Consider the following 262,763-nt stretch of genomic DNA (forward strand, 5'->3'; position numbering starts at 1 on the left):
TTGATGGGGACAGTGTAAGGTGACCTCAAAGCCAAGAGCTGGGGTGTTACCCAGCATAAGAGGCAGACTTTCTAACCCATGATGGAGCCAAGCACTCTGCAGTGTATGTCCACACTGCCCTGGAACGTGCTATTCAAAGCAGAATCCCTGGCCATTTCCTCTCCTCCCACCTGATAAAAAATGTTGGCAGATTCTAAATTACAACGACTCCTATTTACAAATGTCTGCCATCTCCCCAACCCCACTCAGATATGGGCAGTGCTTATGACAGCAGGGTGCCAGCACCTCTATTTTCTTCTTTCACAGTGACAGTGATACGTCTCACATAAATTAAGGCTCCCGTTTCAATGGACTCGCTTACTAGCAACAAGGTCATTGCCAATGTGTGTGCTGGCCCGTGTGAACCACCAGCTTCTGGGAATGGGAAACCAAGAGGGCATTCTTGTTCCAGATTAAAGAGAACGGGAAAAGAAGGCTAAGCTTGTCTTCCTTCTGTTGTGGCCCTTCACTTGGTGCTGCTGGAGAAGGCACATTCCATGGGGCAGGCAGGCAGGGGAAGTAGGTAGGAGATGTAAGAAGAAAGGAGGAACAAGGGACCAAAAAGGACTTGTTCAGGTCACAGAGCTTGTAGGCAGCAGAGTCAAGAGTAAACCCAGGCATCCTAAGGCCAGGGTTATTTCCCGGGGCTCCATACTGCTATTTTGTGTGGATGTTTTTATTTGTGGGGTTAGTGGGGGATGGTCTATCACCATTCCCAACCTTGCTCCCTTAGGAAAAGTCCATAAACATCTCACAGCTGAGCTGAAGTGGCTAGGACACTAGGCTGGGTTCCTGTGAAAGTTCTGCCTTTCAGTTGGCTTTCTTATGCAAAACAATGAAACAGGCCATCTCAGTTTGCCGTCCTAGCAATTCTGCTGCTACAAATCCAAGACCGTATGTAAGCTGCTCACACCACTGGAGCAGGAAAAAACCAACTTTGCCAGCTTAGGGACTTTGAGGGGCTTATCTTTCATTTGTCTGCATTGGGGGAAAAGCCAATTGGCCTTTGGGAAATGGCGTCATGGGTCTCCAGCTGGCAGGTGCAGGGGAGGCGGGAGGGGGAAAAGGGAGAGGTAGAGAACGTCACTTCCCAAGGACTGGGAAGGGGACAGAGGGTGCTCTGGGGGTGCAGGGACGGATGTGGGTGTTCTGCACATGTAGGGAGCTCAGCTACTTCACTGGGGACGCTAGGCACTTAAAGATCTCTGAGCCTTGGCTTCCTCATCCATAAAAATGAAGCAGAAAGTATCTATCTACATTAACTACCTACATCGCTGTGGTGATTAAATCAGATACTACCTAGGGTGGTGTTCCACGAATATTAATTTTTCCTTCCTCCCTTCTCAGGAAGGAAGCAAAGGCCTCCAAAGAGAAGTAGACACATTCACACAACTGCCTTGTAGAAAATGGACCTGCAGAGATTTAATTGATGCAGAAAACACAGGATTGTCACCACCAGAGTTGGCTGTATCACATGAGCTATTCCCAAAGCACACAGAATGAGCCAAATAACAAAATGGGCTTTTTCTGTGTGGCAGGATGATGCCTCAAAAGTATCTGAGGGGTAAAGCAGTCAATTAGATCGCAGTTTCTTATTGCATGATAGAGCAATGACAGGGGGACAGTGAGAACTGCTTTCTGTGCATCAGAGAGGGAAGGGCAACCCCACGGCTTTCAAGACAAGAAAAACAGGGGCATTTTATTTAAACAATGAGACAGATGTCAGAGAACATCTCCTGCAATACCCCCACCCCCCAAGGAGCCCACCGATGGGAAGTGGGGCTGCAGGAAGCTCTGCCAGAGCGGCAACAGGTACAAGAGCCCTTGCTGCCTGTGCCAGGCCCTGGCCCGGCCCCTTGCCAGCCAGGCTCCGAGAAGAGGTGGCAGTAGTGGGGTCAGGCACCAGGGAGGCACAGGTAGAAAAGACAGATGGAAACAAGGACTCATGAATACCCAAGGTGTTCTAGGAAGAGAAAAACTGAGAACCAGAAGCCATCCCAGTCTTTCCCGTGGCTTTCTGGCTTCCTGGAGAAATTGTATGCTTGAGACCTGAGACTCGCTGGGATGGCTCTGGGGGGAGCCCGAGGGACAGAGGAGGGACACTCCTGCGGACAGCCCCTGAGGAAAGCACAGTGCAGCAGAGGGACGGCCCCCAGCAACCTTCCGCAGGGTTCTGGGCAGCTGGGCCCAATCCTGAGATAGTCAAAAGGAAAGATGGAATGCTCAAGAAAGGAGACATTAAAAAAGAAGGAAAGAAAAGAAAAAGAAAAATGAAAGGGTCTGATCTTTGAGGCTGAGGTACTAGAGAGGCAGGTGTGAGCCCAGCAGAGCCTGGCCCAGGGTACAAGCATGCTGGGGGCTTTGTCCCGGTGAATCGAGAACCATATACCCAACCTCCATGGGAGCCCCAAGCGTTGTCCTACAGGGCGCCAAGGGACCAACCCAGTTCCACACATTCCCTGGGTCCTCTCAAAGGTGCTGGCGTCCCAATGCTCCACAGCTGCCGCAAATTATCAGTCTGCCACGCCGATGCAGCAGCTCGCAGAAGTCCACACATTTCAGCCCAAGATACATTCCGTGGGCACAGAGTGCGAGGCTTACTGTTTCACCCACCCCCCTACCCCCGGTTCCTGGTGGCTCCCCCAAGTCCTGAGTGGGGCCAGTGGCAAAGGGGACAGGAGAATGCTTCATCAGATGGAATAAAGTGCAGGCAGCTCCTCAGGCACTAGGTCTGGGTGGAGGAGAAGCCAGGCTGCCCCAAAGCCCGGGCTCAGCCCTTAGTAGTGAAACACCTTCAGCCTCCTGTGCTCATCCAGGCCCAGCTGCAGGAGGCTGGACGTGGCTGCTGGCTTGGGCACCGAGAAGAGATGTCTGGCCACGGGATGAAGGAAAACTCTGCAGTCAGCTGAGCACGTCCAGAAAAGCCAAACAGCATCCTTCCTGGACCCCCACGGCACAAGGACAGACCCTGCAGCCCAGCCTAGCTGCTACAGTAGGAAGGGACCAGGATTTTGGAACCAGCTAAAAGGATACAACTTGGAGTCATTCTTGAAATTTTCTAGCCACTTTCGGTTAGCCTCGATCACACCCTGAAAGTTGGTGCTGCCCGCCTGGGGGATTTGCAAATGTGGGCGCTGCAGGAGGCGGAGCTGCTCACTGGGAAGGAGAAGGAGAGGATGGGGAGAGGAAGAAGGCAGGCAGGGGTGCCCCAGAAAGGGGATGTGCACAGAGCCAACCCAAACCCATCACACTGCCTCCTTCTTCCTCTCAACTACCAGCTGCAGCCTTTTCGGGGTCTCTAGCAATTCAAAGCTTCCTCTACTGGCAAGAGCTGCCCCTCTGGAACAATTCCCAAAAGGGAAGGTAGTGGATGCCCTCCGCCCCCCTCCCGGGTGTGTACTAATGACATCAGGCTCTGGGCTCCCACATCTGCCTGTTCCCAGCCAGTCCCATCGGCAAAGAGCTCCCCTCTATCGACTCAAGCCCAGCGTCAGCTCCCAAGATGGCCAAAGGGATGGTAGGGGGAACTTACGGCTGGGGGCCTTAGGTGGGGAGTGGGGGATACATTTGGCAAGGAATAAGATGAATGGGAAATTAATAACAGGTTTAAATAATTGCCCGTCTGTCTCCCCAGTGGGGTGCCCCTCTCACTGCAGATGTTGCTTGGCAGGACTCAGGGAGGAAGAGAGCCACAGGCAGCAAACGAGCTCAAGGGCGAAGACAAAGGCGAGACTCCAGGGCTGGAGGGGCCATAGGAAGGGGCAGGGCCAGGGTCGCACCAGGGGCTGATTTCTCCCCACAGGTGCCACAGGGCTGCTTCTTGGTGGAGCTGGCTGGGTCCACTGGGACTTTGGCGGTGTGGACTTGACTTCCCTCTGGGTGTGGAGGGGTGCCTCAGACCCAGGCAAGACGTGGGCAGCTCTGTGGGCTGGGGGCCTGCCTGACCCCTTGGGGTCTGCTCCCCTCGGAGATCCCACCCACCCGGGGAGGCACAGCAAGCAGCTTGATGGTGAGGCTCTACCCCGACCAAGCCACAGGGAGGCTTACCTGGCAGACACGTAACCCAGCCTGTTCTCCGTGGGGGCAGGGCTGCTTCTGAGCAGCGGGATGCCAGCTGGAAGGGCGAGGAAGGGCAGTCAGCCAGGGCCTGGCCTCGCAGGCGCCTCCCTGCTCCCCCACCCGCTGTCTCCCCAGCACAGACGATATAGGCAGGAAAAGCTTCCATGGCTGGCCATGAGAGGCAGGAATGGTCCTATTTATTTTATTTCTAAAACTTCACCTACTTTTCAATTTCGGTTGGGGTAGAAAGAAGAGATTTAGGTTTCCCTCAAATGCCTGTGTTTTTATGGCTTTTCACCTTCCTCAGCAGGGCTGGCCCAGAAGCAAGGGGGAGCCGCATGCCAAGGGGTCACAAGCAGAAGCCTGCAGTCACCGAGCCATGGGTCAAACCCAGTTTGTTACTCACTGGGCACCCAGAGCATGTTATTTAACTCTCTGAGTCTCAGTTTCCTAATCTGTAAAATGTGGATAAATAATAACTACCTCAGAGAATTACTGTAAGGACTAAATTTTAAAAAATATACAAAATTCCTGGCCCACAATGTATTGCACAAGATGGCAATTATTAAGATGATGACCACAATGACCTTTTAGGTTCTGCTGGGCTCTAGAATCCATAATAAAGGCCCCAGTCAGCCCAGGCTGCATCTAAACCATCCTGACCCACAGAGCCTCCGGCTGCAGGGCCACCAGCCAAGCCTTCTTTATCGGGGACCCCAAGACAGAGTCAACAGACCAATGAGCATGCTGAAGTTGGGGGGCATGGGACAAGGGGAGGCAAAGAGGAACAGGGGAAAAAGAAGTAGGAAAAAAAGGTAGAAGAAAAAGGAAGAAGAGGAAGAGGATGGTAAGGAGGCTCAGCCCAGATGCAAACCCCGGCCCAGAGCGAGGCTTACACGGAAAATACTTGCGCCACTTCTCCAGCAGGAAGTCGTCCACTGTCTGAGATACGGAGGAGGAAAGCCTGGGGCCCAGCCCCGGGTCCCAGGCCCAGGAGGTGGACGTGGGTGCCACAGGGGATGAGGCTGAGGCCCTGGCCAGGGAGGGACAGTAGGTGGGAGCAGGGATGCTCTTGGGGGCCCAGGGGGAGCCATGCACTGGCGTGGACGTGAAGAGCGGTGGCGGCTGAGCGTTGAGGCTGCCCAGGAGGCCCAGGACAGAGTTCAGCTGGCCGCTGATCCGCTGCAGGGAGCTGCTCAAGTTGTGGATCTTGTCAGGGATGATGTGACTTGAGGACAAGTTGACTGAAAGGAAAGAGGTGGATGGTGGGGAAGGACTCAGGGCCAAGCCTAGAATGACCCCAGACCCAGGTGGCACAGTAGCACCCTGCTGGCCGCCCCTCTCTGTTCCTCCAGACAGCAGGGACAACAGCCCCTTAGCTTATGAGGGGTTGGGGGACAGCAGGGCTTGTGTTCCAGACAGGACAGACAAGAAGCTGGCCATGAGAAAGAGGTTTCCGGGGCAAGGCCCTGGGGAAGGGCCCTGGACCCTGGAGAAAAGGAAGGCAAGAGGGCCCTCTGCCCACACGCAGGCCAGAGCAGCAGAGGGAGAACAGCCTCCCCCAGGAGGCCCTGGAAGAGAAGAGGCTAGCAGGGACAGCTCACAAACTGTAAAGTGCTCTGCAGCGTTCAGGAGGCCCTCCCGACCGTTCCAGCCCTGTGTGTCGGCAGACCCAGATGGCTTCACTCCTTCCTGGCATTTACTGAGTACCCAGCACAGACACCGGCTCCCAGAGACCTCCCTCTGCAGGGCTGAAGGAACAGGGCCGTCCTCTGTTCCCCAAATTCCTCCCTATCCATGGATACTGTGGTCTCCACCCCTGCACATCCCCCATCACCTCCCCGCTGCCACCACCACTCACTGCGAGGCGAGGAGCAAGAATCAGAACTTTCACTGCTCGTGTCGTCCAAGTCACTGAGGTCGAAAGTCATCTTCTTGGTGGGGGTCCCTCTCTCGTCCAAGTCGCTGAGGTCGAAAGTCACCTTCTTGGCAGGGGTTTCTTTCAGAGCGTCCTCACCTAAGTCCTGATGAGTAGAAGCAGCAGCCATTACTGACCCTTCAGATGTCTTTCTACCTTGCCTCCTTCCTTTCTAGCACGCAGCTAGGATGCTGAGCTGGGTTCTTTCGTGCTTTGTCTTTAACTCGGCTTTCTTACGCAAATCAGGAAATACGGCCATCTCGGTTTGCTCTCCTAGCAATTACGTTGCTGCGTATCCAAGACTGTAGGCTGCTGCCCTTGTGATGTGTGGGGACTGAGGACTCAGTGAGCAGGCTCTTCTGGGGCCCGGTTCCACCAGGCCCCCTGGGGGAGGCACACCACACAGGCTGTCTCACAGTGGGGCGGGAGGGAGGCGAGGCTGAGAGAACCCACGTACCTGAGACACAGGCACCAGGACCACTCAGACCCCCACACTACCCTCCCAGTAAACCCCGCCTGCAGCGTCTCTCCACCGCAGCCTCCCTCCTGCCGCATCTAAGTCTCAGGCATCCAGGGAAAAGTCCACACGGTCCCAGGGCAGGTAGGAGAACCTGTCTGTCATGTGCGTCCATTCCTGACACCCTGGTCAAGCTTCTCTTTAGGTACACTGGCAGGGTAGGGCAGGGTCAGGCCCCCTTCTCAGGACTCTCCAGTAAGAGGTTCCAGGTGTATTCAGGACCATTCGGCACAGACATCCAAACCCACAGGTGACTTCAACAGACTCAGAGCTAAAGCCACTGCCATTTTCACCAGCCAGCTGCCTGAAGTCTACTGCCCAGTCCTGGACCCTTGAGGCCCAGGTCCCCTGACAGAAGACCAAAGAACCCAACCCAACCCCAGGAACAGAAGAGGGAGGCCAGGACCACACTGGGCCACATGGCCACAGCGCTGCACCTCTTCCTGAAGAGAGGACTCCAGCTGATTTAGCTTCTCCTCTTTCTTCTTCAGCAGGTCGTGGCCTTTCCGCATAGCTGACTTCATCTCACCCAGGTGCCTGGTCTCCTGCAGCCGGGGAGAAAGGGGAGGAGAAGTGACTGACTGCACTGGCGCGGGAGTCCCAACCCTGCCATTTGCTGGCTGGGTGATCTTGAACAAACTACTGAAGTCTCAGTCTGGTTTCTCATCTGGAAAAGATACATAACGACTTTTCATAGGGTTGTGAGAATTAAATGAGCATGTTACGTGTGTAACACCATGCCCACACCTAATAAAGTCTCAGATGGTTACTGTTAACCACATGGTTATTATCATCACTGCTCCAGCTGTATTACCATCATCATCATCAGAACTCTAAGGGCCCAGGCATGATCCAAGAGAGCCCACTCTGCCAGGACCCCAGACTAGTACAAGGATCTGTAATCCCAACTAACAATAACATCTTTGCCTTTTCAATGCAAATTAGGCTATCAGAGAAGTAACTCAGAGTCTTATGCTGAGTGTGTTTAAAAGATTTTCATGTATAAATGAAGTCTCTAGAGTGACGGATGAAAAGGCAAAGGACTGCATTTGAAAGTTTTAAAACCTTAGTTGTATTCTTCACCTAGAAAATGGGAATAATACTATCTTGCACATTATATATGGTTATCGTGGGGACACAATGATTTCCTATCACAGAAGGCTGTCTGCACACTATGCATTGCTGTGTAAGCGAGCCCAGGGCCGAGGCGGCCACTCTCACGGAGTTCCCAGGATAATCAACTGAGGGAGGGCCCAAAGGTTCCACTGGCTCCCCCAGGACTCCTCCTGGCACAAGGCCGGCAGGCTCTCCTCAAGGCTCCTGACCTCCTCCAGGTTCCTGCGCACATCTCCCAGGGCCTTGGTGCCTGTTGGGTCTTCGGCTGCCTCCTGAGCGCCGGCCAGCTCACGGCGCCAGTGCTGCTGGGCAGCTTTCAGAGCTGTCTGCCGCCTCCGCATGGAGCGTGTCTGCTGCACCAGGAACGCCTTGGCATTACGGAGGGCTACCCCCTCGGCAGAGAGGTAGTGCCGGACACTGGGAGGATGGGCCAGGGCAGGGGAATTGGAAGGAAAACAGAAGACTCTAAGACCCTGCTCTGGGTCACACAGCCAATTTCCCAGCTGATGCCCACCCTGAGTAGAGACAGGAGCTGCTGGGCTGGGGCTGGGCAGTGTGCTGAGGCACCACTGTTAAATGCCTGCAGCACACAGCACATGGGACTAGCAGTGCCCCTACCCTGACTGACAGGGATTACACCTAGGGCCTCCGCACAGATGACCGGACACTCCCAGCGGTCTGATCCTCAACCAGAGGTCAGCAGACGCCAGCATGCTGTGTCAAAGGTCACAGTGGGCAGTTTCTTAACTTGCCAGAGAATATTTCTCAGTCCTCTGGGGACTCCCTGCTGAACCAAGCCCCACTGGTGATCACTGTCAGCTCATTTCAGCTCACCACAGCTCTGTAACGCAGGCACTCACCCCTTCACAGTACCCCAGCCCGAAATAAGACAGGCCGTGGGAACTCACTTGTCCAAGGACAGGTCCTCCTTGTCCTGGGAGAGAGAAAAGGATACCTCTGTGGTCTGGTTCTAGGGATACACAGTAGAAAAGACCCACTGAGTGCAGCAAAAGCAGGCACCTGCAGGCTCAAGAGACCCCAAAGCCCTCCCAGTGGCCAAGACAAGGCAATGGCCCTGCCAGCTGCCAGGCACTATTCCCTGTAGATACCACTGGACAGGTGGAGACAGTGGGAGGTGGGACTGAGAACAGGAGGCCAGGTCCTACAGAGAAGAGAGCCAGGCCCCCCTGGTGTCCTACCCACTGATGCCCCACCCTGTCTCCAGCCCCCAACTCACTGTCCCAAGGGATTTCCTCAGGTCCTCAATGCGGAGTTCCGGCTCGAAATGTGCAGAAGCATTACTCTCCTCAATTCTCAGCTCTTCCAACAGGTCCTGCTTCCTCTGCGCTTCTGCCTCCAGGCTGCTGTGGATGGAAAGGGGAGCAGGCACTGGGGTGTGAGCCAGTCTCGTGATGAAGCAGGCCAGGCAGCACCCTGTCGGGACATCTCCATCCCCTCACTCCAGTCACAGTCCCAGAGGTGGGGCTGAGCGCAAACAAACACCCCCTACTCTCTACAAAATGCAGCAGCCAGAGGCTCTTGTTCCTGGCCTCTGCTACCTCTCCCTATGAAGTGGGCCATGATCAGACAGGGCCCACAAGCAGCAGGGCTCAGAGGACAGGCGGGAGGCAGCCAGGCTGGCTAAGTGCAGGGTGCCCAGCCCACCTGATGCGTTTCTGCAATCTCTGGCTCTGAGTCTGCAGCAGATCCACTTGGGACTCCAACTCCAACTTGCGGGACCGAAGTTTGTCAAGCATTCTACGGAGCTGCCGGTTTGACTCCAACAGGTGGGTGTGCTCCTTCTTTGCCTCCTCCAGTTGCTGATGGGTGGCTGTGGCTTCCTGGGGGTGGACGGAAAGACTGAAGCACCCAGAGACACAGTGGGGAGAAGGCAGGGAGCTGGCAGCACTAGAGGGCAGGGAAGCCTGAGGAGGACGGGCTGGGGGTGTCTCAGAGCCACTGAAGTCATTGTCTCTGAGGTCAGGAGGTCTGCAGGCTCCTGTCCCACCACAGCCCCACTTCCTCGAGGTTCCCAAGTCGGGGTCCACAGAGTGAAGCTATTTGTGGACTATTAGCCAACAGAGTTTGGAACCTCAGGACCCTGGACAGATCAGGTGAACAAAAAAGGTGTGAGGAGGGGTAGAAAGGAAGGGGATGGAGGACAAGAGCCGCAGACAAACCTCACTCTCCAGAGCAACCTGCCTCTGCACGTCAAGCAGCTGCTCCTTCTCCTTCCGGACCGTCTCCTCCTGGAGGGGAAGACACAGCGCACACTGGCTGACTACAGACCCCCGTCTGAGGGGCAGGGCCTGCCTTCTCCTAGAGGAGCTATGACTTTAAGTTCAGGGCCCCTGCAGATCCTCACCTGAACATCCAGCTGAGCCAACCTGGCCTTGATATCTTTAGTTCTGATTTCCAGTTCCATCTCTAAATCTTGGAGCTTCCTTTCCTGCCCAGAGGAGTAGGTGGAGAGAAAGACATAAACGGAGAAAGAGTGTAAGGCATCCGCTGAGGGACAGCTGTGAGTTCCAGAACCCACAACCCACCACACCACACCACACCTCCACTCTGGGCTCAGGCTTCCTCCCAGTCTGCCCCCGCAGCCTCCCAGGAAAGCACCACACCTTCTGTATTTCCGGGGGGGGGCAAGGAGAAGCGAAGGCACCAACCCCGAAGCCTTACCAGGGCTGACCTCCCCCTCTAATGCTGAGAATGTTCCCTGGCCCGGAAAACAAAACAGCAGAGATGCCCCACCTCGGAGATGGCCAGTGAAACACTCCCACTCTGGAAGCTGCTGGGCTCCATCCTGCCGCGACCATGGCGTCTGCACCTGACACCTTCCTACCCTGCACGGAGATGTCATGGTGGGCTCATCCCACCCCAGGCCCCTCACCTGCTCCCGGTGCCGGCGCCGCAAGTCCTCAAGCTGCTTGTCCTGTTCCTGCCTCGCCGTCTCCAACTCTCGCTCATGGGCCCTCCGGAGGCGCTCTAGCTCCCCGGTCAGGTGCTCCAGGAGGTCAGCCCGCTGCTTCCTCTCCTGAAGAAGGGTGGGCCCGCCGGTTGGAAACTGCAGTGAGCCCTCCCACCCCCAAAATCATGGTCCCCCCCGCCCCCAGGTCAATAAGCTCAGGGACATCGTGAGCTCCCTAAGGCCAGCTCTTAGAGACAACAAAGAGAGCTGCAAGGCCAGCACCGTCCCAGCCCCTCCAAGCCTGCGCCCCCCTCTGCAGCTGAAGCAGATGCTGGCCAGGTGCCACAAGGAACCCCCTCTGGGTCTCCTAGTGCTCTACCATGTCTAACTCTTCCTCCTTAAGGGAAGAGAGGTCACTGATAAATTATCCCTATTCTTCAGCAAGGTCATAATCAGTTTGGGATGGGATTCAGCTAAACTTCCTCACAGTACCACTATTTCTGCGTGGAAAAGATTACAGGAAGAGTCTGGAATACTGGTTCCAGTTATAAGAGCAGTAGCCTAAAAATGCCCCACAGAGGCCCAGCTGTGGGCTAAAGTCAGCCGCCCCCTACCCACCCACTGTTCACCCCCAGCGTGAGCAAGTCAAGCCAACTTGGGGCCACTCAAGTAATTGAACATTCCCACCTTAAGGCCAAAGGCTGAACATGGGCAAATATTACCTAAATATTATTTGGCTCTTGCCAGTCTATTTCAAGGTGTCCTGAAATTTTGATTAACCCTCGTGGCATGGTGTTGGCGTGATGAAACTGAAGGCTCTAGGGTCAGACAGCCTGGGCTCGAATCCTAGCTCCTATACTTATCAGCTGGGTATTTACCTTGGGAAACTTACTTGAACTCTCCAAGTCGCAGTGCCCTCCCTCATCTTTAAAATGGACATAATGACAGTATGTACTTCCTACAGCTATTGTGAGGAATAGACGGGTTACATATATAAAGAGCTTAGAGCAGCGCCGGGCACACAGTACAAGCCCAACATATGTTGGCCGTTATTACCACCGGAAGAAAGTGCAGCCCTCCCGACAGAGAGGAATTACCCCCATTAGGTGGAGGTTTTTCTCATGCTTTAGTAAAAAGGTAAAAAACAACTTCATAATTGCAGGGTACCAGGGACGAAAGCCTCCTGCAATCTCTGACCACATGGAGGGGAGAGAGGGAGAGAAGGGGGGGGATGAGAGAAAGAGAGTACATGCGTACAGGGGATGTGGCCAAGCTACCTCAGCTTCATACTGCTCCCTGGCCTCAGCCATCACTTGCTGGTGCGCCTCCTTCATCTTGTCCAGCTTCCTCTCGTGCTCCCTTTCTACCTCTTGGCGCTTCTCTCGCAGGAGACTGCTGAGCTGCAGGGCAGATAGCAGGGACACAGGGCGGACCAGCACTCAGGGCCTGGTGCACCTGAGGGTCTTACACACACCTCCCAACCTCCCCCGCGCACACGCAACACACACAGTCAGCACACACTTATGGCACCAAGGCACACACATGGCCATACCTCCAACACCCCTTCCCCATATGCACAGAGGGGCACAGGGATGCGGAAGGACCTGGCCTCAAGGGAAGTAAGGCATAAAAACGGATCCAGAAGTACTAACCCCAAACTGGAGGACACTTAGGCCAAGATGGCTCAGGAGACCATAAGAGAGTCCATGACAGGTGCATACAAATATTGAAGAGCCACCACTCACCTCTTGCTCATACTCAATCATTTGGTGAACCTTCTGGAAAGCTCTCTGCTCTGCCCGCCCAAGGCTCTCCTGTAGCTGGGCTTCGTCTTTATGTTGAGCTTCCTCTATCTTCTTTTGGAGGCTGGAGACCACCTGAGGAGGCCCCAGCACACACAGGGGAATGTGACCCTCAGAGAGACTGCAGAACTGCCATTAGGAGACACATTCCTAGGACCCAGCATCCATTCCCAGGGACTTGGAGGAAAAGGGAGGCTCGCTCCCTAGGCGGGGCTGAGCTCTTCTGCTGACCAGCCATGAAGGGGGTCCTGGGGCTCATGCTCAGGGCCCACGCTGCCCAGGCTCTGCCCTCTTAGGCAGGGCCGGCCACATCTCACCTCCCGGTGCTTGGCCTCCAGTGAGGAACAGAGCCGCTCCAGCTCAGCACTGTGCTCCTTCTCCAGCCTTGCCACCGCCTGGGGAGGAGCAAAGGGCCTGTGAGGGAAACAGGGTGGGAACGGCAGGCCTGGGACTGACCACGGGGGAAGGCAGAGTCAGGAAGACCACCCCCAAGGGGAAGAGTGGCACATCTTTGTTCCTCTGCAATAACTCAGTCCCTAAAGTCTACGACTGGTGGATGAACAGGAGCATGAAGGCTGGAGTAGAGGGGCATTTCAATAAGTCTCAGTTGACGGCTCCCATCCCCCTGCCTCCCGGCTCGGCCATAGGTCCACAGATGGCGCTCACGGTGTAAATAAGATAGCAGCCAGGGAGGGCTGAAGGTTTTTAGCACAATCTCTCTGAGCGCTTGCAGTACAATGAAGTCCCCTCCATCTTGCTGCAGTTTTCCCCTAACAGCTAAAGCTCCATTCCTCACCAAAAGAAAAAGAATGTCCTGACGATTATTGCAGTGTCTAACCTGGAGGCAGACCATCTGGCTGGAGGGAAAGGGAGTAAGGACAAAGGAGAAAACCTCTTCTAAGTTGCTAGCCTCTCACTCTAAGACAGGAGAGAAAGGGGGAAGTGAAGTCATTGCAGCTGCCCCTCAGAGACAGGGACAAGGCACTTCTGGTCTGGCTGAAGTTTGTTCCGCCATGAAACCTTCCCAAATCCACAGGACATTTTCTCTCAAGCCTCTGATGGCTCCCCACCATTGGCAATGCTCAGCTGCCACTGCCTGTCCAGCCCAACCCTGGAGGGACCCCTAGACACCTGCTATGTCCACCCTGCCAATGGAGACCAGGCAGTACCTGCCCTGAGCCGAGTCAAGTCCACGTGGAGTGATGGGCCCAGATGGTCAGCTCACCATCCCCCACGCCTGTCTGTGCAGGACAGCCACACTCCGACTGGCTCCCCAGCCTGCGCGCCCACCTGAGGCTTGCCCTTCCTTGCTCTTCCTCTGCACCTGGTCCCTCCCCAGGCAGCACAGCAACACGTCAGAGGGTGAGGTCCCCACTTGACTTGCTCACTTCTTTCCTCTCGCCTTCCAGCTGCTCCCTCAGCTGCTGCAGAGTCTTCTCCTTCGTGGCATTCAGGGCAGCCTGCTCGCTCTTCTCTGATGCCTCCATTTCTTCCCTGAGCTGCACCAGCATTTGCCTGTTTTTCTGTTCCAAGATGGCCCTCTCGGCTTTCTGTTGAGCCTCTAACTCTTCTCTCAGCCTCTGCAGGGAAGTCTCTTGCTCAGCCCTGGGCAGAGAGAATGGAATTGGGATGGCCCTATGCACCCTGGGGTCACCTCCATGGGGCTGGGCAACTCACAGTGTGCACTCACCTGATTCTGTCCTTGTCTGTCTCTGTGCTGGACTGGACCTGAGCTCGAAGCCGGGATAGCCTCTGGCTTTCCTCCTCTCTCATGCGGGCCTCCTCCTCTTCAGTGGCTTTCTGCAGCTGTTCCTTCAGGGAACTTAGATGCAAAGGCAAGGCAAGTTTATTGGAGGGACAAGGGTCTTTCCTCTTCCATCCATAATCCCTGGCTCTCAGGCTGCAACAGCCCAGTAGTCTATGAAGCTTCCTAAATCTTAAAGAGAAGTCTAACCTCAGCCTCTGCACCCAGGCTGCCTCCCTAGCTACCTCCCAGGGTCACGAGGGGGCCATGAACTCCCCTTGCCGCAGGAAGCAAACTGCAGGCTGCTGGGTCTGAGTACAGCATTTCTTCTACAGGCTCCGCTTTGCCGACACGTTCGCCACAGCATGGCATTCATTCAAGGACAGACACAGTCACCCAGCCTCATTGTGGTTCCATTCTTCCCCTCCCCACCCTAAAGACTCCGTTCTAGGCACATCCGTTGAGTCGCCATCCCTAAATCCCACCACACTCTTCCTTGCCTCTTGGCCTTTGTTCCTCTGCCAAGAATTCCCTTTTCTGTCTGACAAACCCATATTCATCATTCACCACCCAGCTCCCTCCTCTCTGGGAAGTCTTTCTAACTCCCTCCAAGTTCATCAATTCACCTTTCTGTTCCCAACACACTTTGTATGGGGACCTTTCTTATCCCATGCCTCTCTGTACCGTGCATCTTATGGCATCATAATTAATCTTTTGTATCTGTTTTCCTTGCAAGTCTGGGAGCTTCTTCAGAGAAAAGAAACCTCATCTTAAAATCTGTTATATCCCAGGTGTCAAACATAGTGGCTGACATAAAGTAGGTGCTCAATAAATGTGTGTGGAATTTGAACAGCATCATCCAGCCCCGAACTGTGAGCAAGGTTGATTATCCACGAACGGTATCTTATTTATAGGTCAACGACAGGGACCATTTTATCCAAAGCAGACATCGCTCTGCTCACACAAACCATACCCTCTTCAGGGACCTCCTCACATAGCCCCACATGACCAGGGACGTGAGCTGCACACTCAGGGAACTCAAGCCTAAGAAAAACATGATTCAGAAAACAATTTCTTTCAAAAGCTTCTGTAGCAAATTCCAAAGCCAAAAGGATTTAGGATCGTTTCCTATTTCAAGTTATCAACAACACTGCTCTCTTCTATTATGATAGACAATTTGAGTTAAATAAAAATCCTTCCCTCTAGCTTCCCCAGAAACCCTTTCTCTTTGTCCTATGGCTAAATTTTACACATAGTAACACAGAAAGTTAGAGCTGGCAAGGACTTTAGAGGTTAAGTCCCATCTCTTCATTTTACAGCTAAAGAAACTCAGGGGCTGCCTGCCTTCTCATTCAAGAAGTATTTGTTACAAGATCTGCTGTGACTTCCAGAAATTTCCACCATGTGGAAATTTCTCAGCAAAGAAAAGGAGGGACTACCCTTCAAAAAGGCTTGGGCATAAACAGAAATAGGGTTTTCTTGAACTATTAATACTTTGAAGAGAACTAGGCAAGGCACTACTGACAGAGAAACCACTTAATTGAGACTGTCTGAAACTATGGACTTGAACTGAAACTAATAAGAAGCACTACCATTTATTGAGCAACTACCATGTTTCAGGCCCTAAATCAGGTACTTGTGGCATGCTAGTCTTCACCACAATCTAAGAGGGCTCTCCGAAGGCCCCAGTGGAGTCAGAGGGCTCGGGAGAGGAATAGAAAGCACAGCGAACCAAGCCCACGGTGGCCTGGAAGAGGGGAGGAGCCTGGCAGGCTGGCAGGGAGACACCACCAGCATTTCCTCCAAGGGGCTGCATCCTAAAGTGAACTGCTGAGTCACAGCCTGTTTGGGTGGGCACCTGCTCCAACCTTCAGTTGACGGAAGAGGAGGGTGCTGAGGGGAGGTCTGTGCTTTGGCATGCTTCTTGGCAGAGGACCCAGAAGGACATGATATAAGGACAGAGCCTAGGTCAGCAGATCCCGTGTTGGGATAACGAGAGAGATCGCTCCCAACCCTCCTGGAACTTGGGTGTTGGTTTTCTGCTTTATTTTCTCTAAATTAAGCATAAATGTTTTATATACACTTTGCTATGTATGATCTAAAAATAATAATTCTCTACCACCCTTGGATGTTCCAAGAGGACAAGATTTAGCCTTTAGTTAAATTGCCAAGTAAATGAAATACATTAACACCTTTTTGTAGTATCTTCCCATCCTGGGACTGTGACAGATTGCTCATTACCATCTCTATATCCATTCTCTGTTTTTTCGTTACTAACACATTTTATTCTACCAGGTAAAAAGGACAGCCGAAGGACTTACATCTCCTAGTCTCCTCTGCAACTGGGATAACCAATGAGATATAAGCAGAAATTATTGGGTAAAGTTTCCAGGAGTCGTCTTGGTGGAGCCATGGACATCCCAGTGGTCTCCAGGGTGGGAGGAGGGTGTCCCTCGCTCCCCACATCCCTGCGAGGCCCAGAAAGTGTGTCTAAGGGGAAGGGCAGGACCTGAGAGACTTCTCCTTCTGCTGGTGGAGCCGGAGGATCTCCTCTTCCTCCTCGTGCCACAGCCTCTCCCGCAGCTGCTGCATCTTCTCTCGCTTCGACTCCAGCAGCCGCCTCTGCTCTTGCTCGAGTTCTTGAGCCACTGCCTCTTCCATGGCCTTTAGCGCAGCCTCTGAGAGCTGCTTTGGGGGAGCCACAGGCTCTGTGGATCGCCTACCACGGGTGGGGAACAGCACATCACTACAGTTTTCATATCCACCTACCTTTTGGCATTAAGGTTCACATGGGCACAGAACATCACACGTGGAATCCTAACGGAGGGCCCACAGTCAGGAGACACATGCACATCAGGTCACCCACAGGCAGCCTATAAGATACAGTCATCATTTGTCCTACAGGACAAGTCCCACTGTGGCTCTCTAAGGCCCCAGGAGCCTAGGGAGAAGAGTGGTCCATAGCAGACTCTCAGCAGACCTGATAGGTTGTGGCCCAAGATCAAAATCTGAAGCTGGAAGAGCTGGCAGCAGCAGGGAGAGAGTGAAGCCCTGTCCCTAAAGGACACTTCCTCAGAATGGCTCATGGCTCTGTTACCATCTCCCCATGAGGGCTCTGCTTATTGAGACTCATGCCAGCAATTTTGAAACAGTCCCCAGAGACTGCTCTCTGCCTCCCAAACTGAGCAGAGCCCACAGGAGAAGCAGCAGCACGTCTCCTAACCCTGAGACTGCAACAGCCAATGGAGGTCCAGGAACAGGAAACCCTTCTCTCATATTCCAAGGAAGCCAGGAGGAGATGCTTCCCTAAGCCAAAAAATGTAGCAAGAATAAGCAGGAGTGCTGTGTTCCCTATCTCTCCATGGGGGCATGTTTTCATCTGTTTAGAGTTAATTCACTGTTTGAAAATGAGCAAAAGAAATTTAGAACTAACCTGGATGCACAGGTGGGTGGTAAGATAAGAAATAATGGTATTGGTTAAAAAGATGTCTGTAAAGTAATAAGAACTGTTATTTTGATTGTTTTCTGGTTTTTGAAGGAAATACCCGAAGAGAAACCCCGAGAACATTCTGAGCAATGAAAGCATAAGCAGGATAAAGCATTTTGACTCCCAGAGTGATTTTTCTAAAGGTCAGTACGTGTCTGCATTTCGGGTCCCTCATCTCATGTTGGCAATTGGTCTCACCACAGCCATCGCCTGTTGCAGGCCTGGCACGGTTGCTCAGTCGACCTCAGCGGGAAAGTGTGGGCATGACCCAAATCAGAGAGGGCTGGGCGAGAGTCAAACAGGGAAGCCAGTCCTCCCAGCTGGGGACTCAGAACCCCTTCTCCCTCCAGCTCGAACACACAGCAGATGGAAGGCAGCGGGAAGGGTCAGATTAAAGAGAAAAACAAGGACTTAGGAATCCCACTGCAGCCCCTTGAGACTAGAGAGAGAAGGAAAACAGAAGAGGCTAGTGACGACTCTGAGCAACCGTTAAGACCTTTCCTAAAATTGTAACTCAGACCAGAAAGGCTTGAGCTATGCCTTCAGTTCTTTCCTGCTCCCACCTCCATCTACTCCCTCCTTCCAAATCGTGGCTTCCTCTCAGTCCCCCGATGCAGATGTGAGAGATGTAGCTGCACATCCTCTGAGAACGCTGCCCTCGGAAAGCGCCTTCCCAGCAGCTCTCCGCCTCATCAACCCTCCAACTCATTTCCAACCTTGGCTGAGAACATCCTTTTTCCCTGAGATGGTACCTTTTAATGTCTCTCTCTCCTGTGGGCTGCGTAGCTATGTGGAGCCCTAGGGACAGAGGCTGTGGCAAGATGAGGCATCAGACCGTGCGGTGGCACGTGCCCGGGCCACACGTGCCAGTGAGCTGCTTGCACATCGGCATACGGGCAAACAGGGCTGTTTTTCAGTGGGCCTCTTCTCCCTCACCCATTTTTAAAGATCTGTAATGGTATCCTAAAGTCCTAGCTTGGGTCCAAGACAACAAACAATGCCTGAAAGATCCATGAGACACTCGGGAAGTTGAGGACTCCAGAGGAAGAGGCAGCTCTGATTTCTAGGCCAACTCCTCAGGTGTCAGAATCAGTGAGACCCAGTTTCCAACAGTGAGTGACAAAGGGGAGGCTCTGCAGGAGCACAACCATTTCAGGCTAGCCACCAAGTAGCGCAGAGACACGTGAAGGAAAGCAGGGAAGGAGGGAGGGAGTGGAGGATGGAGAGGGAGAAAGGGCACCCCAGGAACATTCTGAAAAGGCTGTACTACCACTAAAGCTGGGACAGGAATCAAAGAGATCACAACTCATCTCATATTCAACCTGGTGGCTTTGACTCATTTACCCTCTTCTCCACAAATCCTCATGAAAGATGCTGGGATGACAAAGGGGAGGATATTCCTGTTTTCCAGTCCCCACCTCGTGGCCACAAAGCATGCGTAGTGGGCAGCACGTGATGCTGGCCAGCCCGCCCGCTCCCTCTGGCCTGCCCTCTGCTTCCAGCCCTGCCACTCAGCCTGACCACACCTTTGGAAGCTGACAGACACAGAACTACTCCCACAAAACCCAGAAAACCAATCTATTCCTAAGGCATTATAGCTATAAAGATTAATGACAAGGAAGCTACAGGGCCTGAAAAGACTCAGGAAAGGAACAGAAGGCATTTCCTTAAGGAAACTGAAACTATGCCGTCAAGTGAAGTGTATCTGAGACCCCAGCAGGGACAGCCTCACTGGGATGGGGGGAGAAACACAAAAGGGATTAATCAGCCAAGGCGGCTGGGAGGAGCTGGGGGACAGAGGCTTCCTGGGCTTCCCTCCGGAGGTCCTGGGAAGCGCCCTCTAACCTCTGCCCAGCTCTTCCTCTCTCTGGACCGCACTTGTCTCCTGCCGTCACAGAAAGCACGCTTATCTGGCTGCCCACAGCCATCAGGGAGCCTTGGGAAAGCTGCACAGCTCCTCAGCGTCACAGCTTTCATTGTAGGCTCTATCACTATCTGAAAAACGTGACCACCCCTTCCCCACATCATTCCTGCAATGTTGTGGTGACGACAGGAGATCATGAACTCACGTGCCCTGCCAGCTCTCAGTGACATTTCCTGTGAGCAATCAGTGCACGAACCTGTCTCTGCTCAACAGTCAGTCCTGTGTACCTGCTTAGTTCACAGAGGGAAAATGTATAAATCCCGGCACCTGTCTTTCTCTACGCAGAGAAAAGGAACAGTGGCGGCAGACTCAAAGTCAGAAGTCTAAGACTCTAGTGACTAGACTCTGCTCCTAATTCTGCAGCTGACCAGCAATGTGAACTTGAGAAAATCCCTTCACCTCTCTGAGCCTCAGTTTGCTCATGTGAAAAAGGGGGTAAGGAGGGAAGGGTGAGAACGGGAGGAGAAAAGCTAAATGATTTCTAAATGTCAGAAGTGTTTGGTGCAACAACATAGGTGAATCACAAAAACATGTGGAGCTTTGAACCCAGGGACAAAAGATGTATCCTACATACTGCATCATTCTATGTAGGTGAAAGTGGAGAACTAGAAAAATGAATCTACAGGAAAAAGCCAGAACCACGGAGACCTGGGGTCGGTGGATCGAGTGGGGCACGAGGAAACTTTCTCAAGGGATGGAAACAGCCTATGTCTGATGTGAGTGGTAGTTACCTGGTGTGCACAGATGCAAACATCACTGAACTGTACACTTCAGATTTGTGTCCTTCAGTGTGAATATCTCGACAAAAAAATTTTTAAGAGAAAAATAGTGCTTGGTAGAGGAGGTAACATGACTTAGCAGGTTTCTGCTACTGAGCCAGGAGGTACCTTCTCGTCCACCCTTGTACCCCAAGTCCTCACCAGGAGCCCCAGAGACCTAAGCTAACCCCAGGTGAGGACCGGTGACGGCTGCATGGGGCTCTCAAGGCTGCACACGGGGCACCAAGGATACGCTCAATCTCCCCCTACACTCCCCCTCCTGGGCCGAAGCCAGAGTTTCCCCTCCCCACCACCCAAGCATGAATGGGCACTCCAGTAATCCACACACAGTGGGGGACAGGGGCAGACACATAAAACTGGCCCTTACACCTCTGGAGAGACTGGCGGGGTGGCGCTGACTGCCACCTTCTCCTCAAGTTCCTCTGCCTCTTCCTGCCCAGGACTCAGCTCCTCAGCCTGGCAGCGCTGCTTCTTGCCCCTCTCATGGGTGGCAGGTGGGCTTGGGGCCTGCTCCCTTGATGGCAATTGTGTTAAACCCAGTAGGAAGGTGAGATGCTCACGACACTCCCCATTTGGGGGCAAAGAGCTATGACGGGGACAAGAGAAAGAGCCCCAACAAAGTTTCCCTACCTCAGATCTCAAACTTCCATCTCCCCTCCCTCCCTCTCCCCGAGTTGTTTGTATTGAAGACCCAGTCTCCCACCCAACGTGGGAAGTAGGACCACCACAGCACCCAAGGAGAAGCTCTGCAACCAGCAGGTGTTCAAGGGATGCTGCTAACTGAACATTGCTGCTACTTGGGTTCCCCGTGACTCATTCTAACCTGATGAATTCTAAGACTGGCTTTTTTCTTTTGCTAGGGGGACAGAGAACTAGCAAACATATACTGTGCTGTGGGCCAGGCCAGGATGCAAAAGTCCTCTCAGCTGGCCTCGGGGTGACCTGGGGCTCTGCACCTCCCTCTCCCTGGGCCTAGCACACAAGAAGACTCCAGCTGGGTTTGCTGAATGACTATAAGTGAGATGACTACTGAAGGGAAGGTGCTGGCGGGGAGGGGACCAGGAGAAACGGCTCCCCTGGCAGGAATGGAGCAGCAAGGGTGACAGCAGTCTCTGCCCCAGTCGGTGGCAGGGAGGCAGCTGGGTTAGAAGAGATACCTTCTTGTTCAATAGTTTATAAGTTCTCCTAATCAGACCGTGTACCCCAATCTCAGTTGTAGACTGAGGACTAGGAAGAAGCAGATTTCCACAGTCCCCAGCTCCCACGGGACACTAAGCAGAACCTCTGCTGCTGTAGCTACTTAGGCTGCAAACCCGCCCCAGCTCTCCCCTCCCTCTCTAGGCCCACCCAGCCCCGGCTCTCTCAGCACTAGCACACACTACACACAGATGAGCCACCGCCACCCGGGGTGCTTCCCCCTCATCCTTACCTCTGGAGGGAAACCGGTGGGCTGGGGCTGGCCACAGAGTCCTCCCCAAGCTCCTCTATCTCCTTCCATTCAGGCTGCCCCTCAGGGGCCTGCGGAGGCCCTTCTTTGGAGGACTGGCTATGAAGGGGACTTTGGAGCTGCTCCCCATGCAGAAGTGGAGGAGACAACCTGGTCAGGCCAGCCGGAGCCGCAGAGTCAGGCTCCTCCATTTGGAGAGCAGGAAGAGAACTGGGGAGTGCAGTGTGTGGACCTCGGTCAATCCCTCCTCCCAGGCTAGATCCCAGCCCCTGTCCCCACCCCCGTGGACAGCCACAAGAGCAAAGGCCAATATGCAGGAAGGAGAGACTCTCTCCTAAGCTCTCCTTTTGCCTGGACTAGAGTCAGGCTCCCCAGGCCCCTGCACTGTATTTGCTTGGTCCAGGAGAGAGAGCGAGACACACTCAAAGTGTACTCATTCCCAAAGTCCACCACCACCAGGGCCAGGGAGGGATGGGAGAACTGAGTGGAAAATGGGGAAAAAAAGAGAAGCCAGACTCAAGTGGTCACACTATAGAAAATGCATGAAGCTGTCAGATAGCTTTTTCTGGTCCCCAAATGGAAAGGCTGCTCTCTTTTCCCCTTATCATGGGGCTCGGGCCTGAGAAACCGGGACCCCCTGTCTCTCTCACACACACACACACACAGAGTTAGCACAGCCATTTCTGATGCGGCTGAGCCCTGGCTCAGGGCTGAGCTGCAGGACCAACCCTCCAGCATGACTCCCCTAGACCTCCAGAGGCTACTTCAGCCCTAGCCTGGGACTGAGCACACACATGGCTTAATCAACCCAATCCAGCAAGGAGGACCGAGCTCTGACCCACAACAGTGCACAGAGTACACCCACTCCCATCTGGGTGCAGAATCAGAAGATCCACTCATGCCTGCATGCATACATACATACACACACACACATACACACGTGTGCAGGCATACACATATACACACATGCACATGCACACAGACCTTGCAGGACCATCCAGCCAGGTCATCACCTGCACAGTGAGCCATCCCAACCACCAGAGCCAGGAATTCTGTCCAAGTCCACACCATCCTGAAGGCACCCTAAGACCTCCCTGAGGTCAGCCTTCCACATACTGTACCTCTTTAGGCCTTTGGACTGCTTGCTCTGCAGCTCATCCTGGCTGGACTGGCTATGATCCTTGTCTTCTCTTCCTAACTCCTGGGCCTATAGGCAAGAAACAGTGAAACGTGTGTATTGGAGGGGTCTGAATTTGGGTCCCTCCACCCTCCTACTGACTCTCATGCTTAGGAAAAAGCACTGAGAGGTAGCTCTCTAGATGATGGGACCATGCAGGACACAGAACAGAAGCCTTCTCTACCATACAATGAAGCTTCCCGAGCTTTGGCTAAGCCCCCAAGCTCACAGCTGCTCCCTAGGTTGGTCTTGCTGGCCTGGGGAGGATGAGACAGATGACCACAGCCACTGTATGCAGAGTCAGAAGCCAGAGGCTGAAGGAAAATGTACAAGACAAAGAAAACCCTGCCTCCTGCTGCTGGAAGCCTGTACTGTCAGCTGCAGAGAAAGCAGAGAAATCCATGAACACCCCAAATCCATAGAGGCCCAGATTAGCAGTGCCAGCAATACACAGGTGCGCTGAAATTAAGTGGGCAGGACAGGGCAGCAGGCAAACACCTTAGAAAAGAAGAATCCTGGAGAGATGGAGTCTTGGTGCAACAGGAAAGAGCTATGCCCCAGACAAAAAGCGCACCAACCCACACCTGGACGGCGGAAGATAAAGTGTTCCAGGCTCCCCTGAGGACCCAGGTCCTATTAGTAGACTATGATGCACTTTTCCCAGTCAGAAATTACATCTTCCATTAAAAAAAAAAAAAAAATCTCATTTTAAAGCTTGAGTGTCTAGACAGATTTAGCAAGCTGGTTTAAAAAAAAGGAACTATTTTTGATAATTTCAAATATTTTCCACAGGGTCATGGTAGTGTAGTCTGCCTGGGGTCAACCCTTTGTTCTAGCACTTCCTACCCGGGAAGTCTGTCCCCTTCACTGTAAAATGGGATCGTAAACCGCAGCTCACGGGGCTTCTGGTGAGGATTAAATTAGATCATGTACATAAAACCCGACTCCTGGCCCAAAGAAGGCATGCCATAAATGTCAGCTCCTCTTCCCACATTCCTCTCCCTCTCCCCCAGCCTAAGATAAAAAAGAAAGGAAAAAAAGAAAGGAAAGAAAGGAAGAAAAGGCTTTGCCAGTGCCAGTCCCCATTCTAGGACCTGCACTCCTTCTGTCACTCCGACAGGAGCCCCGTCTGTTCTGGGACACAGGGTCGGCAGGAGAGGTGGGGCAGGAGACAGCACACTCCGTCTTCCCCAGTGGGGTCCCCAGCCCTGTGCCCACAGCCCCCCACACCTCTCCACTGGCAGCCTAAGCCCCAGCAGCTGTGGCCAACTCTGCCATCTGGATGGGTGAGGAAGGGCAGGGCCCGAACTAAAACCCAGCTTCTCCAAATTCCATTAAAAATAGAAATGCTGCCTGTGAGTGCCTCCTGGTGCCTGCAGCAGAAGGGCTCCCTGCCAGGGCTGCCACTCTTCATCGCATCAGCCTGGGCACAGCCTGCAGACAATGGCAGGGGCATGCGGCCTTCCCCAGCCCATCTCTTTCCCCTTCCAGTGTTCGACTCACAACTTGTCTTTCCCTACAAACCACACCACACTCATCAAATACCTCCCCTCTCTCACTTTTCAAGGAAAAAAAATATCACATAAGCCAACTCCATTTAACAAACTAAAGTATGAGTAATAAAGTGGGGTGACTGTAATGAAAATCTGGGGATTGAGCCCAGAGTCAGAAAGGACTCCAGGGCCATAAGCCACACACCATGAGGATAAAGAGGCAGACAGGAGGGCCGGCTGCAGACCAAGTCTTTCCATCCACTCCCTTCTTGTTTCCTCTTCTATCTTTTGAGAAACTGAACTAGCCCCACTGCCAAAGAAGGGATAGTCTGGGAAAACACCCAGACAGAGGGTCTTTCGGGTAGAGTTTTACTTGCTCCCTTGACTTTTTTGCCCTAGAAAGGGAAGCAAAGGAACGAGAGGAGGAAACCAGCCACGTCGGCATTCTTCAGAAAGGGGACACACAACAGTCCATCCTAAGTGAGCCTCTGGCCTGGGGCTACTCAAGACACCATTTCCTCATCCCTAACTCAGCTCCAGGGTCTCCTTTTTGTGTAAGATCCAGTCCTCAGTTAAATAAATCACGGTGCATTCATACAGCAGAAGGCCACGCAACCAAAGAAATGAATAAGGTGGATCTACACGAAATAACTCGGAAATAAGTCAGGGGTGTGTTCTTGAATTTAAAAAGCATATTCACAGGCAGTTTTGATAGCACAATTCTAATTTTTATGGGAAGAAAAAAGTAGAAAATAGATAAATGCTTATATGTACACAGAAAAAATTCTGGAAAGGCACATGGAAAACGTTAACGGAAACCGCTCATGCCCCTGCCTGTGGGAGTTAGACTGCAGGAAGTGGAGGACTGGGACCTTCAGTATTATTTGAAATAATTGTATGATCACTTTTATAATTTATTATGAAATTTATTATGTGTATAACTCATTATGATCCTTAACTGTGGTAATGGTTTCAAAGGTGTATACAAATGGTAGAACTTATCAAATGGATATGCAGTTTATTGCATGTCAATTATATCTCAATAAAGCTGCATACAAAATATTTTAAATGAACAAAAACTACTATAGTTCAGTTCTACGCCCAGGTCCTATACTTGGGAGACATGGAGAGTATGGCAACATGGGCAAGAGCCCACGGGAAGGATAAAGGGGACTGCATCCACAGTGCTGTCACACAGGGGGCTGCTGCTCTCTCTTCTAGCTCCACCTCCCTGCTCAACCCCACCATGCCCTGAGATGGGAAAGAGCTAGAGGCTGAGCCCTGCAAAAGGATCCATTTGGTCAGCCAACCTGAGCACCCAGAATTGCCCACACCTGGATAGGCCAGTCACCAGGTATAGCCTAGGGCTTCCTCTGCCAGGGCTGGCTGCCTCGAAGGGGTGCTTCATGAGAACCAAATCCAAGTCAGGTCCTGCTACTGCTTTATACCGAGTGACATGCCCCAAAAAGAGGCTGCTGGCCTCACTGAGTCTTAGGTAGGATCTAAAAATCTTTTTTCCAGCTCCCAAGTGATTCTGATATAGGCCAGGCTTTGGAGCCAGAGCAATGGAATCCACCCCTCACCCCACCAACTAGGTAACTTTAACTTTCCCACTTACCTGCTGCCACGGGGGCCTCACAATTCACCTGCTCCAAACCCTTCCTGACTAATCCCACCTGCCCTTGTCTATGCCTTCACATCTCTCCAGCACAGCAAACAGGGTGACCAAGGTCCAGCAGGGACCTGGTGGCTGAGTAGTGGCCCAGGAGGGCTTTATCAGAAAAGAACATGCAGGGCTCAAGTGCAATCAGCCTTAACACTCTACCCTGTCTCCAACATGCATTTCACTGAAAGCTCCCAGGCTGGGTTCATATTAAACATCTCTTTGTTTGTTTTACCCAACACATTTCCATTTTGCCCAAACCAAATGCTCCCTTTAACTTGCAGAGACCATGTGCCATGATCGCTCTTCTCCTAACCAACCCACAAAGGGGGAAAAAAGTTATCTTCTTGGCTCAAAGCTCCTTAAGGACAAGATCTACGCTTAGTCATCTTTGTACCCCACGTGGGTCCGACATCGTCCACGCCTGCCCATACCTTACCTCTGGCAGGGGAGACAGACAGACAACCATAAAGCAAACCAAGAGGCACTGAGGGGAGCAAAGAGAGGGAACAATTCATCGTGCTCAGAGGAAGTGGTGTCAGAAGTGGGTCTCCAGGAATGTGAAAGAGCTTGCCAGCAAGGCAAGGGAGGTAGCAGGGCAGGCAGGCAGGCAGGCAGGTGGGCAGGCAGGCAGTCAGGGGGAGGCAGAGCAGGAGCAGTAGCAGAGGTGGAGGGAGGGTGAGCTCCAGGCAGGAATGGTGAGTGGCAGACCCAGCTGGTGCGGGGGCGGGGCGGGACTGAAGGGGGAACTGGGCATGGGTCTGGAAAGGATAGATGGGCCAGGCTGGGAAGTGCCTTGAAGTCTACTATCTACACAGTGCTTTGCACATGAGCAAGTGGTCAACTCTCGGTTGCTGAATAAATGGATAAACAGATAAATATATGGGGGGAAAAGGCTTTAATTCATAGCAGCAACAGAGCAGGAACAGTCAGCATCTCTGCTGGGGCACAATCAGGACCATGCCTTAATGAATTAGAAGGGACAGAACTTCCAGCAACATATCCTGGCATGGGCAGGGCTCAGCTCTCATGAAGTGGCTGCCAGGGAAAATGAGGTCCAGCCCACCACTCAGAAAGACTCACCTCCCAGTGGGCTCCATTCAGGACTGGGGAAAGCATGTCAACATCCCGCAGGTGCTCCGAGATCCGGCTGCGAAAACCAAAGTCCTGGAGACAGTGGAGACGGCGAGGTCAGCTCTGCCTCGGTCACAGTCCGCACCCACCCGGGCCTCTCCCCTACCAACTCCAACTTTCCAGAAAAGTGTCGACCGTGTGCTAGGCTCCATGCTAAATAAACATTTCAACAACTACTACTTTAATCTTCAAAATAACATTGTGACTAGATGCAAAGATATGTGCTAAAGCAAGTATGGTAAAAATATTTTGTAGACTATAGGTGGTAAGTATGTAAAATTCTTTTAATTTTTCCATATGTTTGAAGTTTTTCATAAAATTATGAGGAAAAAATAACCTTGTGAGACTGAAACTCCCATCCTCATCACACAGACGAGGAAGCAGGTGGAGAGCATGTGCCATTTGCCCAAGGTTACACAGCTGATGAGGAAGGGGTTTAGGGGCACATGGAGCGTGGGCTGACTCCAAAGCCCAAGCTCTTTCCATGACACATGCTGCAAAGTATGTCACTTTCCAGCTGTCTCTCCCCCTCCAGGGCCCAACCAGGACACCAAAAGGCAGGCCAAAGGACCCAGAAAACCTGTGGGCAGAGTCTGGACACGAGGCCTGGTAGGCTCTTTCCAGCTTGTTCCATCTCCCTTTCCATATAGGTGCCCCTCTGGACAATGGGGATTAATAAATGGCACTTTTCTGCACAGGCTTCTCTTGGGGACAGGCAGCAAGTCCCCACAATAGTGCCAGTTCCTTGCTGCCCTTTGGCTGCCACAGGACAATCCCACCCCCTCTGAGCCTAAGATCCCTACCAGGCTAAGTGGTGGATTGCTATCCAACAGCATGCTAATGGGGACGGTTCTGTCATCAGCCCTGATAAATGGCGGGATGCCCAGATAAGGTCTGGTCCTGCTGTCCACGGCTTCCTCCATCCACTCCCATGGAGAAGAAAAATGCTGATGGGCACATTTCTCCACATGGGTGACTGCTTTAGAGGAGCCAGACCCTTTGCTTCCAAGGGTTTTGTGACATGGCTATTCTTCATGGACAGTTTTTGCCAACAACCGTGACTTTTTGCCTTCCTTTCCTAGCTCGTGGGCTTTTCTTCTTTTTTGGTGACATTTTCCTTTCAGTTTGAGTTCTACTCCACTTAATGCAGCTGCCATCTGCCTCCTAAGCCCATGGCTCAGTCAGGGGCGAGAGCACACAGCCTCCTAATTCCTCCGCACCCCCTCATATCATTACCGTTCATCCCTGACCCTCTCCCACTAATCCCTTCCCTTTGATCTGCCTCTTCCAAACAGATGGAGGATAGTTTCTAGAGGCAACGTTCTGCCAAAAAGCACCCCGAACTATTCCCCTTAGATACAGACCTGGCAAATGAAACCAGGATACAGCAGGCTGGGTAGAAGGTCTGCGACAAAGAAACCGTGCATGCTGGCATTCCAGGACAAAGCCTTAACTTCAGAAATGAAACCACAGCATCCCTCCTGGCCAGAGTCTGGGGACTGGTCCTTGTCACAGCTCAGTGATCCCATAAACACAAACACATCAGTCCCTAACCTCCTAGGTTCGTGTAATGTTCCTGCTAGAGCCCAGAGGCAACTCACATGATCTCGCAGGCAATTCAGAACAGTAACAACAGCTAACATTTTAATGCCATTAAATATATAACAATAACATTAATATTTATATGCTAACATTTTACATTCTCTACCTCACTTTCTTCTCACAACAAACCTATAAAGTAGCTAGTGTTATCCTTAGTTAATGGGTTGTGAATCTGGAGCTATGAGTTCTAACTTCCCCGCTTACAAGCTGTGATGCTAGGCAAATTACTTAACCTTGGAGACTCACAAATCCATGCTCTTCACCACCACTCGACTGCCCTCATCTCAAACTCACCAGGCCAAGGAAGGACTTGAGGTCAGAAGCCGTGGAGTCTGAGAGCTGTGGTTCCTTCATTTGTTCGCTAATCTCTGACTCCTGGGGAGAGAAACCCACAGAGAAATCCCCCAGAGCAGAGAGGGCCACAGTCACTATCCTGGGAATTCCACTCAGCCCTCAGCCCAAACCAAAATCCACCTTTTCTTGAAAACCCCAGGGAGGCCTATGGACGGACCATGCCATTCTCTCCAAACACATGCAACAACCTCCACCCCGCTGAGGCTGGGCAGCCCAGCTGAATATAGATGATCACACTCTGAATCAGATCAACAAGCATTTACACATGTAAGGAGAGCCAAGTGTAGTGGGGGTGGTCAGAAAGTTGGCAGTACAGAAGTTTGATGCTATCCTAAAAAACACGATGAGAGCATCTTTTCCAGGAAATAGATAAAAGCTCTTTAAATGAATTCCCTCACCATCTACCTGGATGAGCAATAGGACTAAGGGTTGCAAAATCTAAAATGCCAAAGGCTCTCCACACTGGGACCTACACTTCTGTCTATTTTGGTCATTGGCCTGGTCTTACCAAAGCAACCACTCCCGTGTCTTGGGTTGGTTCAGAAAGAGCCACAGAAATTGATGAGAAGAGTCTCTTTGAAACCCAATTACCTAAGCTGGGGCAGGACACTCCCAACTGTGGTACCTGCCCCACCTTCCCCACCACACACAATGCTCTCCTCTCTCTATAGGAACTCAGACTATTGCAACCATGACTGACCCTACCAATGTCAAGAAGCAGAAAGGGGAGGCAGGAAGAGGGAGGAGGAAGTAAGTAAGAAAAAAGAGGAACATGAGTATCCCAGGAGGGTGCTGATGGAAAAGCAAATTCCTGCTCTAAATTTCAGTACCAGCAGGTTTGCAATTTCATTCAGGATTTTACTGCCTGCTGGGTCTGGACATATTTGTCACAATTAAGGGTTGGGCTGATGTTGACAGCCCAGTGCAGGGACTGTAAATGAAGCTCCTGACTCAGTAATAGAGAAGTGGAAATAGGAACTTGGACCGGGCTGAAGAGAGAGAGCAACAGAGGGTTGTAGCCAGCACCTGCCTATGGGATACACTGACTTACCTGGCTAGCATCTGATCTGCTCTCTTTTGGGGCAGAAGGTTCCTTCACCTCTTCCTTCCTGGAACCCTTCTCTCCTGCATCCACCATGTCCTTTTTAGAGGCTTTGGCAGGCTCATCTCCCCCGGGGCCCACCCTGGAGGGCGGCAGACTCCTGGAAGCCCCAGGCTCACTCTTCTCATTCTCTTCTTTTTCTGAGAGCGCAGGACTTGTCCTTCTTCTCTGTCGCCCTTTGCCATCGGCACTGCTCAGACTGCTGTCTGCACCTTGGCTCGAATGCTTGCTGGGAGTAAGGGGGCCGGCAGCATCTGAATCCAAAGAAACATCCTTCTTCTCCTCTGGCTGGCTTGTTCTGGGAGACTCCTAGGGGGCAGCAGAGCAAGTCAGAAAGCAAGACATCAGGAATGTATAAAAGGAGTTTAGAGACATGCTGCAAGATGGAGCTGCCATTCCTTGACCCACAGGCCAGTGCTCAAGTTCTGGCCCCTGTGTTTATCAATCACCCAAACAGCTTTCTAGAACATAGATTCCCGGCTCTACCCCAGACCTACTGAATCAGAATTTCGATAGCGATTTGGATACACGCAACCTTACTTCTGTCCACTGGTGAGCCTGGAAATCACTGCATTGGACTATTCAACTCCACCACTACCTATCATGTTCTCGAATAATAAATCTGTCTCGCTCAAGCCCCATTAGCCAAATCATAAAATTGCAGACTCAGAGGCCAATGTTTAGTTAAGATGATGATGAATGGTCATGTGAGAGAAAGGTAACAAGATCTAGAATTTCTATTTTTCATTTTTAATAGACAGTGGGGGGAAAAATATCACGAGGGTGCCCTTCTTCCCTAAAGCCTCCCCTGTACATGCTGACCATCAGCAACCTGGAGACCGCAGCCCCCATCAGGGACTGCCAATTGGGTCCTCTGGGAAGCAGATGCCAAGATGGGATTAGATGTGCAAGAGGTTTACTGAGAGACATGTTTATGAAGGACAAAGGAGGTGAGGAGAGCTTCAGAACACAATGCAGGTCTGATAACTGTGACAGGAGAGAGGGAAGGAAGAGCCTCGGGGCACAGCACAGTTCTGAGAAAGTCTTGGCCAGCCCAGCAGAGAGACTCTAAGCAGGTTGCCTAGAGGAGTCCCACATTCAGCAGAAATGGTCCTGCTTTTGGACCCACTGTGCCCCATCATCAGGAGGAAGCATGACCTTGCCACGAAGCAGGGTGGATGGAAAGGGCAGCGGATAGGGGCTGTCAATCTACTAAACTCCCTTGGCAGAGTGTCTTGAAAGGAGATCTGAGTAATGTACCTCTACAGCGGCCACACTCTGTTTCTCACACACAATTCTCACTTTAAAGACTAGTGAAAACCAAAGGCTGCTTCCACTTAAATTCTTTAGAGTCAGCTAAAAGAGAAAAGGAAAACCCTCCCTTGGAAATACAGCCAGTGATCTCTTTTGGGCTAAGGCTAAGAAGACTTCCTCCCAGAAAACATCTGTGCTAACACTTGGGTTGCCAAGCTGAACAATTTCTGATCAGAGATTTTCTTTTTTGGGGGAGACAGAGTCTCACTCTGTCACCCCAGCTAGAGTGTAATGGAGTACATCATAGCTCACTACAACCTCAAACTCCTGGGCTCAAGCAATCCTCCTGCCTCAGCCTCCACTTAAATTCCTCAGAATAGCTGGGACCTCAGGCACATGCCACCACGCCCAGCTAAGTTTTCTATTTTTTGTACAGATTGGGTCTTGCTCTTGCTCAAGCTGGTCTTGAACTCCTGAGCTCAAGCGATCCTCCCACCTCTGCCTTCCAGAGTGTTAGGATTATAGGCATGAGCCACATTGCCCGGCCTGATGAGAGACTTTTAAGACTTCCTGATTCCTTACCCTGAAGACTCAAACAAGGAACACGATGGCTAAAGAGTCAAAAGGTCCAAGGAGAAGCCCTAAGCATGGCATTTATTGATGCTTTGTTAAAGTATCTGCTGTGCACACAGGTATTACCAGCCGCCTGCAGGTCTGACAGCCTATGGACAGCTAATCCAAGCTTCCTAAGGACGGTTAAGAGAGGCAATAAAGCAGAGTAATTCAGACCTCAGCTTCAGGGATAGACTACCTAGGCTCAAATTAGCTCCACACTTACAGATGTGTAACTTTAGGCAAATTATTTACTTCTCTGTGCCTCAGTTTGTTTCTCTAAAATACTGGGATATAGTATTAATAGCACCTAACTCATAGGGTAGTTGGGAAGAGTAAATGAGACAACACTCATTAAGTGAATTAAAGAACTTAGGACTGTACCTGGCATACTGTCAGTGTCCCATAAATGTTAACTAATGTTATATAATGAGACCCACATGTTCACTCACTGAGCACCTTCTATGTGCCAAACACTGCCTTGGGGATCTGAATATGACCAAGACATAGATCCTGCCCTCAAGGAATTGAGCTAATATTAACAAAAGTGTCCCAGATGGCCCTGGTTATGAGCTTTGACTTCCCAAAGCAAAGAGGCCATGAGACACTGTGGTGATACTGTCACCAGGCCTGGGCCTGTCCCAGAAAGAAAAGCAGAGGGATGGCTTCCCTCCTGCCATGGCAGCACACAGCAGGTACCCTCCAGTGCTGCTCCTCTCAATAGGCCTAACCTCTAGCAGGGAATAAATCTGCAGTGATCACTGGGCTAAGAGAAGGAAGGAGGACAAGCACCCCTCTTCGAGAGAAGCAGTTTCAGGTTAAGGCCAGGCCTTCCCACCTCCATATCCCCAGAGGTAGCCTGCACGCAGCAGGAGCTCAATAACCAGTCTGTGGGGCTCTGAGGACTCTGGAAAGAAGGTGGGAATTTCTTGGGGTAGGCAAGGAGTGTCTGGCAGCCACACCCACCTTGCACGGTAAGCAGGGCCAATCTACCCTGGCCAGGTTCATCCTGAGTTTAAGAAAAGGCTTTCCTGCTTGAAGCTGGGAGTGAAACCCCCAAGAGGGCTACCTGGAAACAGACCTTGAATTAGGGACAGAAGAAGTATCAGATCACAAACAGCACCGACGGCCTTCAGGATAAAGCCCCGACCCCCTCACCTGGCCCACAGCCCTTACAGCCCAGCCCCTGCCTGCCTCTCATGGTTCACCTCCAGCCAAACTCTGCAGACGTTCACTCCTCCTGCCTGTGGATAAACATGCTGTTTTGCTACTTTGCCACGTACATTCTTAAAACACCCACTCACCCACACATACACTCTACCTGGACCAAGCCCCACTGGTCCTCACAGCATCACCTCTTCCAGGCCACCTTCCTTGACCCTGGGTCAGGTGACCTAAAATGAGTCTTCCTCATCCTCTACCGTAATAGCTGTTATAATTGCCGATTTCCTTGTCTGTTTCCCTCATCAAATTAGTTCCCTATTGTCCTTAGTACCTAGTTTCTGGCACATAATAGATGCTCAGTAAAGGCTTATTGACTGACATTTTAAAAATGAATAAGGGTGTCAAGCAGAGATAGGAGTTGAGGCTTTCCTTCCTATTCTGCAGAATGGAGATGTAGTATTTACTTTACAAGGTTATATAGGGATTAGACTATGTTAGTTACAGTGCTTATTAAATGGAACATAGCCGGGCAAATATTAATTATTAATTAAATAACTACTCAAGATGATGGAAAAACAAGTAACCTATCAAGAATCAAAGAATACCAGATATAGGTAGAGATTCCCATTCTTACACATGGGAATACAGCCAGACCGCAAAAATCTTAGGCCCAATCTAATTCTAAAGCTTAAATTCTTCAAAAGATGATTTTTACATGATGGGGTTTGTACTAATTTGTCTATGTAAATATTAAAATAGTAAAATATGGCTAATATTAAAATAAATGACTTGCATTCTCTGCACCCATGTCAACTCACTGCAATGACAGGAAAGCCAGAGGTCCATCTTGAAGGTGGGAAAAGCAGAGGGAGGAGTGTAGATTATCCATAAATGGACGGACAAGAGCTAAGTGTCTGAAAACCCATCCTATCCCACACTCAGCTCCCTTCAAGGACCCCTGCTCCTTTTCAGGTCACCGGGACTAAAGCCCCAACCAGAAGACACACTCCAGGCACCGGCCTAGTGCACGCAGTCTCCTGCCCCGGGCTCTGTGGGGAGTGCAGGCAAAGGTAGGGGGCCCTGCAGCCACAGCACAGCTTTGCCCTCAGCTCATCCCTGCTCAGACTCCTGTCTCCTCCTGTCATAGCCCCAGGTCCTTGAGTATCTCAAGGCATATTTCTGCTGCTTTTTCAAATAAGACCTTACCATCTGCATGAGGAGGGGGTGCAGTCGAGTGCTTATAAGAAGAGTTTCATGAATATTTACCATAGCCCTAAAAGCCATGAGGTCTCCAGTGCTGCAGTCCCCCTCCTCTAGCCCAGAGCACAAAGCCAGGGGCTCCTATAACCCACACAACACAGGAGGGGGCTCGCGAGCGACAGGAAGCTGAACACCATGTCTGTGTGTTGCCTCTGTTCTGGGGAGATGCCCACCAAGCTGATTATCAGTCCAGTTTATTTTCCAGGTTTCATTTCTACCCAGTTGGTCTCAATTCTTTGCACAGCTCCCTGGTGGTGTTCGCACTTTCCAATCACACTGACATCATCCTGTTATTCCTAAACCCAGGCTCCCTCCCGCTCCTTTGATCTGCTGATGGGCTTTTCACCAGCTCCACATGGCCACATGCCGCCTGCTGCCTACCCTTCAGCCTCCCCTTGTTCTCAGCATTCTCAGCATTGGTTCCATGAACCTTTCCCTCTTGAGTCTGTAACAGACTAGAAGTAGGTTTCAGTCGGAAGGCAGGAGAGGAGGGAGAAGGAGCGGGAGAGATGCATTCTTGCCATCCTACTGCCCTCTCATGGAAGCATGAACAAAGTGACTGCTAGTTAGGGCGGAACTAACCTCAGCAGACATCTCCACCCAGGGCTGCCTGGAATGTTGAGGAATGGGGAAAGGTGGGCAGTTCAGAGAATCCAAAGACTGTTAACTGAGACAAAAGCCATTTTCAAAGAGCAGGGCCCAAGCAAAGGCTACACTGCCTGTCCTGAAACCCCCATTCATCCCTACCACTCAGGTTCCTCAACAGGAAAAGCCCTAATTGCTGCCTGAAGTTAGAACATAGGAATCTAACACTCCATGTGGCAAAAAGAACTAAATCTGCTGGGATGCTAGAGACTAGGGTGGGAGGTGTATTTAACACCGCCCATTCCAGACATTTCCCCTCATCACACTGGGGTGACTATTTATATTAAAGAAGTTATAAAAATGTTTAAAAGCTCCCCAAAAGAAGCACATAATCACCAAAGGAAAGCTTTTAGAAATCCAAAACTAGTCAAAGAAGAAAATCCTTTTTTTTTTGTTGACATTTATAATCTGTTATGAAGTAAATGTTAACTAGCCCAAGTGAATCAGGATCTTCAATCCACCGGCTGGCAGCAGGGACCAAGTACCTACTCTACCCAGAACCTGGGAAAGCCAAGGGAAGGAAAAAATACAACACAACCTGTCTAGAGACCCTCCCTGACCCAGCGTGGCTTATTCACCCATTCACATACTCGTTCCCTTATTTGTTGAACAAAATCCAAGCACTTCTCTGTTCCAGGCAGCAGGCAAGGTGCTGCCTGGACATATACACAGGAACAGGGCAGAATCTCCACACTGGATGTGTTCATTCTTATGGACATTGCCTCTATCTCCAAAAGCAAACAAGCCCTCTCCCCTACTCCTGTTCATGGACATCCTTCTAGGCACAAAACGCAAGCATCTCCTTTGAGTCCATCAGTATAGGTCTTACTGGCAGAAGAGAAGAAAACAAAGTTGTCATTTCAGGGAACCGAACAGACTGAAGGCTTTGGATTTCATCCAACCAGACCAGGCCCCAACCAGAAAGAACAGTTTCAAATAGACATATATCACCTTGATGGTAAAGACGGGACACTCAGAAAAAAGTGTCACATTTGGCAGGAAGTGTTAAAGTTATAATCGAAACATACCTGATTGTGCAGATCCAAAAAGCTAGACAGTTTCCGTGCTAATAGGCAAAGCCTAACTACAGAAAGGGTCCTGCCCAATGGGTAGAGTTGGGCCACCTTGGAAGGTCCATCTAAAACTCAGGTCTCAAGTACCAAGTCAGGGGCTACCAGCCAGCATCTGAAACCCCAGCTGACCTGAGACAGTAATCCTGGATCTCAAGGTAAGGTGAAGACCAAGAAATATTAATAAGAGTCAGAAATAACACGGGATAATGAGGAAACAAATTCAAATCCATCATCTAAACACTTTTGTTTTACTGGCCAGCTTTGTAATTCTAATGAAGTGTGAGTGACTTGTTTGATTGTAAAGTATTTATGGTATTTAAAAGAATTTGGTATATTAGACTTGTGAAAAGTTTAACGAATTGAGCCTATAACCAATATTTAAATGTTTAGGGAAATATAACCTGTTGGCTTCATTATTCATTGGTTGTATAAATACTTTGGAAATATTTCAAGAACTATTATTTAATAGTTAATAATTTGTGCTCACTTTGGCAGCACATATACTAAAAAATTGGAACAATACAGAGAAGATTAGCATAGTCCCTACACATGGATGACACGCAAATTCGTGAAGCGTTCCATTAAAAAAAGAAAAAAAAAATTAATAAATTGGACACTAAACAAAGGACACATAGTAGGGAATGTTCCTTTCCAAGTATAAAAACACGTTGGAGGTTTTAGGTATTATAATGACACGATAAGTTTTGGTATTTTTTTTTTTTAATAAAGAACGTTGGAATTTGGGTGGGTATTCTAGATGCTATTCCTATCCATATTCTGTATTTTCCAGCCCTCATGCTTTTGCTCAAGTTGTTTGTTTGCCTAGAACGTCTCCTTATATCCTCCATGTCTGTAACTTATCTACTTTTCAAGACCCAGGTCAAATGTCACCTCTCCTAGCAAGTTTTCCATGATATCCAAGGAAGTAATGTCTTCCCCCAGTGTACCTGTGTTATAGCTCTGTACACATACTGCTCTGCTTTATAGCTCCTAAATATTCATTTGAAATTTACTGAGCACTTACTAAGTGCCAAGTACCTAGTATCCATTCCCTCTCCCCAGCTGCATACTCCTTGAGGGCAACCCAGGCCATGTCATACCTCCCATAGAGCCCAGCACAGTGTCCTGCTACAGAGCCAGCATTTAACACATGTTAAGATTCAGGATATTGTTACACCTCTGTTAAAAAAACTCAAATGGCTCCCAGTGCCGGTGTAATTCAATCCAAACCTCTTGGCCTGCCACTGAAGTGCTCCAGGGCCTGCCCAACCTACCTGCCCCCCAAGTCTCATGTCCCACTGCCCTCCCACACATGCTCCATACTCCAGTCTAAGGAGACACTTCGTGTGCCCCAGGCTTACCCTGTACTTTCTCCCTCTGCCTGTGCAGTTTCCTGCATTTGGACTTCTCTCACCTGCCCATCCTCCTTCCTGTTTCACCTCAGATGTCAATGTCTCAATATAGCCTTTCCTGGTTGATCCAAAGGGATAGGAGCCCCCTAATTCTCCCTTCCCATGGCACTCTGCTTACCTTCCTTACAGCCTCATTGCATTCTACCCTGTGTCCTAGTCATTTAAGTCTCTCTTCTACGACACTATAGAATCTCACAGTGCAGTAATCGTATCTCATTTATGCCTGTATGACCTATAGACCTAGAAAAGTACCTCAGGTAGAAATGTTCATTAAATAGTGATTCTTTGATAAATGAATAAATGAACATATTCCCTTCCACTCTCTTCCTTCCCAAATGCCAGAAATCCCACCTGGACAGGCCTAGGACAAAACAGTTCTCTTTCCAAATATGCATCCCACAAATTAGAAAGGCTGAATATAAGGAAGGAGGGATATACCAGGCTGATAGATTTTGCCTGCAGGGGCTTTGGGATCTTACCTCATAGTCAAAGTCACCTCCCAGTGCCCCAACATCCAGGTGCAGGTTCTTAAGAAGACCACTTGAGCTGCGGACACTCTAGAAACCAAAGTGGTTATGAGTGGTAAGTCTAAGGAAACTCATCGGCCTAGGGTGAGAGGCATGCAGAGGGAAAGGTAGGGTACTGCTGAGCTGGCAGGCGGTGCCCAGACAGGGCTTCAGAGGACTCTAGGGCAGGACCTCCACTAAGGCAGCCTCACTAAACAGCCCTTCATCCAGTGTGAACAATGCTTTGTGCCAAGCAAGTGGCCAAGAAGCTTCTTGTTGATTGTGCCTTCTGGTTCAGACCTAGGAGGCATATAGACTAGTTAAGAAATGAAACTGTGGACTGGAAAATCATTTTTGCTTATTTTTAAAATAGCACAGAGGTTAGCCAAAGATGGAAACAACTCACGTATGCATCATCACATGAGTGGTTAAACAAAACGCGATATACACGTGCAATAGAATATTATTCAGCCTTAAAAAGGAAACAAGTTCTAATACATGCTGCAGCACAGATGAACCCTGAAAACATTATGCTAAGCGAAATAAATCAGACACAAAAGGACAAATATTACATAATTCCACTTACATGAGGTACCTAGAATAGGCAAAGTCATAGAGACAGAAAGTAGATTAGAGGTTACCAGGGGCTAGAGGGAGGGGGATGGGGAGTTACTGTTTAATGGGTACAGAGTTTCTACTTGGGATGATGAACAAGTTCTGGAAACGGATAGTGGTGATGGGAGCACAACATTGTGAAGATAATTAATACCACTAAATTGTAACTTAAAAATGGCTAAAATGGCAAATTTTATGTTATATATATATTATCACAATAAAAAATTTTTTTCAAAAAAAATAGTACGGGGGTTTCCATGCCAGGGAAAGGACATCATCACTACCTGGTTGTCACTTTCCTCCTCATCCTCCTCGTTGATCTCCTCTCCTAAAGCCAAGAGGCTGAGAGCATTCTTGTCCTCATTGATAGAGCCCAAGAGACCCTTTGCAAAGGCAGAAGTCTTGAGACCCTGTGAAGGATCCAAAACATAGAACAGTCAAGGGACACATGATGGGGACCTCTGGAATAATCTTTATTTAGAATGCCTTCCCCAGTCTTGGTGACTTCAGTTCACACTGATGACTCCCTTGTCCAACTCCTACTGCCCTGGCTGTATGGACGGGGAAATAAGCACTGATGTTGCTATAGCATGGGTCTGTCCTCCAGAGTCCACACTCACACAGGTGTGACTCATCTTCCCAACTGGATTATGAACTTTGAGGACTCAGCCTATTCCCTCTATTTCTCATCTATGGGCCAATGTTTCCAGCACAGCACACAGGACATCCCATGGTAACTAAATACACCAAACACAAGAGAACGTACTTACCAGTGTGGGTTCTCCAAGCTGACCAGACTCCACTGAGCTCCCCAGGCTCATATTCTGAGATCCACGAAGAGCTGGGGGTGGGGCATCCCCAAGGCCTCGTAAAGGAGCCAGGCCCCCGAGAGGAACGTGAACTGGGGCTAACGAGGAACCCAGGCCCTGGGCAACAGAAAACATTTTGTTACAAACCCAAGAAACCACATGGCTCTGAGAGTGTTGGAGACAGATATAAAAATAAAACATCTAAATCCTGCGCGCTCAAATTTAAACCACCTCCGCTCAGAGGCTGCTAATGAAACACAACATCCAGAAATTACCATTGTGCCAACTGTGTGAGAAATCACAGGCTGGTTTCCTGATTCTCATAACTCAACACTGTCTCACAGTAAACAGTTCTTTTACATCTGGCAGATGCTGCATGAGGCTCTGCTCTCTTTCAGAAGCCATATAGGAAGGATGCGGGAGGGGAACGCAGAGACAAATCCTCATCTACCAGAAGGAGATGTCTCAATAGATAAAGTTTAAAATTGATGAGTCAAGAAAAAGCGGTCTAAGCATATTATTTATAAAGATGGAAGTAAACACCAAAAGAAAGTGGCTGCCTCTGGGGAGGGCTTTATGTAGCAAAGAACTGCTGTACTTTGCTATGTGCCGTTTAGTACTATTTGACTTTTTTTTAAAACTATGGGCATGCATTACTTTGATGAAAATAAACACTATGAAAAAATATACATGAGCAACAGAAGAAGGACTCCGTTTCCCCTCTTCACTGATGAGGAAGGTGGCTGAAAGGAGCCTTGCTAAAGGGCAGTAGTGGGGCTGACCAGGGCCCTTCTTTTCCCCGTTCTCAGGAGGGCCAAACGAGGGCTTCGTGTCAAGACTGGGGAAAGAAACCAGGCTGGGAGTCAGAATTTGTGAGACCTCAGGCTACTCACAGACTCTCTGACCCTCAGTTTACTCATCTGCAAGATGGAAATGACGTGTACCTTGCCACCTGAGAATGTCTGCTGAGAAGCTCAAAGGAGAGAATAAGTGCGAGGGGCCTTGTGAGTGGCCCAGGGCTTCACCAATGTTATGGAATTGCTATTATCGCAGGGATTCGCATTACAATGGTCTGGGCTTATTAGAAGCAGAGGCAAGGAGAGCAATCTGGGGATATTTACAAATGACTTCTCAAAATTCATATCCCAAACTTAAGATGTATAAAAAACACAAAAATTCCGTTCCTCTCTAATCCCACAGGGACTGAAGAGAGAAAGGGGAACCCAGAGGAGGTCAGGCTGAAGAAGTTCAGACGGCCCATCGTCTCACCCACAGCCTCGGCCCAGGGGCCATGCCAGTGGGCAGGTCCCCAATAGGGCCTGTTTCTGCACAGGAGGGCTCAGCTGGAAAGTGAGGTGAGAACCACTCACAAGACTTTGCAGCTTTGCTTGTTGTAGAATATCTTTGTTAGGGAGAAAAGGAGCTGATAATGGCAAAGTTGGCCAACAAGGCACTGGCTAGACACCAGGCACTGGCTAAAGCAGGCCCCGCACATCAGAAACTGGCTCAACACCTCACGCGCAACCTCTCGTTTTACTCACAACCACCTGAGGCGGGCTCTACCATTATCCACAGTACCCATGTGAGCAAATGGAAGTTGGTGAGGTCAAGAACCCTGCCCTAAAGTCACAGGGCCAGCGAGGGGCAGAGATGGGATTGGATCCTGGGGCTACCTCTAAGATGGTACTTTATACCACCTTCTGGTTGTAGCAGAAAAAAGAGCTCAAGAAAGCTTCCCCAAGGTAAACCAGGGCTACTCCTCCTGGCTTCAGCCCTCCCTACCAGCCCATGTATCAGTAAGCAAAATTCTTCCCACACTATATTTATGGAAAATTATAGACTCCTAACATGGCTAATTTGCTAACATGCTGGGGGCTTGAGGAAGGGAGACAGGCATGCTGAGGGCTTTGTTCTCCCAGGCCTTTACCAAATCAATGGTTAGCAGGGAAATTATATATTCCTGGCTCCTAGCTGATCATCTTCTATAGATGGCCATTAACTCTGAGTATGGGGCTGTGCATGGCGTTGTCCTTCGGAGCGGATAAACTTGCTCCCATTGGGCTAATTAAAACTTTCAGGATAATCTACAGCTTATCCGATATTTATAGTGCTACAGTAGTTATTAAAGCTAAGGGAGAACCAGTGCAAGCCAGCAATTAGGAGCTGGAGGGAACAACTGGGTAAGCCGCAGCTGGGCAGCAGCAAAAGAATAGCTGGGAAAATGCAGATTGATCCCCATGGTCTCTGATCCAACTTGACTTCTGAATGAAAAATACGGTGATTCTTTAAAGACACAAAAGTAGAAAGACAGGGCAAGGCCAGCCCTTTGGCAAATCCCAGTAGAAGAGGAAGTGAAGTCACTAGTGAAGTCTCAAATAGGGAAAGCACAACCCTGCGCCACAGGTTATCCACGTGGTTTTCTGGGGACCCTGGGAGGCAAGGAACAGAAGCAGCTTACTAGATGGCAGACAGAGATCCTCAGCTTCAGTCCTTTGTGGGAGTATTAACTCTCTAGTGCTGTACGATTCCAAGAAGGGATAAAGTTCAGAGCTTTGGAGCAGGGTGCCTACTTGGAAGGACCTTTCTCTAGAACTGAGAGGAAAGGCTTTCCAAATCCCAGAAAGGTGCTTATATCCTGCATGAGTGCCAGGGTCAGTGCCACCTTGCCCACCCTCAAAACTGATGATGTTTAAAAATGTGAGCCACCCATGAATTACAGTTAGAGCCAGCGAAGGGAAGTCATAGATACCCTCAGCCCTATCTTGCAGGCGATAAAGAAAATTGAAATACGTGTCATCCCGTAAGATGGCCATTTGGGTAATTAAAGGATCAACAGTTACCAAGACAGGATGAATAACAGGAAAGCAGACCTAATGGCTGCAGTAAGACATCAACTCCACCTGCTCCCTCCCTGCCAAGTTCACTGAGGCCTTTAGGCCATTCTCTTTAAGAAGCCTACCTGGTGGAGCTGCATCCTGTCTGGCTCTGCAGCCAGCCCTCCGTTGGAGCTCGGCTCGACTAGCTCCTGCCTGAGGAGGCTGCTGCTCAGCTGGAAATGGGCTTGCTGAGAGGTCTCCTGCCCATCAGGGGCAAGGGCCACCTCTTGAGGATGTTCCAGCAGCTCTGGCCCCAGAGCCAGAAAACTTGAGTTCCTCTCCATAGTTCTGATGGCCTCATGCTCACCCTCACCAGACACCCTGGAAGACTCAGCTGCCATGCAACAAATCATGCTGGCGATGTCTTTGCATGGCATTTCCTGCATGTTCTCAGTCAGCTCCAAGCCTTCTAGCCGCCTAGAGATCTTGACCATCTGCAAGATGTGCTGGTAGAACCTCTGATCCTCAGTGTAGTCTTCACTTTCTGACTGCTCCTCAGGAGAGCTCTGCACGTTGGACAACTGAGGAACTAGGAAGGGGCTGGAGTATGGATCTCCGGGTCCTGGGCCTGACTGACCCACAGCCTGCTCAAATCCCTGTGAGCTCTGCAGGTCCCAAGGGAAGTTGTTCACCTCACCCAGGACAGAGGAGTCAAGGTGTGAGGCCAGGCTGTCGCTGCTGCTGTTATCCAAGTCAGGCCCAGACTCACTGGGCTTCCTGTCTTCACCAGGGGACTCTGGAGACCCTCGGGAGTATCTCTTCTCACTGGTAGGAGACTCCCCAGGGGCACTCCCTGAAGGGGCTTTCTGAGCTGGCTCTGATGCCAGGGTATCAGGTGGTATTGGAAAAAGTCCCTGAGGTGGATCTTCAGCTAAGGCCCCTGGAGCCTCAGGTTCACTGAGCTCTGTTTCTTTGCAGCTCCCTGGGATGTCCTTGTTGACAAGCTTGGAGACCTGTCCCATCCACAATCCTGGGGCCTCTCTCCTCCTCCTCCCCTTGCCCATGTTGCCACCTTCCCCAAGAACTCCCTGCCAGCTCAGGTCTTCAGTGGGGCTGCCATCTAACAAGAACAGCTTGTTCTTTCTAGTAGGCAGCATGTGGTCAGAAGAATAAAGGGACAGGGAGGGCTCCTCCTCAGGGGATGGCAGGGGACTGGGACTCTGGCCCTTGTCCCCCCCAGGGCCAGTGGAGCTCAGTTTGGCTAAGCTGTGGCTATGCTGCTCCCCTTTCAGCCGTGGGCTCTTGATGGTTTCAGAAAGCTTTGAGTGGACAGGGGCCTGGCTCTTGCTTTCTAATAGATCCTGCCCATTTTGGAGAGGCCCAGTGTTCTGAGGGCCTGGAGCACTGGGTTTCTGCTGTCTCGTCCTCATTTCCAGCTCTTCTATTTCAGGGTCTGAAAACCCCAGGTAGATTTTCTCTGTTACTTTCTGGGGTTTCTCCAGACCCTGCTGATCACCTAACTCTGCCCTGCATTGGGCTGGGGCCCTGCCTAAGATTTTCTCCACGTCGGCAAAGATCTGGTAGTTTCGGGAAGCTTGGCCTCTGGAGAGCGGCTGTAGCTTGCTGGGGAGGGCACCCATGTGAAGCCAGGGGCTGTCACCCGGCATGCATGGGCTCCTCCCTTTCTTAAAGGAGCCCTCACTTCTAGCCTGCATGTCTTGGTCTAGGTCCAGATCAGCAGGCCCAGGTGCTGAGAGAGGGGATGGGCCACGGAGAAAGGAAGATGGCAGAAGTCCCTGCTCAGGCTGTGTTTCCTATATGGGTACATAAATATGCAGAGAAAACTAAGACAAAGCACTTCTGATTTATACTTGCTACTTTAGCCCTTGGCAAGCCCTTAGCAGAAACCCACCCTCCATTTAAAGTGAAACACAAATCAAAGAGGAAAGAAAAGATAAAAAACTCCCTTGGGCTAAAACTATGTTGTTTTCTGGGTTCTAGTTTCCTTATCTAAAAGGAGAAGGCTGGACTAGATCAATGGCTTGCAAACCTTGCTCCATGGAACCTTGGGAGGTTCAGTACCTCGGGAGCCACTATAGTGCACATGCCATAGAGAAGAGCCAACATCAAGACTCATACCCCCAGGTTCAACCAGAGCAGCTCCATTTCTCTTCTTTTTTCTTTTTTTTATTTTTTAGAGATGGGGTCTTGCTCTGTTGTCGAGGCTGGAGTGCAGTCGCATGATCACAGCTCACTGTAACCTCTAACTCCTGGGCTCAAGTGATCCTCCTGCCTCAGCCTCCCGAGTAGCTGGGACTACAGGTGCACCACCACACTCAGCTGATTTTTTTATTTTTTATTTTTTCTAGAGACCGGGTCTCGCTATATTACCCAGCCTGGTCTCGAACTCCTGCCCTCAAGCGATACTCCCACCTTGGCTTCCCAAAGTGCTGGGATTATAGGCCTGAGCCACCATGCCCAGCCCATTTCTTTTTTTATAAGCTGGACTTCTATAGAAGAAGTGACTTGAAGACTACCAACAGAAGTCTCACAATCACCAACCAGGATTATCCCTAAGGTACCATCTAGCTCTCAGGTTCTGTGAGTCCTTATCATGGACACCAGAAATTTTCTAAGAGGGAAAGCATAACCACTGACCTAAGGCTTGGAAATTCGGTCTAGTGTTTTCTACCAAAGGCACAAGTTGGTATTGCTTGGGAGATGTCCACATGGGCATAGACTCTCGGGGCTAAAAGAAACCCTAAAAAATCAACCACCCCTGATAAACCAACACCTGGCTGTGAGTGTGCACCTCCAGAGAGTCCAAACCACCTAAATCCGGACTGCTCAGGACTGTCCTCTGGACAAACTCAGGTCTGAGGTACCTGTCCTGAGCCCTAAGATTCAGAATGACAGCCTAGGGCTGTCCAATTATCCTCATGTCCTGAAATCACAGAAGGAACCCTTTTAACAGGGAGCTCCAAGAACTCAATCACACACCCACAACTCAGTCTTTTTTTTTTTTTTTTTTTGAGACAGAGTGTCCCTTTGTTGCCCTGGCTAGAGTAAGTGCCGTGGCGTCAGCCTAGCTCACAGCAACCTCAAACTCCTGGGCTTAAGCGATCCTACTGCCTCAGTCTCCCGAATAGCTGGGACTACAAGCATGCACCACCATGCCCGGCTAATTTTTTCTATGTATATTTTAGTTGGCCAGATAATTTCTTTCTATTTTTAGTAGAGACGGGGGTCTCACTCTTGCTCAGGCTGGTCTCGAACTCCTGACCTCGAGCAATCCACCCGCCTCGGCCTCCCAGAGTGCTAGGATTACAGGCGTGAGCCACCGCACCCGGCCCACAACTCAGTCTTTTACCCAACCCTCCACCCCAGCACCCTCAGTTCTTCCGTCTCCACCTTTAGTCAGGCCAGAGCCTGTCCAGATAGCTGATTATCATTTCAAAGAATCCTGAGTTAGTGAAAAGCCCCTCAGCCACCTTTTGCCTTTCAAACGTATTAGAAAACTCAACCTATTTGGCAATTACTTGTCCTCTTTTCTGTATCTGGAGGACTATGTTTATTACCTGGCTTCTCAGAATCACAAGTAGTACGTCAGGGAGGGGAGGGAGAGAAAAGTGTCCACAGAGCTTAGGCATGACAAAAAGGATAAGTCCATCAATAACCATTCAAAGCCAGAATCAACACTTTAAGAAAGAAGAAAGATGGACAGAATCTTTGCTGAGAAGCAGGCACAAGGCTCTGGTGGGAAATAAAGACTACAACAAAAAAGCAAAACCACTAGACCATTGAAAGGGTCAAAGAGATATTCCCAGTGCTCTCACTGACTGAACTGAGTTCCTACGACCCTCTCTCTCCTCAGGGTGCCCCCACCTGCCCCATGTCTGGGTGAAGGGAAGAAGGCCTGGTTTCCCTGTACCACCACAGCATTCTGGGAGAGCCTGGGCCTCACTTCAGTATGGCTCGAAGTCTCACCTGCTCCATCTAAAAAATGAGGGTGATAACTCCACCTCCTAGGTTCAAATGTACTGGAGGGACAAATAAAACAATAACGGATAAGAGCTGCGGTCCCCAACCCCTGGGCTGTGGACCAGTACTGGTCAGTGGCCTGTTAGGGACTGGGCCGCACCCCCTAAACCCTCCATGGAAAAACTGTCTTCCATGAAACTTAGGAACTGGGGATCCGCACAGCTGGAGGTGAGCGGGCAATGAGCAAGTGAAGCTTTATCTGTATTTACAGCCACTCCCCATCGCTGGCATCACTACCTGAGCTCTGCCTCCTGCCCCCAATCCTGTGCAAAAATTATCTTCCGTGAAACCAGTCCCTGGTGCCCAAAAGGTTGGGGACCACTGGGTAAGAGCCCTTTTGAAATCCGATTACACTCAGATCACAATGCAATTAAATTTCAGTTATCCACCATTAACTGAGCACACTGGCAACAAAGACTATCGACAGGAGCAGACAAAGCGCAAGGCTTTTCTTTTGAATCTTGAAAGCACTGGTGTTTTGACAGCCGAATTATGGCTTTATGGCTACATCTGACTTACAGGAATTCACACCACTTTAAGACAATAATGAATCCACACTAGGAAGGCCTGACTCTGAATGAAGAGAAAGGACACTCTGTTCATCTAAGCTCACTGCCCCCACTCTTCAGAGTGGCAATGCCACCACTACTACTGGCACTGTAAAAAGCCATACTCAGTAGAGCACGCTCTCTCACTGATCCTATTAGGTAACATGTGCTTCCCAAATGGGGAAAAAAGAAAATGTTTACAGAAGGTAATGACTTCTAGATACCAAAAGGAAAATCCTCCAGAAGACAGGCAAAATTCAGATAATGTACTGTCAAGAATTTACTATATTGTTGTTGCTCTTACCCTCCCAGTTGTAGACACCTAGAGGTTCCCAATGTGCCCTCAAGTTTTAGCCCTGGCCTCTCTTGGAGCTGGCATCTACTAACTCACCAGGGCACTTTTCACAGTCTCTTTGTCCTTCTTGTCTTTCTTTTCCTTTTTCTTTTTTTTGTCTTTCTTCTTAGCGGCCCCAGGAACTGACAGCTTCCCCCGCTCTTGGATCACCAAGTTCCGATAGTGTTCATCACACGGATGGTCCCACGTGGACTGCCCATTAGCAAAGTTGAAATAGTAAATGTCACCTGTGATGTCCTGGCTGGGAATGAGCAGAGTTCAGAAGTTAGTCCCTGCTCAAGTACAAATGTATTTAGGAAAAACAAAAAGAAGAAAAAGAAGGAGAAGGTGGAAGAGGAGGAAATGGGGGAGGGAGAAGAGGGGATAAGAGAGCAAGGGAGGGAGAAAAGGATTCATACAAAATGAAAGGGCACCATTTGGCTAAGAATAAGGAGCTAACTTAAATAATGGAAGACAGGACTGGGATACCTAAGGACTTCTCCTGATGGTGATGTATAATTATTGGAGTTCCTGAGAATGTATGCTAGACTAGAGGAGGAATGAACTTGGTTTTATGTAGATGGAGAAGTATAAACACTATGGTACCTTAAAAATAAATGCTAGGATAGATTTTGCTTAATATTTTAATAAACAATGTGAGGAAGAAGAATATGTTGTGAAAGCTCTGATTTTGCAAGACTATAAACTCATAAGAAACAATAATCCAAGCTAGTGTGAACCAATGGTAGAAGAAAATAATGTAGGAGGTGTATTTCAAGAATCTGTGCATCAACATGGACAACAAACACCAAAGTAAACCATTCATCCCATCCACCATTAACAATAACCCATTAGGACAGCTAACAGGAAAAAGAATCCCATTTCCAACAGTAATGCAAAGGATAAAATACTCAGGAATAAATCCAAAATGTGCAAAATCTTTATAAAGCTTTACTGAAAAGTCAGGGAAAAAAAGAAAAAAACAATTGGAGAGGCGTTCTATGTTTCAGAACAGAAAGACTCAAGTCTATAAAGATGCCAATAATCCTCAAATTAATGTATAAATCCAATACAATCCCAATCAAGCTTCTTTTGAAACTTGACAAGCTGAATCTCAATTCAAATAAAAGGGAAAATGAGCAGAAATAGAAAAATATCAGGGGTAAAAAAAGACAATGATAGAAGATATTCAAATGACAAATAAGCACATAAAAAGATGTTCAACATCACTAAACATTACGGAAAGGCAAATCAAAACTACAATGAAATACCATTTCATACCCATCAGCATGGCGATTATCAAAAACCCAAAAAATAACAAGTGTTAGCTAGGATGTGGAGAAATTGGAAGTCTTGTGCATTGCTGGTGGGAATATAAAAATGGTGCAGCCACTGTTGAAAACAGTATAGCAGGTCCTCAAAAAAATTAAACACAGAATTACCATATAACCTAGCAATTCTATTTCTGGGTACATACCCAAAAGGATTGAAAGTAGGGGCCAGCCGTGGTGGCTCACGTATAAGCCTAGCACTCTGGGAGGCTGAGGCGGGAGGATCGCTTGAGCAAAGGAGTTCGAGACCAGCATAAGCAAGAGTGAGACCCCATCTCTACTAAAAATAGAAAAAAAAATTAGCTGGGCACTAAAAAAAATAGAAAACATTAGCCAGGCGTGGTGGCACGTGCCTGTAGTCCCAGCTACTCGGAAGGGTGAGGCAGCAGGATCGCTTGAGCCCAGGAGTTTGAGGTTGCTGTGAGCTAGGCTGATGCCACAGCACTCTAGCACAGACAACAGAGCAAGACTCTGTCTCAAAAAAAAAATAAAAAGAATTGAAAGTAGGGATTCAAACACATATTTGTACACCAATGTCCACAGTAGCATTATTCACAATAGCCAAAAGGTGTTAACAACCCAAATCTCCACTGACAGATGAATGAATAAATAGAATGAGGTACATACATACAATGGAATAATATTCAGCCTTGGGAAAAAATTAAATTCTTTCACATGCTACAACATGGATGAATCTTGAGGACATTATGCTAAGTGAAAGAAGCCAGACACAAAAGGACAAATATTGTATGATTCCACTTACATGAAATACCTTGAATAAGCAAATTCATAGAGACAGAAAGGAGAATGGTGGTTGCCAGAGACTGAGGAGAGGGGAAAATGGGGAGTTAGTGTTTAATATGTACAGAGTTTCAGTTTGCAAGATGAACAGTTCTAGAGATGGATAGTAGTGATGGTCACATAACATTATGAATGTACTTAATGCCACTGAACTGTATACTAAAAATGGTTAAAATGGTAAATTTTATATGCATATTTTACCACAATAAAAAAAAATTTTTAAATTTTACTTCAGTACGATAAAAGAAAGCATAACCAAAATTAAAACATATGAGAATGGGAGAAAATAGTAGAAATAATAGTAGTAAGACTAATACCAGAATAATCTAAGAGTTCTACTACCTTAACAAAAACAAAAAGACAAGCAACCCAATAGAAAAAAAGGCAAAAGATATAAACAAACAAATCACAAAAGATAAACAAATGGCCAACAGATAGCCAATTCAATTCTATGAACAACTTGGGAATTACAAATTAAAACAACCAGGTATAATTTCTTGCCCTTGGAATGACAATTTTTTTAGATTGACAATTTTTTAATGGATAATATTTCTAAATGAACAATCATATGTGTTGGTGGGATTGCTAAACTTTAATGGAAATTAATTTAGTATTAACTAACAATACTTAAATTCTGCACAACTTTTAATATACCAATACAAATTCTGGAAATTTTTTCTGAAGAAACATATACAATGAGAGGATGGTTTGAAGTCAGGAGTTCAAGACAAGCCTGGGCACCATAGTAAGACCCTGTCTCTACAAAAAAAAATACAAAAATTATCTGCGCATGATGGCATGCAGCACCTATAGTCCCAGCTACTCAGGTGGCTGAGGCAGGAAGATCACCTGAGCCTAGGAGTTTGAGGCTACTGTGAACTATGATCAAGCCACTGCACTCCAGCCTGGGCAACAGAGCAAGAACCCATCTCTTAAAAACAAGAAAAAAGAAATCTAAATACTGTAAATGGCAACAGACTGTGTTCATGAGTTGAAAGTCTCAATATTGTTTAAGATATCAATTTTCTCCAAATTGATTTATACATTCAATGCAATTACAATCAAAATCCTAATAGGAAACTGACAAGATAATTCTAAAATCATGTGGAAATGAAAAAGACCTAGAATATGACTTTGAAAATGGAGAACAAAGTTGGAGGATTTACCCTAAACGATTTCAAGATTTATTATAAAGCTACAGTAATCAAGACAGAATCGTAATGGTGTAAAGATAGACAAATAGATCAATGGAAGAGAACAGAGAATCCAGAAACAAACCCTCACAACCATAGTGAATTTGGAAAATATCTAAATAGTCTTCAGTATAACTGTAGTCAAATAAATCAAGATTTTAAAAAATTGTGGTACATTCATATATGGAAAAGTATACAGCTGATAAAAGAATAAGATAGACCTGCACAAACTGATACTGAAGAACAGTGTATATAATATGGCACTTATGTTTAAAAAACCAAACCATGTCGGGGGGAGGGGTGTATGTTCTAAAAAGTCTGGAAGAAACTTACCAATAATAAAGTATCCTTGGGAAAAGGAGTATGGTAAAAGATGACATGCACACATAAGTTTTCATGACTTACATTATTTTAAAAACTGAAAAATAGTTCACACTGTCCTTATAGGACAGGGAGTGCTAGCCACCACTAGCAGGTATATGAAGGCAGCTGGCATGAAGCCTGGCACACAGCTGGCCCCAAACCAGCGATAGTTTCCTACCTTACGTCAAGGTGGGGATTAGAAACTGAAACCACTATCCTATAAATGTACCCTATAAACACAACCATGAGTTCTCAGCACGTGTGTAAAGTGTTGACGGATTTACTACAAGAAAGGTATCATAAAACTGGAGAAGGCCCAAGGAAAGGCAGGTAAAAAGATCAAGACGTGGAGCTTGCCATGTGAGGAAAAGCTAAAAGGATTAGGATTCTTCATCTGAGAAGAGTAAGGCAACAACTGTAGTCACTTTGAAGTATGGCCAACACAGTAAATGGTATGGGCAAGAACAAGGTGATTACACCTTGTCCACAAAGCCAGCATAAGAGGGGATCCCCTAAGACATCTGGGGACCAGTTTGCGATAGACAGGAAATCACTCACTTTAGGGAGACAACTTGGAAAGTGCTCTGTGCATGTGATGAGGAAGAGGGAGTTCAAGAGCAGACACAGAAAACGCAGACAATGGTGTTACCATGAGTGGGAGACAATGTGGTCCTCAGAAGGAGGGCGATGGCAGCAGTGACCATGGCTCCTTTTAGCTTCCCCACCTTGGCCACTCTCCCTTTCCTCACCATAAGCCTTTGTTTCCCTGAGATGACCCTGGTGAGTCACTGCTCCTTGCGATTCAAAGAGCTCTAAATGAAATTGAAAATATGAATGAATCCATGAATATGGAACCTATTCATGAATAGGTTACATGAATTCAGGGATGGCAGAGCCATTGCATTCCCAAAGCAGACAAAAAGCCTTTGCTAGTCTGTGTAGCTCACCTACAAACCTCTTTAGCACCAGTGTCCACTGGGACATGCTAAGGAGGTATAATGTCACTTTCGATATCAGTCTGCAAGGAGATGCACGGAATAACAACACCTCCTCCGCACATCCAAACAGATGCTGGTGCTGGAGGACCTGACACAGGGCAGCAGCTGCTGTGTGGACTTGGACATAAGTGCTGAACCCCATCATAGGGACCATCCAGTCAGCCTATGCACAGGCCTGAAGCGTCAGGTAGCCTAGCAGAGGAATGACACAGAGCTGTCCCTGACTGTGCAGGACAGGTTTGGAAAAGCTGGCTGGTTAAAACAGATTCTCCAGTGTTAGGTTCCCTCTGCCTCTGAAAGGCCAAGTCAGTGGGCCACACCCTCTGCTGACTTACCAGGGTTTCCACTCCACAGGTAGTGGGGCCACAATGCCCTCCCTCGCCAGCCACATCAGTTCTGGTTCCTTGATGGGATCAATACCAATCTCTCTGGCAAACTCAAGAATTTCTGCAAGGGAGGCAGCAGTGGGAAGGTAAGAGAGATGGGGGGTAAGGAGGGCGAAAAGAAGAAAAAAAAAAAATCACAATCAATATTTTCTCTACTTTGCTTTTACTTTCCAAATTATCTTCAGCGAGAAAACATTATTTCTCTAAATATAAATAATAAACATATATAACTTTCCTTACATTGCAATTCATAAATGGCACACTTGAATCTAGGCATGCTATCTCCATACTACAAGAATATAATCACTCTCTTTGCGCTTCCTTTTGCTTACCCTGCTGCAACAATGGGTCCGGTCGCCAACTGTGGCATATGTACCATGCTCTGTAAACCTATATCTTGCTCTTGCCCTATAATCCCATCTTTCTCTCCTCAATAAACCTCATTTTCATGCTTGCCTTACAAAAAAAAAAGAATATAATCTAAGCCAGGCACAGTGGCTTGCACCTATAATTCCAGCTACTCAGCAGGCTGAGGCGGGAGGATCACTGGAGCCCAGGAGTTCGACGCTACAGTGAGCTATGATGATACCACTACACTCCACCCTGGGCAACAGAGCAAGACCCCATCTTGGGGGGGTGGGGGGGCGGGGAGAGAGAGAAAGGAAAAAGGAATATAATCTGAATGCAAGTATAAAAAAGGCAAAAAAATAAAAATAAAACCAAGACTTCATTGTGGCAGGGGCCTCAGGAAGAACCCTGACAGCCACAGCCAGAACCATGCAGGATGAGTGCAGCCTGACCAGAAGGACATAAGCTCTCCCAAGATTTGCAAAAACATGGTGCAAAAGCACTCATCATTCAACCAATAAGCATGTACTGAACAATTGCAAATGACTAAGCTCCTTGATGACCTTGCAAACATACAAATAGAGTAGGACCCAGGTGATACATGCCGTAATGGAGACATGTCCCATGTGCTGCGGGAGCAGAGAGAAGGCAGTGACTGGTTCTGCCTAGAGGCAGGAGCTATCTGAGCTGAGAAAGTGGATGAAGCTAAGACAGACTTCTTCCCCACCTAATGAAACCTCTCTTCCATGATCAATTTTGCTATATATTATGAACTCCAATACTTTTGTTGTACTTTCTGGAATCAAGCATTTAGAAGAGCTCCTTTGCCAGAGAACTGAAGGAACAGGAAAGACATACGGTACTGAGTCAAGAGCTGTCTCATATAGAGGGAAAAAAGACAGATGAGATGACCATTGGAACATGTCACCAGAGCCCCCAGGAATAATGAAATAAACACCCAAGGGGCATCAATGCTTAAGCTGGTAATAGCCAGACCAGAAAGGCATCACCAACAAGAGTTATCTCAGTGGAAAATTTAGAGATAGACATACCTGAGGACTAGGAAAGAAAAAAACTTTTTCAAAGGACCAGCTGGAATTTGGTTGGCCAAGGGATAATTTATACATAAATTTCACAAATATTTTTGAGTGTCTCCTGTGTACTAGTCACTATGTGCCAAGAATAAGAAAAACACAGTGGCCACTCTTATGGAGCTTACATTCTAGCAGAAGAGATAGCCAGCAGAGAAGTAAACAGATAAAGAATCAAAGCTTCTGATAAATGCAATGAAGGAAGTAAATGAGACGTGAGCTAAAGAATGTCAAGGTGGAGGGACACTCCTGAAAGGATGCTCAAGGAAAGCCTCTCGGCAATGCTGACACTCAACTGAAACCTGCAGGAGATAAAGAAGCCAGCCGTGCAAAGCACTGAGGAAAGAGCATTCAGATTTAAGAAGAGCAGGTGCAAAGGACCTGTGGCAAGAAGCAGGGTGGCCCATTTGGGGACTGTCAGAAAGCCAACGTTACTGGCAGCATGTCTGGTGGGCAGGGCAGGGCACGTGGAGCCCTGCAATCCCACCAAGGGTGTTGAGTATATGGAAGGGTATTAACTGCTGAGGCCTGAAGTGATCTGCTTTATACTGTAAAATCACTCTGACTACCATGTGGAACACAGACTGGACAAGGGCAAGAGTATAAGCAGCAAAGCTAATTAGGAAGCTACCAAGATAGCCCAGGAAGAGAAAATGGTGGCTTGAGGTTAGAATGCCCACACTTGGACCGAGCAAGAGAGTTTCCATAAACTTCCTTAGAAACCTCAGACCCCATTTATAACAGCAACCAAAAAAGCACATTTAAGAAATAAACTGAGGCCAGGCGCGGTGGCTCACGCCTGTAATCCTAGCTCTGGGAGGCCGAGGCGGGTGGATCGCTCGAGGTCAGGAGTTCGAGACCAGCCTGAGCAAGAGTGAGACCCCATCTCTACTAAAAATAGAAAGAAATTATCTGGCCAACTAAAAATATATATACAAAAAAATTAGCCGGGCATGGTGGCTCATGCCTGTAGTCCCAGCTACTCAGGAGGCTGAGGCAGTAGGATCGCTTAAGCCCAGGAGTCTGAGGTTGCTGTGAGCTAGGCTGATGCCACGGCACTCACTCTAGCCCGGGCAACAAAGTGAGACTCTCTCTCAAAAAAAAAAAAAAGAAAGAAAGAAACTGAGCAAGAAATATACAAGACCTGTATGAAGAAAACTGTAAGTCACTCCAAAAAAGCACCAAAAAAAAGACACAAATGGAAAGGAATATGATGTTCTTGGATAGGAGGACTTAATTTCATAGAGATTTCAGTCCTCCCTAAGTTAATTCAAATATTTAACACAATTTTCCCCAAATACCAACAGTTCCCCCACACACAGCCCTCCTCAGAACTTGATAAAGTGATTCTGAAGTTCACAGGGAGATAAAACAAACAAGATAGCCAAGGAAACTGAAAAAAGAAGAGCAAGGCTGGGCACGGTGGCTCATGCCTGTAATCCCAGCACTTTGGGAGGCCAAGGCAGGAGGACTGCTTGAGGCTAGGAGTTTGAGACCAGCCTGGGCAACACAGTTCTCTACAAAAATTTTTTCAAAAAATTAGCCAGGTGTGGTAGTGTGTACCTATAGTCCCAGCTATTCAGGAAGTCTGAAGCAGGAAGATCTCTTGAGCCCAGGAGTTTGAGGTTGCTGTCAGCTATGATGACATCACTGCACTCTAGCCCAGGCAACAGAGTGAGCCCCTATCTCAAAAAAAAAAAAAAAGGAAAGAAAAGAGAAAAGAAAAAAGAAGGGCAAGAGGGCATTTTAGCCCTATTAGATATTAGAATTTATAACGTAGCCTCAGTAATTTATTACAGTAGTGGTGTATGAATAGACAGTCCAATGGAAGAGTAGAGAAAATCGACCCAAATACACACAGGCAGCATCCAAATCAGTGGGTTTAGATGCTGCCTGTTTGGGAAGATGAGCTAATCCATTAGTACTGTGGAAACAAAACTAGAAGAAAACATTAGAGAATTGTTTTATCCTTTGAGGTAGGGGTGCTTTTCGAACTATGATACATAGTTCGGAAGCCATATGACAGTGGACTGATAGATTTAACGTAAAAATAAAAAAACTTCTACATGAAAACAAACACCCTGCGATACAAGCAAAGTCCAGAGCTTAACGTGGGATCCATGTATTCCTGGAGGTGCAAGAATTGTGACCTCACTCTGGAACAAGGCCACAAATTATCTGAATTGTAAGAAAACTTTGTGTGTCCAGGTCTAGAACTCATCAGAATTTTGAAGAAATTTTCACTCCATAAAAATAACTGAGTGCTTCAAAATGCAGGCCCTGGAGTTAGAATACCTGGAGGTGAATCCTAGCTGCACCACTTAGCAGAACTGTGTAACTATAGGAAAGTTACTTAATCTTTCTGTGCCTGGGTTTCTTCATCTATAAAACAGAGGGGAGTGGCTATGAGGGTTGAAAAGGTAATACATGTAAAGTTCTTAAAACAGACATAGGCGCATAGTAGCACTCAATAAATTAATTCAGATCTAGCCTCCAGTGGAAAAAATAAATCAAATATTATAGTTACTAATAACATTATTATTTTTTTAAAAACACTGCTTTAAGTTTGTTCCTAAGAAATTGGGTTTCCCTTGGTCTCAGGACACACTGTATTTCATGATATCCCTTACTGTATTTCCATTTAAACTAATCATTGATCTAACCCAGAGTCAGCAAACTTTTTCCATAAATGGCCAGATAGTAGTAAATATCTTAAGCTTTGTGGGTCATACAGACTCTGTCACAACTACTCAACTTTGCTGTTGAAGCATAAAAGCAGACATAGATAATACATAAACAAATAAGCATGGCTGTTTTCAAAAAAAAACTTTATTTACAAAAACAGGCAACAGGCCAAAGTAGGCCCATGGGCTATAAAGCTTGCCAACCTATGATCTAACCCAGATTTACTAAGCAGCCCTGTGCATGTACCATACTTTGCATTGAAAGAACAAAAATAAATCAGACATAATCTCTGCCCTCAGAGAACTAATACAATACATCACAGGCCTCTTCCCCAGCCTCTTACCTTGCTCACTGGGAATGTAGGTCTCATCATAATTTTCCTCCAGGACCAGCTGGTCTCCTATTCGGATTGGTCGTCCGGCCATGATTGGTCTGGGCCCAAACACCTACATTCCAGACATCCCCACCCAAAGAGAAAATTAGTGACCCAGCTTAAAAGGAGAAGAGCTGGAGCTGGATCATGGAGCATCTCAGTCAAACCAGCCCCTGCAAGCCAACTTGACTGGGAACCCTCCAGGCTCCAGGGACAGTGGAGGGTGGTAGGACTAACAGCTCAGAACTCAGGCTCTGCACCTGGGAAAGTTCCCTGGGACACAGCTCCCCAAATTTCCTTACTCACATCTTTTCTGGAACCAGGTAAGGCAACACTCTGAACCACAGAAGATCTGCAAGCCTGGCTCTGTCAAGAGCTTGACTTCATATCCCCACCCCCAAACAGGAGAAAGAATTACAGTACAGAAGCACCAATAGGAAACCCCAGTGACACCTAAAAATACTCAGCAGCACACAGACCTCTGTATGCCAGCACACCCTGGAGCACCGGCACACGTAACCGTGTGCCTATTTGGATGTCCCTATTTACATGCAACAGTGCCCACAGGGAGCTCACAATCCAAAGGAGGGAGCTTGCGCATCAACGGTACTAGAAGGCAGAAGGGGAAATCCTCCTGCCCCAGGAATACTAAGACAGGAGCAACAAACTCCCCCATACGGGAAGAAGGAAGGCTAACAAGAATTCTGACGGTGAAGAAAGGTGTTCTAGACAGAAGAAACATCAGATGCAGACAGGTGTTCTGGATGGCCAGACTGGGGTGGAAAGCTAGCTCAGGGGCTGGTCTTATAGACCATCCTAAAGAGCCTCGACCCTGCCCTGTAGCAGAGGGGAATCACCCGCTGAGGGATCTGGTGGAAGAAAGTATCACACGGTGGCCTTTTTTTCAGGACAAGAACTCTGGCAGGACTGGCATGGCTTGATTGGAGAAATGAGAGACTGGTGTCAGGAAAACGACTTGAAGAGGCTGCTGTCCAGGGGAAAGATGATGAGGGCTTAAATTGGGGCAGAAGCAGGGGGAATGGAGAAGGGACAGATACGACGGACAGAGTAACATTAGGCTTAACAGGACCAGGATGTAAGAGGAAAGAGTGGAAAGGAGCTGCAATGGACTAGATTTTGTCCCTCCAAAAGTCACACATTGAACCCCTGCCCTGCAATGTGACTAGATCTGGATATAGGGTCTCTAGGAGGTAATTAAAGTTAAATGAGGACATGAGGGTGGGTCCTTGACCTGATAGGATTAGTGTCCTCGTAAGGAGAGGAAGAGAAACCAGAGCTCTCTCTCTACACCATGTGAGGACACAGCAAGTAGGCAGCTGCCAAATTGTTTAACTGACAAGCTGGTGTAGTTCTAGAACTGTTCCTCTCTTCCACCCTTAGTCCCACCACTATCTCAGGACCCCCAGATCCCACCAACTCTCCCTTTGGTAGCTCCCACGATGAAGCCTGATGAAGCAGAGATTATCTGCCCCGTAAAATGGCTGCCATGGACAGCCCTGCTCAGGGCATCTCCCCCACCTGCAGAGGAGTCAGCCACACCAGGTGTGACCAACGGGAGTCTGGAGCCACGGGTCCTAACCTCTCCTGTCTTCACTTCTTCAGAAACTGTCACTGTTTCAAGCAGCGAGCATGAAACAGCACTCTTCAAGCAGAAAGACCCAGCCATCAAAAAGGAGGTCAGGACCCGGCCTGAAATTAGTGCTCAGGAAATGGCTGGATCTGGTGGCTCTGAATCTATTTCAAGATCCCTAGAGAGAGCTGTCAAGTGACAAAGGATCCACCAAGGACCATCAGTTACTGTGGCCCTTTCTCTGTACCATGACAGCTGAGCAGTGGACAACAGAGGTGTCCTGCCTTAGGACTCACAAGACATCATTCCCTTTGTCAGTCCACTGGACCCCAAGGGAGCAAGACTCTGCCCCCTCTCATTCCCACCATGCCACCTCCAAGCAGGAAGAAAAGGCTAAAGGAAAAAGGATTCTTCTCTGCAGTACATGAGGTGAAGTGGGACTCTGCTCCTGACCCTAAGAAGAACCCATAACATCCTGTGGACATAATGCTCACACTTCTACGCACATAGTCAGACACAAGGAGGGCCTGACCATCGCTGACTCTAAAAAACAGAGCAGAAAGGACAATAAACTAGGGTGGCAGATCTGGCCCAATGCCTTGTGGCTTAAAGGGTCTCCTGAATCCTTAATCCTCTTAGGGAGAGAAGGAAAAGAGAAAAGGAAAGGATCCAGGGGCAGGGGGACTCAATAGTATGCTGAACATCAGTGTGAACAAACATTTATCAAATATGTGCTCTATACAAAGGCATCATCTTAATTATCTCAGAGAATTTGAGAAATTCTGCATTTGAGAAATGTCACCTATCTCTAGATACATCCCATCTCCAGAAAGCATAGGACAGGTACATTCTCTGTTCTCATGGCAAAAAGCCTAATTAGCACTACACATAATAATCTATATTTATTTAAAGATCTGGAAAACCTGGAAAATCTGACTTCATGGAACATCAAAATTTCAAATAAATCTTCTGCCAGAAAAAAATTAAAATATAGGTGGGCTGTATTCTTTCTTTCCTTGCCTTGCCTGGTTCCAGAAAAGATGTAAGGACAAGGCCAAAAGGGCAAGGAGTTGCAGTTAAGAGGAATTAGGAAGAAAAATCATATCTGTTTAATGGCTACTAGAGATCATTTACTCATTCGAGGAATATTTACTGGCACCTACCAAGTTTATTTATTTCTAGGCACAGAGATGCAATGGTGATTAAAAACAGATTCACTTGCCACTCCCACTGAGCTACAGTCTAGTGAGGGAGGGAAACAAACCAATCAAACAGTCACAGATAAATGTTTAATTACAATTTAGGGAAGAGCTCTGAAGGAAATGAACCCAATTTAGACAATGCCTACGCTGAGAACTGAAGGATGAAGAGGTATCCACTAGATAAAGAGAAAAGGAAACCACGGTCTAACAGAAGAAGCAGTATGTGCAAAGGCCCTTCAACAGGTAGCAACACTAAGTAAAAAGCAGCATAGCTGGAGATGATGCAGTCAGTGGGAGCCAGGCCATGCTGAGGCCTTGGCCTTCATCACAGGAGAACTGGAAGCCAGGCAACGGTTGTTCCAGATATACGCTTTGAAGAATCACGCTGGCAGCCATTGGGAGCATAGACTAGAATGGAGGCCAAATTGGAAGGAAGAAAATCAGAGTGGCCGTGGGGAGATGAGGTAGGAAATCATGAGACAGTCTAGGTGAGAGATGGCAGTAACCTCAGTTAGAGTGATAACAGAGAGGATGAGAAGTCTAAGAATGCAACTCTTAGGTCGGCTATGGCAAATAAATGGCACATATCCTAATATTTTCCTCCAGGTTTGCAACCATGAGGGACATCACTAGTCAATCATGGCACCCTAAACATGGCCTCAGAACCCTCAACATCATACCCCATATAGTGGTTACCAACAGATCAGATGAAACCTGATGAGATCTACTTGCTACCTGGCCTGAGACCCTCTATGAGCTGTAGAGTTGAGGGGAGGGTCATCCAAGTGCACTCATCCATCTCCTACCTATCCCAGAATCTAGCAAAAAATAAGTGGCTCATACATCTCCTCCAGGAAGCCTTCCCAGCTAACCTCATCCTCTCCTGTCAACCCAGAACTACCTTAGCACTGAGCATGCAAATTTCATGTGTTCATAGGCATATTTCTCTCAATATTACTTTTTTCATGAGAAAACATGTTCTGCCTCTCCTGTTAAACCATAAACTTTTGAGGGCCATGCCTCCTCCTCTTGGATTTTCTAACCAAGCCTAAAATAAGTGTATGTAAACTGTAGGAGCTCAGTTACTGCGGTAAACCACTAACACAGATCCAAGGAAATCTCAGGAGCTGGAAAAGCCCACAGTAGCTTTGGTCCAACTTCCCTTTCCATGCTAAACTTTCCTTCTCTGTGCTTTAAGTGACAGATGGCATAGTGGTCAAAGCACCAGCTTTGGAGATAGAAAATCTGGATTCAAATCCCTGCTCTCTCACTTACTAGCTGTATGACCTTAGGCAAGGAACTTTACCTCTCTCAGCCTCAATAACCTCACCAACACAATTCAAACAATCATGATAATCTATGTCAAAAGGCTGTTTGAGGCTGAAATGAGATAATACTGGTAAAGTGCTTAGCACAGTCCCTGCTATACAGAAAATGTTAAATAAATCTAGCTAGTACTACTGATGTTATTGCCAATTCCATAGTTAGATAATGCTTACTGTTAAAAGGTCTTTCTAATACTAAGCCAATAATCAGTTTCTAAGATATAGCCCCTGATTTTTCAAGTTTTGCCCTCTGCTCTATGGAAAGCACCCAAGGATTCTCTAGCTAAGCTAAGCATTCCCAGTTCCCATCTATTCAGTACACATTATTGTTTCCCAATCCTTCAATATCATAGTTATCCTCCTCTCTGCTTTGTCAGATAGCCAGAAAGTGCTGGACACCTGCACACTAACAGCGCACATACACTCATATGCATAATTAGGGTTCCCTACATATTTATTTCCTCCACACTACTCCAACAATTATAAAGAAGTTTCACCACAGAAAAGATTTGCTGGAGAAAGCAGTGGGGAGAGGGTGGAAGACATTAGAGTTGATAATGCAATGGTAATGAGCACAAGGCATTCTTGGCTTTAAATCCTAGCTCTGCCTCTTACTAGCTGAGCAAGGTTACCTCAGTTTTCTCATCTGCAAAATGGGGATAATAACAATGTCTATCTCAAAGTGTTGTGAGGATTAAGTGGTACAATACAGGCAAAGTGCTTGAAACATAGTAAGAGCTCAATAAATGTTAAACATTACTATTATATATTATTATTACTATTCACATATTTAAAGTGCTTATTCACATATTAAAAGGGCTTATTGCTCCAGTGGACAGATCCAGCACCAGGGAATATAAGTTAAGGCCATTCAGATATTCAGTAATCACCTCCTGAACACCTATAGTGGGTCAGGCATTGTGCTATGTGTTAGGGTTACACACCTGATTACACATGGCCCTGAACTCGAGCTCAGCCTAGGTAAGAGGCCAAAGAGGCCGGAAAGTGTATGGTAGGTGCAGAGAATTAATTATGACAATAAAAGCTTATAGTCACTGAACACTTCTTAAGGGCCAGGAACTGTACTAAGTGCTTATATATATCACCTCGCCTCATCCTCTCAGTTATGTAGAGATTATTACTCTCATTTTTCAAATAAGGAAACTGAGGCTTCGCAAGTTTAAAAAATAAAAAAAAAAAACTTGCCCAAGGTTTCACAGCTAGTAAATGGCACAGCAGAATATGCACGCATCCATATCCATCTGACTCTAAAGCTGGAGCTCTTACCCACTCTGACATGATGAGAGCACAGGGACAGTGGGAGGAGCAGCAGGAGAGAGCTCTAGAATGGAAGGCAAGAACATATTATAAAGGGCCTGGAAGGAATGAGGCTCTATCCTGTACATGAGAGGCCACCACAGGATTTCACAAAGGAGACTGGCATGATTAGGTTTGTAGCTTGGAAAGATGATTCTAGTGGGGCACAGTGGCAAGCACTGTAGTCCCAGATACTCAGGAGGCTGAGGCAGGAGGATTGCTTGAGGTCAGAAGTTCAAGACGGCAGTGAATAGCCACTGCACTCCACCCTCGACAACACAGTGAGACCCTGTCTCTAATTAATTAATTAATAAGGAAGAAAGATGATTCAGTTAGCTGCATTAAAAACTAATAAGAGAAAGGCAGAGAGAACTGAGGCAGAGAGACCACTTAGGAAGTTACCCTGAAAGCACAGGCCAGAAATTATGAACTAAGTCAGTGGCTGTGAAAATAAAAAGGACAGGCCAGATTCTGGGGGAATTAGGAGGCAGAACAAGACTCCATGTACATAACAAGTGAGGAGGAAAGAGGAGGGAATTCAGAGCACTTAAGCCGGAATAGTGTGATTATCTATTCACTTCTATGCCTTGCCGAATAGGCAGCCCCACCTTAGAGGGTGGGGAAGCTGTGGCCTTCTGATTTCAAGATTGTTCTTTTTTAAGCACCAAAGGAGGCAAGAAAAGCATCATCTTTTTCTGCTGCACCCCTTTTAATAAAAGGATTTGTTCTGTAAAATTTAGATTCAAAAGGCCGCACTCAAGAATCCAGAAGGCTGCAAGTTCCCCACTCCGACAAAATGTTTGCTGCATATATTAGCTTAATGAATTCCAGGTGTAGACCTGGCTGACTGAGTAAATGGTGAAGTCTTTCGATGAGATAGGACATACAAGAGAAGGAGGAACAGATCCCGGGGAGCAAGGAGGGGCGGAAATGATGGCAAGCAGATCTGAGGTAGGAAAGAGGTCTGGCTGAAGAGTATCTTGGGAGTCGCCGCTGAATAGATGGTAACTGAAACTTGGGGTGAAATCACCCAGAGATGGAGCGTGGTGAGCAGAAAGGAGGGGCCTGCAAAGGGCTGAATTAGGAGCACCAGGAGAGAGGAAGTCGTAGAAGCCAAGTGAAGAGAGCGGTTCCAGATAGAGAGGGAGATTGTTTTAATCAAAGGGAGAAAAGGAAAAAACAAAAAACTTCCCAGCTCACCAAACGGTGGCATAAGGTTGGGCTAGCCCCAGATTCGGACATGGGGGGAGCTTCCCACAAGAGAATATTCAAGCAGGGTTCAGAAGGCCGGGCCTCACACGCTATGAACAGGACAAGCAAACGAGCGCCCCAGCGAGATCACAGGGTGCCCAGTGCCCCGAGCATTCGCGCCCCGGCCCGCCAGGTCCCCAGCCCGGCGCCCCCGCCGCGCACTCAGGAGCGGGGCGAGGTGCGATTATGAACAGAGACACCCGCGTCTGGCCGCTCCTTCTCCACTTCTTCCCTCAGTTCCCGCCCACACTCGTGCACAACCCGCTCGTTGGCACACGACTGTGCCTCAGCTCCCCCACAACCCCCCTTTGCCCGCCACCCGACTCCCCCCTCGAGGAGGTCCTCACCTGTCCCCTACCCCTGGAGGTTCTGGGCGACCACTCCGGGGTCTTCGCAGCTTCCCCAGCCCCACCCCGGCTCCCCGCTTCCAGGGACGCCGGGGTGTTGCCCTGCAGCGGCCAACAACCACTTCCGGAAAGGGTACCAACCTAGCAACTGGGAGTCCCGCCTCTACACGGCGCCAATAGGTCGCTTAGTGAGAGATCTGGCATTGGATTGGCTCGAGGTCCCGTCAGTTCAAGCAGGAGTTATGCCCGTTTCCCGTTGCACGATGGGAGGTGTAGTTTAAGATAGTTGACGGGTGTCCCTAAGGGGTTAAAAGGGAGCCCTGAATTTAGATGTAAGGACAATTTCTTCCAGGGTAGTGAAGGACCATGCATAGTATTTACTGTGATCTGAATTATCTAAGGTAATTTATTGATGATCATTTTTTAGTAGTGTGATTAACATCAGGTGAATAATACAGTGATCATCAATAATCAATCCATTGGGCCTTTAATAAACAACAGAGGCAGGGCTCGGTGGCTCAGGCCTGTAATCCTTCCACTCTGGGAGGCCGAGGCGGGAGGACCGCTTGAGGTCAGGAGTTTGAGACCAGCCTGAGCAAGAGCGAGGCCCCGTCTCTACTAAAAAAAAAAAAAAAAAAAAAATAGAAAAAATTAGTCAGGCATGGTGGTGCATGCCTATAGTCCCAGCTACTAGGGAGGCCGAGGCAGAAGGATTGCTTAAGCCCAGGAGTTTGAGGTTGCTGTAAGCTAGGCTGATGCCACGGCACTCTAGCCCAAGAGACAGAGCCAGACTCTGTCTCAAAAAAAAAAAAAAAAAAAAGCGAACATAAGGTAGTAGAGACCCCCCCAGCCCCCAGTAAACTGACTCTCCTGTGCTCCTATTACATCAACGAGCACCCAAACAAAAGTTAGACTTATTTTCTACTATCCATCTTTTCACCAGAGCACAGGGCTCAGTTTGCATGTCAGCAAGAAGGCAATAGTAATGTCTGTCCTGATTATTTCAAAGAGTCTGTTGAAGAAGAAAAAAAAGTGACACAATATGTAGCCCCTCCACACACTGTCGGGCAGAAGGGTTGCTACTAATAAGAGTTGCCTTACATGGAGGCAAATCTTCCTTTCTCTCATATGTCACCAACCTCCTAGAGAAATTAAAAGGAACAAAGACAGCGATGGCTATTATATCAGTGGGAAAACTGGGAAACAGAAAAGTAAAGATATTGCTAGCTGAAGAAGAGCATGGTGAGGCCAAGCACGTTGAGCCTCTCCTGATAGATTCTAGAGATGTATCTGACTCATACTAACTCCTGAGATTAGTCCCAGCGCCATACAGAGCCCAGTCCCAGAATGAGGAACTCAGATTGTTGTCCCTGTATCACAAGCCAGACATTCAGAACATATTCTTTGTAAAAGTTGTCAGAATCAAAACAGAGACACTTGTGTTAAAACCCTGAAAAATGGAGCCAGGGAAGGCCATGAAGGAGGGTTCTCATGCATGAATGCTTAATAACAAGAACTATCACAGGCCAGGTGTAGTGGCTCAGGCTGGTAATCCCAGCACTTTGGGAGGCCAAGGTGAGAAGATTGCTTAAGCCTAGGCATTCAAGACCAGCCTGGACAACATAACAAGACCCTATCTCTACAAATAAAAAAATTAAAGTCCTAGCTACTCAGGAGGCTGAGGCAGGGAGGATTGCTTAAATAATCCTCCTGCCTAGGAGTTCAAGGCTGCAGTCAGCTATGATTGGTCCACTGATTGGTCCACTCCAGCCTGGGTGACAGTGAAACCCTATCTCTAAAAATAAATAAATAAATAAATAGATTTTAAGAATAAAAATGAAAAAGAACTACTACAGAAGACTGCAAAAACCACAACCGTGCAGAAAGGGTATCACAAAATAACACACAAAAAATACTTCTGTGAAGACATCTGCCTAGCAACCACCTGTCCAACCTTGGACTAACACCACTCTGTAATTAAAGATTATTGTTTCAGAACAATTTATGTAATCTCCTTCATTTTGCCTTTAAAAAAAACTTCCCCTTGTCCAACCTCATCGAGTACACATATAGTTTACTATGGCACACATATTCCCATTATAATGCTACTTACAAATACCATTTTCTTTTAGAGTTTCCCTCTCTGTCAGTTATTTAGGTTGACATCCTCATGTTTAAGTCTTTCTGCAGCAGTTCTGCCTATACTTCCTTTATTCTGACTGCAGATGACAAATCATTGCTCCCCGTTTCTTTCCACACTTCTTAAAAGTATCACTGAGGGGCCCAAGGAACCAGACTGGAAAGGGACTCTAAGGCTCACCAGCTTATCCATCATAGATCTGCACAAAACAAGGATTCAAAAAACCATTTATAGACCTGCTCCCTATATCCAAGAATCTGCAATCAATTTGGTTGAGTTTAATTGCCAAAATTCTTAGCTTTTGTCCCTTAGCCTAGGTTCCTTGCTCTCTCATGGAAAGAGCTAATAAAATAAGGGATACTATGGGATTAATGGGATTACGCAGACACAGATAAACAATTTGAATTTTATCAGGTTTCCCCAAAGGTTTGTGTTCAGAAATGCAAACCAATTTATAAAATGCCCTTAGGCAAACATAATTAAGAAAATAAGTCTTGCAAGGGAGGAGGAATAACAAAAATGACACACTGGTATATCATTTACCAGTAATATACCCAATGAATGAAGAAGAGAGAGAATTTCATTCGTCATAGGTTATCTTCTACAGTCAGGCATGAATGTTTAGAGGTGATTCTTCAAAGATGGGGAGGAATTGATGACAAATTTTTTCCATACTGTTAGGTCAGAAACTCCACCGTTAGAGCTTTCTCTTACAACTCAACAGAAAAAAACAAATAACCTGATTTTAAAATGCACAAAATATTTTAATAGACATTTCTCAATAGAAGACATTCAGATGAACAGGTACATGAAAAAATGTTCAACATCACTAATCATTAGGAAAATGCAAATCAAAACCACGAGATACCACTTCACTCCAGTTAGAGGCTATAATAAAAAAGCCCCCCTCCCAAAAAAGTGTTGGTAAGGATGTAGAGAAAAGGGAACATGTATACACTGTTGGTAGGACTGTAAATTAGCACAGCCACTGTAGAAAACTGTATGGAGATTCCTCAAAAAATTAAAAATAGAACAACCATATAATTCAGAAATCCTACTGCTGGGTATATTTCTAAAGGAAATGAAATCAATATGTCAAAGAGATATCTGTACCCTGTGTTTACTGCAGTGCTATTCACAATAGCAAAGATATGGAATCAACCTAAGTGTCCACCAATGGATGAATGGGTAAAGAAAATGTGATACATATACACAAATATATTATTCAGCCATAAAAAAGAAGGGAATTCTGCTATTTGTGACAACATGGATGAACTTGCACGACATCATGTTAGGTGAAATGAGCCATAACATAGAAAGACTAAATACTACATGATCTCACTCATGTAGAATATATTTTTAAAAAGAGTTGACACCATAGAAGCAGAGTAGAACAGTAGTTACCAGAGACTGGGGAGGGGAGGGGGGAGCAGAGAGTGTGGAGTTTGGTCAATAGGTACGAATATACAATTAGATAGGAGGAATAAGTTCTGGTGTTCTGTTGCACAGTAGGGTGACAATGGTTAACAAACAGTAAAACATGGTATATTAGAAAATAGCTAGAAGAGAAGCTTTTGGTTTTGTTTTTGTTTTTCTGTTTCAGGGCTGAGGCCATTCTCTTTTCATTGCTAGCTGTCAGCCAGGATCTATTCTGCTTCCCCAAAGGCCACCTGCATTCCTTGCTGTGTGGTCCTCTCTGTCTTTAAAGCCATTAAGAGAGAGTTTCCCTCACTCCCAAATCCCTCTCATACTTTGATTCTCTGCTTCCTCTGTCTCTGACCTCTACATCTAGATTTAAAGGCCTCATGTGATGAGGTTAGGCATATTAAGATCATCTCCCTTCCTTAAAGTCAACTGGACCATATAACCTAATCACAAGAGTATACCCCATCATGTTCACAGTCCCACAGGGTGTGCATACCAGGGGGCAGAAATTTGGGGAGCACATTAGACTTCTGCCTACCACAGTCAGAAAATATGCTTTGTATTATTTCAGATTTTAAAAGTTTTTGTTAACGTTTGTTTTATGGCTAAGGATATGATCTATCTTGTTTATTTTTGTTTTTATTTTTATTTTTTTATTTCAGCATATTATGGGGGTACAAAAGTTTAGGTTATGTATATTGCCCTAGCCCCCCAATCAGAGCTTCAAGCATGTCCATCCCCTAGACGGTGCGCATCGCACTCATTATGTATGTATACGTCCATCCCTGCCCCCCCCCAAACATCTGCCTGACACCTGATTAATGTTATTCCTAAATGTGCTCTTAGGTGATGATCAGTGAAACCAATTTGATGGTGAGTACATGTGGTGCTTATTTTTCCATTCTTGGGATACTTCACTTAGTAGAATGGGTTCACTCCATCCAGGAAAATACAAGAGGTGCTATATCACCATTGTTTCTTATAGCTGAGTAGTACTCCATGGAATACATATACCACATTTTATTAACCCACTCATGTATTGATGGGCACTTGAGTTGTTTCCGCATCTTTGCAATTGTGAATTGTGCTGCTATAAACATTCAAGTGCAGATGTCTTTTTTATAAAATGTCTTTTGTTCTTTTCAATAGATGCCCAATAATGGATTGCTGGATCAAACGGCAGGTCTACTTGTATCTGTTTAAGGTATCTCCATATTGCTTTCCACATAGGTTCCACTAGTTTGCAGTCCCACCAGCAGTGTATGAGTGTTCCTGTCTCTCCACATCCACGCCAACATTTATTGTTTTGGTGCCATTGTTTTTAATGGTTGTTCATGATTCCACTGAATGAATGTCTTGTTCCCCTATTGATGATAATTTATTTTCATCCCAAAATTTTTCCAATATTTTGCTATTGTACACACTGCTAAAATACTGTTGTTTTATTGCATAAGGTCCTAGAAATGACATTGCTCAAAGAGTTTGCATTTTTTACATTTTAATAAGCATTGTCAAATTACTCTCCAAAAATGGAATAATTTACACTCCCACCAATACCTTGTCAACACTGAATGTTACCAATCTGAGGCAAAAAGAAGGAAAGAAAGAAAAAGCAAAAAAGAAAGAAAGCAAATGGTGTCTAACAACTGTTTTAATTTGCATTCTTTCAGTATTAATAATTGAGCTTTTTAATATACATTTTTCTGTTAGTTCATAAAGCTACAGAAAAACATAGAAAAATTGGCCAGTTGAATTTCTTCTGTGAATTACCTGTACACATTCTTTCTTCATTTTTCCATCAGGTTGTTTGGGATTTACATTGCTTTGTAGAAGCTCTTTGTATATTATAGACATTAACCCTTTGTCTCTCTATTGTGTGGCAAATGTTTCCTAGTCTGTGGCTTATCCTTTAACTTTGTAAATATCATTTTTCTCAGTAGTTGCAGCAGTAATAATACTAATAGCTGACCTTTATTGAGCATTTACAATATGCCAGACACTATTCTAAGTGCTTTACACAGATTATCTCTTGAATTCTTACACTATGAGGTTTGTACTATTGTTGCCTCCATTTTACAAGTGAGAAAATTGAAACATAAAAAAGTTTAGTAACTCTCCTGGGATCTCCCAGTTACTAAGTGGCAGAAACAGAATTGGAATATTGGCAGTACTAGAATACTTATGATTTTACAGAACTTTTAAATATTTAAGTAGCCAAACCTGTCCAATATCTTTTTTTTCTTTGAGACAGAGTCTCACTCTGTTGCCCAGGCTAGAGTGCTGTGGCATCAGCCTAGCTCATAGCAACCTCAAACTCCTGGGCTCAATCAATCCTGCCTCAGCCTCCTGAGTAGCTGGGACTACAGACATGCGTCACTATGCCTGGCTAATTTTTTTTTATATATATTTTTAGTTGTTCAGCTAATTTCTTTCTATTTTTAGTAGAGACGAGGTCTCGCTCTTGCTCAGGCTGGTCTCAAACTCCTGAGCTCAAACGATCCACCCGCTTCGGCCTCCCAGAGTGCTAGGATTACAGGTGTGAGCCACTGCACCCGGCCTGTCCAATTTTTTGTTGTATGTTTTTTTTAGAGATGGGGTCCCTCTCTGTGGCCCAGACTGGAGTGCAGTGGCACAATTATAGCTCACTATAACCTCAAACTTGTGGCTCAAGCAATCCTCCTGCCTCAGCCTTCAGAGTAGCTAGGACTACAGGCACATGCCCCCACACCCAGCTAACTGTCCACTTTTTGTTGTTGTTGTTTTGTCTTCTGGATTTTGTTAGGAAGGCCTTCTTTAACATATTATGAAACTATTCTATTTTTTCTGTAGTTTTATTTTTAATGTTAAGCTCTTTGATATCTCTAGAGTTTATTTTTAGATGAGATAAGGATTTGGTTTTCTTTTCTTCCAAATGGATTGCCAAATGTCCCAACAGTTATTGAATAATGCATCTATTTTCCTCTAATATGAATTCCATCTCTATCATACACACAATTCCCATGCATACATTGATCTATTCATTTTTACAGTTTTAACCTGTGTCTAGTTACCTCATTGGTTAGGATTTTCTATTCATGTAATAAATCCACAAATAAGGATTCCTTTACTTTTTAATATTTATAGCACCTGTTCCATTTTCTTGTCTTATTGAGTTAGCCAGATTGATCTAAACTGTGTGGTATAAGAGTGGTGACAATGACCTTCCCTTTCCTAATCTTGACATTAATGGGAATAACATAACTTGTTACTATGATGTTTTTTGTGATTTTGTTATCTTGTTTAAGAAGTTTCCCCTTAGTTTTTTTTTTATCAGAATGACTACTCAATTTTATCAGTGGCTTTCCACATTTGATAAATAATATATTGATACAATCATACAGCTTTTCTCCTCTAAGCTATTAAAACTCTGAAGCTTTTCATTTTAAGCTCCTGTCAATTAATATACAGATACTTCTTGGAGTGATAACACTTTAAAGCTGTCAACAGCAATGTATCCTTGGTCTGACTGACTGACAGCCAGAAATCAGGGAATCATGAGGATTCACAGCAAGTAGAGCCTCAAAAAGAATCAGAAGAGAGAAGAGCCCGACTGCCCACAGAGTGCAGGCTCCCGAAAACAAACTACTACCTTTTCCCCTTTGGGACCCTGCTTACGTGGTTTGCTGCCTAGAATACCCTTCTATCCCCTTCAATCTTGCCCCCCCAATCTCTGCTCGTGGAAATCCGACTCATTTTTAATGCTCAAATTAAATACTACCTCCTCCCATTGAGTCTTCCCAGATCCCCTAGCTGTCCCCCCAAATTCCTACTCCTAATGCCACATCGCTTTGTACGCAACCCCACTGTGGCAGGAATCACTTAATTCTCCCCTGTAGAACCACTTTTGGTGTATGTGCATTTCATCTCTCTCCGTAGCCCCAGTGCCGTGCAGCGTGCCTGGCATACAGTGGGTGCTCAATAGATGCTGAAAGGACTGACCGAAGAGAGGTGTGCTCCCACTCCAACCCGATGGCCTTTGCCGCGCCGCCGGGGCTGCGGAAATCTCTCCCGCCAGGGTCCTGCAGGGTGGACTCCACCTCGGCAGAGGGCATCGCAGACCCCTCTCCAGCCCCGGAAGCTGGGCTGCCTGCCGTGGGAAAACTACACTTCCCAGCGATCCCAGGGAAAAGCGAAAACCCTTTGGCTTTGACAGCCGCCGCCACAAGTCTTTCCGCCTCCCCTGCCCGCCTGGGAGCTGGGAGCTGGATTATGGTGGCCTGAGCAGCCAGCAGCGCAGCCGCAGGAGCCGGAGCCCCTGCCCCTTCCCACGCCGCCGAGCCCGCCAGGAGGACCGGGAAAGCAGCCACGGCGACCTGCCATGCCCGCCCCTCCCAGCCCCCCGAGGGGCCGAGCCCGCTGCTGAAGCTGGCCGCCACCGTCCAGATGTAGCGGGCTCCAGATCCCAGTCTCTCCCCTTCTCTCGTGCCCTGCGGATTGCTCCTGCCCGCTCTCCACCGGCCGGGACCCGGGGGCTGGCTGAGGGGCCTGCAGGCTCTGGAGTCCTGATGCCTCCCAGCTCCCTCCCCTGAGAGGCCACCACCACCACCTAGACTTGGGGGCCGGCAACAGGGACGGACGTGGGCCAGTGCAAGCCCAGAGGGCCCGAAGGCCAGGGCCCACCATGGCCCAAGCCCTGCCCTGGCTCCTGCTGTGGATGGGCTCGGGAGTGCTGCCTGCCCACGGCACCCCGCACGGCATCCGGCTGCCCCTGCGCAGCGGCCTGGGGGCAGCCCCCCTGGGGCTGCGGCTGCCCCGGGAGACGGACGAGGAGCCCGAGGAGCCCGGCCGGAGGGGCAGCTTTGTGGAAATGGTGGACAACCTGAGGGGCAAGTCGGGTCAGGGCTACTACGTGGAGATGACCGTGGGCAGCCCCCCACAGACGGTAAGGTGGTCAGGCCAGCCCGCGCCCTCCTTCCTGCATGAGCAGAGGGGAGACGGGGATGGGAACGCAGCATGCTGGCTCCCTGCTAAAATGGGCCGGTGGGGGCAGCTGGAGGGACCCTAACCCTTCCTCCCAAACTAGTCCTCTGGGTCATAAGTCATCCCAGACACTCCCCTTTCCCCTCCTCCCTCCTCCTCACAGCCTTCCCAAGCCCCCTTGGCTACCTCTCCTCCCCTCACTCCTAATCTGACACATGTACCCCCTCAGGAAAGATTTGAGGCAAGAGAAACTTCAGCTGGGGAGCCTAAGCTGGGGGAAGGGTCTGCCATAGGGGCACTGTAACAGGTGTCAACCCCTCTGGCAATGGCCAAGCCTGAGTCTCCCAAATTCCAGCACTCTGGAGGTTGGCCACCCAGCCCTCTCCCCTCCTCTGTCCTCTGACTGTTGTTCCCAGCACCTTGATCCTGGTACCAGTTAGATCAGCCCCTTTCTCCCACTGTCTTGGGCTGCCACAGGGGCAGCAAAGTGAGATTGCCAAGGCCCCCCTGACCTCCATTCAGCCCAGAAGGCTGGTCTGCCTCCTGCCTTCCCCTAGTCCGTCCTTCCTCTTCCTCCCTGCCCCCTTTGCTTTCTGCACCCCAGGCCCTCCCCCACCTCAGGCCTCCCCAGGCCATAGGAGAACTGAACCCAGCGCTGGGAAAGGACAAATCCTAGGAGAGGAGCCAGAGCTCCCATCCAAGAATGGGACTCCTTCCTTGGTGGGGGAGAGGGGAGGCCTGGCAGTGATGGCGAAAATGCTGCCCACTCTCCCCATCCTTCCTGGCAGTCTCCAAGGTACCTCCAAGGTGGTGGGTGGAAGTGTGCCCTCAGCACCTCTGTGCGTAGCTGTGGGAGTGTGAGCAGCCCTCCATGTGGGGTGCTGTGGCCGACCTCTGTGTGCATCTGCCTCCTCTGTGGGGGAGTCTGGGCACGGGCGGCAGTGTGCTCCTGTATGTGCTGGTGTGTGTCACCTTGAATCTGATCCTGCACATCTCTGTGAGCCACCTCCGGATCTGTGTCTGGGAAGCCTGTCCTTGGGAGGGCTGTGAAGGTGGGAGTGTGTTTGGGGTGGGTGGAGGGGACAGCCACGCTTCCTGAACTTCCCAGACTGCTGGATCTGGGAGAAACACAAACCTCCACCTCGCAATTACCTGACAGAAGGCAGTCTTCCTAGGTCCATGCTATCTAGGCCTACCTCTTGGCTAATCCAGGGCCCTGGTCTCTCTACTTTCTCTTTCCTGTGCACCATAACTTCCCCAGAAGTAGTCTCCAATTGATGTGTAAAGGCCAGGATAGAGCCAGAATCCAGGCCCTGAGCAGCTTGAGCAAACAGAATGTGAGGTACTGTCAGGGAGCAGAGGGGAATGCAGAGACCTGGGGCCTTCTGTTTCTGCTACTAATGTGCTGTGCAAACTGCACAGATCCTATGGCAGGAATGGGGCTGCGGAACCAACAAGGGCTTTGGGGTCAGTCAGACCAGCTCTACTACCCACAGCTTTTCCTTTTCCCAGCTGTGTGGCCTTGGGCAAATTACATAACCTCTCTGAGTCTATTGCCTTGTCTTTAAAATGAGTGAAACTAGATCTTCTTTGCAAGGTAATTGTGAGGATTAAATGGGAATTAAATTGTGAGGATTCATTGTTATAGGTGCTTTCACCGAGAACAATGCAGCTGGACACAAAATTGACTTCCAACAAATTTGAAGTCACTTTCTGCTTGTCACCTGTTCTGCCTCATTTGTGCTATGCAATGAGGCATAAAAACTTGGGTGTCCCGGACCTCTGCATTTTACATGAATAAAACTAGAGGACCAGTTACTGTACTTCCCTAATGCCCTGAAATAATGTGTACATCCCCCAGCCCAGCACTTTGCAGAGGGTCAGTAAATGTCATTGCCTTTCCCCTCCTTTCTAGGAGAAGAGGAAAGTGGGCTTGAAGTTCAACACCAGCCCAAGGAGCCAGTGCCAGGGAGTCCACAGTTAGAGCAACTCTGTTGCTTGCACGATGGCTTCTAACTGAGCCTATGGCAGCCAGTCTCTGCTCTGTGGTGACTTTGATTCTCTCCCCAGCAGTCTGTGAGAAGGATGCCCTTTCTCCCTACCTGGTGGGGCTGGTGTAAGCACAAAATGAGAACTTGGATGGCAGAATACTATGAACAAGGAAAAGTTAAATTTGGGGAGCACTTTCTCTGTGTTAGGCGATTAATTGCTGGGGCTTGGGGGCTGATCCATACAGAAGACAAGTTTTTCTGCCCATAAAAAGCTAGAGTAGAAGTGAAAGAATGGAAGTGACTGGCACAAGGTCACCCATAGAGTGATACTCAAGGTGATGTCCAAATGTAAATTCTTTGGCCCCACCCTGGACCTCCTGAGTCATAATCTCTGGGGATAGGGCCCAGCAGTTTTTGTCTCAAGTTTGAGAAGCACTAAAACTATAGGAGTACAAAGAGTGAGTGCTACAGGTGTTCAGAAGGTGATAAATTAATCAGGGAAGGCTTTGCTAGGGACATGTGCCCTGAGTGTGGTCTGGAAGGGTGGACAGGTGTGGAAGGCCCTTCCAGGGGGAAAGCAGCACCAATCCCACTGTACTATAATTGCACCTTACCTGTATGTCCATGTCTGCTCCTGTCCCCCGCCCCCAACCCCGACCAATTTAGACCAGGAGAGGCCACAATGAACGTGGAATGAGTTATGTGTGTTGGGGCTTAAGCGTGTTTGCTCAGAAGACAGGAGAAAGCCAGTCCAGTTAATATTACAGGTTTATGCTGAGACCAGATAAGTTTGGGTAAATAAGATAGAGCCAAATTGCCAATAGTTGAAATGTCAAGCTATAAGGTTTGGAATTTGGTCTTCAGATATAAGGGGAAAATTGAATTTATTTGTGCAGGGGAATGATAGAAAGAAAGCAATCTTTTAGAAAGAGACATCTGAATTTCAGAAAGGATGGAACTGAGAGACACAGGCAGCAGGAGGCTCTGTCCCAACAGTCCAGGTGTGAGGCGCTATGACAAGGAGGCATGAGGCCGTGATGGGATGGAAAGAGAAGGGAGGAGCAGGATGCAAGGAACATTCCACAGCAGATGGCTTGGGTCCAAGGCAGGTGGACAGGACTTGGTGAGAAGGGAGCAGGCATCAAAGATTATTTTGAGATTCTGATCTGGGGTGAATTAGAGGATAACAAAACTATTTGTGGGAATAGGAAAGTTGGCAGGGGAGATGGTTCAGTAGTGCTGGTATACAAATATATACTTGTATCCATTATTGCAGTATATATAAAATTTCTTTTATACATTCTACATATATCATTTTATTCTTCACAGCAATATATATAAAAGGTCTTTATCATTCACAACTTCTAGCAGAAGAAATGAGGTCTGAAAGGTTAAACAATTAGCCAGGTGGCAGCCCAGTGAGCTGAGACCTCATCTCACCCTGTTCTTCCTACTATGCCATTTGTCTTAGAAGAGAAGAAGAAAGTTTAGCATGAACATCCCTCTCCCATTCTCCCCTAACACCTGGTGATATGTCCCTTACTACACTTACTTTTCATGATTTAACTGTTTTTGTGTTTGTTTCCTTCATAAAACTTCAAGCACTTAAAGACAATGTCTTTTAAATTATTTATTTATTCATTTTACAGTGTCTTTTATTTATCTTTGTGTTCTAATATCTATGACAGTGCCAAGCTCAGAACATGCACCTAAAACACGTTGAGTGAATGAATATCTAAGCTGCAACACATCTAAACAGAACTGTTGATGGGCAGTTGTAAATGCAGAACTGGAGCACTTAAAGTATTTTTATTCTTTTCACTTAAAGGATGTCATCTCATTATGATAGTATGAGCATCACTGACCAAACACAGGATAATAATGTGATTGTTAGGAGTGAAATTTGGTGATAGTCAATTCAGTTTAACAAATTTTTATTGAGCAACTATTGCGTGCAGAAAAGGAAAATAATGTCATAGCCTTAGCCCTTGGAGAGCTCACCATCTGGTGTGAGACACAGACATAAAAACACCTAAATTTCATACAAGACCAAATGCATTTGGTACAAATAGTAGAATAGTGGGTCTTGGACGTACACAGAGAGAAGCAGCTATTTCTGACAAGGTATTAGGGAAGTCTTGCTGGAAAAGGAAGTATTTGAATATGGCCCTAAGAGATGAGAAAGCTTTGCTATCTGGAGAGTGGTGGGAGGAATGCTTCAGGAAGAGAAGCATGAACTATGGTGAGAAGTTAGAAGTTAGGGTAGGGATGCTGTGAGGCTGAGTGAAGTTTGGGTTTTATTCTGCAAGTAGTAAGGAGTCCTTGTAGGTATAAGAGAAGAGGATGGTATAGTCTAATGTTGGTTCCAGAAGAACAACTTCAGTGCACAGAATGCCTTGGAGAGTCTAGAGCACGAGACAAGGTTCTCAATTAGGATACAAGGGCCCGAAAGAGCGTGGTGGCAGTGAGGGTAGAAAGGAGGAATCAGCATCACATGTCCCTCAAGCGGTTGTTCTCTGCCCCGATGAGATGTATGGGGTAAGAGGAGAAAATGACTTCCTGCTCTGACTTTGTGTCAGGGAACACAGCAAAAGGAGCAAGCTTTTGAAGCATAATATAGTTTACCAAAGTTCCACATTTATCATTCTGTTTTAATTACAAGGAATAGGTATTAGCATGCCCATTTTGGGGCATGAGGAAACCGACGTCCAGAGAGATTTAGTGTGTTGCCCCAAATTACTCAGCTATGGAGAACAGCTGGGCTTCAAATAAAGGTTTCTGGAGTCCAAGTCCAAGTACTGAGTTCTTCCCTGTGTTCTACAGTCTTGGACACGTGGGTTGACTTTGAGATGCCAGTGGACCATCCTTGTGGATGTATCCAGCAAGCAGCTGACAATGGGGATCTGGAAACCAGGAGAGAAGCTCGTCCTGGAAAGGTGGACTAGGGTGGAAGCCAAATTAGCAAACAGACTTGCTCTTTGAGAGAATGGGGAGAGAAAAAGAGGAAAACCATTAAGGAAGGCATCGTGGGTGTGTACACAAGGGAGCAAGAGAAAATGATCAGAGAAGTAGAAACCCATGAGGGTTTAGAGTCTCAGAGACCAAGAAGGGCTAAGTGGTTTTATTTTGTCTCTTCTCTTTCTCCCATTATAGTTTTTAAACCATGCCTTGCAGGGTTCTGTAAAGGGGGCTCAGTGGTGAGGGAGAAGGTTGAGGGAGAGAGAGGGGCAGGCAGGGCTCTGGGCCTCCCACCCCTCCTATGGCCAAGTCCCCTCTGCCCAAATCGCCTGACCAGAATAACTCTGCTTTTATTGTGTCTGTACAGTGGACTTCTGGGTTATATTTCATTTTTTAAGGAGTTTTCATAACAAAAAGGTCGAAAACCGTTGAACTCAAAGAACCACCCTCCAAATTAGACAAAGCAGGTAAGACCCTAGCTCCATAAGTTACCTGCCCAGTCCCTGTGACCACAAGTGGCTTTCCTGGGTTGGGCTTCCAGGTTGCACACGGGCCCTGGCCAGAGCCCTCATGCTGGCATTTCCCACAGCTCTCTTCCTCTGCCTCCCCAGCTTGGCAGGGAAAAGTTGAGCTTTGGGTCAGCGGGTTGGGGGACGTTGAGAAAGACTGTGCCTCCTCACTCAGGTAGAAGCTTGGGGACCCTTCTTGGGCTTCTCCGATAAAGAGCTAAGCAGGAAATTCTGGTTGAAAATGCAGAAAGAGAAACATCTCCCAGGGAAGCCCCCATACCTGGCAGCTAACCTCTCTCTCTACTGGGAGCCGTCTCTTGGGTGCCTGGGCAGTGAAGTCCTAGGAAGGAGCCAGGCCATTTGCTGGTTCTAGAGCTGCCCTGAGATTACCCTGGCAGGATGGGCCCAGAGGGCTGGAAAGCATTCACTGATGCCACAGTACCTGAAGATGTACTCAGGTACTGTCGCCAGGTGGTCCCTAAGAGGGGAGTGGCACGTCCTCCGAGGAGATTGAGGAGTCAGTAGTCCTAGGGAGATTCTCACAGACTCCCACAAGGCCACAGAGCAAACTGGCTGAGCTCCATCTTCTCCCATACTAGCCAATCCTCTTCACCAGATCTCCTGAACTGCTGTCACCCTGTGGCTGCCCTCTCTGCTGCCCACTGTTACCCCACTGTGTCTAGGCTGGACGTCTCCTTGCTTGGCCTTTCAGGGTCGGTGAATCCAACCGCTTATTCCTTTCCAGTGCCTGTGGAGATTCTGCACAAGGAGTGGGCCTAGCATCTCCCAAGGGCTCGCACAGACAAGCCTATGTGCTAAGCATGACCCTGGTGCCATGGGGGAAGATTGGGCTTATGCCAGAGGTCAGCTTCGTTTTCAACTGAGGACAGAGCAAGAGAAGATTAAAGCCACTGTAACCTGTGGGTGGGACAAGGTTAGACAACAGGAAGGACTTACTGTCTGACAACGAAAAGCAGGTGTCAAATAGCTGCTGTGATGCCTTGTAGAGCAGGGGTTTCCAGGTGGGATTCACAGAGGCTGTAGGTGCTAAAGAGTGGCTCAAGAGCCAGCATGGTGAGGGGAATTAGAGAAAATCAAACCTCTCCTTCAAACAAAACACCTCTGCCCTTTTCTCTCTGGTACACTGAGATCCTGCATACAATGGGAAAAGAGTTCTGCTGCTTAAAAAATGTTTGAAAACCACAGATGTAAATTTTGGGACCATTCCCATCATCTTATTTGAATAGGAAGCACTGATAAGTATTAGTTGAGCTGGGTTAGAGGCTGGGGAGAAATGGAGCATCCCATCCAAAGGGGGAAGGATGCACTAGATAAGGTTTGGGGTGAACCAACCACTTTGGGATTCCTTTAAAAACTAGCCCAAAGTGGGGTAAGTAGTGCCAAGGAGCCTGCCTGCATCCAGGTACCGATTGCCAGCTGCTGCCTGGACAGTGAAGTGGAAGGCAGAGGATCTATCTGGGAAAAGGGGTCTATTTGCACAGGGTCAGCGGATTTATTCAGGTGGGAGGAAGCTGGACAGGCCCCAGTCACTGCACTCAGTTTGAGGTAGGAGCTATATGCTCTGTTGGCCATAAGTCACTCCCAGCTGCTGACTTTAAGCTCCTCCTGTCTTTCTTTGCCCCCTTCGCTGAGTGTTGGGTAAGCTCAGGTCTGGAAATATCCACTTAGGAAAGCAGATGAAGCTGACTCAGAAGCCTCTGAGACCAAGGAGCCCTGGAATCACTATAACTGCTCTAAGAACCAAAGGACCCTGGGTGGATATTCAGTCGATGTGCGAGGGTATGGCGGGTGTGCCCTGTCACAGTCACTGTGCTCACTGGCCGTGCACAGTCCCAGGTTGAAAAGCATCCCTGCAAGGACCCTGGGGCTGAGAAGAGCAGGAGTCTGTAGGGTCACGGCAACTAACTGCAGGAAATGAGGCAATTACTGTCAGTTAAAAAAAAAAAATGATTCTGGAGCACCTACTCAAGGCTAGGTAATAATTAGGTAATAAGGATACGAATGTGCTCCTTACCCTTGTGGAGCTCATAGTCTGTGGGACAGACAGACATTCAATAAATGATTAAAAGTCTGGTGAGTTGGAGACAAAGCGGCACAGGTGCTATTGGGGACCTGCAAGAGGAGGAGCCTAACCTTGGCTGGGGCATCAGGACATGACCTTTGGAAGAAAGGATGTTCACAAGTGTGAACACTGAACAGAAGTTAGACAAAGCAGGGAGAGAACGTTTCAGACAAAGGAAGCAGCATTCTAAAGGTGCACAGGTGAGGGATCGTGGTGCTTTTGGGAAACTTCACAAGCAGCATGGTGAGGAAGGGGGAAAGTGGCAAGAGGTGTTCACTGGGGTTGACCTGTGATTGCTCAGGTTTCCCCAAGGTCGAGGATTCCAGGATTTCATTCAGACAGTTTGTGTCAGTTATCTGGTAACAAACTACTGGTAACAAACTTGTAGCAAACTACTCCCAAATTTAGTGGCTTACAACAACGGTCATTTTATTTTTCAGGATTCTGTGGGTTGGCTTGTGGTTCTTTTACAGGTCTCACCTGGGCTCACTCGTGGCCACATTCAGGGGTGGGTCAGCTGGGGACTGGACTCATCCAGGCCCGCTGGGCCTCTGGCTCAGAAGTCTTTCGCCCTCAAGGAGGCAAGACTGAGCTGCTTCACACAGAATGTCGGGACAGCCTTCCAAGGAGGCAGTCCCCAGTGAGCACACATTTATCAAGCCTCTCCTTGCATCATTTGCTGATGTCCCACGGGCCAAAGCAAGTCACATTGCTAAGCCCACAGTGAATGTCAGAGGGGGTCATGCAAGGGCATGGATTGGGGTGAGGGGGAGTGTGGTTCTACCACATACTTCCTCTCCAAATGGGAGAGACAGGAGGGTCAAGGAGATGAAAGACCACAGTGAGGGTTGGTCAGAACCAATGGGCTCTTGTCCTGGCTTTGTGGCTTGTTGTGGAGGATGGTCAAGTAGCTTATCCACTCTAGGGCTCAGTTTCCTCCTTTGAAAAATGGAAGAAGGGCTTCTGCATCTCTAGCTGAAAGTCTTATTATACAAGAATATAAGAGCTCTCCCTCTTGAGATACTTCACTTAGGAGAAAAAAAAATTTATATTACATCAAATAATATATATTTATATTTTTTTAAATAAGAAAATTTTCAAAAAGGAAAAAAAAAAGAGCTCTCCCCTCATTAACTCTGAGGCCTACACAGAAGGAAATAAATTTCTCTTTAGTAGGAGGAATTGGAGTTAGAGCCCCTACTCCAGCAGCCTGCAAAGGTGGTAAGACCCTGGGATAGGCTACCAAGAAAGGTTGTGGATTCTTCATCACTAGAGATGGTTCAGAATTGGAAGCGGTCCCCATCTCTCCAGGCCAATGGACAGATGCCTCCTGGAGGCTCTTTTCATCTGGAAGAATCTGAGCCATCCCAGCCTGTTGGTGAGAGCTAGGGCCAAGACAGGTGGGATTTGGGGAACAAAGAGGAAGACTTGCCAGCTCCATACCTATCTATCACCCAAGACCTACTGCTGGGAACTCTAGGGGAGCATGCAGAGTGAATCCTGGGCAGGTGTGCCTTTCCCTGTGGGGCTTGTTAGCACTTCTGAAGCTGCCTTCCCTCTGAGGCCCCCAGGGGCACATTTTGTTTGTTAAGTGATTGGCACTGACCTAGCCTTAACCCCAGGCTACAGCATCAGGGCATCTGACTCCTGGGTCTGCCTGACCCCAGGGGACAGAGAAGTAAGATGGCTCTGGAGGCCTGAACACATGCCTCCTGTGTCAAGCCAGGGGGCCAGGTGAGAGGAAGGCAGGTCTGAGCTAGAGCCGCACCCAGAATCTAAAACACCCATTGCTGGGGAGCCATTGAGGCATCCCTCCCTCTCACATGCCATGCCAAAAACAGGGTAGATTAGTTCTTTATCCTTTTCTTTCCTTTAGCCATTCATTCATTCATTCATGCAAGAAATATTATTGCCAGGCACTGTGATACCTACTACGGACACTGTGGGGAATTTTTTTTAAGTTAGATAAAAGTGGAAATGAGATTTAATGTGAAATTACAGAATGACAACTTCTATGAAAGATTTTTTTTTTTTTTTTTGAGACTGGACCTTGCTCTCTCACCCAGGCTAGAGTGCAGCAACCTCAAATTTTGGGGCTTACGTCGTCCTCCTGGCTCAGTCTCCCTAGTAGCTGGGACTACAGGTGTGAGCCATCAGCCTTGCCCTATGGAAGCATTTGAATGAGAAAACATGACCTGGTCTCTCTCCCTGAGGAAATACCTTTGCTCTCAGGCTGAAGGATGAATAGATAAAAATGCAAGTGGAAAGGAGGATGGTCCAGGCCCAGGGAACAGCCTTTGCAACAGCCTTTAGGGGAGGGACCATGGCTGGTGTGGGGAACTGAGATGAGGCCAGTGTGCTGGTGGGTAGAGAGCTTGGAGGACTATGGGACAAACAGACTGGATATGTAGGCAGTGCAGACCATGAGGGCCCTGTAGGAAATGTTAAAGCTTTAAACAAAATTGTTTGTTTTGTGGTTTTCGGTTTTCTTTTTTGAGACACGGTCTCACTTTGTTGCCCAGGCTAGAGTGCAGTGCTGCAGTCATAGCTCATTGCAACATCAAACTCCTGGGCTCAAGCGATCCTCCTGCCTCAGCTTCCCCAGTAGCTGGGACTACAGCCGATCACCACCATGCCTGGCTAATCTTTTTTTTTTTTTGTATATTTAGTAGAGACAGGGTCTTGATCTTGCTCAGGCTGGTTTTCAGCTCCTGACCTCAAGCAATCCTCCTGCCTCAGCCTCCCAGAGTGCTAGGATTACAGGCGTGAGCCACTGTGCCCAGCCAAAAAATTTTTTATAGAGACAGTATCTTGCTATGTTGCTCAGGCTGGTCTTGAACTTTCGGGCTCAAGCAATCCTCCCATCTTGGCCTCTCAAAATGCTGGAATTATAGGTGTGAGCCACTACACCAGCCCAAAGTTTTTAATAAAGTTATTATTTTAACAGCTAAGGGAAAAACCATTGGCAGGGTAAATTGGACAAATTCGCACTTTGGAAGGATCACTCCAGCTGCAGTGCAGCAAACAGACTGGAGAGGGCAAGGGTGGATGTGCCAAGCGCAGCTGGGAAGCTATGGTGATATTCCAAGGTGCCATGATAGGTTGGCCTAGGGGTGGCACAGGAAGTGGCAAGAATTGAATACATTCAAGAGACTTTTAAGGAGTTTAATTGGACAAGACTTGTTGATGCACTAGGTAGAGATGTGAAGAAGCAGCTGGTGTTAAGATGTCTCTGATGTTGCTGATTTATAGAACAGATGGACAGTGATGCCATCCATTAACACAGGGAAAACTGGAAGACGCCCAGAGGGGTAGGACCACATCAGGTCAGCTTTGGACATCCTGAATTTGAGGTATCTTTGAGGCAGTTAGGTATGTGTGTGGGGAGCTCAACAGGGAGGAAAGGGCCAGAGGTAGAACCTTAGGAGTCCCCGGATCTACAGGATCTAGGTGAGGTGGCTCAGGGAGAGAGTAGTATGAGAGGAGGGCGCCTACAAAGGAGACAGATGTGACCTGAGAAATCAGGGAAGATGAGGAGTGATTTGAAAATATCTTTTGTATTTGGTGACGTGAAATCACGGGTAACCGTAGTAAGGGCTGTTTTATAGTGGAGGGGAGAGAGGCGAAACCCAGTTTTAGAATGGATTGAGGAATGAGTGGGAGGTGAAGAAACGGAGACAGCTTAGCTGAGAGCTTGGGTTGTGAAGGGAGAGGAGGGGGTGGGTAGCTGGAGGTGGATGTGAGATTTAGGAAGTTTTTTGTATTTTAATGAAGAGACTCAAGCATTTGTAAATGTCAATAGGAAGACTCCAGATTTGGTGGTGTTGGGGGCAGGGTAGGGTGGTTGGATCTACCCGAAGGAAAAGGGATGATTACTAGAGCAGGGTGCCTGACGAGGGAGGAGGGAGTCGGCGTCCTAGCCCGGGTGGCCGCTCGCTCCTGCTGAGCCGGGGGCGGGACAGCAGCGAGGATTGGCTGGGGCGCCGCAGGCGGGTGGCAGGGTTGGATGTGGGAGGGGAGGGCGGCCCCCGGCTGGCCCCGTTCTGTGAACCGAGAGTTGCGGCTGCGGCTGGCGGCACGCAGCGCTTCCTCCCGCCACCCCCAACTCCCCGGTCTCAGAACGACTGCGATGGCTCCCTTTTGCCTCGGGCCCCTGCCTTGTAAAAGGACTCAGCTGAAGGGGGAAGAGAAGGCTGAGGGTGGGGGCTGCCCAGGGGGCTTGGATTGGAACTGCTCCTCTTAGGGGCAGGATCACACCGCAAAGGTCGTGCGCTCAGGAGGGAATCTCAGCTGTTTACTGCGGTCTCCTATTTTGTGGGGGACCGTGCAGAGGGGAGGCAGAGAGCAGTGGGGGCCTGAAATCCTGGCGTGGAGGTGGGTGAGGGGGTTGGGAACGGAGGGGGTGGTTCCTTCCTGGGCTCGGCCCCCTTTGAGGTGGAAGGGGGAAAGGCTGGGACTGGAACGGCAACGAGAGTGCCCAGAGCCTCCTGGCTGGGGAGGGAGTAGCCTGCAGAGACCGCCCTTCCGCCCGGCGGGCGAGGAGAGCAGTGGGGAGGCAGGGAGGGGCCGGGACAGCAGGAGCCCCCAGATCTAAGCTCCATTCTGGTGTAAAAGAAGTGGCCATATTTGCCTAGAGCCCACCAGGTAGTCCCCACCTTGCAGCCTCCCGTGGGTCCAGTGATAGCAGGGAGCCCTGTAAATGGCAGTCCGACCCCAGTGCTGGGAGCTGAGTCCTGGGAGGTGGGAGGTGGGGGAGGGGTCCTGGGGAAGGGGTGAGTGAAGGAGCCTTTTAAATCATTAACCTGGTTGACTGAAATCTGAACCGCTGAGCCTCCTGGCTCTATTGATTTTCTCTGAAAGCACAGCATCTGGAGCTGGTGGCTGCCCAGAGACCAGGGAGAGAGCCTGAGGGGACACGCAGGGGAAGGGGGCGCAGGGAGGGAAATGGGAACGGGGCCAGGAGTCGGGGCTGGGGAGCAGGGAGGAGGCAGGGGTTGGGAGTCTTTGGGGACGTGAGGGAGGCCAGGAAGCCTGAGCAGGCACGGGGGCAGGGCACGGTCCCACAGCCACAGAGGCACCACTGAGAAGGAAGGGGACGGGGAGGATCTGGCAGACAGGACGAAACTGAAGCCCAGAGAAGCACAGTGACCTGCTCAAGGTGACAAGGCCAGAGCCTGCACCAAAACCAAGGTCAGCTGACTTCACTGTACTGAGGAGAGAAGATACAGAAATGAAAGCCCCTGAGGTCAGGGCAGAAGCTGAGGTGATAGACATGGAAAGTCAGCAAGAGAGGAGATTCAATTGACAGATTACCATTTTTCTGTGGACAGGGGCCTTTCCTCTCTGTTTGGCTGTGAGGCTATAGTAGATATTAAAAAAATGGCTCTGGTCTGACTGAGGGAGGGGTCAGTCCATCAAAGGAGGAAGAAAGAAAGAACAAGGTAGAAGAGATGCCAGAGGAGCTGGACAGCAAGGAGCACCAAGACAACACCTATTCACTTAGCCAAACCCAGGGCCCTGACAAGATAGGCTTTCACCAGGACATCTTATGGGGCTCCTGGCTCCCCATGATTTCTGACAGTAGGACTCATAGGTCTAAGTCACCTCTGAGACAGAGGGGGAGCCCTGCCAGGGAGCCACGTTCTGGCGGGCAGGGCCAGAAGCACACACATGGGCACTGACGTGCCATCCTGGTCCCACAGCGCCCCTCGCCAGTGCCAGCTCCTAGAATAGCTCTTTTCTGAGCGAGAAGGGCAGGCGCCAGGCTGCTTCCTTGGAGAACCAGAAAAGGAAGGGAGAGGCCCTGAAGACAGACTCAATCGGGTACACAGTGAGCAAGGCCGACGTGATGGTAGCAGTGGGAACGGAGATGAACACACACACAACGTGGCTCTGATGACAAGCAAAACGTCATGACTCTGCAGGCAGAAGCAGACACAAAATTTCTGAGGCTGTGTTGAGGGCACTGAAGGAAACTAAAATATTTCACCCCAAAATATACTTCTTTGACATATTTTAAGATGGCTATTCAGAGGGCCTGCAGACAGAAGTAACCCTGTTTCTTGTGGGGGAGATCTGCATCTAGAGAATCTGCATGGATGCCACCAGGTTTTCTGAGGCCGTCCCTTGTCTGCAACTAGGAAAGATTAACCGAAATTCTGACACCTGTAAAGGCCTGAAAGAAACATTTACCATCTAAACTCTCTGGGGGCTGCTACTTGTGAGGTTTCATCTATATAACAAGACCACCTATGCGAGCCAGGCCCCCTCTTCTCCCCCTCCTATAACCTGTTTTGCCATAGTCCAAGCCCCTAATCTTTCTGTAACCTCAAGATGGTATAAAAGCCTCAACCATCTGGTCATTTCTTTGATTTTCAGTTTGTATGACTCCCATGCATGTTAATAAATCTGTATGCCTGCCTTTCTTCTACTAATCTGCCTTTTGTCAGTTGATTTTTCAGCGAACCTTCAGAGGATGAAGGGAATGGCCACGGAAATGTTCCCTTGGCCCCTACAGCATCATAGGACCCCAGGTCCTGTCTGTGGCTGTGGAACTATTATTGGGTGCCAGCCTGGCCAGTCCTGCATCATGGAAGCTCACCCGGGACATTCCAAGGGGAGACTCTGGCTGGGGGGTGAGGGACAATGAAGGTGGCGAGTCCTGTCTATAACATCTTTTCTCTCCCCTTTCTCCGACAGCTCAACATCCTGGTGGACACGGGCAGTAGTAACTTTGCAGTGGGGGCTGCCCCCCACCCTTTCTTGCATCGGTACTACCAGCGGCAGCTGTGAGTCCTGGGGAGAGCCCCAGGGGAGGTACCTTTCCCAAGGATCCAGGGCCAAGAAGGGTCAGGGGAGGGGTGCAGGGAAGAAGACTAGATTCTGAGATCCTTTCTTCCTTCTGGGGAAGGGGAAGGGGAAAAAAGGCAACAGTGAGCAGGAGAGACAGGGTAAAGAGGGCATGGTTTGAGGAGGTATACCATGGGAAAGGTGAGTGGAGGGGCAGCCAGGAAGTGCTTCAGTACTGAGACAGGGCAGCCTCCTGTGGGAGGGGAAAGAAGGAGGGAGAGGAGCCCTCTATCTCACAGAGCGATGGGGGGGGGGTGCTCACTCCCTCTGCCTGAATGGGGAGGTGAGAGGACTTCATCCCATACCCCCTCAGTGGCCCTGTTTTCTGACGCCAGCTAAGTCTTGGCTGAATAGGCCACAGTGATAGCTCCCTTTGTTGTGTTCTCAACCAGGGGTCACTCTAGGTGGCTTCGCACAGTCCAAGGACATGAAGGGCCCTTCATAAACCCCACTGCCTGGACCAGTATCAGGGACTGAAACTAAAATATCCTCTCTGTGTACCACCCAGAGTGCCACCATTGGATTCAGCTTATTGGTGAAAGGGAGGGTTGGAGTGGGTTTTTAAGGTAAAAGAGCAGTGAGGGATAATCTGGGAGCCCCCTTAGCAAAAAAGCAGGAGGAAGACATGATGGGAGGATATCTAATGTCTGAGACATCTCTCTGTGTTAAAACTTGTGAGTAGAGGGTTAAATCCTATCCTTGGGCTTCTAGGCAGGTGCAAAACCCACCTTCCCCATTTCCTGCCTTCTTTGGCCCCTTTTCCTTTAATGTCCCTATCTAAAAGAGGCAGTCAGGGAGGGGAACGTGGGCAGGACTGATGAAAGGGCATTCATTCCAGGTCCCCATCCCAGTCCCATCACTGCCCCTCACCACACACACAAGCCCTGGTTAGTGATATGATCAAACCCAGGTGGGGGTGTCACACGCTGATGAGCATGTGTCATAGAAGTGGTGTATAATGCTGACCTGCTCTGCTGAGATGCTTGTGCAAATCCCTTCTCTAGAAGAACTTGCTGTAGAGGTTCTACATTCATGCTGCCTGGCACTTTCTCTACCACTCAGATTGTACCACTGGGTCCCAAGGCAGCAAGAGGGTCAATGGCTCCTTTTCTCTGGGAGTTTGATGGAGTGGGGCGGGGGTGGGGGGGGGCAGAGATGCCCACTAGCTGTCCTGCAGCAGTAGCAGGCACAATGCACAAAGCCCAGGCTTGTTCTTCGCAGAGCTGAGCTCAAGACCTATGAATATGAGCTATGGAGACAAGAGAGTGAGCCCTAGCAATAGCTCCCCTCATCCACTTGCAAGGCTACTTTGCATTCTGTTCTGGGTGATGGGTCTAGGGATGTTCTGCTGAGCAGCCTGAAAGCAGACTCCAGGATGCCCCTGAAATAAGGTGGCCTTTGGGAGTAGGTTTATGCCGGTTGCTTGTATCAGTTGTGGTTATGCATCCACAGATCTCTGCCTCCTTCCCACAGGTCCAGCACATACCGGGACCTCCGGAAGGGCGTGTATGTGCCCTACACCCAGGGCAAGTGGGAAGGGGAGTTGGGCACCGACCTGGTGAGCATCCCCCATGGCCCCAACGTCACTGTGCGTGCCAACATCGCTGCCATCACTGAATCAGACAAGTTCTTCATCAATGGCTCCAACTGGGAGGGCATCCTGGGGCTGGCCTATGCTGAGATTGCCAGGGTGAGAGGAACAGGGCCTGGCCCTAAACACTATGCACACTGCAAACTGCATGCTACACAGGGAAGGAGTTAGGAGGGAGAAGGGGAAGGAACTGACTAGAGGGAAACAAGTCAGTTTAAAGGATTACTTAACAGGGGGATAGGATGGCAGTCTGAATTTCAGCCCTATAGAGGACAGAACTCCAGTGAGAGAAGCTGTGATAGGTACAGGAATAGGTTGTGGTTTCTCTTTAAGATCTTTAATAATAATAAAGGCCCCCATAAATCTGAAGCAGGTTAGGCATATGGGGATCAAAGCTCTGTGGATCTGTGAGCTCATCAGTACTTTCTCGTTTGCACTGTCAGTGTCTCTTGCTAACCTCCTCTCTGCCAAATTTCAGTACCTCAAGATGGTCTTTCCCAAGGAATATCCCCTAAGTTTTCACTTTTGCCTTCCAATTTAGGCAGGAAGCTGGCCTCTGTCCATTAGGGCTCTGTGTGTGAGGATTCACTCCTTGTCTCTTTCTGCCATAGCCCGATGACTCCTTGGAGCCCTTCTTTGACTCTCTGGTGAAGCAGACCCACGTTCCCAACCTCTTCTCCCTGCAGCTCTGTGGCGCTGGCTTCCCCCTCAACCAGTCTGAAGTGCTGGCCTCGGTTGGAGGGAGCATGGTGAGTGGGTCTTCAGAGAGGGCAGGTCCTGGCACTGGGAGAGAGACAGCTGCCATGTGCCCTGCTTCCTCAAGGTTATACCACAGTCGGCTCCACTACTTGGAACTAAGAGAAATCTCTTTACATTCTCCACCCCTACTTTTCTTTTTCCACCTTTTCTTCCTTGCACTATTCCCAAAAGGATTCAAGGCACCTCTGGTAAGCTTGGGAAGGATCAGAACTGATTAGGAAAATTTCAAAGGAAATGAAAACAAGACCTATCAAATTAAGATTATTCAGTCTGATGGTCAGAAGGCAGAGATGTAAGGAGTTTAAATCCATTTATTAATTAATTAGGACAACGGTGAATGGTTCTCCAACAAGCAGAGGAAATAAAACTTACAATAGAAACAACCATTCATTCAACATTTATTGTGCCAGTTTAGGTTTAAATAACTTTATATCTAGGGCTGTGTGATTCTGAAACAAATAAAAAATCTTGGAAAGTCTCTTCTCCCGAACACATTTAGGAAACTATAAGTCCCTTTGAGGCATGACTTGATTAGAAGCACGAAGATGAAAAAAAAGGTAATCCGTAGAAGACCTTGCCACCCCCAAGGAATTACTGATCTTATTGCTTGGTCTCTGGGTGACTTGCTTGCCTCCTGTGCCGGGACATGGGTACCTGCCTCTTTTTGTCCCTAGATCATTGGGGGCATCGACCACTCGCTGTACACAGGCAGTCTCTGGTACACACCCATCCGGCGGGAGTGGTATTATGAGGTGATCATTGTGCGGGTGGAGATCAATGGACAAGATCTGAAAATGGACTGCAAAGAGGTAATAAAACTGAGGGGGACCCAGGGGAGGGAAGGAGGTAGGCAACACATTGTGAGGGAAGACCCTGGTTATGTGGTTGGGAGGCCGAGGCAGAGGAGTGGGACCTGCAGAAAGGGCTGGGGCTGAACCTAGAACAGTCAGGAGCTTAACTGTCACACAGCAGGACCTAAGGTTTGGGGCTAAGACTGGCAGAGCCACAGGGCTTAGGGTCTAGCGATGAAAAAAGCATGGAACTAGTTCTGATGTCTGGACTCTAGTCGCTGCCTTGCTTCATGGCCTTGGACCAGTCATTCAAGAGGTGGGGTGGTATGATGTAGTAGCAGAGCCTGTCTTTGGAGTCAGAAAGACCTGGATCTGAATCTAGCTCCACCACTTACTAGCTATATACTCTTAGGCAACTTACTATTCTGTGTTTCAGTTTCCTTATCTGCAAAACAAAGGTAAAATCAACTTTCCCAAAGATGTGGCAAATATCAGAGATAATGTACTAAGTGTTTATCCCATGTTTGGCAGTACCCAATAAATGGTAGTTAAACCATTTGGTTCTTCCTTACTTAGATTCTTATGTATGTTAGATTAGAAGAGATATAAAAGTACTATGAAAAGTTAAAAGCACTATACAAGGTATTTTATTTTCAAGATTTGGAGAATGTCTAACTACCCAACATAATAACAGTTAACGCTTACTGAGTGCCTCCTATCTGCTGGGCACGATTCTAAGTGCTTTAAATGCGTTAAGTTAATTTAATCCTTACAAGAACCCTTTGAGGTAGGTACTATTTTTATCCTCATTTTAGAGATGAAGAAACTGAGGCACAGAGGTTAACTTGTCCAAGGAGGTACACTTACAAGTGGCAAAGCCAGGATGCCAACCTAGGCAGGACCCCAAGCAATCAGACTCACACCTCCAACTCTGCCCAGAGCCTGGAAAAGCTTTTGACTTTTCTAATCCTCTCTTCTCCCTCTTAGTACAACTATGACAAGAGCATTGTGGACAGTGGCACCACCAACCTTCGTTTGCCCAAGAAAGTGTTTGAAGCTGCAGTCAAGTCCATCAAGGCAGCCTCCTCGGTCAGTGGACTACGGATGGGGTAAAAGAGATGGCACAGTGTCAGAGAAGTCAGTGAGAGTCACATTCCTCAGCAAGAGCCAAGATGCCTACACGCAGATCCTTCCACTTAGAGCTCTTAAAAACTTTTCTCCTTTATGGGTCTCAAAGTGCTCATCATACAATCCCTCCATACAAATTTTTGACCTCAGTCTCCCGCTCCCTTTCTCTAATCCTGCAATTGCAGTTTACCTTTTCCCACCTTGGATATTTCAGTGGAAAAGCAAATAGAGGGCCCAGTCAATGTTATCTGAAAACGAGAGAGGGGAGATGGCGAAGAGCCTGTTTCCTCACAGTTATCCTTTCTTGTCAACACAGACAGAGAAGTTCCCAGACGGTTTTTGGCTGGGAGAGCAGCTGGTGTGCTGGCAAGCAGGCACCACCCCTTGGAACATCTTCCCAGTCATCTCGCTCTACCTAATGGGTGAGGTCACCAACCAGTCCTTCCGCATCACCATCCTTCCACAGGTACGTCCCCAACCTGAGTCAATGGGACCCCATAGAGAGGACAAAATACATATTGGGAGACAGTGAGTAGACATGGCTTCCCAGAACTTGGAAGACAAAATCGATGAGTGTCCAGTGGTAAAGGGGTCTTGGAAAACCCAAGCCCTCAGACCTCAGGGATGGCAAAGGGAAAAGCTACTTAAGTGAGGGCAGAGATGCCCAGAAGGTGAGATGGGGTGAAGGATGGAGTGAGGAAAACACTCTCACCCTGTGACTGCTTACCCCTAGCAATACCTGCGGCCAGTGGAAGATGTGGCCACGTCCCAAGATGACTGTTACAAGTTCGCCATCTCACAGTCATCCACAGGCACTGTCATGGGAGCTGTTATCATGGAGGGCTTCTACGTTGTCTTTGATCGGGCCCGAAAACGAATTGGCTTTGCTGTCAGTGCTTGCCATGGTGAGAGCGCCAGGGATGGGGGTGTGGGGTCTGTCTATCTGTATTCTCCCTGTCGGCAACTAGGATACCTGGGCCCCCATCAGTTTGGGAGGTAGTAACAGTTGCCTCAAGCCAAAGTCTGTGCAAGAGCTAGTGTCAGTGCCAGTCCTTTTTTTGTACTGCTTGCCATGGTGACCCCTGCCTGGACGGGTAACCTCTGCTGGAAACCCTGAGTGGCAAGAGCAGCCTAGGCACCTTGGGAAGCTCTAGATGCAAGGGCAGCAGACTGAGCCTATAGTCACTGTGTCAGCTGCCGTATGGTGAGGTTGAATGCTACTTCAGAAAGGTGGCAGGGTTTTGCAGTTGGATTTCAGCAGTGGAAAGTAAGTTTACTAGGTGCACAAAGGGCTAGCTTTTGGTCACCCCAGAACTACTGACTTTTAGCTATCATTCCTACTAGATAGGTATATAGACAAGGGCCACTGCTTCCAGTGACCTGGGAGGAGAGGTTTTAGGCCTCCACCTGGTACTGGCTTTCCAGGCAGCTCGTAAATATCTCCAGGGAATGGGATTCCACAGCCTCTGCAGGGGCTAATTTGAAGATCTCACTATCAGGAAGTTCTTTTTGTGTAAAACCCAACCTGCCCTATGACAATGAGAGTTACCCATTCACATCTGCCCTCTCCCCAGTGCATGATGAGTTCAGGACGGCAGCGGTGGAAGGCCCTTTTGTCACTCCGGACATGGAAGACTGTGGCTACAATATTCCACAGACAGATGAATCAACCCTCATGACCATAGCCTATGTCATGGCTGCCATTTGCGCCCTCTTCATGCTGCCACTCTGCCTCATGGTGTGTCAGTGGCGCTGCCTCCGCTGCCTGCGCCATCAGCACGATGACTTTGCTGATGACATCTCCCTGCTCAAGTGAGGAGGCCTATGGGCAGAAGATAGAGATTCCCCTGGACCACATATGGGTGGTTCACTTTGGTCACAAGTAGGAGACACAGATGGCACCTGTGGCCAGAGCACCTCAGGACCCTCACCTACCCACCATATGCCTCTGCGTCGACAGAAAAGAAGGAAAAGTGGCAAGGTGGGTCATAGGGATCATGCCTGTAGGAGCAGGAGAGGAAAGAAGCACTCTGGTGGTGGGAATACTCTTGGTCACCTCAAACTTAAGTTGGGAAATTCTGCTGCTTGAAACTTCAGCCCTGAACCTTCACCCACCATCCCTTTAAATTCTCCAACCCAAAGTATTCCTCTTTTCTTAGTCCCAGAAGTACTGGCATCACACCCAGGTTACCCCAGCGTATGTTCCTGTGGTACCCTGGCAGAGAAAGGGCCAATCTTATTGCCCTGCTGGCCAAAGTCAGTAGGAGAAGATGCACAGTTTGCTATTTGCTTTAGTGATAGGGACTGTATAAACACACCTAACATTGGTGCAAAGACTGCCTCTTAAACAAAAAATAATTAGATTGAATAATTGTACAAGTGGGGGTGGCTGGAAAGAAGGGAAGGGGAGGGAATACAAAGACAGAGAACAGTTGGGATCAAAGCTAGGAAAGGCAGAAACACAACCACTCACCAGTCCCAGTTTTAGACCTCATCTCCAAGATAGAATCCCATCTCATAAGATGGGTATCGTTTCCCAATGTTTTCTTTTCTGTGCTTGCAGCCTGACCAAAAGTGAGATGGGAAGAAGGGCTTATCTAGCCAAAGAGCTCTTTTTTAGCTCTCTTAAATGAAAAGTGCCCACTAAGAAGTTCTACTTAACACATGAATATCTACCTTATTAATTCTACTTGTCTCTACCTGAACCCTTTATTCTACACACGATAGGTAGTGCTGAAATATCCCAACCCCCCTAAGCTCCAGGTGCCCTACAGGAGAGCAAATGGAAGATAGCAGGGCTGGGCTCTGTCTTCCTGATCACAAGTTCATTTCTTCCCCCAAATCCCTATTCCTCTGGAGCTTTGCAGCTGAGGTGCTAAAAGGAATAGATAGGAGATCTCTCCTACCTAATCTTTGAAAGGAGAATCCTAAAGATTAATTCAACAGCTATAGGGCTGGTGCCCTATAGCTCTGCCTGGATTTCTTCCTGTTCATCTATAAGAAGTGGTAAGATCTTTACACAACACAGCGGTTTCATTGCCTTCTCACCCTCTCCAATGGCCCCTCCATTTGTTTGACTAAGAGGCATCATACAGTGGCACTAGTATTATATCAAGAGTGTCAGAAATGCAGGGCTTTCTGGCTCTAATGTCATTGCCTTCAGTATCAAGGCTGCCTAGAGAAAGGATGGCAGCCTCAGGGCTTCCTTATTTCCTTCATCACAAAAACCCCTTGATGGAGGCCATCTGTTTCTTCTATCCTGCTCTCCACTCTCCACTCCTAATAGCACGTGGGTACCCAGGCTGGTTCTTGGGCTAGGAAGTGGGGACTAAGTTCATTATCTCCCTATCAGTTCTAACACAGTAGACTATGATACCAGTGTTAGTGGGAAGACCTAAACTTTCCTGGTATACCCATCGCATCCTATTCCCATCTGGTTAACACACTGTTTCCAGGTACGCGACCTGCCAAGTGTAGAATTACCTGATGGGGGAGAGGGAAATACAAGAAGGGCCTCTGGAGTTCCTGGCCTCAGCCAGCTGCCCACAAGCCATAAACCAATAAAACAAAAATATTGAGTCAGTTTTTTTATCTGGGTCCTCTTCATTCTCATTGCACTTGGTGCTGCTTTGGCTGACTGGGAACACCCCATAACTACAAAGACTGACAGGAAGACTGGAAACTGTCCACTTCCAGCTCAGAACTTACTGTGTAAATAAACTTCCAGAATTGCTACCATGAAATGAAAATGACACATTCTGCTTTATAATTTCTATCCATGTTGGGGAAGACTGGCTTTTTCCCAGCCCTTTCCAGGGCATAAAACTCAACCCCTGCATTACTAAGTCCCATTGTCTTTTTTTTTTTTTTTTAAAGAAAACATGCACTTATTTTCTTTTCATAGTTACTTCCTTTCTATCTTGAAACTATGAACTCTAAGTATATAAAAAAAAAAATCTTGACAACAGCTTCTTGCTCGTAAAAATATGTATTATACATCTCTATTTTTAAATTCTACTCCCGAAAAATGACTGTCTCGTCTCCACTCACTGTATCTGGGGCCTTCCCCATTGGTCTGCATGGCTTTTACCACTGCAGGCCAGCGGACCGAGAGAGAAGGGAGAACAGGGGTGGCGAAAACTTAAGTATTGCTTTCTTATTATCATGAACAAGAAAGAAAATAGTAACAGAGGCCCCAGCTCCCATGCACAACTCTCCAAAACACTTACCCTCTGCTAGAGTTGGCTTTTCAGGGACTATACTGGGAAGCAGTTAAGCCCTCTCTTCACTCCCTCCTTTTTTCTCTCTCTACTCCTTTGGCTTCAAAGATTTTTGGAAAAGAAACAATATTCTTTACACTCATTTCCAATTTCTAAATTTTCAAGGGATACTGAAAATTACTGCAAGTGGCCCAAGGCTGCTACTGCAAAGTTGAAGGGAGAGAAAATCTTAAGATTATAAGAAAAAAATGAATCCTTCAAATGAAAAGAACGAAGGAACTGGTCTTCCCTTATGCCACCTTTCCTATTTATGACAGCTACCAAACTGTAGACAGTAATATTTCATTAACCAAAGAAAGTGGGTCATCTGACCTCTGAAGAGTTGAGTACTCAGGCCACTCCAATCATCCTACAAGATGCCAAGGAGGTCCGAGGAAATCCAGCTCCTTAAACTGATACTAGTCAATAAACCTGGGCAGGCAAGGCAAGAGAAAACAAGAATTCATCTATGAAGTCACAGGCACAGATGAACAATAAAGGAAAATAGTAACAAACAGAAAGGAGAGAATTTAGTTGGGCAAAGAAAAAGTCTTTGCCACCCTGATATAGTATCAATAAGCATTTCCAGGTCCCAGAATGGAAAACATTCAGTTGCTGGTAATATAATAATGTCCTTTCTCTGGGGCCAATTTTTTTTTCAATTGACACTGAGTTTTTACTTGTTTAATTCCAAAAGAGAAGGGAGCTGAAGCCATTTCCTGTAGGAGCAAAGATAAAAGGATAGGAAAAGATTCAAAGCTCTAATAGAGTCACTGCTTTCCTAGGTATCAAACCTAAAAACCAGAAGTGCAATAAGCAGAGGTGGAAAAATGATCTAGTTCTGTATAGCTATCCACAGAACAACTGATTTATAAACTTGAAATCCAAACGTCTTTCTTCATATCACTTTGGTCTCCATTTTTCCCAGGACAGGAAACATGTAGCTTTTTTGCTTCAAAAATTAAAACCTAGCATCCCAAGATCATTCTGCAAGTAATTTTGCACAGACATCTCCTCACCCCAGTGCCTGTCTGGAGCTCACCCAAGGTCACCCAACAACTTGGTTGTGAACCAACTGCCTTAACCTTCAGGGGGGAGGGGGGTTAGCTAGACTAGGAGACCAGAAGTGAATGGGAAGGGGTGAGGACTTCACAATGTTGTCCTGTCAGAGCTTGATTAGAAGCCAAGCCAGTGGCAGCAAGGGATGGCTTGGCCTAGGAAAAACCTGTGGGTTGTGCTAATTTCTATCCAGGAAGAAGGGTGGACAGAAACATGTAGGGGCACGGAGGAAATGGGACCTGGTTATGTTGTAATTCTTGGACTGTGAATTTTGCTGATGTAAAACAGAATATTCTGTAAACCTAATGTTTATGTATAAATAATGAGCGTTAACACAGTAAAATATTCAATGAAAAGTCAAACTATTAGGGTTACATTTTTTTTCCTCACTCAGTCTCATTTTATCCATTTGGAGTGACTAAAACAATACTGAGGCTTCTGGAGGCTTTCTGTAAGCAAGGCATCTGGTCGGACAGCAGGTGAGCACCAGGCTTCAAATCTGCATACATGAGCCTTAAGAAAATGGACTAGAGGCTGAGCCAAACCAAAGCAGGATAGCTGTAGAGCAACAGCAGCTTCCTAGATGGTTTTTATATTGTATTTGAAAACAGCCCTGGGCAGCGATATCATAATTTCAAGGCCAGACTAACCATCTTCCCTATAATCTGTATCCCCCAAAGGAATTGCAAGATGAGGGGGAACAGACTGTTTCTGCATAATATACATACTTTCATTTACGAACATTTGAATACAGACTTTCTATACACATATTACCTATATAATAAAAATGTACAAGGCATGAGTATATGTCACTGTATAAATATAGAGTTTTAGAAATCTTGAACCCGCGCTTCCTGTTCACATCAGTTTCTCTTCTTCTTCCTCCCCAGTCAGGTCCGTCATTTAAGAGTTGGACAAAAGGGACAAGTGTCATTTGTGTTGGTCTGGGCCCAGAATTTGATACACTGGAAAGAGAGAAAGACACACCTCAGGTTTATCTGGAAAAATGAAGGGAAGGAAGGAGAGAGTACCAGTAACATTCAACAAGACTTCAGTCAGAAAGTTCTGTCGGGTGCCAAAAGGGCTACTTTCAATGGCTTTTACCCCCAGAAGAATCTTCATAGAAGGTGAACCTGTCCTTTTTACAAGGAACATTAGCAATTAGCTAATAAGAGTATTCATGAAGCTGATTTTTGTTGAGTACCTAGTGTGGCTTGCTCCTTCTTATGATCCATTTAGCCTGAAATAAGTTTCCCTCTGCTAAAACTCATCACCCTCAAATCTTATTCAGGACTTTTTCTTACCAAGAATTTAGATGTAAATTCAGTTTCTTTCTTACCAAGAATTTAGATGTAAATTCAGTTTCTTGGAAAGACAAAATGAACAAAACAAAATCATTAAGAAGGAATCATCCCTGCTGCTAAGAGACTTAACTCTGCCTGGTAATATCATAAAGACACTAGGAATAACTTGTCAGTCTGTGAAGATAATCTCTGGCCTTCAAGCTATTCTGTTAATGAAGTTACTAATTAATCTCATATTCATCTTCCCCATTCCATTCCTCTCATCTAAGCAAAGTCTCCTGACAATGTTATATTTGGAACAATGGTTAGATATGTGGGATTATCTCTTATTGTCAATTTTCCAAGAAAAGTGACTTTTCAGTGCTCTAGTGTGAATTGTTTATCCAGTTTCCTGAAAGGAACGGGGTAAAAAGAAGCTGAGAGATCCTAGCTGCAGTACTCTGGATTCTGCTAATGTTTAAGCCCCAATTTACTGAAAACCATATGATTATATATTAATAATGAGCACCAACACAGTAAAATATTCACAAAAAATTATCTTAGCTATCAGAAAAGAAAGAGTAGAAAATGAGGAAGGTGTGTAGCACCCACCTCCTTGTGTAACACATGGGTACATGCCATCGGATGCAGCTCACTGGGCTGGACAAGTTTCTGGCACATTAGACACAGCTTACAGGTAGCGGGAGCCTGCAGAAGAGAGGAGGCACGGTCAAAAAGGTAAGGAACCTCTGCCTTTTATACCCATTAATTCCATCTATTATTTCCATGTAGCAAAAAGATTTTACATGGAAAGAAATAACACTCCAAATATAGATTCTTGCCAAAAATACTCACATTTTCCCGGTAGGGCTACCAACAACCCAACTGATAAGATGATGGTTTCTTCCTGCACTCCACTGTAAACCTACTCCCTCCCCACATCCAGCCTCTCAATATCCCAGTGTTCAAAGACAAAGAGTCTTACGTGTGAAGACCTTCCAGGATATGAAACTTGGGCAGAAGGCAAGAACATTGGGGTACTGATTTGGGCCAGTGGAGCAGGGAACAAGGCCCGGATCCGACCAAGCGGCTGTGGGTAGAAACATTGTCAGCGTAAGGGAAGAGAGTGAGTAATAGAGCATATAACAAAAAGAAATCATTCATTTCCCAGTACAGCAAAGGAAGAAAGACTAGCTACCCTTGGCTAGAATGCTTCTTCCCACCCCAAATTTTTCTGAAATATGCCTCTTGCCCAACATCTCAGTAGGCACAACTTCTCTCCCAAGTAGCTTTTCTTACCTGAGTACTTGCTGCCATCCGCTCATGTTCTGCCAGTCGTGCAGCTACCAGCTGGATCAGCTCCTCCATGGTCAGACCTGCCATGGTGGTACGTGCTGTCTTGATCTGCTGAAGAATGTTGGTCATCTGAGCCCTAAGAAAGAAAAATGTTGAGGGAGATTTATGCAGTACCCACAGACAATACCCATGAAACCTCCCCTATTTTAACCCATTAAGTGTTTCTCTGACAAAGGTATTTAAATTAATCCTTAAAGACACTTACTTATTGCACTGTGGGAACCGAGTCAGCAGCTTCTCCAAGATCTTCTCCAGTTTGTCTACTGGTTGGGGCCGAGTAGTTTCAGTAGAAGCCTTAACACCGCCCAAGCCTGGGGGAGGCAGGATGGAGGCGGCAGGGGGCATGTGTGGACCGTGGGGGCTGACAAGGGAACCCAAGCCAGGGCTATTTCTCCCATGTGAGCCAGGAAGGGGTGGGGAAGGCTGGTTAGGTTGGGAAAGGGCAGGGTTCAGGATTGGGAAAGACAAGGAACGGGGATCTGCACTGGGCATAACCATGGGCATTGTGACCTGCCCAATGGAGAAGGGCATCCGAGGAGCCAGAGAGGGACTGGGTTGAAACACCTGAAGCATGAAGTCTGTCTGCAGAGGGGAAGAGGTTGAGGACAAGAGAGAAAGAAAAATAAAGTTTAGGAAAATGGAGCAGAAATCAATGAGCAACTCTTGCACTGAATAGGGATGGTCCCAATATCTTCATAAAAAGAGTAAGTAGAAGACTCTGCCTCTGCCACCAAGACAGAAAGATGGACTCCCAAAGCCAGCTCTCTTACCTCTGATGGGGGTGGAGGCAAAGTGGGAGTAGGGATTTGAGGAAGGCTGCTCAACTTAGCTCCATTCCTCACTAGCTGGATATGACTATTAAATTGGTCCTAGAAAACAAAGAAAGGATTATCCTTTACTGATGAGCTAAGTGAGCCTCTCTAGAAACAGCGCACCCTCCGTTATCAGGAAAACAAGGGGAATGGTAGGATAGGCCCTAAGTGGCAACACAAAAGGCTACCTCCCTATTGCCAGAAGTGTTTAAGCACAAACTAGTGCTGATTGAATGATCTCCCATTACCACACTTACCCGAACATTCTTTTTCATTATCCGAACTCCATTCAATCTTGTCTCCCACTCCTGTTTGGAACGAACTGACTCCAGTGTCGGGGGAGTTGACCTTTCAAGAAACCGACAGGAATTTACAGAATTAAAGAAAGCCCATTTCCTAATTCGGCTATCCAAGATAGCAAACAGTAGCTGGCTAACTGGCCTTGAGAGAAGAGGTACGAGTAGGTGCAGGGGAAGGCCAAGATTCTAAGTCCTTTGCCTTACTTTAATTCCATCATCTTTTAAGCCAAGTATTTGAGAAAGAGGACCAACCACAGAGAGAGGGTTCTTGTTTGCCTGAAAATGCCAAAGAGGACCTCCAAATTCCATGGCAGAAAGAGGAGAAATGACCATAGAAGAAATCTCCAAAGACCTTTGTTATGCTTTGACAGGTTAACAGACAGTTTATCCAAATGGAAATAATATAACGAAACGTACAAAAACATAAAACTGTAGAAGGGAAGGAGTTAGAGAGTGTAGAAGGTTAGAATGTGGAAAGAGAAATCAAGGAGCAATTACTATTGCAGACAGAGATGCTCTTAAAATTCCTATGAAGACAGAGTAAGTGCCAAACTTGCTGGCCTAGGATTTCAAAAACCTAAACAAACAAACTGCAAGACAATTAAAACTCTAGAATGGAGGCCAGGCACAGCAGCTCATGCCTATAATCCTAGTGCTTTGGGAGGCTGAGGCAGAAGGATCGCTTGAGCCCAGGAGTTTGAGGTTGCAGTAAGCTATGATGACACCACTGCACTCTAGCCCAGGCAACAGTAAGACTCCATCTCAAAAAAAACCAAAAACCAAAACAAAAAAACCTCTAGAATGGAAAGGTACTCACTTGAGGTAAGTAAGGTGCAATTCTGCCTCTTTTTCTGCTTCTTCCAGTTTCAATACCAACAACTCTTTCCGGCTCTCGAGTGATAAGATCTAAGGAAACCACACACAAAGACAGTAATTTTACATACACAAAGCTACCCTGAGATAGTTAAAACAAGTGCTTGCTGGCTCTTCTATTCCTATACCAAAAGTATATACCATCAGGAAGCCCAAAATCAAGATTTTCAAGATATCAGCTCTTCTCACCTCTGCCTTCCAGGCCCGTTCTGTCTCTTCCATGATGTTCCGATTTATTTCACCATCCTGATTCTTGAGTCTATCCAGTTCCATTTCCCACACCTCTCTGTAAGACAAGAAACCAAGAACAAGAGTAAGAAAACAAAGATAAGCTCGCTGAGGGGTACCAAGGCAAAAGTAAAACCCAAAATTGGTCTGCCAGGTACATTATAGGAACTCTTACTCTAAGTCCTATACGTACAGACAAATAATGTTTCAAATGGTCTGCAATTGCATAAAGGCCCTATACTCGAAAGTAAAAATGCTTACATCTCCACTTGCTAAAACAAGGTTACCTAGCACAGAAAAAAGAGTGTATCTTAGAACTAAAACCCTCCACTGAAGGCAGAATGTTCTTCTATATTCTGGGGTTTCAAAATCATTATGGCCTTCTTATTTCCCAACTTGTCTTTTAATATGGGTACTGAAGAATGCAGGACCAAATACAAGAGTCCACTTAATATTCATATCTAATGCAGCAATCATAATTCACTACCAAGCACACAGATACTGGCTTACTGATTTTCTCACTTTCTTAACTATAGTAAACATTCTTCAAAAGGAAAAAAAAATGTTCTTTCTCTTCATACCTCTGAACTTCTTTTTTTTTGAGAGAGAGTCTCACTCTGTTGCCCAGGCTAGAGTGCCGTGGCATCATCCTAGCTCACAGCAACCTCAAACTCCTCGACTTAAGCGATCCTTCTGCCTCAGCCTCCCGAGCAGCTGGGACTACAGGTATGTGCCACCACGCCCAGCTAATTTTTTCTACATATATATTTTTATTTGTCTGGCTAATTTCTTTCTATTTTTAGTAGAGACAGGGTCTTGCTCTTGCTCAGGCTGGTCGAGTGAATCTCCCGCGTCAGAATCCCAGAGTGCTAGGATTACAGGCATAAGCCACTGCGCCCGGCCACCTCTGAATTTATTTTCATTGGTTTCCTCCCTTCTTACATACTCACCCCCTCTAGAATGTGTGAGTATGAATATTATACCCCTAGAATGTAATATTCACACTCAGGGATGTGGGATTCTCAGCGATAAAACTGGGACATTTGATCACCCTACTCAGGACTGAAAAGTCCATTAAGGAACAGAGACAGCAAAAGAATTTCCTTATATTACACTTGATTATAAGAAGTTTATATCTGAAAGCATGGATTACCCAGATCAATGGACAGAATAGGATAAATATATTTAAATTATTTTCACTAGATTTTAAAAAGGTAAAAATAAGAAGAAAAGCTTGGGAAGAGTTACATCTTAAGAGAAATGTTCCTACTTTTTTTCAATGAGAGAAACAATATTATTCCCTATTTTTTTTAGTAACCTTACACATATGAAAGGGAACAATTCACTTAGAAGTTTCTAAGGCCCCTTCCTCTCACATATTTTTGGTTTTGGCCCAATTCTTCACACAACCATGTTCTCTATTTCAGAGATACAGGTGTGTGTGTGTGTGTGTGTGTGTGTGTGTGTGTGTGTGTGTGTGTGTGTGTGTGTGTGTGTGTGTTACACACAAATTCATTCATTCTCTGACATTAAGTCATCTAATAGAAATGAGTAGATATGCATTTTCTTCCTTCACCTCCACATATTGTCCTCCCAAAATTAACTTTCTGTCAGAGGATAAATTTTCTAATAGTTCTTTATATAAAAGTTTATAGGTAGCTGTGTTTTCCTGCTATAATACATATTCCTCAAGTTCCAAAATATATCAGAATTCTTTTATCATAAGAATATGTGAGATACATCGCAGAGGCAATCAATAATCGATCTAGCTTACTATTCACTCTTTGACAATGGGGTAATTATAGGAAAACATGACAACTGCCTTCTGTGATTGATAATAATCCTTAAAGATTATGGATGTTTAACAAACATCTCTAACTTTCATTAAATGCACTGCCAACTACAAATATACACTTATATTAGAAAAATCCTCTTATGCCAATGGGGACATTCTACATATTCACATATGAAAAATCTTTTCCTTTGGGCATTTGGCCATATTTACCTTACTAGGATCCAACAAGACAAAAGGAACTACCAACGACCATAACAAAAATGGTTAAGAAATTCTTGAACACAGTTATAAAAATACTCAGCCTTATTGTATGTACTAGCCTGTAAGGTATACATCAGATTTCACTTCATTAAAGAGTAGGAGCAATCTATAATAAAAACAAACAAACAAACAAATAAAAAAATGGTTCCACATAGCAGATGGTAAAAAAACAAATCCTTGGCAGAATAGTAACCACTGGGTATATTTCAACTTTTTAAATTCTTGGCCTAATTTCTTTCAAGTCCAATGCTTCTGTTATTTTACATAGCTGGTTTTGGGTTCAAATGAATGAACCCTACCAGACTGCACAATTCTGGCTTATTGTAGGTCCCAATATGTTTGCATAACTTTTAAAATTAATTTTGTTTTTGATTATGTAAATCATAAACATTAGAAAAAGTTTAGAAAATACAAAATAGAAAGTTCCCAACTCAACTACTTACTGGTTGCATGACCCTAGATGAGTTACTTTCTAGGCCTCAGCTTTTCATCTGAAAAATGAGTAGTACCTACTTCATGGGAATGATGAGAGAGTTAACCGAGAAAACGCATGTAAAAAGCTGAACACAGGTTGAACTTCCCTAATCTCAAAATCCAAAATCTGAAATGCTCTAAAATCTGAAACTTTTTGAGCACCAATATGATGCTCAAAGAAAATGCTCATTGGACGATTTTGGATTAGGGATGCTGAACCACTAAATATAATGCAAATATTCCAAAATCCAAAAACAATCAGAATCCAAAATACTTCTGGTCCCAAGCATTTCGGATAATGAATACTTAGAAGTATACAACAATTTTTTTTAAAGTATTTTTTAAAAAACTCTATTTCTCTAGGGTGGGCGCAGTGGCTCACGCCTGTAATCCTAGCCCTCTGGGAGGCCGAGGCGGGTGGATCGCTCGAGGTCAGGAGTTTGAGCCAGCCTGAGCGAGACCCCGTCTCTACTAAAAATAGAAAGAAATTATCTGGCCAACTAAAAATATATATAGAAAAAAATTAGCTGGGCATGGTGGCACATGCCTGTAGTCCCAGCTACTCGGGAGGCTGAGGCAGTAGGATCGCTTAAGCCCAGGAGTTTGAGGTTGCTGTGAGCTAGGCTGATGCCATGCCACTCACTCTACCCTGGGAAACAAAGTGAGACTCTGTCTCAGAAAAAAAAAAAAAACAAGAACAAAAAAAACCAAACAGACAACAACAAAAAAACTCTATTTCTCACAATTGTGCTACTCACAAAGAATCACTATTATACCTTTTTCCAGTCTTATAAAATAAATATTTTCTTATTTATGTATATATAACATATATATACATTACATATGCTTTTTAAACAAAAACTATGATTTTTGAATGCAAATCAGTAACATTCCTATATACCCGTAACAATCAAGCTGAGAGTCAAATCAAAGATGCAATACCATTCACAATAGTTACAAAGAAAATAAATACCTAGGAATATACTTAACCAAGGAAGTAAAAGACCTCTACAAAGAGAACTATTACATGAAATACTAAGGGAAATAGCAGGTGATACAAACAAGTGGAAAAACGTATCATGATCATAGATCAGTAGAATCAACATTGTCAAAATGTCTATACTGCCCAAAGTGATTTACCAATTCAATGCAATTCCCATCAAAATACCAATATCATATTTCACAGATCTAGAAAAAATAATTCTACGCTTTGTGCAGAACCAGAAAACACCCCAAATAGCCAAAGCAATTTTAAGCAAAAGGAATGAATTGGGAGATATCACATTACCAGACTTCAAACTATACTACAAGGCAAAAGTAACTAAATCAGCATGGTACTGGCACAAAAATAGAGACATAGACCAATGGAACAGAACAGAAATCCCAGGTATAAAACCATCCACACACAGCCCACTGATCTTTGACAAAGCAGACAATAATATACACTAGGGAAAAGAATCCCTATTCAATAAATGGATGTTGGGAAAATTGAAAAGCTACATGCAGAAGATTGAAACAGATTCCATATCTCTCACCACTCACAAAAATTAATTCAAGATGGATAAAAGACTTAAATGTAAGGCATGAAACCATAAGAATTCTAGAAGAAAATGTTGGAAAAACTCTTCTAGATATCGGCCTAGGCAAAGAATTTATGAAGACCCCAATGGCAATCACAGCAATAATAAAAAATAAATAAATGGGACTTGATTAAATGGAGATGCTTCTGTACAGCCAAGGAAATAATTAACAGAGCAAATAGACAACCTCCAGAATGGAAGAAAATATTTACAATAGATACAATGGAAGAAAATATTTACATCTGATAAAGGACTAATAACCAGAATCTACAAAGAACTCAAGCAAAGCAGCAAGAAAAAATCAAACAACCCCATTAAAAAGTAGGCAAAAGATGTCAACATAAGCTTTTCAAAAGAAGATAGACAAATGGCCAATAAACATATGATAAAATGCTCAACATCACTAATCATCAGGGAAATGCAAATTAACACCACAATGAGATATTACCTTACCCCAGTTAGAATGGCCTTTATTAAAAAGTCCAAAAACAGGCTGGGCGCAGTGGCTCACAACTGTAATCCTAGCACTCTGGGAGGCTAAGGTGGGAGGATTGCTTGAACTCAGGAGTTCAAGACCAGCCTGAGCAATAGCGAGACCCCGTCTCTATTAAAAATAGAAAAATTAGCTAGGCGTTGTGGCATGCACCTGTAGTCCCAGCTACTAGAGAGGCTGAGGCAGAGGATCCCTTGAGCCCAGGAGCTGGAGGTTACAGTGAGCTATGACATGCCATTGCATTCCAGCCTGGGCAACAGAGCAAGACCCTATCTCTAAAAAAAAATTTTTAAAATAAAAAACATAGAAAGGAAGGAAGGAAGGGAGGGAGGAAAAAGCCACTGAAACATCTTACTTCAGATAAGTTACTGTATTGAATTAGCTAAAGAAGTACAGCCTTGTACAGCTGGCATTGCTTCAGGTGTGCTGGATGAAAAGTTAGTAAAATAAATTATGGCAGTGCCACTTTTTAATGATACAGCAAATCATCAAATTCAAGAGTTTGCTGCAAATTTGAAGACTTAGTTAAAATCTCATCTGTGGAACTGTAATTTTGTTTTACAAATGGACACATCTACAGACATGGCTAGACTTGCTATTTTTTTTTTTTTTTTGAGGCAGGGTCTCTCTATGTTGCCCAGGCTGGCCTCAAACTCCTGGGCTCAAGAGATCCTCCTGCCTCAGCCTTCCCAGGAGCTGAGACTACAGGGACCTCACCACCATACTCTGGCTGGACTTGCTATTTTGTTTCTGCTACTGGCACCAACAAATCATCAAAGGTGATGTTATATATGAATACTTGGCAGCAAACACAAGTGATGCTCACGTAGTCCAAGCTGAATAACTTTTCTGAATCCCATGGTTTATCCTAGAACAACTGTATTGACATTTATAGTGCACTTAAAGTCTAAAAATTATAGTGGATAAAAACATTAGCACCTTATACAAATCAAGGAAGTGGCACCAAATTATACTACTAGTTGTATTCTTCATTGCAGATGCTTACAGTTGGCAGGGGGAAGCCAATTGTGCTTAAGGATACTCTGATGAAGGTATGAAAAACACTAATTTTATTAAATCTCAACCCTTAAATACACATCTTTTTAGTATTTTGTGTGATAAAACGCTACATGCCAAAGTACAATAGTTGTCCCAAGGAAAAGCACTTATGAGATTGTCTGAGTTGTAAGCTGAACTAGCCTTTTTTTCAAAGACCATCATTTTTACTTAAAAGAATCACTGAAAGACAAACTAAAGTTACTAGAACCCGGTATTTGGCAGATGTGTTCTTGAAAATGAATGAAGTAATCCTGTTATGTCAAAGAAAAAAACTGACAGCATTTATTTTTTCAAGCAAAAATCAGAATTTTGGAAAATCTATACCTACCACTGTAAGCTTGAGGGACTTCCACTACTTAAATATTCTGATGAGAAAATAGTGATACAAACAAATGTGATTCTTTAAATATTGTATAATAAGGAGAGTTGGTAGAAAAAATACATACATTATATAAAAAAATTATTTCAACAGTTAGAATATCTACATAACTCTGAATCAATATTTCCTAAATTATCAATGCATTGTTACCAAATCAATTTTGGAACCCACTCAGAACCACAGAGTTGGTATAAAGATTATTTTAAGGTGAAAACATTTAAGATTCAACAGATGCAGAAAAAAGCCTTATTGGACTCCTGACTAAAAGCAGGAACTTCTGGGAAGTAAGGCTTTCATAAATTCCTCTTCAAGGCAGATCTACTCCCAGAAAGGAGAATACAAATACAACCTACCACAAATCCCTTCCCCAGGGCAGCTTTATGGCCCTGAAGATGGAGAAACCATTCATACTAGAGACTAACATTATCACAAACTTTATCTTCTATGTGTTCTCCTGAAAACCCATTTATGTTTCCAAAAAGTTCCCTATGTATGCTTTCTCCCTCCTTCTAATAAGTCATTTTTTTCCCCATAAGTGCCTTTCTCCTCTCTCCTTTTCACCTAATAAGATGGTATATTAGCCTTAAATTCTAACCATTCCTTTGATTTACTTGCCACTGAGTTCTCCTATGTGCATGCACATTACACGTATAAATATACTCTATTTTTTTCTCCTGTTAATCTTTTGTCAGTTTAATTTGCAGGTCCTAGTCACTGAACATGAAAGGGTAGAAAAGGGTAGGGCCTGGTGGCTCATGCCTGTAATCCTAGCACTCTGGGAGGCCAAGGTGGGAGGCCAGGAGTTTGAAAGCAGCCTGGGCAACACACTGAGACCCCATCTCTTTAAAAAAAAAAAAATAGCTGGCTGTGGTGGTGCGTATCTCTAGTCCCAGCTACTCAGGAGGCTGAGCCAGGAGGACTGCTTGAGACCAGGAGTTTGAGGTTACAGTGAGCCACTCAATCTTCAAAAAAAAAAAAGAAAAAGTCTTTCCTCCTCTACACATAGGAAAATGATCCATTTAAAATTCAAGGTAAACCAATGGATTTTAATGTAAAAGTACAAAAAGTTTACTGATATGGTTTCAGATCCTGCAATGAAACTTAACTTTTAAAAAACTGTGTGTCAAGTTTTGGAGTAGTAGCAAAGAAGCATATCCACAATTATCTTTAAAATCTATTAAAATAGTCCTTGCTTTACCAACTACATATTTGTGTATTGCCAGATTTTTTTTTATATACTTCAACCAAAACAATATACTGCAATCAATTAAATGCAGCAGATAAGAAAATTAAGCTTCTTCCATTAAAGAGATTTACAAAAATGTAAACAATGTCATTCTTCTACCTAAATTGATTTTTATTTGGAAAACAGTTATTTTTCATTAAAAATGTGCTATTTATCTTAACAATAAGGTTTATTATTATTGCTTTTAAATAAGTTAATACATAAATATTAAATTTTTTCTCGGTTTTAATTTCTGGTTCAGCAAATATTATTAGTTAAAATCTACATAAACAAAAGCTCTTTAGGGTACTTGTTAATTATTAAGAGTATAAAGGAGTCCTGAGACCAAAATATTTCAGCATCTCTAATCTACTACATTCCCTTCTCAACTCCACCCACTTGGATAATTTTTAGCATCTGGTTATATTCCTTATTCTCTACCCTTTACAACATCCTTTGTGACTTTAATATCCATATATTCATGATCCATCTGACACTAAGACCTTGGAATTCTTCTTCCTCCTAAACTTCATATCTTGATAATCACCAACCAGCAAAGCCACTCCTTGAACCTCATGAATACACAGATGGTCCACATGCAAACCTCAAACTTTATTCGGTCATTGTCTGACCACAATCTCCTTTCTACCCATCATTCCAATCCTTCATAAGGAATGTATGAGCATTGATCACCTTCTGTGCTACTCAGGTCACTAACTTCATTTCTAGCTCCTTTTTTCCTAATGTTTCCTACACACTGGCACATATATCCTGCAAATAAATAATTCAAATTTAACCTGTCCAGAATAGAATTTAGAATTCTGCTTCTGCCCATGATGGAGTACCAGGGATCAAATTTACCTTCTAGCCTTAAAGAACTAAAAAACTGGGCAAAACACGAAACAATGTTTTCAAACACTGGAGAGTAGGCAGCACAGGACTGTGATCACTGAGAAAAGGGACACAAATGAAGACGCCCTACAACTGCCTCAGCTTACTGCCTGGAGGTAGTTTCCAGTCTGCAGCACAGGGCAGGTGAATGCAGAGCTGGCATTGTTGCTGAATTAAGGAGACAAAGACAAAGGTTCAGAAAGGCCAAGGTGGCTAGAATTTTGAGGGAATAGTACAAAGAGAAGGGGCTTTCTTCTTGACCTTGTTGGAGCCCAGAAAACGATACCCCCAAATATGCTGTGGCATGTTGAGTGCTTTGAATTAAAGAAAACTGAAAGGCCTCAGAAATAAGTCTCAGAACCAAGGTGCCTCTGATCCTGTTTCCTTCTAGAAGCAGTAGAAGGAACTCTCTGGAATTCCTTCTCTGACTATGAAAACTTCTCTGCAAAAGAAATACAACTGTCTTAAGACCCCTCCCTAGGAATCCCATCAAATAACCAGGAAAGATTAACCACAGGAGAAGATATTGGAAGTCGCTGCCATGTCCAGACAGGCTTTTTATCTACAGATACTCCTCAATTTATAATGCGGTTACATCCCAATAAACATATTGTGAGTTGGATGTAAGTTGATTTTCAACTTACAATATTTTCAACTCAGTGTGGTTTATCCAAATCCAACCCCATCATAAGGTGAGGAGCATACTGAATGTATACAGCTTCTGCAACACCGTAAAGTTGAAAATTTGTTAAGTCTAACCATTGTAAATTGGGGACCATCTGTATTTTTCTGAGGGCAATTCAGACAGATTAACCAAGAGACTTAATCTGCATATTAAGACAGACTTTGTTCACAGTGAAGTTCCGCCCCTCATCTTCCTACTACCTCCCCTAGAACTCCTCTCCTGGGAATTTTGTCTTAGGCCATTGTTATTTGAACTCATTCTTTTCACCCGAAAATCATTTACTCGTACAAATCCCATCTCCTTTTCCCTTATGAAGAAGGGCATATAAACATCTGGGCTTCAATGAGTAATCATTCTCCTGCAATTCCACTGTGCTTATGCACATTAACACATTAACTGCCATGACAGTTGTATTTAACACACCCTAGTTTTGACCCTGGGGCTGCGTGAAGCATATATAAAATCTTACTTGTTGATGTTCTTACTGTTACAATTAATATTGAGAATTTAATTCTAAAAATGTGGATTAAATGAACAGAAGTCAATAAATTTCAGTTTTCTATTTACATTTACTTTTAAATTACACTCAAAGTTTTCATTCTATTTTCATAATAAAACACTGAGACCCCAAGGAAAAGTTTCTATTTTTTTTGTGTGTGTGTTGGCAGTCAATGTGTTAAGTGAATTTTGTTTGACTTTTTCTCCTATTAATCTGCTTTTTTCAGTTAATTTTCAGTGAACCTTCAGAGGGCAAAGGAGAAGCTTTCCCTCTTTGACCTCATATTCTCCAAAACCTACAAAACATTGCCAAGAGAAACTAAAGAAGAAAAAGAGCAATATTCCATGTTCTTTATCAGAATATCTCAGTATTGTTAAAATACCAGTTGCCCACAAATTGATCTACAGATTCAATATAAACCAAATCAAATTCCAAGCACGCTTTTTGTAAAAACTAACAATCTGATTCTAAAATTTATACAGAAATAAAAACTATCCAGAATATTCAAAACAGTTTTGGAAAAAAAGATATACTTGATTTCAACATCTACTATGCAGATATCAGGAAAAACAAACAGATCAATGTAACAAAACAAAAAAAGGAATAGAACCACAGTTATGTGGTGTAAGGGCAAATGTTTAATACAAACTAAAAAATAAGAGACTTGAGCTGGGTACAGTGGCTCACACCTGTAATCCCAGTATTTTGGGAGGCCAGGGAGGGAGGATCACTTGAGGTTGGGAATTTGAGATCAGACTGGGCAACATGTCAAGACCCTGTCTCCACCAAAAAAAGAAAAAAAAACAGAGAGAGAGAGAGAGAGAATTCTTCCAGTTGAAAATAACAGAATCTCCCTTTTCTTTCAAAATTTCTTTTGCTGTCCTTTTCAAATACATATAAATCATTATAAAGGCTAAAAACAGTCAGACAAATCAGGAATGTTTCCTCAAGGACCTGAAAGCCATCGTTTTGAAGTGCAAACATCAAAGGAGATAGTGCCCTTATCTCCTAGTTCCTGTGGAAGGGTAAGAGCCTAACTTCAGTAAGGCACCTTACTCCAATTTACAAAACTACCTCCTGTCATAGAGATATGAGAAGTTTATTTCTCCTTCAACCTAAAGCAAACACAGGTGGTCTCCCCAATTACCTTGATAAAATTAGGAAAAACTATGTGAGACAAATGGTACTTATTGTTTATCTTGAAAGCATGTATGTAATGGGTTACATCTGCTTGGCTATATAAGGAGGTGAGACTGCATCCATCTTTGCAATCTCTCAGCAGATTGCCTGTGATGTACATCACATCTGTTTTAATGTTTATTCAGTCTGGGTTAAGAGAAGATTTTCGTTTTTTAAATTATATTTCCCCAACAGTGGTTATTTTATTTTCCACAAAAGTGCCAACGTAACTCAATGGGGAAAAGATAGTCTTTTCAATAAATGTCACTGGAAAAGGTAGTCTTTTCAACAGTTATATGCAAAAAAAAAAAAAAAATGAACCTTGACCCTTACCTTGTACCATATCAAAAAATTAACTCAAAATGGATCATATAACTAAATGTAAAAGTTAAACTATAACATTAATATAAACCTTCTCAAAGAAGGTGATCTTGGGTTAAGCAAAAATTTTTTTTCTTTTTTTATTTATTATTAAATTATTTATTGAGACAGTACCTCGCTCAGTCGCCCAGGCTGGAGTGCAGTGGCCCAATCATAGCTCACTGTAACCTTGAACTCCTGGGCTCAAGCGATTCTCCCACTGCAGGCTCCAAAGTAGCTTGGGACAATAGCCACACATCACCATTCCTGGCTAATTTTTTAAAAAAATGTTTGTAGAGATGGGGTCTCACTATGTTGCCCAGGCTGGTCTTGAACTCCTGGCCTCAAGCAATCCTCCCACTTTGGCCTCCCAAAGCATTGGAATTACAGGCATGAGCCACCATGCCTGGCCTATTATTTCTTTCTTTATTTACTTTGTTAGAGATGAGGTCTCACTCTGTCATCCAGGCTAGAGTGCAGTGCTGTGATCATAGCTCATTGCAGCTTCAAACTCTTGGACTCAAGCATTCCTCCTACCTCAGCTTCCCAAGTAGCTGGGACTACAGGCACAAACCACCATGCCTGGCTAATTTTTAAAAATTTTTTTATGAGAGATGGGGTCTCACTATAGTGCCCAGGCTGGTCTCAAACTCCTGGCCTCAAGTGATCCTCCTACCTCAGCCTCCTGAGTAGTTGGGATTACAGGCAGAGCCACCATGCCCAGCAGGCAAAGATTTCTTAGGACACAAAATACATGAAGCACAAAAGAAAAAAACTGGCAAACTAGACTTCATCAAAATATTACCTTTTGGCCGGGCGCGGTGGCTCACGCCTGTAATCCTAGCCCTCTGGGAGGTCGAGGCGGGTGGATCGCTCGAGGTCAGGAGTTCAAGACCAGCCTGAGCGAGACCCCCGTCTCTACTAAAAATAGAAATAAAAATTATCTGGACAACTAAAAATATCTATAGAAAAAATTAGCCGGGCATGGTGGCGCATGCCTGTAGTCCCAGCTACTCGAGAGGCTGAGGCAGTAGGATTGCTTAAGCCCAGGAGTTTGAGGTTGCTGTGAGCTAGGCTGACGCCGGGGCACTCACTTAGCCCGGGCAACAAAGTGAGACTCTGTCTCAAAAAAAAAAAAAAATATTACCTTTTGTGCTTAAAAGACTGTTACAAAAATGCAAGGGCAAGTGATAAACTGGGAGAAAATACCTGTGAAACACATATCTGATAAAAGAACTTATACAGAGAATATACAAAGAACTCTTAAAATTCTCTAGTGAGAAGACTGAGACGAGAGGATTGCTTGAGCCCAGGAACTCAGAACTCAATAAGACAAGATGCTTTTTTAAGTGGGCAAAATATTTGAACAGACACTTGACCAAAAAAGAAAAGGCAAATAAGGGCATGAAAAGATGCTCAACATTAACAGTCAGCAGGGAAATGCAAATTAAAACCACAATGAGATACCACTACACATTTATCAGAATGGCTAAAATTAAAGACTGATATACCAGCTCTTGGTGAGGACACAGAACAACTGGAATGCTTATTCACTGCTGGTAGAAATGTAAAACTTTAGAAAACTGGCAGTTTCCTATAAAGTTAAGCAAACATATGGCCAAACAATCCCGCTTGCAGGCATTTATCCAAGGAGAGAGAAAACATGTCAACATAAAGATTTGTACTTGAATAGTCAGAGCAGCTTTATTCATAACAGACAAAAAAATGGAAACTACCAAAATGTCCGTCAACTAGTGAAGATATAAATAAATTTGATATAATCTTACAATGGGATACTACTCAGCAATAAAGAGGAATTAACTACTGATATATACAATGACACGGATGGATCACAAATGCATTATCTTAAATAAGAAATAGACACAAGAGATACTGTATGATTCTATTCACATGAAGTTCTAGAAACAGCGAAACTATATAGAGAAAGCAGATCGGTGGTTGCCAGTGGCCCAGGGTGGCAGAGGCAATTGACCACAAAGTTCATGAAAGAGCTTTCTGGGGTGATGGAAGTATTTTATACCATGACTGCAGTGGTCGTTACATGACTGCATACATTTGTCAATATTCATCATTTGAATTTTATTGTATATAAAGTATACCTCTATAAAGCTGAGTTAAAATATAGAATTTACAACTTCCACACCCCAAACCACTGCACTAAAGTGCTCCACCTCCTATATTTACCACGTCTATCATCCCAGACATCTCATTGTCATTACTCCTCTTCTCCCTCAGCCCCCACCTCTAAGTAGTCAACAAATCTCATAGGTCCTACCTAAGAAAGTCCCTCTTTTCTGTTCCTTTGCCGCCTGGATCAGCCCCTCATTTTATTTCACTGGGACTTTAACAGTCTTCCTGATACCAGTTTACTTGTACTTTAGCCTATCTAACTTAACACAGCCACAATTAGTATTGTAAAAAATAACTCTAGAGATCTTCTACTTCTATTAATAGCAAAGGCAAAGTTGCTCCTAACAGACCAACTACCATGCAGGTAAAAAAAAAAAAAAAAACAAAGAAAAACAAAACAAAACTCTAAATTCTAAACAAAATGTAAAAAAGTACCTATTTGGAGCTTTAGAGAACAAACAGGAACCAGTCAAACAAACTGAAGAGGATATGACAATTGAGAAAAGTGAATTATCACTGCTGTTTCCTGTTTATTATGGTTATTCATCTGGGCAAACCCCAGCCAGCTCCACACTGATGGCAAAGCTCAGACAGAAATCTTGTAGCCTTAGCAACTGAAGAACCAAACGGCAAAATTGGGCACTAACAATAAACAGCTGGAAAATTAGAGGAAAATCTCAAAAAGGAAAGTGTCATGGATAGAGAGCCCCAAATTCTACATAAAAATCTGCCCAAATCTCTGGCTGATCTATGAACCATGCACGCACAGAGAAGACTTCAAGGAACCCAGCTATGGCTAAAAGGACTGAACAGAGATCATAGGTACTGCCTACCAAACAAAAGTATGACATTTAAGCCCAGCCAAGGTAAACAGCCTGATAAAACAAATTTTTTAAGAAATCAAGGCATTTTGGGGGAATATAAGAGAATCCAGAGTCTCTACAATGTATTAATCACCATATTCAGGATATAAACTGAATGGCAAACTATAGTCCATGGGCCAAATCCAGCCTGCTACCTATTTTTGTAAATAAAGCTTTACCAGAACATAGCCACTCTCATTTGTTTACATATTGATTATGGCTGCTTTCATGTTACAACAGCAGAGCTGAATAGTTACAACAGAGACTGTATGGTTTCTGCAAAGACTGAAATATTTACTACATGGCGGTCAACGCTTTCCCATCACCCTGAGCCACTGGCAACCGTTGATCTGCTTTCCCTCACTATAGTTTTGTCTTTTCTAGAACTTCATGTAAACAGAATCAAATAATATATATTTTGTGTCTGGTCTTTTGTTTAGGATAATGCTGCTAATTGTTGACTTTGGTCAAGAAAAAAAGTAATCGATAGGTAAGGATTCCAAGGTGATTAAGTTATTGGAATTACAGGCAAGGATTCTAAAGCATCTATTAGGTTAGTGCAAAAGTAATTGTGGTGTTAGCATTACTGAAATTTGTCATTTGATATTGGAATACATTCTTAAATAAATGTAGTTACGTTATACATCATTTTAATGCACATTTCTTGCTTTATGTTTTTGAGCTAATGACATTACTTGCTGTTTATTTTATATTTATTTTAGCCTATGGAAATGATGTTAGACAAAAAGCAAATCTGAGCAATTTTCTTATTCACGTTTAAAATGAGTTGTAAGGCAGCGGAGACAACTCGCATCACAATGCATTTGGCCCAGGAGCTGCTAACGAACGTACAGTGCAGAGGTGGTTCAAGAAGTTTTGCAGGGGCCGGGCGCGGTGGCTCACGCCTGTAATCCTAGCTCTGGGAGGCCGAGGCGGGTGGATCGCTCGAGGTCAGGAGTTCGAGACCAGCCTGAGCAAGAGTGAGACCCCGTCTCTACTAAAAATAGAAAGAAATTATCTGGCCAACTAAAAAATATATATACAAAAAAATTAGCCGGGCATGGTGGCTCATGCCTGTAGTCCCAGCTACTAGGGAGGCTGAGGCAGTAGGATCGCTTAAGCCCAGGAGTTTGAGGTTGCTGTGAGCTAGGCTGATGCCACGGCACTCACTCTAGCCCGGGCAACAAAGTGACACTCTGTCTCAAAAAAAAAAAAAAAAAAAAAAAGAAGTTTTGCAAAGGAAACAAGAGCCTTGAAGATGAGGAGTACAGTGGCTAGCCATCAGAAGTTGACAATGACTAACTGAGAGCAATCATTGAAGCTGATCCTCTTACAACTACACGAGAAGTTGCTGAAGAACTCTATGTCAACCACTCTATGATCGTCAGCCTTTGAAGCAAATTGGAAAGGTGAAAAAGCTCGGTAAGTGGGTGCCTCCTGAGCTGACTGAAAATCAAAAAAATCGTCGTTTTGAAGTGTCTTCTCTTCTGGTACTTAACAACAATGAACCACTTCTTGATCGGATTGTGATGTGTGATGAAAAGTGGATTTTATATGACAATCAGCGACGGCCAGCTCAGTGGCTGGACAGAGAAGGAGCTCCAAAGCACTTCCCAAAGCCAAACTTGCACCAAAAAAGGGTCATGGTCACTGTTTGGTGGTCTGCTGTGGTCTGATCCACTACAGCTTTCTGAATCCTGGAGAAACCATTGCATCTGAGAAGTACGCTCAGCAAATCGATGAGATGCACCGAAAACTGCAACACCTACAGCCGGTACTGGTCAACAGAAAGGGCCCAATTCTCCAGGACAATGCCCAATCAACACTGCAAAAGTTGAACGAATTGGGCTATGAAGTTTTGCCTCATCTGCCATATTCACCTGACCTCTCACCAACCGACTACTACTTCTTCAACATTTCTACAACTTTTTGCAGGGAAAATGCTTCCACAACCAGCAGGATGCAGAAAATGCTTTCCAAGAGTTCATCAAATCCTGAAGCACGGATTTTTACACTATAGGAATATACAAACTTATTTCTCATCGGCAAAAATGTATTGATTGTAATTGTTCCTATTTTGATAATAAAGATGTATTTGAACCTAGTTATAATGATTTAAAAGTCATGGTCTGAAACCACAATTACTTTTGTACCAACTTAATATTTTAACCATGCTAAAGGACATAAAAAAACATGTTCACAAGGAATGAACAATAAGAACTCTTAGCAGAGAAGCAAAAACTAGGCCGGGCGTGGTGTCTCACTCCTGTAATCCTAGCACTCTGGGAGGCAGAGGCGGGAGGATCGCTTGAGGTCAGGAGTTCAAGACCAGACTCAGCAAGATCGAGTCCCCATCTCTACTAAAAATTAGAAAGAAATTAGCCAGGCACTAAAAATAGCAAAAATTAGCCAGGTGTGGCGGTGCATGCCTGTAGTCCCACTACTCAGGAGGCTGAGGCAGGAGGATCGCTTGAGCCCAGGAGTTTGAGGTTGCTGTGAGCTAGGCTGGTGCCATGGCACTCTAGCCTGGGTAACAGAGCAAGACTGTCTCAAGAAAAAAAAAAAAAGAAAAGAAAAAGAAAAGAGAAACAAAAACTATTTTATAAAAAAGCACTAAATTGAAATGACAGAATTGAAAAATACAATATTGGAAATGTGAAATTCATTGCACAGGCTTAAGAGAATGGAAATGATGTTACATCAATAAAAATTATTCAATATGAAGAACAGAGTAAAAAAAACTGGAAAGAAGTGCACAGAGCCTCAGTGAGTGGTAGGACAACATCGAAAGGTCTAACATATTGTCAGAGTAGAGTCCTAGAAGGAAAGGAAAGAATGAGGCAGAAAAAATATTTGAAAATTATGTCAGAAAATTTCACAAATGTGGTAAACATTACAGATCACAAAGATCAGAAAACCTCAAAAAGAAAAAATATGAAAAAAAAACCGCACCTGGGTAAATCAAATTGCTGAAAACTAAAGGAGAAAAATCTTAAAATAAGCCATAGGATAAAAATGACACAATACAGAGAGGGAAACAACAGTATGAATTGTCACTGACTTTTCATCAGAAACAACAGGAGCCAGTTTACATCATAACAACACCGCCTTTAACTGGGTAAACAAAGAGTGGGATATTCACACAAGGGACTACTACTCAGCATTAAAAAGGAATGTACCATTGATAGACACAACATGATGGATGGATCTTAAAAATGTACTGAGTAAGAGCTAGACACACATCTCTAGAAAAGATAAGCAAAAATCTATAGTGACAGAAGCAGCTCAGTATTTACCTAGGAATGGTGGAAGGAGACAGCAGTGATCAAGAATAAATACAGGGATCATTTTAGGGTAACAGGTATGTGCTATACCTTGATTGTGTTAGTGTTTACATGCATGATTAATCCGTCAAAACTCATCAAAATGTATGCTTAAAATAAGCGTACGCTTATATTTTATTGTATACAAATTATATCTCAAAAAAGCTGATTTAAAAAAAAAATCTAAGGAAAAAAATTTAAAAAAATAAAAAATAAAAAAATCTAAGAGATAATTCTAAGTTTCTACAATTAAGACTATAACAATTTTCCAGGTACTTTATCCAAGAAACTTATAAGTCTTTCTGATGCAGCCTAATCAACTGGGATGTAGTTTTTCTTTATGATACATGTTGCCAGTGAATTAGAGAAGCAGATATATATTTGGTGGCTTTTTGGAAGGCCAAATTAAAATAAATTTCTAATGAATATCCAATTAATTTTCAATTTATATAATTCAAGAGCAGGTCTAAATCCAACCATATCAATAATTACATTAAATGTAAATAGACTAGTCTAAAAGGGAGCTTGTCTGAATTGACCAAAAATACAGACCCAATTATATGCTGTCTACAAAACAGACAGAAATGTAAATAGGTTGAAGGTAAAAGGATGGAAAAATATATACCATGTGAAGGAAATTAGAAATATTTTACCCCAAAATATGGCATTTTGACATGCTGGACTGACTGAAGAAGCCTCAAGGTCACTCTGATCAACCCTCCACCATCAGTACTCCCCAAAAATGTTTAAGTTTCTTTATCTGCTTAAGATCCAGACCCACCTAGAAAAATAATTGTTCTTTTCCTCCACTCCCTCTAAGACCAAGAATGTGACCACACTTGCACAGACTCTTTAAGAAGATAACGTCCCATCTCTCAGACTCATCAAATTACAGAAAACTATTTTTTTTTTTGTTTCAGACAGGGACTCGCTCTGATGTCCAGGCTAGAGAGCAATTGTGTCATCATGACTCACAGCAACCTCAAACTCCCTGCTTCAAGTGATCCTCCTGCCTCAGCTTGCTGAGCAGCTGGGACTACAGGTGCGTGCTATCATGCCTGGTTAATTTTTCTGTTTTTTTGTATAAGAGAGGTCTCGTATGTTGCTCAGGCTGGTCTCAAATTCCTGTCCTCAAACAATCCTCCCTCAGGAATAAATTTAAAGAAAGATGTGCAAGACACTGAAAATTTTAAGATGTTGCTGAGATAAATTAAAGACCTAAATAAACAGAAAGATATATCATATTTATGAATTCGAAGACTCAATATTGTTAAGATGTCAATTTTCCCCAAGTTGATACATAAATTCAAGGTAAATGTGTTCCCACTAGTTTTGTCTCTTTTTGTAGAAACTAACAAGCCGATTCTAAAATATATATGGTAATGCAAATGACCTAGAATATCAAAAGTAATCTTGAAAAAATGTAGAAAACCCTACATTATCTGACTTCATGACTTACTATAAAGCTATAATAATGACAGTGTGATTTGTTGTAAAGACAGACAAATATATCAACATAGAATAGTACTCAGACCTACTACTATTCATAAAAATGACTCATACTGTCATTTGGTTTTTGGCAAAGGTATCAGACAATCCAATGGAAAAGGAAAGTCTTTTCAACAAGTGGTGCTGGAACAACTGGATATCCACAGGGAAAAAATGAACCTCAACCTCTACTTCTCACCATATACAAAAATTAATTTGAGATGGATCAGAGACATAAATGTAAAAGTTAAAATGATAAAGCTTCCATAAGAAAACAAAGGAGAACATCTTTGCTACTTCAGGGTAGGCAAAGGTTTCTTAGAGAGGACAGAGAAAGGAATAACTATAAAAGAAAAGTATGATAATTGAGACATCAAACTAAAACTTTTGTTCATTAAAAGACACAATTAAAAAGTGAACAGCCAAGTCAGAGGATAAGAGAAAATGTCATAGAACATATAACTGACAAAAGACTTATATTCACAATAAATAAAGAACTACTGCTATACAATAACAAAATGTCAAAAACTCAACCTCCTCTAAAAGGGGGTAAAAAATTTGGACTCTTCTCAAAAAGAGATACACAAATGGCCAATCAGCACATAAGAAAAGTGACAACATCATTAGTCAATCACAATGAAATGCCACTACCCAAGCACTTCAATGGCAAGGATGGGAAGCAACCAGAGCTCTCATAACATTGTTGGTAGAGTGTAAAGTGGTATATCCACCTTGGAAGTACGTCTGTCAGATTCTTATAAAACTAAACATACACCTACCCTACAACCCAGTAAATTGTCCTGGGAATTCACCCAAGAGAAATAAAAGAATATGTTCACATAAAGATTTGCACTGGAATGTTCACAGCAGCTTTATTTATAATAGTCAAAATCTGGAAACTGCTACATGCCCATCAACAGGAGAATGAATACACAAACTGCTATATATTAATATAAGAAATACTACTCGACAATAAAAATGGACATGAGGCCGGGCGTGGTGGCTCACGCCTGTAATCCTAGCCCTCTGGGAGGCCGAGGCGGGTGGATCGCTCGAGGTCAGGAGTTCAAGACCAGCCTGAGCGAGACCCCGTCTCTACTAAAAAAAAAATAGAAATAAATTATCTGGACAACTAAAAATATATATAGAAAAAATTAGCCAGGCATGGTGGCGCATGCCTGTAGTCCCAGCTACTCGGGAGGCTGAGGCAGTAGGATCGCTTAAGCCCAGGAGTTTGAGGTTGCTGTGAGCTAGGCTGACGCCACGGCACTCACTCTAGCCCGGGCAACAGAGCAAGACTCTGTCTCAAAAAAAAAAAAAAAAAAGGACATGAATATCAAAAACATTATAGCTAAACACCGAACAAAAGAAGTCTTACACAAAAGAGTACATAGTGTATGATCCTATTTATGTGAAGTTCTAGAACATGCAAAACTAATCTACAGTGAAAAAATCAGAACAATGGTTGCCTTTGGGAGAGTGGGGGCAGGGACTGACTGGGAAGGCAGATGTGGGAATTTTCTGGCTTAATGGTAGTAATATATTCTATGTATCTTTATGAATTACACAGGTGCATACATTTGTCAAAACTAATTGAATAGTACATTTAAGATTTATGTTATTTAACTTCATATATATTTTATTACCACAAAAAAAGAAATGCAAGTAAATAATATAAAACTCTAATTAATGACATATATGTTTATATGTTTAGGAGTGAAGTTACTGATGACTGCAACTTACTCTGATATGCATCAAAAAAATAAGACCTCATGTGCTATCTCCTCTGAATGAAAAAAAGGATGGACTGATGAATAGATAGAGGGATAATAGATGGAAACAAAACAAAACTTAACAAAATATTAATTGTTAAATCCAGGTGGTTAGTGTTAATGTACAATACTTTCAGCTTCTCTGAATGTTGGAAAATTTTTATAATAAAATATAATTTTATAATAAAATATTTATAATAAAATAATTATAATAAAATTTTATAATAAAATAAATCCAATAATTTAATCTCCTTGCCTAAAAATCCCTGTTGGTTACTGAGTTGCATCAAAACACTCAATAATTAACAATAGCCTTTATTGAGACCTAGTTTTCATTTACTTCCCTGCAGTTTCTAACACTGTTAAGCACCCTCTCCCTTTTGAAACCCTATACTACTAAACTATTTTTCTCTTCTAATTATTTTTTGCTTTGCCTTTCCTTCCCTTTTCTACTCCCAAACTGTAAGCATACCTAAAAGTTCCAAACTGAGCCCTACTTTCTACTTTTTCCCCATGTAAATTCACTTCCATGGTTTTAACTACCATCTCTATGCCGTCAATTCCCAATCAGGATAGAGCAACTCTTCTATATTCATGTCTTTCATTTCTAATAACTGACTAACTTGCATGTCCCATATTGTCTTAGTCCATTTGCATTGCTATAAAGGAATACCTGAAGCTGGGTAATTTATAAAAAAGAGAGGCTTATTTGGCTCAAGGTTCTGCAGGCTTACCAGAAACATGGCATCAATATGTACTGCTAGTGAGGGCCTTAAGCTGCTTCCACTCATGGCAGAAGGTGAAGGGGAGCAGGCATCACATGGTGAGAAGAAGGATGCAAGAAGGGGAGGGAGATGCCATGCTCTTTTTAATATTGAGTTCTCACAGAAACTAATAGAGCGAAAATTCACTCATTACCCCCAGGATGGCACCAATCAGTTCCCAAACACCTCCCATTAGGCCCACATCTAATACTGGGGATCAAATTTCAACATGAGATTTGGAGGGCAGAAATACCCAAACTATATTGCATATCACCTAATTTATTACTACACCCTCAAAACTTAGAACTAGAATTTCAATTGTTGTCCCAGTTATTGTCCATGGTGGCACACAGGTAACCAGGGTCAAAATAGTGCCATTTTAAAAAATTCTCCCTGGCTAGGCACAGTGGCTCACACCTGTAATCCTAGCACTCTGGGAGGCTGAGGCAGGTGGATCACTCAAGGTCGAGGTCAGGAGTTCAAAACCAGCCTGAGAAAGAGCGAGACCCCCGTCTCTACTAAAAACAGAAAGAAATTATCTGGACAGCTAAAAATATACAGAAAAAATTAGCCAGGCATGGTGGCGCATGCCTGTAATCCCAGCTACTTGGGAGGCTGAGAGAGAAGGATTTCTTGAGCTCAGGAGTTTGAGGTTGCTGTGAGCAAGGCTGACTCAATGGCACTCTAGCCTGAGCAACAGAGTGAGACTCTCTCAAAAAAAAAAAAAAAATTCTCCCTGTCTTATTCCACAAAATAACCAGACACGGATTCCTATTGAATCCATCTCTTCCTTTTCGTTCCACCACTAGTCTTATAATAATCCTTATAAACTCACTTCACTGCAAGAGCTTACTGGTTGATGTGCCACTCTGTCTCTCCCCAGAATTCATCCTGAATATTTCTAAAACATCTTCAATTATGTATCTCTTGTTTATACAACTTTTATGATTTCCCATATCTAAAACACATTACTATGTGCTGAGCGAAAAAAGTTAAATGTGTTACTTGCTATGGTAGTCACTATCCAAAGATGTACCTCTCACAATGAACCAGGCCTCCTGGTGTTCACATTCTGTGTAGTTCCTTCCCACACTAATCTGGGTTGGTCTTGCTCACTCATTTTAAACAAAAGAATGCCACAGAAGCAGCACTGTGCCAGTTTAAAGTCTGGCCGCTTCTGCTTTGGAACTTCTGGGAGCTCCAGGCTACCATGTAAGAAACCTGGCTCCTCTGCTGGAAAAACTATCTAGAGAGGAAGATGCCCTGAGACCACATGGCAAGAGTGAGAATGAGAAAAGCATGAAAAAATGAGAAAATGAGAATGAGATGAGCCAGTGAAACAATGAGAAAAGCCAGTGTCCCAGCTGAGTCCAACTTTCCAGGTGTCCCTTCAAATCCCAGTGGTATGAATGAAGCCATTTTGAATGTTCTAGCCCCAGCTACTACCGGACTGCAGCCACATAAATGACTCCAAATGAGACCCATAGAACTGTCCATCTGAGATACAATCCACCCAAAGAATTGTGAATTGTGAGAAGTAATAAATTATTTTTTTAAGATACTAAGTTTTATAATGTTGTTTTTTTTTTTTTTTTTTTTTTTTTTGAGACAGGGTCTCACTCTGTTGTCCAGGCTAGAGTGCAGTGGTATCATCATAGCTCACTGTAGCCTCGAATTCCTGGGCTCAAGTGATCCTCCTTGCCTTAGCCTCCTGAGTAGCTGTGACTACAGGCACAACCCACCATGCCTGGCTAATTTTTGTATTTTTTTTTGTAAAAATAGGGTCTCACTATTGCCCAAGCTGGTCTTGAACTCCTGGTCTCAAATGATCCTCCCACCTTGGCCTCCCAAAGTGCTGGGATTATAGGCGTGAGCCACTGTACCCCGCCTACAGTGATTTTTTTTTAATACAGCAATAGATAATCAAAACAATTGCCCTCAAGAAGCTAACTATATAATGGGGGAAGCAGTTAAGTAAACAAAAAGGCCATAGAGAGGTGTTACAATAGAGGTATACATACCATGATAGGTGAGTGAGAAGGATTATCTACATTGGTTGGTCAGAGTATTGGGGGGGAGTATCTGGGAAAGCTTTCTAGAGCAGGTGATACAGGCTGAGTTTTAAGTGCATTCAGAATACTGCATATACCAGTTAGGTATAAACCAGCATAGTTGTGTGGGGAGTGGTAAAAGATATACCTAAAGACATAAATAGGGATGAGATCGCGTCTCAGACTTTGGATAAGATCAAGTGCATAAATAGGGATCGGGAAACTGAAGGCCTTTTATACTACGTAAGAGCATCTTTGCCTTATTTGCAGGAGGCAAATAAAGTTTAGTAGCCTCCCCAGTAGTCTAGGAGAATTGATGAGAACCTGAACTAAGATGGTGATAGAAGGAATAGAGAGAAAAAGAAAATTAATATTAAGAATCTACAACAGGGGTCCTATGGTGAGTTGTATAATTATTTCATTATATATTACAATGTAATAATAATAGAGATAAAGTACACAGTCAATGTAATGTACTTGAATCATCCCAAAACATCCCTTCCTTCCCGGGTAGGTGGAAAAATTGTCTTCCATGAAAATGGTCCCTGGTGCCAAAAAAGGCTGGGGACTGCTGATCTACAAGACATGGTAAAAGTGGATGTGGTAGAAAGGACTAAGAGGAATCTAGGATGATCCCAGTATTCAGCCTAGGCACTAGAGGACAAAATGGAGCCACCTATGGAGAAGTGGTAGAAGCAAGAGGGAATGGGATTCACATATAGGTAAAAAGTTTAGACTTGGATACAAACACAGGAAGAAAGGATGGATGCCTCTGTTGATAGTTAGGAAACTCGGGGAAATTTTAATTGATAGCCTCTATTTTTTTCAGTGAAATAACAGCCAAGAATCTGCTAAAGGTAAGAAGAGAAATGGTAGAGACAGGAAGTTCGGAAAGAAAAGAAAAAGTCTGGACTGCCCTCAGAGGAAGAGGAAGCCCTGGAGATGCAGGTGATGGAAGTCATAAATGTATTCTGGCCCCAGGACACACAGTTGTATGATTTTCCCCAGCAGCACTCAGCAGCTCAAGCATAAGAATGAAGGGTTTAGGTGGCTGACTTGACCCACGACTGGATCATACTGTAGAAAGCCTAATGAAAAGAACAAGGCATCAAGAGAATTGATGGTAATTGGTGAGCAAGTAATTCAAGTAATGGACCATGAGTCTAGGTTGGCTAAGGAAAGAAATGCTTCCAGGGAGCTGACAGACTCATGGAAAGTGAAGTGAGGTCACCGAACAAGAAAGAAATCTTGATACGGTCAAAGTGTAGATTTATTGAAAATGAGACAGAAAGCCAGAAGGACTGAAGGCTGTGGTCAAAATAGGGGATGGTACAACAGTCTAGCTTACTGCTAAACTGTTACAACCAAAGAAACACTCATAGATTTATCTGATTGCTACATAAGCTATTAGCACTTTAAAGCATACCAGTTAAACGCAACAGCATTTGGTGAAAACTTTCCAAAACAAATCCTCTTGCACTGTCAATTTTAATTTAGCACAGACTAAACGTGATATCACATCCAGAGTAATGCTTCCAACAATAACTCCCTTGACCTGCTACTTACCTGTCATTCTATCCTATGAGTTCATCAGGCAAGTTCGGTGAATTTTTTTTAAATAATAGTATTGCTTGATATTGTAGTTTTTATGCTACTTGTCCCAACCTACATCTATGAGAATATAAATCAAGTGTTGATGTCCTTTAAAGTGCAAGCTCACCATCAGCCCTACTTGTTGCCATTCTCAATGAATCACTGTTAAAGGCAGGGAGCTTAAAAGAGGTTCTGCACTGGAAGAACACTAGCACGGAAGCTTCACCTTTCTAATGCCAGCAATAACCTTGAAGGATGCAAACCAGGAACTAGAAAGAATCCCCACAAAAGCAAGACAACTTCTAGGACAAAACAGCTAGGCATCCAGAAGGAAAAAATCAATTACATGACTAAACTAAATATTTGATCTTTAAATTTTGGGGCAATTCAAGTTGTAAAAAATTATAATTACATTGAAATACACAGTAACTACTTCCAAATAGTACACAGCACTTAGCAGACTTCTATTAAGTAAATTAATCTTTATATAATATCAACGTGAAATTCTCTTACTTTCCAATCCAGTGATCCAACAAATATTTATCAAACAATTACCAGATATATGGCATTTAATTAAGTGGGATAAGCAAACACGAAAGAATAATTTTTTTTTTTTTTTTAATTTTAGCTTCAGTTCAGGAAGAAACGGCTAAGGAAGATTTCACAAAGGAGGCAGAATTTAAGTTAAAACTTAGAAGATGGATAAGACGTCTTATAAAAGAACCATATTATTTCCCCAATTCTCCAAGCCAGAAATATGGAAGTTATCCCTAACTCTTCCATGTCCACCCACACTGACTAGTGCTACCCCTAATGTATAAATGTGTTCACTTCTCTCATGCCAACTGACACTACTTCAGTGCTGGCCACCATTATTCTAACATAGGCAGGATAAGTCTCCTAACTGGTCAACGGCTCTATTCCATTCCATTTCCAACTGTCCAAGTGATCTATCTAAAATGCAAATTGCATCGTTTAATGCCCTTAACCCAGTAAAATCCTTCGGTATCTCTCACGAGGGGGCGGGGGGCGGGAACCCACACTCCTCAACACAGTATGGGAGCCTTTTCTGATCTATTAATAGCTCCTGACCTTCCCTAGCCTCATTCCTCCACCTCACATCTCAGTGACTCTTCTCTCTCGCCTGCGGGTCCCCTGCCTGCAATCTCTTTCCCCCTCTATGTTGCCTGGTGAATTCCTCCCTACATCTCCCCCGACCTCTGCAACTTTCTCTTTGAAAATTTCAAACCAGCAGAAAAGTTAATAGAATAATACAATGAACACATACTGGTCATCTATATTCACCAGTTTTTACTTTCTGATACATTTACTTTACATCTTGATGCTTAATCCCTAAAACTTCAGCAAGAATATCCTCTACATAATCAAACAACACCATAATCACAACCAAAATGTTTAACACCAATACAATATTACCTAATATGTAATACATATTCAAAATTTCCCAATTATTCCAAAATGTCCTTTATAGTTTGTTTAATCCAGGATCAAACCAAGGATCATGCACTACACTTGGTGATCATGCCCCCCCCTTACTTTTCAGGACTCAATTCTGGAATCATATCCTCTGGGAAGCCCTTTTTTGTTTCCCCCTACCCAGTCTGAGTTCCATGCTTCTTCTAGATGGTTTCAACCCGCAACTATTGTGGTATCATTATGCTATTTTGTAATCATCTGTTTATTTATCTAGCTCTCCAAACAAATAGTAAGCTCCTTGAAGACTTTTTATTCTCCAGGCCCATACTGCCTGGCTCAAAGTAGATACTCAATAAATGTTGGCTGAATAAATGAAAGAGCGAACTATGAACAGGAAATATGACTGTTACAGATTGAACTGTGTCACCTAAAATTCATATTGAAGCCCTAACCCCCAATATAAATGTACTTGGATATAGGACCTTGAAGGAGGCAATTAAAGTTAAGCGAGTCCTAGGAGTGGGACCCTAATCTAATAGAACTAGTGTCCTTAAAGAAGGCACCAGGAGTGTGCATGCACACAGGAAAGGTCATGTGAGAAAACAACGAGAAGGCAGCTGTCTGCAAGCCAGGACAAGAGGTCTCACCAGAAGCCAAACCTGCCAGCATCTTTACGTTGGACTTCCAGCTTCCAGCCTGAGGAGTGAGAAAATAAATTTCTGTTCTTTAAGCCAACTAGTCTGTGGTAACGTTATAGCAGGCCAAGGTGACTAATATAATGACCAAAATCTTTGTATCCACAGTTCCTATGAATGATGGAATGCTGAGCAAAACAGACACCACTGCTAGAACAAAGATACACACAGAAGACTTATCTCCCTTGCTTCTGGAAAAAATGAACCCTGTATTTAACAGAAAGAATGAGAGAAAACATTCTGATGCTCATGACATATATTTTAAAAACCAACTGGATCTACAAGACCACAAGAAGCAAAATTGTTAGTATCAATCCCCATTTGTAGCTATTCAATCAGATTGAAAAGAAGATAGAGATACACAAAGAGTATAAAAAATGCACATCAAAAGAAAAAATTTCACAGGGCCTAGAATAAAATTACAGACTCATCTTTCCAGATTCTGCACAATAAAATATCTGCTGCTAAGCTGCCACGTGTACATGTCCATACTCATCTTCCCCACATAGACCATGAAGACAATGGCAGAGGCCATGTTGTTGTAACGTGGTGGTAATTGTTTTCATTGCTAACAACATCTGGAATAGTGTTCTGCTCCAAGTACACTCTTCATAATTGCTGGAAAATGATCATTGTGGACAACTGACCCATCTTCTAATCATTCAGTACCACTAGATTCTCAACAGAACAACTGATTGTTCTTTAGGTCCTCTCCCAAACATTTTTTCCATTTGGAGCTTCTGCAGTTAATATCTTTGAGACTTGGAAAATGATTCAGCAAATAAGCTTGCTAACAACTTCGTATTCTGACACATTAGCAAAAGCCAAGATTTTCTTGATAAACAAAAAATACATTTTAGTAGAATTAAAAAGAACTCGTCAGAGTATTCACAGCTATTTTGATTTCCTAACAGCTCATTCTAAGAAACTTGGAAAACTGAGAATTTGACCAAATTCTATGCCCACTTTGCTCTTGCTGCAATACCCAAAAGAGGACACAGATCCCCTAAATAATTCTTTCAGAAATAGCTTACAATGTTACTGTTTAAAATTAGCTTTTGGTGCTGAATAACATAAATATAATCATTCAAAGTATTCTCATGGCCTGAACTTATAAAAAATCAGGTTATAAAGCAAGAGAAATAGGTGACAGATGCATATTAAAAACTTGATCATACTTTGGACCCAACAACTAACAACTATTATTTCAAGGTATTATAATAAATCTCTGAGGGGTGAGGACAGACTGCATGTGGAGGAAGGGGCTGCTGAGTGTGTCTGGGTCCCTGGAGTCTGAGGTGGGTTGTGTGTGTTGAGGGTGCCCCCAGTCTGGAGCCAAGAGCCCAGATCCAGGCCTAGGCAAGTAAGGAGGAAGGCTGGGAGGAGTGACATGTGGGGTCAAATCATGTTGCACTGAGGGACTATGGAAAGAGGGTAGCTCCCCACTCCTCTAAGATAGGGGAGGCACTGGACCTTGGACAAAGGACCCTGGGAGGTGACAGCCCAGCTGGTCTGCAGATGCAGCATCACCACAAGACACCATGGCAGCCCAGAGTCACAGCATGCATCACCCATCCTCCCAATAGACAGCTCATGCTCATTAAGTACATGCCCAGTATCTGCATGAAACAACACATCTGGGCAGCTGGCAGCTCTGGTCCCACACTTACCAGGTACCCCAATCCCAGATCCTGAGCCCTGGGTTGCCCTAGGAGACATGGGTACTGGTCCCAGCATCACCACAGGGCAAGCCACTTCTCTCTATTCTCCCCCAACCTGTCCCCATATCCTGCAACAGCTGCCACCATCACCCGCCCCAACCTGTGAGCTGAAATCAGCCATGCAAGTTTTGGACTGTAAAAGGTAGATGATTAGAGATGAGGAAACTGAGGCCTGGAGGGAAGTGGTATGCCCATGGTCCACAGAGAATTGGGGGACTAGGGGATCGGGGCCAGAGTCCAGCCTCCCAGCCGTTCGCCACCTTCTGTATCTGGTTTCCTTTCTCTGGGCTCAGCAGGCTGGAAAGGAGGAGCTGTCCAGACCAGTGGAAGGCAGGCTGGCAGGCTGCACAGTCTGGGCCCCTGTCTGGGTCTGCCCAGGCTCACCAGCCACCCCTTCCTTCTTCTAGATCCTCCCTGGCTGACATCTGTGACTTGAACAATGTTGAGAATGCAAACAGCAGAATAGCACCAAGTCAGCCAGTTGCCTAGAGGCACAGATTTCTGTCTAGGATGGCATCTGGTACCCAAGGCACCAGTTGGGCATTTTAGCTGGGAAATATTGGGGAGGGAAAGGCCCTCAGAGACCAGTTAGGTCACTCCTTTATGTGCCAGAGGTTGGGATTTGAGGCCCAGTGAGGGGCCTGTCCTGCCCTATAACTTATAGGGACCCTGCACTGTGGCCCATGGACACTCCTGCCTGGCCCATCTTCCTGTACTCTCTGCATAAAGCATGTCATTCTCTAGCTTGGGGAGGACCCACATGAGGTCTGGAGGCCCCTCCTGGCTGTGGCTACCCTGTCAGCTGTCAGTGTGTCCTCTAAAGGGACCCTCTGAAAGCGTGTTGAGCCCCACACCAGGACTGTGGGAGCAGAAAGGAGGGCCGAGGAGTGAAGGCAGAAAGGCCAGGGCAGGGGTCTGAAAGCAGATCTGTGAGGGGTAGGAGAGGCTGAGCAAGCGGGCTGGTGGGCCGGGGAGGGCATGACTGTCAGGCACAGGGAATTCCAAAACTCCCCGACTGTGCATGAGTCTGATGTCTCACGACTTCTGGACCATTTGGTTTAGCTCAGGTATGTGTTTCACAGAACCAGCTCTGAGAGCCCAGAGGGGTGTGGGGAGGCTGTGACCCCTAGGAGGAGGTTGCTGAGGGGTGAGGCCTAAAACTTGGCAGAAGAGGTGGGGAGAGAGAAGGGGACTGGCTAGGTTAGCTGAGGGGGAGAGGGAAAAAAAGAAAAAATAATAAATAAATCTCTGAAACTTTTTTCTATTAAGTCTAACATCAGGTATTGAAAAAGCTAAAGTCATTAGAGAAGTTTACTTGTTCACTTGTTTTTCAAACACAAATTAGACTGAAAGAAAAGAAACTACAAACACAAATGGGGCTGGCCCCTTATCACACACTCACATAAACACAGGGTTTTTTATTCCAAACGGCATCAATTACCTTCTTCCCTTCTCACAAAGCTTCTCAATTTCAGCTTTCAGATCCTGCTCCTTCTGCAAAAACTCCTTCTTTTCCTTCTCTATCTTCTTCTTTGTTTCTTCCCGCTTTATTGTCACATCCTGAATAGCCTTTAATATCTCCTGAGTCCCACACAATTACAGTAACACACAAATAAAGAAGGAAATAAGTTAGTGCTTTTGATCTGAAGGTTATTTTCAACTATCATGAATTGAAATATTGACTTTAGTGAATTCAAATTGAATTGAAAGAATGTGGTTGATGAGTAGCTCTAAAAGCCAGTATTCAGACCTAAGGGAGGAAGTAACAGTAATGCAGACTTCCACTTAACAGGAAAAATAATTTCTAACAAACACAACTGCTCAAAAATGGAATAGGCTGCCTTGTAAAGCAATAAGCACTCCATCACTGGTGTTCAAATAAAGGCTGAATGAACACCTGTCAAGAATGCCAAGAAAGGTGTTCTTGCACCAAGTGGGAGTTTGTCACATCCAACAAATATGGTCTTATTTTGTTTTGTTACGGTGCTACTTTATTATGTGTGGGATTTGGGGTTTGTTTGTTTTACTACTTAACAACAAATAAATTTATGTATTTTTAAATAAGAAGTCAAAAATACAAAAGTGATAAGAATTAGAAATAGTCATCCTCCAGTTCATACCACTTCCACCCATAAGGTTAACCACTGTGTTAACTGCTTTGTATTACACTTTCACATCTTTCTCCATTCTCACACAAATACATGCACATTGATGTATGTATTGCTTGGCTTTTGTGGATTTTTTAAATGAGGTCATTTTATGTACATTATTCTACATCCTGATTTTTTTCACTTGACATGAACATACTATGTCAATAAATATAGATCTAATGCAAAAACAGCTACATAATATGATATCATTGTATATATCCAAATTTATCCAACCATTCTCTGTTAAAAGACCAACAGGATGATTCCAAATTTTTGTAATTACATTTCTAATCTAATTAATTTTTGAAAACAATACTGCAATTAACATTCTGTGTATCTACATTTTCATATAAAAAATGAACTCCTACTAATAAGATTGCTAGGTCAAAGTATATGTATATATTAAATTTTAACTGACAATTCCTAGTAACTATTCCAAAAAGGTCGTATTCACACTCCTACCAATAATGTCTCAAAGAGGTCATTTTTCCTTACCCATAACAACTTTTATTTCATTCTGCCAATCTCTTGGGTGAGGGGGAGAAGGCAGAAGAAGGAATGGTATCTAATAATTTTAACATCCATTTCCCTGACTTCTATTCTTGTTTCTACTATCCGTCTCCCCCAGTAAGCATTCCATGAAAACAGAGACTGTGTTTTGTTCATCACTAAATTTCCAGAGCCTAGATCAGGCACTCAAAAAATATTTGCTGAAAGAACAAATGAATACCAGTGAAGTGGAGCTTCTTTTCATACATTTGTTTTTTTTTTTTTTGAGACGGAGTCTCGCTCTGTTGCCCAGCTAGAGTGAGTGCCTTGGCGTCAGCCTAGCTCACAGCAACCTCAAACTCCTGGGCTTAAGCGATCCTACTGCCTCAGCCTCCTGGGTAGCTGGGACTACAGGCATGCGCCACCATGCTCGGCTAATTTTTTCTATATATATGTTTTTAGTTGTCCAGATAATTTATTTCTATTTTTTTTTAGTAGAGACGGGGTCTCGCTCAGGGTGGTCTCGAACTCCTGACCTCAAGCGATCCACCCGCCTTGGCCTCCCAGAGGGCTAGGATTACAGGCGTGAGCCACCACGCCCGGCCCTTTTCATACATTTCTAATAGATTTGCTTTTCCTCTTCTGTGAATTACTATTTACAACTGTGATAGGCAAAATAATATACTCCTCCTCAAGATGTCCACATTCTAGTCCCTGGAACCTGCATATGTGTTACCTTTCATAGCAAAAGGGACTGTGCAGATATGATTAAGGTAAGAACCTTGAAACAGGGAGATTATTTTGCATTATCTGCATGAGCCCAAACTAATTACATGAGTCCTTAAAACTGAAGACCCATTCATAGCTATGATCAGAGGAAGATGAGACTAGGGAAGAAAGGTCAGACAGATGCTGGCTTTGGATGGAGGACGGTGGCCACCAGCCAAGGAATGCAAGCAGCAGAAGCTGGAAAGGCAAGGAAACTTTCTCCCCCAGAGCCTCCAGAAGGAATGCTGGCCTTGATGTTGGCCCAGTGACACCTGTGTTGGACTTCTCACAGAACTGTGACATAATACATTTGTGTTGTTTTAAGCCATTAAATTCATGATAATTTATTATAGCAGCGATAGGAAACTAACACAATAACCTTTTTCTTTTTTCTTTTTTTATTTATTTATTTTTTTGAAACACAGTCTCACTCTGTTGCCGGGGCTAGAGTGCTGTGGCGTCAGCCTAGCTCACAGCAACCTCAAACTCCTGGGCTCAAGTGATCCTCCTGCCTCAGCCTCCCGAGTAGCTGGGACTACAGGCATGCACCACCATGCCCAGCTAATTTTTTCTATATATTTTTAGTTGTCCAGCTAACTGCTTTCTATTTTTTTTAGTAGAGATGGAGTCTCGCTCTTGCTCAGGCTGGTCTCAAACTCCTGGCCTCAAGCGATCCTCTCACCTTGGCCTCTCAAAGTGTGAGAGTCGCTGCGCCTGGCCTATATGTAGATTTTTAATCTACCTAGAGTTATGTATTTTAATATAATATGAAATAGAAATATAATCAAGTGTTTTCCAGGTAGACAATTATGTCAACAAAACATATTAAATAAGTAATACTTTTCTCTCTGAACTACCACAGGAATGAGAGTTTGGACAAGATGCTCTCAAAGGTTCTTTTTATCCTTAAAATTCTATGATAACTATTAAAAAGTAAACACTGCTTTTTTATTTCTATTAACTCAGCAACAAAATTAAAGTTTGATCAGAGACTGTTACTTAACTCATCACAATTTCAATATAAGCAGAATACCTGGTGATTCTTCATTTCTTCTTCTCTTCTTTGCTGAAGTTGCTTTAATTGCACTTGGAGCTGATTCTCCACTTGTCTCTGCTTGTCCAGGACCTCCTGGTAACGCTCCTTCAACAGAGTTCTCTCTGTCATCATTTTATCCTTTTCAGAACACAAGAAAAGTTTTATTTCCCAATGTAAACACAGGAAACATTCACCAAGTGCCCATCCAAGGCCTTATGTAGAGCTCTATGACTGCACTGTCCAATACCATAGCTACTAGCCATATGTGGCTATATAAACTTAATTAAAATATGATAAATAGTTGGGAGCGGTGGTGTGTGCCTGTAGTCCCAGCTACTCAGGAGGCTGAGGCAGGAGGTTCATTTGAGCCCAGGAGTTCGAGGTTACAGTGTGCTATGATTGCGACACTGCACTCCAGCCTGGATGACAGAGTGAGACCCTGTCTCTTAAAGAAATAAAAATAAAAAGCATGTGGGCCTCACAACCACCCAAAAGAATACAGCCAAACAAAACAAAACAAAACCCTAGGCCTCTTTTGGTCCAATATGAAAGAATGATGCTTCAGAACGATGCAAGCTTATTTATGCTTTCTTGCTTGGCCCCTTTAATTGCCATATAGTCATCTGGCCCCCAGCTTACAACTGTGAGGACAAAATAAATACTCTATATAAAGTGCTTAGAGTAAGTACTCAAGAAAACGTGACTTCCTTCCCTTTCCCAGAGGGTCTCTTTTACCCAGGTTTCCACCTACTCCACCTCCATCAGGTCTCTCTTCTTGAGGACCTTTCTACCTGTCTGTTACAAATAACTCCTGAGCAGCTACTATTTAAAGACTTTTATTAGCTTCATCTGGTTAATGTACTCCAATTCAGAGGTCCCCAACCTTTTTGGCACCAGGGACCATTTTCATGGAAGACAATTTTTCCACAGACCAGGGAGTTGGGGGGATGGCTTCGGGATGATTCAAGCACATTACATTTATTGTGCACTTTATTTCTATTATTATTACATGGTAATATATAATGAAATAATTATACAACTCACTATAGGCTGGGAACCCCTGAAATAAGTTACTTCTTTTCATCTGTCCTTCAATTCTTCAGCTTGCACCAAATATCCACTTTCTTATCTGGTTGCTACAAGCATTATTCCTTTTTATATTGCTCTCCATTCAATTAACACATCTTACCCTGAAAACCTCTTCCTGATCCTAGAGTGTCTTTCCCAGTATTAGCCATCCCCTTAAAAAACATACACTTAGATATTTATACATTTGTCTTAGCCACAAAATGCCAGAGATAGATCAAGGGGACCATTTCAACAAAGATAAATGTGAAGTTCTCTAGCTAAGTTTTAAAAATCAAAATACCTAGGGATAAAATGAGAAAGACACAAGTAAATACTGCCTGAGAAAAAGATTTGATGGAGTTTGACTGAAAGCTCAACAGTACGATAAGATTGTCAAAATAAGTCAATGTAAGCTTCAGAAATGAGACAGAGATACCCACTTATCGTAAACTAATTATACTGTTTCTGGACAATTGGTTCTCAGGATTTGGTTATATACATTTGGTTCTCCAGATCACTTTTGTTTTTAGAGACACAGTCTCCTTCTGTTGCCCGGGCTGGAGTGCAGTGGCACAATCATAGCTCACTACAGCCTTGAACTCGTGGGCTCAAGGGATCCTTCCACCTCAGCCTCTCAAGTAGCTAGGACTACAGGTACACACCACCACACACAGCTAATTTTTTTATTTTTTGTAAAGATGTGGTCTCACTGTTTTGCCCATGCTGGTCTCAAGCAATCTTCCTGCCTCGGTCCACCAAAGTGCTGGGATTCCAGGCATGAGCCACGGTGCCTGGCTCCAAGATCACTTTTTAAAAGAAATATTGATAAAATGGAACATGTCTAGGTGAAAATAACCAGGATGATGAAAAAAGACTAAAATATATATATATATATATATATATATATATATATATATATATCTCATATGAAGAATGCTGAAAACATCTGAAAATATTTCATCTGGAACAGTCTGGACTTGAGGGGTAAGAGGAAAAGGCATAAAAAAACTTCAAATATACACAGAGCTAACAACTATATGAGGAACTGGATTCACTCCATAAAGCTCAAGAGACAGCTATACCAATAATTTATAAAGGTTCTGTCTTTATCTCAGAATAAGATCTAACAATAAGAGTCATTTTTAAAAAATGCAATAGAGGGGCTGGGTGCAGTGGCTCATGCCTGTAATCCTAGCACTCTAGGAGACCAAGGCAGGAGGATCGCTTAAGGTCAGGAGTTTGAGACCAGCCTGAGCAACAGCGAAACCCCGTCTCTACTAAAAAGAGAAAAATTAGCCAGGTGTGATGGTGCATGCCTGTAGTCCCAGCTACTCAGGAGGCTGAGGCAAGAGGATCACTTGAGCCCAGGAGTTTGAGGTTGCAGTGAGCTATGATGACACCATTGCACTCTAGCCTGGGCAACAGTGTAAGACTCTGTCTCAAAAAACAAGCTATAGGCTGCATTGTGAGGTAGTCAGCTTCTCTGGAAGTGACCAAATAGAAGTTAGCTAACCATTTGTCAGAGATTTTATGAAAGGGATTCCTGCACACTTTCCAACTAAAATGATTTGCCTCTAGATGTTCTGCTTTAATGGTTTTATGTAGCAACAATGACATTTTAAATGCTTACCAAATTCTTTTCAATATCTTGATCTGTGTTTACCTCTGAATCAGCCGTCTTAAAGTCAGTCTATAAAAAAAAAACAATTATATTCAGAATTGCTCTGAGACACTTTCAAAGAGGCAGAATTATTCTAGTACTTTCACCTAGAAAACTGCCACAAGTAACTAAGAAGCAAACTTTTTCCTCTTTCCCCTTACCAGCTCCATAGCAAGAAAAGCAATGTAGTTCTGGCAAATGGACGCCAATATCCACATTGCATTAATCATTTATCCCACAAATAACCTGAACCAGATCAAAAACTGAGAGAAAGCCTCAAGGCTGAGGTGAGAAACTTGCCCCCTACAACCTACTGTGCCCATACTTTCTCCTATGACAAAGCACACCAGTCACTAGAAGGCAGGATAGGTCAGAGAATTAACAAGGATTCCTCCTGCAAGGACAAAGATGGGAAATATCAATGCTAATGACCTACACACATCAATTACTCAGTCAAAGAGATTTTATGTAGGTCATAAAGTTCCTGCTTGCCATAAGATTAGAAACTTGGCTACTGGCTTTCTTATTTATTGAACACCAGAATGAAGTCATGGCATGGCACTGTATGAAAATAGTATGATGACTGTCAGCAAAAAAATGAGACAGTGTAGTTCTCCAACAAATATGAAGAAATATCTCCTACCCTCAAAAAACCCCCCCAAATTCCATTGTAGTAGTAGAAACTTGATACTTGACCTGTACAGCAATGTTCTGAGAAAGCTTCAGGGAAGAGCTATCCTGATCATCATCCTGATCCACTCTGACTCCTTCAACCCCATTTGCTGGAGGTACTACAGGTCGGAAATCCAAGCCTGTGTCCCTGCAACCTTCCTTTAGGATGGAGGCTTGTGGGGATTTCTCTTCAGAGCAATTCCCGGAGGCAAGCTGCTTTGTATGGCACCCTGCCTTAACAGACCGAGTGACTGGATGGAGGCTCTCCCGGAGGCTTGTGTCCCCCTCCTCTCCTGCTGTGCTGGCCAAGTCCTTCAAATCAGACTGAGACCCACTGCCAGAAAGACAAAGGGCTGTGGCTATCAAGTTTTCTCCTAAAACAGCCTGGTGCGCTGCTGGAGTGTCACCTGCTGATGAACCAGGATTCTGCTCTGGGTGTTCCAAATGGACATTTCTGTTATTCTCCTTGGTTATCGTTTGGCTACTTACACTCGACAGAGGCGAGTTCTTCTGCTTCTGCGCAGGGTCTTTAGGGCTATTAAAAACATAAAAAGTTTCTCTCTTCACCCATTCTCAAAGAGGATTAAGTATATAATACTTTCAATGTAACCACTAGAAGGACAAAATTAGCCCTCCCAATTACCCTCCCCAATTACCAGAATAAAGAAAACTTAGTTTCATTCCAGTGACTTGTATTTCATATGCAGATAGTATAGCTTGGTAATTAAGAACGTGGGTTCTAAAGACGGTCTATAGTAAATGCCAAAACATAAATGACTCTAAAGAACCAAAAAAATTTTGAGGGCCACTTTGAATAACTTTTAGAGATTTAGATGAAATAACCTAATATTTGTTAGAACATTCAGTTTAGTTATATATAATATTTTAATAAATAAAATATTGACTTAGAAATATCGTCTTTACTGCACTCTCACGTTTCACAAAAATAACTGTCACTCAAACTTGTTATAAAGATCTTTGACAAGAACCACTTTTTAGGTTCTTCAAGTTTTCCAGAGCATAGCATCTTCACTTCAAAGCTGCATAAAGCACAGATAATTTTGAATCAAAAATTAAGCTGTCAATAGAAATTTCATACCAGACTTGCTAGTATATATAAACATAACATTGGGTTTTTCTGTCATTTGTCACAGCCATTCAATGAACTGCTTTTTAAAGAGATCTTTAAAACATATTTACAATGACATCTAATATTTGCAATTATAAGTCTTTCACCCAGGAATTAAATATGTTAAATTTCTTTGTTCTCCCCCCCTTTTTAAAACAGATTCTGTCTACTGATCCCCTTAAGCATCGAGTCAATGTGTCCTTTCCTCAATAGTACTTGTTCAAAATAAAGCAATTGTGAGAACATCTCATTATCTAAAAATCTTTAACACTCTTAGCTAATTCCTTCTTGCAGGGAGATAACTACAGAGTGGGGTGAGGGGAGCCTCAATTATAAATTTGGGTACATACAGTACCTGGGTTTGAATCCAGACTCTACCATTTACTAGCTGTTTGACTCTGGGCAAGTTACAGCATTGGTAAAACAGAAATAATATCTACCTGGTAGGATTGTGAGGAGTACATAATGTATAAAGTATTTAGTACAGTGCTTAGCACGTACTAAACACTCAATAAATCTTAGCAGCTATTATTATTACTAGAAGTATGTGATTTTATTAAAACCTTGACTTCAACACAGCTTGGTAACCTTGGACAAGTTACTAACCTCTCTGTGTCTCATTTTCATCACCTGTAAATGGGAATAATAATATTAGCACCTACCTCCTGGGATTGTTGTGAGGATTAAATGTGTTAATACATATAAAGTTGTTAGTACAGTATTACTTATTATGTTAGGTCCCAGGTACTCTAGAAAAAAGCTGAAGTAGAACACACAGTCGGACCCCATAGCCATGGGTTTCGCATCCATGGATTCTACCAACCATGGATTGAAAATATTCAAGAAAAAAATGGATGGGTACATCTGTACTAAACATGAACAGACTTTTTTCCCTCGTCATTATTCCCTAAACAATACGGTATAACAACTATTTATGTAACATTTACATTGTATTAAGTATTATAAATAATCTAGGGATGATTTAAAGTATATGGGAGGATGTGCATAGCGTTATACGCAAATACGACACCACTTTATATCAAGGACGTGACCATCTGAGGATTTTGGTTTCCAAGGGGAGTCCCAGAACTAATAATACCCAACAAATATGGAGAGATGACTATACAGTTAATTTAGTTCAACATTGTACATAATAATATATTAGCCACTATAAGTTGCAAGTTTGGGTAACTACAATTCCTACCCTCAAAAGTTTAGATGGGAGACAAAAATGTATACATGAAGGAGTAAGTAACATGAACAAAGTCATCTAGATACATACATACATACATATATATATATCTGTGTTTATATGTATGAGTATATATACATATATCTCTATATATTATAATTTAAAAGTCTCATTTATACAAACATGATATATAAACATATGGTTAAATGAACATATAGTCCATGAAGGAAATGGTAACACTGGAATTTTTGATGAGTTTGACCCCCTATACTGATTCTATTTATTCAACAAACATTTAGCATGCATGCTGAGTATCAGATGCTGTGCTGGACACCAGAAATACAAAGATAGATCAGGCAGTCCCCTACCTTTAAAAAGCTCATTTAGTGCAGAGCCAAAAAAAGGAAAGACCAGCTTCAAAAGCCCTTTACCCAAATGAATCTTCCCAGTGAAGAATCCACACATTACCTTAGACCATCTGGGAGACCTTCATCTGATTTGGAAGCACATAAACTAGAAGATTCCGGAGGATTGGAGGAATTGGCCACAACACCAGCTACCTCAGATGCCGCCATCATGCTCTGTATATTCAGAAACAAATTACAGGCTACAAGTTTCAAAAGTTTAAAATAAATGTATCTTTCCCCCTCAAAATGTCCACACAATAGAGTTGTTTCAGGAAAGAAATACAAAGAAAAACTTTGAGAAAATACTTGAGTATTCTGTAGTAGGGTATTAAAAAAGCCATTGCATGTAATAGATCCCAGTGGGCATCAATCCTCAGGAGTCACCATATTTATATAAGGAGTCTGTGCAAAGATTTTATTTTCACTTTTGGCAGAAATGCAGTCATTTAAAATAGTAGATCACAGTCTGTGAGAATCTTCCATAAATGGCCCACCCTGTCTACATTGTCTACTATCCTTTATAAAAGATGTAGCTTTTGGCCTAGTAGTAATATGTTTTTAAATCATTTTATGGCTGTTACAGTCAAAGCATTCTTCATTAAAGTGAGATTTTCTGGAGGTGTCTGCACGTAAGAGAACAAGTACAGGGCAATGCCAGCATGTATCTTTAGCTCTGTCGGTGTGTTCGCCCCAGATGGGAAAAGTCTGATACCCACTGACTGAGGAAAGTACACACTCTTCAGAGTCACCACAAAAGGTGCAAAAAAGGATGAGAATCTTGGTTACTCTAGCATAGAAATGAGAAAACATGGGAACACAAGAAAGGGAACCCGAACAGATGCCTTTTTTTTTTTTTTTTAAGATCAAAAGGTCATGCTTTATGCCGCAAAACTAACTCATGACCTTCTACTGTGAGGCGAAAAGAAGGAAAAAAACAACTTGGGAGGTGGAGGGCGGCGAACATAGGGTTAGTTTACACACTTTTTTTTATTTTAACAGCATCACTGGTATACCCGTGAACCTGCACCACGCATAGGGCAAATACGGAGACGGGGCTGGGTCAACGCTTTGGTCACAGCCCACAGACCTTCTGTGCCTCAGTTTGCCTCATGATACAAAGCTCTGGGGAGAAAACGGCCCCGAATCGCCATTATTGCTCCCTCAGGTGCAAACATCCTGCCTCCAACAGAGCCCAGGGCCTGGAGTCCTCAGTGCCCCGCGCACAGAACCACAGGGCAAGGGTCATACATGCAACTCCGCAGCCACAGAGCCCAAGCAGGGAGGGCAGGGACATCTGGCTGGGGACTGGAGATTGCCGCACGGAACCCTGCACCCCGACAGCCCGCACTAGCGAGGCGGCGACGCTGGGAGCGAGGGGTCCTTGGGAGAAAACAGGGGACAGACGGGAAGGGGACAATGGGGGGAAGCAGCGCCGGGTGGCCACCGCCACCCTCAACAGAGGACGGCTAAGCAGGCCGCTTGCTCCGGCCAGAGCCCCCTCCACATCTTTCCCTCGGTCCCCCACCCCACTGCCAGCCCCCGTCCCACTTCTAGGCCAGGACCCCCGCCCCCGTCCTCACAGCTCCCCCCGCGCTCCCCGCCCGGACCCCCGCCCGCGCCCCTGCCCCTCGCCTCGCAGCCCCCTCCCCGCGCGCCCGCCCCGCACACACCTCCCGCGCCGCGCCCCCGGGAGGATGGGGGGGGAGGGACGGGACGCACCTGAGCGGGCGGAGCGGGGGGAGGGGGCGGCCGAGCCACGGGGGGAGGGGTCGAGCGCCGGCCCGCGCGCGACACCTCCCACTTCCGGCGACACAAGCGGAGGGGGCGAGGCTCGGGCCGCGAGAGGAGAGGCCGCCGTGGCGCCGCGCCGCCCCCGACGGCGCCCTCTGGCGGCGGGAGCTGGCGCCGCCCTGGACACGGAGATGCGGCGGAAGACCCCTGAGATGCAAGACGACTCTCCCGGGGCGCAGGGAAGAAGAGAGAGGCGACCGCGAGAAGGAAGGCGACCTCGTGGGGGCAGGAGCCCCTCTGGGGAAGTTACAGGGAGAACCGAGGCCATGGCGGTCAGAGGGAGGAGAGCAACGAGGTGTTTTTAAAGGTCGGCACCGAGATGCCCTTTTCAGAGGACGCCATGAAGAAGAACCCTGCGGGGAGGGACCCTGCTGAAGATGCCCCGAGGCCTCTGACGGTGGAGCTCCGCGAGTTAAGCCGGTCCAACCCGCACGCCCTCTGCCCACAGAGGCCGCCCGCGGGAGCCGGCCCCCCAACGCGGGTTGCTCGGGCCCGCTGGGTCGTCCCGGGCCCGCGGGGCTCGCCGCTGATTGGCTGCGCCGCCCGGGCGGAAGTGATGCTGCTGTCACTGGCTGCTCCGCTCCCGGGAAGCCGCGAGTTTCCGCAGGGAGGCGGCGGCAGCTGCGGCCGGGCGGGTGAGTTGGGAACTAGGTGGGGGCTGGACATTGGAAGTCCAGGTGGCCCAGAACCCGGGGGAGCCGGCGTCTGAGGATGAGGGCGCTGCGCAGAGGGAGCCTTCGGTCCTGGAGTGGGGGAACCCAGGAGGACGGGGCCTCAAGGTCTTGGATGCCAAGATAGCATGGGTGCTAGTGAGGAGAGGGGCACATTGCACCGAGCAGTAGAGGTCGGGGGCGGGGCGGGGGGAGGGGATGGGGATCGGTGAAACTGACCCCTGTGCTTAACATGGTTTCTAGGAACTGGGTGTAAAGGCAGCGAGGACGACAGTCGCTTGGGAGTAGAATCTTGGACTCCGGGCTGCTCGTACTCTTCCTTGACCACTAAGAGCTGTAAAGATAGGCGTAGCAGTTAGAAGAGGTTAAGATCTGCTTTCAGAACGTGTTTAAGGTTCCTTTCCCAGAAGCCTGGGGATAAAAGTGCTGCTCTGCCGCTGGGAGACAGGAAGAGCTCAGGTTTCTTTCTTCCGGAAATCTGGGATTTTTTGAGGCTGGAGGAGCCTGTCTGGATGGATCATTATCTGGCTATGTCACAGGATTTATTTATTTTTTTTTACTTAGTAGAGTACTATCTTGGGACAGTCGAGGCTGCTAGGGGTCAGGGAGGGATTTGAGAGGGAATATGTTTGGGAACTTAAGAGGAAAAGAGAGGAAGAGATATGGAATGGAGATTTTTAGAGGGAAATGTTAGGTGGCATAAGTTCTCTCCCTTTACATGGAGTCTTCAGTAAAATACCCATTTTTCTGGAATGCTTTGAGTTGGATCTGTTTGGGTGTGTGTCTCAGTACTAAGCCCTGCCCCCATGTGGACTCAGTAGAGAGAAGAGGCTTTTAAAGGAGCCCAGCCACCCATAGGTACCACATGTTCTGCCACCTCATTCACCTGCCACAGTTGCCAACCAGCTCCAACTTGGCCCTTTTTTCTTTGAGAACTCCTAAGACCAAGTCCCTGGTTCTATCAAACCTAGGCCATTGGAGCCTGAGCCCTCACTTTGAAGCCAGCCTGCTGAGCTAGTTACAGGGGCAGCTCTTTAGTGCTGTTTTCCAGTTGTTTCCTCTCTCCTGCTTGCTGGCTTGCCCTTGATGCTGTTCAGTTTCATTGGCATTTTCTGGCTTTCTCCCGTTTCCCCCTGCCTCTTCTCACTTCCCTTGGCATCCTTGGGAGACACACAAACCAGGAAGTTAGCTACCACTTAGACTTTCAGGAAGTGTGTTACTTACTTCCTCAGTGTGTTACTTACTTTCTCAGGAGGCATTTTGGTAACAGTTAAGTTCTCTACTAGACCTCCAGGGGAAAAAATGAAAAGAGCGTGCCATGATAGCTCAAGAAATAGGGCTTCTGGATTTTATACTGATTTAGCCTTACAATACCAGTTCTGTTCTGGTCTATGATCTATTTTAGATCCCTAGAAATGACACTTGATCAAGTTTCTTTGGTCACTGGTACTGAAGTTCATCTAGCGTCTGCTTGTTCCATTGGATTTGGTGGGACGTTGTTTCTCCTGTTCTTGGGTCCCCCAGGTCTGTAGCCTGTGCTGAGTCAACACTACTCACAGTGAAAGTGATGCCTTTTCTCCCTTTGCACAAGATGAGTGTGACGTGGTTAGCCAGACCAGGAGCTCAGCCTCACGTAGAGTCCAGGTGGGAATGGGGCCCCCTTGTGGGGAGTTAGCCCTGAGAACAATTGCACTGAGGAATCTGCTGGGGAAAGATTTATGTGCTCTCTAAAGGGGCAGGGGTCCTCTCTTAAAGAACAGTCATTTGCTGCCAGTCGTTTGTGGAGTGGCGTGTACTTTGTGCCCTGTGCATGGCAGCAGGGGGAAGGGCGTGGTGTCTGTGAGCAACTGGACCCTCTCTGCTGGATTATCTGGTGTGATGGGGACTGCTGTGGAAGGTCACCCACTGGGGTCATTACTGGCCCACACTCCATCTGGGGGCTTGTCCCTGTTGGTCAGGGATAAATGTGAACAAAAAGAGAGGATCAAATACTCAGTAATTTAAAAGGAGTGGATTGGGGACTTCCAGGGGGAACACATTGATGGTTCAAAGTCTCCCTGTCAGACTCCTACAGTTACCACCTCTTTTATGTCCTTCCTCTTTGTCTGCAGCCTACTGCTCTGATGCCGAAGGGGAGGCAAAGAGTGCCACACTTGGATGCCCCCCTGGGCCTGCCCACCTGCCTCTGGCTGGAATTAGCGGGGCTCTTCTTACTGGTTCCCTGGGTCATGTGCCTGGCAGGGACAGGTGGGCCTGAGGCCCAGGGTCCAGGGGGGCTAAGCTGGGCTGTGCATCTGGACAGCCTGGAAGGTGAGGGGGCAGAAGAGACTCTGGAGCAGCAGGCAGATGCCGTGGCCCACGCAGCAGGGCTGGTGAATGCCGGACGCATCGGAGAGCTCCGGGGTCACTACCTCTTGGTCCAGCCAGCTGGGCGTGGGCAGGCCCTGGAGGTGGAGGCCATCCGGCAGCAGGCGGAAGCCGTGTTGGCCAGGCATGAAACTGTGCGCTGGCACTCAGAGCAGAGGCTGCTAAAGCGGGCCAAGCGCAACGTCCACTTCAATGACCCCAAGTACCCGCAGCAATGGCACCTGGTGAGTCCCGCCCTGCAGTTTTCAGTTTCAGACGAGTAGTTCTGTCTAGTGCTTTAGTGGGCTTCCGACCTCATCACTCCTCAGTTGCTGACATCCTTTGCCTGAGGACACATTTCTGTGGTATGTTTTGCCCCTGGGCTCTACCTCCCCTCTACCCTCTGCTAGAGAGCCAGTGTTCTGCGGTGCCTGAGCACATGTTCCAGCTCTGCCACCTACTAGCATGTGCCTTCGGGCAAGCCACGTAACCTCTCTGTGCCTCAGTATCTCCATCTATAAAATGGAGATTGTAACAGTACCTACCTCATAGAATTACGGTTAGGATAAGTGGATTAATGTATGAGAAGCACTTAGAACAGTGTGAGACTCATGGTAAACACTATTACATAAGTGATAACTAACACTGGCATAATAATTACATCATCCAGCACTTAACCCTAGCCACCATTTCATGCCAAGTCACCCGTGACTGATGCTGAACTTGGAGACCAGGGCTGTAGCACAGCCCTCCTGTGCCCCTCCTTGGCTCTGTTGGTCTACAGCCTCTGTCTGGCTCTCTGGTGGAGGCCAAGGGTGAAGGGGGCTGCCAGCTCTCACTCTGTCTCTCTCTGGGGCATGCTGTATGTCACTGGATTCCTACCCCCCTTCCTACAGTATAACCGGCGGAGGCCCGGCAGGGACATCAACGTGACGGGTGTGTGGGAGCGCAATGTGACTGGGCGAGGGGTGACAGTGGTGGTGGTGGATGATGGAGTGGAACACACCATCCAGGATATCGCCCCCAACTATGTGAGTGGAACAACCCCTCCCACCGCACATCTTACCTCCTTCTTGATGTTTGCTCGGTCTTGTCCCCTTTCCTAAAGGTCTTTGAGCCAAAGAAAAGGGCCTGGGAGGTGGGGTGATGTTCACCTTCTCTCGGTGGCCCCAGCCAGCATTCCAGACAGGCAGTCTAGGCACCGCAGGTGGCTCTAGCCCATGGCAGAGCAATCCCAGGCAGTGCTTCCTGCTTCCTGTTGCTGCTCCTTCCCTGGTGCTTAGGGAGTGGCCCCTGTAGGCAGCTTTCCTCTCCACTGAAGTTCTGAGTACCTTCTTCTCTCTGAAGTGTGGCCTTTAGGTAGCCGTAAACCTCTTTTATCCAGGTTTCCCAAGCCACGGAGCAGTGGGCACATTCCTATAGTAGGCAAGAGACAGGTTTGCTGAGAGCTGTGGTACTTCTCAGTTTTGCTCCAGTTCTTTGCTCACATCTTGAACCCCGTGTGGTTTGCAGAGAAAGATGGGCTTGCCGCCCTGTCTTGGAGTCCCAAACTCCCTGTTCCTTCTCTCCCTGAGCTCCAGGATTTGACCCCTTCTAACCAGTGAGTGACCACATGTTGCCCCCTCCCCTGATATTTCAGAGCCCTGAAGGTAGCTATGACCTCAACTCTAATGACCCTGACCCCATGCCCCACCCGGATGTGGAGAACGGCAACCACCATGGCACGCGATGTGCAGGAGAGATCGCTGCTGTGCCCAACAACAGCTTCTGTGCCGTGGGCGTGGCCTATGGGAGCCGCATAGCAGGTAACTCATGCTTGAGTCCATCCGTAGTAGGCTACTCCTGTGATCACAGTCTTCATTCCCTGCACCCCTTCCCACACTGAAATGTCTTTACCCCACCCTTGACACATAGCCTAGAGCAAGGGTAAGTTTTGTAAGACAAATCAGTTCAATGATTTTTTCAGTGCAGTGGTGTTTCAAACATGTGTTTTAGCAGCAAACCCCACTATATAAAATACATAAGAGCAGACTATTAATGACCTTCTACTTGACTATATAATATTGGTATTTTAGTAGTCTATAAAGTACCTCCTCGTTGGTTCTTCCTCCGTAATCCCGTGTCCATGGCTGTGCTCTTGCATGTCCTAACTCTCCAGTGCCCAGTCCTCCTGACAGTCGTGGGCTGCTCTCATCCTTTCAGGGGGGCTGAGCAGCCCTGTGGTTCCTTTGCCTCTCAGCTCAAAGCAGAAGGTGAAGGGAATGAATGGGGAAGCTCTCCTTGCGATTCCTAATTAATTCCTGGGAACCTACAGAATGAATGGGACTGTGTTCCTCTTACGCTCCTGCAGAGGGCAGCAGCCGTCTGTAAATGAAACTCCAGAGGGTGCCAGAAACCTTCAGGCTCAAGTCCCTTTTGAAAGCCCATTTGTCCCTACATGGTCACCGGGATGTGACCCACCCATTTTAAAGAGTAAAATTAGGCATCCATGAGAGTAGCGATGGTGACGAGTGCCGGTTATTGAACATCTTCGGTGTCAAGCGCCGTGCTAGGCGTTTTATATGATTAAGGGTGAAGATAAGAAGGGAACCTTGGTAACCTACGTTCTATGCCTCTCCCACCAGACCCCATGATTGTTAAAGTCTAAGTTCCAGTATTATGTTAAAAAATATTTTCGGACAGGTAATACATATACCTGTGGTATAAAAATTCAAACAGTGCAAAAAAGCATAGAGGGAAAAGTAAGCCTCCCGCATGTGGCTCCCCACCGTGCAGTTCCCGGTCTCGGGGACCAGCATTAGTGAGGAGCTGCTGTGGCCTTTGCTGCCTAGGTATCCGGGTGCTGGATGGACCTCTCACAGACAGCATGGAGGCTGTGGCGTTCAACAAGCACTACCAGATCAATGACATCTACAGCTGCAGGTGAGGCAGAGCTGCGGGTGAGGCAGAGCAGGTGGGAAGGCAAGAGGCTAGAGCACCTGGGATGAATCTGCTGACAAAAGACCTGCAAAATGGGCTGACCCAGGCAGGCCTGAGCAGGGGACCCCTCACTGGGTGCAGCTAATAAGCTCACTGCCCTCATTTCTCCCGATCTCCAGCCACTAGGTTCTCAGTCTTAAGCTTCTGTGACCCCAGAAATCAGGTTGCCACAAGAGAAGCCCCAGGCTGCCCCACATTTATTTGTTTTCCAAACTCATAAGGCCTCTGGGAGAAAGTAGGCTTTCCTCTCCAACCACAGGGAAGCTGAATGCCCAGCACAGTCCCTGCCACCCTCCGTGTGTGTATGCACCTGCAGCTTCAGGTCATGCTGTGGTGGGAAGGATAAGGAGGAACTGGGGTTGGGCAGCCCCCGTGGCATTGATGGCACCTAAGCCTGCCCCCAACAGTACCTCCCTTAAATGCATGACATTCTCCACAGGGTACATTTCATCTTGGAGAAAGAATAGAGAACTCCTGAGCCTAAGCACTGAAAACTTACATAGACTGATATTCCCTCATAGGTGTTCTGCCATCAAGCCTAGCAGTAGATCCCTAGATCAGGAGAGGGGTGGCTCCTGTCCCTCTCTGCCACTGTGTACTGCCCCCTGCTCCCTGCTGCCTGAGAAAGGACTTTTAGGGGCAGGAAACCATGGTCTCAAACTAGGGATATGTCCAAGGAAAAGAAAAACCTTAGCACAGACTTCTGTTTTCTACTTTGGAGAAGGGATGGACCTTTGAACCCTATGTCTTTTAGTCATGGGAGTCCTAATCTGGACCCCTTGGGAGGAGAGAAGGAGCTGCAGGCAGAAGGGTGACCAGCTGAGACAGGGAGGCCCTGGGTGGGTAGCCACAGCCTGGCTCTGCCCCTTCCCTCTGGGTATTTCTCAACAGCTGGGGACCAGATGACGATGGGAAGACAGTGGATGGCCCACATCAGCTTGGAAAGGTAACTGTGAACTGCAGGGAAAAGGTTGTCTAGGAGAGCCGGGACACCCTCGTCATTCAGTCCTAGGAGAAGTGCCACAAGTCAGTCCCTCTTCCCACCCACCCTGTTTGCAGTGCCAGATGTATGCCATCTAGCCCTGCTGCCTCCTTTCAGGAAGAGTGTGGCTAACCTGGGGGCAGGAAGCATGGGGACACTAGTTCTTAGGGAAATGGAGCAATGCTTCGAGAGACTTTTCCTTTGGTCTTGTCCTGGCTCCACCCTGTCCTCTGATAAGCAGAGTACATCCATCAGATGTTGCTCACGTAAAAGCGCCCTCCCCATCTCCTGTCTGTCTTTAAATCTTTTCCCTATCCTCAGTGCCCTTTGAACTTTTTTTCTTTTCATTTTAGAAGGGATAGAGAGGAAGACGGGTGTGGTAGGTAGAGGTCTTTCCATGAGTTCCTCAACTGATACCGGACATTTTTGCTCCTCAGGCTGCCTTGCAACATGGGGTGATTGCTGGTCGCCAGGGCTTTGGGAGCATCTTTGTGGTAGCCAGTGGTAATGGGGGCCAGCACAATGACAACTGCAACTACGATGGCTACGCCAACTCCATCTACACAGTCACCATAGGTAGTGACCTGACAGTGCTGCGTGTGTGTGTGTGTGTGTGTGTGTGTGTGTGTGTGTGTGTCACTTGGTGAGGGCAGTGCATATCTTGGTGCGCCCCAGCTTCAGTGCGTCTATCTAAATGTGTGAGCACAGTCATCTCTTTGGGCTCAGATAGGACTAGCCCTGCTCTCAAAGGATCTTGGGACTTCCTTAGATGTCACCATACACTGGGAACACCTTCCACCCATCATCTGGAGATCACCACCACCTCCACCCCACCACAACTGGTTAAGCCTCTGCTCTGGCCTTTCTGTGGGCCACTTGCCTCCTGCTTGAAGCCTCCCCTGAGTCCCCACTAGCCTAAATGAAGTGCCCTTCACCTGTGCTCCCAGTCAGAGCCTTTGCCACCCCAGCTGCGTTGATTTACTTACCTGACTTCCTACCTAAACTGTAGGCTCTCTTTTTTTTTCTTTTAGAGACAGGGTCTTGCTCTGTCACCCAGGCTAGAGTGTAGCAGCAGGATCATAGCTTACTACAGCCTCAACCTCTTGGGCGCAAGTGATCCTCCTGCCTCAGCCTCCCAAGTAGCTGGGACTACAGGCATGCGCCACCATGCCTGGCTAATTTTTCTTATTTTTTTGTAGAGACAGGGTCTTGCTATGTTGCTTAGGCTGATCTTAAACTCCTGGCCTCAAGCGATCCTTCCACCTCTGCCTCCCAAAGTGCTAGGATTACAGGCGTAAGCCACTGCGCCCAGCCTACAGGCTCCTTGAGACCAGGACTGCGGCCTTTTCCATATGGCCCTGATGCCTAGCACAGTGTGTGACTCACAGTAGATGCTTAATCAGTTTTGAAAACAATGAACATGTGAATGAATAAGTAGGTATAAAAGTGGAAGGCCCCCGGTTTTACTCTAGAGCCAATTGAAAGAATGGTGTTGGGACACAGTATACTCTCTGCTGCTTGAGGCTTCCTGTTCAGATGAGGATTTGGGGCACACTGAGGGACTTGGGCCACTCAGATCATGTTTAAACTCAGGGCAGTCCCCCAAGTGATAGCTCAAAGATGACTCTGGTATTGTCAGGCCCCTGCCGCAGGACCCCATCCTCATCCAGCTACCCTTTCCCTCCTGGGTCTCTAGGTGCTGTGGATGAGGAGGGGCGCATGCCGTTCTACGCAGAGGAGTGTGCCTCTATGCTGGCGGTCACCTTCAGTGGTGGAGACAAGATGCTACGGAGCATCGTAAGTGTCTCCCGGGCCCTCCACACCCTGCCCCTGTCCCAAGACATCACGTGGCAGGCTTCGCAGCATGTTTGTGTTCCCTGCTTCCCCGTCCTGGCACTCAGGTGCCACCTCCCCAGCTGAGCTGTGTCCCAGCCACTGCTGGGAGAACCGACCTGAGGACTCTGGGTAAATCTGTGGAAATGGTTTTTATCTTAAAGTTTTTGAATTAGGACAAATATAGAAACTAAGTGTCACATTTGTTAAACACCTTTTTTGAAATGTCTTCCTTTGGTAGAATTTAGGCTTTTGCAAATTTCTGTGGACTTAAAAAAAAAAAAATCATCATTCCATTGCTCTTCAGCCCTTAGATAAAAACTGTGAGTTCTGGTCATGTTTATCTTTAGGAGTAAAGCTAGTGGTTGTTTTTATGGGATGGGCAGGAAAAGGAGTCAGGAGAATGTCTCATGTCAACACGAGAGAGAGCTCTTTCTCAGAGCTATACTTGGAGTCGTAGCAAACGAGATCAGGGCAGGGGAGTGGAGCGTCTCCAGCCTGTGGAACCAGTTAAAGAATTCAGGGGCTGTTGCCTACATCCGGCTGGACTTAGCTCCATCCTAGCAGGTTTAGGCCAGGTGTCTGGACCATCATCTTAGAGCTCTGTGCCTGTCCCTGTTGCCCATAGTAGTGTCATATGGGGTTAGGAGGCTCCAGGCAAGAGCTGGGCTGGAGCCAGGTGGTGTCAGATTTCTCCAGTGGCTGGGTTGGGAGGTCTCTCCAGGGCCATTGGGAATTGGGCTGCTTTGTCTTCCTGCTGGGTCAAATTTATTTTCCAAAACTGAAACTTTGTTATGCCAATAAATGACTTCTGGTCTACACAATGTTCCAAGGCTCTGCGCCAGCTGACCCCTACTCCCTCCTCCCCCCACCCTGGGGAGAAGAGAAACGGGAGTGGACTAAAGTAGAAAGGCCAGAGAGGCTTTGCTCCGCAGGCTGGGCTCTGCACAGAGGGCATCCCACCCCGGCCCCGGCTGGCTTAGGAGGATGATCAGGAACATGCCGTACGCTTCACCCCCTGGTAAAATTCAGGGGAGCCAAGCTTGCCCCTGCCCCAGCCAGGAACCTAAGACGTCTCCCTAACACAATTATCACTCTTGCTCTGCAGTACCCGGCTTTTCTCCTCCTAACTCAGCTCACTCCCACCCCCACCTTCCATCTGAACTGTAATTTGTCCAGAAATGAAAAGAGAGTTTACTTAGCCAAGTTTCCATCCTTGGAGTGTCCTTGCATTGGAAACCTGGTGCCAGTTTCTACTCAGTGACCAGGGCAGATGGGTGGAGCTGTCTTTCCTAGGGCAGAGGCTGGGGGCATATGCTGCCCACCATTTGGCTGCCTGGGGAGCCGCTCTGGACTTCGCAATGCCTGCCCGGGGCTCCTGCCACCATAGGCAAATTCACGAGCCTCCTGGCTGCACATTAGACTGTCGCTGGGAGGCTGTTTTCCGTAACAGGAAAAAAATCAATCTGCTGCCTGGCACCGACCGGGCTTCCCACTCTCGTTAAGACTACAACTGGGAGAGAGTTTTTCCCTTTTTTCCTGGGAGTGTATGATATCTGGGTGAAAATTACATCTCTTGGCAGCTGCTGTAACAGCTGGAGGGAAGCAGTGAGGACAATGGAGAAAGGACAGCTCTTGGCAGAAGTTGGCACCCTGGTGTCCAGCCCAGAAGACATGTTTGGAAGAAAGCAATTTTCTGGTCTTGGCGCTGGCACCGTGTGCCAAGGATCTGAGTGCCGCACAGTGGAGCAGTCAGGCAGGGCCTCCCCGTCCTCCAGCTAAACCCTCTGAGGCTCCAGGGTTGATGAAAGCCTGAAAAGAGCTTGATGCCAGACAGATGACATCTCCCCCTCCCCCACTCTCGCCTCCCACCTCAGAACCACAGGTAGAGAAGGGGCACTCAGGGCACCCGGCCTGGGGCAGTGAGGCAGCTTGTCCTGTCTAGGGCCACAGAGAGGGCGGGCAGGCCATGTAGACACTGAGCCCATTGCCAACCCCGGGGGTGGGCAAGGACACGGTTCTCTCCCTGGGAACACACTCCCCGTGGTCGTACCGAGGTCACTCCAGCCCCTGTCGCCAAGCTGCCTAGTTGGATTTCCTTGAATGGTGCCTTCACTGTTGTCCCGGCTCCAGCTGGGGCCCAGTAGCTCCCCTGGCCACTTCCTCTGTCTAGCTTGGTTGCGGGGGGGGGGGGGGGGGATGGAGAACTTGGGAATGGGAGCAAGAGTGTTAGAGGAACAAGACTTGGGATCCTGTTGTCTGCACTGGCGCCCACCCACGTCTCCCTCTTTCCCCACAGTCACACCCTCAGAAGTGACTTTCATTCTTATCATCGTTATCTTCATTCTCCAGATGTTGTCTTAAGAAGGCAGAAGGATTAAGGATCTCCTTTGTCCTGCCCTGCTAGCGGGTTCCCCTCTAGTCAAAGATTCAGCTCTAACAAAGGAAGGGTGGAACTGAGAGCCTTATTCTGTGCCCCTCACGCCACAGCACCTTGGAACTCAGTCTATAACCCACTCCCCCATCCATTCCACTCCCCAGGTGACCACTGACTGGGACCTTCAGAAGGGCACTGGCTGCACTGAGGGCCACACAGGGACTTCAGCCGCAGCACCTCTGGCAGCTGGCATGATAGCCTTGATGCTGCAGGTGCGGCCCTGCCTCACATGGCGCGACGTCCAGCACATCATCGTCTTCACAGCCACCCAGGTGAGCTACCAGCAGGTGGACAAGTGGCCTGGCCCAACCTGCCCCAGAGTTCAGGTATCAGGAGGCTTCGCTTTCTAAACGTCCCAAATGTTATGCACCAAGTCCCTTTCTGAGTTGCGTGTGTAAAGAACAGGTGTGGGGACCCCACCAAGACCACAGACCTAAACTCATTTGTACCTATTCTGCTGATGCCATTTTACCTGCAAAGGAGAGCTCTGGCTGGGCTGTCGCTTGTGCCTTCTGGCTCCGACTCTAGGAGCAAGCCACTGAGGGGGGGTGATGACATCATAGGCTTTGACCTTTCGTCCCAGCTTTCCTTGGGGAATCCATTCCTGGTAGCCTCAATGGGAGCGTCTAGACTAGATCAGCCAGCAGGGTGAGCAGGAAACCAGACTGAGGTTGTTGAGATTACACTGGCAGTGCAAGAGACTAACCAGGACCTCTGTCCTTTCAGTATGAAGATCGCCGTGCAGATTGGGTCACCAACGAGGCAGGCTTCAGCCATAGCCACCAGCACGGTTTCGGCCTGCTCAATGCTTGGAGGCTGGTTAATGCAGCCAAGGTGAACGGGTGTTGGCAGAGTGCCCTGTGTGGAGTGAAAGGAGGGGGCTGAATGCCTGAGACATTGTCTGGCACATTGCAGGTGCCTGATGAATGTTTGCTCGTTTCATTTATCTGACCACCTTTCCCCTCACCCCAGCTGGTATCCATTTACCAATGAAAAAGCAGGCTTGATCCTGTAATTGAAGTTTCCAAGCTATTGTTAATAGTAGAGAGTAAATGGGACCTGAGTATAGCTTGGGACTCTCAGGGTGCTCTGGTTCTCTTCTTACACCCTGGACACTGCCATTTCCTCTGGTTCCTTGGTTTGGTGCCATAGGAGTATTCCAGGGTGTCAGCAGGAGCCTCTGGAGTAGAAGAAGGTGATGATGAGAGGAACAGTAAAGCAAGAGTCAGACCTTAGAGATCGTATTGACAAGCGTGTATGTGTGTCTTATGTGCTTGTGAGAATGTGAGTTAATCAGTCTTGTTTGTTAATTTCCCATGCCCTATCTTTCCTTTAATAGATCTGGACGTCTGTCCCTTACTTAGCATCATACGTCGGTCCCGTGTTGAAAGAGAACAAGGCTATTCCGCAGTCCCCCCGCTCGCTAGAGGTCCTGTGGAATGGTAAGTAGTCAGCACCCAGGGGGTTAATCTTAGGCCTGAGGTTTGGGGCGGGGTGCTGGGGATGCTAAACTCATCCTCCCTGCTGGACTCTTCCCCCTTCCTTCGGGAGCTGAGCTCCAGCCAAACCTGTGGAGTTTTCTTTGACCATTTTAGGACATGTTGCTGCTTCTGAGTTGGCTGGCCCCCTGGCTGCTTAAACGAGACCTTTCTCCTGAGTTACTAGTAGTGAAAAGGAGCCACTAAGCAACCTTGAGAACGGCGGGTGGGAAGAGTGGGGCTGGGACTTGGGGAGATGAGGCGAGAGTTGAAAGGAGTTCCTATGACTTCCATTCTAAGATCTTGCCAGAGAACTCGATTCAGCCCATTGCCCTTTGGATGAAGTAAAAGGGTTGGGAATTTCTTCCTTTGATCCTCTTGCTTATCTAACAGAGAGTCAGATGTGGTCTGTTGGGAGTGGGACAGAGAGTCTGTAGAGGTCTCCCTAGACTTCAGTGACTGTCCTCTGCCCCTGTGTCCCTGGTGCCCAGGGTCACCAGGATTGTCTGTAAGGTGAGGGGGGAGTATCTTCAAGGTCAGCGATCTGATTTTACACTGAGCACAGAGGTGGAAGCCCCTCCCCGAGAAGAGGGAAGCCAAATCGGGATGTTTGTGCCAGAGGACCCTCCATCGGCACGTTTCCCAGAGAGTTCCTTGGGGGATTTTTTTTCCCTTGAGTAATTTTGACATGCAGAGTTATGAACTACTTTTTGTGAAGGGTGAAGCACGTCATGCTTAGTGCCCAAACCAGAACTCTGTCCTCACTTTTCCTGTCCTCTTACCAAGTGATCAAACCGGAGCCATAGCAGGAAAAGGAATGGCCAAAGAAGGCCACGCAGAAGGGAGGGCAGGGGCACTGCCCTCGGTGGAGGTTTTATGGGGAAGATTTGAGTTGTCTCTCTCCCTAACCACGTCCAGCACTTGCCCAATTTCCCTCCACGAGGAGTGAAACCCATGGGCCAGTCATTGCATTGTCCGTAAAAGGAATGTTATCTTGGAAAGGGCATAAAGCATCAGCCAAGACAGGGAAGTTCAGAAACATTCCCAGGAATGCAGCTCGGTCGGAACCCCCTGGCTTTGCTCTCGCGTGTCTTGGAGATAGTGTGCCCTTTCACTTGCCTCCCGGCCTGCGCTGTTTCCCGTCACTTCTGTCAAGCGAGGGCGTCCACTTAGAGGATTAGGATCCTTTCCAGCTTTGTCATCTTCTGCTTCCCACTAACCAGAATGTCTGAAGAACTTCCCTAGGTATTGAGGCATCTGGCAACTGCTTGCTTGTCACTAGGAAGCAGGAGAAAGAAGGACAGATCGCCCTGGGTGGGGGAGAGTGGGAGGTGGTCTAGTGCAGAGAGCAGGATCAAGAGAAGGGAGGGGAAGATTCAGGGTGTTTGGCTGCTGGAGCCCTTCGCCTGTTGGGAGCGCAGCAGGCAGGACGGCTGCCGAGGGCAGAGGCCAGCCAAGGTGTCTTCTCCTCTGATGTGACTACATTTACTCCTGAGCAGACACAACAGAAGGGATAGGCTTGTGGGCCTGCTTGGAAGTTGAAGGAAGTAAGTCCAGTTACTAGAGAGTTGAGCGTCTCAGTCCCACACCATGAAGAAACTCCTTCTCCCACAGCCAAGCAATAGTCTTTTTCCACCAGCACCTGGTTCAGTCAGTGTCTAGGAGCTGGAAAGTTAAATTTTTTTAAGGCAGAGAGAGCCAAACATCCCTAAGAGGAGGTGAAATGCCTCTAAAACTCGTAAGCAGCATTTTCCCATCGCACTTCCCTCAGTGATGCAAAGGTTCTGTATCTGTGCTGCTCGACTCGGTGGCCACCAGCCGTCTGAGTCTATTGAACATTTAAATTGTGGTTATAATTTAATCGTAGCCTGTAATCGTAGCACTCTGGGAGGCCGAGGTGAGAGGATTGTTTGAGGTCAAGAGATCAAGACCAGCCTGAGCAAGAGCGAGAGCCCATCTCTACTAAAAATAGAAACAATTAGCCAGGTGCGATGGTGCAAGCCTGTAGTCCCAGCTACTTGGGAGGCTGAGGCAGGAGGATTGCTTGAGCCCAGGAGTTTGAGGTTGCTGTGAGCTAGGCTAACACCACGGTACTCTAGCCTGGGCAACAGAGTGAGACGGTCTCAGGGGGAAAAAAAAAAAACAATAATAGTAATTAAATTGTGGCTAATATTATTGAGGAACTTAATTTTATTTAATTATAATTAATTTAAATTTCCATAGTCATCTGTGGCTAATGGCTACCATTTTGAGCAGCACAGCCAAAGAGCAGGACAGATGTTTCTTCCTCCCACTGACAGGAGGCTGTGAGGGAAAGGGGACTGAGGCCCCTTGGTGTTTTAGACCCTGACACTGGGTCTGAAATCTCTACCCAAGGGCAGGAGGGAGAGTGGAGCTTTGGGAGGAGTGTCTTATACGCAGATCGTGCGTGTATCAGGAGATTGCTGAACACGCCCTTGCTCTGTCCTTCGTCCTTATTCGCAGTCTGGGTCTGCTGGCTGACCCTCCGCCTGCGCTGCACACCCTGTTCCCGCAGCTCTCCACACCTTCCCTCTGCAACCACCGTTTGCCTTGATACTGATTCTTCCTTCCGCCTTCAAATTAAAATCCCTGCTACCCTTCAGCCAGCAACTTTTCACATGAATGAACGAGCAGTTGCTCACTTTCATCACACGCTTCCTCTGCCCCTGAGGACTTCCTTCGTGACTCAGTGCCCCTTTCTGGATCTGCTTCAGAGGAGCTGCTTCAGAGTTCATCCCTCCTCCCCTTCTTCTTGCCCCTCTAACCCCATTCATGAGGCTCTGCTGCAGCCTCTGTCCTCTGCTGACCTGTGCCAGTGCCTTTGCTCCGGAGCCCTCTTCTGGCCTCTCTGCCCGAGCTACCTGTTTCCTTTGTTTGCTCCTTAGCTACTCTCAAACTGTGGGTGTCTTCTAGGACTCATTCCATGACCGCTTTTTCCTCATTCTACGTTCTCTTCCGCGACCATGCAGCTGTGTTTATGACCTCAGCTACCACCTCTCCACAGATGATTCCTAGATCAAACTCTCTTACTGGGATCCCTCACCAGTGAGAAGGATAGAGATTATCATACAACAGCTTCCACAAGATTGTGGGCAGATAGAGCCCGGGCTTCTGGGACAGAGGGTGGGAGTTGAAAAAAACCCCAGCTTACCAAAGGCCAAATAATAAGATGAGGACATCAGCTGAGACTTGAGTGCTTCTTATGTGCCAAGCACTGCTTTTTGGATTGGGTTCCTTTTTGGATTCTGTTCTGTTCCATAGTGTTCCATAACATGTCATTTACTCTCCTGTAAGCCACCTCCCTGCCACATCAGTGCTCTCCTCCAGCTATGCCATAAATATTTTCCTTCATCTTTCTCTTCCTAAATCACTCTGTGTTGTTATTCTACCAATACATTGCATTTAACACATACAAAATTTTAGATCTTATTATCACTTCTCAAAAGCCAGCTTGCTTTCCAAGTTTCTCCCATTTAGGTCAGTGCCATTACTGTTCCCTAGGTCCCCAAACTTGAAACTCTGGCATTTTTAATCCCTCTGTATCCCCTGGCTCTCCCCAAGTCTTCCCCTGGCCTTTCCCTTGCAATTTAGTCTTTTCATTTTTTTCTCTGAAGTGTCTGTCCCTTGATTGATTCACTCATTCATTCTGCAAATATATGAGACCTCCTTCATCGCAGGCACTGTATTCAGTTCTAGGGATTCAGAGATAAGACATGATTCCTGCCCTCAAAGAGCTCACAATCTGGTAGGGAAGACAGCCGAGTTTGCAGTATAATACGATGTCACACGCACTGCAACAGGGACAGCACACGTGCTTTGAGAGCACCGCAGAGACGTCTTCTACCAGTGGAGAAGACAGGGAAGGGTTCTCAAACTGGTGACTGCCCTGAGTTTTACCATATAAGCTAGCCAGGAGAAAAGGTGAGGAAACAGACATCCAGGCAACAGGAACAACATGTACAAAGTTGATGGTGTCTTCAGGGAGCTGCAAGTAATTCAGTATGGCTGGGGCATGGGGTGCAGGAAAGAGGAGGACCTAAAACTGGAGGTGGCCATGCCAGGTAGAACCTTGTGTGCCATGGCAGGGAGTCTGGGCTTCATCTTGAAGGCCTTTGAGAGGGATTGTCACCAATTGGTATTAGCAGTAAGGGAGAAGGAAAGGAATCAAAGAGATTCCCAGGGCCTTATCTTTTAGAAATGCATACTGAAATCTCTCTCTCTCTCTCTTTTTTTTTTTTGGAAACAAAGTCTCGCTTTGTTGCCCTGGCTCGAGTGCAGTGGCATCATCGTAGCTCACTGAAACTTCAAACTCCTGGGCTCAAGCAATCCTCCTGCCTCAGCCTCCTGAGTAGTTGGGACTACAGGGGAGCACCACCAATTTTTTCTATTTTTAGTAGAGACTGGGTCTTGCTCTTGCTCAGGCTGGTCTCGAACTCCTGAGCTCAAACAATCCTCCTGCCTCAGCCTCCCAGAGTGCTAGGACTGCAGGCGTGAGCCACCACGCCTGGCCTTACATACTGAAATCTTTACTGACTATCTGGGGATTCCCCTGATAGAATCTGGGCAGGGGAAGAAGTAGGGGTCATAGTGAAACAAATATATTGGGCATATTTTAATATTTATTGAAGTTAGGTGTTGAGAACATCTGTTCTCTTGACTTCTATATAGGTCTGAAATTTTTTGTAATAAAAATTTATAGGCTGGGCACAGTGGCTCATGCCTGTAATCCTAGCACTTTGGAAGGCCAAGGCAGGAGGATCACTTGAGGGTGGGAGTCTGGGCAACATAGCAAGACCTAGTCTCTACAAAAAATTAAAAAATTAGCTGGGCATGGTCGCATGTACCTATAGTCCCAGCTACATGGGAAACTGAGGCAGGAGGATCTCTTGAGCTCAGGAGTTTCGGGTTGCAGTGAACTATGATGATGCCACTGCACTCTAGCTGGGGAGACAGAGTGAGACCCTGTCTCAAAAAAAAATGTGTGTGTATATATGTATATGTATATAAATGTTACATTTATATATGTTCATATAAATAAACATATATTACATATTTTAAAAGTATTTACATTTATAAAGATTTCTAGGTTTTTAGCTTGGGCAACTGATTAGATGGTGATGACATCAAATGAGATTGAAAATCCAGGAGGAAGACCAGATTTGGTGAGGGTTACGAGGTATAGAGAACTGAGGAAGGTCATGTTGACTATGCTGGGTTTGAGGCTTCTGTACAACATCTTAAAGTTATATCTAGCCAGGCACGGTGGCTTGTGCCTGTAGTTCCAGCTATTCAGGAGGTGAGGCAGGAGGATCACTTGAGGTCAGGAGTTCAAGATAGCCTAGGCAACGTAGCACAACGCCATCTTTGAAAAACTTAAAAAAAAAAAAGTTACACCTAAAAAGCAGTTGAATAAATAACTTTGAAATTCTAGACTGAGGATAATGATTTGAGTGTCCTTAGCATAAAAATGGAAGAAAAAAGTCTTGGAGAGAATGAGATCACCATTATTAGTGGGTAGACAGAGGATTAAAGAGGGCCTAGGACAAAGCCTGACATGAAAGGAGTAGACAGAGGAAAGGAGCCTCCAGCGAAAGCTGAGAGGAGATGGCCTGTGGGACAAGAGGACAATCAGGAGAGTGTTGTCCCAGGAATCAGGACAGTTCCAGTGAGAGAGGGCAAGCAAGACAAGGACTGAAGAAGGTAACTGGGTTCAGCAAAGGGGTCACTGGCGACCTGGGGGAGAATCATTTCAGTGTACTTGTAGGTGCAAAAGCTAGACTGTGGCTGTCTGAGTAATGGGGTAGGGGGAGATGTCTAGTGAAGCAGGCAAATTGAACACATGCTTTTACCTCTGCTCTCTCCCAAAACCTCACCAAAATAAGAATAAAGGAGTAAAAATGGTATAAGCACAAAAACAAAAAGAGGAGACCACAGGAAATGAGAGATTTCATCACACTTTTGGAAGGTGGAAAATGAATGGAGAAGTGAGCCGGGCTAAGAGAATTGCAAGCCAAATCCCTGCAAGGGGGGTACTGAGAACAAGCCCATTCGTGCTATGGTATCCCAAAAGGCTCAGGCCCTGGAGGCCCCAGTACTGCAGGAGACAGAGATGAGGTATGAGATGAAAACTGGGGGTCAGTTGAAAGACTCTAGGTACCCTCTCCCATCCTTAGCAGCTGGGTGATGGCCCCTTCCTTATCTAGGCAGGAGTTGGGAGGTGTGTTCTCCAGAGCCACGCCCCCAGGTACAGCACAAAGGGGGAGGCAGGGACTCTACTGAGAGGAGGAGACCCTTCCCACCAAGCCAGCTGCTCCAGTACCAAGGCACTGGCAGCCAGGAGATTGGAAGGGTCCTCTCTGGAGAAATGGAATGATTTCCCTTCAAAAGATTTAGAGATACTGATACGTGGGGCTCCTCCAAGGAAACAGCCGAGTCCCAGTCCAGTTAACTGTAAGGATGCCCTCCAGGTGACAGGCTCTGCCCATGGTTAAGCTTCCAACTGGCTTTTGAAAGTAATGGGGATCACTGCCATTTGGAAGAAATTTTCCGAATACCTCCAAATTCTGATGAAAATAATTTTCAGTCAATAAAACTGTTCCCAACCTAATTAATCACATGGAAAGGTAGAATAAGGATATTTTCAGACATACAAGATCTTACTCACGCTGCCTTTGTCTAAAAGCTGTTAGAAGATGTGCTTCAATGAAGGCTGATCCAAGAGAAGAAAAAGAAGAAAAAACAAAGGAAAGAAAGAAGGAAGAAGGGAAAGGGGGATGAGAGAGGAGGTGAAAGCCCAGGTGAGAGGTGAAGGAAGGTCCCAGCCCGACAGCAGCGCAGCAGATAGGGGTGGGACAGAAGGCTGCAGAGAGAGAATCTCAGGGGCAAATGGACATTGAGGGAGCCCCTGACCACTTTGTTCATTTAATAAAATAGTATTCAAGCCAGGTGCGGTGGCTTGGGCCTAGATGGGAGGATCACTTGAGGCCAGGAGTTCAAAACCAGCCAGGGAACATAGCGAGACCCTGTCTATAAAAAAAAGTTTTTTAGTTAGCTAGGCCTGTATCTATAGTCCCAGCTACTCAGGAGGCTGAGGCAGGAGGATCAGTTGAGCCCAGGAGTTCAAGGTTACAGTGAGCCACTGCACCCCACCCTGGGCAACAGAGCAAGACCTCATCTCTAAAAACAAAATGAAGTAAAATAAAATTTTAAAAAAGATAGCATTCAGAGAAGTTAGGTGGTTCTTTTGTGAAGCTGGGGAAGAATTAGTGACAGGGACATGAATTTAAATAAATCAAAAAACGGGACAATTATTAATGTTAACTCCAGAGGGGAAAGCAACAAGTTGTTCAGGAAATGAAATATTAACATAACCATTGTACACTACTTGGCTAGATTCAACATAATATTGACAAGGTTACTGTAAGGTATACTACATGTTGATCTAACTGAAAATTGTGATTGAATTATTTTTAGAAGATGTGAGGGCCAGGTTGGGAAGAAGGTGTGCACATAGGCTGTTAAGTCATCTGCCGTAATCAAAAGGCAAGAAATAATGTCTCAGATTGGTAAATCATGAAATAGCCATACATGCTTACTATTTAGAAACATGAAGGTAGATCCCAGAAGAAAACAGCTAAAAGCAATAAAATATGTTTGCTTCTGGGCAGTGGATCACAAAGGTGGTAAGGAACAGGGCAGGGAATTGTTCTCTTTCATTATAGGCACTCTAGAACCAATTTATGTTTAAAACTATGCATACTGTGCTATGTTGGTAGAAAGAAGTGTCAGGGATGATCGGGAGGGTGAGGAGTAGTGATAGTGAACATAAAGAGCTTTCTAGGCCGGGCACAGTGGCTCCTGCCTGTGATCCTAGCACTCTGGGAGGCCTAGGAGGGAGGATCACTTGAGGTCAGGAGTTCCAGACCAGCCTGAGCAAGAGGGAGACCTCGTCTCTACTAATAATAGAAAGATTAGCCAGGCGTGGTACATGCACCTGTAGTCCCAGGTACTCGGAGGCTGAGGCAGGAGGATCGTTTGAGCCCAGGAGTTTGAGGTTGCTGTGAGCTATGATGATGCTACTGCACTCTACCCTGGGTGACAGGGTGAGACTCTGTCTCAAAAAAAAAGAGGGGGGGAGCTTTCTCAAATTTGACAGCAAAGGAAATAATATCTGATATGTATGTAGCCTTAAGACTTGCTAGGTGCCATTCTGAGCACATAGCTATATTAACTAATCCTATCCTCCTATCAGCCCTGTGACATAGGCACTATTACTAGCCCCATTTTGCAGATAAGGAAACTCGTTCAATTCTCACAGCTCGTGAATGGCAGAGCTGGGATTTGAACCCAGGCTGGATGGTTCCAGAGCCCATGCTCTTAATGTTATTAGGTGGAAGGAAGTAAAGAGTTGAAGAAAAGTTTATTTGTTCTTGGTTTTCATTTGTAGTAGGAAAGCCGTAAACAAGAAGATCCAGCCAAGAAGTAGGTAATTGGGCTGATCCAGGATTTGACTGTGGCCAAATGTTACTGTGAAAGGACAAGAAGGGAAAGGGAGCTTAGAGCACAGACAAGCAGGTTGGAGAGTCATTGAGCTGTGGCATCTCAGCCGGTTAGGAAAAAGGAGCTGGATGGATTGCAAGAGTGTGAAGGGGTCAGGAAGGGAATGAAAGGAGGGGCCTTGTTTTCACAGAAGATGGGACATTGGCTTTGGAGAGTTGACAGATGGAATCATAGAAAGTGCATACATGCACATGTACGTACACAGAAAGATCTGGATGGATACTTACTGGCATGTTACCAAAAGTTCTGGGTGCCTTTTGTTTTTACTTTTGCCCATCTGCTTTTCTAATTTATCATCTTTAATTGATTTGTATTGCTTATATAATAAGAAAACCCACAGTGAGAGTTACTAAGCCATTCAGAAGTGAAGCAGCCCCAGGTAATGACAAGGTCCAGGTATGGTCCTGGGTGTGGGTGGCTGCCATGGATTGAGAAAGGGCTTTGGAGTTAGGGAGGTAAAGCAGCATGAAGGTGTGACATTGGTTAGGTGGTCCTCGGGAACACTGGTGTCATGGTAGGTGATGGCACGTGGCACTCTTCAGCAAGTGCAGTGAGGTGGAACTGAGCAGGAGGTCAGTAGGGACAGGGAGTAGGAAGAACAGAAAGTCTTGAGCCTTTCCTTTCCTCCTCCTCCTTCAGTCACAGCTACCCATGCGCACACCCCTGGAATGAGGTGGTGGCATGTTAGCTGGTCTTTTCTCACCTGCTCCTCTCTCTAATTCATCCTACCCACAGCTGTTAGAGTAACCTTCCTTCAGCACTTTTTAAAAAAAACGTCTGGGCCGGGCGCGGTGGCTCATGCCTGTAATCCTAGCCCTCTGGGAGGCCAAGGCGGATGGATCGCTCGAGGTCAGGAGTTTGAGACCAGCCTGAGCGAGACCCTCTCTCTACTAAAAGTAGAAATAAATTATCTGGACAACTAAAAATATATATAGAAAAAATTAGCCGGGCACGATGACACATGCCTGTAGTCCCAGCTACTCGGGAGGCTGAGGCAGTAGGATCGCTTGAGCCCAGAAGTTTGAGGTTGCTGTGAGCTAGGCTGACGCCACCGCACTCACTCTAGCCCGGGCAACAAAGTGAGACTCTGTCTCAAAAAAAAAAAAAAAAAAAGTCTGTCCTTGCTCAGTAATCGATAATAGGTCTCAGATGCTTATTTAAAACAGAATTTGTTAAAGCCCTTCCCAACCTAGGTTCCCTGCCCCCTACTTTCAGTACTCTCTGAGCTGCTGCTTCTGTAAAATGAAGGTATTGCTGTCTGCCTTGCATATTGGAATGAATTAATGGAAGAAAAGTTGCTTTAGAAAGAATTATTTTTGGCCAGGCATGGTGACTCACATCTGTAATCCCAGCACTTTGGGAGGCCAAGGCAGGAGTATCACTTGAGGTCAGGAGTTTGAGAGCAGCCTGGGCAACATAGCAAGACCCTCTCTCTACAAAAAATAAAAAAATTATCCAGGCATGGTGGTATGCACCTATAGTCCCAGCTACTCAGAAGGATGAGATGGAAAGACCCACTTGAGCCCAGAAGTTTAAGGCTGCAGTGAGCTGTGATTATACCACTGCACTCCAGCCTGGGCAACAGAGTGAGACCCTGTCTCTGGAAAAAAAGAAAACAAGAGAATTATTTCTCATTGCAACCTAATTTCTCAATAGTCTCCAATTAAGTCTTCCACTTCAGTAGCTTTTTTAAAAAAACTTTTTATTTTGAAGTAATTGTAGATTAACAGAAGGTTGCAAAGAAATGTACAAGAGAGGTCCCATGCACCCTTCTCCCAGTGTAAACATCTCACACAATTATAGTACAATATAAAAACCAAGAAATTGATGTTGGTAAAATCCATAGAGCTTATTCAGATTTCACCACTTACATATGCACTCAATATTTGTGTGTGTGTGTGTGGCTCTGTGCAATTTTATCATGTATGTAGCCTTGCCTAACCACACTCACAACCAAGATCAGAACTGTACCATTACCACAAGACTCCCTTGTGTTATCCCTTTGTGGCTGCACCCCATTCCCTCCTCCCATCCCTAATCCCTGGCAACCGTCCATTCTCCATCTCCACAGTGATGTTATTTCATGAATGCCATCTAAATGGGTTCGTGCAGTATGTATCCTTTTGAGATTGGCTTTATTCATTGACATAATTTCCTTGAAGTTTTTCCACTTCAGTGTTTTTTTAAGAAATTAATATTGTATTGTCTTCACTATGAGACTTGTTCATTTCTACCTCTGTCTTTGTACGTGCCATTTTCCTCTCCTAGAATACCCTCCACCAACCCTCTCATCTATCTGGATTCATTTCCTTCTTCAGAGTGTGTCACTGCTCTGTGCCCAAACCCATAGGACTCATCTCTGTTCCCTTGTCAATTATGTATATATCTCATACCATATCATTTTCCACTTGCAGGTAGAAGGCAGGGACCATGCCCAACTTATCTTTATAGTCCCAGCATCTAGTACACTGCCTGAAATGTAGGAGGTACTCAGCAACTAATTTTGGGGATGAATGAATGATTGAAGTTGCTCTGTTGGGTTCTGATATTGGGTCTTAAGAATGTGTTGTCTTTCCAACTAGACTCTAAACTAGAGTGTAAACGTGAAAGCAGCAACTCCATTCCATTTACTTGTATACGCTGGGTCCCAGCAGGGTTGCCATAAATGTTTGTATGTGGCGTCAGTGAGCGTGTGCCTTTGTGCATGTTGGGATGAAGTGAGGGCGTAAGTGTCTGTGGGCTGGTTTCCCAGCTGCCCAGCCTGACTTCCCGCAGTCAGCAGCATGGACCTGGAGATGTCGGGGCTGAAGACCCTGGAGCATGTGGCAGTGGCAGTCTCCATCACTCACCCACGGCGCGGCAGCTTGGAACTGAAACTGTTTTGCCCCAGTGGCATGATGTCCCTTATCGGCGCCCCTCGCAGCATGGACTCGTACGTACACTCGCCTATGGCCCTCTGGGCTCTCTTTGCAGCAAGAGCTTTTCTCCCTGTGGGAGAAGGGGACACTGGCCCTGTCCTACGCTGCTGTGGCACGGCCAGCCCTGGCAGCCGGAAGCCCTTTAGCACGTGCTTTCTTCAGGTGCTCACAGTGCTGGGCACTACACTGTACATCCATTTGCTCTAATCCTTGCAAATAGGTCCCTGCAAAATAGACTTTGTAACCTCCTTTTACAACTGAGGACACAAGTCACAGAGCTAGTAAGTGCCTGAGAGAGTAAGAAAGAACCTAGATCTGTGGGCCTCCCGAATCCGTGCTCTTGCGGTGCCTGCCTTTTCCCCTACTCCACATTGATGCGGGTCCCTCCGTCCATGAGACCCCAGGGGCAAGGGACAGCACTTGAGGACCCCCCATGGCACCTTTCCAAATGGCTGTAGCTCATTTCCGTGGCCACTGCATTAGGAAAATAACGTTTCTGGAAGAAGGGGTCGGCTCCCTGCACCAGGCCTTCCACGTTTTCTGCTGTGCTCTTTCCCCAGGGATCCCAACGGCTTCAACGATTGGACCTTCTCCACTGTGCGATGCTGGGGGGAGAGGGCAAAAGGGGTCTACAGGCTGGTTGTCAGGGATGTAGGTGAGCCTCCCTGCCCTTCCGCCAGGGCCCTGCCTTTCCTGCTCATCATCTGGTCCCTCTGGATCTTAGGGTCCCACAGAAGGTGTCCCATGTGGAATGCATAGGGTTGCCATTGGACAAGAGGGTTGATGCCAAGAAGTATGCCCCATCCAAAACATGGGCATTGACATCTAAAACTGTCCGTTTATACTGCGTCTCACCTTCCTTGGAGAAGTGACTGATCCATTTTTCCTCAGGATAGCAACAAAAATTCCTTGTTGAAACCACATTTCAAGTCCTTTCACATATAACCATCCTTTGGCCAGCCCTGGTAGGCAGGTAAGGGCAGGACTCATTTTCACCATTTTTTTTTTTTTTTTTTTGAAAAACTGACCCAGAGGTTTGAAGTGACTTGTGGAAAGTCTCAGTATCAGTGACTATGGAGTATCTTCAATATCAACACAGAGACTGTAAATTGAGCCCAACCCTCCCAACTGCCATCAAGTTAGGTATTCACTAGACCAGTGGTTTTCAAACCTTTCTTTAATTTAGGAGAAAGACATTTTTTTTCCGAGCAGAATCCCAGCTGCACCCCCCCCCCCCCCCCCAGAATATAAGAGATAAAGGCCAAACTTCTCTGCTCTGGAGCAGAATCTTTCAACTCTCCATTCCTACGGGTACCCAGGGAGGCACTTGTACAGAACTCTGGGATCCATGGGACACAGTTAGACAACTACCACAGCAGACCGTGTGGGCTGAGCCCCTCTGGGTGGCGGAGCGGGCAGGGCCTCGGCTGTTTGGCGGGGCCAGCAGAAGGGCTGGCTTGTGACTGCCCCACTTGCTGCCCTAGGAGATGAGTCATTCCAGGTGGGCATCCTCCGGCAGTGGCAGCTGACCCTATATGGCTCTGTGTGGAGTCCCATAGACATCAGGGACAGACAGAGGTAGGTACAGCCACATGTGTCAGAGAGGAGCAACTCGGGGGGGGCTGGGGAAAGCGCCAGTTAGGGAGCCCCATCCCCCTGACCCCAACTGTGCTTCCCAGCTCCAGCCTCAAGCCAGTAGATAGAGGCACGGGCTGGCAGCCCACAGCGTGCCCTGCCCTTTTCGCTGTGGGGCCTCCCTCCCTGCAGCTGGGAGGTAGGAGGATGGGTGAGGGCAGGCGGTGTGGGGACCATGTTCAGTGGGGCACCCTTCTCTACTCCACAGGCTGATAGAAAGTGCCATGAGTGGAAAATACCTGCATGACGGCTTCGCTCTGCCCTGCCCACCTGGGCTGAAAATTCCTGAGGAAGATGGTTACACCATCACCCCCAACACCCTCAAGGTACTAGGGCCACGACTCAAGCTACAGGTAGACAAGACTGTCCTGGGGCGTTGGTCCTTGTGATATTCAAGGTGACCTGGGGAATGAAGGATTGGGAAACCTGGGCCCCAGCAGTGGTTTCACAGCCTTGATCCTGTTCTAGGAGCTAACTCAGGCTTTGTTGGGGGGAGGGAATAACACGAGTGGTTGGGGTGGGAGAGGCTGTCCCAGAAGCGGGGAGACTTTTGGAGTCCATAGTTTGGGCTGAGAGATGCTACAGTCCCTCATACAGGTGCTTGGCTTTTCTGCAGACGCTGGTGCTGATAGGCTTTTTTACTGTCTTCTGGACCATCTACTACATGCTGGAAGTATATTTGACCCAGAGGAAGGTGGCTTCCAAACCACTTTGTAGGCGTGGACCCTGCCACTGGCCCCAACGGAGGCGAAAAGCCAGGGAGGAGGGGACAGAGCTGGAATCAGTGCCACTTTGCAACAGCAAAGATGTAGACGGAGTGGAAGCAGAGAGCGGGGACCCTCCCACTACCTCTGGCCTCCTTGCCCCAGACCTGCTGGATCAAGGGGACTGGACCCTGTCCCAGATCAACCAGAGTGCCCTGGACTGCCCTCACCAGCACCAACCCACAGACCTGTTGCAGGGGAAGGAGGAGCAGATCTGCTGACCTCGGGGCCTCACAGACTCGGTGTGGGACAGGCTCTTGCTTCCCCAAAGTGGGAAAGTTTACAAAGCGGCTCCCAACTTTTAGGCGCTCTGGCGGGAAAGCAGTCCTGCTGCTTACGTCTGGAATGTGAGGCCTAAACAGCATTCTCTGACTGCTCAAGGAGGGTGAGGGCCTTCTTAAGGTAAAGTGGCAGAGGATTGGCGCCAGAGAACGGTCTGGTGAGAGCCACAGTATCTTCTCCGACTGAACAAGAGGTTTTGGTGAGAAGGTCTTGGACTAGATTGGTGCGCCCTTTGGGAGGCCTCTGTCCTCATTTCTCTTGGGCAAACCAGTTGTCTGGGTCACACCGTGCGTGGGGGACTCCCAGACCGTGCATGGGTTGAGAAGGTGCTGCCGTGGCCAGGAGAGCATCTCAACAGAAGCATCACTGGGGTCCCTTGGGAAGAGGACTTGGGGCTGGAGGCTGGGAAGAGCCCCCAGACATGCCTGTCCTGAAAGCAGGCTGCCTCCATTATCCTTTCTCTGGACCCCTGTCAGAAGCCAACCTTGAAAGCACCCCACTCCTTCACCATCACCCCCACCCTTCGTCCTTCTGAAGGGCACAGTGGGGATGGGCCTGGCTCCCCAGGGCCTGCGCTGCTTCAGGAGGGACCCCTGCGGCAGGACTGCAGACTGCAGAGCGGGCGTCAGACACGTGTGTTTCAGGACACAGCCTTGGGGCCACTGCCACTCCAGTTCTGCGACCACCCCGTCTTCCTCCGCAAAGTGCTCAGGGAAATGGCCTTCCCCCCGGAGGTCAGCTGTCTGCCTTGCGGGCCGTGGCTCTTCCTCCTTTTCGTGGCCTCCCATGCTAGTCAGCTGATCTGAATTTTTTTTTTAATGCTTAAAATTTGGTTTTCTCTTTTCATAGCAACATTTTGTTGAATTTTTTTCTGCACAGCTTTTCCAAAATAAAAACCTTTTGAACAATTCTGCCGCCCCCATCTCTCCTTCCCTCTGGCTCCCCGAAGCTAATGCAGGTTGCCACGTGGCTTCTCTTTGCCTTCAGTCCCTGAGACTCACCCTCCTATTCCACGGCCTGGTTCCTCAGAAAGAACCAGACCCTCCTGGAGTCTTGGGGTGTGAAGGGTCCAGAGGATGGGGGCCAGGAACACACATAAACCCAATACCTGACTGTTCCCTGCGCAGATTTCCTGGGACCGTAACGGAAGTGACTAGGGCAAATCAAACTCTGCCAGCCAGGCCTGAGAAAAGATTGATGTATATATATATTTTTTTCCTTTTTGAATTTCAACCCCAAAAATATTCCAGGAGAAGGTAGAGGGAGGCTGGGCTGCGTCTCCTTCGATGGGCTTTTGCTGCCAAGGATGACAGTGGACTTGCCCCACCCCTAGGCTACCCCCAGCCCACTTTTCCCCCAGCTTAGCCCGGGGGAGAGGCAGTCAAGGTGGGGGTCAGCTGGGGGGGAGGGGCCGGGGCAGTGGTGCTTTGGGGTAAGAAGTTGGGCTGAGGCTGGGGAGGTGGGAAGGAGCTGCCCGTGTGCAGTCCCCTTTGCTCAGTGACAGAACCTCGAAGCTTGGTCAGGGCTGAAGGAGCTACACAGGTGTGGGTGAGGCGGGCTAAGCGATGGCTGCAGCCGCGGGGCTGGGGAGGGGCAGGGCTCAGAACTGGCCCGCCCCGCTCTAACTGATGATCTGCCGAGGTCGTCCGTAGCCTGTCATGCCGGCCTGGGAGGCCCCTCTGTTGCTGCCCATCTGAAGGCCGATGACATGCTTTCCCTCCTGCAGTTGGCTCTCTGTGAATTCCCTCTTATGTTCCTGCGCTTTCCTGGAAGAGGAGGAATCTGGATCAAGACTTGCCCGGACTGTGTGTTTTCCACCCGCTTTCTGATCGCCCTGCTGCTTCCTAGCCCAATCCCAGCCCCTTCCCGCACTTGTCTTTTGTGCTTAATCTAGCTTGCCCCCTAGGCGAGGGAGACCCCTGGCGAACAGGCGGGGAGAAAGGCAGGAGGTGAGAAGTATCAGGGGCTCATTTTCCCCCACACTAGACCTTCACTTGGCCCCTCCCTGGCAGTTGCTCGTCCCTGCGGTGGGCTGGCCACGCCACCTCCCTGCTCGCAGAGGCCCAAGTGCAGGGAAGCCCTGTCGCCACGTACTTCATAAACCAGTTGGGGTCTCCACGGTAGTGCCCGTCATTCTTGGTCACTGCCAAGCTGCCCAAAGCCATCAGGGTCCTCTGCACTGCTGCCATGTCTTTGCCTGTGAGAAGAAAGAGGTGAGCAGGGACAAACGTCCAGACTGTATAAAACGGGACCCAAGCCAGGGCCTGCCCCCAGCTCTCACAGAAAAATGGCCAAACGAGGGGCAAGAGTTGTCCCTGAGTCAAAGGAGGCTTCAGTGGATCCTACAGCAGACGCTTGGGAGCGTGCTGTGGGGTTCTCTTGGCATGTCCCATTCCTGCTGTGCGCAGACGAGCAAACCTCCGGTGGTGGCATATTTTGATCATTCCCTCTCCCTGCCTCAGCATCCTGTCCTCCACCTGCCCACCCCCAGCCCCTCTTTCCTCGTACCTTCAAAGAGATCCACAGTCTGGAACATGTCAGTCTTGGTGACCCCGTAGTCCTCAGCTGCCTTCAGGAACTGAGCCACCTGCTCCATCTGCTTGAAGACCATGGAGGGTGGGTTCTCAGGCACCTTCACTGGCTTGGAGCCCTCGGGATACAGGCTGTTCACGAGCTTGCTCAGAATCTGCCAGGCACAGGACACAGCTTGGCACTCAGGTCAGGGGCCTGCCCCGTGACTCTGTGGGTGGCACAACCCGGCCCCCCTTCCCAGGGTTCCACTCACCACGCCGTTCTTCAGCCAGACCTGGAAGCCCAGGCGCCCACGGTCCGGGCGACCCACATCGGGGCCACACTGCACCACGATCCACTCCACCAGCCGTTCCTCCAGCTCCTCGTCGTACTTCTTCTCAATTTTGGATTGCACCTCACGGCTCATGCCGTAGGAAGGACCCTTGTTGGCCATGTTGGGGGACAGCTAAAGCAGGACGGGGTGGAGGAGGGAGAGGGTTAGAGGGTCAGGGAGCAGCTCCAGTTTCACCTGTGCCAGGTGGGCCTTCTGGCTCTGTGCAGGGTACCCAGTCATCCTCGACATTTATCACAGTACTGCCCATCCAGGCCAGTTTCATCCCCTCTGGCCAGAGGCCTCTCTGAACTTGAACACCAGAAAACAGGATACAAGATCTTTGCTGGTCTAGAACAGGGGTCAGTAAACATTTTTGTAAAAGACCAGACAGTAAGTAGTTTAGACTTTGCAGGCCATATGGTCTCTGCTGTTGTAGCATGAAAGCAGCCGTAGACAATATGTAAACAAATGAGTGTGGCTTTGTTCCAATAAAACTTTATTTAGAAAAATAGACAACAGGCTGGACTTGGCCTGTGGGCTACTGTTTGACAACCCCTAGTCTAGAGCATTCTTTCTTCACCAAGACTGGCCACAGAGGCACTGGAGAGGCCTAAGGGCCACATGGTGTCCCCAAATAATACCAGTAGGTATCTTTGTGCAGCTAGGTATGAAGTGGGTTCCCGCTTCTACCTCGAGGAACAGTAACCTCAAACTGTCACTTGACCCTCTAGTGCAGAAGCTGGAACTCCAGAGCTCCATCTCTGCCAGGTGAGCTGAGCCTCTGGCCAGCAGCTGAAGAGGCTCAAACTTACCCACCCCTGGGGCAAGGTCTAGGAAGTCACCAAAGCCCAAGAGCTCTTGGCAAAGAAGCTGCATTTTCTCCCATGAGAGAGTAGTATACCCATCAACTTTTCCTCCTGCCCGCAGGCTCTCGGCCACTGGAGTAGCTTGAGCGCCCAAGAAGTCAGAGTCCCCTAGGGATAGTCCAGAGCCAAGAATCTCCCAGCCAGAGCCGGGGAAGCCCCACCCTGTCCAGCATTTGCCATCCGAGGGCCTGGGCCTGGTGCTGCCCGGGAGACCCCACTAACGCAGAGGCGAGGCTGTGGGAGCAGGCCCAGGCGGGGAGCTCACGGGGCAGACGTGGGTGTGGCTGGTCAAGAGGAACCTGACCTGGCCACAGGGGTCACCGAGGGTGGTGTCCCTTCTCCCCAGCGTTTGTCTGAAGAGCCTTCCAAAGGAGTCCAACCCCCTCCCCCGGCCTCAGAGAGGTCAGAGGTTGGGAGGGGACAGTGGTGTGAGGACAGGCAGGCAGCATGCTCCCCCAGCTCCCTCTCTTGTGAGAGCGGGGACCCTTCCCCAGCCCACCCAGCGCCCAGGGGAAGTAGGGTGAACACAGTCACTCACACTGGGCCCAGGCCAGCTGCCAACTCCACTGCCCTGTCCCTCCTTTCCCCATGGCGGACCAGCTTTCTGAGCTCGAGTTTGCCACATGGGAAGTGGGGATTATGTCACTGATCTCAGAGGGCTGTGAAAATGGGAGTGTCTGTGAACTACGCCATATGCTGCCTGTCCCTTAGCAGAGCTCCTCGAAGTGCCAGTTGGTCTGCTGCCCAGAGCCAGTCTCCTGCTAATGGCCTGGGAGGGAGCCATCCCTCGACTGAGGAGTGAAAATCCATAAGTGTCTTACCCACTCCAGCCTCCGCCCCTTCTCAAAATCATTCCCTGAGTGGACAAAGTTGGAGAAAAAAATCACTAGATGGACTCACCCAAATGCCAGCCACTGGGCAACTCACTTCTCTCTGCATCTTTGTCCTTATTTGTAAAGCGGGGGTTGGACCACCTCTGAGGACACAGTTCTCTGGGCACTCCCTGGCCTCTCCACGCTTCTCCCAGCCAGTGATACCAAGGAGCCCCACGGCAGAGTGTTCTGTCCCATTGTTCAGCTACTGCCACGTGCCACCCTTCCCCCCAACCCTATCCTATGTCCCACCCCCACTTCCCAACCACCCAAGGACCCCTGGGCAAAGAGCTATGGTCAAAGTCCCCAAGTCAGCTGGGACAAGGTGACTTCAGCCAGTCCTGTGTCCTGGCCTCCACCCCAGCCTCTGCCTCCAGCTTCGTCCACCAACCCAGACAGGCACCCGCCACCTTCTCTCTCCCATCCTGCTCGGATCCCGCACCCCACCCACCCTCACAGCCGCCATCCCCTCCCTCCCCACCTCCTGCAGCAACAGGATGGAAGGAGTGTGTCCCCCCACTCCCAGGTTCAGAACAGACAGTACAAGTCAAAGTGTCAAGGCTCATGGTGACAAGTACACAATGTTGCAGCTCCTCCATCTAGAGACAGTATTTGGATTTCGGTCAGAGCAAGGGAGGGGGTGAAACACACACCACCCTCAACCCCACCCAGCACCACCATCCTTCCCCTTCTTCCTCCTGGGGAAGGTCTGAAAGTGAAAGTGCCAGGAAATCCCTTAGAGTCCTCTGATGAAGACCTCCCAGGCTCACCTTGGAGCCCTTGTGGAGAGGAAAGAGGACAATGGCTACAGGGCAGCTCATCCACGGGCGTTTGGAGATAAAGTCTCCCAGGATAGCATGGACAGCGAGGATCGCAAGGTTGGGCTTGGAACCCTCCTGCCCTGTGGCTCCTGTCAGGGCCCTGCCCCTGAGCTGCCCAGTGGGTGAGTCTGGGCAGTGGGGAAAGGACAAAGTCCAGCTGCAACGGAACAGGTGGCACCTCCTACTGGCAGGAGCCCAGAACAAATGAGCAGAACCAGGGGTCTGTCCAGGACCGCTGTGCCCCCTCTTTGTGCATAAGTAGGAGTGAGCATGTCTGGATCTCTGCGAGGGCATGAGGGTGGCTCATCTCAACTCCAGGGAGGAAGAAGAATGGCCCTAACACATATATGCATGCCCGCCTTCCCTGCTGTCCTCTCCATAGTGACCATGAAGGGGAACCAGCCAGCGTCCCAGGGCTGCCCCGCCCCCACTCCAAAGCTCCTCCTTGGCAGGACTCCCCCCAACTCCCTGCCCACAGTGGGGGTGACTTCCACTCTCGGAGGGTGGGCCGGAAGGGCAGCTCTCTCGCCCATCCCTGCACCCTGCCAGCCCAGACTATTCCTAACACAAGAGCTCCGTGGTCCTTCGCGTTGCTTCAGGGGCTGTCCCAGGCCCAAGACCACCCTCCAGCACAGGTGCACTCACACCCCTCCTCCCCTGCTTGGGTGTCCTCCTACAGGGCCTTGGCCTGACCAGACAAGTTCTTGAGCCCAGCGCACAGCCTGTGGATGCGACTGGCTGAAATGGGAGCCTCCTTCTCACTCCAGTGGTTTCCACCATCAACTCCCCTGAACCAGCCAGACCATCCTGGGCATTTCAACAAGCCCGGGGCCACCCAATCTACGAGACACACATGGGACTCCAGCAGTCCCGTCCCGCCCTGCCTGGAGATTAGGAATCCATGCCCACTGAGAGGGTGGGCTTCCCCTGGCGAGCAGGGCCTGCAGAGCCCTGCCTGGAACGCACCCACCGCTGCTCTCAAGCTCCAGCCCGACTTCCCGCCAGGCCCCAGACAAATGCACTCACAGGGCTTCCTCGGGGCTCCAGGGAGGAGAGAGGTCTCCGTGTCTGGACTTGGACAGACAGGATGGGGCGCTGGCTGGCTGAGAGGTTTAAAGGGCTGCCACCGTGGTGATGTCAGCCTCCCCCGCCAGCTCCCCCTCACCCCCCTCCCTGATGGAGGAAACCGGCTCCTCTCCCCACCCCAGCCCCCCCCAGTGACTCCACACAGGCTCCATATTTGGGGAAAGACACCAAGTTGGAGCAGTCTGCCGGGGGCTGCCGAGACATTCTCTGCATGCTTTGGAGATGGAGAGGGCCGGGGCGGGGCTGCGCTGCCAGCAGGGAGCGGGCCGGGAAAAGCCTTTTATGGACAGGACCATGAAGGCCTTCCCTGCTGCCCGCACTTAGGGCTGCTCCTTCTTCACTGTTGCCTGCCCTGCCTCCGAGTTTGAAGTTTGAGCGGAGGAGGAGTTCAAGAGAGTTTGGCTAGAGAGAGAGGCTACAGGATGCGAGCTAGGGATCCCTGGGGTTTGTGGGAGACAAACCAGCCACTCTCCCCTCCTGGAGCTTTGAGCTCTAATCCAAGACAGGAACTAACCTTTACTGAGGATCGACTCCATGCCAGGCACTTTGCAAGCACTCTTAACACTCACAGGTACTATCCCCATTTTACAGATGAGGAAACTGAGGCTCAGAGTGTCTCTTCCCCAGGGCCACATGGTGAGTGACGAGTGGCAGAATGTGGGCACCCCTGCCGGCCCCTGTGTGGGTGCTGGAGAGGCAGACCCACTCTTTCAGCTGTACCCCCCTGCTCAAGTTGAGGACATCTTTCAGTTGGGGTGGGTCTTGAGTTACCTGCTTTAGCTGGGGTGGGATTTGAGGGGTCCGCAGCAGCTGAGTCAACGCCAGCCTCCTTTCAGAGGGCAGTGATAATAGGAGGGTCTCTAAGGCCTGGCAGGGCCTGGGACACTAAGCCTGGGGTAGGAGGCACAGAGGTTGGTATCATTCCCCCCTCCCCGGCCACCCCACAGAGGTTGGTATCATTCCCCCCTCCCCTGCCACCCCACAGAGGTTGGTATCATTCCCCCCCTCCCCCGCCACCCCACACCGCCCCCTTTACAACAGTCCCTACCTGCCCTGGAAAGCAGACTGGACTCCATCGCCCCAGGAGGGAGGCCTGCTCACATCTTGCTTGTACCTGGCTTCAGAGGTCTCAGGGAGGGATAGATGGTGAGACTTTCACAGCACCCCTGGGCTGCCTGCTCTGACCCCCACCCCATCCTGGGGTACCTGGCAGGGAGGACCTACACTCTCCACTACACACGCCCCCAGCACCACCCCAAGCCAAGCAAGACCCCAGCAGAGGGGCCGCCTCGGAAGTCCCGCCCCCACGGCCAGCCCTGCGGCCCGAGCCTGGTGGTGCATAGAGTCACAGCGCCTCCTAGTGGTGGCTGCGGGGAAGAGCACGGAGAGGAGCTGGGATCGGCAAGGAAAAAACCCACACCCTCCTCAGTCCCAGGACCCCGCACGCCCCTGGCTGTGTCCGGAATTCACCAGATTCCTTGGCTTCAAAATCTTGCCCTCCTTGGCCGGCTGAAGTCTAAATGAACCTTTCGGGAGCATTTCAAAACCACCCCCTCTTGGCGCCTGCCCACTATCCATCGCCATCTCGCATTCCCCGAGTACCGCCCCTGCCCCAGCCTGCACCCTCGGTGTCCGCACACCAGGGAGCGCGGCCTGGGCCTGCAGCCTGGCGGGCGGGGGCGCTCGGGGCAGAAGTAAAGCCAGCCTGAGCCTGGTGGGTGGGGCCATGTGTGCAGAGGCTGTTGCTATTGGCCAGGTAAGGAGAGATTGGCAGCAGTGGGATGGCTTGGCAAAGACTTTTTCAATAACTGGCCTCTGCCCAGCACAATACCTCGTGCAGAGCAGGCTCCCAGCAAATGTTTGCTGAATTAATGCTCGAGGGAGAGGAAAAACGTGGGGAAATCAAAGAACTGCAGTTCTCAGTGCGACCATGGCTTGGAAGAGAAAGGCAGGCCAGGAGAAATGGGAGATGGAGGGCCCCTGCGCCCCTCATCCCCAACATCTCCACCCAGAAAGGGAGAGCAAGCAAGTCCCCAAGAGCTGCTTCTGGTTGTTTCTTTATTGAATGCAAACTCATTCATAGAAAACAGAAATGCAACCGGAGCACGGACAGACGTAAAACGGAGTTCTGAAAAAAACATCCAGACCCACTTCCTCCACCCAGCCCAAGAAGAGCTATAAAAACAAAGTTGGGAGAATAAAACACATTCCCATCCCCGAGGCAGAGGCTTGACCCGACCTCCCCCATCCTTGGCATCTGGAATGGATGGGGTGGGATGAAGGGATCCAAGGACCAGAGCTGCCAGGGGAGCCCCGAACTGGGGCGACTCAGTGTAAACTCCAAGGTTTCGTAAGTATGGACGTGTGCGACTAACACAGAACCTGGCTGAAGACTGGACGGAAACTCAGAAGCCAGCCTGGGTCCTAGAGTGAGGCTGGGACTGCAGACACAGAGGCACAGAGCACGTCCCTTCCTTAAGCCCCTTTCTAAGGTAGGCACTGGGCTCCCGCAGCTGTGACGGCAGGATGGGCTGGGCTCCCTATCATCCTCCTTTGCCCCTGGACATTCTTGAGCAGTGTCAATGGCACTGAAAGGCCCCCAGCTGGGGCTTGGCAGGACTAAGGGCCTGGAAAGGATGGGAAGGGGTGAGTCACTTTCTCCTCCAGTCCTGGTGCTGGCATCAGTCTGGGGACTGATGGGACAAGGAGGTGACCTCTGAATTTAGCCTCGCAGATGAGAAGGTGGTTCTCACATTGGGCTGACCACATTGCTAAAGAGCCAGCCCTGAGCATAGGTCAGAGGGACGAGGGTACATACTGCTCTGGGCCCCTTGCAGGCCTTAGCACCAAAAGTCTGGCACCAGCTGGCCAGTCCCCAAAGTCTCAGACTCTCCTCCATCCTGGCTGACCGGCGTGGGCAGTGATGGCAGCCAGGTGCAGCCCCAAAGAGAACTGGGGCCCCGGTATAGGACAGAGACTCAGGCCCCAGAGCAGGCCCTGCAGAGGGAGCGCGGGAGGAGGAAAGGGCTTTGGGACCCAGGCTTGGGAGGTGGTGAGGAGGACGAGCGGAATGCAAGGCATGAGATGGGGAGGGCATCACCTTCCCTCCTTCCCCCGTGGAGGGACAAACGGAGGGACAAACGGAGAGCCAAAGGACGGGCGGGGCCCGAGGAAGGCCCCAACACTGAGAGGAAAGCAGCAACTTGGCCAATGTCTGGGGGCTCGGGGGAGCAGGCCTCCTCCCCGGCAGAGGGCAGCTACAAGGCTCGATGCCACCCCATGACTGTCCCAGGCCAGGCCTAGGCCAGGCCTCGCTGTCCCGCCACTATGCAGTGCTGGGCAGCAGCGCTGGGACTCATGCCCCCGGCGCTACACAGGTGCCGGGCACGTGACACAGAGGAGCTCAGAGCCCCCTGAGGTGCAGTGAAGGGCCAGGCTCCTGCTAGAAGACGTAGATCTTGTCCCGTTGCACGGTATCCAGGTCGTCGTCCAGTGTCAGCAACACCTGGGGGACGGACGCCAGGTCAGCCACAGAGAGGGAGGCAACCTCCACCTCTACTTTACCCTCCCGGTTTGGGCCAGGTCCCGCCTACCAGGAAGGACCCAAACATGGCGATGGAGGAGAGGAAGTGCCAGATGTCGTGGTCGTCAAAGAAGTCGAGGAGGATGCAGTCTCGGTTGTGCTCCCTGGACTCTGCGGGGGTTTTCTGGGGGAGGAGCAGACACAGCCTCCTGCTGACCCTGCTCTGGCAAGGCCAGGGCTGGGGGCCCCCCTCCCCTCTCACTCCAGGGCGCCCCACTTCCCACCCCAGGAAGGAAAGCACCCCGTTCTGACTCGTCTCTCGCCCCTGTCCCCCTCATCTGAGAAATGGCCTTTGGATACAAATTCCCCCCGAGTCTGCTGGCTTCTGCTCGTCCTTTCCCTTCACTCTTGCCCTCCTCCCTTCAGATTCTCTTCTTTTGGTCTAAGAGCTGAGGCTGTAATAACCTTGCAACGCCTTCAACTCAGAGGTTCCAGAAGGCCTCCCAACGCATTCCCCTGCCTGGACTCCGGCCCTGCTCTGTCTCCAGGCTCACTGTTCTCTCCGAAGCACTACTGTCAGGTCACACCCCTGCTCAAGGACAGTAGCCATGACCTGTGGCACTCAAGGTCCTCCCCGCTCTACCTGAGACCTCTATCCCACAGACATGTACTGATCATCCCCCATGTCTGGGGCTGTCCGTGCTGCATGCTGAGGCCAAAGACATGACCAAGACCTGCCCTGCCCTCAAGGAGCTCTCAGTCTTCGCCTGGCTCCCAAATTAGTGCATTCACTGACCTCCAAATCTGCCTGTGTCACTACTCAGGTCATAGCATGTCTGGGCCATAGGGCCCTGCCCCGTCTCCCAGAGCTGTTATGGCCAAGAACAAGGCAACAAGGCCCCCTCCTCCAGAAAGCGCTCCTGGACTCCTAACTCACAGAGTCCTCTCTGTCCTCTGTCCTCCTGCACATTCCCCTGGCCCCATCATGCCTGTGCCCTTCATTTCATGAATCAGATTGTAAACAGCAAGACACGTACTAATAGTCTCTCTCCGTCTCTGGAACTAGATTGTGAGTGCCTCAGAGGCAGAGACCACGGCAGACTTAGTTCTGATCACAGAAGTAGAGCCTGACACATGATAGGTAGCCTATGAGACAGAGGGGAGAGAGCCTGACCTCTCTGGCCTCAAATCCCAGCTGTGCCACTCACTGGCTGTGTGCCCTTGGGGAGGTCACTTGGCCTCTCTGAGCCTCAGCTGCCTCCTAAGTAACATGGAGCTCTCTCCAGGCTGCAATGCTGTGTGCCAGGAGAATTAAATGAGAAAGCAGCTATGAAAATGCTGGCCCATGGCAGGTGCTTCCCCAACAGTGTTTAAAAAGAAGATTAGGCTGGGCATGGTGGCTCACACCTGTAATCCCAGCACTTTCGGAGGATCACCTGAGGCCAGGAGTTCAAGAGCAGCCTGGGCAACATAGCAAGACCCCATCTCTTATTTAAAAAAGAAAAAGGATTGGCATTTGTTGGCTCACGATGAGCCTATGGGTCGTACTCACCTGCCAGGTGCTGAGCCCCTGGAAGAAGAAGAAGAGCGCAAAGCCCCAGACCACGGAGGTGCAGACGATGCAGAGCAGGGGGATGAGCTTGATCCTCTCCCCACTCCGGAGCTGGGGGTTGAGGAAGGGACAACGGCCTGAGGGCCGGGCCTTCCCACCCCTCTCCCGGCCTCTCTGAGTTTCCTCCCGGTGCCCTCCCAGGCTTTCGGGACCAACCCCTGAGGAAGCCGTCTTGGCTTCATACCACCTCACACAGCCACAGAGCTCAACGTGTCTCCACAGCAGCAGCCTGCGGTCCTCACCCTAACGTCCATGCTGGCTGGGCCTCCCTGTACCCAGAACCCGGTGCCGGCAGAGCACACGGGCCGGGAGTCCCTCGGGAAGCTTGGTCCTCAGAGGCCCCGGCCCACCACAGTTCAGCTCCTACCTCCTCTCAGCCCCTCCTGCACTGAAAGGGGCCCTTAACAACTTGCGACACTCAGAGGACATGGAAGCAGCTCACTGAATGGCCTTCAGGCTGCAGTTGGCTCGCAGGGGGCACACACAGAGGCTGTAGCCTCTCCCCGCCTCAAGCCTCACTGGCACAGACAGATGCACAGAAAACTCCCCACTTCCCCTAAGTGCTGCCCCAGGCCGGCCATGCCTGTCTCCCTCCCCCAGAAGCAGAGCAGCTGACGGGAGGCTCATTCCCCGCTCACCTTCATGATAATGTAGAAGGCGAAGTAAAGCAGCAGGTTGCAGATGCCAATGGCCAGCAGGTAGGAGGCGAAATCATTGGGGCGCATGATGAGACCGTACGCAGCCCTGGCAAGAAGGGTGAGGGGCTGGTGGAGCTGGGGGGCCAAGAGCAAGAAAGGGGCTCTTCCTTGCCCCTACCCCCACCACGCTTCACTATGATGTGGGGCTGGGTTCAGAGGCCGCCCGAAGATTCCAGAAGCCCAGGTGCCAACACCTCTGTCCTCAGCCCCCATTTCTCATGCTCAACATTAAGAAGCTGCCCACTGCTTCCAAGGCAGCCAGTGGCTGGCCTAGTTAGTCCCCAGCAGTCCACCCAGCCGGGCCACCACAAACAACGGCCAGACTCACAGCGACCAGTTGATGATGTTGCCCATGACCAGCAGCACCATGCGGTCCTGCAGGGACGCAGAGACACAGGGACTGAGGGGGGGAAGGGAGACGGGGGAGAGGGAGAGGAAGGCCCCAGTCAGCTGGCCCCTGCCCCTACCCTGGGTTCTCAGCTATGCCCCCCGCCCCGCTGGAGGGATGAGAGGGGACGGAGGAGAAAGGGGATGCGGAGCCCGGCAATACCACGTAGAGGGGCCCGCTGCACTGCCGGATGCAGTCGGTGTAGAGCACGTGCAGAATGCGGCGGAAGATCCCCGAGTCTGCGAGGAGAGGGGATGGTGCTGAGAGGCACAGGGCGCCCGTCCTTGCTGGACCCCTGGCCTGGGCCAGCTGAGGAGCTGGGGCCTTCGGTGGGCAGAGCAATGCCCAGGCCTTGTCGGATTCCTTGCCCAGTGGTTCCTCCAGAACCTGAGTGTCTCCTGGGTGTCCAGGTCCCTGAGGCCACCACCCCTCACTCCAGGAGGCCCTCCAGGCCCCCTCCCACAGGCCCTGCCCTGGGCATGCCCTCACCCAGCTTCCAGCGTCCCATGTAATAGAGCTGCGTGCTGAGGAGCAGGGTGGCAATGATGTGGATGATGGAGAAGATGATCCAGAACACCGTGTTCCCTTTGCCAAAGACCTGTCGGGAGGCCACCGGGGGCAGCGGTGAGGAGGCCCCCCGAGGGATGCTGCTCCCATGGCCCGCCCTGCCTGGGGCTCACTGCTTGGCCAGGCTGGGACTCTGAGGGGGAGCCCGGGAAGGCATCTCAGGGAAGGGGCAGGGATCTCTTCTGTAGGAGGCAGAGAGGGGGTGTGCACGCCCACGTGTGTGAACACACGGGCCCCTTTCCTATCCTATAGGGTGGGCAGAGCAAGTCAGCGGGCTCGAGGCGGAGCGGGTCAGGCCCTCACCACGCCCAGCACGGAGAAGAAGATGACGATGGCCAGGCAGGCGTAGGCGCTGTAGGCACTGGCGTTGATGTCAGGGTGCCGCTTCTGGTAGAGCTTCAGCATGCAGAGTCCCGCGATCATATACATGAACGATGTGTCTAGGTTGGGGGACATGGAGTGAGCTACAGAAACACCCACCAGGCCTCAGCAGAGAACTCCCGGCCCTGACATTCAGAGGGGAAGAGAGAGCCCCAACACCTTGCTATGGGCACAGAGCGAGTTGGTGGCAGGTTGGCATTTGAATACCAGTCCCTTAACTGTACCTGCCACCCCACACTGCCACCCCCAGGCTGTTACCCAGAGTCTGACTTGTCCTGATGGCAAAGACAACTTAGTGTGAGTGTCTTAGTCTGTGAGCGTCCAGAAATCAGGACCATTTCTCAATGACCTTAGTCTCCTGAGTGCCTGCACACACCTTTACGTAAGAGAAGCTCAACAGATGAATGCAACAACACGCGGATGCCCATTTTCTCTATGCCAGGATGGGTGCACACACAAGCATCCCAGCCTTGGCGTTTTCTACGGGGCTGAGTCTTGGGGACCCCTGTGGGTGACTAGGGATGATGGAGGACGCATGCAGGTCCCTGCTATGGGTTTGGCCAAAGAAGAGGGTGGCCCCACTCACCAAACTGGAAATTGGTGTAGTTGGGGCACACGTGATAGCAAGCACTCAGCAGCCCCTCCATCATCAGGGCTGTGCCCATGGCGTAGAAGAGACCGAAGTGCTTGGGGATCCCACATTCCTGTTGGGGAGAAGGGAAGGGAGGGAGGAAGTGAGATAGGAAGGGGCCCAGAAGAGGGAGCTCAGAGAGGAGTGGAGGAGGAGGAGGGTTGGGGTGTGTGTGTGCAGGGCAGGCCAGTCTGGGCAGGTTGGGGGTAGGGGGCAGGGCCACGCTACGCCTGCCAGCAAGGGCATCGTGGAGCCAAGGCCTCAGCAGGCAGGCGTGTCCCTCACCAGGGCGTGGAGGTCATTGCGCAGCAGGGCCCGGTTGTGGTTGATCTCCCGCTGCAGGATGATGAGCAGGAAGAGCAGCCCCAGCAGGATGTACCCCAGGTTGCTGAGGATGTTGTTGAAGGCGCTAGAAAGGGCAACACAAGGCGCACTGCTTGGGCCTCATGCCCAGGCCTCTGCTCCAGCCCAGGCAGGTATTTGCAGGTATTTGCAAAGCCCTGCCCTGCCCTGGTTCACCCTTGGCCCAGAGAAGGTGGCCTCCCAGCACGGTCCCCACCTGAGGTTGCCCAGTGGGTGGGCGCAGAGGAAATTGTAGTAGCAGATGTCCTGATTCCCTGTGACATTCACCACCTGCAGCAGGAGTGGGGGGCAGGGGGTGGGGCTGCTAACACGCCCCACTCTGCCCACAGCCCACATCACACCCCCCGGGCCGTGTGGCAAAACAGAGCAAGTGCCACCACTGCTGGCAGGTATGGCCACACGGTACACTAGCCACAGGCTGCTTTTGAAAAGAGCGATGCCAGCCAGCAGTCACACTCCCCCTCATTAGGCGCGGCTAAAAGCCCTGAGGCGTGACCAGGATGGAAGCTCTTGGCCCACAGTACAGAGAAAGGGGAAGGGAAACCAACACTGTTTCATAAGCCCCACAGCTTCCCGGGGAAGGTGCTGCCATTGGTATCATGCTGCCCCCACTCTGCAGATGGAGAAACTGCTACTCAGGGAGGTTAAGTGATTTGCCCAAGGTCACGCAGCCGGTGAGGCAGAGCTCGGATTTGAACCCAGGGCCCATGACCTAAGACCTGTGTTCATTCCAGAGCCCCACGCCGGGGCGCTGTCCCAGGCCATGGCGAAGGTGAGCCAGCCCTGCCCTCTCACCGTCTGGTAGGTGATCACCAGCTGCACCACGGGAAGGGCGTAGAAGACGGCGATGGTTGCGATGTTCCTGAGCGAGAGGGCAGCAGTGAGGGGGGGACCTAAGAAGCCGCCACATCACCTGCCAGTACCACCCCCCAATAACAGGAACCCCAGTATGCTTGGCCCACTCACCAAAAGTAGATCTGGTACTTTTTCCGAAGCACGCGCTTGTCCTTCCGTGCCAGGTCGGCCACATAGAGGTATTGCTGGGAGAAGCAGGAGTGAGCCCCACTTACCCGCCGCCTGGGAGATGCCCCTGTCGCTCAGATCGGAGTGGACAGCAGGGGCCTCCCTCAGACAGGCCCGGACTCAGGGGGGCAGGGTTCTAGGCCATCCCACTGCTGCAGCCAGTAGGACCAAGAGGGTTTGGCCCATCAGTCGGGAAGGGGTTGGAGGTTGAATTCGTTTCCCCAGGAATCTATGCTGCCCCAGCTCAGCTCTTTCCCTCCGCTGCCCTAAAATACCATGTCAGTGGGAAACACACACGGGCCTGAGCACAGAATGCCCCGTCCTCAGGAAGCCCCTGCCCAGGCCAGGCCCACAGGTCAGACCTTGGTGCGAATAACATTCTTGTCTGAATCGATGTCCGTCAACGTGTCATAGTCATCCTCCTCCACTGAGCTCATGGAGTCTAGCCGTGGCCGAGTACCCACTGGGTCAAAGGGGCGGCCTGGGAAGGGCAGGGAGGGAGGGGTTGTGCCAGTGAGCGCAAAACCCCTGGTCTGCCCCCACCCATCTGAGGCCACTGTAAAAATTACTAGGCGGTGAGGAAGAGGTAAACTGTAGGCTGGGGCTCCAAGCAGGGGTGGAGGCGGGCCCAGGAGCTGGGAGGACATATCAGGTGCTCCCGAGTCCTAGCGGGAAGCAAGGGTGGGCTGTGCAAAGCGGCCATCGAACACAGCCTGCTCCAGCCTCGCTCCACTCCTGGCTCCCCTCGCCGAGCTAGGGCGTCCCAAGCCAGGACACCGGGCAGACCCTAGGCCCTGGACATAAGCCACAGGATTGAACTCGGCAAGTCATGCTGATTAGAAGGTACCCAGCCCTGTGGGTTCTGAGACGACACTGCCTTGGCCTGCCCTGGGTTAAGACCCAGTGGGTGTGGAGCACAGTCGGGGCATGATGCTGCCTCTAGAAAGAGCATCTCTCCTTTGGCCTGTTTTGTCTCTTGCCTTCAGAAGCTTCCTCCAGTGACCTTGCCTGACCAAAGCCCCCAGGGCCCAGAATGTGACACCCATGCCCTCAAGCGCTGCCCCAGCAGGCAAAGAAGACAGCAAACTACAACATCTGGGCTAGGGGCAGCTAAAGTGCCAGCCCACCAGCATCGGGGCCAGTGCCCGCCTATCTCAGAAGACACAGAGCTGAAATCATTGGCATCAGATGGGGAAGCCATGCACAAAGCGTCTGTCTGGCCTTGGAGTCGGCAGTCAACTGCCCTGGCAGGAGCTGATTGGCAGGGCGGCCCCACCCCCTCCCCACATCTACCCATGGCAATGCACAGCTGCCGCATCTGGCCAGAGGGGAGGCGCCGCTTGAACTGGTCGTGCCCTTCAAAGGAAAGGGAAAGTTACCAAGGAACCAGGACCAAGGAGGAGAGGATGAGGGAGGAGAGGGGCAGGAAAACAGCAGGCCCTTCCCTGGTTCCAGCATCTGGCAGAAGAGGCATCCGCCCACCATGACGGTTCACCCAGCCAACACCAGCCCTGCACCACACAGCCCCTCCCTGCCCGGCCCACTCACCCTGGTAACCATAAGAGAGGTCCCCAGTGCCCTCGCTGTCAACCAAACCATCGGTGGATCCAGAACCATTCTCTGCAGGAAACGATCAGTGGTGAGGTAGGCAGGAGAGACCTCAGGGAAGGGGACGCTGGACCATCCCTAAGGGGCTCTGAGCAGGGGCAGGGGCGTCAGGAGGCGGCAGCCTAAGGAGGCCAGGCTGTGGAAGGCAAGCACAGCCTCTGGCTTTGACACGTACCAAAGGAGCCATAGTTGTAGCCCTCATAAGGGGAGCTGCCAGGAAAGGAATCCGCCAGAACTCGAGGGTGACCTACAACGAGAAGTCGAGGTCCCCTTAGCCCTGGAAGCAGAGACAGGCCTAGAGCCAGGGAGAAGAGAAAAGGGAGAATCCAGACAAGACGGCCGCAGACAGGCCATGCCAGCAGCAAAGAATAAGCACCTCTCCAGGCAAACGCCGCTCACTCCCACCCCCAGCACCTGCCCGACCTCCACCTGCCTCTCCCATGGAGACACCACCACCCTTTGTCCTCCCTGGAGAGGGCGGAAGGTCAACAGACTGACACATCTAAGCTACCGGTAGCAAGCACGGCATCATCTGGCCTGCCCAGGTCCCCTCAGCAGCCCTGTGCTTCACCTCCCTCCCCACGCTGGACGCCAGCTCCTCTGCCCGCAGCATCTGGAGCTTACCAAGGAGAGAAGCTGAGAGAGAAGGTCCCAAGCAGGAGGGGGGATAGAAGGGGAGGGAGGGGTGGGAGGAAGAGAGAGAAAATGAGAGGTTAATAATCCCAGAGACTGTGAGCGGCACTGCCTGAGGCAGGCAGACAGTGTAGATAAACACAGAGAACAAACTGAGTGACAGCCACTAAGGTGTTCATGGCAGGAATGGATTGGCACAACACCCCAGCCCCGTTCCCATGTGCAGAGTGTGACTCCCAGTCTGAACATTCAGAAGCCCCCGGCCCTTCCTCTTCCAACCCCTAAGTCAACCACCCACCACTGTCCCCTCCAAAACACACAGGCCCCTCCTCCCCACCCGGGCCCCTGGAGGTACCACTTTCTGGGCAGGCTCGATCTATGGCCACCAGCAGGGTCTTCTTCTTCTGCCTGCAGGGACAGAATCCAGAGGCCACCCAGATGGGACAGACCCTTAGTGCTGGGCTGGTTTTCCTTCTCCCCTCTCCAACCCACTCTGATCCGTTAAACCTTGTCGTCCACCCTGGATCCAAGGACTACTCTCAGGCTAGGGAGCAATACAGGCTCTTCATGCTTAGGAAGAAGGTTGAGGGGAGGGGTTAGTTTCCAGAGGAGAGGCCCATGGACGACAGACCCTCACAGGGACCTGCCTCCCCATGCCCTGTGGACGGCGCAGAACACTCTGGGCCAGCTCAGATCCTGCCAGCCTGTCTCCCTGACGTGCCCTGCCAAACCCACCCTAGACCAGGGAAGGGCCCAGCAGTTCCACTTTACCTCCAGTTCTCCCAACAGGCCAGGAGGACGGTCAGCAGGTAAAAGGAGAGAAATATGCCCAGGCAGAACAGCATCCCACCTACGTAGGCCTCGGCTGCGGGAGGGAAGCAAGACGGTGAACACAGCAAAACCTGACACTTCCCATCATGGCACCCAAGTGCCTCTGGGATCTGGCTTCTCTGCCCAGCCCGATCTCTCACCACTTCTCCCCTCAAACCTTGCCTCGGCCGGAGTGAGCAACCGGCAGTCCCCAAACATGCCAAACTCTGACATGACCCTGTCTTTGCTCATGTTGCTCCTGTGCTAGAACTTTCACTTCTACTTTTCGAAAACTCCATCTTGACTTAACCTTCAAGCCACAGCTCAGGGACTGTGCCCTCTAAGAAGCTTCTCAGTCCTGCGTCCCCACAGTAGCCTGTGTTTTGCTCATCACAGCTCTCCTCGTCCTGCAGAGCAATAGCCTCCTGTCCCTGCAGACAGGAGCTCCCTAAGGGCCAGGCCTTGGCACACCACCTGGCACCCAGGAAGTGCTCAATAAATATTTGCTGAATAAATAACCCGTACAGGAGAGGCAGCTCCTTTCCCCTCCTGTCACAATCCCTTATTTTTCCCTAATACTTTCCTATTTGTGAAAAGCCCCACTTAATCACTCAGTAAATATTTATTGAGCACCGACTCCAGGCCTAGTATTTTCTTGCTAATGTTATGCTAAACCTCACAACTTAGTGAGATTAATGGGACAAGTTTTATTACCTCTGTTATAGACAGACAGGGAAACTGAGGCTCAGTGAGATCACACTGCTGATAAGTGGCAGAGAGTGAACTAGAACTCAGTACTTCAATCTTCAGTCTCAGACTCTCCATACCACAGTACACCGGAACTCATTTCCTGGTCCTCCCTATCTGGAAGCCAATGCCAAGGTCGCTCCCCCTCCTGCCCCGCTGGCCTGCTTGCACAGGGAACACCCCACACCCCAGAGAGGCTTGTCCATCCCCACTCAGCCACCCACACTCACACGTGACTGCTTGAGATACCAGCACCGAAAGGGTTTTCTGGCGATGCCCTTGATCGACTGGTTCATCTGGAAGGAAAACGTCAAATTGATATAAAAGTAGGAGCCTGAAGCTTGGCTGGAGTTGGTGGGACCAGGCCTTGGAGAGTCTGAGTCCAAACATCCATGTGCCACCAGGTCCACCAATCAGCCCTGCAGGCTGTCTTTCCTCCAAGAAAGAGACCGACCCTCCCCATCCCTAGCCAGGCCCAGGGCACAAACGAACCTTCCACAAAGGGGTAGAAAGGCAGGGAGCCCCCGCAGGCCTGGTCTTCGGTCTTCACCACCACCACCACATAAAAGCTGTTGCTGGGGAAGTCTTTGCGCTGCAGGAAGACAAGGACGGACATCATGACGAACGTCCCCATCATCATCCTCTTCTGAATCTTACCTTGGGCCAGACCTTACGCTAAACTCTTTATAGACATTATTTTACTTAACCCTCACAAAGACCCTTAAGATAAGTACTATTACTCTCCCTGCTGGATAGGCTTTGCGAAGTTAGCTGAGGGTCACTCTGCCAGTAAGTGGTAGTGCCAGGATTATCTGGCACCAGAGCCCAGATCCTGCGCCTACACTACGGCCAGGTGAGCAAATATGTGTGTTCCACGTGGTTTGTCCTGCTACAGGTCGGGCATCAGCCAGGAGAAGTGCGGGTGCAAGACTGCCCTGTCAGTGGCATGACTACATGTTGTGAAGTGAATACATGGCTTCTCCGACCCTGTCCCCAGCCTTAGCCAAGGGTAACACCCAGCATCGGCCAGGGCTCTGGGGCCCCTTCCTCACCTCACCATTGTTACAATGAATGAAGCAAATATGACAGCTGCTCCTTCCCATCCCCAAGGGTGACTGGGATGATGGCTCAACTCTCACATATATCAAGGGACTCAAAGTCACAAGGACTGGGCCAAAACTCCGTCTTGTGTGAGATAGGAATGGGCAGAGGAAAAGGAGCAAGGGCTTGGAAAGTTACCCAGTCTACTGCCTGGCCACACCTCCCCCAGGGCCATGTGTGTCTCCTACCTGCACAGTGATGGCTGCCTTCTTGGTCATAGTCTGGTACATGCCGATGAAGGCAACGTTGTTGTCCAGGTCATAGACAGGGCACTACAGAGGGAGGAGGGGAGAGGCAGATGGATGGGCACCTGGGCCTGCCCCTGTCTTTAGCAGCCCTGCTGCCGGCCGGTGGAGAGGACAAGAGCAGGCAACTCACCAGGACGTCCTGGATGGAGATAACTGAGCAGGGGAAGGCCTTTTTGGAGGTCACCTTGACAATCACCGAGTCCACTCCCTCAGGGAACTCATACTTGAAGTACTGAGGACATAGGAGGGGCAGGGAGAGCCCCATCTCATGAGCATGCTCCCTCGGCCCCTCTGGGAGGGAACAGTCTCCCATAAGCAAGGACCCAGAATCCTCTCAGGGTTGGGCATGGAAGCTCTCTCGGGCCTTGACCATAGCAGTCCCATTTTCTGTAGATCATTCCCTTCCACCTCAGCTGCACACGCAGGACAGTGCCTGAGAGGCAGAGTGGGACAGATGGCAACCAGACCCCACGTCTCCACACTGTCCTGCACTGTCTGTCCCTCACCCCCTCAGGGCCAGAGCTTCCGTTCCCAGCGAGTCCCCTCAAGGAGAACACGACCGACTTGAACGCCCCGGCAAAGACCACTGACCACCTTATTCTCAAACTCGAGCTCCCCCATTTCTCCTGCTGAGGGGTGGCCGACAGGGAGATGTTACCTGGGGCTGGGCCGCTGTGGTGTTGAAGCTAAACTGCTCCCCGGTCCTGCAGGGCAGAGAAGAGCCCCCCACAGTCACTCCCAGAGCTCGGGAAGGAGGACAGGCCCCCTGGTCCCCTCGTTCTACCCTGCGGACCTGAGCACAAAGTCATCCATGCGGCTGACTCGGAGCTGGTACGTGGTGTTGACTGGTGACAGGGTGGACACATCCACGTAGAAGAACTGGACCTCAGACTCATTCTTGGTGGGGGGCTGACACAGCGTGCGTTCCACCTTTTGGTAGAGGTACTTGCGCTGAAACCTGTGGCCCAAAGCAGAGTCAGGACCTGCTTCTGCCCCAGCTGGCCTGCCACTCCAGAGCAGCAAGGCCCCAGTTCCTCCTGTCCAGTCTCCACCACCTCCCCCCGCCTACGTGGGTAAGCAAGCTCCAGCTGGGGACTTGGCCTCATGGCTCTGACCCGCCTCCAGGCTCGGGGAATGGGGAGGAGAAACGGGGGGTTCCTGGGTGAGGCTCTGGGCAAGGTCCCTGATCCCCAGGTCCTACTCACAGCCCTCGCAGGATTAGGGGCACCTGGAAGGACACCACAGCCTCCTTCTGGCGGACCACAAACAGCAAAGGCGCCCCCTTCTGCTTGTTCAGGACGTTCACGGACACACGCACGCCCTCCGTCTGCGGGATGACATGGAAATGCTCCTCTCTCAGGCATCGGCCACCCAGGACGCACGGCTCCAGCGACTGTGAGCCCTGCCCTCCCTCACACCAGCCACTGTTCCTTCTCCATTCTGGTCAGGCTGGGAAGCTGCCTTCACGCCTTCTTCTACCAGAACAATCTCTAGTCTGCAGGAGGGACCTGCGCTGAGTTAGAGGAGAGGCTTATAGAAGGGACCAGCTCCTGGACGGCAGGTGTGTGCAGGGCCTAACTCCCCAAGGAAACACAACAGAGGCCTTGGAAGTCTCCGGGATACCCCATTTCTATCCATGTGCTTGGGATGCACAGGCCTGCACATACATGTGTACACACGCACACGACATATGTGGACACAGGAGAGCAAGAAGTGCTCCTCAATCTTCTTCCCTGTGAGCCAGGAGACCGGCAGGCAGCTCCAGTTCAACAACTAATCTGGGGGCCAGAGCCCATGGGGAGGGTGTTGAAAGCCAAATTGTATCCTTAGGTCTAAACAAAGGACAGGGCTGTGGAAAAGGCACGTCACATCTCTGAGCCTCAATTTCCCCCTCTATAAAATGATACTTGCCCTTGGAGGTATGGGGGAACATAAACAGGACAGTAGGAGCTTAAAGAAAAAATAAAACTAAATAAATCCTGCGAATGCTTGTTATTGGACTGCTGGAACCCAAGTCCTAGGACAGCATTTCCCAAAAGGGAAGAGGCCACAACTCTTGGGGTGATCTCAGATACGGGGGAAAAGGAAGAAACAGCTCCAAGCAGGAGGAGATCAAACATCAGAGAACCAGGCACTGAGGGCAGATCCTGGCCTGCCATACAACCAAACCCCTCCCCATTTTGAAAAAAATCAGATTCCTCATCTCAGCTCTGCTGCTTCCCAGTAAAACCAGTCGTAGAGAGAGACAGAGGGAGAGAGAGAGAAAGAGAGAGCTGGGCAGGTGACCACACAGCCAAGCTGCAAAAATTCACTCAATCTCAGATCTGCCTGAGGTCTAGACTTCAACTTCCCAGACCTAGGTACGCCCATGTTCAACCAGGGGACTCACAATGGGGCAAGAAATGAAAGAGAAGTCAGGGTGAGGTGGATTCTTCACAGTGGACAAACTCCCTTTCCCTTTCCATCCAACTTGCAGTTGGCCTTATCTCTGCTACCCTCAACTTACAAGACCAGCTGGTTTTTCCGGCGGGAAGAGGTCTCGGAAATCCTGCATTCATCTCCCCGGGGAGTCTGAGCTGTAACTTGCCTGGGCAGAGCCTTTCAGTTTGGGGCCAGTCTCACTCCCCTGAGGTTTTGTGGGCAAGCCCAGTAGCAAGCCTGCTTCTCCTTGCACCCAGACCCCACAGAGCTGTCAGTCCCTGGGGGTTAGGGCAGGCAGCAGGCCAGGCCAGCTCAGACCACCACTGGTCCAAGGATGGGGGTCGTAAAGAAAATGGGAATGAGACAACTTCAAAAACTGTCCAGTTGGAGACTCCAAGAAAAACTGGTGGCAAAGGAAGGAGGACTGGTCAAGAGGCTCCAATGTGGTTATGGGAACTGGGAACCCATCCGGATGGCTCAGTCATGGGCATGGGGCCTCCTGAAGAGCAGGGAAGTGGCAGATTGCCTAGCCCTAGTCTGCTCACCCAACTCACCCCCAGCCCCCAAGCCCAGCCCCAGCCCTCACCCGGTTTCGGGTCACAGTATGGTTGAAGGTGTAGATATTGACCAGCTCGCTGTTGACCTCATCCACGTAGGTGCGCTCAAACTCGGCGTCTTTCTGCGAGACGTTCTTGGGCCCCAGAACCCCCAGATGGCTCTCGACCGAGGCCACCAAGAGCACCCAGAAGGGCAAGCCCAGAGCGAACATGGCCCCGGCAGGGCGGCAGTCGCAGCGGTGGCGGTGGTGGCGGCGGCGACAGGCGACAGGACACCTCCGGGACGGGTTGCGGCTACTGCTGCAGCTTCCAGCATCTCACCAGGACCAGAACTTTAACCCCGGCCTGAGATTAGGAAACGTCCCCTCCCAGGAGCTGGGAAGACGCTCCCAGGAGCCCCGGAGGGGAGGGGGCGGCGGGGAGGGGGAGGGGAGGGAAGGGGTACGGGCTACGGGAAGGGGCCCCAGCTCGCGAGGGACCGAGCACGGTCCCGAGACCCTGCAGCCCCCGGCCAGGGCAGTGCGAAGGAGGGACGGCTTGTTACCGGGAGCCCGGAGACGCCGGGAAAGGGGAGGGAGGAGAAGCCGGCCGGCGGCGGGAGCGGCCGCGAAGGGAGGAGAGTCAGAGGATGAGGGGCGTGATGAGCGGTGCGACCCGACGCCCTGCGGCGCGGCGAGTTCTCCCGGGCGCGGGCCCTTTAAGGGCAGGCGGACGCCGCGGCCCGGGCGCCGGGAACTCGGCAAGTGATGCGCCGCGGGGCGGTAAACAGCGGGGCGGCCGGCCTGCCGCTGACGTCGGTGGAAACTGACACAGATTTAAAGGGCCAGCTCCCGGATTTGCCCTTAAAGGGGCCGCAGCCCTCCAGCTGGAGGGGAAAGCCCCCGACCCCTTCTCCAACTCCTACCCGGCTACCGCCTTCTCCTCCATTAATCCGGATTATCTCCGGAAATTCACATTAGAATAGGCGGATGTTTCTGTGAAGGACCTCCAAGTGTTGGGTTCTTGTTGACAAATTCTCTTTGCTCAAACATAGGGATTCCGCCCCCGCCCCTACGGCTATTACCACTAACATCCTCCACCTCTGGCCCATTTTTTTCTCCTGGGATCTTAAAAAGTGAAGAACTCAAAGAATTGGGACAGAGGACAGTGGCCCTGCCGGCGGAGGGGACACTGAGGCAGAACCGTGGAAGGAACCCCCGTGCCTCTCACCTCCCACTGGAGGGGCCACACAGCTGCAGGGAAGCCTTCCAAGCTTGCGGTGCTATTTTCCCTCTTCTGCAGAGGCGGTTACAAAGCTCATTGAAAGCTGCTGACCATCAGGGTAAACTGGTGAAAACTTTTCTACAAAGTATTTTGCACTGTGTTTCAAGAAGCTTAAAGAGCTTTATACTCTTTGATCCAATAATTCCACGTGTGGAACTCTATCCTAAGAAAATAAGAAACACAGGTAAAAGTGTGTGTGTGCAGCTGTGCTTATCACTGTGATATTTATAATATAAAGCATGAAGGAAACAACTTGAATGTCCCTACTGAGGAAGTGGTTAAATGCGCTACTCTATCATGAAACCATCAAAAATGATGCTTTAGACTTTAAAGGACATGTAAGCAGAGAATTCCGGGATATGAAAAATTGCATTAAAAATTTAACAATGGTTATCTTTTAATTACAGGCGATTTAAAAAACACATACATAATTTTCTTCCAATCCCAAAAGTATAGAAAAGCACCAAAAGAAAAATCACTGGATTGTGGGCAGCTTTTAAACTTTATTTATTATTATTTTTTGAGACAGTGTCTTGCTATGTTGCCCAGGCTGGCCTCAAGCAATTCTCCTGCCTCAGCCTCTAGAGTGGCTGGAAATACAGATGTGTGCCACTGTACCCAGCTAAGGTTTATTTAATTTTTTTTTTTTTTTTTTTGAGACAGGGTCTCACTCTGTCACCCTAGCTAGACTGCAGTGGCGTCATCATGGCTCACTGCAACCTCAAACTCTCGGGCTCAAGCTATTCTCCTGCTTCAGTCTCCCAAGTAGCTGGATCTATAGGTGTGCACCACCACACCCGGCTAATTTTTCTTTCTTTTTTTTGAAGAGATGGGGGGGAGTCTCACTCTTGCTCAGGCTGGTCTTGAACTCTTGGCCTCAAGCAATCCTTCTGCCTCGGCTTCCCGAAGTGCTAGGATTTCAGGTGTGAGCCACTGTGTCTGGCCTAAAGCTTATTTTTTATATTTTTCAAAATTTACATATTTTCCACAATGTACACGTATTCCTTTTATAAGACAAATTAGATATGTTTAAAGGAAAATAAATGTGGCCATCTCGGAGGTTGTCAGACTTCCTGATAAAGCCACCCAGCCCAGTCACTTGTCAAGAGTTCTCACAGCTGGCAGGACTATAGCCGTCTCAGCTCCTCCTAGCCCTGCTTAACTACCTGGGGCATTGTTTCAATAAGAACTATTTTACCTTATAACTAGTTATAAATATTTATTCATTCCTGCAAAAAATATTTAATAAGCAGCTACTATGTTCCAGGCACTGTTCGAGTTATATTGGGCAAATGAGGATGAAGACCAGAAGCAAGCTGCAGCCACTAGAAAGTCAGCTAGAGAGAACCTAAGGGGTTTCCTTGGCCAACCTGTCATTATGCAGATGAATGAAGTAAAGCCCAGAAAAAATCAGCTCATTAGTAGCTCTTCAGACTCAAGTTTGCACCTTGGTCCAGTACTCTTTCCAGACAAATGATCAGAGGACCTTCAGGATAACAAGAGGTATCTTCATAATGAGCCCTCCATGCAGTCAGCTCCCCAGTTTGGAGAATCAATGTAGGATTTCCACTGTCCAACTGGCCAACTGGACTTTTATTTTCTCTTTCATGGCTGGCCTGGAACTCCTGGGCTCCAGTGATTCTCCCACCTCAGCCTCCCAAGTTACTGGGACTACAGGCTTCTGCACTATATTTCCAAGTTGGCCTCTTAAGCTTTGGGTCAAAATGTGACCCTAGACCTGTTTAAAATACACATCCAGCACCCTGATTTGCACTTACTGAATTACAGTCTCTGGAGGTGGAGCACTCCAGGAACTCTATGCACAATAAAATTTGAGAGCCACTGTTCTGGGCCAAACAATGTGATTATCAATATTCCTGTGGATTATCAATATTCCTGTTTGTCCCCTTTCTCTTGGCAATATCTTGGGAGAAAGCTATTCAAGCAAACCTCAAGGGGATCCTTCCCTTTTGCAAAGTCTCGAGGGTTTAATCTTTGAATCCTCAGCATCCTGGATATTCAGACAGAGTGGGAGGGCAGCAGCCTCAGATTTTCTTGCTGTTCCACGTCTACAGAACCTTCCTTACTCCCCCCGCCCCCCAGGGAGGAAACAGCACAACCCAGTTATGAATAGGCCCTTTCTGAGGTCTGGCAGCCCAGAGAGAGAGAATGCCTTTTTGTTGGCAGCAGCAGTCAGCATAAAATGACAGTGCTGGGTCTCAAAGCCAGACTTGTGAGTGCAAAGGGGAGAAGTCAAGGCCTCAGGGAAGTGCTCTTGGCCTTCTTCGCAAGTCTAGCTACTGCATTCTCTTCCATAATGTACAAAAAGCTCAACCCCAACCCTAGCCCTGCAAGGGTCAGGGTGGGGTCATAAGGCTTAGATGAGTTCTCTTTCCCTGTGGGCCATCCTTCCTGAGCCTGAGTGCTGAATGGACCAAAGAAATGGGACCATTCACCAAGCAGCTGACAAGGTTGCTGGACCCATGGGTCCAGCTCCATTTTAAGTCACGGGGGATTTGTGAAGTTTGGGGCAAGAGAACAAGGAGGAAGCTTCAGCTGGCTCGGGTATTGTTAGAATGACCTGAAGACTGCAGCAGGAGCTGGATTCCCTAAGAAGCACGGTAAATGGATTAGCCGAATCCAATCAAGTAATTTAGGAACCTGGGAGGTAGGGAGTGACTATGCCTGTGGGTGGGTGCCAGAATCAAAACAGACTTTAGAATCAAGTAATGATAACTTTAACCCAGAAAAAAAGGTTGCAAAACCAACCCCTCTGAAGGAAATGGACTTGAAGTTCCTCGTTTTCACTGTGGCCATAAACGGGGCTCAGTGTGTTCACCTGGAGCTCAAAAAGAATTGTCCTGGACATAGGCAGCCCCAGCAGCAAGAGTTCAGCGCTTCTCACCATCATGCAAGTTCTGTTCTTTCCCAGGGCTTCCCTGTGTCTGGCTATCTCTCTTTTAAGGACTGTGAAAACTTGATGCGCATCATATTAGGAATGAAAGACACAAGATTTAATCTGCCATTCTGGGGATAAGGACTCAAACCTGTCACACAGCTTCACACTATTATGGAAAAAACAAGGATTTTTGATGTCAGAAAGTTCTAGTTAAATCCCTGCACTGTGTGACTTAGGCATATTACTTTAACTTTCTGAGCCCCACACTTCACCTCCATCGTCCTAAATACAGGGGAGCTAGGCCTGGCTGTATTCATCCTCCTAAACTATTGTCTATAGAAAGGGAGACAAGGGAGAGCAGCTTTGACCAAATGCGCAGGACTTTCTGCCAGAGATAGATCAGTCACTTTCCATTTCCTAAAACTGGGCTTTCACCACTCATACTGGGAAACATCCGCAATACATACATTCAGGCCCTGCATCTGGTTCCCTCTGGCCATGTGACGGAACCAACATCAGAGCTTTCCAGGAAACAAGGCTGGTCATCAGGTTGCAGAAAACAAGCAGATAAATAATTGATCAACTCAAATCTCTGCCTCCAAAGATCACTGATAAAAAAGAGCCAGCTATCCTCCTATTTCAAGAAAGCTTGGGTTTCTGGCTAAGAAATCAGAAGATACAACTAAAAAAGCTTTACCCATCTCTGACTGTACCTAAAGATCACGTGGGCTGGGCACAGTGGCTCATGCCTGAAATCCTAGTGTACATTGGGAGGCCGAGGCAGTAGGATCACTTGAGGCCAAGCATTCAAGACCAACTGGGGCAACATAGTGAGACCCTATCTCTACAAAAATTAGACAAATTAGCTGGCCATGGTTATGTGCACCTGTAGGTCCGGCTACTTGGGAGTCTGAGACAGGAGGATCGGTTGAGCCCAGAAGTTTGAGGTTACAGGGAGCTATGATCAGGCCACTGCACTTCAACCTGGGCGACTGAGAGAGACTTTATCTCTAAAAAAGAAAAAAAAACTTAAAGATCAGGTGCAGCTACCTAGTCCTTATTCCAAGTTGTTCTCAATAATAGAAAGGATCTCCTCTCTTTATCCACTAGCTCAGATACAGGCCACATCCCATATCATTGATTTCAGAGCCTTCACAATGGTTAATTTTCTCTATTCATAATACCTTTGTTCCTCTGAACCAGTATAGCTTTTTCTTCTACCTTCACTTTTCCTATAAAAATTATCATTAATTCTATCTAGTTCTAACCAAATAATTCCAGAAAATATCTCAGAAACTTTCATATTAAGTACAATAGCGCAGCATCTTTCTGGTTTGGGTATTCTAATTTTTTTTCTGTCTTAGGAGTTTAAGAATGTTTTTGGTATTCAGTGAAGTTTGTTTCACTTTTTCCCTTTGTCACCAACAGCAATATCTGAATTTTGTTTCAGTTTTGCCTTTATTTATCACTAGCAGGAATAACATCTGTTGTTTCTTTGTTTTTTTAAAGCCACTCAAATTCAGCAGTGGTACATCTGTTGTTTCTCATAAGCAGCAGCATGGTGTCAGGTGGGATAGCTCATGGCTATAATGCTAGTGCTTCAGGAGGCTGAGACAAGAGGATCACTTGAGGCCAGGAGTTCAAGACCAGCCTGGGCAACATAGTGAGATCCTGACTCTACAAAAATATTTTTAAAAATTAGCTGAGCACCATGGCATGCACCTCTAGTCCCAGCTACTAGGGAGTCTGAGATGGGAAGGATTGCTTGAGCCCAGGAGTTCACGTTTACTGTGAGCTGTGATCACGCCACTGCACTCTAGCCTGGGCAACAGCGAGACCCTTGTCTCGATTTCCCATTCATTCCCTTGTTCATTTATTCACTAATTTATTCTATGCCTAGTTTGTACTCATCACTAAGCTAGGTGCTGGGAACACACAGCTACTTAAAATACATTTTCTATTTACTTTTTATTTTTTGAGACAGAGTCTTACTCTGTTGCCTGGGCTAGAGTGCCGTGGCGTCAACCTAGCTCACAGCAACCTCAAACTCCTGGGCTCAAGCGATCCTTCTGCCTCAGCCTCCCAAATAGCTGGGACTACAGGAATGCACCACCATGCCCGGCTAATTTTTTCTATATATTTTTAGTTGTCCAGCTAATTTCTTTCTATTTTTAGTACAGATGGGGTCTTGCTCTTGCTCAGGCTGGTCTCAAACTCCTGAGCTCAAACGATCCACTAGGCTCAGCCTCCCAGAGTGCTAGGATTATAAGCGTGAGCCACCATGCCTGGCCTACATTCTCTGTTCTTAAGGAATTCATAATCTAGTAGACAAATGGATAAACATCTAATACACAGTGATATGTATATGCAGGGTATGAGGGGAATTTGGACGTGAGATCTAACACAGACCAGAGCTGGAAATAGGGGAAGTCAGAAAACACTCCAGGTGTCCTTGAGTTCTTAAAAGATGAGTGGGAGATAGCTCAGCAAAGATGGGCAGGAGCATATTCCAGACAGGGAGTCCCAATGAGGGGCAAAGGCAAAGGCTCAAGTTCAATGCTATTGGCATAAAAGTTCAAAGAAAAAGGTAGGAGGATGGGAATTAGAGAGGGGCTGGGTCATGAAGAGTGTTGGATGTTACATTTAATAGCTTGGACTTGATCTTTTAAGTCAGTGGAAACCAACAAGCCTTGCAGTACACTGATGTATTATGAATTCTTTACAAGTGTGCTGCCAAAGCTTGATCAGTGTGTAAACTGTTTTTATTTTATATATAAGTGAATCAACCTAGAATGAGCCAGCAAATAAACAAAAGGCAAGAGGCATAGCATAAACTCAGGCCAGAGTTAAAGAAAGACTACATGTTTAGCAAAACATGTAAGATCCTTGCTTTGTGACTATGTAAAAACATGTAGTTGGGTTAAGATTTTATCCATCATGGCTGGAGAAAAGTAGGGGATGGATTCTCCTCTTGGTTTGTTCAGTTTTCCCGAAGTACAGGTGCTGGTGAGGGAGCTTGTTTCTTCTTCTGCATCACTCTCTCTTCCACTTGTCCTGGGCCACTGAAGAGGTTTACATGGGGTAATTTGGGTACAGTCAAGCAAAAACTCAAGACCCAGGCTGCCTCCACTGCTGCTGTGTGACCTCAGGGAAACCAGCAAGCAGCTGACAAACACAAGGCCTCTAGGGGTGTGGGCAGAGAGGAACTTGGGGTGATGATATGGAGGGAAGGGCAACTAGAAAAACTAAAATACCTCAGTTTAATATCTCCAAAATTTTTCCCCTATGGGAGTAAACCATTTTAATCCAGCAGTATCACTGTGCTGCGCAATAAAGTGAATGATAGAAAAACCATAGGAACTTTCAGCTGCCAAGGAACATTACACTGGCATATCGATTAGCTGTAATTACTGCTGCCCTGGTGACTGATGGTGTTAGTCATCATGATAGGTCCTGATGGGCCAGTTGAGTAACTGACCCTTGTTCTGGTGTCTCATAGCTCTAGAGAGGACAGTACTCAAAGCAGGATGTTTTAGCCTGGAGAGGTGAGGGTGATATATGAGTTCATGCTCGAGGTTCATGTCCTATATTCTGTCTACAGAGACACAGTAACATACTGAGACTAATGATACTCATCCAGTTCAGATGAGGTACTCCACAACATACATGCAGACTAAACTATCTATAAAACTGTTCCAGCCCTATGTATGTTCCCCCCCACCCACGTGCAAGTTGACAACTCCTGGCTACTTTCAAGTTATTCTTCTGCCATATATTTTGACTATACTTAGACCGTTATGTTTCCCTTAGATTTTAAATTCATTTACCCAAATAGCATCTTCCTGTCAATCTGAACTTATTAAAATAGAAGCCAGCCAATCTTTGAACCCCTTCAGGTATACTACCAAAAATTTGTGCTCCATGAACACATTTTAATTCTACTTGTTTTCAGGAAAGAGGCAAGATGGCTCACGAACGTTGAATAATCTAATAATTCTTGTGGTCATGTAGAGGATAGAACTGAAGAAGAGTATACCGGCTGCAGAAAGACTGAATGAAGCTATTGCCTTGGTCCAGGTGGGAAGGCTGTCACTTCATTCCCTGGACTTTCAACTGAAAGTAAACTAGGGAGGTATCTATCATAAACTCAATACATTAAAATCTAGAGCCAAAAAGATACCCCAGGTTGAATAAGTAGTGGCAAGGACTCTGAAGTCAGGTAAAGCTGGGTTCAAATCCCAGCTCAACCATTTAAATTAAATTATATGACTGATCTCAGACAAGATACAAAACCCAGTCCCTGGGCCTCAGCCAACAGTAAAATGGGGATGCACCTACACAAAGTACCTAGCGAGTTATTAACAGATGGCAAATATTATCCTGAGGTTTTTATATCTAGATGGCACAGAAATACAGAGACAGCAATATTTGTTTGAAGCACTCAAGTTGAAGCTGGGGGCAACAGTGGAAAGAGATGGGTGATTGTGAGTGTGAGAAATGGAGAAACAGTGGAAATTGGTACATTTTATGTGAATAAATTCTAAAGATTGAAATTAGAAATGAGGGTCAAAAGGTCAGTCTATGGTTTAAGAGTTCTTTTTAACTGCCAGATACTATTAACCAATCTGCAACATTCATTTAACAATTTTTCCATTTATCTACTACTTAGGATTCCTTGTATCTACTCACCCCACCCTACCTAAGAAGATAAATGGTAAGAGTCAGTTTGGTACACTCAGTTCCACAGAAAAAAAAGCAGGATGACCTATATCCAATTTCCTATGTGATAAGGCAGAAAAAAACCCATCCCTTCTTTTTTCCATTGGAATCCGAACTATGATAAAGAAGACAGACATCAGCAAGTTTGAGCGAAATGTTTACATTTATATTGAAATATACACTAAAACAGAATGAGTTCTACTAGTCAATGGAACTTTGCCAAAGCAGAATCACAAACTTTCGTTGGGGAGGTCCAGTCAGCTAGCAGCAGTGATCCCCAAGCAGGAACACCGAGAAGAAGCCCGGGGGACCCCTCTCCAAAATGCCTCCTTTCAAGAGGCCCCAACTCACTTCTCCCACATGCACCCACACAAGATTTAGGAGCTTGGACATGCTCCTTATTTTCATATATTTTTAGTTTCTTCTTCACTGCAATAAATATAAAATTGGCAATGCTCATACACCACAGCACAGACAATATTTCAGGCTTTAGCATACAACTGTAAACAGTGACTAGGTTAAAAAAAATAAAAAAAGAAAGTTGGAATTTTTTTTTTTTTAACGATGAGACAGAATTCTTCAGAGCAAGGCATGAGCTACTCAAGACTTGTGTCAGGTTAAGGTTTTTGACAAAAGATTTCGGGTTTAGGCAGATGCCTTCAATAGTCCAAAGACCCAAGGTGGTAGCCAAAGGACTGCCTATGGCAATCTAGAATATGTGGACAGCAAAACAACCTGCCCTAGGATCACCCCTGGCAGTACATTTTCAACCTGCCACATTCAAGTTATGACCACAGACATCTTTATCACTGGCTGCCATCTAGTGCAGCAGGAATGCATGGGCAAAGGAATTAAAGTTTGCTGTGAGAGGAACAGAATAATATCTCTGCTAGCTGCCTGGAAAGTTGGCCCCTTAATCACAATGACAACTAGAACATTTCACTTGGACAGTGCATTAAATTTACAGATAAAAAAAGTACAAAGACTAATCAGTAAGTTCAGTCACTGAAGCAAACTGGGATGTCCATCAAAGGAAAACAGATTAACACTTTTTGCCTAAAGCAGTACAAAGAAATATGGCAAGAAATGAAAGTGAACTCAGTATCTGCACATTAGTAATGGGGCAGAATTTTATTTAAAAGGCTAGTGGTTCAAATAACTATTGCTTGAATAGCTCTGGTAGATACAAAATGTAGTAACATCTGAGGTTTCTACACATAAGCAAAGGAGCTGAAGGCCAGCTCACAAAGGGATATTTGATCCTCAGTTAAGAGAGAAGCTAAAAGCGCATGCTGCAGGAGTAACCTAATGGGTTTATTTGGACAATACTCCCATCCTGTGACGAACGGAAAAAGACCTGGATAGGAAACTGTCTTTTCACACACAAAATTCTGGCTTAATTCTCCCTCCTATATACAACTATACCTCAGCTGAAAAAAAAAATCTGTCTTGAAAAACTCAGGAACCTGGGCTACTAAAAATAAAAAGGAAATTTTAATATAGTAAACAAGTTTAGTAAACACCATGTGTATTTTCTGTTGTTAATAAAGACATGATACATTCAAAAAAGTACTTTTTTTAAAAAAACGACAAAGAACAAAAACAAGAAAATTTCTACAAAGAGGCTTGACAAGAAAAAAAAAAATCAGCCCAAGTTCTATCCCTCTCAATCAGAAGTGGGTCTTAGCACAGATCAGTAACCCCTCCTCCAACACACAAAAGCACTGCCATTTGCCTTGCAAACATAACATAAAACATATTACCTCAGTAATTGAACTTGAACATTAAGCAGAATCACTGCAGAGCACATTTTGATGGGTGTTACTTCAATACCCACCTGGTCCAGTTCAAAATATCTATTTATAGATTCAGTTTGTACACATTCCATAAGTATACTGAACAATAAACCATCTATTATCCCATTATTTTTCTAAATGGCAGTTCTCATAGCTCAAGCAAACATTAAGATTATAAAGAGTTCTCTTCAAAGAAATTCTCAGGTGAAGGTACATTAATGAGAAACCTTAAAAGTTACACAAACCTAGTTCTTTTGTTATTAAAATGATGGGATAAAGGTAGAATGTCTGTTCTGAAGAGCAGCTTCACTTGCTTCCCCATGGGAAAAGGCCAAATTTTGGTGGGATTAATATAATTTAAAAACTAAGCCAATAAAAAAAAATAAAATATACACCTTAAGATATTATAAAACTTGAAATAATGTCAGACATTTTGGAATGGGAAACAGAGTTCTGATTTTTTTTTCCCAAAAAAGGGAACTGTAACAGATTTTAAGGGAAAAACAAAACAAACCAGAACTCTGAATATGGATAACACTACACAGACTCTATAGCACAGAACACCACACAAGAATGAGTTCTACATCGGCAATATGATGAGAATAACTGGCTGGGACTTATATTTCCAGCAACAGAGCTCCTAGGCCAAAAATGTGTTAAAAGGTTGTAATGTCAACGAGGACCAAAAAAAAGGGGGGTGTAGGGGAGGATGAGGAGGAAGGGTTGCATGCATGGGTCTATTATAGACATGATATTCAGCAGCATAAAAATAATACCCTCCAAGAAGTCTCCTGAATGGGGCAAAACCTGTTTTTTCATTGCTTAGCATGGGAAAGATTAAGAAGTGGAACAAATTCACTTGTAACTATAGTGTCTCTCATATTTGAATGACAAAGCATGTTCAATCTGATGCTAAATGTTAAGAAAATATTAAGGACACAAATGAAAGCAAAATAAAAACAAAAGGCTAAATTATGAACCTTAAAAATTAGAAAAAAACATGTTTTAAAGCCAAGTAGGTCATTCTGATAATTATATATGACATAATCCATAGAGAGAAAGGCCAAGAAAAGAATCTTCATATTGTTCAGTACTTAGGCTTGCTGTTATCCTAGGAAAAACAGTGATAATTCAACAAATTGGTCACACATACAACTAAAAAGTCCCCTTCTGGTTTCAAATGAATTTAAACTACAATCTTCCTTGGCTAATTTTTCTCCTGTGTCAAACAAACTGTACAGGACCAGTTTAAATCCCTCCTCCCTTTCAAACACTAGATATGAACATCCAGGAACATTCTACAATGCAAAGTGCCTTAAGAAAGAGAAGGATTCTGTAGTGCCAGTGACATACTGATCTGAGGAAGCTGGGATGCTATTAACACTGATGGGAGCCAGTCAGGCAATGGTGTTTTGTTTCTCCTCAGGTGTTTCTTCCAACAATTGCATGATCAGTTCATGGAGGGGTTTACAGATCTTTGCATAGCCCCCTCCTGTGAGATGCAGAAAATCAAACATATCGTGGCAGGAGATGGCACCGTCCGAGTGCACAAAGCCCCCATCTGTATCCAGGAGCTGCACATTGGTAAGCTTCGGCAGGGAAACCTTGAGAAGTTGGTTCACCTTGGCATTCTTTTGCCTCAAAGGGTTGGGCTTCTCACCTCGAGGTAACAAACCCTGGGACAGAGCAGAGAATATCAAATGAGAAGGTTCACTTGTTTTTCTCTTATTTATTTGTAAAGGCAGGTATTCCTGGAACACCTGCTCCATTTGGCACTTTCTACACCTTTGATTTCTGAAACACTGGACTATACTGGTGTTAATGAAAGCTGACTATTTCTTCTTAGTTTCTTCATGGGTTCCTCTTCCTTCTCCTGTCCTTTAATTATTGGGACTTGTCCTTTGCCCACTGCACTTCTCACTCTCAACATGTTAGCCCAGATCTCTTCCTAGAGCTTCAGAATTACGTATTAAACTTCCAGCTACAGAACCAAACTTGAACATTCCTGAGGCACTCTCAACGTGTCCAAAAGCAACTCATCAAACTATGCTCTTTCTACATTCTCTTTACAACTGGTCATTCCAACATCCTTGAGTCTCTCATCCCACATATCTTACCTATTTATTGTTAAATTGCTCAGCTTTTGTATCCTAAATATTTCTCTAATCCATTTTGTTTTCTCCATCCTGACTATATATACTACAGTTTGGGAACTTATCACCATTCACCTCAATTAATGTAAAATCTCCCAACTGGTCTTCCCACCTTCAGGGTTGTCTTCCTTTCAATCCATTCTCCATTTGCCTATCAGAATAATCTAGCTCAAATATTCATCTATCATTTAAAGCCACATGGAAGCTACATGATATACCATGAGAAACAGAGTTGAATTGAATGCTGTCTTGATGAATCAGAACCACATAGCTGGTAGGGTAAAACAGGGTGTGTCCTAATTTTTTTTTTTTTTTTTTTGGAGACAGGGTCTTGCTATATCACTCAGGCTGGTCTTGAACTCCTGGGCTCAGGTGATCCTCCTACCTGAGCCTCCTGAGTAACTGGGACTACAGGTACATGCTACCGTGCCCAGCTCTAAATTCTTTTTTAACCTGTATGTTATGATCAACTATAATTTTCAGGTAAATCATATATCTGTCCCCATGATAGTAAAGAAAGGAAAAGCCTGTTTTTATATGGCAAGAGCAAGGTTTTATCAACTTAAACTAAGAGTGAACTTTACACACAATCAATCCCATTATAAAATTACTGTCAGACATCCCAAACCTTTTAGTTGGTTTACATCTAATACTGCCACATAGCAAGATCTTATTTGCGCAGAAATTTTGCCACCCGTTTTCTTATAGGGTATGGTTAGAGGTCTTTATTTCACAAAAAATAGATTTTCTGTGGGTATTTTACTAAAAAGAAAAAAAAATTATGTCCAAAGTAAGTACTTCTTCATGTCTAAATTTTTTTCAGCAAAATGTTGGGGCCTTGATTACCAATTTATTGTATGATTGTATACTTCCAAAAGAGAACTATAAAAAATTATGACTTTGTTACCCTGGTCCATCTCCTATCCTTGTTAAACTCCTCAAAAATATCATAAGATGAAACAATAGTTAGAAATAAACTAAACGCTAATTTTATGACTGTTGAAAGTACAAGGCTTTGCGCCTAATACTTAACATACAACAGCTGTCCTCAACGCTGAAATACCAGCGTATGGTTAATGAACAAGCAGGAAGGATGGCCAGTGAACAGTAACTATTCACATTGTTCCAACTTGCAAAGAATACCATGGCAGTTAAAGTCAAAAAGAATGACTTAGCCTCAAAAATGGGGTAACTTACCTACTAGGACTTTTAAACAAGGATGAGAAAAATAGCTTATGTATTTGCATAACATTTTCCTTAATGTGAGTATCAAGGGTATGCCATATGATTTGTCCTTGATTTTTAACAATTGCTAACACATTATGTTAAGGAAACAAAACAGAAAAATACTACACTCTGAATCTCTTCACCCTGTAACAACTGTCTTTGTTTTAGTCTTTTTCCAATTGCATGTACACTTCTAAGCAATTTAAAATATATTAATATTCCAAATTTTCACTTAAATACACCATAAAGTCTGTTTTTACACAGCTTTAATAATTGTAATGTGATTAGTACTATTATATTCATTGACTTGTGTAATCATTCCCCTACACTGTTGACTGTTTAGGTTATTTCCAATGTTTTAGTATTGTAGATGACACTACAATTAACACTTCTGTATATCAAATTTAAGTCTGCTTGAAACAAAGAATATTTATGGAGGATTTGTTCAGCAACATTCATACAAAAAATATTTCCTAAGCACCTACTATGTACTAGTCACTGTACTTCAGAGCTGGACTCTTAACCACAATATAATCCTCTCCAGAATAAGGCAGGATATAAATAAGTAACAGTAACAAGTAAATTCAATACCATGTTAATAAAAAATAAGGCCTGGCTCCCCAGCAATTATTAAGATGAAATCCAAAATCCCTAACATAACACACAAATTCCTACATGACCTGGTCGTGGCCTCTCTCTGCTAACCATCCCAGCCTTAAACTTATGCATCCTCCTCCACTTACCCAACAAACACATACACAAACATGACTTTGATCATTTCCTTTTTTTCTCCTCTGTAATGTCTTACCTTCTTTCTTTTCTCCATTTGTCTGGAAACCAAAGAATTCTTTAAAACTAAATTCAGATGTCAACTTTTGTTGTCTAAAACATACCCTGTTCTCCCCTTACTCCAAAGAGCAAACAGTATAATAACACTCTCTTTATATTGCTGATTCCATCCGTTAGACTGTGAACTCCTTGGAATATGTCTTACTCATTTTTATATGCTAAAGACCTAGGATAGTGCCTTATATACAGTGATGCTTATATGTTTGTTGAATAAATGACTACCTTCATAATACTATCTCATTAAATAACTGAATATAGATCAGATTTTGCTAAAACATGTATTTCAAGTTAAGCTAACAATATCTACAGCTAGACCTTTACATTGGAATAGCTGTTCATCTCAGAGACCATGAAGACTTAATGTTTTAATTCTACAAAAGGGTAGCACTTTTCTGTTCAGGGTAAGACTATTAAGTATTCTTTTTTGTATTTTTATTTTTTTGAGACAGAGTCTTACTCTGTCGCCCCAGGTGGAGTGTTGTGACATCCTCATAGCTCACTCCAACCTCCAACTCCTGGGCTCAAGTGATCCTTCTAGCCAGCCTTGCAGGTAGCTGGGACTACAGGCATGCACCACCAAGGCCGGCTAATTTTTCTATTTTTAGTAGAGACAGGGTCTCACTCTTGCTCAGGCTGGTTTGGAACTCCTGAGCTCAAGCAATACTCCCGCCTTGGCCTCCCTGAGTGCTAGGATTACAGGTGTGAGGCACCGCGCCTGGCCTAAAGTACCATTTTCTTGCTGATGGAATTTCGGATGTTGCAGAGAATTCAGAGATTCTAATAAATACACCACTTTTAACTGATTAATGGTGGAAGAGACACATCTAGGCTAATCCAAATCTAAGTCTAATAAAAAGAGACTCAGGATTCAGACAAATCTCATGTACAATTTAAAAAATTATCTATGGAAGTCAAGGGAAAAAAAAGGCTACCTGAGGTAACAAAGGATTTCCACACTTCTAAACAGGGATGAGTGGACAAAAGATGGCCCCACAGCTCTCATGGGAAACGATGAGACCACTAAGACAGTAGAATATGTCAGAGAAGAGGTCAACAGAAGTATCATAAACTGCCTCCACAGAATAAAGATTCTCTATATCAGTGGTCCCCAATGTTTCTGACACCAGGGACTGGTTTTATGAAGACAAATTTTGCCACAGGGGGGCGGGGGGGGGGGGGATGGCAACTGATGGGGAACAGCTGTAAATACAGACGCAGCTTTGCTCACTCACCTCTTGCTCTGTGGCCTGGTTCCTAACAGGCCAAGGACCAGTACCAGTCCACAGCCTAGGGGATGGGGACTGCAACTCTGAATTCATAAGTGATCACATTTCTGAAACGACTCCTCAGCTAACCTAAAGATATCCGTCTCCACCCACCAAAGACTACATACCAATACAATGATTTTGGCCTGTGGCTGCCTTGTGTTGATAAGTTGTACAATGGCCTCAATTCCACCTGCTACCTCTTCTGCCGTATTTTCATGGTTGTTTGTTCCTACCCAGACAACAATGACCTGTAATTAAAGAAAGGAAAAAAAGGGTAGGAAAGAATAAAGGAAATGTCCAACATTTAGATGAAAATGCTATTTCAAAAACCAAGGAAGGAAAGATGAACTTCTCAAATGGTGTTGGATAATGTCAACAGGGCAGCTATCTTAATACACTGATTTATGCCTCATATCATCTATTCAGGACAAATTCTAAGTGGTTTAATACTTCTATGGCAAAACTATACCAGGAAACGAGAGAATTCTATCATTGTGGAGCTGGAAGCTAATCTCTCAAAATCCAGAAACTATACAAAAAAAATTAATAAATTTGCCTATATAAAAGTCTTTTGCATATAAAAAACATTAAACTGAAATCTAAGAAACCTACGGAAAAATATCTGCAACTCATATCATAAAGATTCCTATATAGTACCTTCCATAAAAAAAAATAATAGAAGTACCCAAGGGAGTGTAATGGATATAAATTCACAGTTGCACTCAAGGAAAAGAGAAGAGGTAGAGGTTCAGGTGGAGGCTGCATGCCGTTTTAACAAATTTTTCCTCCTTAAAAAATTCATTTTACAAGGTGGTTATCCCTTGGAGACATACATCTTATTATGTGACCCAACAAAGTAATTTTCAACCTTGTCCCAAAAGGCAGGCAGAAAGGCACGTGAATAAAGTTTTTGGAAAGGCAAAGAATAAAATACTTTCAATGAAAGCAACTTTTCCAGTGGCTCAGCTTTGTTTCTTTTTTTTCCAGGAGTTGAAAAAAATTATATACAGTGTCCCAACTCAGGATATTTATAACGTGATAAGGTACTGTAGAGATATTCATTTGTTCACATCTGCTTCAAATGTTCTTCAGAAGAACTTGGAGGCTTTAATTACCAATTCGTTTATATGGGTAAACAGATCCAAAATTACTTCCTAAAGTGAATTCCTGGTCCTCCTCCCATGGCCCACCTCTGAGCAGTTTCCCCCTCACACTGCCCCAGGTTCATGCATTCCACAGAACAGCATACCTCATTAGCAGCAAATCTCTTCCTACAACTGAAGATAATTATAACAATTATAAATACAACCCAGGCAAATAATATACTGGTTTCTTAATTAAATGTATATTTTGGTATACTGTTAAACAACATCACTTACCTTAAAAGAGGCATGAAGCAAAGAGCAATAATGAAACAGTGCTTTAAAGAAGCAATGTTTTTCAACTACCAGTTTCAATTTACCTATTTGAAAAAGAGCCAATATTAATGACATTCTTTTAAAAATAAATTTCATTTCACCTTAGGTTTAATATTCTCCAGTTCTCCATTCTTTAGTCTCCATAAAACATGTCTTGTCGTATCTCCCTCAATTCCAAAATTCAGTGCATGAAGTGGGGAAAAAAGTTCTCGCCATATCTAAAAAAGAGAAAAACTTGATTTAGTTAAGCTAAAACGGGGCCGGGGGGTGGGGGGTGGGGCTTCAATTGCAATGTGTGGTGAGGCATATGAAATAATCTCCATTTTCTGTATTCAAACATAACATTGCAAATGGTGTATTACTCACTGTTTGAAAAGCTTTGATGATGCCACTGTGTAACTCAGTTTTTAACACAGCGTTAGGTCTCAGCTCAAGAACTGAGTCACAACTCAATCTGATGCCTCTTAAGAGGTATCGACATTTATAATTAAGTTGACAATCCAATGAACTCTCATTTCCATTTATTCAACTACTTAAAGGAATAGAGTGAAGTAGAAACAAGAGATGAAGAAATTTAAAGTGCTGGAGCCAAAAAGAAATAAAGCTACTCTTTTTAAAAAATTTCCCTTGGAAGAATGCCTAATCCTAAAAAAAGATTTGGAGCAGCTCACTACAATAATATGTAAAATAGTCCTGCATGAGGGCTGTGAAAGAAAGAAAAAAAAATATATGTATATATTTTACAAAATAGGAAAATGGCAGAATACAAATAATACGTGAGAATCATGATGATGATAAATATAAGTGAGCAAATACAAATAAGGCAACAGTAAAATACAACTAATAACTGAAAATCAGACTAGGGCAAATATAAACAAACAAAAATAACATTAAGATTCTTGGAAGCCAGAGTCAAAAAGGGAGTTTAGTTATAAACAATTCTAATTTTTTTTTCTTTGTCTCATCATGCTTGGTGGCACAAAGAGTACCATAAGGTAGGACTGATTTCTCTTATACTCTGAACTATAGCTTCTCTAAGAGTCAAAAATAAATTTACTAGTTCAACTCAGAATAAAAGTGTTAGTAATTAATGGATTTACAGTAGTAGCCAAGACCCACCCTCACCCCACCCCTTCCACCTTTACCTCATACTGCTGCATTAACTGCACCATGGAGTCTCCCACAAACAGTACATCAGGCTCTTTGTCTTTACAGTCCAGGACAAATCTGTTGTGCTGGTTTAAAAAAGAGAAAAATTAGAAATTGGCATTTCTTTCCCTGCGAGATTTCTTGGCCTAGAAAGAACAACTGTCCAACCATTTACTACTGTTAAACATTCTTCTTCCTCTTTTTTTTTTTTTTTTTGAGACAAAGTCTCACTCTGTTGTTCAGGCTAGAGTGCTGTGACCTGATCATAGCTCACTGCAACCTCAAACTCATGAGCTCAAGTGATCCTCCTGCCTCAGCCTCCCAAGTAGCTGGGACTACAGGTCTGCACCAGCACAATGCTCAGCTAATTTTTCCATTTTTTGTAGAGATGAGAATCTTGCTTTATTGCTCTGGCTGGTCACCAACTCCTGATTTGAAGCAATCCTCCCTTCTCGGCCTCCCAAACTGCTAGGATTATAGGCGTGAGCCACAGGGCCCAGCATAAACATTCTTTTTTTTTTTTTTTTGAGACAGAGTCTCGCTCTGTTGCCTGGGCTAGAGTGCCTTGGCGTCAGCCTAGCTCACAGCAACCTCAGACTCCTGGGCTCAAGTGATCCTTCTGCCTCAGCCTCCCGTGTAGCTGGGGCTACAGGCATGTGCCACCATACCCGGCTAATTTTTACATATATTTTTAGCTGTCCAGATCATTTCTTTCTATTTTTAGTACAGACGGGGTCTCGCTCTTGCTCAGGCTGGTCTCGAACATAAACATTCTTTTTTTCGGCTATTCCTAAAGCTTATTCCTCTCATTCTACAATTTTTTTTTTTTTTTTTTTGAGACAGAATCTCGCTGTGTTGCCCGGGCTAGAGTGAGTGCCATGGGGTCAGCCTAGCTCACAGCAACCTCAATCTCCTGGGCTTAAATGATCCTACTGCCTCAGCCTCCCAAGTAGCTGGGACTACAGGCATGTGCCACCATGCTTGGCTAATTTTTTCTATATATATATTGTAGTTGGCCAGATAATTTCTTTCTATTTTTAGTAGAGACGGGGGTCTCACTCTTGCTCAGGCTGGTCTCGAACTCCTGACCTCGAGCGATCCACCCGCCTCGGCCTCCCAGAGTGCTAGGATTACAGGCATGAGCCACCGCGCCCGGCCTCATTCTACAATTAACTGCTGGAACTTTCTTCCCATTCTTACCATACTGATCACTCTAGTATGCATAAGAAAACCAGAATTCTACTGAAACCAGAATAGAAAAATACATTTAACATGCTTTTTGAAAAGTTTATCTTTCCTTCAAACTTTTATTAAGAAAATTTGATATACAGAAAAGTTGAAATAGTTATAATGAACACCTATATATCCTCCACTTATATTCAACAACCAACATTTTCTCACATTTGCTTTATCTCTATGTATGTGGGTTTACTGAACTATTTGAAGGTAAGATGCAAACACTGATTCTTCACCCCTAAATATTTCAGTATGCATCTCCTGAGAGTAAAGTCATTTTCCTATAAAACCACAAACTATTATTATAACTAAGAAAATGAATAATCTCATAACATCTAATATTTAGTCCATATTCAATCATTTTAACTGCTCCAAGAGTTGGATAAAGTATGAGATCATTTTTTGAACTATCATCCAATCAGGGTCCATGTATTTTATTTGGATGTTTTTACCATAGACTTAGAAAATGTCTGTTGACTTCCAAATGTGACCACTTAATCCTTTCACTCTAATCCAAGTTTATAAACAGCAGTAACCTAGTTCTGGCATGCCTCTTTCAAAAGAGTGCCTCTCTAAAGGCACAAGACACTTTTTAAATGGATTTTACCCATCAATACTAAAGGACATAGTTTAAATTTTTATATTCATCCCTGAAACAAATTTACACAGTGCTTCAGGCAACAGGTTTGTAATCTAGTTTCAGGTTCCAGGGAAAGGTCCAAGTGCCGAGATATTCATCCACACGGTGAAAGTGGAAAGTGACAAAAATACTTCTGGAAATAATTTGACAGTTTATTAAAACACTTCCTCTCTTAGAGTCATAGGACTGTGGATAAGCTTTTTTCTTGCTTGCATGTTTTGTGCGAATAAATATTTTTAAAAATTACTATTGTTTCAGTAAGTATTTTTAAAGTGAAGGCGTAAAATGAGCAAGAATAAAACTTCAGGCCATGAGTAGGTGCTTTTCACACTATGCCAACTCTCTACTGTTTGTACTGTAGTACCAACTACCTCTCAACACTAATAAAATAGATGTTTATAGAATGTCATGGAATTTAAGCACAGCGATTCTAAAGGCTCCAGTATTTTTCTTTCTTTCTTTTTTTTTTGAGACAGAGTTTCACTCTGTTGCCCTGGCTAGAGTGAGTGCCGTGGCGTCAGCCTAGCTCACAGCAACCTCAAACTCCTGGGCTTAAGCGATCCTACTGTCTCAGCCTCCCGAGTAGCTGGGACTACAGGCATGCACCACCATGCCCGGCTAATTTTTTCTATATATATATATATATATATATATATATATATATATATATATATATATATATATATATGTTTTAGTTGGCCAGATAATTTCTTTCTATTTTTAGTAGAGATGGGGTCTCACTCTTGCTCAGGCTGGTCTCGAACTCCTGACCTCGAGCAATCCACCCGCCTCGGCCTCCCAGAGTGCTAGGATTACAGGCGTGAGCCACCGCGCCCGGTCATGGCTCCAGTATTTTTCTTTGAAAATACAGAAGGGAGTTGCAGTAAGTTTGGAAAAATAGAAAAGACCAAAACAAAACATCTGTAATTCTACCATCTTAACCCAGTAACTATTACCATTTTGGGTATTTTCTTCTCATCCTTTTTTCACATCCTCCCACCCCTTTTTACATAGCTTAATCATTAAGTATAACTCTTTCTGGCACAATGGCTTTGGAGCAAGAAAAATGTACCTTAAATTCTACTTTATCTACTTTATGGCCCAGTGACTTTAAGCAAGTACATAATCTGAGTCTTGGTTTTAAAATCTGTTGTTATATCTGCTTATAGTTGTTAAAATAAGAGTTCTATGAAAGGGGTCCAGCACACAGTAGGTACTCAATAATGGTAGCCATTGTAATTGCATAAAACATCATACTAGAAGCATTTTTCTATGTAGCTACATGACTTTTATAACCATAATTTTTATTTGCCACATAATATCCTATTAAATGTACCCATTGACACATCCATTATTTTTTGGGGGGGGTCTTCTTCCTATTGATGAACTTGCCAGTAGCCTCCTATTTGTGAGCCTATTTACTGAAACAGAGACAAAGAAATATTTTATTTTTCATATGTTGGAAATTCTTAGGTCAAAAGCAATGAACATTTTTATGGAATTTGGATATACTTCCAAATTCTTAACAAAAGGCTACGTACAAATCTATACTGACTCCAGCAATGTATTCTAACTGGTTTTACTCTACCTAAACTTGAACTGGATATTAACATTTCTCTCTCTTTCTCTTTCCAATGTTTTAATCTGTACTTTTGGGAAACAAAAGTTAAACATTTTCTTTCATGTCTACTGAGATCCTTAAGTATTACTACCTTAGGGATACTATTATTGATAATGTAACAAGACATCAATGCTTCATCTGTAATATTTATTGCAAATATTTTCCTCAGTCTGCTGCTGTGCCCTCCTTTTCTGGTTAATATGTTTTGATGTAATTTCGGTTGAATTTGTCTAAAGTCAAGTCTTTCAATATTACCCTTAAAAAGCACTTTATGATGGAAAATATCAAATGTACCCAAAAGTAGAGAGAATAACACTATGAATCCATGTATCCATCACCGGCTACAGGCCACTATTATTTCAGTCATACCCCTAACTACTGCCTCACCCCATCCACAGATTATTTTGAAGTAAACTGAGGATTTATCATTTTGTGTTTCAATATTTTAGTATGTAACTCTTAAAAATCATTTTTTAGAAGTATAACCACAATACCAATTTTACTCCAAAAAACTAACAATAATTTTTTAATATCAACAAATAACTAGTATTCAAATACAGTGTCTCAAAAATTTTGTTTCATGTTTTTTAAAAAAATTAGATCCAATTTGTCTCTTAAATTGGAGACATAATCTACAAGCTCCCCCCTTTTGCCACCACCTCCCAAATTTACTTTTTGGAGAATATAATTTTTGACCTGTAGAATCTCCCACAGTCTAGATTTTGCTGACTGCATTCCTATGGCGGTGGTGGTGAATATGTTCATCTGTCCCAGATTAGGGTTCAATATTTTGGCAATATTCCATAGGTAGTACTACCAACTCAATACTTGTTTTAATGATTGTTTTATATTTTTCTTTTTTAAAAAAATTTTGAAATAATTTTAGATCTACAGAAGACTTACAAAGATAGAGTACTGCCATATGCCATTCACTCAGCTTCCTCCAATGTTAACATCTCATATAAACATGGCACATTTATCAAAACTAAGAAATTAACACTGGTAAATACTATCAGCTAAATTAGAATTTACTTAGCTCACACAAATTTTTTCATTAATGTCCTTTTTCTGTTGCTAGAACCAATTCAGCATACCATGCTGCATTTAGTTCCCATGTCTCCTTAGTCTCTTCCAGTCTGGAATACTTTCTTGGTCTTCTCCTTGGCTTTCATAACTCCGACACTTTTTTTAATATGAAGGGGTGGGAGGTTGTGAGGAGCGGTGTTCAGTTGCCTTGTTTGTTTTTGTTGAGACAGAGTCTCCCTCTGCCACCCTGCATAGAGTGCAGTGGTGTCACTGTAGCTCACTGCAGCCTCCAACTCCTGCGCTCAAGTGATCCTTCTGCCTCAACTTCCCGAGTAGCTGGAACTACAGGCACGTGGTGCAACACCTGGCTGTGGTGCAACACCTGGCTTGCTTTTTTTTTTTTTTCCTTTATTTTTGGTAGAGACAGGGTCTCACTCTTGTTTAGGCTGGTCTCGAACTCCTGAGCTCAAGCAATCATCCCACCTTGGCCTCCCAGAGTACTAAGATTACAGGTGTGAGCCACCATGCTCAGCCAACTTTGACAGTTTTGAAGAGGTGGGCTCAGGTGTTTTGTAGAATGTCTCTCAACTGGGGTCCATGTGATGATGTTTTCCCATCAATCGACTGAGGTTATAAATTTTTTGGAAGACTACTGCAGAGATGATATGCTCTTCTTGTTGTATGCTATCAGGAACATGTGATAGCAACATGACTTATCACTATCAACATGATGTTAATATTGATCACTTTTGGTTAAGGATGACCACTTGCCAGGATTCTTCACTGTAAAGTTACTATTTTTCCTTTCTATATCCTATTTTTTTTTTTTTAGAGACAGGGTTTTACTTTGTCTCTTGGGCTAGAGTGCAGTGGCGTCATCAGAGCTCACTGCAACCTCAAACTCCTAGGGCTCAAGCAGTCCTCCTGCCTCAGCCTCCTGAGTAGCTGGGACTACAGGCACATGCCACCACACCCAGCTAATTTTTCTTTTTTTTTTTTTTTGAGATAGGGTCTTGCTATGTTGCCCAGGCTGGTCTCAAACTCCTGGCCTCAAGCAATCCTCCTCTCTTGGCATCCCAAAGTGCTGAGAATAGAGGTGTGAGCCATTATCTTTTTCTATTTTGAGTACTTCCTTGCTTTCTTGCATTACCAGATGCTCCAGGCTCATCTTTCATTTTCCCAACTCCAGTTGTAGAATCAACCATTTCTCCAAGGAGCCCTGGTTCCTTTCATTATAGAACAGTACTGAGAAACCAGGATCTGGGTGTATAATATATTTTAATATTTAGTAAAGTTAGTCCATCCTTAGCATGCAAGTTTTATAAAAAATTTATTTAAAATTTGTGCCTGTTTCTCTTTCATTTGACTGGTATTTTTCCAGCCAGTACTCATTATTTAAAGCCTATTAACTTAAGGCAGGAACAACCACAGCATCTAGTTTTAGTTACTACTTTTCATAAAGGTATAAATGACCTAAAATGTCCATCAATGAGAAAATGGGCAAATCAATTATGGTATTTTCAAATATAAAGCAGCGGAATACTATTTAAAGAATGAAAATGAATAAACTACAGCTATACCTTAAACATGTATGATACATTGCAGAAACATAAAGATACTACTAAAGTTCAAAACCATGCTAAACATACTCTCTCTATATATATATTTAGAGACATATATATATATATATATATATTTGCGTGTACTACATAAAATACATGAAAACATTCCCAAATTTAGGATATTGGTTTGAAGGTGGGCAGGTGGGAAACAGAAAGGAAGTGATCAATATGGGGACATCAATTTTATTAGTAATGTTTTATTTCTTAGGGTGAATGGCAAGTGGCAAATACACAGATGCTTAAACTTATTTCCTTTCTTTTTTCTTTCTCTTTTTTTAGAGACAGAGTCTCTCTATGCTGCCCAAGCTGCCCTTGAACTCTTGGGCTCAGGCACTCCTCCCACCTCAGCCTCCCAAGTGGCTGGGACACTACAGGAGCATGCTACCATGCCTGGTTCAAAATACTTCTTAATACTTAATTTTGAAGATTTAAATAAAGTAGGAAGATTAAGTAACAATAACCAAGTAGTTGATCCACATGAGAACAGTTCAAAATAATACTGCCACTCAAATAAGCTAGTTGATAGACTAATTTTTAAGTTTAAAAAGAAAAAAACAAAGAATACTATACAACTATGAAGACTATAAGCAGAATCACTAAATACTAAAACACTAATCTGTGGGTACTTATAATCATATAGAACTCACTAATTCGAAGAGGTAAAATGGTTGGAAACAGATAAAGAAGCTCGCAATATTGGAGAAGAAAACAAAATGCTAGAAAAACAATGAAACACATCAAGAAGACAGAGGCCAGCTTGAAGGGAGTCGCACTTGTAAAACGTGGAGCAATTTGAGATTCAAAAGAATAATAACAGCTGGGCGTGGTGGTATGTGCCTGGTGTCCCAGCTACTCAGGAAGCTGAAGCAGGAGAATCACTTGATGCCAGGAGTTCAAGGCTGCAGTGAGCTATGATCATGTATGTGAATATCCACTGTACTCCAGCCTGGGCAACACAGCAAGATCCATCTCCATAAAAAAAATTTTTTAAATAATAACAATGAATTATAACTCACTAAACAAAATAATAACTCATGAATCCATACTATAATAAACAAATAAGAATTGGTTAACGCCATCTCCACCTCAAAGTTAATATTACCAATGAGACAAACCAATATTACATGTCCCTATGTGACCTGCTGAGGACACATCACATCAGTGATATTTCCTGCCAAAAATACATAATCTGAATCTTGATCATGAGGCAAAAAGTGAGGGACATGCTACAAAATAAAATGGCCTGTACTCTTCCAAACCATCACTGTTAAGAAAAATAAATAAAGGCTAAGAAATGTTTCCAATTAAAGGAGAATAGAGATAACTGAATGAAATGTGTCATACTGGACTGGGAAAAAACTGACACAAAGAACATTACTGGGACAACTGGAGAACTCTGAATATAGTTTTTGGATTAGGTAATAGTATTATATCTATATCAATATATATATATATTTTTTGAGACAGAGTCTCACTGTTGCCCTGGCTTGAGTGCCATGGTGTCAGCCTAGCTCACAGCAACCTCAAACTCCTGGGCTCAAACAATCCTCCTGCCTCAGCCTCCCGAGTAGCTGGGACTACAGGTATGCGCCACCATGCCCAGCTAATTTTTTCTATATATATTTTTAGTTGTCCATATAATTTCTTTCTATTTTTTTAGCAGAGATGGGGTCTCGCTCTTGCTCAGGCTGGTCTTGAACCCCTGAGCTCAAATAATCCACCCGCCTCGGCCTCCCAGAGTGCTAGGATTACAGACTTGAGCCACCATCCCTGGCCTATATCAACATTAAATTCCTGATTTTAATAACTATCCTATAGGTATGTAAGAAAATGTTGTTATGCTTAGAAATGCTAAAATATAGAGATAGGGGTAAAGGGGAATGATGAGTGCAATTTTCAAATGGGCCAGAAAAAACACCATGTTGCTATATACCTACGAAAATAGATACAGAAAGAATAATTATGCAGATATGGCAAAATGTTAACAATTGGTGAGTCTAGGTGAAGAACATAGGGAGTTCTAAAATATTTGTAATACTTGTATAATTTTGAAATTACTTCAAATTAAAATAACTTTTGAAGAGACTCATATGAATAAAATATATGCACTTCCTTTTACCTGAGACATCCATCTGTCATCTCCTTGAATATCTTCCGCTGCATGTGGGATAGCTGCTGGGTTTGAGTCTCCTTGGCTCATTCTATACCTGGGGAAAAATGTCTATGTCATGTTTCATTTATTAACAGGAATGTTTGTTACCATTTACTTAAATATTACATGTCAGGTTTCAAATAATAATTTAAGTTTCATTGAGGTTTTGCCTAGAAACTAAACAACTAGGGTTTATTTTCAGCAGAGATAAATTCCAGGCCATGACTGCTTAAGTTCTACAAATCCAGCATCATTCAACTTCCACACAGGTTTGAATATCACTTAGGAACAGTGCATAACATTTAAAAAATCTGCTCCAAGTATATATTTTACACTTATATTACTTTTTTCATGATTATATTACTCCAAGTACCAAATGACACAAGGAATTAGACACTTATAGTACAATGAAATCTACATTAGAGACTTTTAGACTGTTAGAGTTACGTATTAAGAATTACTACAGCAGGCCGGACACGATGTCTCACACCTGTGATCCTAGCACTCTGGGAGGCCGAGGCGGGTGGATTGCTCGAGGTCAGGAGTTCGAGACCAGCCTGAGCAAGAGCGAGACCCCGTCTCTACTAAAAATAGAAAGAAATTATCTGGCCAACTAAAATATATATAGAAAAAAAAATTAGCCAGGCATGGTGGCACATGCCTGTAGTCCCAGCTACTCGGGAGGCTGAGGCAGGAGGATTGCTTAAGCCCAGGAGTTTGAGGTTGCTGTGAGCTAGCTGACGCCATGGCACTCACTCTAGCCAGGGCAACAAAGTGACACTCTGTCTCAAAAAAAAAAAAAAATTACTACGGCAATAATTAGAATCCATTGGTTGCTAACCATCACACAAATAACTGTAGTACAAATTATGGTAAAACTAGCCATGGCCCTTGGCACTGTTTTTTGACAAACATTTACTAGGTATTTTTTCTTTTAATCTATTTATTTACTTATTTTTAAAGACAGGGGGGTCTTGCTTTGCCACCTGGGCGGGAGTGCACTGGTGCAATCATACCTCACTGCAACCTCAAACTCCTGGGCTCAAGCAATCCTCCTAGCTCAGCCTTCCAAGTAGTTGGGACTACAGCCATGTGTCACCATGCCTGGCTAATTTTTCTATTTTCTGTAGAGATAGGGTCTTGATTTATTGCCCAGACTGTTCTCAAACTCCTAGCCTCAAGTGATCCTCCCACCTTAGCATCCCAAAGTGCTAAGATTATAAGCGTGAGCCACCGTGACCAGCCTGTTTTTATTTTTGATAGGTCTCCACTAAGAAAATTTTAGTAATGAGGAGCCCGAATATGTCATCTGATAGTAGGGAAGAAGAAATAAGTAGGCTAGAAGGGAAATTCAGAAATATTACAAATGCCAGTCTTCTAGAAACACGTAAGAAACCAGACAATTTTCAATCAATTCTGGAGAATACATATTAGAACTATGAGGTATGAAATGCAAAGACTGATTAAAAAAGAAAACTCTGGGGTTTTTTGGCTTATAGAAAAGCAGGCTATCCTCTACATCAGCAATGTTTTTCTTTCCCTTACCATGCTCAAATATAGCTAAGCTTTCTCTGAAAGAAGACTGAGTTATATTCATTCAGTAAGTTTACTGAGTACACAAAACACCACATTGCTAAGGTAGTGGTTTTTTAGAATCACAAAGTACCAAGCCCTAAACAGGAAAGCATACTTTCACTCATGAAAAATAAATTACAGAAATAAACAATATTAACACTAGTTATGCAAACAAATTAGTTCAGTTCTAAATGACACTAGGTCTAACAAAAACAGGCTGAGGGCTGAGCCCATATCTAACTGAAAATATAAATATCATCCATACCCTGGGTAGATGTTTCTTTAGATTACTAAAACTTCTAACTATCAGAAAATAGTAGCTTTCTATGAAAGACTATGCTCTGTATTTCATACACATCACCTCCAATCCTCACAAACGCAATGCAAAATGAAGAAAACAAGCATCAGGGAATTTAGGTAATTTACATGGTGAATGACTGAAGGGGATATGAAATTATGTTTGCCTGACCCCAGCTATGTCACATCTGGCCCACTGATCACAAATCAGTTCATGCTGACTCCCTAAACAGAGCCTTAGATCTAGCCATTTTACTCAGAAAACATATGCAACACAGAGCTAAAATCATCAATATAAAATACAAGAATCAGGAATAACTAACTGCAAGATGAATTAGTATAGCTCCAATCAGACTACGGTATCTGTTTGAGGTTTCATTGTCTAAGAAAGGGATGGAAAAATTAAAAGATGGATGCATAAAGCAAAATGAAAAATGGTTTAAGGAGTTAAAACAAATAGTCATATAGAAAGGATTAAAAATTGGGGACTTTGCTTCTGTTTATAAACCAATAAAACATTTTATACCTTCTATATAAAAGTTTCTTTGGGTCTAAGTTCAAACCCAGATTTAAGTCTGGCTATTCAGGTTAAATCTGACATGATGTTTAAATAAAACTTTTAATTTACAAAGTACTTTTCCTGCAGATCAAAAAGCTCTACTGGCCTTAAGACAGAGAGGGGGCAACCAATCTTTCCCATCAAAATTAGATATCTATATATGTAAAGAAATATAACATTTTGTATTCATTAATTGAAAAAGTCTATTTTTTAACTTTATGTATGTATGTATGTGACAGAGTCTCACTCCACTGCCCTGAGTAGGGTACCATGGCATCAGCCTAGCTCACAGAAACCTCAAACTCTTGGGCTCAAGCGATCCTCCTGCCTCAGCCTCCCAAGTAGCTGGGACTACAGGCACACACTATGACGCCTGTCTCTTTTTTCTATTTTTAGTAGAGATGGGGTCACACTCTTGCTCAGGCTGGTCTAGAACTCCTGAGCTCAAGCAATTCTCCCGCCTTGGCCTCCCAGAGTGCGAGGATTACAGGCGTGAGCCACCATGCCCAGCCAAACAGGAGTTTAACTTTTAAAACAGATTTTAAAAACTCAACCATTTAATTAGTTTATTCTCCTATCTAGAAAACTACTTAACGTGTTAGGTATTGTTGAGGCAAAAGTTAACTGACAGAGAGTTAACAGAGAGCACAATTGAAAACTCCCTACTGAAAAGGGGAAAAATAATCTGTTCTACTCTCACTGTATAATTGAAGCTATTATTCCTCAGGATTGTTTAAAGAACAAGGCTGATAAATTATGAATATGAGGTGCTTTCATAATAATATATGTTCAAATACATACCATACCTCACCACTTAAAGACAAAATGCAGGCATTTCAACTTCATTTGAGTTCTTGGAATACCACACTCAGATCTTGTTGAAAAACTTAAAGAATTTTGACAAAGTAGGGGTATCTAGAAGGGAGCCAAAATGAGGAGGAATTTGAAAACCTGTCATATTAGAAATAGCTGAAAGAAATGGGTATGTTTATAATCTATAGAAAAACAGGTTGGGGAAACGGAAGACATAGGACATAAAGAGTTGTCTTAAAGCATTCAAAGATTACTGGGAAATAATATTAAGTTTATTCTGCAATACTCAAAACAGAAAGGGACAGTGGATAGAACGTACAGTGAGAAAAATTTCTAACAAATGGGTACAAAATCAAATGGCCTGTCTAACAAGGTAGATTTCTCTCAACAGAGATACAAAGAGAGGCTAGGTGAATACTTAAAGGGAAAGCATAAAGTAAACTGAAGCGTATGAGTAAAGAAAAGTTGATTCAGATTACTGGGGCCCTCCAAACATTTTTCAGTGTTTTAGAATCTTTTTGAAATGCATTTCAACATACCTGCATTTGTGTATAAAGTCAATATGTGAATTACTATTAACATTTAATTATTAGTAAAGCATATTTTTTCCTTTTTTAGATTAAAAAATATATGCGAAAAAAGTTCTAAATTCTTTCCTATAAGCCAATGGATCATCTTATGCATCCCTGGGGTTGCATATACTCTACTTTCAAGACAAACAGTCTACCTGAATTGTAAGATCTCTTTAGATCTATGATTCAATTTACAGACATGGATTTTCAGAGTTCAACAGATAAACTGATCTAAAGTAATAAATTAATATTTATTAAGAACTTACTGTTTACAAGATCTTGTGCTAGGACCTTTGTTATTTAAATAAAACTGAAGCTCAGAGAGATCTAAGGAACCTGCTCCATGATAGTGGAACCGTAGGTAGGAGAGCTGTGGTTTTAACCTAGGGTGATGGACCTGTAAAGCTTGATGCTCTGAGCAAAACACCTCCATCTCAGTCCTAAATGTCTTCATGAGTAAATGAAAAAGGCATATAGACAGAGAAACTGAGGAACAAAATGCCACTTATCTGAAGCTACAAGGCAGGTAGAATTGGGGGAAGATGGCAAAATATTCCCAATTAGATAGTCTTTTTTTCCTTTAACTGTAAATACAGAGTCATCCTTCTTCCACAATGGCAAAGTATCTGAATGAAAATTTGTTTCTTTGTGCCTCCAACACTTGGATTCTGTATTATTTTGCCAAATCAAAATCTTACAATACAAAGTAGCTTTCACAGTTTTACTGATGCTTATAGCTTGGTAACACTTTTAAACACCAGAAAAAGAAATACTGAGCCACAAACCCATAAAATTTCATCTTTAGGAACCAGGCTAGAAATGCACAACCTAGAAGACTATGCATTTATAGGATTCAAATAACTTGGAAGTTAGATAAAATAATCTGCTATATTCTTTTTTTTTTTTTGAGACAGGGTCTCATTCTATTGCCATCGCTGGGAGTGCAGCTTTGAACTCCTAGGCTCAAGTGGTCCTCCCAACTCAGCCTCCCAAATAGCTGGGACTACAGGCACCAGGCACGGGCTTTTTTTTGTTTTTTGGGGGTGGGGGGTAGAGACAGAGTCTCACTATGTTGCCCAGGCTGATCGTGAATTCCTGGCTTCAAGCCATCCTCCCACTTTGGCCTCCTAAAGTGCTGAGATTGCAGGCATGAGCCATTGCACCCAGCTGTAAACTGTTGTATTCCTTACAAATATAAAAAGAATAAGCTACTCATATATAAAAAATATAAAAAATAAAATAAAATTTAAAAATGAAGAGCTATCCAGAGAAGAGCCTGCAGTAGGCCACAAAAATCTGAGTGACTTTGGGTTTCCTGTCTCAAGTAGAGGGCAATAATGCAACAAAGCCATCTTCAGAATGGTGAGGCAGTAACCAAGAAAAAAGAAAAGAAAGTACCAACAGAGAGGGATCTGACTCCTATTTCACCTTACTGACGCATAATAATCTCCCTGTGTAGCAAGTCATTAACTTCTGAGATCACAAACAGCAGTTAGAAAAACCAAACAGAATGGAGATAAAAGATCTGAAGAACAAAAGTTTTGTTAATTTATCATGAGAGACTATACTTCAGGGAAGCTGTAATTGTCCATTCAAATGAGTTCTCCGGGAATAGATGAGGAATAAGCGACTTGCACAATTTTCCTTCATTTTCTATCTTCTCTACTTAACTTGGACTTTGATAATGTAACACCAGAATTTCCAGATATTTATACCAGCATAGTATAGTGTATCTAATCAGAAACCAGTTCCAAAAACAAGGAATTCTAAATTCTCAAGTTGAGTTAGATGGGGGAAAGGTGGGGGAAAGATGACCTAAGAATTAAAAGATTTAGAATGTTCCCAGTCATACCTAAGACTCTTCACTTTGTTTTAAAAGAGTTGGTAGGGTTATTCTGAAGAGGAAGGCTGGCCTCAGGAATGCCCTGTCTCAGTGGGCTGGTGGGTGGGTCTCTGGCTTCTAGCACATCCATAATTTATTATCGAATGCCCAAGCCAACAAATTAAAGCACAATGATTTCCTACACCTCCCCTGCTCCCCCACAAGGAGGCAACCTTTATGCCAGAACAATGTGCCCAGGAGAAAACGCTACAGGAACATACAAGGCAAAAACAAGCTCCAGTATTTTCTTTCTCCACACTACCCCTCACCCAACCCCTCCCAATTTAAAGCTGTACAAAATCAGGTCCTAGGTTGGATCCAGTGGTCTTTCCTTTCTCCGTGGGTAGGCTCAACAAAGAAGCCAAAGCTTCAAGTGGTTAGTTTTCTTAAGGTTTGTACATAAATTATAATAAAGCAACGCTGGCCTGGGAGTTATGGAAATCAGAATAATGAGTCACCATGCAACGGGTAAATCAAACCTGTAGACCAGAAGGCCCCTGATTTGGTAAACAGCCGTGGACCGGGGAAAAAAACATCCAAAAACCCACTGACAGGTTTAAAAAGCTGGCTGACCTTGCGCAAATCATCTGCCTCTCTCTGAGCCTAAAATGAGGTGCTAGGCAGGATAGCCTTCTAAGAAATAATCCCTTCTGAATCGTGACAGCCTACGAACCTTTGGAATACATCGGAGCAGGCAAAGGAGAAGTTTCTAAAGAGTTGAAATTTTTCAAAAAAAGAAGGGAAAAGTGCTCGGTAAAAAAAAAAAAAAGTAACTGGTTCTGGCAGACAAGAGGCAAGGGAAGAGTGAGAAGGGTCAGAGGTTGAACCTCAGGGAAGGAGGGAAAAGGCAACAGCTGAGACCAGAGGCAGGAGGAGTTGCTGCAATTGGAGCTTGCAGGAGCGAACAAGCGGCCAAAGGGAGCCGGGGGTGCAGGAGGCCTACTCGCGGGGTGGGCAGGGCTGTCCCCCGCCACGCTACTCCTCCACGGGAAAAGGCGGGGTGCAGGCGCCGGCCAGCGGCTGAGGAAAGTCGACAGGTTTGGGGGCGGGGTGCTGGGGGAAAGGCTCTACGGAGGATGGCGAGCGGCGCCGGCGGCCGGGGAACCAACGCCGAGCCCGCGGAGAAGACGAGCGCGCGCCAGGCACCCCAGGGGCCCGCTGGGGGGGAGTGATGCGGGGGGAGGGGCCCGGGTGGGTGGGGGAGGGGAGGTCGCCAGCCTCTCACAATAACACCTCGCTGCCCCTTCCGACCCCCTCCTTTAAGCCACGGGCCTGCGACCCTGGATGCACTCACTGAAGCAGAGGGTCCGTACGGGCCCCTGGCGGCTGCGGCGTCGGCGGGTGGCGCGTCTGTCGCTCGCTCAGTCCCGGCGGCCCCGCTCCGGCGCGTCCCTCCTCTGGCCCCAGCTCCAGCGCCTCCACTTCCGGTTCCCCTGCCACTCAGGCAAATGGCTTCCGGAAGTCCCGCCCCCATCCTGCCGAGCCTTGGCGTGGCCCTTGTCTCCCCACTTTCACTCTCCGCGGGCGCTCAGGGCTCTCGCCCAAGGGCCCTGCCACACCCCGGCCAGGTTCCCTGCTTTGTTCTCTTTCGTGGCCTCTTTTTGTTTGTAGTCTGAGCGACTTGGGCCTCTATCTTTCCTCAAGCTGCTTCCCTCAATCCTGCGTTCATGTCACCGCAGTGTAGAGATAGCATTCAGGACAATGTAGCGTGACCTCACACTGACGCCATTCCCTTTTCACCCAGCTAACCTGGCTTCCTTCTCCACCCATGGAATAGACCAGATCACTGAAAGTGGAGGGAAATAGGGCACCAAGGTTAATGAGGCAGTCGCTGACATTTATCTGTGGAATTTCTGTGTCTGTGATGAATGTACGGATTTTGGGTGACCGCCTCTTAAGGTGATACATGGGGAGATGACAAGCCCGTTTTTTCTTTAAAGATCCATCCAGTTTAGGGAAAGACATACATACACAGAAGTCATTATTGAAAAGATTATAGGCTAAATGCTAAATAAATGCAGGATCTATAAGAGTAGAGAGGAGGGGTTAAGAGATGTGCTTGGACTTACAGAAGCGGAACGTTTTGTGCAGCAGCGCCCTGAGCTGGCCCTTTAAGGATGGATGGGATTCATCGGACCTATGCAGGGGAATAGGCAGGGCCTTCCTGGGCTGTGAAACTGATAGGGGGAGAGGGATGATTTTGCTGACAAAACCTGTTAATACTGTAAAGTCCTGGGAGTCGAAAGTTTCAAGGTATATCAAATTATTTTTCAAATCACTTGGGCTGTGAAGTGGTATTAAATTTGTATTATCTTAGGCACATACAATCCAAAATGATTTTGTCCTCATGTAAAATGATTTTTACATTGCTAATTTACCTTGGAATTCTCTTGCAGATGTTCACACAATATATAGCATATCCATAGGTGTTCACTAAATGTTTGTTGTCTTAAGTGTTTTACTGGAAAGGATTCATGTTTGGGGAACTCAAATGATGGCATTAATGAGGCAGCCCAGAGATGTATTGATAACAGAAGAGAATCAGTTTGAATTATTCTCCAGGAATAAATACATAGAATCCTGCATTTTCCCAATTTTAGTACCCAATATACTTCAATGTAATTACAACTTTAATATACTGTGTTCCCCGCTATATTGTAAGCTCTAAGGGAGCAGGAACCTTTTTCTGTGGATTTCCAGCGCCTGACAAGGTTCCTGATCCATAGTATGTATTTAATTAATACCGCTGAATGAAGAATGAATGAACAAGGATTGAATTTGTGCCTATGTGGAACCCGTGGCTTATCTTTATGCTTTTTTTGTTTCCAACTTTTAAATTAAGAAACATAAAGTAGGTGTGCCCCTAGACCTAGTTAAACTAGCCTCTGCAAATATTTAAATACATTTACGGCTCATGTAGTTTTTATTGTTTTGGCCCTGAACCCTGAAATTTATTAAGAGCTTATCTCCTGAATTTGTCTGCTTTAGCTTTCTAAATTATTCATTTTAAAAACACGCAGGTGGGGCTGGACGCAGTGGCTCATGCCTATAATTCCAGCACTTTGGGAAGTCAAGGCAGGAAGATCGCTTGAGACCAGGAATTCAAGATCAACCTGGGCAACATAGCAAGACCCATCTCTACAAAAAAGAAAAATAAAAAATTATCTGGGTGTGGTGGCACATGCCTGTAGTCCCAGCTACTCAGGAGGCTAAGGCAGGAGGATCGTTTGGGCCCTGCAGTTTGAGGTTGCAGTAAGCTATGATTATACCACTGCATTCTAGTCTGGGTGGCAAAGTGAGACCCTGTTTCTAAAAAAAAAAAAGTGCAGGTGGTATAGTGGGAAAGACCCTAAACTAGGCTCAAGATTCAAGATACCCTGGGGTTCTTGCCTGAGGGCTTCTGCTTCTATAACTTCTTCAAGCCTTTGTTTCTTACTCTGTGAAATAGAAAGTTTGGACTAGATGATTGCTAAGATCTTTTTTTCTTTTTTGAGACAGAGTTTTGCTTTGTCACCCCAAGTAGAATACAACGGGCTCAAGTGATCTTTCTGCCTCAGCACCACACCCCCACTTGTTGGGACTACAGGTGTGTGCCACCACACCCAGCTAATTTTTTTCTATTTTTGGTGGAGACAGGGTCTCACTCTTGCTCAGGCTGTTCTCAAACTCCTGACCTCAAGCCTGCAGTCCCCAACCCCAGGGCCATGGACCAGTACTGATCTGTGGCCTATTAAGAACTAGGCTACACAGCAGGAGGTGAGTGGCAGGTGAGCAAGCACAGCTTCATCTATATTTACAGCTGCTCCCCATTACATCACTGCCTGAGCTCTGCCTCCTGTCAGATCAGCAGCAGCATTAGATGCTGCATTATGGTGAGCTGTATAATTATTTCATTATATATTGCAATATAATAATAATAGAAATAAAGTACACAATAAATGTAATGTACTTGAATTATCCTGAAACTAACCTCACTCCCTTCACCCCAACCCCAGTCCGTGGAAAAATTGTCTTCCATGAAACCAGTCCCTGGTGCCAAAAATGTTGGGGACTACTGCCTCAAGCGATCCTCCTGCCTGGGTCTCCCGGAGTGCTACATTACAGTTGTGAGCCACCACGCCCAGCCTTGCTGAGATCCTTTCTAGCTCTGAACTTCCATCTTCCCCTCAGTTACATGGGTGAACATAATTCTGGTGGCATGCACATCACTCACACACTCTATCTTACTCCTCACTCTTCTCTCACTTCCCGCATACAACCTCCTTTCTCCCCAGACCCCCTTCAGAGTATGTATTTTCCATATGGACCTATTTGGTGATAAGCCCAAAAAAACCCCCCAAAGCCCATTTTCTGACTAGAAGACAAATTGAAAATTAGAGGAGAGCTTGCCCTTCAAGTTGTTTTCCATTAATGGTGATGAGTTTTATGGTTTCCATTATAACTAAATGCCAACTGTCTTAGTCTATTTTCTGTTGCTTATAATAACATACCCGAAACTGGGTGATTTATGAAGAAAAATAATTTATATATTATAGTTATGGAGGCTGGGAAGTCCAAGGTCAAGGGGCCACATCTGGTGAGGGCCTTCTTGCTGGTGGAGACTCTTTGTGGTATCCCAAGTCCATGCAGAGCATCACATGGTAAGGGGGCTGTGAGTGCTAATGGCTCAGGTCTCTCTTCCTCTTTTTTTTTTTTTCTTTGAGACAGTCTTGTTCTGTTGCCCAGGCTGGAGTGCAATGGCCCGATGATAGGTCACTGTAACCTCAAATTCCTGGGCTCAAGCAATCCTCCTGCCTCAGCCTCCCAAGTAGGACTACAGGTGCCATGGCTGGATAATTTTTTAATTTTTTGTAGAGATGAAGGTCTCACTATGTTGCCCATGCTGGTCTCAAACTCCTGACCTCAAGAGACCCTCCTGCCTTGTCCTCCCAATGTGCTGGGATTATAGGCATGAGCCATTGCCCCAGGCCTGAACTGAATCTTAAGGAGCAGAATTATTATCAGGAGTAAGTTGGGAACAGTAAATGAGAGAGGTAGGGATGAGGAGTGGGGACACAATCAAAGGCATAAAGCAGTAGAGGCACCAGGAGCAAAATCTTCCTTGTTTAAGATCTTTCAGAGCCCAAATATTATGGTAATGAGCTCATATTAGCTCTATCTCCCTTGCCAGATTAGGATCATGCCCAATGCAGCGTTATATTCTTCATATTGTCTAAAACAGAGCATGAATTTTGTGTGCAATAAGTGTTGTGAAACTGATAAATAACAATTTCCCAATTATATGGGACCTCTCTGCTCTCAGAGAATCACCTTGAATAAGCATAAGCTGGACCTGGGGCCACACAAACATAGCCTCAGCCTTACACTAGTGGATGAATTAGAATTGCATCAAATCACGAATGGTCCCTTTACCACTACTCTGGCTACCAGTACTACTATTGCTGCCGCAGCACACACACACACACACACACACACACACACACACACACACACACAACTTTGAAATTTTAAATTACTTTTATGTGCACTATCTTAGTCAGTCCTCTGTGCTATTGTTTATAGCTGCAGCAAATAAGAGTAGAGAAATAATAAATGGATTTTAGTCTTTCAATTAACAAATAATTATTAAGCACCAATATAGGTCAGACTGCGCTAGCCACCTCAAGGACGCAAAAGGCATATTGAAATAATAGTGTTCACACTAAAAGGATTCTTTGGTCCAGCTGTCTCATTTTATAGGCAAGCACTACAGGTAAGTGAGGTCAAACTTTTTGGCCGCTCCCTGCAGACTCCTTGATTCTACAACAATCTAGTAGTAAAGAGAAAATGAAATCATATGAAACAATGAAAAAGCAATTAGGCAGCAAATAGTAGGATCCTGACAGAAGGAAAAAAGACACATATAGAAGGAAAGTGACAGGACTAAATACCAGACACAGTCCTGGGGACTTTCATATAATGTTTATTTATCCTCAACACATACACACACATCATCATCATCATCATCATCATCATCATCATCTTCATTTTACAGATAAAAGTAAGCTGAAAGAAGTCAGATAATTTGCCAAAAGTCATACAGCAAGGGGTGGAGCTGGAATTCAGAGCCAGTTCTGTCTGAATCCAAAACTTATATTATTTAAAGTTCAAACCACTGGAATGGAATGGGCATGGCCTCTGCGTGGGATGAGAAGAAGCTTTCAGAAGTACTGAAAAATAAAATAGAGCGGGATCAAAGTATGCAGGGTTTGCAAAGAGGAAAGTGAGTTACTTAAGTAGGCAATAGGGAGCCTCTGTAGGTTCTTAAGAAGAAGCAGTAATATCGTTATCAAAGAACTTTAAGTCAGAGAACTTTAAAGTTGGAAGGAATCTCAGATTAGAAGGCGTATAGAAATCTATTTATGGCATCACTTACAGATATTTATTCAAATTCTGCTTTAAATAATCACCTGACAGAGAACTTACTTCTTCCAAGGCCATACATTCCATTATCAGCTAGCCCTAGTTATCGAGAGATTTTTGGTGAGCATGCTATGAATTTCTTCTATCCAAAGAACAAATCAGCTCAGGACCAAGGTCAGAGATCTGCAGCCCACTTTTGGAGATCTTCTAGGTTAGCACAAAGCCATGAATCTGAATCTTTTCATCCACTCATTCTTTCACAAATACTGAGTGCTTCCACGTGCCAGTCACTTTCTGCCTTGAATGTCCCTTTCCTCCTTTACCCTCCATACAGAGATCCCTGCCCAAGCTTATATTCTTGTAGGGAAAGCTAATGGACATGAGGCATAATAATAAGTATATGGTATGTTAAAAGATAAGTACAATATAAATAAAAGATAACTGTAAAGTTGTATGGAATACTGGGAATGGTGGGGTGGTGGAGGTGGTATGAGTGATATTTTAAATAGGGTCCTCAAGGTAGCCCTCACTTGGGAAGGTAATATTGAGATAAGACTTGAAAGAAGTGAGGGTGTCTGGTAGAACATTCCAGGCACTGCAAAGGCCCCGAGTGCGGAGCAGGCCTGGCATATTCCAAGAGCAGCAAGGGGGCCAGCGTGGCTGCAGTGGAGTGAGGAATGGGAGGAGTGGTGAGAAACGGGAAGGACTGTTACTCTGAGGACAATGGAGAGGTAGGGTTCTGAGCAGAGGAATGATCTGACCTTAATTTTTAAAAGATTCCTCAGGCTCTGGGCTAAGAATCGACCACAGGGGAAGGGTGGAAGCAGAGAGACTAGCCAGGAGGTTATTGCAGTGGTCCAGGCAAGAGATGATGGTGGCTCAGACCAGGCTGGTAGCAATGTGAGGTTGTGTTTTGTTGCAACACAAATTTCCCTGCATCGATTCAAGTCAAATGCTTTCTGTAAAGTGTTTTTTCATGTGGAACTTTAACCACCACCACTCACCCCTTCCTTCAGGTTCATTCCTTCTCTCCTCACTCTGAAGGAGACATAGCCCAGCTTCCCTTCCCAGCCACTTCCCAAGACACACGGTCCTTTCCACTTTACAGGTTTTACTGCAAAACCACTGAAGGAAAACAGACAAGAAATAACAAAACGAACATGGGTGAGGAAGTTACAAAGGTTCATTTCATAGTTTATATAATAGTGTCTGGTCTATGGTTTCTGACTACCTCTGAGATGGTCTTGGGAACCCCACAGCCTTTTGTGCTTAGTTTTTTTTTTTTTTTTTTTTTTTTTTTTTTTGAGACAGAGTCTCACTGTGTTGCCCGGGCTAGAGTGAGTGCCATGGCGTCAGCCTAGCTCACAGCAACCTCAAACTCCTGGGCTTAAGCGATCCTACTGCCTCAGCCTCCCGAGTAGCTGGGACTACAGGCATGCGCCACCATGCCCGGCTAATTTTTTTTTGTATATATATTTTTAGTTGGCCAGATAATTTCTTTCTATTTTTAGTAGAGACGGGGTCTCGCTGTTGCTCAGGCTGGTCTCGAACTCCTGACCTCGAGCGATCCACCCGCCTCGGCCTCCCAGAGCTAGGATTACAGGCGTGAGCCACCGCGCCCGGCCTTGTGCTTAGTTTTGATCCTTGAAACCTTGAGAGTGGATCTCCCTACCACCCACCTCTGCCTCCTCATCTCTGCCTGTATCACAGCTTACAGAATTCTCCCCCTGCTACACACATACTTTTCCCGTTAAGAGGTGCTATGGTTTGAATACGTCCTCCAAAGTTCCTGTGTTAGAAACTTAATTGCCATTGTCACAGTATTAGGAGGCGGAACCTTCTCGAGGTAAATAAGTGGTGAGGGTGGAGTCTTCATGGATGGATTAATGCCACTATCTCAGGGAGTGGGTTCCTTATTAGCAGTGGGCTCCTGATAAAAGGAACTCTCTCTCTGTCTCACACGCTGGCTTCTGCCTCCCACCCTTCTGCTGTGCGATGGCCCTCACCAGATGCCAGCGCCATGCTCTTGGGCTTCCAAGCCTCCAGGACTGTGAAAAATAAATTTCTTTTCTTTATAAAGTACCCAGTCTATGGTGTTCTGTTTTAGGAGCAGAAAATGGGCTAAGATAAGGTCTCTTGATTTCAGGTTCAAACTACACTGTTTACCTCTAACTGGACAATATCATAAATGTTTAAAATCGACTTCTGGTCCCCTCCTCGTATTTCCTTGTCTGAGCATAGGCCATAAAGAGGCTCGTCTTTTTTTCTTTCCCATCTTTCTCTCTTCCCCTCTCTAAGTCCCCAAGTGCTCCGGTGCCAGATACTCGGCCTGTGATCACTGTGTCCTTTCCCTCTCTCCAGCCCAACCTTCTGGGGCCCCTTAGCTCCATTTCTACATTGTGATGACTTGCTTTCTTTTTCTCTTAAAGTTTCCTAATTGTGGCTTGTAGTTCTGTCCTCTCTTTTAGGTCCCAAATCACCTCTCTCCAGCTTCATCTCCCACCCCTCACCCCAGACCACACCCCATCTGCTCCGACCACTCCGTCTACCTGGCATTCCTCAGGCAGACCCCACAGGATCATTTTTCCAGGTCTTCGCTCTGGCTGTCCTCTGCCTTGAATGTTCTTTTTTCCTTCTTTACCCACGGAAACCCTACCTACCCTTAAAGCTTTCTCATAGCCCTTCCTCTGTGAAGCGTTCTCTGCTTCCCCAGAGCTGACTACACCTACCTCCTCCACTCTGCTTTTCTGGCAGTGTCACCTGTTAAGAATCCTTTTCTTCATGAAAGAAGTTATGCTATGTAGCCAAGGACCTCACTCTCAGCAAGGAATCATATTGGAAAGCAATTTGCTAAAATATAATTTACAAGTATAGGAGGCAGGTAATTACAGTAGACAGAACATATCATTGAGAGTTAGGAGACCTGGATTTGGATCTCAGCCCTAATTGATTTCTTCCTTCCTTCCTCCTTTACTTCCCAAAAGGAGGTTGACAAAGTAAGCGTCAGCCAGGTAATGCAGAGTCTTGCAGTCCAGGGTAAGTGCAAAGGGAAATAAGTAAACGGTTTTATTTTTCTTTTCCCCTCTGGCCTAAGTGAGGAGAAGGAAAAAGGGTTTTAAAAGGAGAGTAAGAAGATCTGATTTCTGTTTTGTTGTTTGGTTTCTGTTTTGTGGTAAACTATATATAACATAAAATTTACCATTTTAACCATTTTTAGGTGTAAAGTTCAGTGGCATTAAATATTAATATAATTACATTGTTGTGCAATCCATCAGCACCACCATCCATCTCTGGAACTTTTACATCTTTCCAAGCTGAAAGTTTGTACCCATTAAACTCTAGCCCCCCATTCTCCACTTCCCCATACCCTGGCAACCACCGTTCTATTTTCTGTCTCTTTCTGGAATTTGACTACTCCAGGTACCTCATGTTAGTGAAATCATACAGTATTTGTCCTTTCATGTCTGGTGTACTTTACCCAGCATAATGTCTTCAAGGTTCATCTATATTGTAGCATGTGTCTGAATATCCTTCCTTTTTAAGGTTGCATAACACTTGTTTGTATGTATATACAACATTTTGTTTATTCCTCTGTTGATGGACATTTGGGTTGTTTCCACCTTTTGGTTATTATTACGTGTGAATAATGCTACTATGAGCATGGGTGTATAGGTATTTGTTTAAGTCCCTGTTTCTAATTCTTTTGTGTATATACTGCCCAGAAGTAAAATTGCTGGATTGTATGGCAATTCTTTTTGTTTTGTTTTGTTTTTTTTTTGAGTCAGAGTCTTACTCTGTTGACTGAATAGAGTGCAGTGACGTCACCACAGCTCACTGTGACCTCAAACTCCTGGGCTCAAATGATCCTCCTGCTTCAGCCTCCTGAGTAGCTGGGACTACAGGCAAGCACCACCATGTCTAGCTAATTTTTCTATTTTTTGTAGGGACAGGGTCTTGCTTCTGCTCAGGCTGGTCTTGAACACCTGGCCTCCAGTGATCCTCCTGCCTCAGCCTTCCAAAGTGCTAGGATTACAGGCGTGAGCCAATGTGCCCAGCCTGTATGATAATTGTTTATAAAATTTTTTGAGGGTCTGGGCACGGTGGCTCACGTCTGTAATCCTAGCATTCTGGGAGGCCGAGGCAGGTGGATTGCTCGAGGTCAGGAGTTCGAGACCAGCCTGAGCAAGAGCAAGACCCCCCGTCTCTACTAAAAATAGAAAGAAATGACCTGGACAGCTAAGATTATATATATAGAAAAAAATTAGCTGGGCATGGTGGCGCATGCCTGTAGTCCCAGCTACTTGGGAGGCTGAGGCAGAAGGATTGCTTAAGCCCAGGAATTTGAGGTTGCTGGGAACTTGACGCCATGGCACTCTAGCCCAGGCAACAAAGTGAGACTCTGTCTCAAAAAAAAAAAAAGAACTAAAATTTTTTGAGGAACTGTCATATTATTTTTCACATTCCCACCAGCATTGCACAAGGGCTCTAATTTCTCCACATCCTTGCCAACAATTGTTATTTTCTGTTTTATTTTTGGTTTTGTTTTTAAATAATAACCATCCTAATGGATTGAAATGGCATCTCATTGTGATTTTGATTTTCATTTCCCCAATGATTAGTGATGTTGAGCATCTTTTCATGTGCTTATTGACCATCTGTATATCTTCTTTGGAGAAATGTCCTATTTAAGCTTTCCTCTCATTTGTGAATTGGGTTGTTTGTTTTTTGTTGTTTAGTCATAGGAATTCTTTATATGTTTTCGATCTTAATCTCTGCGCAGATATATGATTTACAAATATTTTCTCCCATTCCATGGGTTGCCTTTTTACTCTACTGATAGTGTAAATCCTTTTGTACATCCTTTGATGTTCAAAAGTTTTTAGTTTTGATGAGGTCCAATTTATTTATTTTTTCTTTTGTTGCCTATGCTTTTGGTGTTATATCCAATAAATTATTGCCAAGTACAATGAAATTTTTTCCCTGTGTTTTCTCTGAAGAATTTTATAGTTTAGCTTGTATGTTTAGGTCTTTGATCCATTTTGAGTTTATTTTTGGGTATTATATAAGGTGAGGGTCCAACTTCATTATTTTTTATGTGAATATCCAGTTTTCTTAGCACCATTTATTGAAAATTCAACTTCTGTTTTTAAAAGGTCATTCTGGCTATTTTAAGAGGATGAATAGTGGGGCTAAAGGGGAAGCGAGGAGAAGAATTGGCAGGCTATCGATGTAATCCAGGCAGGCTATTGATGTAATCCAGGTGAGAGATTATGGTGTAGCTATGGTAATGGTGTAGAAAGATGGTCGATAATGTAAATAGCAATAGACATGGAGGGGATAAAGTGGATTTAAGAATATTTTGGAGGTAGAATTGATAAAATCTTCTCACGGTTCAAATGTAAGATGGTAAGCAAAGGGAAGAATCAAGAATGACTTAAATGTTTGACTTGAGTTTCCAGATAGATAAGAGTGACTATTTGTGTGAACTTGGATAAATCACTTCAACTATCTGAACCTTAATTAACTTGTGATGGCAAAAATAGCAACAATATCAACCCCACTATCTCACAGAATTGAAAGAACGAATCAGATAATAAATATAATTTTTTAAATTAAAGCAATCACACAAATAGGAGTTCATTATATTTCCATTGTAGAATTTGCATTTTAACAGAGAGATTCATGGACACACTAGGCTTATTTAACCTCAAGGACTTATACATGGATAGTGGAATTTCAGACATTGTAGTTATCATGGAGCAAGAGCCTTGTGTGGTGGCTGTTAAATCACAACATGTAGATAATTGCCTAATCCCGCAGGTTTAAAAAAAAAAAGGAAATTGAACCCCCATCCTCACTTCCCCATTTCATGAAATTTTTTTAATTAAAAAAATAAAAAAATTGTAATTGAACTAGAAACTTTTTTTTCCTCTGTCAGTCTTGCTCTGTTCCCCAGGCTAGAGTGCAGTGGTCTCATCATAGCTCACTGCAAGCTGGAACTCCTGGGCTCAAACCATCCTCTCGCCTTAGCCTCCTGAGTAACAGGGACTACAGGCGTGTGCCAATACACCCGGCTGATTTTTCTATTTTCTGTAGAGAGGGGGTCTCACTATGTTTCTCAGGTTGGTCTTGAACTCCTGGCCTCAAGCAGTCCTCTCACCTCAGCCTCCCAAAGTGTTAGGATTACAGGTGTGAGCCACCATGCCTGGCCATTGCCCCCAATTTTAAAATACCTTCACCATCTTATTTAGTACCTATGATTTGGTACTGTTATTCCTCATTTTCAGAGGAGAAAACTTAGTCCCCAGTGGTTGAATAACTTGCCTATCATTAGCCAGTAAGTGCCAGAATGGGGATTCAAACCAGGTCTTTTGACTCTAAATATCATTATGTTTCAACTCTACCAAAAATATGAAGCTACACTAATCCTACATTCTAACTAGTGTTCTTCTTGGTTTGTTTTTCTAAATTTTTCTCAATTATTGCACCATGAAACATTTCTTTCTCTACCCTGCTTTTAGTGCTTTCATGAAATGAACTTAATACTAAGAGTATGATGGGACCCTGCTGTATTAATTGAACAAATATGACCTCCCCTCAAATTTTTTTTTTCTAGAGATGAGGTCTTACTCTGTTGCCTAGGCTGGAATGCAGTGGCATCATATAGCTCACTGCAGCCTCAAACTCCTGGGCTCAAGCAATCCTCCTGCCTCAGCATCCTGAGTAGCTGGGACTACCAGCATGTGCCACTGCATCTGGCTAATTTTTTAAATTTTTTTTTGTAGAGGTAGGGTCTTGTTATGTTGCCCAGACTGGTCTCGAGTTCCGGTCCTCCAGTGATCTTCCTGCCTTTGCTTCCAAAGTGCTAGGATTACAGGAGTGACGCAGTGTGCCTAGCCCCTCCCCTCAAATTTTATTGACCTTGGTAAGTCCCATCATAATGGCACATGTGGGTTTTATCTGAGTGGATCAAGCACTGGAAAATCCATTTGCCTATCATAAGTAAAGTAGGGTCAGCTCAATTTGATTTCTTTTTTTTCTGCAAAAAGAAAAGCATTGTATTCTCTGTAATAGTATAACTAATTGTAGTACCTGTTACCCTCAGCCTGACCCAACTGTAGATATTGAAGTCCTTCAAACCACAAACCACGGGCAGATTTACATCAGCTGGGGTCTTGGTAGACTGCAAGTCCTGATACAATAGGCCTAGAATAGAGCCTAAGATTCTATATTTCCAGCAGGCTACCAGGTGATACCCTGGCTGTTGGAACTTGGATCATACTCTGAGTAGACAAACCCTGGAACTATAGTTAGTCTCTATGGGATTAACCTTGCTTCAAGGGTGAGTCCTTTAAGATGGAGTGTACCACTCCAGCTCTCATTATTAATATATGTGGTTTCTGGATTAGTTCTTAAGTTTTCCTCACTGAAACTATAGGCCTACCCTGAGCCTTACCATTGGCTTGAGTGACAACCTATGCAATTCTTGCCAGGCTGCTCCTTCTGGGGACTGGGCCCCATCTCTGATCTTCCCTACCAGGTTCAATTTCAAACGAACTGCTTGATTATTATTTGATAACAATGCCACGGTGTGATGGTGCCTGCAGCTGTGTCTAACCCCCGAGATAGTTCCTCTTGGATCTCAGTGTTGACCCAGATGGAGACAGAGTTTGCCATGTCCTCATTGACATTGAACTCAATGACTGTTGCCCCCCATAGGCAGCAGTTTAGTCTCCCTAACCCTGATCCCACTTGTTTCTGGCAAGAAATGAAGTAGGGGCTTGTAGGTAAAATCTGGTGGGGACAAGACTAGAGGTAAGAAGGTTCTGGGTTAACATGGCAAACTAATCACACACATCTAATTTCACTCCCTCTCAAAGCACCAGTATACCTACAGTAAAGGGATTTTTTTTTAAAAGGAAAAATCCCACTAGGATGAGAAAAACAGTAGATAATAACCAAATTATTGATTTGACAGAACCAAGAAAGCTAGACCCCAAACTGGCAATGGGGAAATCGGATAATCAACCTGAATTATATGACACTGTCTTCAGAAGGTGTAGGATTTGGCAGCACTAAGGTCTGCTGGAACTGGGTGTGGAAGAGAAGGTGGGGTTGGGACTAAAACAAAGAGGATTATATGAAAGCTAAATGAGAAAGGATAGATGTCCCACTTGGTTCCATTGGTTGACTGCCTATCCCTTGTGCCAGGACAAGATTCCAGTTATATTCTCTGGAGAAGGTAAAATAAGAAGTTCTGCACCGAGGGAGGGAGGCCCAGTAAAACAGGATTAAGTGACTATTCATATACTAAATGCTGAAGCACAGATGCCCTAACCCTCTTTCTCACTGGTTTCTTAGAACACACACCTTTACTGTCCAGGCAGGAGATTGAAAGAAATTTCTCGGGAGAATCTTGTTTCCCCAAAAATGACCCATGTGAATCACCCCTATGGTGAAGTTCAAGATCGATAAACCCCATGGATGTGCTTGAAGATTTCAATTAGCTGTTTAGTTCCCCACTCTTAAGCAAGAATAGACAGCCAACATTACTGGATATCTGAGAAAATCCTCTAATATTGAAGATAGAGAATAAAACAAGCAAACAAAACAAAACTTCTTTCCATAATTTTTTCATGGAAAAATGTGAATTTTATGGTATCATATCTCAAAAAAAAAAAGTGTCTGAAGGAAACAGAGACTATATAAGGTAAGGACAACTTAAAATATATTATTGGAGAATGGTATTAGAAACCTAGATTTAAGCACTGGTGTCCTTGTTGCTATGGGGGTGTCATTATTTTTAGGTTTCTCGAAGCACAGCACTAGGAAATAAAAGTATGTACACTAACGTGTATATACACACATACCATAATTCTCTCTCTACATATCGATTTGTATCTATAGTTAGTTAAACATGAGTTCATACTGATATCTCCCACTCTAATCCAGTACCATACGATTCATTCTAGTCCCCCCTTCGTTCTTGTCTGTAACCTCTCAGTCCAACAGTGAGAACCCCGCTTCTATCATCAGCCACTTACTAGCTCATGCCCAGTATGTTTGAACAGTGGCTTTAGAGTTGTTAAGCCATACCCCTATGGGAAACAACTTTACCAACTAAACGAGGCTATGTATAGTTCTTTTTGTCTTTAGTCTTACAGTTTCCAAAGATATTTAGGTCTACACCTCTGTTCTCCCACCCTCTTCAGTGAAGCTATGTCATTTGTCATACGGTTAGATTCTTTTGTCCCAGTCTGCATTCCTTCTTAGACTCTCCTGTCCTAGCTGATTTTTTAAAAGTTTGCATGCATTGTGGTTCACTCTGTGCTGAAAAGTTCTATTGGTTTTGACAAATGGATAGTGTTGTGTGCAGTATATTTTTCAGGCATAAATAATGTGATTAAAATGTAAGAAAAGCAAGACTTTCTGGGGGTAGGCAAGGGGATAGGAAAAGGAAGAAGCAAATAGATATAAATTATTAGCAAAGTTCCATTTTAAGTTAGGTAGTGAGTTCATTGCATTATTAAATCGGTAAATAGTAAATAATAAATAGGGCCATACATAGACCAATTTTATTAGTATATATGTACCAAAGATACGTATGAGTTAGGATTATGATGAAATTGTACGCACTGCCTATTTCCACTATCAGGAAATAGCTTTCCCAGAAATTGTAATCAAAAAGTTCAAAGACTATACAAGTGTTCATCAATGATGAATGGATAAATAAAATATGGAATATATGTTACAATGGAACATTATTTAGCTTTAAAAAGGAATGCTATTCTAACACATGCTACAATGTGAATGAACCTTAAAGACATGCCGGGGTGAAATAAGCCAGACACAAAAGGACAAATATTGTATGATTCCGTTTATATGAGGTACCTGGAGTAGTCAAATTCATGGAGATAGAAAGTAGAACGGTGGTTGCCTAGGGGTAGGGGCAGGAGGAGAACGGGAAGTTAGTGTTTAATGGGTACAGAGTTTCAGTTTGGGAAGATGAAAAAATTTCCAGAGATAGATGGTGGTGATGGCTGCACAGTGTGAATGTACTTCATGCTATAGAACTGTATACTTAAAAATAGTTAAAATGGTAAATTTTATGTTATATATATTTTACCACAATAATAAAAAGAGAGAGACAAGGACTGAAGAAACGTTCAGATATGTTTGCTCTTCTCCAAGAGGAGTCAGAGTGAACTGGTACATGGGAATTAAGACCATGCCCACTTCAGTTCTTTTACCTCATCATCAGGAGTGCAAAGGGGGCCCATGCACTAGGCTAAGACCACGTATCCTTCAGGCCTTCTATCCACATCGTCAGGGATCGAAGAGTGGGTCCCCACCCTCATGCTAATACCAGGCTTCCTGAGAAATCTCAACCTCTTCAATAGGTATCAAAGTAGAGTCTGTATCTGGTGTAAAGTTGCTCCTCCCCCAACAGGAGCCAAGAGTGACCCTGAACACCTGACAACCCGGTCATAACCTTCCCCTTCCCCCAGTCCTTCCGCCTACATCATTCAGAGGTCAAGAGCAGGTACATGAACTAAGACTGAGAAACTGCATCCCTGGACTTCCTTACCTCCATTAACAGGGGTAAAAAAAATGATGCCCAGGCATCCACCACTCCCTATCCCCCAGCAATACTCAACAGAATTGCAACTTCTGTCTGTCTTAAATGTTAGATTTATCCCTGTGTATGTCCACTACAAAAAGCCCAGCCTGGCCAGGCGAGGTGGCTCACGCCTGTAATCCTAGCACTCTGGGAGGCCGAGGCGGGTGGATCACTCGAGGTCAGGAGTTCGAGACCAGTCTGAGCAAGAGCGAGACTCCGTCTCTACTAAAAAATATATATGGCCAATTAAAATATATATAGAAAAAATTAGCGGGGCATGGTGGCGCATGCTTGTAGTCCCAGCTACTCGGGAGGCTGAGGCAGTAGGATTGCTTAAGCCCAGGAGTTTGAGGTTGCTGTGAGCTAGGCTGGTGCCACGACACTCACTCTAGCCAGGGCAACAAAGCGACACTCTGTCTCAAAAAAAAAAAAAAAAAAAAGCCCAGCCTTCTAAGTAATCCCTCCTGTTGGAAGAGGAAGTCCTCTATGGGCCCTGGACGTCCTTGTGGAGGGTCTCAAACTGCAAGACTTATTGTCCCCTGATACTGAACAGTTTCTATGGTTGGTCAGGTGAGCAACTAAGTAGACCAAGGTGACTGTGGTATGACTACTATGGTCTGCTTGCTTAGGAGCGCCATTCCTAGGGGAAGGGGGCTGGATTTTCTGTGACTTACTATAAGAGATGCTGAGCCCTTGGCCCTGAATTTCTCAGCTGTAGCATAACCCACTGCATGTGTAGCATCGAACTGGGCCTATTATGTCATCCTGTAGGGCTTTAGGGCAGGGAGAATAGCACGATTAGACTGACACTCCTGCTATTTACTGTGCTGTGAGTAATGAACTGTCTTGATCTGATCCATTAAGTTTCACTGTCAATTTTCAGCCACCATGGGGTTGTGGCCAACCAACCTGCTTGCATGCCTAGTTATCACCTTTGGAGTCTTGTTACTTCTTGCCTTCCTCTATGAAGTTGGAGTTCTTCCCTGAGACCTCGTATCCCATATTTGAATCCCCAGAAAGACTGGCATAGACCCTACTCTCTCCCCTCTCTCGTCCCTCCCAACTCCTAAAACTCTTCCACTGTTTACTCAAAAATTTATGGACCATTATCAGCAAAATCACCTATATTCTCAAACGTTTCTTTGAACATTCTCTTCATCTTCTTGCCCTAAAAGCCATTTCAAATGGTGGCTGTATTTTCTCCCATGGCTGTCATAACCCTGGGCCTGGACACCAGGTAGGTGTCCTGTCACTTTCAGGTCATTCTCAGCCTTTCCTTCCTGATAACCCCTGCCATTCTACCTATCCCCATACACCCCCCCTCATTTATCTGCTATTTTAGCTCCTGGTTTACTCTCTCTCCAGAGTTTCTCCTGTCTTAATTCTTGGTAATCTTAAGGTAAATGTAAATGATCCTTTCAACACCGTTCCTCTCAGTTCCTTGACCTCCTCTCCTTCATTGATTACTGTCCTTCACCCTGTTTCCATCTTGTTTTACCAATAATTGCAACCTTTTCTTTCTTTTCTTTCCTTTCCTTTCCTTTCTTTATCAGCCTAGCTCCCAGCAACCTCAAACTTCTGGGCTCACGTGATCCTCCTGCCTAAGCCATCTCGAGTAGCTGGGACTACTGATGCATGCCACCACACCCGACTAATTTTTTCTATTTTTAGTAGAGACAGGGTCTCGCTCTTGCTCAGGCTGGTCTCAAACTCCTGAGCTCAAGCGATCCTTCCACCTCAGCCTCCCAGAGTGCTAGGATTGCAGGCATGAGCCACCAAGCCCAGCCAATTGCAACCTTTTCATCAGTGCCAGGCATTTCACTCTCTCGCCTCCTGCACCATCTTTTCAGTACCCTGACACCTGCAATTTTTCAGTCCCAGGCCCTCCTGTTCATTGAGTCTACTGCCTTTCCCTATGCCTCACTCCCTTGATGTCTTCTCTCCCCTCTTTATCGAGCTTAAATTCCATGATCAATCATTATTTCCATATCTCTGTATATACTCTAAACTCTCTAATCCCTTTCTTTATTCACCGTATTTATTTGGCAAAACCACAACCCTGGATACACAAAAACTCTCACCTGGTCTGAGCACCTGAAAGTGGAAAACACAAACCACAGCAAAGCTGAGTGGTCTCACTTCAAAATCTAGGTCATAGCCGGGCGCAGTGGCTCACACCTGTAATCCTAGCACTCTGGGAGGCTGAGGCGGGAGGATTGTTTGAGCTCAGGAGTTCGAGACCAGCCTGAGCAAGAGCGAGACCCTGTCTCTACTATAAATAGAAAGAAATTAGCCGAACAACTAATAATTAGCCGGCCACTGTGGCGCATGCCTGTAGTCCCAGCTACCCAGGAGGCTGAGGCAGGAGGATCGTTTGAGCCTAGGAATTTGAGGTTGCTGTGAGCTAGGCTGACACCACCGCACTCTAGCCAGGGCAAGAGAGTGAGACTCTGTCTCAAAAAATAAATAAATAAATAATAAAATAAAATCTAGGCCATGAACTTCAAGGGGGTCCTAATGCTGCCCAGCAAGCATGGTACACCCCTAGTCCATTCACTTACCCACTCTTCTATGAGCCATGAGAATTTCATGGCTCTTCCTCTGTCCTCAAAACATCTTAACTCTCACACATCATGACCTTGATTCCTATTTTACTGAGAGAGTAGAAGCAACCAGACTTCCATGGACTCCCAACACATCTACCCACCTTCCTGTCTATGATCATGTGTAAAGTATCTGTGCTCCTGGTTTAAGCCAATCCCTCTACCTATGTCCCAGGTAGGTGGAAATATGAACATTGTTGACCTTTTTGAAGGCAACCTTGAAACATCTATTAAAATTTAAAATGCACATACCCTTTACAAGCAATCCCACAACAACCCTATGAGGTGTTATCTTTGTTTTATAGGGAGTAATGAAGAACCTGTGGCACAGAGAAAGCAGGTGACTTGCTCAAAGTGACACAGATAATAAGTGAAGAGCTGGCTTTCAAATTGGGGCTAAATCCAGGGCATGTACTCCTTGCTACCAACTGAATCCTCCTTTCACATAGAAATGCCAGTGTGTGAGGATATAAGCACGAGGGTTTGCACTGTAGCATTGTTTGCAATGGCAAACACCAGATGCAAAGAAAATAACCATCCACAGGAAATGTTTGATAAACTATGGACCATTTATACCATGAAATATTATACAGGTATGAAAAATAATGTGTTAGCTCTAGACCAATTAATTCTGAAGAATTTCCACACTACACTGGGAAGTGAGAAAAGCAAGATATATATATATATATATATATATATATAATCTGATATTTTTTGTAAAACAGAAGCAAAGTCCCTCAACAATACAAAAACAACTGAATTAAAAAGTGGGCAAAAGATCTGAATAGACACCTCATCAAAGAAGATATACAGATGGGAAATAAGTACCTGAAAAGATGTTCAACATATATTATTAGGGAAATGCAAATTAACAATGAGATACCACTGCACACTTAAAATCCTAAACTCTGACAATGCCAAATGCTGGTGAGGTTGTGGATCAACAGGAACTCTGATTCATTGCTGGTGAGAATGCAAAACGGTACAGCCACTTTGGAAGATATTTTGGCAGTTTCTTAACTAAACTAAATGAAATCACACTCTTACTATATGATCCAACAATCACGTTCCTTTCTATTTACCCAAATGAGTTGAAAACTTACGTTCACACAAAAACCTGCACATGGATGTTTGTAGAAGCTTTATTCATAATTGCCAAAACTTGGAAGCAACCAAGATGTCCTTCAATAGGCAAATGGATAAACAAACTGTGGTACATCCATACAATGGAATATTATTTACTACTAAGAAGAAATGCATATCAAACATGAAAAGATATGGAAGAAACTTAAATACATATCACTAAATGAAAGAAGCCAATCTGAAAAAACTACGTACTGTATAATTCCAATTATATAACATTCTGGTAAAGTCAAAACTAGGGAGACAGGCCAGGCATAGTGGCTCATGCCTCTAATCCTAGCACTTTGAGAGGCCAAGGCAGGAGAATTATTTGAAGCCAGGAGTTGAAGACCAGACTGAACAACACAGAGAGACCTTGTCTCTACAAAAAATAAAAAAAAATTAGCTGAGCATGGTGGTGTGCCTGAAGTCCTAGCTACTTGGGAGGCTGAGGCAGGAGGTTGGCTTGAGTCCAGGAGTTTGAGGTTGCAGTGAGCTATGATGACACCCCTGCCCAGGCAACAGAGTGAGACCTTGTCTCAAAAAACAAAACCAAAAAAAATGAAAACTATGGAGACAGTAAAAAGATCAGTATTTGGGGTGGGGAGGAAGGGAGGATAAATAGGTGGAACACAGGGAATTTTTAGGGCAGTGAAACTATTCCATATGACACTGTAACGGTGGATACATGACATTATGCATTTGTCAAAACCTATAGAATGTACAAAACAAAGGGTGAACCTTAACATAAGCTATGGACTTCAGTTAATAATAAAATATCAATATTGGCTCATCAATTAGAGCAAATGTACCACATTAATTCAAGAGGTTAATAATAGGGGAAATGTGGGGGTTGGTGGGAGTTGTGAATATATGGGAACTTTGTACTTTCTATTCAAATTTTCTGTAAGCCTAAGACTGCTAAAAAAAAGGTCTATCAAAACAAACAAATCCCCTAATATATGTCTTTCTATGTGCTTATGTATGATCATATGTGCATTGAAAAAGCTAAGGGAGAGACACACCAGGTGATGTTTGGTGATGGAGTGATGGTGGGAGTGGAAGGGAGCTCAACACAGACTGCACTTTGAGCAAATGCATAAACATAACACTCAGGGTCAAGAAAACATCCCAGCAAAACAGGGCAGAGACAAATCCAGAATAGGCACACAAAAGAAGATCTGGGACTATATCCAAATTAGTCCCCTTCCCACACTGGTTAAGGGTTATTACCAGTTTCTAAGGAAAGAGAAGTGGATACTGATATCAGAACCACTACAATCTACAATGCACAATTTATGAATTTGTAAATGGTATGGAGTTTGTATTAAAAGAAACAACAAACCCAAACAAATCAAAAGATGGTTATTATTAAGAAATGTCCATATCTTGTGCATCTTTCAAGGTGCAGTTGAAATGTCCATTTCTACAAACCTTCCCCAATTCTACCAGCTGCAAGAAAACTTTCCTTCCTCTGAGCTTCGATTATACTTTGATTGTATCTTCTGTGGGCATCTTCTATCTGCATATGTACATATCTTGGTACTATGTGTGGCATCCCCTGACAGAAATAAGCCTCATTAAAGGCATATTTGATAAGGATTTATTGAGAATAAATACATACCCTGGTATGAAAAACGTATGATTTACTGCAGAGTTAACTTGAATAAAATTGTTTTCAACATACTAAAAGCTGGTTAGCTGGTTTAGAGTGGGGCTCTCATTGTAATTTATAATTCTTTTTTTTACTGGAATCTTCTGAAGATTCTTAGCCAGATATGGCTTAAAGACTTCTGGTCCCCTCTATCTCTTCCTCCAGGTTCCACAGTTTCACTTCTGTGATTTTGCTATTCCGGTCCCATCCAGTCTAGACTAGGATGTGACTTCTGGTATTAAGGCCCTTATTACTTGTGGACAAATCTCCATCTCTTCATCTGCACTTGCTCAACATTCCCTTTAAGTACCCAACTGCTAGCCACCTTCTTTCAGAAGGGATTTGCTCACAGTGACACTTCTTGTGAAATGCCCACTTCCCCAGGGATGGGTTCTCTTTCCATTTGTCTGTCCCTGCAGCTTTCTGTTCTTGTTGTTTATCTGAGTTCTTTGTGTCTCAGCCAGCTGTCTTGTAGAGATAAGGAGGGTAAGAGTCTTCCCCTTCCAAGAGGAAGAGTAACCTACCTACCAAATTAGAGTTCTGGTTGACCCTTAGTGAGTGGACAACTAGATGCTTTCCGTGTAAGAGCAGTCAACGTGACCTTAACTGTGGCAGATGTTTCCTGCCCACTGGGAGGTGAACTAGATTAGCTCCCTTCCAGACCACAAACTCCCTGGAGGCAGGAGCTGGGTCTAATTTATCTCAGTATCTCCTGCAACATCTAGCACAGTAACCCAGTGCCATCCTCATAGTGGATTAATTCAGCACCAATTTATTAAATGCCCATAAGCCAGGCATTTTCTTTGGCTCTTGAGACACCAAACAGACAATTTCTGCCTTCATGGAAACTACCTGTAGAATGGCAGAAAGTTGATAATTGAGTTGGGTGATTTGCAAATAGGGGGTCATTGTACTATTCTCTTTACATTTCTGTGTTTGAAATTTTCTGCAGTAATAAGTTTTAAAAAGTAGAGAATGGTCAAAGAGCATCCTGGGAAGAATGGGGCTCTGAGAATTTTTTGAACAAACAGATAAATCAATTAACCAGTAACTAGAGATAAACAGAGGATGTGGTCAGAATTGGCTTTATAAGTTGATCTTATGGAGGTACAAAGTGGAATTACGGTTACCAGGGGCTGGGAAGGATAAGAGGGTGGAGGGGTTGAAGAGAAGTAGGTTAATGGGTACAAAAATACAGTTAGAATAAGTTCTAGTGTTTGATAGCATGGTACAGTGACTATAGTTAACAATCATTTATTGTATATTTCAAAATAGCTAAAACAGAAGATTTGGAATGTTCCCAACACAAAGAAATGATAAATGTTTGAGGTGATGGATATGCTAATTATCCTGATTTGATCATTACACATTGAATGCATTTATCAAAATACCACAAGTACTCAATAGGTACAATTATTATGTATCAGTAAAAAAATTGGCCTTATAATTATATCAAAGACTTTGTGATCTGAAGGGCATCAAGGCAGTATCTACAGTCACCAGAAGCCTGGCATTCACGTTCATGGGTGGAGAGGAAGATTGGTGCCTGAAACCCAGCTGGGACTCTGGTTTTCCCCTCTTCATTTCTAGGGTCTCTGGTATGGAGTGTAGCTGTACCATAGCAACAAGAATGCACTGCTAAAATCTCGCTAATAGCTGCTCCTTCACTCTTTCTCTAGCTATATTCAAAATTCCCCCAAACTCAGATGTGGTACATAGGGCTGGTATCTTGGGAATAAGAAAGGAGTTTATCAGTGAAAGGACTAGCAACCAAGGGGGGAGTCAAGTCTTTTTTTTTTTTTAACTTTTTTTCCTTTTTTATTTTGTTTTTATTTTGTTTTTTTCTATGTTCTTTATACTTTGCAATAGTGGTAACCAGAGTAGGAAGTCAAGTCTTGAGGCTCCTTCTTTTTATGGATTTCCTAGCTTTTTTTTCTATCATTCTAGCAAGTCTGATGTAGGCTCCACGGTTTAGGTTGAATACCTTACTTGTAGACTCTTGACAGTGGTGGAAAGAAGAGCAAATAAGCCTGCTGCTGCTTATGCCTCAAATCAGACTTACAGAATTAGAATTACTGGGGCAATGTCTATAGATGATTATTATGGACACTAAAAATTAAGAACCACTGATTTATACCTTTTTTCTTTGCTTACATTCAAGTAGCAGGCTTCTAGACCTGGAAACTTTTATCCTTATTAAGTTTCATTTAGTTTATTTCACTTAGCTAGATTGCTACAGATGTCTCTCTCCACAAAAGTCCTTTTTACCTTAGGAAATACTAAAGGAGGTTCAGCTTCCAATTCATTGAGTAGTCATGTTTTAAGTTAATTCAGACTTAAGAACAATAAATTTTTCTCCCTACCCCCATACTTTCATCCCCAATGTGTTAAAGTGCACCTGTCTCTTGTTTTCAGGGAAGAGAGAGTGATGTTTATGGCAACCGCCAGCCCACTTGAGATTTACCGCTGCTGGTTCCCTAAGCAACCCTAGAAACCATCTTTGCAGGGAATCTTCAGTGGGAAAAAGCTATGGGTAAACTAGTTCTATTGCATTCCCAGCTACCACCTATTTCTAACTTTTCCTAAGTGGCATAGGGGACTCTGAACAACCCACTCACTAGGGAGAAAGTTAAGGATTTTTTGTCTCCATTAGGTCTCTGGGGCAAGGCAAAATGCAGAAAAAGTTTTCTTTGGAAAAAAGCAGAAGCAGCAGCTGCTCTAGGTATAGGAAAACCGCAAGAACTACTTGCCAAGGAGACTTGCTGCCCGGCTCGTAGGCTGGCGCAGTGGTGTTTAAAAAGACTCCTTTCAAGCTCTGTTGGCAGTTCTGGATATTAGAGAGTTAATAGGTGAATGTTTTTCTAAGACCTATGGAATAAGAAGCACCTTCAACATTAGCTAATGTATAATGTTAGGGTTCTCTGAAAAAGCAGAACTGATAGGATATATATAGAAATATAGAAAGAGATTTATTATGAGGGATTGGCTCATGAGATTATGGAGGCTGAGAAGTCTCCCATCTGCTATCTGCAAGCTGAAGGCTTTGGAAAGCTGGTGGTGTAGCTCCACTCTGAGCTCGAAGGCCTGAGAACCAAGAGCACTGATATCTGAGGGCAGCAGAAGATGGATGTCCCAGCTCAAGAAGAGAGAGCAAATTTGCCATTCTTCTGCATTTTTGTTCTATTCCACCCTTAATAAACTGGATGATGCCCACTTGCTTTGGTGAGGATGGATCTTCTTTACTCAGTCTACAGACTCCAATGACAATCTGATTGGTAAACACCCTCATAGACTACCCAGAAATAATGTTTTACCGGCCATCTGGACATCCCTTAGCCCAGTCAAGTTGACACATAAAATTAACCATCATAGAGAGCAACAAGACATCAACTTCAAGGTCCAGTTACCACTCCCTCTGTGATGTCAGTGATTTCTACTGACCTTTTTGTTATCTGAAATGATTCTGTATTACATTAACTTTTAATGGCTTTTTAGGGCCCATCTGCTAACATAGGAGCCTGCTCCCTTAATGTTCCTAGCAGCTCTGTAGGCTTTCTAACATCCTTAATTCCCAAAATATCCATAATGCTCTATAAACGGCTGCTGCTGCTCTGAGCTGGTCTATTAACACCGCCTTCCAAGATGCCAGTTGGCACGGCAGTTTCTGCTAAGGACTGTGACTGCTCTGATGGGAACAATGCACACTGTTGCATTCAGTTATTGTGCTGCGGTCCTTGCTGGTCATTGACACTTCTGTAGCCTGGTACTGCCATGACTCTGCTTGTTCTCCTGGGAGCTCTGAGTCTTTCCCGATTCTCTAGGAAGAGCCTTCTGGGTATCAGAGGAGCATGTGGTCTGTAGCAGAGTAGAGAATAATTTCCCTTATTCTTTTGGGTTATACACTCAGAGAAGGGTCCCAAATATGTTGTTTGAGCCCCAATATATTACAGAGATAGAGAAACAGATCTTTCAATGTCTACATAGAACTAATCTCTCCCATGGGACCTGGATCTTTGGCTAAGGGGTTAAGGTAGTGTTGCATTTGAGTAACGATGACTACACTTCATTCTGATAACCAAGGCATTGACTCTTGGTGAAGCCTGTCATGCTTGGCTCCCTATTCCTAAGGAGGTCTCTCAAATGAGGCACTTCCTGCTAATAAACTTCCTTACAGCCATGCCACCAACTAGCCAGACACACCTGGCCATACCTGAGTCATCTGCAATGGACAAGAGCTCTCTGATCCAACCCTGTGCAGCCATGTGCTATCCTAAAGCCTTTGCATTGTAAGCTTTATCCCATAGGATCATAAGACCCTTGGGAACAGAGACCATGTTTTCCACTTCTTTTGTACCTGTAACACCAGTGTAGCCCTAGAACTATCCTACCATTAATAAAAATAAACCTATATGACCTTTTATAATTTTAAAATACTTTCATAAATATCATCTCATTTAGTTTTAACTATAGCCCTGTTAGTTAGGTTATTATTATCTTCATTTTGCAGATGAGATAACTCAAGCTATCCAAGATCACCAGGCTACTTAGTGGTGGAGCTGAATTTTGAACCACCATTAACTGACTCAATGTTCAGGTCTCTTTTATTATTCTGCTGTTGTCAGCATCAGGAACCAGGAACAGTATAATGTTTATACTCTAAATTGGCAGGGTGCAGTGGCTCTTGCCTATAATCCTAGCACTCTGGGAGGCCAAGACGGGAGGATTGCTTCAGTTCAGGAGTTTGAAACCAGCCTGAGCAAGAGCAAGACCTCGTCTCTACTAAAAATAGGAAAATTGACCTGGCGTAGTGGTGTGCACCTGTAGTGCCAGCTACTTGGGAGGCTGAGGCAGGAGGATCACTTGAGCCCAAGAAGTTGAGGTTATGGTGAGCTACGATGACGCCACAGCACTCTACCTGGGGCGACAGAGTGAGACTCTGTCTCCAAAGAAAAAAGTGTTTATACTCTAAATCTAGCTGCAACCTTCTCTCTCTCATCCCCCAAATCTCAGCAGGAAGCGTGAAAGAGGACTGAGGATAATCCAGTTTTACTCCATCCTTATTTTTTTCTTTTTTAAACTTCCCCTCTTGTATTTGGGACCTTTTCTTGCTTGGACCTCTGAGACCTTCTTGTGGTCTGAATGTTTGCGGCCCCACAAAATTCATATGTTGAAGCTCTAACCCTCAGTGCAATGGTATTTGGAGATGGAGCCTTTGGGAGGTGATTAGATTTAGATGAGGTTTTTTTTTTTTGTTTTGTTTTGTTTTTTTGAGGATAGGGGCCTCATGATGTGATTAGTGTCTTTATAAGAAAAGCAGGAGAGACCAGAGCTCTTTCTCTACTATGTGAAGATACAGCAAGAAGGTAGTTGTCTACATGCCAGGTAGAAGGCTCTTATCGGGTAACTGAATTGGCCAGCACCTTGATCTTGGACTTCCCAACCTCCAGAACTATGAGAAATAAATTCCTATTGTTTAAGCCCCCCAGTCTGTGGTATTTTGTTATGGCAACTTGAGCTGACTACGACAGACTTCATTCCCCTTCTTTCTTTGCCTTGATTCCCAGATCTCTGGCCTTCTGTAATTACAGAAAGGAGAAGATTCCCTGCTGCTGCTTTGGTCTTCTGGTTTTTAGACTTTTTTTTTTCACTTGCTTCTGGAAGGAAACAGTATGAAAGTAAGGGTGCTGGTTTCATAAGGAGAAAGTCAGAAGATGTAGCTTCAGAATCCAGCCCTGCCACTTCTTGTGTGAGCTCAGACAAGTCCTTTAACATCTGCAGTTCTCAAACAAGTAGATTCAACTCTTTGAGGCTCAGTTTTCCCGTCCGCAATGTAAAGGGATTGAAAAACACTATCCAGGACCCTTTCAGGTGTAAAATGTTCTGATTTTATTGTCTTTGATTAACATCTGGGCTCCTTCTCTGTTGCTTTCAGTCTCTTAGCTACCTAGCATTCCTCCTTATCAGCCAATTCAGGTGTTTGGTCTGTCTTCCTGAGAGTTCTGATCATATATTTCATATTATCAGATACAAGGCTAGGCACCCTAAAATATACTGAGGCCATTCCCGTGGGAAAGTGAATTTTTGCTACAGAATCAACTACAGCACAATATTGTCTTTGTAAGTTGGGTTTTTTTTTTTTTTTTAAGACCAGTTTCTCAAAGACAGGGAGTTTATTTCAGTGAATCTAGTTCATCTACACAGTGTAGGAGGTTTTTATGGCTTGTTGGTTTATATAACTTAAAGTCAAGCAGTCTGTTTTGTTTTGTTTTGTTTTAGGTCTTTCTTTTATCCCACTATTTTTGGTGCACTCTGCATAGCCATGCTGTGCTGTCTTCTACAGAAACCCTACTAACCAGTTTCTGTTATTTTTCTAGCTTGGCTGCACTAGCGGTGGGAGGTAAGCCAAAATATATCATTCTAGTTCTTTCTCCAATTCATACTTCAAACTCCACTCTGGAGGAGATGTGTTTCATCATCTTCCCTTAGGTACTCTGAACAGGTGGTCTCTCGTAGCCACATCTCTGCAGCTGTGAACCAGCAGCTTTAGCTGTATACAGATTCAACTCCACTCCCCTCCAGCCCAGTTCAACAGGGCACTAAGTAAACACACAGTAGCTGAAAATAATTTAGCCCATGAGACCACCTCCAAAGTGAGACTGCAATTGACAACCCTTGAGGTCTATTAACAAGGGATAGACAAGAAATAAGCCGACATGGCTACTCCTGGTGAACCAGCTGAGCTGTTTATAACCACCAGGGATTCTTCAGGGACTCCAGGCTGGGATTGTTGGCTTTCCCAGGAAGAAGTGGGATCAGCTGTAGGAGCCATTTAAATTATTGGATATGGAGTGGGGTTTGTATCTTTGAGAGCTCTCGCTCAGTAAAATTGCTAAATGGGAATGGGGAGAAACTGTATTTCTTCCTCCTATGAAAGGCCCCTTCCTTGAGATATTTCTGTTAATAACACACTCCTCCTTCCCTGCAGTCTATGCTCTTTATACAAGTGAAACTGATTCTGAGTCTGAGTTCTACATGTTAAAAAGTAGTGCAGACTTTAAACCTCCTCACTAGCTTCCCTTGGTGCTTGGATGAAATAGTTGATTTTATATATATGTATGTATATAGTTTTGCTCCCTCTTTACTGAACTCCCTTTAGCTAGGTCTCCATGGATAAAAGAGAGAATTTCTTCCTGATGAGGATTTTTTTTTAATTAAAAAATTTTTAGTGCTTTTATTGAAATATAATTCACATAGCAAAAAATTCACCCACTTAAAAAGTGTAGAATTTAATGGTTTTACTAGATTTGTGCTATCATCACCATGATCTAAATTTCCCACATTTCATCACCATAAAGGGAAATGCTATATCTGTTAGTAGTCACTCCCTATCCTCCCCACCTCCAACTCTGCTCGCCCTAGGCAACCACTAATTTACTTTCTGTTTCTGTGGATTTGCCTATTTTGGACATTTCATATAAAAAAAATCACACAAAATGTGACTTTTGTGTCTAATTCATTCACTTAGCATAATTTTTGTTTGTTTTGTTTCTTTGGGGGGAGGAGGGTCTCGCTCTGTTGCCCAGACTAGAGGACAGTGGCTCCGTCATAGTTCCCTGCAGCCTCGAACTCCTAGGCTCAAGCAATCCTCCCACCTCAGCCTCCTGAGTAGCTGGGACTACAGGCATTAGCCACCACATTGGGCTAATTTTTTTTTTTGAGACAGGGTCTCGCTCTGTTGCTTAGGCTGGTCTCAAACTCTAGTGTCAAGCAATCCTCCCCTGCCGTGGCTTCCCAAAGTGCTGGGATTACAGGCGTAAGCCACTGCATCCCACCCTGTAGCAGAAAGGTTTTAAGGTTCATACATGTTGTAACATTACTACTTCATTTTTTATTGCTGTATAATCTGTATATGGATATACTACATTTGATTTACACATTCATCAGTTGATGCACATTTGAGCTGTTTCTGCTCTTTAGCTATTATGAATAATGCTGTTATGGCCAAGGAAACTATCATGAGAACAAACAGACAAACTACGGAATGGCAGAAAATATTCACATATTACACATCCAATAAAGGGCTGATAACTAGAATCTATACAGAACTCAGGAAAATCAGCAAGAAAAAAATCAAACAACCCTATCCAAAAGTGGGCAAAGGACATGAACAGAAATTTTTCAAAAGAAGATAGACTAATGGCTAACAAACATATGAAAAAATGCTCAACATCACTAATTATCAGGGAAATGCAAATCAAAACCACAATGAGATATCACTTACCTCCAGTGAGAATGGCCTTTATCAAAAAGTCCCAAAACAATAAATGCTGGCGTGGATGCAGAGAGATAGGAACACTCATATACACTGGTGGGACTGTAAACTCTGTGGAAAGTAATATGGAGATACCTCAAAGAGCTACAAGTAGAACTAGCATTTGATCCAGCAATCCCATTACTGGGCATCTATCCAAAAGAACAAAAGATATTCTATAAAAAAGCCATTTGCACTAAAAGGTTTACAGCAGCACAATTCACAATTGCAAAGATGTGGAAACAACTGAAGTGTCCATCAATACATGAGAGGATCAATGAAATGTGGTATATGTATACCATGGAGTTCTACTCAGCCATGAAAAACAATGGTGATATAGCACCTCTTGTATTATCCTGGATAGAGTTGGAACCCATTCTAAGTGAAGTATCCCAAGAATGGAAAAACAAGCACGACTTATAGTAATAACATTCACTGGGTGTCGGGCAGATAGGAGGGGTGAGGAGGGGATGGGTATATTCACACCTAATGGGTGCGGGTGGGGATGGACAGGCTTGAAGCTCTGACTCGGGTGGGGGCAAGGGCAATACACATAACCTAAACATTTGTACCCCATAATATGCTGAAATTTAAGAAATTAAAAAAATAATGCTCTTATGAACATTCATGTATAAACTTCTGTATGAATGTGTGTTTTCAGTTCTCATGGGTATATACCTAGGAATGGAATTGCTAGATCATATGGTAATTCTGTGTTTTGCTTTTTGAGGAACTGCCAAAGTGTTTTTCTAAAGTAGTTGCACCATTTTACATTCCCACCAGCAATGTATAAGGGTCTCAATTTCTCCACATTCTCATCAACACTTGTTTTTACCTATCTTTTTTATTTTAGCTATCCTAGCAAGCATGAAATGTTATCTTACTGTGGTTTTGATTTGCACTTCCCTAATGATTAATGGTGTTGAATGTTCTTTCATGTGCTAGTGGACCATTTGTATATCTTCTTTGGAGAAATGTCTGTTCAAATCTTTTGCTTATTATTAAGTTGGCTTGTCTTTTTATGATTAAGTTGTAAGTTCCTTATATGTTCTGGATATAAGTCATATGTATGATTTGCAAATAATTTTTCATTATGTACATTGTCTTTTTACTTTCTTGATTGTATTCGCAGCACAAAATTTTTATAATTTATTATTACTATCATTATTAATTATTTATATTTTAATTTTTATATAGTACAATTTATTATTTATTTTGTTCATCATACTTTTTGTGTCATAGCTAAGAAATCCTTGCCCACCCCAAAGTCATGAAGACTTACTCTGATATATTCTTCTAATAGTTTTATAATTTTAGCTCTTACATTTAATTCTATAATGTATTTTGAGTTAATTTTTATGTATGGTGTGAAGTAGGAATCCAACTTTATTCTTTTGCTTGTGGATATGCAGTTGTCCCAGTACCATTTGTTGAGAGGATTATTCTTTCCCCATTGAGTTGCCTTGGTAACCTTGTCAAAAATCAATTGACCATAAATATAAGGGTTTATTTCTAGACTATCACCTTTATTCCATTGATCTATATTACTTTTTGTCAGTACCGCATCATCTTGATTACTGTAGCTTTGTAGTAAGTTTTGAAGTTGGAAAGTGTGAGTCCCCTAGATTTGTTATTTTTTGACTTTTATTTTTATTTTTTTTATTTCAGCATATTATGGGGGTACAAAAGTTTAGGTTACCTATATTGCCCTTGCTCCCCCCACCCCCCGCCCCGAGTCAGAGCTTCAAGTGTGTCCATCCCCCAGATGGTGCAGCATTGCACCATTATGTATGTATACACTCATCCCCTTCCCCCAGATTTGTCATTTTTTAAAAGATTGTTTTAGCTATTCTGGTTCCTTTATATCTTCATATGAATTTTAGGATCAACTTGTCAATTTTTGCAAAAAAAAGCCAACTAGGATTTTGATAGAGATTGCATTGAATCTTTAAATCAATTTGAGGAGTATTGCCATCTTAATATATATCTTTCAATCCATGGACATGGGATGTTTTTATTTATTTAGATCTTCTTTAGTTTATCAATATTTTGTTGTGTTCAGTATACAAGTCTTACATTTCTTTCTTTCTTTCTTTTTTTTTTTTTGGAGACAGAGTCTTGCTCCTTTGCCTTGGGTAGAGTGCAGTGCCATCAGCCTAGCTCACAGCAACCTCAAACTCCTGGGCTCAAGCGATCCTCTTGCCTCAGTCTCTCGAGTGGCTGGGACTACAGGCATGTGCCATCATGCCCGGCTAATTTTTTCTGTATATTTTTAGTTGTCCAGCTAATTTCTTTCTATTTTTAGTAGAGACGGGGTCTCACTCTTGTTCAGGCTGGTCTCAAACCCCTGAGCTCAAACAATCCACCTGCCTCAGCCTCCCAGAGTGCTAGGATTACAGGCGTGAGCCACCACGCCCAGCCAGTCTTACATTTCTTTTGTTAAATGTATATCTTAAGTATTTTATTCCTTTGGATGTTATTGTAAATGGAACTGCTTTCTTAACTTCATTTTCAGAATTTTCATTGTGTACAAGAAATATAATTGGTTTTTCTATATTAGTCTTATAGCTTACAACTTTGCTGAACACACTTACTAGTCCAAACGGTTTTTTAGTGGATGCCTTGGGATTTTTCATATGTAAAATCATGTCATCTGAAAATAGAGATAGTTTTGTTTCTTCCCATTTGGATGCCTTTTATTTTCTTTTCCTTGCCTAATTGCCCTTTCTAGAACTTCCAGGACAATGTTAAACAGAAGTGGCAAGAGCAGACAAGTTTTTAAAAGGCTTTATTTTTCCTGAGACCTTGTTAGAAATGGTCTAATAAATAATGGCAGAACTGGGTGCAGTGACTCACACCTATAATCCCAGTGACATGGGAGGCTGAAGCAGGAGGATGGCTTGAGCCCAGGAGTTCAAGGCTGCAGTGAGCTATGATCATGCTACTGTACCCCAGCCTCTGTGACAGAAGCAAGACCCTGTCTCAATAAAGAAAAAAGAAAAAAGAAAAGAAAAAGAAGTAATGAAGAAATGCTTTGGGCATACAGAAGTCCTTGACCTCACGAAAATCATGATTTAATAGGGGAGATATTTATTTATTTAAGAAATATTTATCAAACAACATCTCCCCATTCCCCATCCCCCAGGTTGTTCAAAGGGTACAAAGTTTCAGCTGAACAGGAGGAATAAGTTTTAAAGATACATTGCACAGCATGATGACTATAGTTAATAATAATGTATTGTATGTTTCAAAATTGCTAAAACAGTAGATTTTCAATGTTCTCACCACAAAGAAATGATAAGTATGTGAGGTGATGGATATGTTAGTTAGCTTGATTCAATCTTTTCACAATGTGAACATATATCAAAACATCACATTGTCCCCTATAAATATATACAATTATCATCAATTAAATGTTTAAAAAATATATTTAAAAAAATATTTATCAAGCACTTACCTATATTATATGCCAGGCACACTATTAAGTGCGGGATGTAGGGTAGTGAACTAAATATGGTTTCTGACTACTTGGGGGCTGCAGTCTAGTTACACAGAAAGCCATATATGGAATGTAAGTTCACTTATTAAAAATGCTGCAGTAGATTAATAATAATTTTAACAATAATTTTATAGAGCACCAATTTTGTGCCAGGCACTATTGTAAATACTTTGTATGTAGTAATTTATTTAATCCCTCCAACATTCCTGTGAAATAGGTTCTTATTTTGCAGTTGAAGAACTAAGCCCAGAGAGGTTAACTAATTTTCTCAAGATCACAGAGCTAATCTGTTGTGGAGCCAGGATCTGAACCCAGTGAATGGCTCCAAAGCCTGTGCTCTGAATAGACAAAATGCTTGAGAGACCCATAAAAAACGGTGACTAATTTTTACAGGAATTATAAAAATCCTGAATTTAGCTGTACCTTAAAGTAGTAGTGGAATTTCAAATAACAGATGGGTGAACTTCAAGGGTATTCCAAACAAAAGGAAAAGCAGGAGCACAGGTACGTACAGGATGTACTTCGATGGTAAAGGAGCCTGCAGTAGTCCTGGGTGGGGAAAGTTGGGGTGGGAAAGTAAATGAAACACGAGAAGCTGAAAAAGTAGGTGGGGGCCAGCTTGCAAAGGAGTTTTGAGTGCTCTGCTCTGAGAGTTTGGACTTTACCAAACAATGGATCCGTAAATCCTTGGTGCTTGCAAGTCAGAACAAAATCTCTAGAGAATTCAAAGCTGACACTAAAGTCAGTATAAAATGTAAGAGTAGAGTGTTTGATACCTACTTTGGTTTCCACATCCAGCTTTGGTAGAAACATGGCTCCAATCTCTTGGGGCTTTAGAATTGAGTGGGGCCTGTCAGAGCTCTGGATGCTCTCATCATATGGTTTACATCATATCCTGCCTCTATTTTATTAGAGAAGGGGTCTTGTTATGTTGCCCAGGCTGGAGCGCAGTGGCTATTCACAGGCATGATCATAGCACGCTGCAGCCTCGAACTTGTGAGGTCATGTGATCTTCCTGCCTCAGCCTCCTGAGTAGCTGGGAATATAGGTGCGTGCCACTGCTCCCAGCTTCTGCACCTATTTTTAACCTAAAATTTAACTCAATGGTATAATCTTAATTAAGAGTAAAAATAAATTATGGCATTTTAATTTTATTTTGAAAAACAGTTAAAATCATGAGTGTTTAGTTTCTTAAAAGCAGACTATTGCATAAAACAAAGACATTGGTATATGTACAATTAGTTATTTTTACGTATATGATTTTACATGAATTTTAGGAAAAAAATGCCACCCAGGATTGAACAAGATTGAATTTTTCTTTCCCATAGAGCTCCTATAGACCTCATAGAGAACTTGCATTCTGCAGAAAGTTTGGAGATGCACACAATTTTTTAAGCAGATTATTACAGAACAATGATATAAATATTTTAGTATTTTTCATATATCACATTAAGTAAATTTTAGGAAAAAAAAGCACTTTTTAAAAAAAATAGACCACAGACACTGGTGTACACTAAAGTGTGGAAAGACAACTGGTTTTGGAGATCAACAGCCTTGGAATTGCTTCTCAGATTCACCACTTACTGACTGTGTGAGCCAATCATCAGATAGGTCAAGTATTAATAACTTGACCATCTACATAATGGGGACAATAACTACTTTATGAAGTCTGAAAGTAACAACATTTTCACTGAACATGCTGAGTTGTATCACAAACACAAATATGTCCAACTTCCCAAGATTGAACTACACATGCTTAGTAAACCAAACTAAAACATTTAAAACTGTCACTATTTCCTTTTAACGCTGAAGTTAATTCATTTTCACAGCCCTAATTCTATTCTCAGTCATTCCTAATCTCTTGAAAGTGATTTGGAAAGCATGTTATTGTTTACTTGCTTTTGGCATTTAGAGGGAGGAAATTAATACTTGAATGCATACCATGTACCAGACTAATCTAGGTCCTTTTATGTATTTGTAACAGTTAATTCTCTTAATAACCTCATGTTGTAGGAGTGGTTTTCCAGAGAAGGGAACTGAGGCTCAGAGATGAACCTGTAAGTGGAAAAGCCCACAAAAAGACCAGGTCCAACTATAAAACCTTTGTTCTTTTTACCCATTATGACAGACTGCTCCTTAAACATGCTAAATGAATGAATTTATTTTTAAAATAAAAATAAATGGAAATAATTTCATCCTTAAGAATTTTTTTTTCCTGAATTGTATCCTTCAGAAAGAGTTTTTTTTTTTTTTAATGCCACAAGAACTCTGGGGATAAATGGTGACATCCTTGGATGGCACAAAACCATCCAATAGGCTTAGGATTGTTACCTAAGCCTAAAGCATGATTGTAAGCTTACCCTACTTTGTATTTGGCCATATTTGGCTTCCTGGAGCCAGCTTCCATTTGGATTCCAGCTTTCTGGCTCCTGATGTGGGTTTGTGGTTTTCAATAGCCTGCAGTTTAAATAGAAAGGACTAGAAGGTCTTAGTAGAACAGAAAAGGGAGTTAGGCATCATGTAGTTTAGGACTTCAACCAGCAGGTGTCTCTGCAGCCAAGGGAGAGGGTTCCTTTTGGCCTCAAGAAGTGGAAGAAAGATTTTGTAGTTTAACTGAGAAAAATTACAGTGTAAATGAAGCAAACAAAGGTAGGTCAGCTACCTACAGAAACCAATCCCAATAGTATAAATTGTTCTT

The 262,763-nt window shown here is 45.7% G+C and overlaps 7 protein-coding genes, 1 non-coding gene and 1 pseudogene across 22 annotated transcripts; 4 read left to right on the forward strand and 5 right to left on the reverse strand.

The window, feature by feature from the left end:
- Positions 1-1,436: 1,436 nt before the first annotated feature.
- Positions 1,437-64,068, reverse strand: CEP164 (centrosomal protein 164). 8 transcript variants are annotated; one of them, XM_045556392.1, is made up of 33 exons: positions 63,960-64,068; positions 56,897-56,999; positions 52,379-52,490; positions 47,415-47,619; positions 39,580-39,735; positions 39,094-39,219; positions 38,168-38,245; positions 30,218-30,577; positions 29,107-29,187; positions 27,160-27,243; positions 22,865-22,950; positions 21,726-21,953; positions 20,664-20,882; positions 16,616-16,825; positions 14,053-14,184; positions 13,751-13,967; positions 12,680-12,757; positions 12,306-12,437; positions 11,838-11,960; positions 10,543-10,686; positions 10,015-10,098; positions 9,830-9,898; positions 9,315-9,490; positions 8,887-9,010; positions 8,558-8,619; positions 7,859-8,066; positions 6,971-7,078; positions 5,960-6,122; positions 4,995-5,342; positions 4,087-4,153; positions 3,819-3,914; positions 3,073-3,195; positions 1,437-2,910 (listed from the first exon to the last, which is right to left on the reverse strand). In XM_045556392.1, exons 2-33 carry the CDS (start codon positions 56,976-56,978, stop codon positions 2,817-2,819), a joined length of 4,575 nt encoding a protein of 1,524 aa, XP_045412348.1. In that variant the 5' UTR covers positions 56,979-56,999; positions 63,960-64,068; the 3' UTR covers positions 1,437-2,816. The 8 variants fall into 8 exon arrangements, with proteins under 8 accessions (XP_045412348.1, XP_045412350.1, XP_045412347.1 ...); XM_045556394.1 differs by having other exon boundaries at positions 8,558-8,583; positions 8,887-9,013; XM_045556391.1 differs by having other exon boundaries at positions 8,887-9,013.
- Positions 36,756-36,864, forward strand: LOC123643075. The gene has a single exon (XR_006736648.1). It is a non-coding gene; the product is annotated as a U6 spliceosomal RNA (small nuclear RNA).
- Positions 64,069-71,721: 7,653 nt separating the features above from the next.
- Positions 71,722-96,822, forward strand: BACE1 (beta-secretase 1). The gene is made up of 9 exons (XM_045556403.1): positions 71,722-72,445; positions 86,724-86,812; positions 88,347-88,563; positions 89,076-89,213; positions 89,898-90,032; positions 91,002-91,103; positions 91,459-91,608; positions 91,876-92,047; positions 92,717-96,822. Exons 1-9 carry the CDS (start codon positions 72,185-72,187, stop codon positions 92,956-92,958), a joined length of 1,506 nt encoding a protein of 501 aa, XP_045412359.1. The 5' UTR covers positions 71,722-72,184; the 3' UTR covers positions 92,959-96,822.
- Positions 93,038-96,822, forward strand: LOC123641975 (annotated as a pseudogene). Its single transcript, XR_006736380.1, has 4 exons — positions 93,038-93,123; positions 93,302-93,398; positions 94,247-94,597; positions 95,797-96,822. The product of XR_006736380.1 is annotated as an uncharacterized LOC123641975 (transcript).
- RNF214 (ring finger protein 214) lies at positions 96,806-142,435 on the reverse strand. 3 transcript variants are annotated; one of them, XM_045556401.1, is made up of 15 exons: positions 142,340-142,435; positions 140,682-140,794; positions 137,917-138,427; positions 137,191-137,250; positions 134,490-134,630; positions 131,491-131,630; positions 101,273-101,369; positions 101,028-101,116; positions 100,169-100,259; positions 99,870-99,968; positions 99,305-99,681; positions 99,043-99,175; positions 98,729-98,833; positions 98,356-98,451; positions 96,806-97,425 (listed from the first exon to the last, which is right to left on the reverse strand). In XM_045556401.1, the coding sequence occupies exons 2-15, from the start codon at positions 140,789-140,791 to the stop codon at positions 97,360-97,362; spliced, it is 2,115 nt and encodes a 704-aa protein (XP_045412357.1). In that variant the 5' UTR covers positions 140,792-140,794; positions 142,340-142,435; the 3' UTR covers positions 96,806-97,359. The 3 variants fall into 3 exon arrangements, with proteins under 3 accessions (XP_045412357.1, XP_045412356.1, XP_045412358.1); XM_045556400.1 differs by lacking the exon at positions 142,340-142,435 and adding an exon at positions 142,291-142,336; XM_045556402.1 differs by lacking the exon at positions 142,340-142,435 and adding an exon at positions 142,291-142,330 and having other exon boundaries at positions 138,382-138,427.
- A 93-nt stretch (positions 142,436-142,528) lies between these two features.
- Positions 142,529-169,942, forward strand: PCSK7 (proprotein convertase subtilisin/kexin type 7). Of its 2 annotated transcripts, XM_045556409.1 has the most exons (17): positions 142,529-143,046; positions 144,607-144,726; positions 145,194-145,673; positions 146,325-146,459; positions 147,068-147,233; positions 148,260-148,350; positions 149,299-149,353; positions 149,827-149,965; positions 151,086-151,186; positions 153,764-153,931; positions 154,386-154,493; positions 154,999-155,101; positions 166,493-166,649; positions 167,196-167,290; positions 168,120-168,213; positions 168,479-168,596; positions 168,887-169,942. In XM_045556409.1, exons 3-17 carry the CDS (start codon positions 145,206-145,208, stop codon positions 169,253-169,255), a joined length of 2,367 nt encoding a protein of 788 aa, XP_045412365.1. In that variant the 5' UTR covers positions 142,529-143,046; positions 144,607-144,726; positions 145,194-145,205; the 3' UTR covers positions 169,256-169,942. The 2 variants fall into 2 exon arrangements, with proteins under 2 accessions (XP_045412365.1, XP_045412366.1); XM_045556410.1 differs by lacking the exon at positions 144,607-144,726 and having other exon boundaries at positions 142,975-143,046.
- A 558-nt stretch (positions 169,943-170,500) lies between these two features.
- Positions 170,501-175,869, reverse strand: TAGLN (transgelin). The gene is made up of 5 exons (XM_045556411.1): positions 175,747-175,869; positions 172,102-172,293; positions 171,825-172,002; positions 171,411-171,513; positions 170,501-171,082 (listed from the first exon to the last, which is right to left on the reverse strand). Exons 2-5 carry the CDS (start codon positions 172,279-172,281, stop codon positions 170,938-170,940), a joined length of 606 nt encoding a protein of 201 aa, XP_045412367.1. The 5' UTR covers positions 172,282-172,293; positions 175,747-175,869; the 3' UTR covers positions 170,501-170,937.
- Positions 175,870-177,847: 1,978 nt separating this feature from the next.
- SIDT2 (SID1 transmembrane family member 2) lies at positions 177,848-193,868 on the reverse strand. Of its 4 annotated transcripts, XM_045556404.1 has the most exons (28): positions 193,147-193,868; positions 191,345-191,466; positions 190,933-191,097; positions 190,798-190,843; positions 190,270-190,371; positions 190,080-190,163; positions 189,283-189,382; positions 189,021-189,086; positions 188,005-188,098; positions 187,589-187,641; positions 187,225-187,236; positions 186,776-186,847; positions 186,541-186,612; positions 186,286-186,348; positions 185,355-185,473; positions 184,936-185,009; positions 184,765-184,831; positions 184,166-184,239; positions 183,892-184,015; positions 183,562-183,679; positions 182,898-183,034; positions 182,517-182,625; positions 182,190-182,266; positions 181,968-182,014; positions 181,580-181,685; positions 180,882-180,992; positions 179,400-179,513; positions 177,848-179,311 (listed from the first exon to the last, which is right to left on the reverse strand). In XM_045556404.1, exons 1-28 carry the CDS (start codon positions 193,327-193,329, stop codon positions 179,249-179,251), a joined length of 2,574 nt encoding a protein of 857 aa, XP_045412360.1. In that variant the 5' UTR covers positions 193,330-193,868; the 3' UTR covers positions 177,848-179,248. The 4 variants fall into 4 exon arrangements, with proteins under 4 accessions (XP_045412360.1, XP_045412361.1, XP_045412363.1 ...); XM_045556405.1 differs by lacking the exon at positions 187,225-187,236; XM_045556407.1 differs by lacking the exon at positions 186,286-186,348.
- An 8,274-nt stretch (positions 193,869-202,142) lies between these two features.
- On the reverse strand, positions 202,143-227,270 carry PAFAH1B2 (platelet activating factor acetylhydrolase 1b catalytic subunit 2). The gene is made up of 6 exons (XM_045556412.1): positions 227,148-227,270; positions 220,123-220,210; positions 211,855-211,944; positions 210,811-210,927; positions 209,417-209,539; positions 202,143-205,470 (listed from the first exon to the last, which is right to left on the reverse strand). The coding sequence occupies exons 2-6, from the start codon at positions 220,201-220,203 to the stop codon at positions 205,192-205,194; spliced, it is 690 nt and encodes a 229-aa protein (XP_045412368.1). The 5' UTR covers positions 220,204-220,210; positions 227,148-227,270; the 3' UTR covers positions 202,143-205,191.
- Positions 227,271-262,763: the final 35,493 nt, after the last annotated feature.

Source organism: Lemur catta, chromosome 7, assembly GCF_020740605.2.
Source record: "Lemur catta isolate mLemCat1 chromosome 7, mLemCat1.pri, whole genome shotgun sequence".
In the NCBI taxonomy this organism is placed as follows: domain Eukaryota; kingdom Metazoa; phylum Chordata; class Mammalia; order Primates; family Lemuridae; genus Lemur; species Lemur catta.

Bases quoted from the DNA above. Each gene is read 5' to 3' on its own strand.
- CEP164 (XM_045556391.1), bottom strand. From the start codon at position 56,978: ATGGCCGGACGACCAATCCGAATAGGAGACCAGCTGGTCCTGGAGGAA. The intron at 13,968-14,052 runs GTGAGTGCACAC...CTCTCTGCCCAG, and splicing joins ACAGACAAGGACAGAATCAG to GGCTGAGCAAGAGACTTCCC. The intron at 9,014-9,314 runs GTGGGCTGGGCA...TTCCATCCACAG, and splicing joins AGATTGCAGAAACGCATCAG to CAGCCTGGAGGCAGAAGCGC.
- BACE1 (XM_045556403.1), top strand. From the start codon at position 72,185: ATGGCCCAAGCCCTGCCCTGGCTCCTGCTGTGGATGGGCTCGGGAGTG. The intron at 88,564-89,075 runs GTGAGAGGAACA...TTTCTGCCATAG, and splicing joins CCTATGCTGAGATTGCCAGG to CCCGATGACTCCTTGGAGCC. The intron at 92,048-92,716 runs GTGAGAGCGCCA...CCCTCTCCCCAG, and splicing joins TGCTGTCAGTGCTTGCCATG to TGCATGATGAGTTCAGGACG.
- RNF214 (XM_045556401.1), bottom strand. From the start codon at position 140,791: ATGATGGCGGCATCTGAGGTAGCTGGTGTTGTGGCCAATTCCTCCAAT. The intron at 99,969-100,168 runs GTAAGTGTGGTA...TTTGTTTTCTAG, and splicing joins TAATGAAAAAGAATGTTCGG to GACCAATTTAATAGTCATAT. The intron at 98,452-98,728 runs GTAAGACTCTTT...TCTCTTCTGCAG, and splicing joins ATCCTGGAAGGTCTTCACAC to GCTCCCGCTACCTGTAAGCT.
- PCSK7 (XM_045556409.1), top strand. From the start codon at position 145,206: ATGCCGAAGGGGAGGCAAAGAGTGCCACACTTGGATGCCCCCCTGGGC. The intron at 146,460-147,067 runs GTGAGTGGAACA...CTGATATTTCAG, and splicing joins AGGATATCGCCCCCAACTAT to AGCCCTGAAGGTAGCTATGA. The intron at 149,966-151,085 runs GTAGTGACCTGA...CTGGGTCTCTAG, and splicing joins CATCTACACAGTCACCATAG to GTGCTGTGGATGAGGAGGGG.
- TAGLN (XM_045556411.1), bottom strand. From the start codon at position 172,281: ATGGCCAACAAGGGTCCTTCCTACGGCATGAGCCGTGAGGTGCAATCC. The intron at 172,003-172,101 runs GTGAGTGGAACC...TGTGCCTGGCAG, and splicing joins TCTGGCTGAAGAACGGCGTG to ATTCTGAGCAAGCTCGTGAA. The intron at 171,514-171,824 runs GTACGAGGAAAG...TTCTTCTCACAG, and splicing joins GACTGTGGATCTCTTTGAAG to GCAAAGACATGGCAGCAGTG.
- SIDT2 (XM_045556404.1), bottom strand. From the start codon at position 193,329: ATGTTCGCTCTGGGCTTGCCCTTCTGGGTGCTCTTGGTGGCCTCGGTC. The intron at 184,016-184,165 runs GTGGGGACCGTG...TGCCCTTTCTAG, and splicing joins CACCCACTGGGCAACCTCAG to CGCCTTCAACAACATCCTCA. The intron at 183,680-183,891 runs GTGAGGGACACG...TCTCCCCAACAG, and splicing joins GCAATGACCTCCACGCCCTG to GAATGTGGGATCCCCAAGCA.
- PAFAH1B2 (XM_045556412.1), bottom strand. From the start codon at position 220,203: ATGAGCCAAGGAGACTCAAACCCAGCAGCTATCCCACATGCAGCGGAA. The intron at 211,945-220,122 runs GTAAAAGGAAGT...TTTTTAAACCAG, and splicing joins ATGACAGATGGATGTCTCAG to CACAACAGATTTGTCCTGGA. The intron at 209,540-210,810 runs GTGAAATGAAAT...CTTTAATTACAG, and splicing joins TGGAGAATATTAAACCTAAG to GTCATTGTTGTCTGGGTAGG.